General features: G+C 40.5%; 11 protein-coding genes across 14 annotated transcripts; 4 read left to right on the top strand and 7 right to left on the bottom strand.

The window, feature by feature from the left end:
* Nucleotides 1–7312: 7312 nt before the first annotated feature.
* On the top strand, nt 7313–9932 carry clxn (calaxin). 2 transcript variants are annotated; one of them, XM_084712630.1, is made up of 6 exons: nt 7316–7515; nt 7659–7817; nt 8667–8771; nt 8852–9003; nt 9136–9240; nt 9774–9932. In XM_084712630.1, the coding sequence occupies exons 1-6, from the start codon at nt 7440–7442 to the stop codon at nt 9822–9824; spliced, it is 648 nt and encodes a 215-aa protein (XP_084568756.1). In that variant the 5' UTR covers nt 7316–7439; the 3' UTR covers nt 9825–9932. The 2 variants fall into 2 exon arrangements, with proteins under 2 accessions (XP_084568757.1, XP_084568756.1); XM_084712631.1 differs by lacking the exon at nt 9136–9240 and having other exon boundaries at nt 7313–7515.
* A 347-nt stretch (nt 9933–10279) lies between these two features.
* Nucleotides 10280–25728, bottom strand: LOC146305683 (active breakpoint cluster region-related protein). Its single transcript, XM_084712629.1, has 22 exons — nt 25485–25728; nt 25123–25232; nt 23939–24043; nt 22011–22247; nt 20431–20538; nt 20290–20347; nt 20149–20201; nt 19575–19712; nt 19303–19424; nt 19018–19174; nt 18277–18396; nt 18101–18176; nt 15743–15838; nt 15466–15540; nt 14411–14508; nt 13942–14043; nt 13407–13570; nt 13057–13196; nt 11677–11811; nt 11366–11471; nt 11008–11149; nt 10280–10494 (listed from the first exon to the last, which is right to left on the bottom strand). The coding sequence occupies exons 1-22, from the start codon at nt 25537–25539 to the stop codon at nt 10393–10395; spliced, it is 2499 nt and encodes an 832-aa protein (XP_084568755.1). The 5' UTR covers nt 25540–25728; the 3' UTR covers nt 10280–10392.
* A 7502-nt stretch (nt 25729–33230) lies between these two features.
* Nucleotides 33231–40809, bottom strand: ponzr1 (plac8 onzin related protein 1). The gene is made up of 4 exons (XM_084712415.1): nt 40703–40809; nt 38776–39030; nt 37185–37330; nt 33231–33714 (listed from the first exon to the last, which is right to left on the bottom strand). The coding sequence occupies exons 2-4, from the start codon at nt 39026–39028 to the stop codon at nt 33577–33579; spliced, it is 537 nt and encodes a 178-aa protein (XP_084568541.1). The 5' UTR covers nt 39029–39030; nt 40703–40809; the 3' UTR covers nt 33231–33576.
* A 3687-nt stretch (nt 40810–44496) lies between these two features.
* LOC146305681 (olfactory receptor 14A16) lies at nt 44497–50461 on the top strand. The gene is made up of 2 exons (XM_084713006.1): nt 44497–45626; nt 50014–50461. The coding sequence occupies exons 1-2, from the start codon at nt 44692–44694 to the stop codon at nt 50150–50152; spliced, it is 1074 nt and encodes a 357-aa protein (XP_084569132.1). The 5' UTR covers nt 44497–44691; the 3' UTR covers nt 50153–50461.
* Nucleotides 50462–55428: 4967 nt separating this feature from the next.
* Nucleotides 55429–75338, bottom strand: acadvl (acyl-CoA dehydrogenase very long chain). 2 transcript variants are annotated; one of them, XM_084711850.1, is made up of 21 exons: nt 75205–75338; nt 74853–74939; nt 74691–74760; nt 72953–73024; nt 72183–72255; nt 72010–72074; nt 71790–71924; nt 71525–71669; nt 70723–70852; nt 70484–70609; nt 68319–68517; nt 65533–65637; nt 65075–65161; nt 64321–64383; nt 60065–60166; nt 58456–58553; nt 57492–57564; nt 57275–57347; nt 56923–56995; nt 56682–56757; nt 55429–56383 (listed from the first exon to the last, which is right to left on the bottom strand). In XM_084711850.1, the coding sequence occupies exons 2-21, from the start codon at nt 74924–74926 to the stop codon at nt 56246–56248; spliced, it is 1977 nt and encodes a 658-aa protein (XP_084567976.1). In that variant the 5' UTR covers nt 74927–74939; nt 75205–75338; the 3' UTR covers nt 55429–56245. The 2 variants fall into 2 exon arrangements, with proteins under 2 accessions (XP_084567976.1, XP_084567975.1); XM_084711849.1 differs by having other exon boundaries at nt 75199–75336.
* A 1005-nt stretch (nt 75339–76343) lies between these two features.
* On the bottom strand, nt 76344–109956 carry dvl2 (dishevelled segment polarity protein 2). The gene is made up of 15 exons (XM_084711700.1): nt 109341–109956; nt 98011–98080; nt 93560–93714; nt 88688–88797; nt 88327–88456; nt 87509–87599; nt 87322–87391; nt 87058–87197; nt 86385–86461; nt 85395–85462; nt 85139–85273; nt 84593–84724; nt 81789–81965; nt 81176–81400; nt 76344–78591 (listed from the first exon to the last, which is right to left on the bottom strand). The coding sequence occupies exons 1-15, from the start codon at nt 109499–109501 to the stop codon at nt 78029–78031; spliced, it is 2304 nt and encodes a 767-aa protein (XP_084567826.1). The 5' UTR covers nt 109502–109956; the 3' UTR covers nt 76344–78028.
* A 3484-nt stretch (nt 109957–113440) lies between these two features.
* LOC146305678 (uncharacterized) lies at nt 113441–117820 on the bottom strand. The gene is made up of 2 exons (XM_084712516.1): nt 117343–117820; nt 113441–114717 (listed from the first exon to the last, which is right to left on the bottom strand). Exon 2 carries the CDS (start codon nt 114664–114666, stop codon nt 113971–113973), a length of 696 nt encoding a protein of 231 aa, XP_084568642.1. The 5' UTR covers nt 114667–114717; nt 117343–117820; the 3' UTR covers nt 113441–113970.
* Nucleotides 117821–122028: 4208 nt separating this feature from the next.
* On the top strand, nt 122029–123950 carry LOC146305677 (RING finger protein 227). Its single transcript, XM_084712746.1, has 2 exons — nt 122029–122579; nt 123532–123950. The coding sequence occupies exons 1-2, from the start codon at nt 122096–122098 to the stop codon at nt 123588–123590; spliced, it is 543 nt and encodes a 180-aa protein (XP_084568872.1). The 5' UTR covers nt 122029–122095; the 3' UTR covers nt 123591–123950.
* A 2448-nt stretch (nt 123951–126398) lies between these two features.
* LOC146305676 (uncharacterized) lies at nt 126399–129274 on the top strand. Its single transcript, XM_084712745.1, has one exon. The coding sequence runs from the start codon at nt 126437–126439 to the stop codon at nt 129218–129220; it is 2784 nt and encodes a 927-aa protein (XP_084568871.1). The 5' UTR covers nt 126399–126436; the 3' UTR covers nt 129221–129274.
* Nucleotides 129275–142800: 13526 nt separating this feature from the next.
* LOC146305675 (insulin receptor substrate 1-B) lies at nt 142801–207434 on the bottom strand. The gene is made up of 4 exons (XM_084712483.1): nt 206554–207434; nt 188195–188496; nt 183845–187010; nt 142801–143219 (listed from the first exon to the last, which is right to left on the bottom strand). The coding sequence occupies exons 1-4, from the start codon at nt 206906–206908 to the stop codon at nt 143212–143214; spliced, it is 3831 nt and encodes a 1276-aa protein (XP_084568609.1). The 5' UTR covers nt 206909–207434; the 3' UTR covers nt 142801–143211.
* Nucleotides 207435–210510: 3076 nt separating this feature from the next.
* agfg2 (ArfGAP with FG repeats 2) lies at nt 210511–229668 on the bottom strand. Of its 2 annotated transcripts, XM_084712406.1 has the most exons (14): nt 229151–229668; nt 225552–225645; nt 223842–223957; nt 223028–223172; nt 222532–222652; nt 222310–222414; nt 219303–219335; nt 216003–216269; nt 214632–214704; nt 214447–214490; nt 214168–214254; nt 212866–212985; nt 212105–212175; nt 210511–211698 (listed from the first exon to the last, which is right to left on the bottom strand). In XM_084712406.1, the coding sequence occupies exons 1-14, from the start codon at nt 229315–229317 to the stop codon at nt 211651–211653; spliced, it is 1491 nt and encodes a 496-aa protein (XP_084568532.1). In that variant the 5' UTR covers nt 229318–229668; the 3' UTR covers nt 210511–211650. The 2 variants fall into 2 exon arrangements, with proteins under 2 accessions (XP_084568532.1, XP_084568533.1); XM_084712407.1 differs by lacking the exon at nt 219303–219335 and having other exon boundaries at nt 229151–229667.
* Nucleotides 229669–232185: the final 2517 nt, after the last annotated feature.

Below are 232185 nucleotides of genomic sequence, written 5' to 3'. Positions count from 1 at the left end.
TAACATAAAATACAGAATGTGCAAACTTAGTAAAATTATTAAAAAGGTAAATATTCTACCTCACATTTGCTACACAACGGATGTAATCAAAGCTTATTCAGAAATGTGATGTTTCCTTTTTTTAAAAAAAATAAAAACAAAGAGTGGCCTTGTTATTAAATTTTTTTTTTTAACCTGTTCGATCCATATAATATACCAGACTTGTTTTTTGTTTTGTTTTTTTCATTTTTAATATCTGAAATTAACATAATGAAGGTCACTCAATATAGTGCAGATCTCCCCCAGGCAACTCAAAAAGAGTAGTTGGATGTGGCACTTTGTAATCACCAACATTTTTATTGGTAACTCTGATTTAATTAGATATTTTTTTCTCAGTAACCAGATTACAGCGACATTTATTTTGTACTTTAAGGTCATAGTCACCTTTGACCACCAAAATCTAATTAGTTCATCCTTGAGTCCAGGTAGACGTTTATGCCAAGTTTGAAGAAATTCTCTTCAAATGTTTCTAAGATATCTTGTTCATGAGAGACGGACGGACATGAGGTCACAGTGGCGTTTGACTTTTAACCACCAAAAATTTAAGCAGTTCATCTTGAGTCCAAGTGGACGTTTGTGCCAAGTTTGAACAAATCCCTCATTCACGAGATACTGTATTCTCAAGAATGTGACATACACAAGGTCATTATGACTTTGACCTTTGACCTTTTATCACCAAAATTTTATCAGGTCATTCTTGAGTCCAAGTGAATATTTGTGCCAAATTTGAAGAAATTCCCTTGAGGTGTTCTTAAGATATCACATTCACAAGAATGGGATGACCCAAAAGCGTAATAGCTGTCGCTGGCATGGAGGAATTTAAAAAAAAAAGTTTTTTCAAGGTTTTTTCAAGAATTCTGAATCACAGAGGTCCTTCAGCATACAGTCATGAATGTGCACAAAAGAAATCAGACTGATTGGTCCAGAAGATTAGCTGTGGACGGCCTCCAGATCTGTTCACCATGCACACAAGCAAACCATCACATTATTATTAGGGAAACTTTTACATTTGAGCCTAAACTTGTGCAACTGTATTACATCCACACTCAAATTATTTTCCAGCTGACTTTTCTTCAGCCTTTTCTTCTTTTGCTCTTTTATTTCTTTCCAATAGTTGGTAAGTAATACAAGCTCCAGGTCATCAGACAAACATCCACATACACACACATCTACCTTGCATTCACACTGTACATTATTTGGGAAAATCGACACTATCTACAATCTGCTTCCTCGTCGGACAGCTGACACAGAGACCAAACTAACCTCAGCCTCATTTTCTAACCATAAAGGAATCCTCAGATAGACCATTAGGAGCCCAGATATGGATCTAGAAAGCATTGGTCCGACCTGTCGTCATGACTTCTGTTTCCATTTGGGAGCGATGGCGTCATAGCCCAGGGGAAATGATGGAGGTGGTGGAAGTGGCGGGGGTATATTAAGACAGGTGGGAGAGTTCCTATTTGTTGAGCAGCCATGTTGTTTTGGTAGCGACCGTGTCAGCGATTGGCTGCGCTGCTGTGTTGGAGCCTGTGATTGAAAATAAAAAGAGAAAAATAGACCCGCTGACTGATGACCACTCGCTCAGTGGTACACTGAGGGGGCGTCTGTGGGGTGTTTTTTTATTAATACTCATGAGGTCCAAATGTCTTCACACGCTTCTTTATGGGGCCGCACAATCCACACGGCTCCTTATAGAAACTATATTGAAAAGATTCATGATTGTGATTATAACTATCCCCTAACGGCCCCCCAAAGTTAGCTTTAGCCAGCTTTGCAAATAAAGAATATCGTCAGGGAAATCCAATATCAAGACACTTTGCTGATCTATGCTGACTGAGTGCTGACCAGAAAAAAACAATTTAAGTTACTTGTTAGACAGGGGACCCATCCCTTCACCACTGCATGATACACTGTAAAAAAAAAAAACAAAGAGAGAAGTTGAGAAAACGTTAAAGTGAAGCAACCAGCCAGGACTAAGGAGCTAAACACTAATTTGTTGGGTCAGATTAGGTTAAGAAGTACACTCAAAGTGCTATCTTAAGTTTGCCAACTTCCCTTTCTGTCTCAAAGCAATATCCAAAGTCTATTATTTCAAAATATAACAAGATGTCTACACCAGTGTTTCCCAAACTTTTTTTCTGAGGAATCACTTTTTAAAACTTAAACAAAAAAGTTAATCTGCATAAATGAATGTTCTTAACCATTTTTACTGCCATTTTTACATCACATTATATTATCTTGATGCATGTTCTTTAAAACATGACCGTAAATGGAATATAAAAGCATTAAGGCATTTATTTCATCACACTCTCAATTCCTCCTCTCATCAATAAAACAATATTATATCTAGCATGATGTTAGGAAAGGGTACTGACAAAAAACTGGTAAAACTTAAACCAATCAAGACTCAAAATGACACATTTTATTGGGGCTGAAATTCAAGGTGTCTTGCACATGAAAACACAACCAAACTAACGACAACAGCAACAACACAGCAGCTATTTAAGTTAAGCATGTACAGTAGAGTGCAGGGTTACAGCTCACATGCACACACATATAATAATACAAACTGGTGTGTGTCAGAGGGACTGAGAGGGGGGAAGGACAGACAATGTGTGTGTGTGTGTGTGTGTGTGTGTGTGTGTGTGTGTGTGTGTGTGTGTGTGTGTGTGAGTGCATGCACAGTAATGTTTTGGAGGCAAAGTATCTGCCAGTGTGTGTGTGTGTGTGTGTGTGTGTGAATGCGAAGCACCTGCTGCGCTGCTGCAGGAAGCACCTGTCAGCAGTCGTCTCCTCGGTGCGGCCTCTGTCGACATGAGGGGTTTGATCCTAAAACTCCCCAAACACACACACTTACACAGACACTAACAGACAACTTAAGCCCGCGGTCCGCTCTGCTGCAGGGTGTTATCTGCGGCTTTGTTCACTTTAAACTGACAACATGCACGTTTCTGAGGCGCTGTGGACGAGTGAAGGGCTGATATTTTTGTGGCACATGGACAGATGGACAGAAATATACAGAAATTTCCTATTTTAATTCTTAAATTAACAAGATTTTAACAAGAATTTTCTCAATTTGGCATTACTTAAGCAAATCCTAACTCCCCTTAGCTGCTGTTAACCAACACTACCGGTAGGCTAGTTAGTAGCCTGACTCACCAGATGCACACTGCTGGTGTAAGTCCTGCCACTGGTCACTTGCTCCAAGCAGCACTGTGGGGAGGAAACAACAAAAAATGTCTCCAGACTTGTAAATGTTCCACCAAAAGAAGTTCCCCCTCGACACTATTTAGCAGCAGCACCATCGCTGCATCCTGGGCATAGCGCCACACAAGACGTTTGTGATTGGTTTAAAGAAATGCAATCAAGTCGGGGTGTTTTTTTCCCGTTATAGAAGGATATGCATGTGGAGCCAGACCTTTCTCCAGTGCTGAGTGCTGTGGAGAGATGTCTGGCTATGTGAGACTAGCTAGTTAGTAAGTTACCACTTCAGGTCGAAAAGTTAAAAATAAAACAGCTTTACGGTTATTCTAAAGTTAGGATTTAAGATTTTGGGAAGTTAGGATGCTTGTGTAATACACATTTTCAACTTTCAGTTAAAGTAGGAACATTGACTTCTCTGATTTTTTTTTTTCCTAAATCAGATCCTAACTGTAATTACCACAGTTACCAAACAAGTTTCTGTACTACGGCCCAGCTTCTTCTTCTCTTTCAGTGTGTGTTTGTGAGTGTGTGGTATTATGTTTACAACCTGCTGAGGGTACGCTTTACGAGAGGTGACTCCTCCCGCACTGCAGCCAGAGCCAAAGTTCAACTAGACCTCCACACACACTCTCTCTTATTTTTATCTTCTCATTTCCTTTTTCTCATACACACACTTCAAATTTCACTTCACTTAATTCTCAAGTTATTGTGTCACACTGGAGAGTTCAAGTACAAGTTCAGCAAGTTTCACACTGTTTTCTGGACACACACACACACACACACACACACACACACACACAAACAGGGCTTCTGTTAACCTGAGAGGCAGAGGGTCAATCCCTGTGATCCGCAGCCTGCATGCCTTCCATACAGACACGCCGCCGACACAGCAACCTGACTCCCAGCTAGATTAGGACTAATCAAGCATGGCACGGCTCCGGGCAGCAACGCCATCCATGACACACACATACAGACACACACAATTTACATACATATACACTGTACTGCAAACATGTGTGCAACAGCCATGTTTAGTGTTTAAAATTTCCTACAAATTACTGCTCTAACGGGGTGAAATGTTATTTTCAAGAGCAAAATCGCTGCCACCATCAGTTGTCCAGATGTGCAGTGAGCCCCACTTTTCCATATTCCTGTCTTTTCCGCCTGGGGTGGAATTCAACAAAGTCCATTTACTCGAATGCTAAACTTAAGTACAAATTCAAGATATTGAATTTTGAGTTGAGGAAATTCTCCTTCTTCCTTATAAAAATTTAAAAACTTCCCTGGATTAGTTATGTACTGTCAGAAAGGACAGCGGCACTATGTGATCTCATAGATATATATATATACTTTTGAGCCATGTTTCTGTCTCTGTTCACACAAAAAGGCAAAAAAGGAAAGAAGCTTGTAAGAAAGAAGCATGTAAAACTTTTAATCTTCAACCAAATCGCAAATCAAAAATCTCTTAATATCTTAAAATATAAAACATAATAATTTCAGCAATATTATTCCTGATTATTCAACTCTTATTTAACTAATTTTACACATACACACAAAAGGGATTCATCCCTGTTATATCAAAAATAATACATACATTTTGATTCAATAAAATATAATTACACACAATTGTATACATCTACAACAAGTCTCAGATTAAATATGTATAACTACTGGTCACCAGTAGGACAGGGACTTTAATATATGATTTAATTTATGCTATAAATATAGCATAAATTAAATTAAAAAAATAAATAAATAGCACACACAGTCCTGAGAGGGTCTGTAACGTAGATTTTATGCTAAAATTTGGGCATTCAAATAAATAATAGGGTCATGAGACACTCTTATGATTATAATAAAACACCAGTCAAAAGTCTGTTAAACTGTGAATAAATTAGTTTGTCATAATTTATGCTGTCACATGTGTAATGGACGTCTCCTGTAAAAATGTTCCCACCAGCTCCTCCAGGTGTCCAGCAGTCATCTGGTCCTGTCTTTGGTCACAAAAGTCTGGGACGTCTCAGACCTTCCTCCTCAGCTTTGTAGTCTGAACCTCATTCTGTCTTTGTAGTCGTCAGGCGGAACTTTATTTTGGCAGCCACCGTGTTAGAGGGGACAGCTGATTTATGACGTAGGGGGCAGCAGGGCGATCCCTACAGTTTCTCTCAGTTTGGGACATGCTCTGGATGTTGTTATGGCATCCACACACACACACACACACACACACACACACACACACACACACAGAGTCCTCAGTCTGTTAGTACTGCAGAGCTGGAGTCGGGGTCCAGGATTAGCGATCAAACGAGCGAGGGGGGTGTTTTGGGGTAAAAGGTTGGGGGGTAACATTAGCCCTGTCTGTCCAGGTGGTGTGGTTGAAAAGAGACTCCCATCTGTGGTGTGGATGGGTCCAACATGGGCTGTATGAGTGTGTGTTAGCTTCCAACATGGTGTACGTGTGTGTGAATGACTTTTATGGGGCGTACACTTCGGGTGAACTCCGTCTAGTTGGATTTGAACCATAACCGATTGGATTTCAGGCTCGGGGAGGTGACCCCTGACCTTTTTTACAACATCTGCACCCCTGACTTCTCAAACACTTTTCAACTTCATGTTAGTCCCTGTGCCACCCAGTTCATCTGCCTGTACCACAAAACATATACTGTTATTACAACTACATGTTTTTATTTGTCATTTGTCTTTTCTAGTAACAGCCTCAAGTAAAGGTTAACTTAATTTAGATAATTTCTCCAGTTTAATGCACTCAATATATACACACTGCTTTCTCATGAGTCCTGGGTATGTATCAGGGTTGCCAGGTCTGTGTGACTAAATCAGCCAAATAACCACTCATAATCAATGGTGAATAAAACAGCACAGCAGCAGAGCTCAAAATATGCTTACTTGTTTACTTTTTAGTACTCTATATACTGCTTTCTGTACTGCATACTGTGCTTATGATATTGCAAAATGACACGACTTTAGTTCATTTAAATACCCAAGAGGTACTTCAGGTAAGGTAATCATCTTTTCAAGTGTGAATTCACGTGTTTTTAGATGCTAAAATTATGACACATCAATGAAAAGCCAATGTTCAAAACCCTACAAATAAATAAAAATAATTGACTTGTAATCATTTTTAAAAAGAATGACAGTCTTCCTTTCACTGTGAGAGTATCAGGAAAAACGTGTTTGTTTAATGCTGAAGATGGCGAGGAATGGTGAGGATGGTGCTGCTGCAAAATAGTGTTGGGAGGGAGCTCGTTTTGGTGGAACATTTGCAGGTGCTAACACCAGAATCTTTTTATATTCCAAACGTTTCATCTAGAACCCACCAGAGGGTTCAACCAAGAACCTTTAATGGAACCCTTAGTCTTACAAAGAACCCTTGACAAAAAAAAGGGTTCTTCAGAAGCAAACGGTTCTGGGTAGAACCTCAGCCCCTCAGGAAGAATCTGTTTGGAACTCTTATTTGCACCGTGGGAGGAAGAGGAGACATGTTCCAAAAAGTGGGGCAACTTCAGTGCTGTGGAAGTGGTTTGGTTACAAACATCTTGCTCCACTTATTTAATTGTGACAGTTGGTTTCTCCATCCTTACGAGCCGAAGGATGGAGAAAGGGTCGACATTGCTCTGGTTCACCCCCACCTTTGGTTTGGTCTACCCTCCAACTCACCTGTGAAGGGTGGAGTCCCCCAAACCTGGCAAGTCTACCTCAGTGGTTTTGAGCTTTGGTTTTGATGAGTAAGTTACTTATATAATCTATGAAATGTGTGTGTACAGACAGGTGACAAATTACAAGAAAAAAAACTGAGCTAACGAAATGAGAAACAGTGAAATTAGATGTTTCCATACAATGCATGAATGGTTTGAGTATGAAATGTGAATATTACACTGTGGCCTTCACTGTCACCCAGACTTAAATAAGTTTTTTGTTTTTTGTTTTTTTTTTTGTTTGGATGTTAGGTTTGAGTAAGGTTTCATGATACAGTAAGAAACCAAAAAAAAGTGCTTCTTTAATGGCTGTTTGCAGGTCATTAATTATTTAACTTTTAAACGGTAAGTTTGCAGGCCTAATAGCTTCATGATGGAACCTCTACGACGCACTGCAGGTTACTTGAACGCCACACGGTTGCCATGCTGACGGAATGTCAACATCGCTCCTGTTGGTGAACTCGTGCCGTCAAAACCGTAAACATGTCTGCAATGTCCGCAATGAACAGAAAGCTGATACAAACTCTGGCTGAAACCATCTCAAAACAAGTGGAGCACTGTGAGTATTCAGTTATAATTCATCTAACTATCTAAATATTGGTCTGTTGTACTCTGCCTGCCTACAGACCAATGCCTGCGACTCGTTTTTTTCAGAAAACATGTCACACAGTTCATACAACAGCTGCTATTTTCATTCCTTAGTCAACAAAACAGAGGTTGAGCATCTTATCCGAGAGTACCACGGCCTCCTGGGGGAGCCGACCGTCCCTGGGAGAGCAGCTCACGGCCTGGACAAAGGGAGGTTCAGGAGCATCCTGTACAACATGTTTGGGATGACCGACAACATGATCATGGACAGAGGTACTCTGTCTGTTACTGTGGCACACAGTGACGCAGGACATTTAAAGTACATTTACTCAAGCACCGTACAAAAAAAAAAAAAAAAAAAAAAAAAAAAAGGAATTTTATGCTACTTTATACTTCAACTCCACTGAATCTAAGAGGTAAATATTGTAGTTTCACTCCACTGTATTTGTTGTATTTGAAAAATTGAAAATTCTCCCATCTCTTTCACTAAATATACTATTTAAAAACCCTCCTGGATTAACTGTTCTGACACCATGAAAAGACTTGCATTGCATTAATGCAGCAGTAATACTAATCCAAAAACATCATATATAATAGTAAAACGAGTATTTTGTTAGAATGACATTTAGTGGGAATGATCATTTTTGCATCACAAGTTTAATTTTCACAACTCTCTCCAAAAAAAAAAAAAAAAATTAAAATCATGATGCTGTGGTGTTTGTTGGGGTGTGTGCCAAACATAAATTTGCCCATAAGTTTGCCCACATTTTAAGAACAAAATTTGTAGGTCAGGGCATCTCTGCAGCACAATAGAACTTCATTAAAATGCTGTTTTGTCACACTTTTAACTTTGTCAAACAACTGCCGCTTCTGTGATTTGGATATTTCTCTTGGACATGTTGCGATTTTGATAATATTTCAATTAGCCCTAGTTTTGAATGCAGGATTTGTACTTGTAGTGGAGTATTTCACAGTGTGGTATTAGTACATCAGCCGAATGCTTCTCACCATTGCATAACCTATTTGGAAGGACAAACATGTAGGATTTACAATAACCAGTTTAGACACAGAGCTCTGTGGTTGTTAGGTAACCTGGACACGTTCTGATTATCTGTCCTCCAGTCTTCAGGACATTCGACAAAGACAACGACGGCTTCATCAGTATGAACGAGTGGATTGAAGGACTGTCGGTTTTCCTTCGAGGGACCTTGGATGAAAAAATAAAATGTAAGCTCTCAAAACCCACACATCAGGATCAGAGTTACAGTTGTCCAGGTTATAACCTCTTCCCTCCTTGTGTGGCTCAGACTGCTTCCATGTGTACGACTTGAACGGCGACGAGTACATCTCCAGAGAGGAGATGTTTCAGATGCTGAAGAACAGCCTCGTCAGACAGCCCACGGAGGAGGACCCCGATGAGGGAGTCAAAGACCTGGTGGAGATCACACTCAAGAAGATGGTGAGGGGATGGATGCTGCTGGATTATTGGTTTACTGTATCTGGATTTAGGTCTGCAGCGCTCTGTGCCGCCTCACGTCTCACATTTTACTGTTTCAGAGTAAGAGAAGCACATTATTGTTTATTTTCGTAGGACCATGACCATGATGGCAAACTATCTTTTGCTGACTTTGAAAAGGCAGTGAGAGAGGAGAATCTATTACTTGAGGCTTTTGGAACCTGCATCCCCGACACCGAGGTAATCACGAATTAAAGTGACGCTTCACCTCAAAATCAAAAATATTTCTATAAATATTTCTGTGTGGTGTTGGTGTCCTCACTTCAATTTCACCAACAATCGAATCATCATGTTTCGAATCATAGCAAACCGGAGCATCTCAGCTTAAATAACACTGAGCCTCCAAAGCGCTCCCAGCTGATTGTTCTCAGAGGAGAATCTTGTATTTTCAGCTGGAAAAAAAAATACTTTAGTGGAAATGCTGTTCATCCATGAAAAGATGTACACTTCCTTCTGCATGGTGATTCAGTTGGTGTTTGTAGTTTGGTAGAAAGAAATAGTTTCATTGTGTTTGAGCGATGGCAGACATCTTTTCAGCTGATGTTTCCAAAACTCTACAACTTGGACTGAAACAATCCAGTGGGATAAATAGCACTACAGGCAATGAGCACAATATGTATTTTAGGGTGAACTGTTCCTTTAAAGGCTGTTGAAAAGCTAATCATTTCAAAGTGAGAAATTGTTCATCTTAAATTCTGTTTTCCTGTTTTCAGAGTATTGAAGCATTTGAGCGGCATGCACTTCAGGAACAACTGGAACAATGAAGAAATCATTCATGTGCATTTCCAGCCACGTGGTCTTTAATAAAAACATTAAGAGATGTTTGCATTGTGATGCAAAACATGTAAATAAAAACAAACTGCCAAGAGAAACTGTTTGAATGGTCATTTTCCAAAGTGGTGGCAGTAATCTCTGCATAAAGTCCAGCATCAAGGCAGCTCATTTGATCAAAAATGTCGACGTGGTTTCACCTTTTTCTCCACTCGTGTCGGTGTCAGATGCTGCTGTACCGATTGTGAGGTAAATTTGTGATCTGTGATATCAAATTATAAAATAAAAACCAACTTTACTGGGTTTCTAATTAAGTGTGGGATGAGTTTGTACTGTCTGACAACAAATGCTACTTCACTAAATTAAAAAATGTTTCTCATGTTTATAATCTGCACTATTTTAATTCAAACAGAAAATTTTAAAGTGGGCTTTCAGAAGTTGCAAAAAAGTGACACGATTTTATTAATAAATTACTTTTATTGTGTTGCAGTGCTCACAGATTTTTTATAATACAAACATGCACAGTGTTTCCTTCTCCAGCTGCTGACACTGATGGTGGTCTCACATGTGGGTGGCCTCATCTTCAGTGTCTGTGTCATGTTGCAGAGACGTCTGAGCTTCTGGGAGGTTGTTGCACTGCAGGTACGAGAAAACCACTTGGACCTGAAACACACAAACATGAACACGGACATGGAGTACGAGAAGTCTGTAAAACATCATTTAACACTTTGCAATACTTCTCTTTTACCACAACAAAAACTCATTCAAGAGTCCAACTTATTATATAGTATATAGTATTATTTCACCTGTTTTCAGTATAATCATATTAAAACCTTAACTTTGAACTTTTTATTGTTTTAGTCAAGTCTTTTTTAAGTATAGTAAATTTGTTTTATGGCAGAAACTTAATTGAACAAAATAAATCTGTCGTACTATATATCTAGTCCTTGTCCCTGGTTTGGCTTTTAAAGAATAAAACAGAGACATCTAGAGACTAACAATAAAACAGACTGACAACCACTACAAACTAAAATCTATGCCAAAAAAAAAAAAAGAATCAAAAGGAAGGAAAGACTGTATTTTTAGCAGAAAATGTGTTGAACAGCTGCAAACTCAAACATCAATCATTCTCTCAAAGTTTTCAGCAGCACATTTTGTTGCTTCATTAACTCCCACCTGCACCACCACCTCCTGGGAGATATCCACTGTGGGGCCGTCGTGCCCCAGTCCAACCACAGGGGGGCGTAAGAGGCTGGGACCAAACACTGTAGCCAGGTTCATCGGAGACATCTTGTTGACGTCCTGCTTCTCTGAGACTCTGCAAAATGAAAAAAATTATTTAAAAAAAATCTGGAAACACAAAAGTTAGTGTTTAAATCTACTGTATCTATAAATCTACTGATTTATTTATTTATGTATGAAGGCAGCAGGTTGGATTTTACAAAAATTAAATATCTCTCTTATGTCATTATGGATAGAAGTCATTAATAAAGAGTTGTTATGGTGTGTGCTGTTGTCTGGTGTGTTGTCAGACCGTTGCAGGTGATGCAGGAGGTAGAGGAAGGTGTGGCGGTTCGGGTCGGGACACGAGTGCAGCAGAGACAACATGGAGACAAGCCGGGAGTTAATGTCCTGGATGTCTACAGGAGAGACAAAAGTTTAGTTTATCATCTGTTTTGTTCATTAACTGTGAACGTTTTCAGAATGGACTTCAAATTCAAATTGGACTGAATGTGGCCCATGAAGTAAAATGAGTTTGACAGACACCCCTGATCTAAAGAGACAGGAAGTTTTAATCCAGCTTTACTCCCTCCAGGTTGCAGTGAATGATCCGGTTCGTCTTACCCAGCGTCCTGGCCAGGCTCTGAAACAGCTCCGTGGGTATCAGAGGCTCAGGCAGCTCTCTGAAGTATAGTTTGAGAACTCCAGACACGGCGTTCACTTCGGCGCTTCTCAGCCTGGTCACAGCTTCACGCAGATCTGAGTGGGGCAGACACACGTGCGTCACAGTGATCAGTATCACAAATGCCTCATCACTGTGAAAAGCACAAACTGATGAGCCACAAAAGTTTTCAGTGGCAGTGAGCAGAAAGTTTCAGATGCAACACCACCTTTAAAACAATCAACATGGCGGTCATCATCACTTGATGTTACACTTTGTGTTTAGTCCTAGTTCAATGTTAGCATGTTGTGTGATATATTTGGATCGTGAACATTACACCTGCTAAACATAAGCATGTTAACATCATTGTGAGCATGTTAGCATGAGTAATTAGCTCAAAGTACAGCCTCACAGAGCTGCTAGCATAGCTGTAGACTAAGGGTGATCTCTGCATCTTTCATAAGCTGTAATGCTCTCAAAGAACGTGAAATATGTAGCTTTGACTGAGGGGTGTTATAGCAACATATGTATGTTTTCTTAATGATGATTAATTGATTAATTTATTATTAATGTTACCAATGATTGATTAAGGGAAGCGCTCACAACCTGGAGAACCACTGTAGACTAAAATCTTCAGGAAGGTGAGATCATCTTTGTTTGAGTGCGGTGACCCAGAACCCAGTTTAAAAAAACAACTACTTGCATATGAAAAAAGAAAAGAAAAAACCTTTGTCTAATCCACATCATATATTTCATCATTTAATTTTGTTGTACATGTCACAATGACAGTAAAGATATTCTGATTCTGATAATATCTGAAGTTTGTGCAAATACTAAAAAACTGGATAAAAACAAAACATCTGAAAACTCCAGACAACTGAAGAATAAAACCTGGTGTTTTTTTGTTTAGATTAGTTTAGTTTTTTTGAGTAGGAAGTCAAAAGGTACAAAGTATTTTACATTATTCACTTGATAAACTCAGTCCAACCTTTCCAAAATTTCTGTCTTGAGTCTCAAACAAAATTTAAATTTTTCCATGACCAAAAATGTCATGCATTACATTAAACCAGTCTGCTACCTTGCGTGGTCCTTGATATACCATTTTTTCATAATAGCTTATTTACCGTCGACCAGACGTCACAAAGCTGTGGTGACATCTCACCGTGTGTGACGTGTGGTGGTTATGACTCATCTGTACAGGAGCTCAGTCTGATCTGTCCTGCTCCTTGTTGTGTAACTGTTTCGTATAGTTTATGTGTACAAAACGGCATTTCTGTCCTGTCTGAGTTGTGCCGTTGCAACATAGAACACATGCCAACAGAAAACGGATATTTCTTTCTTACTGCTGTTGAACGCGGTCTTGAGGGCGCTGATGTCACTGGTGGTTCCTGAAACCCTGTAGATGCCCACCTCATCCATGCCTCTCCTCTCCACTTCCTCCACGCAGCAGCGCACCACATGAGGAACCAACACTCCCTCCTGTCTGACGGAGAATTGAAAGCGTTAAAAAAAAAAAAAACTCTCTTCGGCCAATTCTTCCACAAAACAAACCGACCTAACTTCTCAAACTAGCTGCGCTAAAACGGCACACAAGGGAAATAAAACTCCAGACTGAATCGCAGCTCTCGGTTTCAAACCTTTTATACACCCAGAGACAGAGTGAGTCACTTTCCAGAGCCTGACAGGGACTTACTGGGCCACAGTTTCAATGGGGACACAGAAGACAGGCTGTTGTTGAGTCTCAGAGCTGGGCGGTTCGAGCGGGTGGGGACAGTACTTCAGGGAGAGAGTCACCTCCACCTGGCCGAGGTGTAGAGTCTGTCTCCTCCATCGCTTAGTCAGGGTTTTAGATTCCAACTAACAGACGAACACAAAGTATTAGAGAGCAGACATGACAGCAGAAGTCCCATAAATGTGAAGATCTGTATTCTAATCTTTTCTGACCTCTAGACCTTCGTGGAGGAGGGATTATTATGTCACTGAGTGCACAAAGGTGCCACAGTCGATGCCACACAGGTTGTCACTGAGTGATGAGGCACCAGTATTTTGTGTTTAGCTGATGTTTCATTCATTTACATTCTGACAACTATTGAAGAACATGTATATATATTATTTTTGTAGTTAAATGTAATTGATGCACTTCTGTGCTGTATGTGTTTAATGCCTGGCTTCAAAGTAAATTTCTTTTCGGGATGATAATAAAGCTGAAACCCGGTCCATCTTCATACCTGTACAGAAGTTTTACCCAGGACTGTGTCATCCTGTCCATCAGACTGACTCACACAGAGCACCTTCAGCTCCCGCGCCCCGTCCACCTGGAGAGACAGCTCCTGTTTGACAGAGAGGAGGAGCGGTTAACACTGGCAATGATAGCAGGGTCCTAAAGCTACAACAGGAGCGTTCATGTCTTATTTTAATCCTTCTGATCCTGGCTACCAGTTGGATTTAGTGTAGATTTTACTGCCACTGATCATGTTTAAAGCAGAGCATAGTCTGGCCACAGTGCAGACTTTTTAATCCTCTGTGAGCTGAACAGAGGCCTGACATCATGTCGGATGCTGTCTAGACATGAGGAAGACATTTACCACCCTGCACTGGTTCATAAATCTGTCTGCATGACCATAACAGAGGCAGTCACCTTCACTGAAAAATGTTCATATATATTCAATTAATTTGTAAAAGATATTTTATTCTAACCTGGTCCCAGTGTGGGTTAAGGCTGTGGACTGATGAGCGTGTCTGGGCTTGTGTATCGTAGAACTCGTATCCATCCACTTTCACACACACATACACACCTAAAAAAGAAAGAACCAAACATTACAACTGGGTTGCACCAACAAAGATTAATTTTATCTCAGATTAGTTCTAGTCAAAGTTGAACAAAACCTCTGTTGCACAATTAAAAACTAACCTCTGTTTAGTAAATCCAAGTTTAGTGATTGAAATTGAAATAGAGTTTACTCGATATGGAGATGCTTGCTTGCCCAAATTCAAACAAATTTTTTTAAAAATTAAGTGTTTTTGAGACAGTGAATATAAAAGACCAAATGTTGCATTGTTTGCTAGCCAGCTAAAAGATTAGGTATTACATTGTTTGTAAGCTAGCTAAAAAGTCAAGTTATATTGCTTGCTAGCTAGCAAAAAGGTTAACAAAATGTTACATAGTTTGCTCCCTAGCTAAAAACTTACCAAAACATTACGTATTTGCTAGCTAACTGAAAAATAAAAACGTTCCATTGCATGCTAGCTAGCAGAGAGGCTAAACAAAACATTAAATTGCTTATTGGCTAGCTAAAAAGTTTGCTAGCTAGCTGAAAAGTTAAAGTGTTAAATTTTTAGCTAGCTAGCAAACAATGTAACAAAATCTTATTGTTTGCTAGCTAGCTACAAAGTTAGTTAGCCCACTCATGAGACAGCAGACAACAATTTTTCTTGATCCATCTCAAAAAGGCAATCATTTTAAAAACTAGACATCCGCGAACGTAAGTTTAAAGTTTTGGCGCAACAGCATTACATGCGGTTTAGGGTCAAAGTAAAAACTAATCCGAGGTGTAAAGCGAGGTTTGAATTGAATCTTTCTTAATTTTAAGATAGTTTAAAAGTTTGGTGCAACATAAATTTAAGTTCAACCATGGTTAAAAAAATGAATCTCTAGTTCATCGATCAGATCTTACCAACTATTTTCTGCTTTAGTCGGAGGCTAAATTTATATTTCTATCTTTGTGTAAACAGTTTTAAAAAATGAAACATACATGCTGGTTCCTGCAGGCCGCAGGCTGAGTGGATCGCCACGTTCAGCGTCCCACATAAAGACTTTTCGTCCTCTGCTGCCGAGAGACAAAGACAAAAATATCTTGAACCTCACTGGATTTAAATCACGAGAAAGATAAAGACATAAAGAACGTGATGAAAAGGTTTGAGGACAGCATTAAAAAATAAAAAAAGGAGTGGGTGTAGTATATACGAGACACAGGATGTGATTCTGTGGTGAGGAAACAGGCCAGAGGTAAACAGAGTGTGTGGTTGTACCAGTATTTGAGCTGTAAAGTGGCGGCTGCTGGGTCATTCTCAGTTTCACACATGCACTGGTGAGGGTGAGCAGGTCTGGAGGGACGGTTTCTATGTCTGACGAACAACACAGAGCAAATATAGGCACCGGTCAGCACACAGAACCACAGTTACTCAAGAAAATAGAGAAAAAACCTCCCTTATTAAATTTAAATCCTGTCAAAAAGGTTTGTTATTAATGATACTTCTAATATTTTTATATTCGACAATTTACAGACTGTGACACTGAGCTTCGTCTTCATTCACAGACTAATTATTTGGTGTATTCAGAGTCAGAATATAGTAAAAAATGACGCATAACCACAGCGTCCTGAAGCTCAAAGTGATGACATCAAATAACGTTTTGTCCACACCAACACTTAATAACCACATAAGACAGAAAAACACAGCTGCAAGTTTACATAATATGAAAACAATATGATACGATCAAAAGTTCCTGAGCAGTTTTAGTGCATGAATTAAATGATGCGGTACTTCCTCATTTGACTGGATTAGACTCAACTTTGTCATTGCACAGTGCGCACAGACGAAACGCAGTCTAACCAGAAGTGCAAGAAGCAGAGTGTGAACATGTATAGAATCATAGAAATAACAGTGAGGCTGATATATGAAGACCAGATATATATTTATGCAGTATGAGTAGTGTACATGCAGTGTGATTAGTCATAACAGCGTCAACAGAGTGAAATGAATAGACTAAGATATGTGACATAACAGGGAGGTGTTTGCTGTTCCTCACCTGTGAAGACTGTTAACCTCATCACAGATACTATAAACGGTCACATCCATGTCTCACACAACTTTTTTCTTTCCACAAAAACCACAGCGGTGATTAAGCTTCTGTGTCGCTGCTCCCTTGACAGATTCTTGAAATCAGACATCATCTGGTGAGCATTAGAATCATCTTTAATATCAGAAGAACTGAACTTGAATGCAGTTTGATGAATAGCTGACTATATTTCTTTAAATAAGGAGAGTCGCCCCATTAATATCCTGATGCAAACTTGTGTTACTTTCACTCTTACGCTTTTTTCAGTGTCTTCATCATAGTCAACAAGAAATGTCTTGGCCCCAGTAATGGTGTTTCCTATGATCTTTTATGATTAAAATATCACATATAGGTCCATTGGATGATATTCAACTTTGCACAATTTGCATTATTAGCATAATCCACTCATTATCAGTAAGGTAAATACTCAAATTGCCCAACATGCAGCCCAACATTTTAATCATAAAAGTTAATTGGAAACATCATTGTGTGTTTCATATAAACCCACATATATGTGTTTCCAGTAGACTACTGGGCAATAAATGCTTTTTAAATTGTTATTACCTCCTAGAGTGTCTCAGCTTTCTTCAACAAGTTTAAACTTTGGCTTCCCTAACTGAAGAGCACCAGAGGGACAGTTTTTCCACACCTCAGCAGTGCTCGTCACTACATTAAGTGTATGTTTTCTGCAGCATAATACAGAAGACAAGCTTTTATTAGGACGTTACTTCAAATATTCATTTGTGTTTAGGGAGCCTCAAATACATATAGAATTACACATTAATCTAGTGTTACGACCCCAAGTTGGGCTAGTGGATGAGGGGTGCAACATTAAATAAATTTACCAGGGAGAAAAAGGAAGGAAGGAAAACTGAGACAAAGTGATGTAAACAAAGGTTCTTTTATTAAAGAATGTGTCAAATTAAATTAATTAAACTAACATAACTTAACCTACTAAATTAAGCGCACACACACAAAAGACAACAAGTGTCCATGCTAGCCAGGGAGGCTACCGAGAACACAAACACAGAACACAACTAGTGCCTTTGCTGGCTGGTGGGACTAGCAAAGCACATGGAGGCGCCCAAACAAGTGCCCTTGCCAACTATGGAGGTAAACAAGGCACATGAAACACAAAGACAAGGGGCTTCACTAGCTGAGCGTGCTAGAAAAGCACTTGTCAACCGCCACGAGTAGTCTAACCTGCTGCTGCAAGATTAAACTACAGACTAGCAGACTTCAGTCTGCTGAATGGCCCACTGGCCCTGATCGAATGGCCCACTGGCCCTGATCGAATGGCCCACTGGCCCTGATCGAATGGCCCACTGGCCCTGACTGGCTGCACTCTCCAGTCTTTTAAGCACCAGGTCCTGATTGCAGAGCAGCTGCACCTGATGCCAATCACTGCAATCTGCAGGGGGGGAGGGGCAGAACCTGGGCACAGGACAGCACAGCACCACACAGACACTGTGGCACGTAACACTAGCATGTGTGCATCTATTAATAATTTTACTTGTGGCCTGCAGATTGTTCAAAAGCTGCAAACTTACTGTCTGTGGTGAGTTTGTGAATAGCTTCTCTCCACTCTTCAAGTTCATACAGCGAGGGGAGGAGGAGAGCGTGACTCTGCAGTGAGACAAAACAGATTGATTTTATCTTTGTCACTTATTATTAGATTGAAACCAGACAAATTAGAAAGGGTGTGTGTGTGCATGTGTGTGTGTACCTTTCCACTGGGGCTGTGCAGCTCTAGTCTGTAAGTTGGCGAGTGTGTGAACAGCATCAGCTCCATTTGCTCCAGTTTCTTCTTGGTACGAGCTGCCAAAGCCGTGCCCCTGGACCCTTTCTTTACACAAACACAATTTTATATTTCACTTTTCTGATAAAAATTGACCGTTCATACTCATCTCTCTCAACCTTAATATGTAAAATGTCTCCTAGGCTAACTAGTCTGACTAACTTTTTAACTAGCCAGCAAACAATTCACAATTGTTTTTTGTTTTTTTCCCTATGTTTCAGCTAGTTTGTAAACAATGTAATGTTTCTCTCTCTCTCTGCAAACAATATAACTTTTGTCAACTTTTTAGTTTGCTAGCAAACAATATAACTTTTGTCAGCTTTTCAGCTTGCTAGCAAATAATGTAACTTTTCAAAAACTTTATTGCTAGCTAGCAAACAATACAATGTTTTGTTAAGAAATAAAGAAGTCCAATTTTGTTAGTTGATTAGTTTTTAATTGTGCAACAGAACTAATTTTAGATTCATTAATCCTTGGTGGTGCAACCAAGTCCAAATGTTTGGTTCTTTCTTTTTCTAGGTGTGTATGTAGGTGTGGAAGTACATGGCTATTTTTCAGTCCACAGCCTTAACCCACATTGAGACCAGGTTAGAGTAAAGTTCTTTTACTTAATAATTGATATTGGTGTTTAAAGTTGAACAAACATGTGTCTCTTTCACACAAACATACTGCTTTGTGCTGCTGCAGCTGTTGTCGGAGGAGGTACATCTTGGTTCTTATGGTGTGTAAGCGAAGGTGTGTGTCTGAACATTCCTGGTCTGCAGCCCAGCGGAGTTTGAGAGCAGCGAGAGGCAGATACCAGCAGAACCTGTACTGATCCTGTTTCCTAGAAGAGACGCCACCAAGAACCTCAAAAAGGTCACATTAAAAACATCAGCGTTGTTAACTGCTAGTGTCTCAAAATGTTGACCGCAATTTAGACAAACCCCCGGTGCTTTCTGTCACTACACTCACCCTCTGCTTGCATGTTTGCATCTGGTGCACAGCAGAAGGTCTGTGTACAGGAAGAGGTGATGCAGTCTGCGTTCGCCCTCACTCACATCCACAACAAAACCGTCACGCATCAGCTGACGTCTCTGGAGTAACACACAAAACCATTTATATGCACACACACATCGTCTACATATACTGTGACAATTGTGGGCCTTAAGTGAGGACATGTGTACATGCAAATAAACACTTTTGTGTTTACATCTTGGCCAGATTTTGAACGGTGTAAGCCTCACCATGCCGTGACTGAGCGTGACCTCTCTCTTGCTCTGCGAACTCTCGTTGACACCAGACAGGAAACTACGTGACAATCTCAGGGCTTCCTGTAAGGATGTGTAATCTCCATGCTCCGCTGGTGTCGTCTTCAGGACGTCCTACACGATCAAAGACAGGGTGACAAGTCAGAAACCACCATGTGGGTGAGAAGGAGTGGCAAGAGATTGAAGAGATAGAAGGGTAGAGCTGCAATTGATGATTATTTTCTGATGATTAATTGATTAAATTGTTTAGTCTAAAATGTCCAAAAGTGAACTGGCTTCTTTTGTCAGTCCAAGACCCAAAGACTCTTCATTTACTATCAGAAATAACAAAGAAAAGAAAAAAACCTCACATTTAATAAGCTGAAACCTGCTGGATCGATTATCAACATAGCTGGCGATTCATTTTCTTTCAATCAGAATCTATTGATCGACTGCTCATTGCAGCTCTACTCCAGGGTAAGTCCTGGTAGAAAGATTAACATAATCATAGAATAACAACAGCAGTTATAGAGGTAAATTTGGAGTTTCAATAAATGATGAATTATCTCACACGCAGCACTAGTGTGGTCTTGGTTACTCTGTCCAGAGGTTTGTAGAGTAGAGCTGTGAAAAAAAAACAAAAAGATAGCAATCAGACACTGGCAGCCAAAAAGTTATTTAATAAAAAAAAGTATAAATTGAGTGTGTGTACCTTCAAATGTGTATTTGGTGCGAGTTTTGTCGGAGCCGTTATTATTAGACATCATGCTCTGGAGAAAAGAGAAGTGAGGCCAGTGAGGATAAACTGTAACAAACAGCTTGTTTGTTTCAGCGGGTGAAAGTTTTGTCGTACCTGGGCCAGGGTTCGGAAGCGAGGGTCCGAGAGCGTGCACTTACGAACAACTTCGACGGCTTCCTCGTAGTTTTCAATGAAACCGCCATAAATACCGATCTGGTTCACCTGCAAAAGAAAAATAACAGATGGATGGACGAATGGAGGGACAAGGGGAAACGTATCGTCCAAATTTGATGATTTGTGAAGCGATTAAAGACTGAAAAACACCTTTCCATAGCAAGATCTCTGCCATACAACAAATTAAGTACTATCTATTTAATTAATGTTAGGCACCCTGCTCATTTTAATCACAAAACCTTAACATATTTGTAGATATTATTCTCTATGACAGTGGTCTCCACACTGAAATAAAGCTCATCTCCATTCAGCTTAGCAAAATTAATTACATGGCGACCATGGATATTGGATTGAAGCAAATAATACGTTCATTTGGTTAAGTTTGTAAAGATTTGTGACTGTGAATCAAATGTAAATCAGCATATCAGTGTGTTGTAGGAAGGAGGAGGGAGGACCGGCCCGACGTCGACAGAGATTATTTTTAACCTCTTGAGAAACAGAGGGCAAACAGAAGCAAACACAATTAAAAGCACGTTCATGTTGAATGAAGTGAAAGTGGCAGTAAAGCTCCACCCATCATTAGTTCACCCACAAAGAAGAAGAAGAAGCTGTGATCGCCATTTCTGGTAATACCACGACAGCCGTCCCCAATTTGAGACGACACTATCCTGCCAAAATTCACACACTTCACAAGTGAGTAGATGGTGTGCAAACTACATGACAGCGTACTAACAGAAGTGTGTGAAGTGAGACACAGCATGTGTTCTTGTGTAGAAACGCTAACAAATTTATCCTGCAAGTTTAATTTGCACAATATAAGTGCAAATTGATGTTGATGTGATAAAGTTATGTCAATAAATTATCATTCTACTTAACTTATTCTACTTGTTAGTAGATTTCTTTTTAAGTTAAGGAACAAATGTAAGTTACCAACATAAGTGACATAACATATGTGAACTACATTAAGGTACTTATTTGAACCCAAACACTATCTTTTCATAAATCTAAACAAGTAGTTTTGCTGCCTAGACATGCTCAAGTAGTTTTTTGTGCCTTTATTTTGAAAGTCTACCTTGATTCTGCTTATTTATGGTCACTAACTTGACCGCAGCCCTGCACCCGCAAAACACTGACACTACAGAGTCATAGTGTGAAGTGTATGCTCACTGACCAAGATGAGAACATGGTGGTAGAGCGCATGTCCATTGTAAATATAAAATACTGATTAGTGCAGCTACTTAAAAATTGGGGAGATTTGATTTTAAGGGGTTAAAGGCACACAGAACACCATGTATTTCAAGCTTTGCACACTTCTTCTGGCAGAATAAAGGATTTAGGCTTTTAAAAAAGGAGGAAGTGATGTGATAATTATGTCACTGTTAATAATATCTCCAAGCTAAAAAAGTTTTCACTTACTGCAATAAATAACTTCCCCCAGTTTTGCTTTGTGTCACTGATCTGATCTGGAAACTCATTTCCACAGATCAAGGTACTACAAGTTAACACAGATGAGAACTTACCATTTTCAGAAACAGGTCCCCCACCATCAGCTCAAAGCTGTTGTGCCTCATCTCACTCTCCTCGCCGGTCTGGCTGGACTCAGTCTGGCTGTGCGCGCTCAGCCGCTCCTTCAGGCCTGAGTAGAAACTTTGGTGCATGTCTCTGAGCTCGGGCACCTGGTAGAAAACGGTCTGGACCTCTCGACTCGACAGAACCGGCTGGGAGGTCCCGGCTGAGGCCCGCAGAGCTTTCATGGGCTGGAGAAAAATAAAACAAGCTAAAGGTCAACAGATGTAGGTGAGAAGAACAAGCGAGTGTGCAGAAGATTTAAAAGATATGTGAAAAAAAGGATGTGTGAACATACATTCATATTTCCTACACGCCCAAAGCTTCACTCGCATTGCCTTTTGACAGCATCTCAACTGTGGCACATACACTCAAACCACGGCTAAATAAAAGCAAGTATGTACAGCATGTCTGCATGAACGGTATACACAGCCACTCAATGACACAAGCATAATGTTGAGCAAGAACAGAACACACAAAATGCATCATTCTCAGATAAAACATCGACTTTGTGATTCAGTTCTCACATTCACTTTGTTTTTTCTTTTGGACTAAATGAGTCATGATGTGAATGAATGCAGAAGCAGGACCTTACTGTTGCTGTAAATAGTCTGAGAAAAAAAAAGAAATTCACAAAGAAAACACCCAGGCACGTGTTTCTGCACCATCACTTCCTGCCTTAAATCTATTTCTATTCTTGGTGTGGGAAAAGTCTAATCTACTGAAATGATCAATTTGAGATTTTTTTTTCTCCAATTTACAACTGAAACATTCATGATTAAAGTTTGCTTTCTTACTAAGAAAAAAAAAAACACTTTTATGAAACTAGAGCTAGCAGTCTGTTAGCTTAGCTTGACATAAAGACTTGAAACAAGGGGAAACAGCTAGCCTGGTTCTGTCAAAACGTAACAAGACCTACGTATATTTAAAGTCAAATGAGATTATCATTACCACGCTCGTGTGTGTACAGTTAAAATGAAGCTACTGCTAACAGTCAGTTAGCTTAGCTTGGCATAAAATCCTGAAACAGTGGGAAACAGCTAGCTAGATCGTTCAAAACTTAACAAAATCTACCTCTATGTAAAGAAAGTCAAATGAGATTATTGATCCCACTTTCATGTGTGTACGGTTAAAACAGCCAGCGGTCAGTTAGCTTAGCTTGGCATAAAGGAGCTCACTAATTGACATGTTATATAGGCTACTGTTTGTTTAAGCTGTTAAAATATCGCTTGTTGTGATTTTATGGGGATTAGCATTAGCTAGAATTAGCTTGCTATATTCCAGCTACTTCTTCTTCCAGCAGAGACTTCAAGAAGTTTCTTTCTTGACAGAGCCAGACCATCTGTTTCCCCTTGTTTGCGGTAATTATGTTAAGCTAAGCTAACCAGCCGCTAGCTGTAGCTCCACAATAACTGTATACATTAGATGGGTGTAAATCTTTTGAGACAATAGGGGAACCTCATGTCTCATGGAGAACAATCCATTTGTGGTTTAGGAAGGAAGCTGAATAGTGAAGACACTGGATGTGAGAGCTGCACATCTTGTACTGTCTGACACATCGCTGACCACAGACAAAAAAAAAAACATGCACATGACCATGGCTTATACTACGTACAGTAAACACACATATATAAAAAAGAGTTATTGAAGTAGCAACTGTATTTGCAGAGCAAGTTGTACTCAAAATAAGTGTTACTTGCTGCTTCTCCTTTAGGCTAAATTATTTTTAAAGAGCACGTCTATTGTTTATGTGGCAACGGCAGAACAGAAAGGGGAAGTTGAGCAGGAAGCAGCAATAATAATTAATACAGGTTATTTCCCCTATTGCAATATGGTTTAGCCCAAAGAATAAAATGCAAAATAAGACTTGTGTGTATGTTACCATCAGCAGGGCCTCCAGCTCTCTGAGGTAAACCTCCTCGCTCTCCAGGATCCCTTTCAGGACCACGAGCCTCTTCTCCAACATTTCCTCCGGGCTGCACAACGTCTGGATCACAGACATTTAGCAACACGTCAAAACACACTAGTTTAAAAATCAGTGTCATGACAGTTCATTCAGTAAATAACACTGCAAAGGGTGCAATAACTGACTTTTGGAATGGCAACTTTGCTTCTGTTTGTAGTCTCACTGTGATATTCAGTATTTTTCTCCCAAGATCCCCAAAATGTCTGTTTTTGTTTAGTTTATTGGGTTTTAATTGTTAATTTCTTTGTCTGTGAATGACTTTTAACAAAGAAAATGAATATTTCCCCATGAAAATGTCATAAAACTTATAATATTTCCTTATTTGGTGTAATAAAACTGTTTTATGGTCACTTCTGTATTTTCTTCTTATAATGTGCACTGTTGGTGGAAAACAGAAGGGTTACTTCTTCAATATTTTTCTTTATATTGATATTTAATAAGGTTAGAAGATAATGAGGAAATGAAGCCAATGTCAACAAAACAAAAGGGTTAAAGTGATTTCTTTTTTCAGTTTTATTCCCTGCCTTAAAAAAAAAAAAATCTGATAAAGAATAAAGGTCAAAAGTGGCGGCACGTGTTGCTCCACATGTTGTGTTTTGTACTATGCGGTATTCTTTAAAAATGTTTTGCTGCCACTCCAGAAAAGGAGAGCAGATCAATATCACATAATAATGTGAAAAGTTCACATTATAAGAACATATTTTCACATTATTACATCATGCAAACTTATATGTTATAACAAAACTTTTCTTGTTTTAACAGTATACTATTTATCTTGTTATCTTTGATATATAATATCATTAAAGTTTCTTGTTATAACATGATAAGTTTGCATATATTAATATGGTGAAAATATCCTGTTATAACGTGAAAAACATCTTACTGATTTTTTTTTCTACAGTATTGGGTGCATCTTTACTTAAAATCCTCCATTACTGAAACCCCAGGTATTACTCTCTATTTTACAACTGGTATTATTCAAATAAAACATCTAAGGAGTGGATAGCCCATTAGGTTTTAATCTCAGTTGCCTTAAAATCCTCGAGTTTGCAGCGAACATTTCTTTTCTTTTTTCATCTTTAATAAGAGGATGAACTCACAGGTGTGTCTGGAAACTCCATAGTCTCAGCGTGGAGAGGAGAGAGTAGACAGGACACTGCCTCCTCCGGGAACACATCCTCCTCCAGGACATCAGGCTCTGCTTCTTCAACTACGACTCACACACAAACACACAGCAGCATGTGAGAGAAATATCAAATAAGCTGCCATATCTGCGTCTTCAAGTGTGTGAAGCTCTTTACTCTTCAAAAAATATAGCGGCTGAAGACGTCATGGTGCATTTTCAACAACCAAAATGACTTTTCAGATTGGATTCTTTCAGTTTCATAAGATGATCTAATGCTGAATTCTAGGGGGTCGTGTTTCCCCCAAAGATAATATAATAAATCCCTTTCTTCCTCACCTGGTATGTGCTGTGACTCCAAATATTGCACAGCCTCCTGATAAATATCCATCATCGGAGCTCAGAGATCTTCTCACAGTGCAGAGTGAGATGTAGAGACGCAGCATGTGAGAGCAAGCTCAGCTGGCCACACAAAACTTCCTCTTTCTGGTCAGGATGCACAAAAGGGGAAAATACAGCTTCCTGTCAGCGTGAAACGCGGTAAAAGAGTGAGACTGAGAACTGGCACCTGACGTTTTAATCCATTCCCTTCAGTTACGCTTCACTTCCTCTAAAACGTGTCAGTTTCAACATATCAACTGCGGAGTATTTACAAAACCTCACTGAATATTCTTTCATCAGTTACTGACATGTCTGAAACGATCACTAGCTGTAGCTGTATCACTAATACGCGCAGGTGGAAGATCATTTACTCGAGTAAAACTAGAAATGCTCTGAAAAATGTACTGCAAGTGTCATAGAGAATGGCTCTTTTCACAGTTTTATTACGTAATTTGTTTTTATTACTAATGAATACATATAAGAGAATTTTAATGTTTGTAAGTTTGAACAAAAAACTAAAATTCCTCCACACTGCTCGTCTGGTGTGATCCAAGTCTCCTAAAGCCCTAACTTGCATTTGTAGAGGCAGAAACAAACTGTGTTTACTGACCAAAGTTTCCCCTGAGTGTTCCCGAGCCCATTATGTCAGTTTTTAATTCGGTGCCACCCGAGGGGTCAAAGGTCACAGGCATAAAGTAGTAGCACAAAAGTAGCATAAGATGGAAATACTCAATGAAAGTGAGTCGATCGCCTTCACTACGCCTTTTTTTTCATTTTGACCACAGCTTTCATAAAGATCAGGATGTAGAGTACACAGTCTCCGTTCATAACATTTAACAGGAAGTGCTGCATGTTATCAGCCAGTACAAATTCACATAGTGATTAATGAGAAGAGGGTGGATAAATGTTCAATTTAGAAGCAAATATATAACATAGTTTACAATATCCAACTGTGGGAATCCAATTAATAATATTAGCTGAACCTGAAAGTGTTCAGCATGACAAAAATACACTAGCAGACCCAAAAAATATCAATTATATGATGTATAAAATAAACAGAGAGGTTTACTGAGGCAGAAAGAAATCTTACATGACTCTATGTTCCTAAACTGGTGTGTCATTAACAAAAATGTTAATCATCACTGTTAAATGAAAAGAAAGAGGCTCTTTTTATGGTCCAACGCTGCCCTCTACAGTACTACAGATGTTAACGCAGCTTCATTTGTTTCTGTCACAATCTTGGGTTTTGTGGCTAAAAGTTCACCATTTCTCTCCGCTCTTTCTTTCCTTACTGACGAGACTCTTTGTGACAAATGTGACGCCAGGACACGGTTGAGACGAGGCTCTCAGACATTTCCTGTTGCAGTCATTTATAAATAATGATAGCTGCTCGTTGTGGTTTGTGGTGTCAAGTCACATCCTTTTGAAGACCAATGGAAATTGTTTGTACTGCATTGTTTTAACATTTAAAGGCCAAATACATTTTTTGACCACATACTTCTGAGATCTATCAACATATTTGTATTTTCATAAATACAATTTGCACAACTTGATGGCAGCAGAAACAAACACAACACCGATGTACTGTATCATCTTCTTAAAAGTTGTGTTGCTGCAACTAATGTAATGTAAAGACCAGTTTAAAATACAGCCTCATTTCCCATCATGCCTTAAGTTTCCTACTTTATGTTACAAAATGCAAATGTTACTTTGTGTTTGTGTTTCTTCAGAACATGGTGGTTTATGAGGCAGTTGTTATTTTTGCGCTGGTTTAGAGTTTTAACTATTGATGAAATGATTGTTAGCGCTTCAACTTTATGTTGAAGATCTTGAGGGGATGATGTCACTAAGAGTTGCTGCCTGGCTTCCAGTCTGTGCTGTTTGCTGCAGTATTTTATTTTATTTTTTTCTCCACAACCATCTGGCGACCCTCAGAAAATATCTTGCAGCCCCCTTGGGGCTCCCAACCCCCAGGTTGAGATCCACGGCTCAGTCTTCTGCTGCATTCGGAGACCAGTGACAGGTTGTCTGCAGCTCCTGAGGGAAATATCTGGCTCGTACCTGGCTGCTAAATGCTACACTATGCTTGCTAGTCGCTAACAGTTGGTTTAGTAAAACTTTTTTGCTAAGACAGCTTCTTGATGAGAGCTGTGAGAGTGAACCAAACACTACAGTTGAGTTCACTTAAAAATTGAAGATGTTGTGTGATCTTTAATCATTCACTGTTTAATGTTTGTTTTTGCTTTTTTAAAATGTCTTCTATTTAATGTATTTCTATGTCCCTGTAAAGCACTTTAATCTGCCTTCTGTGTGAACGGTAGACACTATACAAACTTCTCAGTCAAACTTTGAAAATCTTGCAAAAAAGGCAATGGCATTTATTTTTTTTATCTGTTATCTTCTTCCTAACATGATAACTTTTTGGCTTTTTTTTGATAAAATCATGACTTTTATATGTGTGATGTCTGCGTGTTGCCTTTTTGTTTCCCTCCTGTTTGTCTTGAAACTGCAAAAATCAAAACAAAAGCTCCAACTCCAGTCCTGCCACTTTGTTACGTTCAGAAATGTTCAGAAATCCAATATTTCTGACAGCACTTGAAGGTAACACCATTATGACCAGACTATTTCTCCTACAGGGGGCACTTACTCATCACTGTGAGTAAATTTAGAATAAAATCTGATCCACATCGTGAATCAGTTTTACATTTCATCACCGTTAATGATTCATTACTACATAAAGTGTGTGTGTGTTGCTTTAACACACTTCGCTCTGCCTTTCTGATTCACACACACACACACACACACACACACACACACACACACACACACACACACACACACAAACGTACCCATTTCCTCTCATCCAAACCCCTCCCCAACTGTTGCTTTTCTCTCTTTCCTTTTCTTCTCACTTTTCCACACAAACGAAACTTAAAGTTAACCAGATGAGCTCAAGTTCCCATGTTTGTACAGTGGAAGCTGATCGAGGGTGTGTGAGAAGCACTCTTTCAATAAAGAGGAGAGCTGTTAGGACATGCAATAAACAACTGGAACGTGGGAAATAAGAACAACATCAGTGGCACATAAAGCAAGACACCCAATAAAACATGAAGTACTGCACAGATGAAGAGAATAAAATAGAGCCAAAGTGCCAACAATATGCACTGAAATTAAAAGGGGGAAACGTTTTGCAATATTTAACTATAACAATAAAAACAGTAACAGTAAAAAACTTTGCTCATAATACTAATTAATGACATAATTAAACTAAAGAGGAGTCTCTCAGTACAAAGGAGATTATAGTAACTTGGAGACGTTTCTTAGTTAAATTAGATAACATTCAGGAACTGAAAAGTCACGGGAAAGTAACACACCCATGTTTTTGGACTCCAGTCATCTATTTGCTGACAGACTTCCAATTTAATGTTGCTAAGACAAGGAGAATAAATAGAGAGAATAACTGGGAAGAGTTAGTTTTAAGTGATATTAATGTGTTGTGTCCAGTGCTGAAACTGACCTTATGGTACCAATTTTAAAGAGAAAAAGAACTTACTTGAAAAAATGGCTCTAATTTCAAGTACGTGCATAAATCACTGGTTTATTTAAATCTTTTTTTTCCCATATATGTTGAATTGTATGCTTGCCTATGGACAAATGATTAATATGTGCACCAGCATGTACTGAAGACGGTGTGAAACACTGAAATCTAACTACAAATGAAGCTGTGTATTCCTTTTTTCCAAGATTCAGTGGGTCCAGATGAATCTATCCATGTAAGTATTTTGAATTTTGTCCAAATCTGTCTTTTTTTTTGCAGCTCTTAGTACAAATGTTGAGAAATCATCACCAGAATTGGTTCTGAACATGATATTTAGTTGATATGAAAGTACATGCTTTTTGCAAATCATTGTATTCTGTTTTCATTCATGATTTACACAACCTCTTAACTTTATATCTACAGAGGTCGCAGGTCCTCTTACATGGAGGCTGCCATTTTGCACCGTCATGTTTCTACAGTGGCCCAGGACGGACAAACCAAACACGAGCGTCACACCCACTGTAGCTCTGCACACCACGCATTAGAGAGTCAGACGGGGCGTTTGCAGTCTGCAAGCTCACGATTAGATGGCACTAAATCCTACAAACTGATCCATTAAGGAAAGCACAAACAAACCAGTACCTACAGAAAGAAACGCACATCTTCTGTCACTCCACTGTGGTCCATGTCATGTGATCTTAAAGGGACGGTTATCCATCTGTACCGTTTTGGTGTGAGTTGCCAGGTTTTGGAGACTGTTGAGATTTCTGCCTTCTCTCCAGTATAATGCAACTAGATGGCACTAGTCCCGTGGTGCTCAAAGCTCCAAAAAATACATTTGAAAAACACAACAGTGACATAATTTTGAAGAAATCACGACCCACCTTGTTATGAGCAGTTTCATGTAGGAAGTACAAGAAAGTAGTTCCTACATGAAACTGCTCACAACATCTGTGACTTGAGGCCATGATTTGTATTATTAGCCTCAATATATTTAACAGCTCTGTCAGCAGTGGCACGATGCAACTGTTTTAAGATAAACAAACATGAGAGAACTGTCAGGAATATAAATTTAATACCAAGTCTTTGACAGGAAACCCTTCATCTCTGCAGATCTGAGAACTTTTCTGTACAGCTGTCAGGGTGGCAGTTGCAAGGTGGTTAACACTATCAGTGGAGACTTTTCTCAGCTTCATGTGTGAAGTTTCCACTATAGTGCTAAATATTCACAGTCTTATATTAAACTAGAATTGCCACCTGGCAGTTGTAATGCCACTCATTTAAGCTGCAGTTCACACGTCTGTAAAAATTAATCAAAGTGACAGTGACTTTGACGTTTACCCACCAAAATTTAATCAGTTCTTTCAGACAATGACAATGAAAAAAAAAAAAAGGACTCAAGTAGGTATGACGATTTAACAGAACCCTAACTATAATTTCTACAGAAGAATCCAGCAGAAGTCCTCAAACATGGACCAACATACGGCTATTGCATGAATCCAAGATAAACAGGAAATACTTCCTCAAGATCCAAGATGCTCCACTCTTCTTACGAAGTGTTTTGCTTGAGTTGGGGGGGGGGGAGGGGTAACGTGCGTCCAGCCAAAATGTCAATACTCAAGTGTTTAGTCTGGCACCACAGCATCCACTGTGGAACAATCTTCCCCTTTTCCCTTATTTCCTCCCTTCAGTTACAGCTGAAATGCTCTTCGCTGCCTCCAATGTAAAAGCTAAATCTGGGATGGACGTTAAATAAAACCCCTCGCTGGTGTCAAGAAACAAGCTCCACTGTTAAACCCAGCATCACTGTCAACACACGGAGAGATATTCACAGAGAGAAACAGAGTTTTTAGTGTCATTATCCACAGGAATAAAACTTTAGCTAGTTGTGAGACGATTGCAGCTGCTGCATACAGTACAAGAGGAGTGATTCAATCGTACACTCTCAGCTTTACTGCTATCAAACACATAGTTACATTATTACTTGGGTACAGTGAGTCCTCTATTATATTGTTTGCCCTCTGTGAGCAGTTCGCTCCTGTTTTATCCCTGAGAGCCTGAAGTCGAAGAACTTTTCTCACCATTTTCAAGTAATCACCCTTCACTTCCTGTAATCTTTTTAATACATGCAGTTCTCTTGTTGTCTAGATATTGACTGCCAGGATGTGGTCTTTGCCACAAAACCAGGTCACACCTCCAGTTTGTTGTGTTGTGATCACACAAATCTACTGTGTGTTGTTTTCACAGTTTGGAAGTTACTTTAAACTGTATTACAATACAGTTACTAGTTACCTGTTAAAAAATGTAGTCAGTATTGTAATCCAGGTACCACAATATTAAAGTAACGTAGCTTGATTACTTTCCATTACTTTTGGAGTACCCCAATATAAAATAAGGTGAAATTGTTTAGCCTAATATAATGTTTTCATCGGTGATTAATTTTTCGATTAATTGATGAGGTGAAAAATGTTGATCAAAGCTCAAAATGACGTCCTCAAATGTCTTGTTTTGTCCACAACTCAAAAATATAGTTTACTGTCAGAGAGGAGTAAAGAAACCAGAAAATATTAACATTTAAGAAGCTGGAATCAGAGCAGTTTTGTATTTTTTTTCATTAAAAAATGACTAAAAAACGATTATCCTCATTAATTTTCTCCATTAATTGATTAGTTATTTAATAAGATGACATTTAAATGTCACTATTCCCACCTTAGAGGCTAGAATCACAAAACGACTAAAAATGATTAATTGATCATCAAAATAGATGCAATTAATTTAAAAGTCAATTAATAATGGATCAATCATTGCAGCACTACAGGTTTTATGTTCATTGTAGGTGTTCATTTCTTTGCTGTGCACAATTTGTTGATTGATTTATTGATTAAAGACAAAAAAATGGTGAAATTTCCACCCACTGAAGCATTTGTTTTTACTAGAGGTCATAATTATCAATTTGCAACTGTGTGTGCACTGAGCATGGTTTTATATTATATCATTCCTTAATTTTAAATTTTAAATCCTACTAACAATCTCCATTTTTACTAAATCTATCTATGTTTCAAGACAAGGTAAAAATGTTAGGATAGTATTAAAAGTATATGCAGGGACAGTGGGCTCAGTACGTATCCCTGAGGTACGCCACTGTTCAGGACACAGGGGGAGGATGAGCGCTTGCCTTGTCAAACTATCTGGGATCAGTTTGGTGCAAATTCAAGGGTCCAACTGCAGATCAATAGCCTGGCAAGGTCATGTTTTCGGCCCCTGCCCCCTTTCCAATTCAGACTAAATTCCACCAACTTTGGCTCCGGTTGGACCAATCACACTGATCGGTTTGTAGGTCTATCTAATTGTGTTGAGTCAGCAGGTCCGTCCAGCACCTCAGGCTTTCAGAGTGCGGATCAAATGCGGGTCAAGATTCTGTTATGACCTATTTCCTGCCTCAAACGTCTCAGGAAACATATTTAAATGTACTGTTTAGCTGCAATAAAAGAAAGGTTGTAATCTGGCAGCTGCCATTCTGTGTCCTTCTTGGAAACAGACCAAGCAACATGTCACATGTTCTGTTACTCTGGTTCTTCGTAGGTCTATCTAACTGTGCCTAGAGGCATTTTGGCCTGCGCCTGCAGATAACGCCATTTTTGGCACTGAGAGGTTCCTGTGCCAGGCTAAGTATTGTCTAGAGATCATCAATAATTGGCATCCTATTTCATCCAGCAAATTCTTACTGACATTTAATCTACTGCAGTGTAATTTCCTTCCATTTTTTCTATCCACTTTGCTGTTGTAACCCTGAAAATTTCACTGTCGTGGGACTAATAAAGAAATATATTATCTTGATGATTTTCACTGCAAATAAACTGTTCTTGTATCATTCTTGTTTTTCCTTTCGGTCTAACTGTAGCTAATAAATAATTAATGAGGTTGAGCATTTTCTTTTAATTTAGTTGATTTTTCTGCCTTTGCCTTTTTAGTATGTTTGGGTCTAAATTAGTCCATTTAGTTCATTATATATCATGCAACTATGGATCACTCCTCATTGATGGTCTTTTTAGGATGATATGTCATGTTAAAAGTGTACGTACATAAACAGCGTTTCTTACCGCCACCCATGTGAGAAGAGTTTGTTAACTGACATAACAATATTTTATTGGCCAAATTTAACCAGAGGTCAGGCAAAAAACTGACCTGACATCATACAATCTCATAACATCCAACATGTTAACATTCAGCTCAAAATGCATGGCTTTAATAGAGAATTCAAGGCTTTAAGTCTAAGGCATAGATAATTAAAAAAAACAGCTAAACTGAGGCATTAAACATGGCAGATGACTATTATACAAAGTACAGATGCCGAAGTGAGCAACATTTTTGGTCTTTATCTCTGTCTTCCACCTCATACTGGTCACTGAACAAATGTTTCTTGAACGAACGTGGAGAAAAATAACTTGCAGACTATGCGTCATTTAGCGAACATGATGTAAGCCCTCAGCCTGCAGCCAAAACGGTTGCATCCTATCCTCTCAGGACCTGTGTGGTGACCACTGTGCTACTGCCCGGCTGGTTCTTCCTGATCTTCATCTCACGATTCATTTGACACCAGACGCACTCGTAACACCAAAATATCTTGCAGCAGTCGTCACAGCACGAGCCCTGCAGGAGGAGGAACAAGAAGAAGAGGAGACGGGATAAATCCAACAGTCAGAGAAACTAATGACCTTTCAGAAAAATCTGTCCCCGCGCCCCCCAGCTGAGTGCTCCACCATGTTCGCCAGCTAGTTGCTAACTTTGTCTGTTTGGTTGCTGGTGAGGGAGCACAGAGAGCAGGAAGCAGTTGCCTGATCCAGCTGTAAACAAGGTCGATAAGCAAAACAGTCGAGGTCAGGTGATGAAGCTCGCCAGGTGCAGTTTCCTGTGCTGCAGTGGTCAGTCAACAACAATAAGCTGAGTTATTTGAATATATTTACATTCTGTGTTTTAGCCATGCCACTTTTCCTATGTCAGGAAGTCACAGAGCCATTATATTTTAAGCTATTTATTACAAAGCTGTGTTAAATGCTTGACTCTGATTGGTCAGTTACGGCATTTTAAGTAGCCAATCAAGCACAGTACAGTGGACTGTGGCAGAACAATCTTTGGGAAAAAAAACAATAATAAATCAGTAAAATAATTGTTTTTTTGTTTTTTGTTTTTTGTAGTAGCAGTGTAATGAGCGGAATAATGTACAGGATATATCTGCATTACATGTTTCATAAAGCATTTAAATATGTCAGGGTGAATATTGTTTGTTGTCTGTTAATAGCACCTAAATGCATTTACTTGTGTAATTTATGAAATAGGCTAAAATGGCTTATATTGTTTTCCTGATGAGAGGTAAATAAAAACAATGAAATGGCCTGTTAACTAACCTAAAGACAGTTATTTCTCATTTATCAAGTATTTAACATGTTTTCAATAACACGAGTCAAGATAATATTAAGTCTTCCCAAGATTTATAATGAACTGGGTCACGAGAGATTTTGAAAAGCGGGTGCCCAGAAAAACAGTCTGGGAAAAACTGTGATAAATCACTGGTAGCCTCTTCAAGGTACAAAATGAATTTATCATTCAACACAGGGCTGTATAATGTAATGATGCTACTCACAAAACAGAAATTAAATAAACGGATGAATTAATAATAAGCCATAGAAATAAACTCATTCATTAACGGTGGAGTGTGGAGGATGAATTTGTAAGTCTGAAGGAAGAAGCTGCTCTTCAGTCTGGTGATACCACAGTGGATACTTCTGTATCTCTTGTCAGACGGAGGCAGGGTCAACAGGTTGTGGTTGGGGTGGATGTTGTCTTTTAGTGGATTTGGACATTTGGACTCACCTCACCCCTCTGATATCAATAATTCTCTGTAGATGAGTACTACTTCATGACATAGATCTCTAACCAATTACTCTGTATTTAAGGTAAAGCTGCTGCTTTACACAGTCACAATTAGTTGCAAACCAAACTCTCATAGTGGACGAGATTTCTAAAGGCTTCAAGGCGAGGCTGCATGAGCAGTAAGGTAAAATGATATTTGTTTGTGTCCAACGCCCTGAACAAACACCATCTATTGTGCACAATATGTACAGTTCACCATGCCCTATTAGGCGAGACTCGCTGGTGAAACAAATGCTGTGAAGGTAAGTTCCTGAACAAAACCAGTGATGCGATGAAAATACACTCCCTAAATATCTTTAAAATAACAGTGAGTGCATCTGTCCAACATGTAAAATATCTCTGATGATACTGTTCAGATTTTAATGAAACCTCAGGGAATGACAGTTATTTGTCTCTCCACCACACTCAGAATTTAGTAGTAAATCTCAGTTATTACCCATCACCCACATGGTGAAAACCCTGAGTACATTTCTAAACTGCTGAGCCGAAACAGTAACATAAGTGTCTCAGGTTTGCTGAGCATTTGGGGTTTTAATTTCAGTTCATCCCTCGCTATTACATAAAACTTCTGAAAACTTCCTTATAATTTTAGATTATAGTTTTTCTTATATTGTTTGTTTCCATCCTGTCTGGTATGTTTTGATATTGTGCGGCTCCTTATAACTTCTGTGCTATATTAATACATATTTTCTTACTCATTTGTCTATTGACATGACATCTTCAAAATGACACCTGTTTACTTGAGAGCATGCAACAACGGTTCAGTAACTGTGTGAAAACATGCATGCTGCACACTATTTGCATAGTGAAAATTGAGGAAGTGTTACATCTCAGCTTCACTCCAACAATTCAAATAATATTTGGGAACCACAACTACGGCTCTTGTTACTGGATGTCCTTTACAGGAACTTCCTTATGTGCAGTTTCATGTTGTTCTGTGCCACAATTAAGAGATATTAAATCTGCACACCCTTTGTTATGTTTAGATAAAGAACCTCGATCTCTCTATGTGCATGTAGGTAGAAGCGAGACAGAAATCAAATCCACATTCAACAGTGATGTCACCACGTAGGACAACCGCACATCTCTGCAGCAAAGTGACGAGTTAAACCACTGGAATTCAGCAAAAACAAGATTTTCAGAGGATGTTAAGCTACCCTTTAGGTTAATATTCGCCTAAAAATTATTATTTTATTTTTTTTACGCAGCCCTAGTCAACCCTTCTCCCTAAAGCCCTAAAATATTGACCCTCACTGGTGAGTGCGAGAGTGTCAGAGGCTGCAAAGGCGCAAAATGGTATAAATATCAATGGGACAGCACTTTGTGACAACGCCAAAACGTCACATGCAATTGAGGCCATGGGATGTTTTATTTCAGTGTTCCCCAACCCTGGTCCTCAGGGCTCCAACACACCTGATTCAAATGATCAGCTCGTCATCAAGCCTCTGCAGAAGCCTGACAACATCATTTGAATCAGGTGTGCTGGAGCACACTGGGCCCTGAGGACCAGGGTTGGGGAACACTGTTTTATTTTACTTTTTTTACTTTCTTCATGGCCAAGTCACTTTGAGGACAGACTGTCTGATTTGAAAGTCTTCCAGCCTCTTGCCTTACAAGGTGAGCTTGAGTTAATTTTTAGGACCATCCCAGACTAAGCTTTTTTTTTTTAATTCCTTCCAATATTAATAATTGTCCAATGTGATATTTGTCCAATATTTGTATTGTACAGTGCCTCACACTAAATTCCTACATGAGCCTACATGAGTATGTTTAATCAGAAAGGTTCATGTTTTAATGCCTTCCCTTGTCACCTGCGATGTGAAAACATCAGATTTTCACACAGTCAGAGAAAGTAAACATGTGCGTCTTCCTGTAGTTCAGTTATAAAAGCCCACATCAGAGCTTCTCTTCTCAGGCTGCAGCAGCAGCTGCTGTCCTGCATGCTCCGTGCTCCCTCACACTGTGGATTAAGAGCTTATTTTCGATTGTTGTATGGTTTTCTTGTAGTTGCTCCTTCCATGTTTGTTTGTTTTTTTAATGTTTTTTTTTTTACACTTCTGGGCTCAGTAACTCCATGTTTAACATCACAACACCATGAACTCTGGGTAATTCCTTCATGCAACGTCTGCAAAAATGCAGAAAATGAGCATAAAAGTCCACGACAGACTCAAAATGACGATTTGACTTACGGGGATGCCGTGGCGCTCTCTAATGGAGGAGCGGAGCATGCAGCTCACGATACAGCAGCAGTCCAGCAGTGGCATCGCGCAGCACCAGCCATGGTCAGCCGCTGTCTGACACTGCATGCAGGGGAAGCAGAATAAAGCGCAGCAACCTGGATGGCAGAAGACAAGAGGACAACGAAGAATACATGAACTTTATTAAGACACAACACTGAGCCAAGTGTTGCTGAATACTGTGTTGAAATCTTGTCTTGAATTTAAAGAGAAACTTCACCAGTTTTGAACACAAAGAAAAGGTTGGTTTACTGGTAATGTGAGTGCGACTTATTTTGACTGATTTTGTGAAATCAGTTGTAAACTTGTCTGTGTGAATAAAACAACTCTGATAATGTATCAGAGGAAGTGTGTATATGGTTTTTAATACAACAGTTATATACATGCTATTCATTTCCTCCATCTATATACATTAATTAAAACCAGCAAATGACAAATTCTGACAAAATTGGTTCATAATCACAATAATAATAATAATAATTATTATTATTATTATGATGGCAGCATAACAAAAAGGATGTGTAAACCTCTGTAATGTTAATGCATTAACGCTAAATCAGTTCTCAACTTTTTTCTTCAACTTTTTTCTGTTTCCAAGGTCAAAAATGATCTACAGTTTACTTACAAATGTCAAGATGTCAAGGACTGTACTTGTAAAGAAGTTAAAACATTTCACACAACAACGACAATATTACATCTACCAGTAATGCAGCATCTCCAAAAACATAGGGTCTGTCATTTTTATCAGGTCACCACTTGGCAGAGTAAAATGCATAACAATGCAATTATATGTGAATTAATTTCCGTGATTAAAATAAATTAAAGTAATATGATAATGTTCGTTTTAGCTGTGCTGGTCTGTTCAGCTTAGATACCATCTGCGTCTGCAACGTTACTTGTCAGTGTTATCTGCGACTGCTAACGTTATCTTGCCAGCCGCAATTGACATTCTGACAGTCCGTCCCCGACTTGCGGGCCTGTCCTGAATACGGAAAGTTGGGGACACTAAATTGCTCTTTTGAGTCTCAAGCTGAAAAAGTTTGGGGACCCTTTCCTCCATCAATGGAGCAACATTTAAAGCTGTAATATGTGACACTTTTACATTAAAGATGATATAGCTGTGTACTTAATGCATCCTAAATGTTTCAAACAATGATCAACCCCAGATAAATGCATACTTTTATAATATTTTATAATATTCATATAATTTATTCAAGGTGACAGTGTCCTTCCTACTAGCCACCTATGCTAGCTGGCAGTCGCTTTAACTTCCATGAAAACACCAGATACATAGGTGGGGCTTTTCCATTGGCAAACCACGCCACATGATTTGACACCACTAACGCCACATTACTAACAGTCTGAGCTACAAAGTGTGCCCAACCCGCCTGGCTTGAAGTTTAGTTTCTCTCTTGCATCCCTATTTGTACTTCCAGGTATCCGTTTTACTTCACTGTTTAAAGTTTGCATTCTGCTGTACAGGAAGTCTGTGGTGATGAATGACACAAACTGGTGAGCAGCATCATTTGCTGTGTTGACTTACAGGTGCCCATGTCACTGCAGCAGTCGCACAGGTCAGTGCTCCATCTCCCGATGCTTTGATTGGTGGTCGTCACTGTCACCACCTGGGCTGGCTGCTGGTGGACAGGCATGCCTGGCCCTGGACCATACTGCTGCTGGACAGGCATGCCTGGCCCTGGACCGTACTGCTGCTGGACGGGCATGCCTGGCCCTGGACCATACTGCTGCTGGGCAACAATGGGTTGTCCTGGAGTATACTGCTGGTGGACGGCCATGCCTGGAGGACACAAGTCAGAGATGGAGAAAGTGCGAAGACACCAGAATCACTTGATTATGATCAAGGCTTTTCAGTGCTTTGTGAAGCCAGGAAAGGGTGTGTGTTGCCACTGCAGCATGTTGTTGTTTTGTGGTTGATGTACACTACAACAAAGATGTAGTGTTGTTCACTCGCCACCATGACTATTGTTATTAGATGAGACGACATCCTCAAATGTCTTGTTTATATTCAGTTTACTGTCACAGAGGAGGACAGAATCCCAAAAATATAACTAACTAATCAGTTACTGAAAAAAGATCATCAACAGATTAACCCATTATAAAAATAATCGTTAGCTGCAGCCCTAACATTGTGATATGAAACCAGATATCATATTACATTTTGGACATGTTTGTATCATGATGTGGCATAAGTGTTGTCTTTTTTAAGTCTGTATTTCAGCAAAGTAATATGATTTTCTGAATTTTGCCAAACTGTAAGAAAATATTATTGTGTTAATATTTCATGAGAGCACCAATACCCTAAACAGTGGTTTCCAAATTGTGAAAAACTGTTCTTGAGAACATGTGTATATCCAGATATAGTACATACCACAGAATAGCCTAAAAACACATAAGTTATTTATAACCTACATTGCTCATAATGTCCTTCAGTAAGCTAACAAAAGTTGTCAACTGTATCTGATACCACAAACATTAATTTAGGATAGTCCCACTTTCTGGAATAAAGTACACAACTCAGCTCTTACAGCTTCTATCACTCACTGTGTTTTGATAATTAGAACACAACTTTGCTGAGACAAATCTAAAATCAGCTAACAGCATGTTCATATGTAACACTGACCTTGCTAACCATCATCTTTAGCTAACGTCACCTCTGCCAAGTGCAAGTTTGAGGGTTCAAACAGTCTCAAAGATCTAAACTCTGTATTTTCTGAATCCTAATGGATGTTTGAGTCTTATTTTAAGTTTCTCATTCTCTTATTTCACCACATACAATCGCAAAGTCATTGTGGGCAGAGCTACAAATTGATTAATGCTAGCTAGCTAATGTTACAGTAAATTTAATGATGTAAAAACATTAGAATAACTCTTCTCAAGTTTTTTTTTTCACTCAATACGAAGATGTAGTAGAGTTTAAAGAACTGAAAGTCTGTAAAGCATAACAGAAAACAGGTTCAAGGATATTGAACAACAGGAAGCTATTGAACAACCATTAAACTTAAGAAATTCAAATAGTGAACTGACTTCACCCCAGTTATTGATATTGCATTGCAGGCAAAGCAGTCAATCAACATCAAATTTATTAGTATAAATTGATAAAATACCACATTTTTCTGTGTTGTAACTTAGTTAATATGGTTTTCCCCTGTTTTTTAATTTATCTATTTACTTTTTTCATTGAAGGAATGCAAAGTAAAGGTCAATGTGGTCATACAAAATGGTCATTGAGGGCTGTAGTTCATTAGCAGGACACACAGCATCTTATATCCTACTTCGAGCTATGCATGTTTTTATCTGTTTTGATCACTGCAAACCATAGAGTGAATCGGCTACAGTAAAATAAACCAACAATAATGTAGTAAGTAATCTTTATAAGCTGACTACAGGTTCAAAATCAACCGCAGACTGATAATTCCGCCATTTATGCTAATATACAAACTTTCTCTTACCTTTTCTTTGGTTCCTGAACAGTGAGAAACTCAGAAATATCGTCAATGCAACATGTGTCTGAGTATAAAAGAGGCGGGAGGGTTTGTTCTTAGGTTTCTGTTTCCCGAGGAAAAAAAAAAAAAAAAAAAAAAAAAATCACATCGCATTTCACACAGATCGGATGAGATGCAAACTACTCTTCACGTGCGAAAGGGATAAAATGATGCAAACCATTTAACGTGGTGAAGCCGATCTATCATCTTATCAAACTTTATAAAGTTTAGTGTAGTTCACAGTGCTTTACATCAGTAAAGACCAACTAAAAACTGCAGACTGTATAAAGTGGACAAGTGCTGCGTTCGTGCACTCAAAATACAGATATAAATTGGTTATACAAACGATTACAGATAAAACAGTTCTTAATTTAATATGATGCAATTTACAACAAATGCTCCCTGCGCAAAATATAGGGTCATTAAATAACATAAAACACAAAGAATTCCTGCCATAAAATGCAGGTTAAATTTAATAGGGGAAACGATGGAAAGATGCTGCATTCACGTGCTGTCGGACGTGCAGGTGCAAGTAGAATTTCATTGGGAGACGTGGTTGATAATCTCTACATGGTTTTAAGCATAATAGACGACCTAAATAGCCTGTCAAATGAATACCCCATCCACTCACCCACCCACCCCTTTTTGTAGTTTTTCTTATTATCAATGTGGACAACATTTGAAGACATCCATCATTATTTGTGCACTATAATTAAAAAAATAACCATAACTAAAGGGAATGTACATTTGCCTGTTGTAACACCTGTTGTGTACAGTAGGTGGTGTAATAAGCTCAGGGAGTACAGAGGAGTTGGTGTCTGTGTCTATGCATCAGAATACTGCAGGTGGGTCTTGAGAGGACATGGAAAATAAAGAAAAATGTTTTGAAGTTTACATTTTATAAGTTTTAAATTACCATAAAATATTTATGGCTATTTAAAAAAATATATCAGAACTAACAAAATAAAGCCATGGGATTTAAATTATGTTTGGATGGTTTGTTTGTTTTTTTCATTTATCTGAACTGGTGCAACAGGTGTTACGATATTTTTTTGACTATCACTATAACATATTTTGTATCTCAGCATATCTGGTGTGTTGATCAGAGTTGTGAGTAAAGGTTTGGGTGGGCATGTTTTCTACAGTGCCTCATTATAATGCTATTTTCTCACACATTTACTTTTTCAAAAAGGTTACTACTGGTTCTGGTTCTGCAACTTATTTATTGCAATTTTCCATACTGCAAATTCAGTAGTACATTTTAGGACTAATTGTGCAGCCCTAGTTTGGTTTTTGGTATTTTATGCAAAACTATTCCTTTTGCATACGCTTTCAAACTAAATGGAAATTGACTTAAACAAATATGAGGCTGAGGGCGGCATGATCACACCACCTGCAGGTGTGCTGATGACTGAAACTGAGGAGTGAAATTGAGGAGTGAAACTTGTGCCTGTGGTGATAATTTAAAAGAAATGGTGTGAAAATTAGACTGGCTGCTGTTCTTAACTGGGGCAATAATATCTTTGACCTGAGGATGGCGCCAGAGGAAACGTGACAACAGGGGTGCGTTTACCAAACATACCTTTTTCCATGTCAGCCATATTAACTAATGAAGGTCCCGTTCCATTTAGAGCAGCAGAGGATTTCCAGAGAGCCAACGTGCACAATAGCAGCACTCTGACTCTGTTTGACCTGAATGGAACACAACCTTAATTAGTATCTTTGTTAACAACTTTTTTTAATCTCTTTCTGCTTTATCATGTCAAAATGGCTGCTGTGGAAGAGTTTAGAAATAGGCAGGGACATCTAGTCAATGCCAGTTAGTGAGATACAATATTTTGACAAAGCACCTGTGTTTATAAAAGATGCAAAAAAAAAAAAAAAGAAAAAGGTTGTGTGAACTTTGTGAAACACTGTCTTATAATGAATTCTTAATTACTTGGTGTAAATTCTACAAATGTTATATAATTCTGAAGTTATGTCTGACTGAATATCATTCATGTCCCACCTGTACTGCTTTCATTTTCCACACAGTTCTATTGAATAACACGTCTTTAAGCTGTTGTAGTACAAAAAAAAAGTATTTGTGACAAGAAGCGATATATCTGAATAAATAAGTCTAGACTTTGACTCAACAGCTGATCCTGACCAGGTGCAAGATTTACACCCAGTCTTAGCTAGAAGAAGGCTTTAGCCTCGACGGTGCAGCCGTCATTACTAATGCTTAGTACTAAACTTTAAAACCATCTTAAAATGAGGCTAAATTCTACCCTTTGTTTTTACTCTAGGCCTAGATTAGAGGGACAGTTCATCCAAAAATCAAAAATATGTATTTTTCCCCTGGCCTGTAGTGCTATTTATCCATGTAGATTTTTTTGGTGTGAGCTGCAGAGGTTTGGAGACATCGACTGTAAAAATGTCTACCTTGTCTCCGATACAATGGGACTAAATAGCACCCAATGCACCAAAAAGAATACTTGCTACTTACAACACTCTTTCCAAAAATGATGACCCAGTTGCTCAAGATAATTCACAGACCTTGTTGTGAGCAGTTTTGTGTAGGAACTACTCTCTGTCTAGTAGAAAGTACTTCTGCTGCAGAAGCAAAGTAGTTCCTACATGAAACTGCTCACAACGGCTGTGGATTACCCTGAGTATATTTCCAGATATCTCCAAAACTCTGCACCTCACACCAAAAAATCTACACGGATAAAAGGGAAAATATGTATTTTTGATTTGGGGTTGAGCTATCCCTTTACATTTAATTCTGTTGCACCAAACCTTTAACCTATACTTTGACTTTAGTACTGGGGTTGTCCACCACTGGCTATCAAACAGTATGATTTATTGTACTATTTTTTTGTTTGTTTGTTTGTTTTTTCATTTTTAGCTTCCTATCAAATTAATTCATTTAATGTCTTGTTGACAAGTCATACTGTTTGCTAGCAAACAATATGACTTTTTTTTTTTTTTTTTTTTTTTTTTTACTTTTAACTTCAAATCATTTAACATCTTGTTGACTTTTTAGCTGGCTTGCAAACAGTATGACTTTTAAAAAACTATTTAGCTAGCTAGAAAACGATGTAATGTTTGAACTTTTTTAGCTAGCTAGCAAATAATATGACTTTTTAAACTCTTTAAGCTAACAATACATCCTTTTTCTTTTCAGGTAGAACACAATATGACTTTTTCTCTTTTCACCTAACAAACAATACATTTTTTTAGTTAGCTAGCAAACTATTTAACATTTTAACTTTTTGCTTGCCATTCAACAACATTTTTTTTTTTTTTTTTTTTAACTTTTATAAACCTAACAAACAGTGTAATATTTTGTTAACTTTTTAGCTAGCTTTAGCTAGCTGGCAAACAGTGTAGTTTTTTGGTTTAATTTGGGTGAGCAAGCATTTCCATACTGATTAAACTCAATTATTTAATTTCTGTTTACATCAATTAAAAAAAAAAGATTTACTATACAGAGAATATGTCTTAAGTATTATATTTTTACATTTATTTTTTTAATTAAATTATTAAATTATTAAATTCATCTTTGTTCGTACAATCCAGTCAGGTTTCATTTTGCAATTTTCATTAATATAGACAAGTAAATATATTATAAGTAAATAGACTCATAAAGTAATGAATAGAAAAGTTATTCAGGAGACTCAAGACTGCTGTGGGACTTCCAGAGAGAGAGAGAGAGAGAGAGAGAGAGAGAGAGAGAGAGAGAGAGAGAGAGAGAGAGAGAGAGAGAGAGAGAGAGAGAGAGAGAGAGATGGGTGGAGGCAGAAGTAGACAGTGAGACAGAAGTGAGCGGTTGATCACGTTGCGTCAGTCTACAGTGAGACAGCAGAGAGAGGATCATGCGGCGGACAAACTTTCTCTCCCATCTTTATCTTCCTCCTCCTCTTCATCATCTTCATCATCATCCCATAAATCCATCCCAACCCAGCTGAGGAATGATGTCATCAAACAACACCACATCAGGGGACTACACCTGCGTGCGTTTCTATGTCTCCACCGTGTCCTTCTCGGTGCTGCTCTTCTTCAACCTCATCATCAACTCCACCATCGTGCGGGTGGAGCTGCTCAGGACTCACGCCCGCTTCGTGCTGGTCTTCCACCTGCTGGTCTCCGCCCTGGTCTACCTGGGCATGAGCAGCATCTTCAGCTACCAAATCCACCTGGACGCCCGGCCGGGCCGCTCCGCCTGCCTCGCCATGATCTCCATCCTGATCGCCAGCGGCTCCAACACCCTCCTCACCCTCACCGTGATGGCGCTGGACCGATACTGCGCCGTGTGCCACCCGATGCGCTACACCTCCACCTGCACGGCCCGGTACTGGCCCTGGCTGCTGGGGGTGCTCACGTGGATGGTGGCTCTGATCAACCCCATCAGTCTGCTCCTCCGCCCGAGCACCGGCGCGGAGGACTACGGGGGGTCGTGCGGGGCAGACCAGCAGAAGAAAGGCGAGCTGCACAAGGTGGTGTTCATCGGTCTGTGCGCGCTGCTCATCATCTACAGCTACGTCAGGATACTGGTGGAGGGACGGAGGTTGGGGGTGCTCAATAGGCGCAACCGGACCGGGTGTAGGACGATCGCGCTGCACGGCAGCCAGCTGGCGGTGTACATCCTCCCAAACTTTGTCTCCTTCGTGTTGACCACGTTAAACAAGAAGGGGCTCATCGAGCTGCAGACTAAAGAGCTGTCAGCCGTGGTCAACTTCGCTTTTTTCAGCTTGGCGCAGTGCGTTGCGCCGGTTGTTTACGGTTTGCGCAAAGAGGAACTAATGGAGGCGTTGAGTCACAGATTCCCCTGCTGCTCCAGATACCTAAAGACGATCCTCGGCTGGACGGTGCGCAGCAACTGGACACACAGCCACCACATAGGACGGTATGTTATCAGCAACATCAGCAGAAGGTTTTACTTAAAATCCACACAGGGATCATTGGCATACATGCCAAACCTGAGACCTCAAAAGTAGGGGTACCTTGGATTTGTAGGGCTAAAGCTGTGCAGTGCCAGAAACAGGTTGTGATGAAGTAAATGAAAAAAACAAAAGGTTTGGAAATTTGTTTAAAAAAAAAAAAAAAAAACTGGGAGAAATACAGAAGAATTGTGTGAAATAGGGAGAGGGAGTCTCCAGGGAAAATCATGTTGTTGGCGAGTATGAAATCAGGGTACAAGTTTCCCATGAGGAACCATTTATAAAGAATCAACAGATTTCAACTAATGAGTTATTTTTACTTTTGACCATTACTTTCAGTTTTCACTTTCACAAAATAAATAATAAAATAAATACTGACAGTGCAGTTACACTGGGGCCCCTGAGGTGGCGGGGGACTAGAGAGAGCAGGTCCTACATGGACAAGTGATTCTGATTGCCACCTTGGAAATGTGCCTGTTTCCTGTTTCAAAGAAGCAGTCATGCTAAATTAAAAATGGTACCATTTGCCATTTTCTAAAACTAAATTATATTCTACATAAACTATAGAAGTATAACCTGTAAAAATATATAGGTGTAACAGTGATTACTGGGTAATATGTATGTTTATGTCCAATGTCAAGTTTCTATTTGATCATGTGACAAGACAATAAGATATAAGGTAGCCAGTGTAGGTGCAAAAGTGCACACTCTTTCCCCTCGTTGTAGCCTGCACTGGGGCCAATCTTAGCTACCGTACACCACAGATGACACATGAGAAAAAGGAGAACACAAGTACAAAAGTCTAAACAAACAAACCACAACCATCAGGTCAGATTAACATACATAACACCAGAGGTTACAGTAATAATGTGCAATATGAACAATCAATAAAATTCCTGCAGTAATGCATTAGAGATGCAACGCTCTACAATATTCAAATAGTCTTCCCAAATTTTATAAAATTGTCCTGTTTTTGAATGGAATATAGCCTACATGTAAGGTACTCTAATGGTCAGGGGCGGACTTAGTATTTTTTGGGGCCTAAGACAAACTTTCATTTATGGTGGAGTGCAGAGGAAACGCAGGAAAGAAGCTGCTTCTTATTCGGATAGTAGCAGCAGCAGTGGCGGTGGACACTTCTGTATCTCTCGGCAGATGGCAGCGGAGAGAACAGGCAGTGGCTGGGTGGGTTTTGTTTTTTAGTATCTTCCTCTTTTAGCACTGCTAAAATAAATTAAATTATAAACATAATTAATTAGCATAAGTAAAATAAAAAACATAAGTGTATGAGGTGTTTGATTGGGCCTTTGGTAGGTATTGCCAGCTTTTGGTTAATGGTGAGTCTCCTCCTGCTAATGGCACGAAATCAAATAATACTCTCTGCCAGCCGTTAACAGTTAACACTTTCTCATGAATCCACTGCTATAAAATGTTCCTCCTCACAGCCTAAGTAAGAACACAGTACAGTCTTTTATTATGTTTTGTTGTTAAATATGAGGGTCGATCTGTAGGGCTAAGTTATGGCTTATTAATGAGAGAAACCTTTTAGTTGCCAGGCTGAGTCATTAATGATGAAGTCATTAAAAGATGCTCACCGGTTTGTCACTTTTTAATGAATCATCTAGTTCAGACGTTTTCAAAGTGGGAGGGGGGCCTCCCCAGGGGGCGTCAAGCTGTTTCAGGGGAGTCTCAGAGAATGGAAGTGATAAAATATATTAAATATGTGTGATTTGGTTCAAGAAATAGTTTAGAGATACAGCAATGGATAATTTTATGGGTTTTCCCTCTTTCCCAGAATCAAGATCTAATAAATTTTTTTTTTAGTCTTACGTTATGCGCCTCTGTATCTTGGCTGAACTGTTGAATGTCTGTGAGATCAAATAGCATAATAATGATTTCATAGACATCCAGGAATTGAGCAAAATAAGTAAGAAAAGCAAAGGGTGAGGGTGGTGCCTGTTTCTAAGTTGTGTCTGAGGGGAGGCCCACAGTGTCAGAAGCTGAAAACCCCTGACTGAGGTGATAAGAGGCCACCAGCAAAAGATAAGTCACCTCCAATGTGTTAATAGGTAGTAGATCAAAGATTTAAAAAATAATTAATCAAAGTTGTAGCCTTAACTGTTAATAAATACCTAGTAAATCGACCGGAACCACAGCAGAACAAACCAGAATTTGTTCTGGCTTAAAGCAGATGAATAAAACACCAGTAAGTTATTCATTAGCCCTCAACAAAGCCATTACATCATCAGAAAGTGGTTTTCAAACGGAATATGAATACCATCTCTGTATGCAGCCGTCTGCATAGTGAATAATACTATTAATCGGAAAATAGCTCAGCACGACTAATTGAAATTTCCACAGTCACACATGAAGTCATGTGTGACATCTGTGACACGTGAGATACTTGAATACTGTGAGGAAGAACAGCTCATTCAGAACAAACCTGATAGTAGTGTAGGCTACATCTTTCAACCACATCCACCAGGTGAGAGCAGGGGTGTAGCAAGAATTATATCACAGCAAGTGATGAACACCTTCATACATTCAATTTACTGTTTGATAAACCTTCATGTCTGTTATACACAACCAAGACACACAACTCCACACATTATTTTACAGAGAAAGTGACCCAATCCTATCAGAAATTAGAATTTTAATTAACAATCCTTTGTGATTTGTTTAAGATATGTTTTAAAAAGTGTTTGATATTTTAGGAAATACACTATATAATTTTTTTTTTTGGGGGGCTAAATATGACTAAATATAAAGCTACATCTGGGCTGTTGTTAGCTTAGATTAGCAGAAACACTGGAAACAGCTAGTCTGGCTCTGCTAAACGGTAAATTAACATCTGAAGCTCGCTAATTAACACATTATATCTTGTTTGTTTCATAACTACAAAAAATTAAGGTAACGTAAGCTAACAGGCTGCTGGTTGTAGCTTCCTATCCGAAATTAGTGTTAACCAACAATCTTTTCCAGCCAGTGCAAGATACGTTAAAGGAATAGTTCAGCATTTAGGGACATACACTCATTCACTTTGTTGCTGAGAGTTAGATGAGAAGATTGATACCACTCTCACGCCTGTGTGGTAAATATAAAGCTTCCACCAGTTTGTAGTTAGCTTAGTAGCTTAGCATAAAGATTGGAAACAGCTAGCCTGGCTCTGGACTTTTCTCAGCTGGGAGCAGTGACTTGCTGGGTCTCTGAGGGGAATTTTGTTAGAGTCAGACAGGACCAAACTAGTTTTTTACCCATGTTTGAGGTCTTTATACAAAGCTAAGCTAAGCTAACTGGTTGCTGGCTATAGCTTAACCAAAACACTTTACTGAAATTCTAAAATACATTATGAAGATTATTTACTGTGGGGGTGTATGAGGTACTTATTGGTAGTTAGTGTAGCTTATTACCTAGAGTAGATGTGGATTGGTGGTTTGGAGAAGCAGCAGGAGTACTAGTGTAGTTTGTGCTGCTGTGGACAAGGTCAGCAAGAAACATATTTTAGCCACTTGGAAAAGATCCATCTTTAAAAAAATTGATGTAAGTTTAAGCGTATGCTTTATTTAGAATGTTTTCACAGCTTCAATTTGCTGTCAGACAGCCTTTTCCGGTAAACCATTGTTATAGAAGCCAGATATCTGTCTCCAATCCAACCAAACTCCACAGGCAAAATCAATAAATTTTACTTTATAGAACAAGTGAGTTGCTGGCCTACCGATGCCTTGATCTCTTAGTTGGTTTGTGTTATTGTGTGACATTGGTGAATCCAAACTAGCACTTTTAAATACCAAAGTCACACAATAGCACAAACCAACAAGCAGATCAAGGCAGCAGTAAACCAGCAGCTCCTGTGTTCTGCAAAGTAAAATGACTGATTTTAGCTATGGAGTTTGGTTGGTCTGGAGAGTGCCATATTCGGTTTATACAATGGAGGTTTCCCATGACAAAAGGCTGCAAACTGAAGCTACAAACGTTTAATAACCAGAAATGTGTAAGCAGATTATGTAAAACAGTGCAAAGAAGTACTGCATGAAAGAGCTAAAATGAAAAAAATAAAGTCTTTGAAGATGGGTGATTAATCGCAGGATTGAGCTGGTTGATCGAAAGAAACGTGTCGATTAGCACCAGGTTCAATACTACAATGACTACTGCTACTACTATGACTAAATGAGCAATTAAAATGCACTTTTGTTTGCATGAGCTCAGGAAGAAACTGCATTTACTTCCCTTTTAGGTGTTTTGGAAATTTTAGTGTTACAACACTTCACCACAACACCACAAACAAAGAGCGCACCAGTTCCTTGCTTAAGTGTTATTTAAAGATCTGTTTTATTCTCTTTTTATTACCCCCAGGGAGCGAACACTGACAGCCCAGACGATCATCTCCCTAGAGGTGCCGCAGGTCCCAGAGGAGGAGGAAACCAGTCCCATATCAGTCACGAGTTCCTCACATGACTTAGACACATGTCAAGGCAACACGGACAGAGCCTGACGGGGAAAAAGCAGGTCAATGTCAGGATCCTGACAGTCAGAGGAACATTTGGATAAGTGTGACCTCAGCTCAGGTCATGAAGGGAACTAAGGGAATTGCCTTGGACATTATAACGCAGGTTTTTTTTCCTCACAAGAGAACAAATAGACCAGGACAGCGTATTTGAATTTTGCTCAGTTTTGGACCTTTTCTCAGGCGAGCACACACTGGACCTTCTCAGTGGCCATCAGCAAAAGACGGTATGGTTTCAGAAGAAGTGGACCTTTCTCTCCTTGTAAATTATTCTGGCTGGTCCAGGGATTTATGCCACAGTTCTCCAGGTCAAGAGCACACTTCCCTGACCTCTATGCAATAAACAATCCTCCATCAAACTGGATTAAAATGACTGACATGGAGGAGATACATGAACATATCCTCCGTTGAATATTGCTTCCATGTGTTCTTAACCTTGTGGAAATTAAAAATTATGAGTTGAATGGTTTTGATCCAGTTGAATATTTCCACCACTTTTGAAACTAAGAGACAAGAAGAGAAAATTAAAGTTTTAAGCACAAAAGTTCGTTGAGGCCGGTTGATCAGATTCAGCGATAGTTTTGAGAAATATGCTTTGCTTTCTTACCGAGAATTGGATGAGGAGTCTGATACAACTCTCGTATCATTTTGCTGGGTATGGTAACGGTTAAACAGCCGAAGTGTTGCTTTGAGTTTCAATATTTTGAGATAAGAGGATTGGTACAAAAAAGTGGATTTATCTCATTTTAGATCACATCTCTTTAGTTCAGAGTTCACACCTAAAACTTCATATACATATTTTCCCTGGCCTAACATTTATCCATCTAGATTTTTTTGGTGTGAGTTGCAGAATTTTGCATATCAGCCTTGGAAATGTCCGCCTTCTCTCTAGGTGCTGAAATCCCCCCAAAATACAGGTACAAACTACTTTATTTTTAATAGAAAAGAAAGTAGTTCCTGTAGATTCTCCTGCAGAAAGAAAGTAGTTCCTATGAAACTGCTCACAACAAGGTGCGTGGATTATCTTGAGGAACCGGGATGTAACTTTTGGAGAGAAGGCAGACGTCTCTACAGGCAACATCTCCAAAACTCTGCAACACACACCAAAAAAATCTAGATGGATAAATGGCATTACAAAAAAAGAAATAAAGAAATGGGGGGCTCTTCGGTCTGCGTCCATCAAAGTGGACAAACCTGATGCAGAACTACCATATTGAATCTTCAGGTCGTATATTTCATGTATATCTGTCACTTTTTATATTGTTAAGACATTTTGTTTTGCTGTTCTGGTACAGTTGAACCAAACTCCATTCTAAAAGCAGGCGTTTTACGGTAGAGCCATATTTTTTCACAGTAAAAACTTTAGTTTCCTCATCATTAAGACTCTTTTCTGGTTCACTCTGATCTACAGACACATTCAGCTCACACGTCATTTCAGAAACATCGTGAACTAACCTGTGATGAAGAGTTTGCCACAGACACGCAGACTATACGGTCTGTCTGCCTTTGCAGTGCACGTTTTCAGCCAAACGGAGGCTTGGTCGTATGGCTGCTCTCATCCATGCAAACAATGGTCAGTTCCTGGATTTTGTTAGGTTCAAAGACAGCTAGATTAGCTGTTCCTGTCTTTATGCTAAACTATGCTAACTGTATCCTAGTATTAGCTTGATAATTAACAGACACCCATGCAAGTGATAATTATCCATCTTAAAAGGGACAGGTCATCCTAAAATTAAAAAATACAAGGTTTTTTCTCAAGCCTGTAGTGCTATTTGTTCATCTAGATAGTTTTGGTGTGAGCTGCCGAGTTTTGGCGATGTCTAGAAAATTACGGAACTGGAAGGCACCTGGCTTGTGGTGCTCAAAGTGAAAAAAAAAAAAAAACATTTGAAAAACGCAACAGCAAAAAAATCTTTCCCGAAATCATGACCTGAGGGGTATTCCATCAACGTGGATAAAGGAAAAGCCCGGCTTATTTTGATGAGTTCGGCTAGTTTAAGTATTTTAAAGGTTAACATTTATAGTTTAAGAAAAAAGAGCACCAAAGTTGTTTTGAAGTTATTTATTTATTTACTGAATTTGTTCAGGCTATGAAGACAAAAAAAACAACATTAAGTAAGCTTGTATATCTTCTTCCTTTTTTCTACATAGTACAGCTGAAAAGAGACAAGGAAAGAAGGGATGAGAGGAGGAGGACAACCTGTAGGTCAGCTTCGGCTTGGAATCGAATCTGTGTTGCTGCTCAGTACGTGGGGTGGATGCTCATTAGGACAGAGCAACGCACATTTGGATCGCATTATTTTGACATTTACTTTGTCTGCGGGGTTTTTTTTTTTGCAAGTCGTCTTTTTCGTTTCGCAGCATTTGCCTTTTTTTTTTTTTTCCATGACCACTCCTTTATACTCTTCATATCGTTTAATCTGCAGGGTTTGTTTCACTGCTGAGAGGAAAACCACTAATTTTCTTATCTTATCCTCTTTTCGACAGTCAGCTCTTCTGCGCTGCTTCTGTTCTCCATGCTAGTTAGCATCGACTACACCAGCCTAAATTGTCTTACTGGAGCTGCTTAAGCCTTGAGGGGAAGTTTAAGTTAACTCAAGCCAGGCTTTTTCCCTTAGGCACAGAGTTGTTTATCAGCCTTGATGGAATACCCCTGTGGTTAATCAAGATAATCCACGGACATTGCTGTGAACAGTGTCATGTAGGAACTACTTTGTGTCTACCATTGACAGAAAGTACACCTGCCGTAAGAGGAATGGTTTAACATCATTCTGACTTAAAGGAGAATGAGCAATGGGTGACTTTCTCAAAGCAAAGCTGACTGTTAAATGTCGCCTCTCTCAATAAATACCGCTACTAAAAAAAGGAAATTATATAATCACTGGGGAGTATCCATATGCAAAGTGAGATGGTGGGTTTGGTCGACCTGTGGCACACTTGTTGCTGGGCTCCTCAGTTGAGTTTTTACTCAGACGGAGCCGTGCATGCTGGGGGAAATTCTCAGCACTTTAACCGCAATACTTGTGAAGCGCTGGCACAGCCCTCACGATCTCTCGGTCTCGCACCCACAGCGCCGACACTTGTCAAAGTCAGTCGTGTATCTGAAGGCAGGAAGAGGTTCCTGTTTTTACCCGATAGCAGTCACCGTTCACCAGCATCTATCTGGCGGCAAAACACTTACTGGCATCCCTGTATAGAGTTTTTACCCTGGAAGACCCTGGGCTGCAGAAGTGAAAGTCAAGTTGCAGGATGTTATCTTGGTTGTTGTGAATACAACAGAAATAGGAAGTGAGTTAGGCTGGCAACACACAGCTTTCTTTCTGCTGAGCTTCACTATTTGTGTTTTTTCTTCACTTTTCTTTACACCAACTTTGTACAAGAGGAAAGCAGAAAAAAGTCATTCATCATTCACAGCTACGGTGACAAAACATTTCAAGAATTTGGGGCTATATTAAAGAAACTTTTTACAGATAGAATTTTTCTAAATTCACTATTACAGGTGCAAATCTAACTTCAGGAATCCTGTCTTATTTTACTTGATCCTATCTCATCTCAGATTAGAAAACCCTTAAAACTCAAAAACCCAACATCGCTTACCTACTTTTATGTCAGTTACATAGAAACAAACACATCTTTCCTCATCTCACCGAGCTAAACAAATTTGTAATGGTTGTCGCTGAAGTGTATAAAAAAAATTGAGGAAATACAATTGGCATCAGATAAGTCAGAGGTTTTGGTAAAATCTGCACAGAAGTGCAAAGATGTTAATTTTGGTAAATGTGCAATTATGCAATCTCAGGGGATAAAGGAAAGGAAGTGGACAAAGATAGCAGACACTGTCTTCACCATATCCGGTATCTGAAGTGTAAAAGCAATAGAAGTGCAGCCACCCGGAATAAAGAAGTTTGCTAACACAACAGTTCACTTCTGTTAACTACCACTGCCATTAGTCAGTGTTCACTAACACTGCTGTTAGCGGATACAACTGTTAGCTACTGTTAAGGCACACTGCAGTAACCACCATTAGCTACAATTAGCTGTGTGTAATTCATGTTTCCTGTCTTTAATGGCTTTTTGCTAAGTCAGGTCCTAACCCTAATCACCATGATTACCAAACAGTTAAGAATCTGTAAATTAGGTCTTTACCATTGTGTAAAGGCAAAAAAAAAAAAAAAACAGCCATACAGACTAAACACATTAGCCAACACTACTCTCAACAACTGTAAGCTAACACTACTGTTAGCAAACACTACCATTAGCTACTGTAAGCTAACACTACCATCTGCTACTGTTAGTAAACACCACCACTAGAAACAGCCACTATTAGCTAACACTACTGTTAGCAAATAATAATAGTAGCTACTGTTAGCGAAAACCATCATTAGCTAGTATTAGCTAACACTACTGTTGGTGAACACTATCATTAGATACTATTGGCGAGGACTACTATAAGTGAATGCTAGCAGTCACTAGCTATGGTTTGCTAACACTACCCTACAGCTACTTTCTACTTTTACAGGTGGAAAAGTGAAGTTTTCCTAAAGTTTGGAGAGTTTATTTAAGTTTTGGGAAGTTGGGATGCCTCTGTATTACACTCGTCCCATCTTAAGTTAGGGCGGGAACATCGATTTATAAACTGTTCATTATGAACTATTCAGGCCCACAGTAACAAAAGGTATGTTTAGACAGAGTAAATTAAACATCCATTCATCTCTCTCACCAGTACAAGCTAAGACAGATAAACAGAAAGACAGATGAAGAGATGCTATATTTATTAATCTAAATAGTTAAGTATGTTGCTAAAACAAAAAGCTCAAAGTACATCTGCATGGCCGCTTTGACTCCACCAAAAACAGTTGAGACAATCATCTGGCACCTGCATCAGATACATTTCTAGAAAACATGTGACTTTCTTTTTTTGAAAGCATGTGATCTCATATGATCAGACAACTACTGACTTGAAAAACAGAAACAGAAGCAGCACTGCTTGTCACAATACATGTTTAAGGAAAGGCAAGAATGTGCAGATTTAATTTAAGTTTTTTGAATGCTTTAACACACTGATACAGCAGAATAAGTGCATTTATTGTACAAGAAAATTCTTAAAAATCTCTCTAAACCTGGTATGCAGACTCGTGGTTAATTTTCTACAATTACAGTAAATGATGCCTGCTACCTTCAGCTGAGAAAATAAACAGTCGCACTTTGGATGTTAATGTTGACGGCTATTAGAGTCAAGTTGACCTGCATGTTTTTTAAAAAAAAACAAAACAAAAAACAAATGAAGGCTCTCTCTGTTTGACTCAACAGGAATTTCAAACAGCATCTGTGGACCGGTTTGTAAGGCAAAGGTTTCACTCCTGACATTAATGTTTCTGTGATGAGCACCAAGCGAGCTTAATAAACATGCAGAAAGGCATGAAAGTACATAAACACCACCCCGTTATATACATTTCAACACAATGTAGATACATGTACAAACTAAACTGCCATTTAAAATACCTTTGTGTACAAATCACTTAAAACAGATTAGTTTCCTGTTAACTGGCCTCCTGTCTCAAAATTGCATTGATATTTGTTTCTAAAGTAACACTTTAACTTAAAGGTTCATAAGATTAAATGACAGGATCATTCAATCACTTACAGTCATGAAGCCTGAGATAAAGTAAAGGTAAAAGCTCCATGAACACGTTCGAGACAGTCATCAGTCGGTCAGTCATCAGCTGAATTATCTGCAGAAATATTGTGATTTTTCTGTCAGATTGATCGGTTTTAATGATTTTTATTCCCTGTAGATTGAACCTGCAGCTCAAACTCTGGAGCTCTTCAGCCAGAATTAGATAAATAAGTAGCTGAAAAAAACAGGTTCACAACACGTGATTTCTGTGTAGAAACTGTGAATCTTTCAGCCCCACGATGCAGTGTGGACGCTCGATTACGAAGAGCAGATAAAAGAGCAACGATGAAGCAATGATGGCAATATGTGAGAGGACTCGGACGATCCAGAACCTGGCTACAGATGCAGAAGAGTGGGGAAAAAAAAAAAAAAAACGGAAACGGACATGAAGATATTGTGGTGTGTTAGAAACCCAGAGGGTGAGGAGATACCAGTCCTCCGTTCTCCACCACGGCTGAAGAGATGGCCCGCAGGTTCTTGAAGAGCTGTTTGGACTCACTGGAGCGCAGAGCCTTGATGTCCTGCATGACCCTGTCGTGAGCCTGAGGAGTGAAGAGCATTTGAAAAGGTCCATGTAATACCAGCAATACTACAATCGTGTCAAAGCAGGTCATGATAAATTTTCAATGACAAATATTTCATTTGAAGTCTTCTACTACTTATTAAGTACCAAAAAAATTCAAGCATCAAGCACTAATATTGATGGGAATGACGAGAAAATGCCCTCAATCAGAATATAAACAAATTATGCAGCTTTATTTTATTTTCAAACAATTACTCATCTTATTTTTAAGACGTAATCTCATCATACAGATGTTACAGGCTTTGACAGGATCTTACCTCCATACACCAGGTCTCACATAGCATCTTCTCGTGCTGAGCGGAGGGAGAGCCCTGACTCAGAGAGCGTGAAGCCCTGTAGAGACGGGAGAGGAGGAAATGTCAGTTTAGGGTGTGTAGGAGTGTGCATGTGGAATAAAAGTCAACCACAGACAAAGTAAGTGGGCGTGAGGTGCAACACAGGGAGCAAAGACCTACAGTTTCAAAGACGATGTTTATTCTTTATTGTTTGAATGTTTACCTGGACAGGACGACCACCATGGCGTACAGATCAATGGCACCGTCTGCGACTCTCTTCAGGACAAACTGCTCATCTGCAACAGATGACGCATCACAGACTTATTAGGAAACAAAAGCCCAAATCTTTGGATATGATCAGAATACTTAAACATTTCTGTGTAGGTAAATTAGGTGAAATTCAAGGTTTTTTTTCCCCCTGGAAGACTGAAAAAGTAACAAATGTCTAAAATGACTCGACATCCAACTGACAAACACCCATACTGTGCCAGCTGGGGATTTTTATTCGTCACCCACAGGGTTTTCTCTCACCTTCACAATGCGCACACACACACACTCACAAAACACCCTCTCACCAATAATGTTCTTGCCGTGCTTGATCAGCATCTCCTCAACGACTGCTCCGAACTGTTCGATGGCTTTAATGGTCTAGAAATCAGACAAAGATAGAGAGAGCGAAAGTATAAATCAGTAATTAAAGGTAACAAACAAGAAAAATCACATATCATCCTTTTAGCAAACTGTCAGTGACTAAGACAAAGTTTAAATAAATTCCTAAAATGTAAAACGTACCAGTTCTCCACTCTGTGCCAGCTCAGGATGTACAGTTCCTTGCAGAGTCAGACCTGTGCCCAAACCTGCCTTCCTACAAAGAAAACAGAAGAAGACAGTTGATATATCAGAGGACAGAGGCAGCAACTAGAAATGGCAGCAAAATATGTTTCAGCATATTTTATTTATGTCCATTCAGCTATTGGGCGCTGTGAAAAAAACACATTTGCCCAAGTCTTATAATAGCATTTTTATGTAAACAAAACACCATGTAAACACAACAGGAAATACTGACATCAGAAAAAATGATTGTGGTCATGTCTAAATAGTGTTTGTTGAGTTGAGAATACAACCTTTGTGACGGGCCTCAGTGTTTCAAATGGAACATCAGTATGTTTCTGCAGAAAAAAACAATTCTAGCTGACAGTTTTGAGTAAGTCCCAGCGATGCTATTGTTGATTACAGTGTTGAGTGTCTCTGTTGTGGAGGCCAAAGAGACATATGACAAATTGAGTGTGCATTAGACTAACAGTAAGAGGAGTCTTTTGTCTGCACTGTAACAGCTCTGTAATCACTGACTAAACTGCCGTTTAATCACAGTTTTACAGTGAAGCAAGCAGGAAACTGTGTGTTGGGAAAACTCTGACACGTCACAGTTTGTTGAAAGAGGAAATGCATACAGAATATATACACATCCTGACTGACAATGCTTTATTTTTACTCGCTGACTGGATCATCTTACAATCTGAGTAATTTTCTGCAGATTTCTGAGGACATTTCGGCTCAGACGTTTGCTGCAGTTGCAAAGAGACAGAATGATGGTTGGATCACTTATGTCAACAAATCCATCGTGTGTTGTTCACTGTAAGGGGAAGCCCCCGTCTCCCACCACCACCATCAGCTACAGACGTTCAACACTTCCCGTACCCGAGTCAGCAGGAGACAGACCAAGTGTGTGTGTGTTTGTACATGTGTGTGATGTAACCTTTTGGCTCTCTTGGTGATCTCTCCTGCGAGCAGCCCAGCGTTGCCGATGGGGTTTTTCAGTGCCTTCTGCAAACTCTTCAGCTGGTTACCAGCGTTCTGGAGGGAAGCAGAGAGGAACACACGTGATTTATCAGTGACAGAGGCTGCTGCTGCTGCTGCTTCTTAAAGGCTCTGGACACCTTTTACTCATCAATCAGCATCTCCTACACTGCTTATCATATTTATACATATAGTGATTATTATTATCACCATATGTATATTGCATTGTTGCACAGTTCTGTGTTAGCACTAGAGATTTTTCCCGAAAAAAACACTAAATGCAATAAGAGTTATGCATATATGTGTTCCTAACCTGACCTTTTTTGTGTATAACTTTGATCATTATTAAGGCAAAAGAACACAATGTATGTCTATCAACATTAGCATTAATATAAGCTTTGCATCTAGGTTGAATTTCATTATATCTGCTGCTCGACTGCAACTGTCAGAATTATGAAATGCCATATTTTTGTCTGTGATTTGACTTCTGAGAATAACAACCTCATGATAGTGATATTTTATAAATCTTCATTATATACAAAATTAATTAAAACAAGTCATTTGGTGTTTTCTAAGCCATTCTATTAAACTAAATATTCTCTGGGCACTCCGCTGGTTTGAACTACCTCCAACAGATGAATTCAGTGAGCCAACTGTATTGACTAAGATATTGGTGCAATCACAAGAGGTCGGCCTGCAACAGAATGACTTTGATGGGACAAAAGGTGTTACCGTACTACCCACAATAGAGGCGCAATCTCACAAGGTCAGACTCGGAGCATGCATGTGCTTTTTAATGTTTCTCTGACCACAGTAGGATGTTTTCGTGAAATTCTGCTCCATTGTGGCACGCTCCTCATACCATTTTCTCTATTTAACATACAGCTGAGTCTACTTCCCATTTTTGGTGGCCATTTCATGACAAAAAATTAATACCATCAGCTGTTTTAGTTTCTCTACCTTTCAGTTATACCTCTTCGATTCCTCATTCTTTCAGAGGCTGTAGCGGGATCAGTTTTAAAGATACTGGCAATGTATGAATCTAGAAGACCTAATCAGCCATGACATGACAGCTTGTTGGGAAGAGGGTAGCCACAGCCTCATGAAACTAGAGACCAGGGGCGATGGTGTTCCCCAAGGTTGGATTTTGAGCCCAAACCTGCTGTGACAACTTGACATGAGGATCATATAATTCAATCATAATGTTTTATGCTCTTCTACACTCTAAACTTTCAAAATTTAAATAAGCACAAAAAGAAAACTGCATCTCAAATTATTCCCAGCTTTCAGATTAATTCCTCTCCTCCGATCAGTAGAGACAGACTCGACACCCTGAGAGAATCTTACTTAAAGAAGAAGAGATTGACAAAGCACTGGGCAATAGGAAACAAGCTTTGGTGTAAAATAAGCATGAGGAAGTTGCAGCTTGATCATCCATTTTTAAATTGAGAAGGCATGACAGACTTGTAAAGCACATAGGAAGTAGAATGAAGCAGAAAACGCTTCCTCTTCATACTGCCATAACTGAGTGAGACAAAGAAAAATACGACAGGGAGGCATAATTTTACCTGGAAGCCGTTGAGGGCAACAAAGAGCCTCAGGATGTCATTGGTGCCTTCAAAGATTCGGAAAATCCTCAGATCCCTCATCACTCTCTCAACTCCAGAGTCCTGCAGAAACACACACAGATACATGATGACCCTTTACGTACACTCTACAGTGCAGAGAAGACACAACCTGAAAATAAAACAGTTCTTAAGACATTATGAACACCCATCCACCTACCACACCCTATACTATAGCTCCATAGTTGAATAAAGTATCAAAAATTAGTCTTATGAGCATACTTTTAAAGAATAAATAAGTAATAATAAAGCACAGAAGCTAAGTAATGTAATGCTGTGAACAGGAACAGCAATAAAAGGTATTTTGGCCAACTAAAAAAAAAAGGTGTAGTGTATATTTCACTGCTTTACTTCGCCATCAGACAGGAGGGAAACCCCCGCTATATAAGCCAAATATTGCTCTCTCCAAAAAAACAAACTCCATGGGTGAAATCAGGCATTTTATCTTGCTGAGCACAGGAGCTGCTGGACTACCGCTGCCTTGATCTTTAAGTTTGTCTGTGTTATTGTGCAACTTTGGTGAATCCAAAGTATCCTTTTCAAACACTGCAATCACACAATAACACAAACAACTTGAACAGTTTAAGGAAGCACAACTCCTGACTGATTTCACCGATGAAGTCTGGCTGTTTTTGAGAGAGCGGTATTCGGCTTATATAACGGAGGTTTCCTGTCAGAAAAGGCCGCCTGTCAGCAAGTTAAAGCAGTGAAACTACTCTACAGTTTCTGTGCTGGTACTCTCCTCTGTTTCTCTGAACTGGGTTGGCATCTATTGCAGGTGAAACGCTGACTATAGATACCTCATGCAACCCACTTCAAATAATCTGAACTATACCTTTAACAATGGGCTTTAGTTGACATTTGCTGAGTGTGATGTGAGATCAGTTGTTGGACATGTCTGGTTTTAATACAGTCCACGAATGGGCTCTTTCTCAACTCAATCCTGCACAGAGAGACACTGCAATACTCACATATAACCCATAATTTATTAAGAATAGCCTCAATCGACTTTTGAGAGAACATGCTGCACTGAAATTCACTGTCAATGATCAGTCTGTGAATTCTTTGCTAAAACCACATTTGTATTTGCATTACTGAGCAATAAACACGAGGAAATGAGTTGTTACTTATCATATCTTACTAACACAACTCATCTTGATCTCCGCTTCTGAAATCTAAATAAGGCAGGGAAAATAACAGGAATAAAAATGGTCACTAATCATTTCTGAATTCTGAGTGTGAAAGTCACTGGTCATACTTTAGGTTGCACAGATGGCAGATGTATTCTGTGAAGAAGAGCAGAAATGAAAATGTACAGGGCACACTTCTGGCTCGGCTTCCTGGGTGAAATGAAACCCTGAGTCAAAATGTGCACTGTGAGCAGAACTAATCAAAGTCTGATGTATCAGTGTTTTTCCCCCTCTTCCTTTAAGGCAGCTCAAACCCGACAGCTCATTTCAAAATAACTTGATAATAGAAACATGAAGGAAGTGGACTAAAATACAGAAACGTGCACAATTCATCCATCCAGCAAAAAATTCAAATTCGGTTGAGCTTTTTAAGTCAACATCTGCGGGAATCTCTGTGACTAAACTGATTTAATTGTCAGGGGTTTTCTTCAGGTTTCCACAAGTTAAGTTTAAGACTTTTTAAAGACCATCATGAATGCAACTGAAGACCTCTTTCACATGCACACTGGCACAACACTACACACACAGTTTACATTTGTAGTTATTGGTTCAATCTTCGCATCCTTTTGTAATTCTTACAGCATGATCAATACATTTCCTTCCCCCAAAACATTTTAAAGCAAGACTGAGGGTACCGCTACTTCATTAAAAAAGAATATTAACTTCATAATCTGGGAATAAAGACCTGTTGTAGGGTAAATAATTGTATTTAAAACAGACAGATCTTAGACCTCTAAAGGACTTGCAGAACCCCTGATCAGTGGTTAGTCTGTTCATCCCATGTAAGTGCTCGAAGAGTGCAATTTGCACCAGTTTGCCACCTTTGCACATTATATCTTTAAGTGTTGTTTCCACGACTGTGCAAACTTTCCATTGTGGTGAGAGCCTGGCAGAGCAGCACGTCTGTCAGGGAGCTGGCCTGGCTGTATTGTCTGTTTTATTTTAAGCAGAGCAGCATTGTTTACACGACTTATACGTCGCCCACGTACTCTCAGCTAGCTCATACCGTTGTATTCTTGTGACCTTCCTAAGTTGTTTTTTGTTTTTTTTTTACCCAAAGAAACCATCAGTGTGGTGTCAGTACTGCCTGAGCGCGAGCGTTGTACATGCAGAAACTCAATGACTCAATACCACAATGGCAACAAATACGTGACTACACTGACACAGGAAGCTGCTGCATGGGCTCAACCAATAAATGCCTAGTGGTAATTTATAGCCCTCTTTTACTGGCTGATTATATCATCACTGATGAGATGATTACGTGTTTCTACTGACCCATGCAAGTCAGTGTAGAAATAAGCCATTAAGTCAATATGATCAAGATAGCGATGACCACAAATAGAGAATTGGCAATGTGCCAGTAAGCTTTGATTAAACGGTTCCTTTTCTGATTAACAGAACCAGGAAATAAATCAGAAACTAAGTCACTTTTGAACATGTTTGAGCTTCTACTGCACAGAAACACAAAGAGGCGTGCAGGATGAGCAAAATACAAATGGTGAGATAAAAAACAACCAATTATAAATAGGGTAATTATAAAATAATAATTATTCATGTATAATATTCTATTATAATTAATGCATTAATTTATTTATTATATTATTCATAAAATCCCAACAGAGCACAGCCTGCTGCACCCTGCTGTAGGTGTTTCTGTGGGAAACACTGAGATTCAACAATAGGCCCATTGTTACGCTCTTTGTAGTTTCCTGATTCCCGACCGTATTATTTGAATAGATTTTTCAAAGGTGGAAGTGAAAAGACAAGAATAACTGTCAGCAAAATATTGGGGATCTGAATAGTGTGTCAAGTGTTGTTTCTGTTGTTAACTTATTTTCTCTCGTTACTCCCTGAAGTTAATCTGTAGTCCTAGTATTGATACTGCTGGTAAATGTTGCTGCTCATTATGTGAATGAATGCTGTAAAAACAGCCATCATGTCCGTGTTTGACCAGCCATGTTCAGCACTGCAACATACGTGTGCTAGTAGTTACAGGGTTGGCAAAAATACAAACTTCAGGAACTATTCAGACTAACAGCTCATTTTTTTTTGCGTATGTATACAGGTTTATTTTAGAAAGAAGGATTTAAGCCACACTTGGAGCAGGTTTATATTGTGATTACAACTGATTTCTATAGTGCAGACGCTGTGGTCAACTTAAATGGGTTTTGCATCGCTCGTAATGCGACACACAACTATGACGTCAAAGCCAGAATGACAGAGGGGCGTCAGAGAGGCCGAGCATCGCAATCTATACCAGCCTCCTCCATCGCTGAGTTTGTGTAGCGAGAGGGAGGAGTTCTTACTTGACACTGTGACTGTTTGCAGGACAGGATATGGATCATTGTGTCACCGGCATACAAAGTTACTGACGCCTGTGTCGTTACCACAGTAACCCACGCAGAAGGGCTGGTGACATCTGGACACACAAATCTGATCTGATCACTTGCAAACAGCAGTGCTGACAGTCATTTTTAAAGATATGGTTCGAGAAACAAATCTGATTTGCCTGCATTGTCAAAATGGCTTTTCTGAGATAAATGCTGCAGTGAAAATCAGCTATCCTACAACCAGAGAGCAGGGGCATTTTTGGTGCTAGGGAATAAAGCCCTGCAACTATTTAGACCATCATTCCTCAAATTTTAAATGGTCAAGTTTCCGAGTTCCTAAAATAGTTCCTGGAGGAGTTCCTGCAGTGAAAATCACAGGCTATTTTTTACCCAAAGGAGGCACTTTTTTAGGGCAAAGAAGTACACTGGAGGCTAATTTGACCCCTAAAAAGTTCCTGGGTTCTGCAAAAAGTGCTAAGATTTAGCAGGGTGCTCACTCATCACTGCTTATAGTTGAGCACTTGAAACAACCGAAACAGTGCTCATTAATTAGATACGCGTAAAATAATAAAAAATAAAAACAATAACTCCTAGCAGGCCATTAAAAATCTATTTGTCCCATGCAGCCTCTCAGTGGTCCCCTGGTTTGTATGAGACGGGACGTGGACCGAGCACTCACCTTCATGAAACCCATACCGCCCATAACCTGAATACACTCATCAGTCACCATCCACGCTGCTTCCTGTGAGAATATTCAAAAAACACACACAAAGAGATGCAAATGAGCTTTACTCTGCTAATTTAATGCACAACCAAAGTTTCATCTTAGTTCAGCAAACTTCAAGCCCTCAGATGTCGACTTCCTGTATCTAGTCTAGGCCTTGAGTCTTCCACAGAATAAGGAACATCATGAATGTTATGAAAGAGCCGTTGCATTTCCCAGACCACCAACTTGTGCAAGAAATAATTAATTAATCGACACACATCTAAACTATTACAGCAGAATGCAAATTTTTCTAAAAGGCTCCCTGGTTGCCACAACAGCTGCTCTGAGTCAATTAGAGTCTGCTATGCATTGTGGTCACTTTTAGCGCCTCTGGTATGCACGTTAAGTTATTTAAGAATGTCTGGTAAAGAAATCTCAACCATAGCAGCTGATGTAGGGCAAGTCAGTCAGACGCACACAAGGCAAATTTATACACTACAAAATCATACATATGGTATTTACTATACAATTGAGAATGGGATTTGTAGAGGATAATTATTGCTGGAGGTGTCAAAAGGAAGGTGGGATTTTTTATTTATCTTTTCTGGAAATAAATCCTGAAATGTATTGGAGATGAAGGAGACAGGACTATCCTACTAGGGGTGTCACGAGAATCGATACAAGTTGCACAGATCGACACACACTATTGTGTTATTTAAAATCTTACAGAGGCAAAGATCTTGCTGATGGCAGCTTCAATCTGGAATTCAGTCGCTCCACTGTCCATGTTTCCGCTGATCATGTAGGCCATTGACTGCAGACAGACACAGAGGTAGCATAACATCAGCGTGCCTTTATGACATTTTACCAGCACCAGTACACAAGAGTTTGTGCTCAAAACATTGTCGCTAACCACATTAAAAGGTCTTTGTTAGACAGGAAATCAATATGAATATCTACTTCTTTAAACACATGCTTTGTATTGACTTAAACCAGCCAGATGGCATGACAATCAATGGGTTAAAATTGTCGACTAGACTGATGCACAGAGATGTTTGACAGGAAACAACACCCGCTGTTGTTAGATACTGATAACTTTGGTTCAACCATGCTTTAATCAGCATCTCAGGATCAAAACAGCCAAAATAAACACGAAGCAGACTGTGGTAGAAGTAGGGAATTCACCTCGGTGACATACTGCAGCATCGCCATGCGAGCGATCTTCTCCTGGATTGCTCCGTAGTTGTGGATCTTGCTCCCAAACTGCGTTCTGTTGGCTGCATGATCTACCTGATGAAGAGAGGAAGATGACAGTCACCATCGCGCCAGGAATCAGGATCAAATCAGGAAAGTTACGGACTGCCAAATGTAACACATCAAACAGACAGATGGGTGAAGCATGAATCCTCGTCACGTCCTCATACTACAACAGTGGAAGTGAATGTTTAGGAGCCTTGATTTGGGTTTTCTGTTGACATGTTATCGCTGTCTAGTTTTTGTGCAGAAAGTGGAAGTTTGGCAACGGTGCCAGCCACCTGAACGCTTGTGGTGAGCTGCAAAACTGGTGGCTCTGCGGACGGAGGTTCAGCGTGACCACAGATGCTCTGACTGCACAGAAAAAGCAACAACATCTGAAAATAAACTGAAGTGAAAGAAACTAGTGGGCAAGTGGAACAACATAAGAGGTATGTAGTTTGCACTTTAATTGCATTCCTTTTAGCAGACAAAAACTGTGTCTCCTATATATGTGCATCTCCCAGTGACTAAATAAAACGCTGAGGACATGGATTTCCCCCCCATTTGACTTTATTCAAAAGTTTCTGCACTATTCTCTCTACATGGACTCGCACTACAGCACAAACTTAGGAAACTCGCTTTCACCTGCAGCAGTTTCCTGGAAATGCTGCTTTTCTGTGTCACATATGATAGTAAACAAAGAGTCTTTGGGTTTTGGACTGGTGGTTTGACAAAAGAAGCAATCGAAGATGTCACTCTGGGTTCTGGGAAACTGTGACAAGCACTTTTCACAAGTTTTGTGACATTTTATAGACCAAAAAAATAAATCTATTAATCATCTTCAGATGAATGGATTATGAATATAATTGTTAATTGCAGCCCTAGCTAAAACAATAGGCCACATAACTGATTAGTAAAAATAAAATGCAGAATATTTATGACTTCCAGCTTCTCCTGTAAAACTTCCTGCTTTTCTATGTTTACATTATTATAAATTGAATATTTCATACGGTTGATTGGACATCACAAGCATTTTGAAGTTGCCAGCTAATGCACTGGGAAATTATGATGAGAAATGTTTTGCATTGTTTAATGGCTGCCTCCTGAAAGTTGATGAGATTAGAATGTTTTTGCCATCAGTGTGCATTTCAGTAACAGGTTTAACAGATAGAAGTCGACAAAAATGCACAGGGAGAACATTTCAATGAGGAAGTATGAGTGAGTAGAATTTTAAATATATTTTTAAATTACCTTGCAATTGCACTGGTATTTTATACCTGAACGATGAGAAGCAGGATGCACACTTCAGCTTTCCATGACAGTAAACCTGACATTTTCAAGTCACAGATGACACAGAAAGGCTTTGAAATGTGACAGAGGCTAAAATGTGAGGCTCATGTGGGCTGATGTTTGCCTGGGAACAGACCTTCTAATCCACCCACTCCGCTGAGTTTATTGATTCTCTGAATATGAAATGAATTTGAATGTGGAAATGAGGTGTAACCAGTTGACAATAGAGTAGGAAAAAGACTATAAACTACCCAAAATTATCATTAGCACTGAAGCAGTGTTCTCGCAGCAGTACTTAAACTAGTATTGATGTAGTTCAGAGAGGACTCCTTCCAAGTTTACAATTTCAGTAATAATAATAGTAGTTTCCTTTTAACTTTAAGTGTTTCTGCTTCCACAATGTAGCACAATGCAAAAAATTGTCATGATTTTCTTTTTGGCAACAAATGTTGTCCTTCACCTCTCTAATATTCTGTAGACACAACTGCCCTTTTACAAAAAAATAAAAACAAACATTGTGGTACACATTGTCGCAGTCCAGTATCAAGACTTTTTTAAAAATGCGATATGATATTCGCAATATTGTTACATCCCTCTTAATTAACAGACAACTTTTAAGACTTTGATGCAATCTTAAAAGTGCAAAATGTCAACTGGATTGAGAGTTTTGCAAACAGTGACAGGACAGATTATTGCACAGTAAAATCTGTGACACATGTTGGCAGGTTTTCTGATGATGCAACTATCAAACAGGTTCACTCTTTTCTCAGCACAGGTAGATCCCTGCTTGTAAAAAAGTATCAGTATTACAAACTGATGAGCACTCCTTTATGTACTTTTATAAAACTTATTTAATTAAATTAGTCCTGACATTACAAAGTACAAAGTCTACAAAGCTGTATGCATCCTTCCTGTTGCCTTTTGAGTTTATCTGTTCTTACACTGATATGTCCTCTTAGACAATATTTCCTTTTATTACTCTATTTATCTTATTACTAAACTCTGGTCTTTTATTACTTAATTTACCGTTTTTTTGTAATGGAGCATCAAGCTGTATTTGTGTGAGTGGTGTGATAATAAACATCTTTAAATATTTGGTGACATATTCAGTCTAGTCAATTGTTATGTTTGAGAAAACAACAAACATGGCCAGCATGTCTGAATGTTCAGCATCTGTAACCTCAGCAGGAAGTTGCACAGCAGAAACAGTCTATAATCAACTGCACTGAGTGGGAAGTTCCCCCAACCTCACAACAAAGGAAATACATGATAGACATAGGGGTTGAAAGGCAGATAATATAGATAAAAAGTAGATGGGAAACATAGAGACATACAGCTGTAAGAAGAAGCTGCAGTGTTTAAATTATAAGAAGAGCTTAACTTCCGCTGCTACTCTTCGCACCACTTCCTCTCTACATTTATGCTGCCATCGCCACTTTACTCACAGCTTTGGAGATGACTCCCTTCATGGTGCCGGACAGAGCGGCCGCCATGCCAAAGCGCCCGTTGTTCAAGATGTTCATGGCCACCTTGAAACCTCCGCCCAGCTCTCCCAGCAGGCAGTCGGCTGGCACGCGGACATTGTCGAAATAGACCTCGGCTGTGTTGGACGCCTTGATGCCCATTTTCTTCTCCGGAGGGCCGCTGGGATTAAGAGGATGGGGAGGGGGGAGGAATAAAAAAAATGAAAAGACTTCATAAGTCCAAAAAGAGAGAAAAAAATCTCTATTTCATTGTTCTGTAAAGTAGCAGTGGTGTCATATTTGCTGCGCTATTCCAAATAAATTCAAGGATAAGAAATCTACACTACTGACTCAGTTTAAGAACTTATTCCTCCAACGTGGCTGACTATTGAGGCAAATTCTACACATCTGGTAACACTGAAGGCCCTATTGCACTCACCTCTCCTTTCCTCCACCTCTATTTATACAAAGAGTGTAGCTGTTGCATCCTGTCTTAAAGTTTGGGGTCAATTTAGACACCATTTTGGCCTTCAGTTGCCGTCCATTAGGGCGCAGTTGGTGAAAAAATCATATCTTTTCTCATCTTTAGTGCCTACTCTGGCTAGGCTAAGTTGAGAATAAAAACTGAAAGATTTATATATAGATGCTGTTTTTGCATCTTTTCAATAATTAGTTGATAATAGGGGTGTAACGATTCACTCATGCATTAGTTGCATTGGGCTTTAATGCATAAGATTCAAGTATATCGATTAAGACGGCCTGAATTGGTACAAAGCTGAATGTGAATAGAGAAAAAATTGATACAGCACTATCATATTGATATATCTCATTAGGAAGTGCACGTTTCATATTTTGGCATCAAAGAACTGTAACTTTCCTCTGTTTTCTCTCCCCCCTCATTGGACGCCCGCTGCATCACTCACACAAAACAAGCGCTGCCCCCTCCCTCACCTGTTTCCTCCACATTTCCTCAGAACAGACAGTGAAAGGACTGACGTCGCACCGTGACCACCACCAAACCTTCAATACGTGCAAAGTTACACTTGGGGTTCAGCGGTGCACAGAGCCTCGAGTCTCCCGACCCACAGAGACGTCATGTCTCTGGGAGAGCAGGTCACGTGCAGCATCACAGTTCAGCCACATTTACTCAACATGGTCAGATTCAATCAAACCCACAGGACTCTTCATATGAAACAGAGCAGTGGATCATCCTCCTGCAAAACTGCATTTTAAACAGTTTGTTCACTTTCTCATTTAGGCTCATTTACAGGAGATTCCTAATAAGATGTTAACGCCACTGTAATGTCCCCTTTTGTTGTCTCTCCTGTTACTGGACTTAGTAAAACTAAATCTATCTAGTAAAACTAAAAACACCCTGCAAATATAGTATTAAAAAAATGTAAAAATTCACACATTGCATCATATATTGCATCATGACAGGGCTGAAACTTCTAAGATGAATCTTATCGTTGAACGTGTATTGAGATACATGTCGAATCAGTCTCAGTCAGCAAGATGCTCACTTTCATTTTCCTGGACAGTTTAGATAACTTCAGGTTTTTAGTTTTGTCTCTGACGCATTTCCTGATTTCCCTACCTTTGCTAACGATTCTGCCAGAAGACATAATTTATGGGGACGCGTGGGATGAGGTTTTGCAAAAGGTGCATAGTTCCTCTGCAGCATCTGTGCCAAGCACGGTTTCACTCAGTGCAAGATCCCACACCTCGCCCACTATACCAACACTCAACTTGAAAAAACATTTGATGAGATGCCTCCATCCTGTGATCTGGAACCCCTTTCTTTCACAGGTCATGGGTGCTGCCTTTCAAACTGTTTCAGACAGAGGTATCTTCAGTTGTTGTTATGGTTTGTCTTTTCTAATTTACTGTGGTTTTATACTTAAACGCTTATAATTGTTGTTTAAAGGGCATTCTTTGTATCTTGAGGGGACAAATGTACCATGTGGAGGGCGGGTGGAATTCTGTTTACAGTTGTTTGTATATTAAGTGATCGCACCTTGCTTTATTCTCATTTTGTGGAGAAAATCAATTAACACGGTTTGAGAAAAAATGTCACTCAAAAACATCAGCGCAGCATGACAGAGTTTAGTGATAAACTGTCAATAACGTAAAGAAAATGTGCTCACTGTGTCACTCCTCCAAAGCTCCTCTCCACGACGAAGGCAGAGATCTTGTCCTTCGTCTCTCCGGTCTTTGGATCCTTCATGGGCGTCTTGGCGAACACTGTGAAGATCTCAGCCAGACCTCCATTGCTGACAGAGAAAAGGGGCATGAGATTAGGAGAGGAAACTAAGTTGTACACTGCTGCTCTCTTGTGGTGAGAGTACAAACATTCTGATAATATGTGTCTCTGCTGTGTCCTCACCTGATCCAGATCTTGCTTCCATTGAGAGTGAAGTACTGTCCGCAGGGGGACTGAACAGCTGTGGTCTTGATGGAGGCAGCGTCGGAGCCGCTGGCTGGTTCAGTCAGACAGAAGGCGGCGACATGCTCACCTGGAGGGACACACAAACACACACACACAGTGTCAAACACACTCAACAGAAATGACCTAGCAGTGGTATATTTTCTTCCTTCATTACAACATGTTTCCTCTCAGCACAATGAAAAGACGTTGTGCTATTTTTGTCTTGATTAAAGCAACATGAAAGAAAAGATGCATTAAAGGGACAGTTGCTTTAGGAGACTTGGATTATGCCAGACAAGCAGTATGGAGACATTTTATGTTTTTCTGGAAGCATCAGTGCAGGGAGAAGAACAAGAAAGTGAAACAGGATTATAAGAAGACCACAACAATTAAAGCGGATGTGACACAAGCAAGTAGTACCCACTGGACACTATCCTCGGCCACAGACCAGGATATGCTGCTAATGTGGGCACAAAGGATTCAGCAATTGGCTTTTAAAGAGACATCGCTGGTGGCACTGCTGGGAACTGCAGTCCGCCAGTGTAAGCCTCTGCAGAAGGTAAAAAGCTCCTTGTTCGCTTAACAACATATCAAGACAATAGTTTCCGGTAATGTAATGTTACAGAACAGAACAAAGTTCCTGAAGGTCTGTAGTTCTTGGCGAACTCCATAGTGGGTAGTCCCCAGAACTGTTTGATCCAAAAACACTGATATATTATACTTATTCATTCCCCCCAAAGTCAAAGGCTGGTCTTATTACCTGAGGCAAGTTTAGGCAGATACTTCTCCTTCTGGGCTGGATTCCCAAAAAGCAAAATGCCCTTGAAGCCGATGGACTGATGAGCACCCAGAGTGATGCCAACACCGAGGTCATGACTGCCAACGATCTCAACCAGCCGGGCGTACTGGAGAAATTATGATAATACTTGAGACTCACACACACTCACTGTTTACATAGCTGTCTCACACAATATTTACAAGTGTGTATGTGTTGCAGAGTCAATATATCCCTAACTCAGATATACCTGTGTGTTTGAGAGGCCGAGGCCGCCGAGGTCAGCTGGCACCTGCAGGCCGAAGGCACCCATCTCCTTCAGACCCTCCATGGTGTGATCCTCAACCTTCTCCAAGGCGTCGTTCTTAGCGGGATCGTTCACCTCCTGCCCACGGGAAGCACAAACATGGAGGGTGAGAGCGAGATTGTGAGCATGAGGTCAGACATATTTATTAAAGGTCTGAAATTACCTCAAAGAATTTGCAGACAGGTCCAACAAGCTCTCGGAGAAACTGCTCCTGCTCCTCGTTCATGGCTGCAGCACAGATAAGAGTTATTAAAGTACAACCGTTTTCAGTTCTACAGAACAATTTGATGAAATGTTGACACGATTAAGATTTCAACATCAGATCTGCTGATTTACCTTTGGGGTAGGGAAACACTTGGGCAGTCTGGATCTGCCCCTTGAACATGTTGACAGCAAACGACTTGGATTCCTGGAACCAAAAGCACACAATGTTTTAGTTTAATAAGGTGTCCTGAGGAGCTTGCAGCACATTACAGATTGCTGCATTTCCAGGTGTGTTACAGTGGAATATTGAGAAACCACTGGCAGGACTGTGAATCATCACTCATGATAACTTATAATAATAATACCAAAAACCCAATGTACACCACAGTATAAAGTCCACAATACAATGTTTACTGTGATATTAAAAAACAAAAAGAAATGACACCTTGAAAAGAAGCCCTTTTGTTTGTGTAAAAAAAAGTTTTTCTTTTTAACTTGAAGTGATTCTGCTTTCCTCTCCTTTAAAAGAATAAAACTGTCTTTGACGATAAATGTTTTTAAATGATCTATGTACAGCTGCTAAACAAGAACAATGCAGCAGTCAAAATCAGTCCTTATATAAAATAAAAAACAATAAAAAAAAAAAAAAATGTAACAGTCCGGTATGGTATTTTTAGTTTTATTGTGATATTTGATAAACTGTCTTACTTTTGAGTATGTCCGAGTGTATCCAAACAGAAAGGGGACCCATTCAGAAAAACCTGCTGCATATCACCATAAGAGGTGTTAACTAGACGTCAAATTTGAACTTAAATAGGGTTTAAAATTAATTTTTAAAAAAACACAGTGGAATAACAACATGATAATTATAATGGTAAATAATAGTTAGAGAATTGACGTACAGCAGCAACAGTCTTCTTCTCCACTTTACTGGCATCCTCAGCACCGACTGCAACTGGCTTCTCCAGCACAGCCTAAAGAGAAAAAACAAAACATGAGACTGAGCTGATGAACAGAACATCAATTTAGTAAAAAAAAAAAAAAAAAAAGAAAAAGTGACTCTTCCACTGTCTCTGTTAGAAATTGAAGCTTAAATAATATTTGGTGCAAAAACACATATTGCTTGAATAAACAACATGGCTGGGACAAAATCTCAGGTGAAAAGATGAGATAAGAAAACAAACAATTAAAAGGAGAAAGGTAAACTGAGGCAGCACAGTGTTGTTAACATATCCAGTGTTATGAGCCTAACAAAGCATGAGTGAAAGTTTTTCCAGTCCAGTCAGAGGAGCAGCTTGGTATGATGCCCAAAGGACTGAATTTGCTCGTTCCAAATGGGTGAAAGATGATGCCAAGGGAACATCCGACCAGTCAGCTGAGTCACCAGACAGCAGGAGTGCTGTGCATACAGGACATATTTTTAAAACAGAGATGTGTGACCCAGTGTTTCCACTGTTCACAATCACAAAACAACACAATCACTGACAACAAAACGCTTTGTTATTGTTTGACAGTAAGAACCGAGTTACTTTCAGCTGGGAAAGCAAGTTCATTTTACTGTGTACTCAGCTAGATTGACTCCTATAATCCATTGTAATCATAAGGTTTACTGCACAGCTGTTGTACTGCATCGTGTTTGATTACATAGATAATAAACTGGTATCTCGGAGTAAACCAGTAATATATAATGTGCTTCTGAAAAACAGTCAAACATAATAGCTGAGTGAATAAATGTCTGCAGCTGGGCAATATTTGTTTAAAAAGAAATATCACAAAATATTCCTGACTCATTACAGCTCACATGTGTCCAGGGGGAAAAAAAACATTTCAACTGATATGCAATTTACAGAAAAACACAGAAAAACTACATTTTCATGTTTGTAGTTAGAGAGGGGGAGAAAGGGAAAAACACTGATTCCAGGGCTATTTATTATTTTCCATGCAGACATCAAGTACTTATGGCAGCTCCATATCCATATTGAAAACAATAAACAGGCCTATTTAAATCATCATAAAACATATCTGTAGTCTTTGCACCTGTCAGTGCCGTGATTTTCTATTTCAACATAGTCAGAGTGCATACAGTGCAATGTGGAGTGACTGTAACCCTGCTACAGCAAATCAGAGCACAAAGGTGTTTTACATAACCAAAACCGTACTGGCTCAGATCACAGTCTATGATGATCTTATGCCAAATCCCATTTTAGCAATATTCAAAATCTACAATGTCGACATAGTATCAATGTATTGCTCAGCCCTTGTATTTACATCCACAGAGCATCTATTACTGTACAAAAAACATCTTAAAACGTGTATTTATGCTTGTAAAAACATAAAAATGTTGACATAACAACCCTATACAACGTAAAAAATGTAGTAAGAGAACCCTGGTCTGGACAACTGACTGTGTCACCCACATTCATGGTGTCACCTTTATGACAGAGTCATGTGACCAGTGAACTTTACCCTACTTCCAGCGGGAGGGGGTGTCAACGTTATGTCAGAGCCAGCTATTAGGCTAAATAAGGGCGGTAAACATGCTCTAAAATATCATAAAACCACTGCATAAAACAAAACACATCTGATAAAGAGCTGGTAAAATATGATTATCTAGTATACTGAAGGCCAATGTTATCGTACCTCAGCAGCTTGACTTGCGTAGAGACGGGCATTTTGCACGGCAACAACAGCCCCGGCATGACGCTGACCTCTGCAGACAGACAAAACATGAAAGGTAATTTATTCTTGTTCAAGAAACGACAGGTTAAACAACAGATTAGGCTCAATAATGGCTTTACATACCCAGACAGGACGGGAGTACCCCTGAGAATGGCGCCGCACAATGCGGATGACTGGCTCACTTTACGAAGCAGCATGATTTTATTTTTTCTAAAACACACAAGCACCGTAATTAGCTTCTCAAATACTGTACAAACAAATAAAAGACAGTAAGAAGGGAGGTTAGACCACAGTTATCTAGCTGCTGGCGCTTTGCTAGCATTAGCAGTTATGTCACCACGTCAGTTTGTTTTGTAACTTAGCCAGCTTGCTTGTTTGATTCCTCGGACAAAATAAGTAGTAAATACAGCTAAATATTACGATTCCTTCAATCTAAAATTAAAAAAAAAAATCAATGTATTATGTATACCTGTACCAGTTATATTAAAACGCGTCCCTTGTGTCCGTGTAGTAACCGACTGTTCCTACAAATGACCCAGTATCGGTTCACCTCAATTTTCCTCCTCAGAACCCGGTCAGCCGGATGCCGTCCGTCCCACTGCGGTGCTTCATGGGATATGTAGTTTTACATCGTCGAGTGATCCAAGACTGAGGCGTTTTCGAAACAGCGGAAATGTAAAAGAACGCATTGAAAATCACATCTAAATAAATATCAATAAATGGATTAAAAATTTAATAAAAATATAATTATTAAATATATATATAACTTTCTTAAATTCAACTTCATTTTTTAAAATAACTGATCAATATAGGTTAAATAAAAAATATATCTTAAAACATTTTTATTTTGTTGTTAATGGTAATTTATAAGTAAATAAGTACATTTTCCCAACAGGTGTGTCTACATGACAACAGAAGTGATAAATCTGGGAATGACTTTTGGTGCATTCATTAAAGATTTATTTGAACTCGCAGCATGTCGTTCATGTGTGTATGTTGGCTCAGGTTAGGACGCAGAAGCCTTCATTGCTCATTGAACTCAGCTCAAGAAGTAAGAGCAAGTTAATGAAATAGTACATATTAACTGCAGTCCTTTGGATCATAGAAATAATCATCATTGTCCTTGAAAGATAATATACTAACCATATCCAGATATTCTCTAAAGCATATCAAGATCAGAATACTGTATGTGATCTGTGTCTACTACCAGAGATCATTTTTATAAGAGTAAAACTCAAGCACTTAAAATGCTTTTAAGGTACCTCAACTAAAAATTTCCCAGCTCTTTACATCTTAATCACTTTTTTTAAACAGCTGTAAAAATTAACTTTGCATGTTTTAATCATGATGATTTAATGTGACAGGATTGTTTCACTTCAAATATTAAAAGATTTTTGTTTAACATGAGTGATCGTTTAGATAAAACACCTGATTATACTGAATATTAAGCATTTTTCAAGGAGTACATCTGAAGTCAAGCATACTGGTTAAAACTGAGCGTTTTCCAAACCCTGTAGAGCCAAAACAAGAACCTCGGCTGTGAGACAAATTTCCTGTCCACAGACCGACTTCTTCTGAATCCCCTCCTAAAATAAATCAAGTCTGCACAGAATGTTACGTATCAAATTTATTCTCAAATACACAAACAAAGGTGGCGATATGAACTCAAACAATGTGACACTGTCAATGTCTTTTTTTTTTTTTGAAATGTTGAATCTTCATTTAGCACCTTAATAGTTCGGTTATACATGATTTATATAGTCACTCATACAAAAAAAATGAAATGGGTGAATAATGCGAGTCAGTAACATAAAAATAAGCATGGGGGGGGAGCTGAGGGGCGTTTGGATCACAGTCACTTAAAGATATACACTGTATGTAATCAAAAAGTACCGCTTTCAGCGTCTCGTCTTGTCACCTATTAGTACCGTTAAGCCTCTACAGTCCCACAGCGAGAACTCCTCACGACTAGGCATAGACAGTGATTACTAAACACAAGTTCACCTGACATTTTTTGGACCTATTTTTCTTTTCACATTAGAGCTTGCTGTTGTGTAGTGTTGCATTTACATAGGAGTAGTAAATATTTACAGAGAAGGTCATTGTCAAACAATGCTGGAACAAGATGAGTCATGTCATGTACCTGGAGTGTTGAAGAAATGTCTCGAAAAAATGCAAAAAGTAAGGCACTCTGATCCAGATATGTATACAGGATTGTATCCTTTTTCAAGTACACGTGTACCTGGCACCCTCTAGTGTTACACTGTGGTCTGTGCGCTTCCTGGATGGACAGCTCTGACACAAGTAGCTGGTTCAGGAAGGTGCTTACCCTCCTAAAATATTCTATTTCTGTTTCGAGGATTGCAAAAACCAGAGTGCTGAGCAGCTCTGATAGGCACTCAAAATACCGCGCTGAGAGCTCACTACCGATACAAGAAAGCAGAACTGGTCTTTGTGCATTTAGGGTTGGAAAAAAAAAAAAAGTTGAGACATAATAATATCAAAGCAATCATCTTCTCTAAATTGAGTTTTAAATCAACCTAAAACTCTTAAATTTAGAAATAAACAGAAAAAGATGTTTTGCCAACCTACAGTCTTTTGTTGAGATAATTTGCTTTTTGTCTCAGATAAACATGAATCTTTAAGTTTTAGGAATCAAAAATGACCATGATATGACATCAGGATTTAGGGAACATGCTAAGTTCCCTAGCAGCTAGCATATTCTCCTTTAAAATTTAGAGTTCAAATTAATAACAGATGTTCGCTAAATGAGTAAGTGTCTGTTATGAGTTGTAAGAAACCATTCATAACAGTATAATGGACATGCAACTGCAAATGAAAATATAAAATTATTAACCATTATTCATTTGAATCTTTGAGTTTTAGAAAGTAAACTCATTAAAGTTTTTCTGAGAAGAAAAGTAATGTATTTCAACAAAACATTTTAAGTTGGCAAAACTTTTTTTTAAGTTTATTTCACAACTCAAGTCAAAACTTTAGTGAGGACAGTTGCTTTGATATTATTTCTCAACTTATTTTTTACAGTGTAGTGATTTGAATGAGAGAAACTAGACGTTTGTAGACATATAGTCAGACCATATCCCACAATAATAGTGTTCGAATTTTGTCTTATTTTCTTTGTCAACGTTTAAACCCTGTTCTCACCAAATTTGTAACAAGTGCCGTCAATCCAATAGGCCCTTGTGAGTTCACAAAGCTTCCACCAGATCCTCGTCAAAACAAGTGGGAACCGTACACTAACTTCACATGAATGGTCGCTCAACACTCGGACAGAAAAGCTACATGACGTCCACGAAGAACTCGCTGGGGTTCCCCATGGCCAGGTGGAACGACTGGCGTGATGCAGTCAGCTCTGGCGGTACCGAGCCGAGGTCGCGGGTGGGCGGGGCGCCGGGGGGCCCGCCTGGAGTGGAGGAAGGTGGCGGGGGTAGAGCAGGATGCATGGCGGCTGTGGGCATCTGCTGCGTGTGAGGAAGAGCGTGAGCGGTCGCCATGGCCGGGTGCGGGTGCTGGGGTACCATCATCACCATCATGGGGTTGTAAGGCATGATGCCCGGCGGGTAAGGGGACATGTGTGGCGGCTGGGGCATGCGGTGATGATGCGAGCGCTGGGAGGAGGCGTGGCTGTGCTCGCTGGGGGCGGCCGAACCGTGGCCGCGCCTCAGGCTGCTGCGGGTGGAGTACTCTGATTCACTTCCGCTGCCGGAGCGCGAGTCGGCTCCGCCACCGTCTCCGCCCCCGCCAGAGGGGGATTTCTCCCCTCCACCCACGGTGCTGCCGGGACCTTTATTGCTGCGACGCCGCTCACCCTCGCTTCTCGTTGATCCACTGCTTCGGCTCCCTGAGGGCAGAAAGAAGATGTGGTCAGACAAGACGTAAACAGGTCTGACAGTATTTTATCTAGCCTTAAAGGGATAGTTCTGATTTTTTGAAGGGGTTGTATGAGGTGCTTATTCACAGTTTGGAGAAGCAGCAGGAGCACCGGCACCTGCTGAGCAACGAACTGCTGTGGACAGAGTCTGCACCAAAACGTAACTAAAAAAAAAAAAGGTATACTTCACTTCAACACTTTATTTTGCAGTCAGACAGCCTTTTCCGATGGGAAACCAACATTATATAAGCCAAATATCATTCTCTCCAAATCAACCTGTTAGGGAATTTTCCAGTCTTTAGGCCACATGCTAAGGCCTTGGAGCCACTGAGAGACCAACGCTAACTTTTAACAGACATACTCTCTCTCCTCCAGACAGTAGATGCAGCTGTCCTCTCCTTTCAGATAAACAACCTGATAGTGTTGCTGTGACGGCTGAGGTCGGAGAGGCGTTGTCTCGTCTCTCTGAACGGAGAAGACGTAACTGTAATCTGGTTTAGATAACACTGACCCTGAGCTGTGTAGCCAGGGGTGCTAAGCTGTGATCTCAGACCTTGTGTACTCTAAATTCCTGTGTTTGGATTTGCAGACAAATAGGCTAATTCGGTGTGTTGGGTCTGACCTGATTTGAGCACAGGTTCATCATGACCATCATGATCTGTGAATGTTTTAAGACAACCCTGGAAGACTGAAACTCCAGGGCAAAAATCCATGACACAACCAAACTTTTTTGGTATAATCAGTAATTTTACCTCTCAGACCACAGGAGTTGCTGATCTACTGCTGCCTTGATCTGTTAGTCTGTTTGTGTGACTTTGGTGTTTTATTGTGCTAGTTCAGATCCAATAAAGGGACACTATAAGACAAACACACTAACAGATTAAGGCAGCGATACACCAGCAACTTCTGTGTTCTGCAAGGTAAAATTACTGTTTGGTTGGTTTGGAGAGAGAGATACTTGGCAGAAAAGTCTGCCTGATGGCAAATAAAGCAGTGAAAATATTCTTTTTGTTTATTGCTTAGCTTTCTGCACTGCTGCTCCTGCTGCTTCTCCAAACTGGGACGTGCCAAACGCCATCTACTGTCAGTAATACTCTGATTATAAAGTACCTCATACAACCCTTCTTTAAATAATCCAAACTATGCCTGTATTGTCCACCACAACTTGTATCCTGCTCAGTCAAACAAAACAAGACCACCTTTCGACACTGTGGAAATGTTTTCTTATTGTTTGTCTTCGGGGTTTGATTTTCTGACAACACACGGCTTGTGAATGCAAGAATGTTTTTGGCAGTTGACTCTCAGATGTTGGAGCTTACCCAACGGGGGGCACTCCAAAGTGAAACCAGAACTTCCTGGTTCTATTCCACAAATAAGAAAACCTCATTAAAAATCCCACTGACATTTGTAACTACGCTAAGAATCCAGCCCGCAACAGAGCCTTTCTCGACAGTATGTTGTGTGGCTTGCTTTATATGTCTGGATGGCCAGGTGTTCATTTGAATACAAACACCGTTCCCCATGAGCCCTCCAACAGGCGATTCAGAGTCCTGCCATTTTAATGCAACAGGCTGAAGAATTCCTTTATACATCAGTCCATCCTGTTGCTGAACCAAAATCAGCGTGCTGCGAACTGAGATCTAAATCCTTAGGATGTAACGTGATATGCTCTGTATGTTTGTCATACCTGTTGTGTTGTTGTGTGTTTGTGGAATCTGTTATCTTTCGAACTGAGCTGCCCAAGGATACAAAATGAATTTCAGTCTATACTAACAATAAAGACGCATTGCATCGAATCACGTCTTAACAAAAGAGGCAAGATCGTGTGCAAGTCGAGGCGCTGTGGCTAGCTCAGACATGTCTGCAATAACAGCAAGACAGAGAGGAGCGGCGCTGTACAAGATTTTAGACAGAGATTAATGATTTAAAAAAATGGAAAAATGACTTTAGAGGAGTTTTACAACACTGCTGTGCTTGTAAACTTTTATGGCAGCTGTAGTTTTGTCTGTGCCCACAGAGTAACTGTTGTTAAAATCATAAGGATTCGCTGATAAAGATAAGAAATTACAAAAGCTTGTGTAGTGGCTCTCAAACTTTTTCTGCCTACACTATTTTTTTTTAAATCAATCATTAAGAAACGCCTCATAAAAAAAGGATCCAAGTTGAATTTTAGTGAAATAAAAATCAGCACGATAGCGTCCGCAAACTCTTGTTTATTTTCCCTGCATAAATCATGTTCATTCACTCCTTATATTACCCCAGTCATCTGCCCCCCCGTTTGAGAACCACTGAGGTAATGGAACAGATGCTAGAAAGGAAGTGATGGCTCTTGGTTACACTTCCATAAAGTTTGATGAGATATCCTTATTTTCTGAATCTAATATGGGTCCTAAAAACCCTGGATCCTATCATTTTTTTAAAGGTTGCGTGGCCCTTCAAACAAGGAAAACACAACAGTCCTCGCTCACAACTGCTTTAACATCCAGCAGTCATCTCACTTTGACATAAATATACAAATAAATAACTTTAATGATGACTCAGTGTTTGTGCTCACCTTCACTGTGCTGGCTGCCGGTGCTGCCGGGGGCGTAGCTGTAGCTGGTGAGCTCGTGGTACGGAGGCGGCTGGCTGGAGAAGGCATGCGTGGGGTAGGGCTGATAGGGGAAGGTGTGCATCATGGGCCACGGGGAGGCCCCAGGGAGAGGCAGGGGGGCCAGGGTGTCCTGGTCTGAGGCCCCACTGGAGCCGTCATTGTCATTCAAGGACAGGTTGGCCATGTCTGGGTGGAGATAACAGGGAGGAGACGACCAAAAGGAAGGAGTGAGGGACCAAATTCTGCTGATTAAAATCAGGCTAAACAAGCTGGACAAATGAAACTAAATGTCTAAAGATTTACAACAAATTTATGACATAGAAGCATCTTTGTATTGCAGCTTGAGGACAGTTTGTTGTTCTGTTCTGCTTGTTATCAAGCCCTTCCTGCAGATTCTAAGTTGAGGGATGGCAGGACATAAAAGAAACCCTTCCATAACTGACATGTCACATGTTTGACCTCTGAAACCAGCAGCGTGTCCGCAGATGGCATGTGTGTAAATGCGATTACCCACAACATTCATGTAGACGGATCAAGGTCAGTTCTTTGATGCTGGTGTTTTCCAGCTACTCACAGTTCTCACAGTCGCTCAAATCTCCGAAGACGTAGTAGCACTGCTCGGAGAAGGTGATCTTGTTGACGGTGTGTCGGATGAAGCCGGCCTTCAGCAGGTTGCTGGCGTACTTCCTGGCTTCACGGCGGTCCTGGAATCCCTCGATGTGGTGGAAGAGCCACTCAACTACGTCTGAGCCTGGTGGTGGATGAATGACATGTAAGATGAGACAAAACTTAATTCATGCTAAAGGACATTTCAGAGACAAAAAATGCCTGCATGCCATCATGTTTTTCTGACAGTTGCACAGTGCAAAACAATGACATCAAACTCATGCATCTACATGGAACAAAAATCATGGCGGAGAAGAAGAAACGATCCAAAGCGTGGCTTCATTTCACAAAGATGACAACAGTGACAGCTGTAAAATGATCATTTCAAGTAAGGTTGGAAATAACCAGCAACATGCTAAAACATCTTCCCACACAACATGGGTTTAAACTTCAGGAATGTCATGCATTTGACACTGTGCATTAGTTCCACTCTCTCCCAACCGAGCCACACGCCTGTTACAGAGTGCAGATAATCAGTTATAATGACATTAGTGTCACACAGACAGGGTTAGCAGATTTTTTCTTTCGGTAAGAAAACATAAACAGGCTGTCTATATGTAACAGCAAGTTAAATATATAAGTTTTTCATACAGTTTAATTAAATTTAAGGTCAATTTTATAATAAAATAGGCACAAGAGGGAAAAATAAAGGCGTACCTTTCTGCTTAAGTACATATACTAGCAGTTCAAAATTGTAAGTGAAGCAAAATGACAATAAACAGTTATTAGTGTGATAATATTCATCACTACACATGTCTTGCAGCCAGAGTTTGAAATGAGGCTCTATGAAGGTAGAATTCCCAATTTCTATGCTAAAAGTTATTTAGACCCCTGTATTATTATTGTGGCTCTATTCTATAGTTTACACAGGGATTTTCAGTAAATAGGTAAATGTTTTCATGTCTCATTTGGCCTGCAGACAGTCTGTTGTCATAATAAATCAAGCCAACCTCCTTCAGTAGATTGAACTGCTGATTACTGCACTGTTTACAGCTCGTCCTTTACACAGATATCAGTGCCGTTGGACAGTTATTTACCCAGCAATGTTTCCTACACAGTATTTAGCAAATATTTCTCATTTATGTTCTGAAAAGGGAATAGACGAGGGGCCACATGATGCAAAACACCAGTTCAGGTTGATGGTGCAAAGACATAAATGAGACTTGCTAAGAAATACTGAAGATTAAACACGAGGACTGGAGAAAGGGTTAAAAGTAGGACGAAAGTAAGCCTGCAGGACGTGGAGCCGGACAGTAACAGGACAACATGCATGGCATGCAAATTCAGCTCTGGCTGATTTTAGTCATTTAATAAATAAATATTTAAGACCCTCTATTTAATACTTTTAAGACCACTTAGTTACTGTGAATTTAAGACATTTTAAGGGGATTTAAAGACTTGTAGTCATCCTGCTAAATGAAAACAAAAGCTGTGCAACAAAACCCATTTAGGCCTAGTTTTTCAAATACAGACTCCCTAAGGAAACTGATAGAGAATTGGACTAATAAGAAGAATCGATAATGGCAATTTGTATCAATAAAATCTTATAAATTCCCATCACTATAAGCATAATTTAAGAAAGTAATATAAAGTACTATCTATACACACAAAGAATAATAAATACAAATGGAAAAAATTACATTCACAAGTTAAAAAAAGGATGTAAATGGGAACGAACAGCAGCAGACTGCATTTAAAAAACAGGTACTGTAAATATATGTATGAACATTTATGCACATAGTGAAATGACAACAGCAGAGATCAACAAACGCAACAAATATTCCACATTCAGGACATCTCAGTGCAAATCAGAGTTAAGAGTAACAATCTACGATCACACAAGAAACATCTGGAACACAACTTGATGAAGAGAGCTGTACTTTAAGCAGCTCAACCTCTGCAGCGAGTGGCTGTTTTATGCATTGTTCCCAGAACAGGACTTAAACAAAATACTTTAATTACGTTGTGACAATAAAAGAGTCTGAGTGAAGTCTGTGCAGAACACCGTAAGGGGGAATTTAGCCGCATTACCATTTTAAACACATTACAAACAAACTACAGCTTCAAAAATGGCTGTTTATGTATATTAACACGAAAGAATCAAAATCAGGATTATTGCCAAGCAGGTTTTCACATACGAGGAATTTGCCTTCGTGTTTTTGTGCATAACAATAAACATAGTGAGCACAAAAAATATAAAGGAAGATAAAAGAAAAGTGAGTACTGCAAGTTTGGAAGCACACACAGACAATAAAAAACTGACAATATATATGAAAAATATAGAAATATTCTCTTCTCTCTGACATTCTCAAAAAAGGCACCAAAATGATATTTACAACAGAATAAACGTGTCATCTTGATTGTAAGCTGCTGGATTTTTACTATATTATAGTCAAATACATATTGAATTTGAATAAGAAACTACATTTATATTGCAAAAGCACGAAACGGACAAACATGTACTTTTACAAACTGTAATTACTCCTTGTGATTCAGTGATTCAGTTGCAGGTGATTCCAATTTAACAGATGTTTTCAGTCAGAACAAGCACTCAAGTTTGGTCTTTAGGGTTTTTTTTTTCCCTCCCACAAGTCACACGGTTTTAATTCTGAGAACATAATGCCTGCCCTGTAAAGCCCTCTGAGGCACAGAAAGTTCATGAAACTAATGTACTCTTTTCTTTTTTTTTTGGTCTCCACTTTGTAGTCTTACCGAGGAAAGCGTTGGGGATGGTGATTTTAAGCCACATGCGGTCCCTGACTTCCAGACCCGACTCCGGTGAGGCCATGGCCTTGGCGACCGATGCCATGTCAGAGTGCAGCGATAAGTTGAAGTCATCGAAACCTGGAGAGAGACAGACAGAGAGCGTTTTAGGAAAGCTGGAGAGGAAGAAGCGTAGACACGCGTGAAATCCGAACTAGGTCAAAACTGGAAGGAGAGGAGTGTAACTGCGAGGAGGAGATCAAAGGCAGGAAAGCAGCAGACATCATTTATCACATCATTTAACGACAGCGACAGAAAGGCAGAAAGACAGATGTGAAAGATGACTCTGGTGCCAATGTCGTTAGGAGAAGGAGACTGTAACAGGAAAAAAGATACTTCAGAATAATAAGCCTCATTCAGGAGTTGAATATCTGACTGACAAAGAAACTCGGCATGGTTTAAAAGTGGAGTTTTTAATGCGAAGATTGCGTGGATGTGAAAGAACTGAGAATAAAGAGGTTGAGAAAATGAGATGATGATTGGGGAGTCTCTCACGTTCAGTCTCAGTGACAGAGGAGGAGGAGGTGATGGTGCTGAGGGAGGAGCTGCCTGGGAAGGGCGGGTAGGCCCCAGTCATAGCCACAGAGTGGCTCACCCACGCTGCCGGGTCGATGGGTCGGATCGGTTCATCTGCACAGGCGGAGAAGTGATTGTGAAACTATTACTGACCCTCACATCAGTGTTTCATCAACAAGGGAGGAAACAGAAAAGCTGATTTGATCAGCGCGTGTGAGGCGAGTCCTGCACTTACTGCGAGGCAGAGTGAAGTAACCCTGAGGAGAAGGGTCCCAGCACTTCGCCACTGTGAGGATGATGGGCCTGGAAAACACCAAATCAATAAAAAGCAACCATCATAATCAGTTTCTAAAGAGATCTAAGTAACACCTTATTTGAAGGGTTGTGCATAAGACTGTCACAACCATGTCATTACATGTGTCATGAACATAAAGGAGTCTTTATGAATTTTTATAGCTGTCGTCATCAAGTGTCTTTCAGTCAATTAGTTAACGTTATTTGAGACGTCTTGTTATGACAACTTGACATTTCAAACTTAAAGAAACTGTTTCAGCGTTACATTATGCTGTCGTATATGGTTTGTTTTGACACTGGCCGTCATGAGACCATTTTAAGTGTGTTATGAATATTTTCCTTGACCTCAACTAATGGCGGCATTTGGACTTGTCATAAAGATGTTACAGGTTTGATGACAGAGTACGGTACCAAGTTGACTTACAGAGTTAATGCTACCTGTTGGACAGATATCTGTCGCTAACATCGCTATCTCCTGTTAACTGTAGCTGGTGGTAGCTAGTTAGCTCGGTTAGCTGTACAGCCAGCCATCCTAGTAAGCCAGCTGACTCAACTCCGCGGTGCCAGGAGTCAAGCCCAGAAAGAAAACCACCACAGTATTGTATCTCCTGCCAAACTGGCCACCATCTGTCTATAGTCAGCTTGCTAGCTGCACGGCGTGGGAAGATGCCGATCTGTACTGCACATGTGCTACTATTAAAAGACATGAGAACAATGTAAGATGGCTCACGTCTGAGCTCCTTCCATCACCAGCTCATGTTTAATTCAGAATCTTACTGATTAAAGCTTTTTAAAAACAGGTTGATGTTTGAAGAAGACGTTAAAAGTTGTTTTGTGTGATTTCATGGTTATGACAGCATCATGTTAGTCTTATGCACACACACCCCTTTAAATAAAGTGTAACCAAGGTCTAAAATAAGAAGCAACTCACCCTGGCTTGTGTACAATCTCCCTCAGTACCCGCACTGCATCGTCATTACTCATGTTCTCAAAGTTGATGTCATTCACCTTGGAGGGTAATGAGGAAGAAGAAGAAAAAAAAGAGTTAGGCTGAAACAATTCGTCTATTGATGGAAGAATAACAGGCAACTTTTGTTATCATCCAGTAATCATTTAAGTCATTTCCCTTGCAGCTTTTCAATCTTCAATCTTCCCTGCTTCACTGTCTCATCTTGTAATTTAATATCGTTTTTGTTTTGGAGTGTTGGTGGGACAAAACAAACCGCCTGATAACATCACCTTGGGATTCAGGAAATTTTCCTTTTTATAGGCCAAGAGATTAATCAAATAAAATTAATCAAAAAATAAACATTTGTCGCAGTCAGAAACACAAGCAGTGATTACAGTTTTTTTTTATTGAGTTCAAAGAAACATTGATTTAGATGACGTTTCCTTTTTAAACTCAAAAAACTAAAACACCTTAGGCAGATTTGTCCATGCATCTCAACAACCAGAAAGATTTAATTAGTTGGACCAAAACTGAGTTGTTCCTAAGCTGGAAAACAACTGGAAAAGATCCCAAAATGGGCCTTAAAATGTCTAAAAAAAAAACCCAAGTATTTCTGCAGCAAAACAGGGATTTGAAATAAAAAGAAAACTCTCACCTGCAGCAGCATGTCACCAGGTTCAATGCGTCCGTCTGCAGCCACAGCTCCTCCCTTCATGATGGAGCCGATGTAGATGCCTCCGTCACCCCTTTCGTTGCTCTGGCCCACAATGCTGATGCCCAAGAAATTGTACTTCTCTGTGTTGTGAGAGATCAGATCAATAGTGTTAACATTATGCACACACACATTTGTGAGAAAACGTGTGGCACTTCCAAGAAACACTGAGGTTCAAAGACGAGAAACGGTCAGGAGTTTACAGACCCATGTTGAGAGTGACGGTGATGATGTTCAGGGACATCGTGGAGTCTGTCACGCTGCTGAAGGACGAGGCCTGCAGGTGAAAACCACAAATTTAACATGAGGTTTGCTTACAAAATGCTTCCTAACAGCAAACCATTTTAATGGCTCTCCGCTCTATTGATTAGCAGCTAAACTGTCCATCACGTACCCTCTCCAAACGTGGGGGGCGCTGTTTCCTGCGTCGGCGGTGGCGTTTAAGAAGTCTAGAGGCTGTGCTCTGCTCTGTTGCACTGCTGAACCTACAAGTTCATGAGAAGGTGAAAGGTCAGAGGAGAAACATGCTCACAAAACCTTAATAGATTTGCTCCTGTCTCCCCTTTTGTGTTGCTTTTTGTGTCTGAAACCCACAAAGATAACGGGGACGCTAACTCTGGATTCTTTAGTGAAAAGACGATTTTCCACCCTTGTTTATCTGAGGACATAATTCATCCTCTATATTTTATGACATACAAATGTCAAAACAGACTGCAGCACCCAAGACAGACCAATCATTTGCCAGAGTCCTTTTTATCCACGGATTCATGTACATTTTGTATTCTGTAATAGTGCAAAATTCCCCATTTTGGGACTACTAAATGATTTTTATATCTTAAAAACACAGCAGCAGAAACACAACAGCAAATGAAAAGAAGCAAACTGTGCAGGTGAGATTTAAAAAACCCTAAAGGCTTACAGAAGGACTCTCATCTCTATAAATATAAGCCAAAACACAAATCATTTAATCTACAAAAGAAAGCAGAGAAGCAACCACAGGATCAAAAAGTACACATAAAGCAAGGAACATGAATCAAGCAAAAACATTAATAAATGAAATAATATTCACAAAATTCCCATTATATCTATGAAATCTTATTATTGAGGGATAAATAAAGTTTAGGTGTCTGAATATCTTAATAAGCCACTCAGAGGCACCCACAGTCTCTCTCAGTTACCCCTCCTCCTCTCCCTCTTTCACTCGTCTCTCACCTGCTCATGGTGTCGTCGTCCTCGGAGTCACAGAAGCTGGTGGTTTCCAGCTCGCTGCTCATCACCGTGCTGGAGCTCTCGTACCCCGCCAGGTGGCGCTCCAGTCGACTCTGGCCGTTCATTCGAGGACCTGAGACACCACAGAAGAAGCCCGGAGAGACAAAAGGGGGAAAAAAAAAATCACAGTGAACGCTCATGTACGCTCAAGTCTGTTCAATTTATCGCAAACATTCCTCACTTTCCCGACTTTCTTTGATTATATCATCGTCTTTTCACTGTTTGGATGTTGGCGGCGAGCCAAATCTTGATGGTCATAAAAGAGCATTTTTTATCATCAGCACTGTGATCTGCTTTTTCTCACCGTGTGGCTCCATGGTGTCTCTGTGCCGAGGTCTCTCTCTCCTGAAGGAAACTACAGACTCTGTTTCAGTCTGGTCGTCCAGCGTCTCCACACTGCCTGTAGCATTGGGGCTGAAACAGAAGAAGCAGTGAGAACTAGAGCATGACAGATTTATGATTTATGGTTTTAATGTAACGATTTTGCCAAACTGATAAGGACTGTTTTTCCAGCTACTCAAAATAGTAACCTATGGACACGTCTTATGACTTAAAAGAGAACTCAGTGGATTTGGAGTTGAACTCTTAAAACATTGTTGATCTTGAACCAGAGATATATAACCATATTTTTCCTTGCCAAACCCGGTGCCTACATTACCCACAGTGCAACTCAGCCAAGAACAGTTTAGTTGTAGAGTCAGGTGTGTTATGCTAACAGCAGCTAATGTAGCCTTGAGGTGGTAGCCTCAAACAGTCATGAGGAGCAGACTGCAGATGTCTGTACACTCGCTTCATTAAAACTCCACAATAACAGATTTTATCTCCATTTTCAAATTTGTAGTATTCAGACCCAACCAGCGCTGCCATCACTCTCTGAAGCTTCAAAAGACTTTATACAACTTTCACATATGCAGAAGTACTCAACAAGACCTATAAACTGACTTTGATGTGTAACATCATAAGAGTTCGCCCTAAAGGAACAAAATGTTTTTACTTCTTACTCGTGGAAACTTATAATGGGCTTTTAAAGCAGTATGGCCAACAATTACTGTCTCAATCTACAGTTTCATCATGAGTCATGTTGATTATTTGGCAGTTCAACTGTTTTAGCTTGAAAAAAAATGTTATTTTACCCTTTGTGAATTGAACGGATTTGGCAGAATGTATCTGCTGAATTGAAAGAACTTTATTTTATTAACTTGCATACACATACCTCAGTGGAAAACACATGATAAATGAATACTTAGAGTGCTAAAAGAAAAGCATGCAGTGCACTTTTTGACAATATGATCCAGTTACGCTCATTTCTTGACATATGATAATAAGATCTGATACTGTGAGATCAGATCACACTGTACCAAAAACTGAAACCTTCATCTTCCACCGCGATACTTTAATCGTCACGGACAAGATCAGATGACATGAGACCTGTTGGTCTGTCATGTATAAACACAGCGTCATATGTTGACTGGAAACAATGAGCCACTCTGTGCCAGGAGAGCAGGGAAACACTGCATGAAACGTCTCACACCGACTGTGTGTCTGTAATAACTTGGAGTGATTTCACTGATGATGACGTGTGCGAAGTATTTAGTGGGCTGTTTTTTTGGCAGTATCTTTACTATATCTGTGTTGTCCTCTGTGTGTGATTTAATGTCGTTCTCATGATGTCAAACCAATCAATCAATTCAAATCTCTTTCATGTATGAAGTCACACAGCAGGCGGACTGCTGCACCGTGAGAACTGTAGTCTGTATGTTGACAAGACACACAGTCTTCTGCATGAACATCTCTCTTTTATCTCTGTGTTGAAATCCACTGATAGATTGAATACAGTAGAGCTTTAATGTCCTATTAGGCAATTTACTTTACAGCCTGTTGATAATTAGCATTATTATTATTACAATAAAAACACAAAAGTACACAAGTAAACTGTGCAGTCTCACTGATACTCAAGATACTGAAACGGTTATATGATTTCAACATGAATTCAATGAACGCAGCACTACAGTTCTTTATTATATTGCTTCTGACAATTTTCTTTTATCAAAAAAATTGCAGCTTCTGTCATTTGGATATTTCACTTGGCCATATTGGTACTTCACTAATATTTTGATTAAATGTGGAGCCCTACAAATATCCCAGCAGGCCTACACGAGGCAGCAGACTTCAGTACCACACACATACACACACTGACAAATGAGCTGCTTACTAGACAGAGAAAGTCTGGTGGTTCATGATGAAAGCAAGACGTTTCCTCATCAGACAGTCACAGAGACCCTACAATTTGAATTACATTTAATTTTCCAGCATGAGCAGTGGCGTTGATCCAGCTCCAAATACAGCATGGAAAGAAACAACTAACGGAACGTAATAGCGTGGTTAATCCTCCAAACCACACATTTAGCGAAGTTGAAAAGAAATTGTTTAATTTGAAATCAGATTCAAAAACCATCAGGGCACCTTCCTGCAGCCACGGGAGACGGACAGGACGAGGTCCAAACATAAGAAATGAATGAGAGCGCCACAGCTGTAATGGGAGGTTTTGCTGAACTCCATTTGACCCCTAAACCAAACTTAAAGAGCTCCAGACAACATACTTCTCAAGGAGCTAAGAATGAGGGCAAGAAGGCATTAAAATTATAGATACTTAGTTTGTTTTGGACACCACAGGCTCTATTCACATTACAGTAATGGTTTCCTCTCATTTTAGTAGAATAACATGGATGCTAACGGATGAAGAAAAGAGGATCTTTATTTAATTCTGAAAATGTCTGTGACTAGACTGTTGTGGTTTCACACTTTTAAAAGCCGCCATAATCACATCATATTAACAATGGGTCAGATGAAAGGGAAAGTTTGAAATGATAAACCTACAGAGAATTACCGCTCGACTCTGCAGTTACCTTTAGTCTGTGGCCTCTTTCAGCTCGCCGTTTTGGTTTTACAGTCTATAACTTTTTCTACATTCAGTCTCAACACTCTAATTAGCAGCATTTCCATGCAAAAGTTCTGATCAACGAACTTTACGTTTCCTGGCCACCAGTTAACATCAGACAAAGTTATCCACTAGCTGAGGACGACAGTGGAACATTTGAAAGCTAAAGAGACAGGCAGTCCTCTAATGCAGTGTTTTCTCAAACATTCTACACTGCTGGCAAAAAGCAAGCCAGGCCAAACCCTCACTGCAGAGTGAATATTGGACTTGCAATCATCAGGTCAATCATCAAAAGCTGACATCGCTCTGTTTCCGCTGGATGTGAAAGAAGGTTCACCATATAAACTTAATGAGGCAATAATAAAGAAGTCCACTTTAACCACAGACAAAGTGAGGTTACCAGCAGACACCAGCTCTGTACTGTGTCAGTCTGTGTGTAGAGCTGAGCAGAGTAAAACTTGTCCCTGAGGGGCAGTTTTCCTTGCAGACAGTAGTCCAACACAAATATATCCATCTATCCATCCATATATATACATCTAACACAAACACAGCGCAAGCTTCATATCTCCTGCACCGTCACCATGCATCATAGAGGTCACGTTTACAGTTCATTTAAAAAACCAATAGCGGATGGAACAAAGGACGGTCTGTATCTTTTAGGCTCCCTTTGGGGAAACTAAACGTCTGACCTGATGGAGCCATCTTAATATCAACAAGTAGAGGATGCTGAGGGACCAGAACAATAGTCTGTCTGTGACTTTGAGAATTCCCCTTACTAATAAGGATGTAAATCACAAGTTTCTTCATGTTACGATATTATATTGATTCTTTGGGAAACAATACAATATTTGCCTGTATCACAACATCTGCCACAATGTGATTTCAGTTCGATTCAGTGGCCTGTGATCAACATGAAGAGATATCATATGCACATTTAACACAATGATGACCGTGATAGCTGAGTGTAAAAACTGTCTTGACATGTATGAGCAGTCAGAAACAGGTCTGAATGGACAAAAACAGAGAGAAGAGGGAGAGGAGTTCAGAGACAGTCAGTTCCCAGCGGTGCAACAGGACTGTTTGTGTGAAAAACAAAATCATCCTTCGCTCTCTCACTGCCTGGTTGAGTGCTACCTCCCTTCATACAAGGCAAACAAAAAAATGTTTTTTCAGACTCACACTTAATCCCTGCTGTGAAATTTTAACAACAGAGTTTTATTTTTGTGGCCAAGATGAACTCTCTCTCTCAGCAGCAAAGCCTGACCAGAAGTTGTAATTTATACCCGTAACTCTCAGCTCGCTCTACGAACAATAAACTCAGAGCTAACAGAATTTCAAAATAAAAGACATGTTAAACAGGATGATATGGATGGATGCTTTCACTTTGCATCAGTTCTATTGGATTTTTGGTAAATGATTTATTGTATCAATCTAGATGGGTGTATCTGTACACTAGAGCGCAACTAATGATTATTTTCATAGTTGATTAATTAGTTGATTATTTTCCCCATTAATCGATAGTTGTTTGTTTTCAAATGTCAGAAAATGGTGAAAAATGTTGATTAGCATCTCCCAAAACCTGAGACGGCGTTCTCAAATGCCCTGTTTTACACACAATCCAAAGATATTCAGGTTACTGTCAGAGGGGATAAAGAAACCAAAAAATATTCACGTTTAATAAGCCGAAAGCTGCTCACACTGATAAATCAATTATCAAAAAGGTGGAGATTAATTTAATAATCGCTTAATGAACAAGTAATCATTGCAGCTCTACTGTACACCCCTAGTTATCAAGGGTGGCACCAGTAACTTAACAGTACAGCTTGACAATTTTTACCAGTTTGTTCCTTTTTTATGACTACAAAACCAGCAAATCATAGAATGCACAAGCACAGACTCAATTTTCATCAGTGTCATGTACACATAAAAGCTGCACAACCTCCTTAAAAAGAACAATGTAATGAAATGAAAGTTTCTCCCAGAACTGGTCATTTTAATAAGAAGGGCGGCCCCGGCTAAGATCAGGTTTAAATGAGCTGTAGTATTCCTGCTATTCTTGTTGTAACTTGATGCTGGGAATGTATGAGATAATCAGGAAAAAGATACAGTATCTCCATTACAGCCATGGGAGAAGGATTATCTGTATGCATTTTGACAGGGGTTTAGGCTTTGTGATGCCCCTCTTCAGGTGAATATACAGTGTACAGTAAACCAAATGAGTGTGAGTGCTTTGCTTACTGGAAGGAGGGCGGTCGGGAGTCCCCGATGCCCCCGGTCCTCTCTGCAGGTGGGGGCGGAAGGGGCGGAGGAGGGGGCGAGGGCTGGGTTGTTGTTTCCACAGGGGGGACCACTGCCACTGGAGGCTCTGCTGCTGGAGTGTCTGAAGATACCAACTGAAAAAGAGAGGGAAAAAAACAGATTAAGATGAAAAAAAAACTAAGGTAGAGGTAGAGAGGCAGGATGAAAACAAGGCACAAAACAAGCGGTACAAATTGAGAGAGGGCCGGGAGGAGACAGGGTGAGAAAACGCGAGGAATGAAAGGAGGAGTGGGAGGGAGGCGGAGGAAAAACGGGTAAGATGTCAATTACTTTGACACACAAACACTGTGCTCTTTTCAGATGGACGTCTCAAGGGCACAGTGAAACGTTATCCTACACTTAACCCGTCTCTCTTCATTATACAACAAAAGTGCCCACACACACAAACACACACACACACACACACACACACACACACAGAGGTAACACACATCAACAATTAGGATGAATGCCATACAGCATCCAGTTACAGGAACCATAAAAACATACACAGGAAAGGAATAAGATGTAGTCCAGACCAGGTGACTGTAAAATATTATTGTATTTGGCTAAAAATATAAGAAAACAGAGTGTCTACATATATCAGCGTGTTAAATGTTAAAATATAAGAAAACATGTGGTCTTTTCCAGAATGTCTACATGCCAGCAAGTTAAATTAATGTAAGACAAATGCCACCATTTAATGTCATTTAAAGGCAATTTTGCAATAAAACTAAACATCAAGTGTGAACAAAACCAGCAAAACACAAGCCACCTTTCAGTGACTTTTTCTGTAACAGCACCACATGCAGGTGTTTTTTTTTTATCCTGTTACTTTATTTTACTTTACCTATGACTTCTTTCTTTTTGCCATGGTATCACAAGAATTATCAAGTATTTCTATTTCTACACTGGTATTGAATCAAAGTTCAAAGTTCTAGTGCGTTAGCACAATGCTAGCACATAATGACAACAATATTATCTTAACAAACTAATCGCTGCTGCTGACCTCACATTTCTAACTCAATATGCTACTCTGGCTTAAAACGCCATACTGACCAGCTACAGTAACCTCAAAGGGTCAAAACTCAAACTCAAATTTCCCAATTAGCTTAAAAATACAGCCACAGGCTCCACCTTATTTTCTTAATTATTTTCTAATGGCAACAGCTTGAGCAGAACAGATGAATGTTGGAGAGCACTATAAAATATAGACAAGACATGTGAATTTTAACACCAGAGCACTTTATCCCACAGCTTTTGGATGTTTAGTGCATTCAGTGAGCTCAGATAAACACGCGTTACATTCTCCTTCAAAATAATGCAACCAAATGGAGTCCATCAGCCTGTTCAGACTGACTTTCAGCCTCTTTACGGAGTCACTCCCTGCTCTTCCCTCCCCACTAATGGCTATGAAACACCCGTCTTCTGGGATCCCTCCATCCGTCTTGGCCTGCAGATCACATATCAGTCCCTCTGGTCTCTGAGCTTTGTTCCCCCTCTCTTAAAGCCTCTCCTCGTTCTTATGCACTTAACAGATGCTTCAGCCTCAAACCTGCTGATCTGGGCCCCGGCCCCGTGTTTTGTCTCTATTCAGATGTAACCTGCAGGGCGGGGACAACAACTGAGCCACTTCTACAAGAGAAATGGAAAGTATGAAAACTGTACCTGGCAATTCACTGTACTGTAACCAGTAACAAGCTGTGCTGCTTGTAGCTTGACTGTCGATTAATATGATGAGAGAAACATCTGCCTTCCTCATGATTTGTTCAGAGAGCTGGAAGCTCTTTTAGCGCCACATGTCACACAGTCAAATAATCATTGTAATGTGCGGATTTGTTGGATTATGTCATGTATCTGCAGACTTGTGATACCAACACAGTGATTTAGTGACTTTAAAATGGCTTACACAGCAACACTGCAGTCCTGACTGCAGTCTTTTCAGACTTGCTTTTTCCTCATAGCAAGTATAAAAACTTCCCAAGCCGAAAGAAAAGGATGGATGCAATATGGGAAATATCTGTGATGGGAATAACTTTCCCAGATAGAGAGAGACATGGACTGGCAAAATATAATATTTGACAAAATACAAAGATCCCTGTGTGCACAGTGAAGTTCAGGAAGAGGAGGACAGACTTTAACCCCCTTTCCATACACATGTGCTGGCTTGGCTTGACTCGTCAGCCCAGCACAGCAGGGGTCTGCATCTCCACTACAACAGAACACCAGCTTGAGGGTGTGTCTTTTAAGTGATGACATGCTTATTTTGAATCAAGTGGTTGTAAAACGGTGGATAAACTTTTCATGTCCTATAAATTCTTCACAATAAAAGTCCCTGCTATTAGTTATTTATGAGTTTGTATTACGAAGCAACACAATTAAGAACTGTTGGGTTTTCATCAGCAGTAACTTAACATGACTCCTATCCAGCTGGAAGTGAACATGAAACAGTAAAATAAAGCAAATACCTGAAACTGCGACACAGGAGAGAAACAAAACTTAACACTACAGAGATTCAGGTAGAAGCTATAGAAGTACTGAGAGCTCAATAAAGAGAGACTTAAAAACATCTTCCTCTCTGCTCTCCTGCACAGACATGAGATGACTCCTGCAACACAGCAGAGGCAGCAGGTCAGACTTGCTTTAGCCTGACTCCAGAGACGGTCCGTCTTGGGCACAACGCGACACAGCTTAGCGGATGAGAAGTGTGACTAAATGGAAAAGTCCTATTTGTTTATTGTCTGAGCTCGGTGAAATCGAGAATGAAGTTTTTTGAATATGTAAGGGATGTACCGTTTTGTCTGTCCTCTTTCTCTCAACTGGATGATTATGAGTTCTGCTTCTAGAAGGGAGCCTTTTCTGAAGCGGACTTTGTGTGCCAAGCTTTGGAGAGATGGCAGAATGATTTGTCTAAGACCGAGCTATAAAATAACCTGCAATTTTGTAATGAAAGGAAATGTAAGGCCCCGTGTTCACATAGCGTTGAGCACCAACCGGAAGATGTGCCGCCTCGGTTTGACTCGGCTCGTCAGCCCAGCGCTGTGGGGTTTTGCCCACTTGAAAGTTTGTCTTGATATTAGCTCATCTTGAGTCAAGCGGCTGTAAAACGATGCTTCACCACATGCCACTTCCTATTAAATTCTTCACAATAAAGGCCCCACAATATTTTTAGTTATCTCAAAGCTTTAATTATGAAGCTACAAAATCAGGAAATGTTTTCACCAGGAGGAACTTTTCTTCGCTTTCCTATCTGCGGAAAGCGAACATGAAAGTAAAATAAAGCGGATGCCTCAGAGCGAAAACAGCAACTCAGGAGAGAAACTAAACTTCAAACCGCAGAGATTCACACGCAGGCCTGTGGAAGCTACAAAACTACTGAGAGCTGAACACACAGACACTTTTAAAAAGGCCTTTCTCACTGGGCTCCTGCACACACATGAGAAAGGTAAACTCCATTTTCTTGGTTACCTGGGTGACAAGTCTCCATCTAATATATGATTGGTTGCTGGAAAAAAAGCGTGATGACACAGTGGGGGAAAAAAAACACAGGGAACAGTGCTTTTTTCTCCAAGCGATGACGCATTGCTGCAGACGCTGTCTTCTCATTGGGAACAATTGGAAAAAAAGACACACTCAGAAAAAAAAGGTTTGTCGATACGGGCCCTCATGAAATGTTTAAGCTGTACTTTTGGTGTCTTGAAAACCAAGTGGTTTGGGCACTTTGTGTGCATGACACAAAAATAAAAGAAATCAATCAATCAATGTGGTGGAATTAGTTACGCCTAAAAAAAAAAAAGAGAAGACAATAGATTTAATGGATGCTAAGAGGAACATTTTTCTGGTGAAGCTAAACGACCAGTACATGTTATTGGATATAGTGACTCAGACTGTGGTTAATGCTCCAGGAGGATTTTTTCTCACAGACCCCATGAGTCTCTTTCCTCTTGTTTAACCTGGCTGGACAGTTAGTCTGGTTCAGGCTTCTCACTCTGTCCAGGAGGTTTTCTTCCAAGATCTCTTTTTTTTTTTTTACCCAAATACCCACCAAAGTCTAAAAACTACAAAGAGTCTACAACTTTGCAATATCATACAAAGTCAATGAATTTAATTACTTCATTTTACTGCTGCTCGTTAGTCAGGATCATTAGTCTGAGGGAGGTCCGAAGGAAATGCACAGGAAAAGGAGAAGCGGTTTCTGCAAACAGCCTCTGGCTGATGATTCTGGCTGACTTTTGAGATAAAGGTTAAGTCGTAACATTTCGCAGAAGCCTCACTGGGAAATTATCAAAATGAGGTCATTTATGGATATAAAGCAATCGTCACCAGTGAACTCTGGATAGCTCCAACTCTCACGTTTATCACCAAAATCCAACAGGTTTATGATTTCTTACCCATGACACCACTCTGCCGTTGAAACATGGTAACTTGGCGCTGTCGTCGGAAATCTCTTCCTTCACCACCCTGAAAAGCAGAGAGACAAAGTGAGGTTCAGGAGGTATAAATTGTTCTCCCTTCATAACATTATGGCACGGTACGCTGTATCTGGATGGTACAGCAGGGTGGAGGAATGACGGCTGAACACAGCACAAAGGTTTTAGTCTCAACATAAAGAACAAAGTTAAACCGCAGGGGAGTTAAATAGTTTACATTGCCGACACATTACATTTAATATATTAGGCTATGACAACAACATGGCTGAAGTAAATCAAATGCTGGGCTCAGCTCTAAAATGTTTCTAAAATATGTTTTGACAAGCTGTTCTTGTCCGCTCGCCATATTTCTTTAACATGTGTTACCATGTGTTTCATGGATCAGTCAGAGGCGAACACACACGACTGACTGAAGTGCTCTAGTGGAGCAGGACTTGAGCTTATATCACGTCAACACAACAGCTGTAAATTCCCTTCAGATTTAAAAATGATTTCACAAAGTCCAGACCTGAAAAAAAAACAAAACACAGATATTCCTGTTGGAGTGACATTAAAAGGATGGTTGTCAAGTAAGGTCAGCAAAAGTAGGGATTCTCAATGATTATCCAAAAATCCCTGTTAAAAATTTAACAGATTAAAAATGTAACAATCAATAATTAATCAATAGTCTGAAAAATGGCAGTAATTGCCCCTCATTTGACATTGTTTTGTGTAGCATAGCCACTTGTTGAATATGACAACTTTTACTTAAAATGTGGGGGAAAAGGAAGAAAAACGAGGAAACTATCAGTTAAGGAAAATGCACAAAGTTTGCAGTCCTAGTCAAAAATACCATACATATTTTCATACTGTTTCATACCATGTGTTTAAGAAGTTACAATATCTCTTAATTATAATTTTGAAAGTATGAAAGCTGTTACAAAAAAATATCTAAGTGCTCATTGAAGACTTCAGTTCAGTCTTTATTGTCCTGCCTTAAATCTGACAGTGTTTAGTGACTTTTTCTGTTTGAGAATTGTTAGCAGGTTGTTAATTAATTTTTTAAAAGCAAAAATAAAATCTTATTTTGTGTGCATTTTCTTTCTTTTTGCTGAGGTACTGAATATTGTAACGAAATTTAAAATTCTACTATCATGACAACTGCACTGTAAGTACAATGTAAACTACCTGACTTTAGGACTTTGTATCCAAGGATGGCTGATCGTGATTTTCAGCCCTGATCCCAATCCAACTTCTTCAATATTGATTATCTGCTGATTAGGAGTCAAAATTGATACTTGTATTTTACTAAGCGTTTACTAAATATGTGTCTGAGATAAAGGGTGATACAGGAGTGGATTTTCACTCCTGTCTGATCCCACTCCCACAAAAATATTCCTGTCCCGCCCCAATCCCGAAAGAATGACTCCCGTCTCATCCCGTTCCAGTCAATCAACAGTCTGCACACGTCATGCAGTGCTCAGAGAGCTACAATCAGCCACCAGAGCAGGCAGAGGAACAGAAAAAAAGACTAGCATTATGCTCAAAATATAAAAAAAACAGTTCTCTTTGAATGGCAGATCTGTAAAAAAAAAAAAAACTGACCTATTGTTATCATGATTCCCATCCCACCTGCTCCTGCTGACTCTTCTTCCTCTGCTGTCCCATCCCAGTTTTGTGATAAATAATGAAACGCCCATACCACGGGAATCCCACAGGAATCCCAAAAAATGTGAGCCTCTAATCTGACATATTTAAAAAACAGCTGTAGATACTGACACACCTTAAAAGCTAGATCATCCAAATACTTGAGGTCCTGGTTCAAAACAGTTTAATCCATTATCTTAATTTTTTAACCTGATATGAATAAAAGTTTAAGTTTAAGAAAAAACAATCCTGGATGTGCAGTGGTCTTGCAGACAGACAAGTGTCATTTTCATCAAATTACTCATAGAATTGACATTAATAAATAAAAGCGAGTATGACCTCCCACTAGCCATGTTTGTAATTTTAAGTGCAGGCTGAAAATGAGAAGCTTCCACCTGAATGTTTTGTACACTGAGCTTTGAACATGAGAAAGAGGGAAGAGATTTGTTAGCATTAGCAAATTTGCCTTTGTTTGAACTAGGGGTGGATTATCTCACCAAAAAATATCACGAGCTATTTCATTGCATCACAATCCAAATTGCATACTTTTTGCTTAATTTTGAAATGCCCTGTAGACTACGGTTCGACTTAAATAACCTTCTCCAATGCACAATACTGCAGACCGGTGTGTATAAATACATTAACACACACAAATATTCAGTGGCACGTGACTGAAAAGCTGCACTGAAGAGCTGGGCTGGGCTCTAATAAAGGAGAACAGAGCTGCAACACCAACAGACTGAAGTAGACAAAACACAACAGAGCAAAGAAAGGGCCAGATTTTGAGCCACTTTATTTTAGCACATAATAATCCATTGAAATATACCAGGCTAAACCCCAAAACACAATTTATAGGACCAGCTCAGACACTTGTACACATAAAGAGTGTTTTACTGAAGCCACTCAGAAATCAATGATTTGCAATTAAACTGCATTTAATGCACACTGTGTTCTTGATGTGCTAATGTTTTGCAAAGGTCATAGGTTACACGGCTTATTTTTATGCGACAAATGCAGCTTATCAAGTAATTTCCTCCTTGTGATGACTGTAATTTATGTCTTGAATATACTGAGCAAACAAAAATTTGAATCTCTTGTCTGTTTATTGTTTTTTTTGGTGGCCACAACCAGGCCTGAAAAAACATTCTATGGGAAACACTTTATCATACTTTACTCAAACTTAATTACTCATATGCTTTGCTCTTATTGTAATTGTGAGTCTCATAAAAGAAAGAGGATGCTTTTCTGTGTTCTCGTATCAATGCGCAGACTAACTGTACGCCATTTCTCGCGTTTTTGCTGTGCTGTAAGTGGTTTAACTGGCCGTTAGAAGCATCCACTCATTCATTCAGCTTCAATTTGCAGGCGTCAAAATAAAATCCACTTGTAGTGAAAGTACCATAATATCACTGGGATTGTACTATGCTCTAATCTTATTACCACACAAGCCATGAAGCTATGAATTAGCAGGGCAGATATCAAAGGATAGAACAAAGAATGTTAATTAGCTTCCCCCTGCTATGGTATTTCTTCTGTCACAGCAAACACACACACACACACACACACACACACACACACACACACACACTCTAACTGTCTTTGTGCCTCCTTGCAAATTGCACAAGCCAGTCAACTAAATATGCATGCAAATCCAATACACAGGACAACAATAACCTCTCAGTAACAGCCACAGCCAGAGTCCAGTGTCCACATGGCCAAAGCTCCTTAAAGGCAACACATCCGTCTGGCTATTCTTCCCTCCTCCTCCTCTTCACTCCTCCTCTGCACTCTTCCTCCTCCATGTTTGTCAGAAAGGCAAACACTCGGCCTCAGCTGTGTAATTTCCCCCCAGCAGCCTCCCACTATGTTATTACAGTAGTTTACTGGGACAGGGGCTGGGCACGAGTGCTACGCAGAGGACACTTGACTGCTCCGGCCCCGTCAGAAGTTTTCTTTTTCCAGCTTCATCTGCCAGCGTGCCTCCACTAATGTGTGTGAGACTTGGTCAGGCTCCACTGGGCTTTCGTAAGCAGCTGTTGAGAGCTGGTTTTGTGGCTGACTGTTAGCATACGGCCAGATTGTTGTGGGCACTGGAGGGGAACTGTTACAGGAAGACTTAAGTTTTTTAGAGCTGTGCATGTGGCAACTCAATGTTAGTTAACAAATAAACTTTACAGCCATCTGATTTAGGGCTGGTCAATATGGCTTATAAAATATCTCAGTATGTTTAGGCTGTGCCACAGTATATGATATATAATGATATGCACATTTTCTCCAAAATAGCACACTATAAATTCTCAAATAGTGATGATCTTGCAGATTGCGATGCATTACTGTGGATTAAATTGCCCAACAGCATAAAATATGTCTGAGCAATACGGAAAAAATACTTTGATAACAATATTGTAACAATATATTGTAGACATGACTATTGATGCTTTCACAAAATATAAACCCAATGAGATTTCTGATAAATAATCATAATTAATGTGTATATGATGACTAATAGCCAGAAATGGTAAAAAAGAAACAAACTATTTTGATAACTGTTTAATCATTAAAGTATTTTTTCATGCTAAATGGCAGAAAATGCTGTTTTCAACCTCTAATATATGGAGATTTCCCTCTTTTCTTTGTCCTATATCCTATTCAACTGAATCTTTTGAGTTTTTGACTGATAAACAGAGATATTTATAGACATCACATTGGACGTTAAAAAACCGGGAGGGACTTTTTAAAAGTATTTTCTGACATTTTGTAGATGTTGGAGCCCTTGACTTAACATGACCATTAACTTGGTCTTTGTTGTAATTTGACAACCACTTACAAGTAAAACAATTCGTATAGGGGCAAGTAAAAATTTACTTCAGGGAGGGAGATTTCTGACCCACTTACCCCATTGGGCAAATGGAAAAAAAAACTATTGCTGAACGCTGACAACAGTCTGGTATAGTTAGTTATTAATTAGTGTAAAACTTATTTTAGAAATTTAAACTAAAACCTCCCAGTCTCTATTTGTAACTGTTTTAAATAGCTGAATTTTTATTTTACATTTTCATTTCTATTGAACCGCTGACTTCATTTGAAAGTTTTAGGGCTTTCTGACATAAGTGAACACAGACTGGTGCAAACGGTGCTGTAATTTAATTACTCTTTTTTTTTTTTTTTTACATTTATTTTGTAATTTCATTACATGTAAGAAGTTTCATGGATACTTTCCAGCACTACTAGTATCCTATTGGACATCTGTGTCATGGCCAAAAACCTGTGTGAGGTCACAGTACCTTCTGATCACTAAAATCTAATCAGTTCATCCTTGAGTACATGTGGATGTTTGTACCAAATTTGAAGAAATTTGCTAAAAGCATTCCTGTGATATCATGTTCATGAGAATGTGACGAGGTCACAGTTACCGCTGACCACCAAAATCTAGGCTAATCGATTCCTCATTGAGTACGAGTGGTCATTTGTGCCAACCCTGTGGCCACGGCTGTCACCAGTGAGGAGGCATAAAAAAGGTTTTTCCAAGTCTTTTCAAAAACCGTGAATCACAGGGGTCCTTCAACATACAGTCATGAATGTGCACGATGAAAATCAAGCTGATCAGTCCAGTAATATGCAAGATTAGCTGCGGACAAGCTGGTCATGCACACACACATGCAAGCTTATGCCTGGCAGAGATAATGAGGGTTGCCCCTCGATGATCTCTAGATAAATAAAGGTTGAATTAAAAAAGCTGAAATTATATCACCTAACTGTGATGCAGACTGGCCAAGACAGCACTTATGCCACATTATGATATAACAACACCCAAAATCTAACACAATATCTAGTCTCATATCATATCAATATATCACCCAGCCCTAATCTGGTTTATTTGTTTTCCCCCTCACATGCTGCGAGAAACTGCATCTAGACAGCAGAAGAACAGATGCAACATTCTTCTCTCGTAATTGTCTTCATTCCTCGGCCCTCCAAACAAACAAGTGACCACAGTCAAGAGTTATTTCACACACACTCTATAATGCCTCAAATAATGCCCAAACAACCCTGAAATATGCTGAGTCCTGTTGGAATTAATACGGCCTTAAGTTTTTCACCCCCACTTCCCTTTTTCCAGTCCCTTGCTACCATTAAATTCCTCAAACCCAACACAGCATCTCCTTTCTGACAGTTAATCTCACTTATACTGCTCCCTGATCCCCCTTACCAGCAGATGTACACAAAAGAATATCTAATAACTCTGAGCGAACACCTCCCCGCTCTTTCTCCCCTTTCTTTTCCCCGTGGACACCCAAAACACCCAGAAAATGGCCTCCATCCAGCCCCAGGTTTCCAGCACCGGCCCAGGCCTGCTTTGCTCCGCGGATCTCCCCCACTGCCACACACACAGCTCTGGCCGACAGCTGGCCTCGTACCAGGGCAAATGAAAACACACACTATTACACACTCCTCTCCTGGGTCGGAGAGTGGGGGGAAAAAACGTCCCGGCTTTGATTGGACAGCTGACCCAGAGCTATGTTTGAAATTTTCATCTGAACTCAGTTGGATATATTCAAATGAGAGAGCGCGATGCCAGGCTGCACAATTTAAGTTAAGAACTGGGTATTTTTCTGCCATATTCTCTTTGAAAGACTTCCTTTGCTCTGCTAAGGGAGTTTGGCGTGGGTGGCTCTTTTGAGATGAGGACTTTTTGCCTTTGGAAAAACATTATGTGCTCTGCTCACTAACAAGCACACAGGGTCTACAGATAATCATGTCCTGTCCGGTTATGCAGGGATGAGCTCTTAATTTAACACCGAACTTGGAAACTATACTGGTGATTGTGGTTAAAATAATGAATGGAGGCTATTATGGTGTAAGAAGAAGGGCCCTAGATATTACTGTGCCCATAAAAATTGCAGGTAATAGCTTTTCAGTGATTAGGTGTACATACACAGTCGCCAGTTTATTAGGTGCATCTAGCTAAAACTAATGAAGTCTAATACAACAGTCCTGCAATAAATCCCACCTTCACAAAGGTTATAATGTCCAAGTTGCGTTGAAACTGTTTTAGAAATGTACTGAAGGATGTAGTTTGTGGAGCGGTTGAACTGTATTGCATCATACTGAGAGGTACATCTAATATTTTGCCTTTTTAACAGAGATCTCACGATACTGCCATAAAGAATACCCGTTATTACACCGGCTTTGCTTTTTTTTTTTCACCGAGGCCAACAACACCAGCATAATCCTATCCCGTCTCTGATCTGATCTGATAGCGTGCCATGACAGCGCCTGCGCCTAGCGTGTCACATAACATACATGTCGGACCGCAACACTGCTTTCTAAACAATAATGGCCTTTACAGATGCTGTTGTATGGCGGTTGATCTCATCGTCTGCTCGGAGCTCCCAGACCTCGTCGTTCCCCCAGTTTGCAGACTTGTTACTACCTATGCTGCCATTTTAAAGGCGGAGCAACAACAATGGTCTCCCATTCTAAGTTAGTATGTTTCATACAGAACAGCAAAGCTGAATAACAGTGTAATATTCCCACCTTGAACAGGTCATGTAAAAGAGGCAAATGGCTATCCATTTATACAATACTGGAGCTGAAATGAATTGTCAACTGATCATTTAGTCAAACAACAGAAAATTAATCTGCAATTATTTCAATAATCCATTTAAGGTTTCTGCCATTTTTTAACAAACACCTTAATGCCTGGTTCCAGCTTCTCAAATCTGAGGATTTGATGATTTTCTCTGTTTTACATCAGGGTAAACTTCATATATTTGGTTTCTGGACTGCTGGTTGACCCCAACAAGACATCACATTGGGCTCTGCAAACATTAAACAAAAACATCAAACAAAAACATCTTTCACAATTTTCTGAGTTTTAGTTTTATACTGTTCTTTTAAACCAAACAATTAATCAAACAACTAATCAGTAGAACGGTCAGGAATGGAAATAATCATGACTTACAACACAAAAAATGTTTCAGTGGAATTTCAGTGGACACACATGCAGCTTCATAAATAAAAGTCAATCTAGGCCACAGAGATGTCCTCTTTAAGCCTGCACTTCTGCACTGAATCCATGCTGTGGCCCAAGCCGTAGCCACACACCCCATGCCAGAGTCTGATGTGCATCTCCCCAGAAATGTAACTACACATCATGGCAACGCAGGCCGCAGCACTGTGGTCTGCTTCGTCCTCGTCCATGTCTCTCTGTGGCTAAACAAGAACAGAAAACTCACCCTCTTTCTGCCTATTTATTAGCTCCATCTCCAACATGATCCACTCAGTTTAAGTCACCATTTTTTGAGGTACACAAACAAACTCGACAGTGGGGATGTAGGGATACACTAAAGCATAAACATCATATCGTAGGCCACTTGCATAGCCTCGACGTAGAGCCTTCCCATCAAAATAATATCACGATACTCTCAGCAATAATGATATTCTTGATGATATGACAAAATACTGAAAAATATATCAATATTTAGAACTCATAATAGCTGTTAGGGATATAGGGAATAGGGATTTTGGCTCTCCTTGTACTTAAAGTGGTGTTTCAGCTAGAGATGAGTTTGTTGTGTTATTATTGTGGTTTGTTGTACCTCTGATCTTTTGTAACAAAACCACTTCCACGTGACTGAACTCACTCCACTTTTTGGAACGAATCATCTCCACCGTGGAGCTGGTACCTGCATCACTTTTGCTTTCAGCCACATTTGTTTTTGCTGTGTGTAAAGGTGTGACATAATTCTATCATCTAGTCATTATCATGATATAAATTTTATCTTATCATGAATAACAGTGGCGATAGATTGTAAACGATACAAAAGACTCACCCCTTCTTTGCACAAGTCAGCTACAGATAGTTACTTTCATTATTTATTGTATGTTTTTGTTGTGAAAGGGTGAATAACTGAGTATACAAAGTCAGAAGCCAAACAAGTTCCCAGAGCAGCAAGCAGTCCAGTTCATTTATGAAGCTGTATTTTTCCTTGACAAACAACTAAAATGATCAAAATGTGGGCACATATTTGTGGACCAGCCATTGAATATTTTTATAGAGCCACATATTTTCTCAAGGGAATATCTATACAAGTCGGTTATTGATGCTGCTGCTATTAATATTCAAATGATTTGCATCCGGGGGGCACCTCAAGCCTGCCAGCTATGTCGAGGCCTAATGAAAAGCCATCTCATCCATTTCATCTCAGTGTTTGAGTTGATATTGCAGCTCCCTTGGCACGGGCTCCAATGGTGCCATCCAAAGAGGAAAAGAGGCAAATGGCCCGGTCTTAATACTCATCCAAGACTACAATGTATTTAACAGAAGCCCTAAGGGTCTCACTGGGTGAATAAACCACAAACATGCATTCCTCTGCAGGAAAATGCACAGCAGCCAGCGAGCCACACAGAAAAAATTTAAAAAAAAAAGAGATTAATTGATAGAGGAGAGGAGACAGCTCTTTCTGGAGGAGTGGGCTGGGAGAAAGGGGAGAGGAAGGGAGGAAGCCAGGGAATGAAAGGATGGCTGGCAGGCCAAAGTGTTAAAGAGGGGAGACAAAACCCTGGCTTCAGTCCCGAAAGAAAGAAAAGGCGAGGATTTCACAAGATGATGGACTGGAGGAGGGAGGGAGGGATGAGGATTAGGGCAAAGAAAAGCAGCAGGGACAGGGAATGCCTCTCATTGTAATGATGATGTTTTCTGAGAAAATGTCCCAGCCTACATACCCTCGGTATTTATAGAACCACTTGAATATTCATCACCGCTCATTATAACTTTTCTGATTAGGGATGTGTTGGTTGACTGGCCGGCTTCATTCACGTGTATTATCCCTCTACTGTAAGTTATAACCCTCAGCAGGTCACAAGATAGGATTGCATGACTTTCTGACACGCGAACAGGCAGGAATTTAATTTCTTCTAATTACCCACTCATTTGTGATGCTAACTCATGCTATGTTAATGCTCCCCCATTCATAAAAAAATGCACATTGTAGTATTTTTTTTTTTCACCAACTTTTGTCACAACATTTAAGTTGTCTTGTATTTTTCATCTTGCTCATGACTTTAAGCAGCTTTTTTTGGCACTCATCATTTGCAGCAGTGGAAGAAATGTTTAGATCTTTTACTTGAGGCAAAAGTAGCAACATCTCAGAATAAAATTACTCCACTACAAGTAGAAGTACAGTTGTATTGGCAGAGAAATGGATTTAACGTATCAGAAGTATAGCTTTAGTTATTAGTTACTTTTCAGATTACAGGGTTTCGTACGTTTCCTGCCCAGTGAAAACAATGTCAGTACAAATGTGTTTATTCTGACTGTTGATAAACTGAGACACGTGTTCTGTTGTCACGTGTAAATATCCAGTTTTTGTTGTCATTTCACTCATTTAAAATTGTTTTGTTTTCTCATCTTAAAACAAACTGCTAAAGTTTTCAGCAATGCTTTCGGTAATCCTTTATTGTAAGATTTATCACTGTTCCTTTTCTTTTGATTGTAGTCTAAGGTTTGGCCTAAATCTTCTTCAGTCCTGTTCTTTTTTGGTTTGTTGTTTGTTTTGTCATTGTTGTGTTAAATATTATGTCTTGTACTGTTCCACCTGTTGAAAACAAGACCATACATCTCAAGGAATTTAGCCTGAGATAATAACTTTCCACATAAATGTATAAATGTATGTATACGAGAGCCAGACTGTTTATAGGTATATTTGAGGATGGGTATTTTGCTCTGTTTGTGTGTTTTTTAAATTTATTGTTTCATCTTTCTACTTATTAAAACTTCCCAAGAAAGTTTACTGTGTAAGTGCCCTGATTTAGGACAATTAAGTTTAGATTTATGTATCATTGTGTTAATCATGTTTGAATGATCTTTGCAAAAATGTGTGTTTATGTATATTCTATGTATATTATAATCTGTGTAAAGAATATCAGCCAATATCTCAATATTGGAATTGCTTTACTCCATAATATAACAGTATCAGCCACAAAAATCCACTATCTGTTGGGCCCTCGTACAGTATATGCATAACTATATGTATAATCTACTTTCACTTGAACTTTTGATACTTAAGTAATCAGATACTTTAAGACTTTTACTCAAGTACCATTCATATAGATGTCTTTTCCTTGTACAAAGTAATATTTTAGTAGGATATCTTTACTTAGATATTATTACTGTCATCATTGTTGTTGCTATCATATCATACTTTGTTACTATTAGTTTGTCATCACTTGTATTTTTTTCCCTTTACGTAAATATTGTGCTCTCCATAACTTTGTGAAAGGTTGAGGCCTTAAATAAGCCCCTTTTTTTGACCTCTTCCTGCACTGTTTGTTATCTTTGCCATTTTTGTGTCTTTTAAATTGTGCAAAAGTAAAACTAAGAACTGTTAAGTATGACGTTTGGGTACTTTTTACAACACTGTAAATCATCATTTTTGGTGTTAACTTGTGCTCAGCTAATGCTCCTCCACTCAGTAACCAAAGCCACAATATGGGATACGTTTTACACCTTTTGTCACAACTTTTTGGTTATCTTACACCTTTACTCTTATTGTTCTCCACTATTAGCAGCTTTTATCCCTGTTCATCTTGCATGCAAACTACAAAGCTCTTCTTCTCTGCTAAAGGAAAAAATCCCTGCAGCAGCAGCAGCAGCAGCTCACCCGAAGTCCTGGTCCATAGACTTGAAGAAGAATTTGTAGTTTGGCTTGTTCAGGACCTGTTTAAAATCCAGCAAAGTGATATTTTCGGCAGCAATGGGTATCTTCACCAGGTACGGCGTCTCCTCTTCGTCGATGTGATAAATAATTTTGGTTTCCGCCATGTCTACGGCTGCTGGAAGTTGAACCAGAAGCAACACACAGTATGTAAGAGTCGAGGTAGCAGCGTTAGTTAACTTTGTTGGGTAGTTAGCTAGCGGCGGAGCGGAGCTAGCTCGGTGGCTAACAGACGGCAGAGGTGAAACGATGATGGCCACTGAGATTTTTCACTCCATACGAGCCACGGGACGTAAAGTAAAGCTGTAACCCTGCGCTAAAACACCGCTGTCCGACTTCACTAAAGGATAAACTCGCATTCCCCCTGCTACCGAGGGGCGAAAAACGACCGACACGCTACATTCACACGACCTAACTACCAACAACTTTTCCCCCAACAAAAACATACAGGGGAGGGGGTCTGAAAACTTTTCACCACTTTTTGCGAGCCAACGCGGCGTGTGACGTAAACACGTACCCCCCTCTTTTTTTTTTTTTTTTTTTTTTACGTGCGTCCTCTTCCAACCACCTTCCACCCCCCGAAACATCACAGTCAAAATCAGAATAGTTTTATTCACCAAAAAAGCAAAGTACACAGGAATTTGACTCGGTGATGCAGCGTAGAAACGAAATAAAAAAGTTTACGAGACCAGCTCAAAAATGTTAAGTTAAGTACAAGAATTATGTACAAATAAGAACACTTACAAATTAAGAATAAAAAGTACGAATAAGATAGGAATAGTAAAGTACAGTATGAGTTAAGAGTAAGAAGCTCAGAACAAATTAAGAGAAATAAGTATGGTGCATTCTACTATTCATTATACATTTAATTATACAGGTGGGAATTTTTCATTACATGGTAAACTATAGAAAAAAATATGCTTGTAGTATGTTATAAATGAAAAATGTATGTCGTTTCAATGCTTCTGTTACCCCTTTTTGTAATACTTTTTAAATATGGATGGGCAATATGAGTAATGTAATGTGTTATTTATTATTCTGTTAATGAAATTATAATTGTACTTGATTTGATAGATTATGTCAAAGCATTTAATGTAGATTCTTAGGCAAACTGTTCTAAAGACCCAAAGTTTTTTTATGTACTTTACAAAAAAGTAACGATTAATTAACAAATTTATAATATATATATATATATATATATATATATATATATATATATTAAAGGGATAGTTCACCCAAAAATTAAATTTTAGTTTTCAAATGTAAAAACGACTGAGAAACAAAAAACAAAAAAAAAAAAAACATAAAATGCCTCCATACTGTTCATCTGGTGTAAACCAAGTCTCCTAAAGCCCTGACATGCCGTTGACTTGCGTGCGCACACCGTCACGCCACACGCTCCCAGTTCAGACGGTGTGCATGCGCATGTGAATGTGGGTCCATGGTAAGGATCTACAGTGAAGATTTAGGCTGAAAACATGATAATGACATCTTTCAAGTCAGCTTAGCAAGTGGCGGCTCCAGGAGCGTTGGATTACAACAGACGAGCAGTATGGAGGTATTTTATTTCTTAATTTTTTTCGGGGGGGGGGGGTTGTTTTTTGGTTTGAAAACTGTTCCACATACACTAAAACTGTTTAGGAGATTAAACAACACTGAATTTTTAAATTTTGGATGAACTATCCCTTTAAGAGTCATAACCGCTCTCTATCTTTGTTGTAACAGCGATGTCATTATATTTGTTTCATCAGAGCTCACCACAGGTCACTACAGGTTATATATGAGCAAAAATGTGAAATTAGTGGTTATCTTATCAATATCAACCATGAGAAGCAGGTAATTATTGGTTATCATATTGGCATGGTATCATATCATGCATCCCTGGTTTTTAATTAGGAATATAGTTTTACTTTGCTTTATATCTATAGTTTTATTTCATGGGTAATAATGATGTGGAAAAATTAAATCAGCATGAGAAAAAAGTCAATAAAAACATTTCACTCTACTTTTTGAATTGTATTTATTATGAGTGAAATAAAGTTCTGTCTTCTTGTCAAACTGTTACATTATTGTTATGATAACTTTTTTGTCCTGCACTGGGACAAAGTACAACAAATTAGGCAATTGAACAGACATTTAATGAAGAAAATATAGACAATAACAATGAACAGAAGCACATAGTCAGTGGAGGCCATGATTTGAATTTGGTGCAAATGTTTACTTCTGTTAGCGAAAGAACTACATTTTAGATATTTCATTTTTGTATGTGTTTTTGTATTTGTAGAGTATATGTATATGAAAAATGTGTCAGGTATTTAAATATGCATATCTATGACTAGATAAATGTGCAAGTCTGTGCAAGGAGGAGGGGAGAGAAGAAGGGAGAAAAAGGTTAACAACAATAATAACAAACATTTAAAGTAGTAAACTGCTTGATGAGGGGCCCTGTACCAAAACTTAGATCATGCATAGTCCCAAATAATTTTGTTTCACCAAAAGGGACCCACAAAAAGTACAAAGTTCAAACAATGAATGAGTACATAATTGTAAAAATGTCCACCTCAATGTTCGTACACTAATATTACAGTAATATTAGTTGTATACTAAACCAAAAACCATTATGACCCAGGTTACACCAAGCCCTTAAATTCTAGTAAGAGTTAATAATTTGTGCATAAATGAATTTCCCTGTCCATTTTTACTGCCATTTGCACATCACCTTATATTATCTTGAAGCTTTATTGAAAACATATACACACATTAAGACTTTATAAATGATAAATAAATTAATTTAGGCTGAGTAAACAGGCATTTCCATTGTTTTTATTTCTTCTTATCAGGAAAAAAAACATAGGACATTTTTACCTTCTTCACAAATGAGACAAAGTAAATGTGTTTAGTTAACAGGCTCTTGTTTTTTCTCCTCATCAGTATAACAATAAACACATTTTAAGTGCTTTATAAAAGGAGTACTGCTGATAAAAGGCTCAAATTTGCAGAATTTCCACCATATTTTCACCCAAATAAAATCACCTGTGACCCAACAGCAGGTCTTTTGAAATGACTGGCTGAAAGAATATACCACTTGAACTCATGAACAAGGTTAAATGGATTAATCCATCACCATTAACAAGAAGAAAAAAAGACCCACATGGCTTAATAACACACAGAAGGAAACACATTAGGAAAGACTGGCAATCACATATGCATCATTATACTATTAAATGCCATCATTAAAGCTAATAATGTTGCAGCCTTTCAGCCGCCAACCGTTCTCATCATCATAGTCTGCCAAGGTATCCGCATGAGACACCACTGTTCTGAATGAGGACTTCTAGAGGGAATTTAATTCCTTATCCTATAAATATTTTCTAGGATAGGGAAATTAAATTTCTTATCATAGAAATGGTTTTATAAATATCCAAGAGCACAAAGTTTTCTACCTGTAATGCAGTAGAAATGTGTTATATAAGCCAGCTTTATTCAATTTATGGCATTGGCAGGACAGTCAAAGAAAACATTATGAAACCTCCAAGAAGAAATATTTTGTTTTTAATCCTTTTATTTACAATAATTGAGTACAGCAGGTCTTCAGTTTCCAAATGAACCACTAGAGGGAACTCTTCATCAGTCTATCATTCATTCAAGAGCGACAAATGTGCAGCACAGTGAGTAAGGAGTGGTGTGAGTGGTGCTGTTCCTTAAATTAAAGGAGAACTTGAGTTGGACCCATAACTACAGAGTGAATAACAACCTTTTTTTTCTGTTTTCTGTTTTCTAAAATTAAATGTGTCTACCTACTTTTCACAGTGCTGTCCTGAGGCTGTATTACAGAAACTTTCTAACTTGCAGATCCTTTAACTGTTTGGTAACCATGATAATTAGAGTTAGGACCAGTTTTAGGTGAAAAGCCATTAGAGATTAACAGTTCTTAAGTTTATTACTGTGTCCAAAATCACATACTGTGCACAACATACCGAAAATGTGTATCATCATTCAACGTACTTTTGTGTAAATAAACCTGACTTATAATCAAAGTCAAGTGCTACTGCCGTTATAGAGAGCTGCCTTGAATGCTGTCTGCCTTTGTCTATTGTTGTTGTGGTCACTATTGCGTTGCATTGTGGGACATTCATGCTGTTGTAGACATACTAAATAATTTACATATTGTTTTAGTGTACTGAATTTGATGTTAGTATGGAATTTGGGACAAAGTTCCTTATGATAGGAAATGTGTGTAACACAAGCAACATAAAATCTTAAATAAACTCCAGACTAACTTTAGGATAACTATTGACCTGTCCTAACTTTCACCTTTCTACCAATAGTAGTGACTAACTAACTAACTAATTAATGGTAGCAGATGGTAGGGTTAGCTAACAGTAGCTTGAGGTAGGGGTTGCCAACAGTTTGTCAGTATTTTCTTCTGTGATGCCAAATTGGGACAAAATCCGAGACTCATCCTACCTTAATTTAGGATTTATGACAGGAAGTTTCTGTAATACACCATCACTGCATCAAGACTTTATATCAATAACTACACCTGCCTCAAAAGGGAGATAAATCTTGTTTCCTGTTAAAAATTCTTGTTTAAAAAATGTGGCCCAAACACCACCCCGACCACACAGGTGATCACAAACAGCACCCAGAAGACGATGGCCAGCAGCTGCACACAGAAAAGCGTCTTCCTGCTCTGCTGGATGACCTCCTCCTCCCTCACCAGGCCGGGCGCCGTGCCATACGGCCTGTCCGGCTGCATCTGCTGCACCCGCAGGCTGACGGTGGGGAGGATGATGAAGTGGGCGTCCGTGGTGTCGCCCTCCAGGGAGAGCACCACCCTCTGCGTGACCGTGGCCAGGCGGGTCGCCATGGCCACGGGCAGGTGGAGGCCCACGGGGGGCAGCCTGGCCAGGATGTGGGAGCTGCAGGGCAAGGAGAGGGCGTCCCCAGCCACCAGAGGGGTGAGGTGGCGGCAGAGGGGGCAGGGGATGGCTGGAGGGCTGTGGGGGTCGGGGGGCTCGCAGGGGTAGAGCTGGATCCTCTGGAGGCACTCGGTGCAGAAAACATGGAGGCACTCCAGCATCCGGGGGCATTTGTTGTACTGGTTGTACTCCTGGTAGCAGATGGGACATTCTACATCCATGGGCTCCCCAGGGGTGTTGCCAGGGCCGGGTGCTGCAGCAGCTGGGTCCCCCTGCTGGGGAGCTGGGACCACATCCCCTGTCAAGGCAGGAGGGAGGGTGAGGGGATGGAGTTGGCTTGGGAGCTCCATGATGAGAAGATGCAATGCGTGGATGAATATTTAACAGATGAGGGTTTAAATCTGCGAAAAGAAACAACTTTTTGTCTACGTCTGTATGACTGAGAGAACTCCAAACACTTTAAATGTCTGCTCTCCTGCTGCTTTGTTTCTTCTAAGTTTTATGAACAGATTCCACAGCCCATGAGTCATAGCATTAGTCCATCTAACCACTCATCCACCGTCTAACTGTTCCCCCCACCTTCTCACAGCCCCCCGGAGTCCATGCAGTGTGTGCTGGCCTGCGCACTCACACAAACGTCCAGGAAGTTGGAAAATAAATAACAATCAAAGTAACAGAAGAGCTGCGAAAGAAAGTTGTCAGCGGCAACAGTTGTGTCCGATCTCCGTGGCTCTGGAGTTTTCTGAAGCATGAGAAAATAACCTTAATGATGTCATCAGGGTTAGACTTCACACATGAGAGTGCAATGCTAAATTGCTGGAGCGCCCCTTTGACACTAGGGGATATTTGAAATCAGCCCACGGCCTTTCCCATCCCAAGTCATCAAACACTGACATCTTAGTCACACTCCTTTAGCTTTTAGTGTCTGTTTGCGATGCTGCCAGGAAATCTTTTCAACACGTGGTTAACATTATGAAGCGTTTGGTTGGGTTTATGCACCACAAATACTTGGTTAGATCTAGAAAAAGTGGTTGGATATGGTTTGGCAGAAGTGGCAAAAGTACACACATTCCTCACTCAAAGAGATTTACAGATACTTGTTTGAAAAAAAATAAACTAATTTACTCAAGAAAATGTGAAAAAGTACAGGTACAGTACAATTAACTCAAAGCATAAAAGTAAAAGTTGTTATGTCTTTTACGTTTTGTTACATCTTTTTTGTTTTGTCTTTTTCGCAATGTTGTCTTTTCTGTTTTGATACATTACTTACTGTCACATCTTTCATCTTGTTATGTCTTTTGCATCTTTTTTGTTTTGTCATATCTTTAATGTCTTGCTAGACCTTTTACATCTTGTCAGGTCTTTTTTGTCTTTTGCGCAATGCTAAGTCTTTTATGTTTTGTTACTTTTTTTTGTTTTGTTATGTCTTTTCTACAGCTTTAATATCTTGTTTTTTACATCTTTTTATGTTGTTTTGTCTTGTTTTGTCTTTATTGTCTTGTTACATATTTTACATCTTATGTGTTTTTTGTTTTACCACATCTTTTGCATCTTGTTATGTCTTTTATGTTTTTATCACTCTCTATGGATGGATGGGTTCACATCGAAGTTAAACTACTTGAAAGCCCGGTGCCTCTCATACAGACGCTGAGGAGGCATTATAATACAAAACAAAATGTGTGTAAGAGTCAAATAAAAAGTTGAGTTGAAGGAATAGTTTGACATTTTGGGAAATATGCTTTTATTTTGTTTGTTTGTTTTACTTTCTTGCCAAGAGTTAGATGGAAAGATCAGCATCACTCTCATGTTCGTCCAGTCAATAAACTATAGTCAGCAGCCACTTAGCTTTGCATAAAACCTGGAAGCAGGAAGAAACAGAAAGCCTTGCTCTCTCCAAAAGTAGAGACCAATGTGTAAAATAAAAACAGTGGGGATAATTAGCAAGCTTTCAATGTGCTGGTGGGCAGATTTTGTTACCTTTGGACAGAACAAAGCGGTTTTCCCGTTTACACTCGTAATGCTGAGCTAAGCAAAGTGGCTGCTGCCTGTGGCCTCATACCGAAACTACAGAGACGAAAAGGGTATTGATCTTCCTGTGTAACTCTTGATAAGAAATAAAATAAGGGGATTTCCTAAAATGAGCTAGTTTTGCTTTTGGAACTTTCTTTTTATTGTCAGTGAGAGCACTTTGTCCGTTACAGCTCTGAGTGATAACACAATAACTTAGGAATAAGTGAAACACATTAGGTAAATAGGTGAAATAATAATATCAGATAAATAAATAAAAAAACAAAACAAAAGACACAACGATATTAAATAAATTGATCCATAACAAATAATGCATCCATATATCTATCTTTTAGTGGTGAGAGGGATACACGAGTTTGGGTTATCAATACATTAATAAGCCTGTTTGAATATTTTAGGTTATGATTGCATCATTCAGCTTATAGGGTAAGTTGAGGTCTTCAGTGCATTAATGGGCTCATTAACTGAGTATTGTGTTTTTGTTCATTTCAAAGAGTTGGGGGCCAAAATTTAATTACACATTCAAACAGCTTCAAACTATTTCCTTCTGTCCTGTTACGCTCTAAATGTGAACTTTGCAAAAGCTGCGATTTATAAAAGAAAGCATTAAATTTGCTTTGCTTCTCTGGCACTTTTTGCCCTGTTTGTTGCTCACATTGGACAACCCACAAGGCAACTCTGCTTCACTCACGGGGGGATTGTTGCTTAGCAGAGGGGGTCTGAATTGGTACATGGCAACACACAGCCTGAAACCCTTTCTTTCATAAAATCAACTACACATTCATAAAATCTATGCAGAAAATAGCAATTAAAATATAATTTACAGCTATAATAAGTTCTAATTTTGTCAAAAATCACAATATATTAAAGGAGAAACAAGTTGAAATGTTGAGGCCAGCTCTGAGTGTAGGCCACAGCAGGTTCAGCGAGAATTTACAGAGAGAAACTGGCACCGATCCATCATTACACACCAGGAAGCAGATAAGAGAGCCACTTACCCACTGCACACCTTTGATCAGAGCACACTTTGATGCTCACCTCTGAGCCAGGTACTTCCCGCCTCACGGCCCAGGCTCATGTCGGCACACATCTCATCCTGGCACGGTGTCCTCCTCTGTTCTTCTTTGGGCACATTAACCGCTCACGTCTCTATCTTAATATTCTGCTGCTGCGTGTCTCAGCTTGGCTTTCTGGCAGCCGCCTGTTTTCGCTCCGTCTCACCTGATTTTGCTCGTCCTCGTGTCTCTGTCTCGTCCCCTGGGAGGCATCTCTGTGGTTTGCTCGGCAGTAATTAAACCCTTGGTGATGTGAAGGTAACCAGGACACACAAGACAGAAAATGACAGATTGGAGTCTCCTGTTCCCGACTTACCGTACTCTACTCACATATTATGTTATTATGCTTCCACACAGTCAGCATGTAGGAGGTTTAAAGTAGCAAAGTGTGGATTAGGCTGCAATTATGAGCATCCTTATATTTCTCCACACTGAAAGACAGATTAAGTTGATACTACAAACCCCAATTCCACAAAAAGACAGGATGTTCTTTAAAATGCAAATAAAAGCAGAATGCAATGATTTCCAAATCGTTTTCAACTTGTATTCAGTTGAATACAGTTCAACGACAAGACGTTTAATGTTCAAACTGATCAACTTTGTTGTTTTTTTAATATACATATTAATTTATTCAGAATTTCATGTCTACAACATGCTCCAAAAACATTGGGATAGTCCGTTTGGAGCATTCAACAGGTAAACAGGTTAATTGATAACATCATGACTGGATATTAAAGGAGCATCCTTGAAAGGATCAGTCATTCATAAGCATGGATGGGGTGAGGAAACCTCCTTGAGCAAATAATCAAACAGTTTAAGGATGTTTCTCAACAGAAAACTGCAAGAATTTAGAGATTTTACCATCTACAATCCGTAATGTCATTAAAAGATTCAGAGAATCCAGAGAAATCTCTGCACATACGGCACAAGGCCGCAAACCCCTCAGGCAACACCTTATTAAAAACCTACATAACGGTATAAAGGATACAACATGGGCTCAAGAAACGTTGGGAAACTGTCAGTAAACACAGTTTGCAAAGAGACTGTTGAGCACTTGAAGTTGCATATCAAACAGGATTAAAGAGTTTAACTTTCAAAACTTCAACAGTTAGTGTCCTCAGTTCCCAAACGCTGACTGAGTGCTGTTAAAATAAAAGGTGATGTGACACAGTGGCACCCTTTCCAGACTTTTTGGAACATGCTGTCTTCATCAAATTCAGAATGAGTGTAAACTCACAAAAAAAACAAAGTTAATCACTTTGAACATGTCTTTGTGCTGTATTCAGTTAAATGTAGGTCCAAAGTATTTGCAAATCATTGCCCTCTGTTTTTATTTACATTTTACTCAACACCACAACATTTCTGGAACTGCGGTTGTTAAACAAAAATTTCTTCTGCAGACCGGGAATGATCCCTTCTGATTCACTGTAATGTCACGTACAAAAACCTACTGAAGGTTTGAGGAACAGAGCAGTTAATGTGTGTGTGTTTAAAGCAGGGGTGATGTTCCTACGAAGTGTAAACAGACAGCATGCAGAACGTACAACGGTATCAGATACTGAATCAATTTCTTTGTAACCAGCTTGTCCTGCACGGACAGGTTAGACGCCTACTCTGCTGTTTTCAGAGTAATGACTTATTAGACTAAGTCATCACAAGTTCCTCGGTGGTTGCCTGATACTATGCAGTTGGTGACAACTTTGTGAAGCTTTCAGCAAAAGGTTAGTGAAAAGAAAAGCCCAGACACATGGTGTAATGAGAAATAAATGTTTCTGTGTGGGTTAATAAAGTTTTACAACCATCAGACAACATTTGGGAGTGTTCACAGTGATTTGCAGTTCACACAAATACATGTATGTGTACATGTGTGTATCTGCTCCAACATTTAATGGGTTCCTGCTGACAAAAGGACATAACATAAATAACATAAACATAACCTCCTCGAGGGAGGTTACTTTAATTTCTTTTTAATTAAAGCTGTCCCTGCATTGAAAAATTCTCCTCCCCCCTGAGCAAAATAAAATAATTTGGATTACTGACAAAAAAAACATTGTCACGAAGCTGAAAAGGGGGAAATTAAAGGTCCAGGTTTTAAGATTTTACAGGCATTTATTGGCATAATATGGCAAAAATGGGATATAATATTCATATGTTTGTTGTTTTTGCTAGAAACAGAGATAAATCACTTTAGGAGGTCAAACAAATGCATTGGATTGTGCATATTGGGATGTCAGCATTGTTTTAAGAAATATGCTTAAGAAAAATCTGATATTTTGGATATTAAAGGGTTGGGTAGGCTTGAAAGGCTCATGCTACTAATACTAACCCCTCACTATTCACTACTACTGAGCAACAACCTTAACCTCTAACTGCTCATGAGGCCTTTTTCACACCAGACATTTTGACTAGAAGGAAAAGCACAGGTGTTACAAACAACATTAACAGTGGCTCTGTTTTATAGACATTTCCCAGTAAACCATGACAGTGAGCCAACACACCAGAAATGGAATCCATCCATGGTTAATTCTATCATTTAATCCTGGACTTTCCCGACTGTGACCAGTCAAAATCGCCTCTGTGGTCTCTGTAACTTGATTCCCAGCCATAACTATAACAGAAAGTATCCTAAATTGTCAATAAGATGGTAAAAAGTTATCATAAGCATGACCACATTTGTTAAAATAAAATTACACATACGCCTGATCTTGTTAAGTACACAAGTAAACATTTAAGTAAATGTTTCTTAAACTCACTTCTTTGGATTTTTTTTCTTTTTTTTTCGGTCATTCAGGCTGAAAAGCTGTTTTGACCGAACAACTTTACAGTAAGTTCACAGCTGGATCCAAGAGCGGGAAGGCCTACAAGAGAGGGAGGGAGAGAGAGAGAGAGAGAGAGAGAGAGAGAGAGAGAGAGAGGGAGAGGGAGAGAGAGAGAGAGAGAGAGAGAGAGAGAGCGAGAGAGAGAGAGAGAGAGAGAGAGAGAGAGAGAGAGAGAGATTGTGATTGTTGGCCAAGGTTCCAGCGGAAGTCACCATGAAAGGAGAGGCAACTGTTAGGAGGGGGTTGTTTGGGAATTACCATGGAGAGAGGGAGGGCCTGACGTCATATCAGTCACAAACATCCAGGAGTGTCAGTAAGGGCGAGGAGTGGTAAAACGCCTGGCATAAAGTCACGTAAGATTAAATAACAGATGTTTTAAATAAAGCTTGTTGAGTCTTTGCCTGTCAGGGATAACAGTTCCCAATCCAGCATAGGCTGGGTTTTACCAACAAGGATTCATTTTTAGAAAAAATTAAAACAGGGTTTGAATATGTTGTACCAAACTTTTAATGTATCTTAAAATTAAGAAATCTTAAATTTAAACCTCAGTTTAGCGAGGTTACAACATTAACTTTTTACCTAGATAGCAAACTATGGAAGATTTTGTTAACATTTTAGCTACAAAGCAAACAAAGTAAGTTTGTTTATTTTTAGTTGCCTAGCAAACAATGAAACATTTGAATTCTTTAATTAGCTAGCAGCAATATAATGGTTTGTTGACCTTTAAGCTAGCTAATAAACAATATAACATTTTGCTGACTTTTTAGTTGCATAGCAAAGAATGTAACATTTAGTTAGCATTTTAACAATGCAACAAACAATGCAACATGTTGTTAACTTTTTAGCAAACTAGCAAACAATGTAACATTTTAATTATTTAACTAGCTAACAACAATATAATGTTTGTTAACTTTTTAGCTAGCTAGCAAACAATGTAACATTTCGTTAATCTTTTAGCTAGCTAGTAACCAATACAACATTTTATTAACTTTTTAGCTAGCTAGCAAAAGATGTAACATTTAATTTTTTTAACTGGCTGGCAACAATATAATGGTTTGTTAACTTTTAAGCTGGCTACCAAACAGTGTAACATTTTGTTAACTTTTTAGCTGGCTAGCAATCAATGCCACATTTTCAAATAAAAAACTTTTTGGTTAGCTAGCAAACAATGTTACACTTTAATTCTTTAATTAGCTAACAACAATATGTTTATTCACTTTTTGCTAGCTAGCAAACAATGCAACATTTTGTTAACTTTTTAGTTAGTTAACAAACAATGTAACATTTTGTTAACTTTGTTGTTAGTTAGCAAACAATGCAACATTTTGTTAACTTTTTTGTTAGTTAGCAAACAATGTAACATTCTGTTAAGCAATACTGGGCAGCTGAAAGTTGAAATGGTTTTCCCACCTGTTTTTAGCTTACCAGGTCGCAACAGCAGTCAAATTTATTTATTTTAATTTGGGTAAGCAGGCATCTCTATGCAGACTAGACTGTTAATTTTGGTAACATCACTAAACTTTCTGATTATAGTTTTGTGCAATAGAGCTCTGTCCTATTTTCAGTCTGAATTGATTTATTTTAAACCTAATTTATGTAGTTAGGTCTTGCATCAGCTTGCACCTGTATAATCACTGACTGCGAGACTCTGTACACAGCAGTAGGTGTGTCTGTATCGTGGTTTCATCACGTGTAAAAGTAGCTTTGATGACTCATAGGTTACATGTTTATTTGGCTCAAATGTGTGATGCTTTGAGTCCCTCCCACGCATTTCCTCACACCCTGAGGTATAAGTCTGGGCAGCTCACTACTCACTTCATTCAAACCTGAAGGCATATCACTAAAGACCAGCTCAAAACAGACCAGAAACCAGTAGCATGTACTCAGAGCTTGAGTGCGGGATTTGTTACTGGACCTATAACGCCGGTCGGCGGTGTCCCCGGGAGCTCCAGTGCAAACACAGCTTCTGTGAGAGCTGCCTGCTGGCCCTCTCTCGACCCCAGCAGGAATCCGAGGAGGCGCGCCTGACAGCGGACATACACACCATCGTCTGCCCGCTCTGCCGACACGCCACGTCCATCTCCGGGGAGGGGAGGGTCAGAGCCGAGCTGAGGGTGGACGAGAGCGTCCTGTTGCGGCTGCTGGTCGCGGGACTCCTCGACCGAGAGGAGGACGAGCCGGCGAAAGATGTGGGTGAAGTTCAAGACAGCTGTGACGACTGCGAGGAGGGGAGCGCTCCGGAGAGTCCAGCCGAGGACAGCGGCTCGTTCGACGGCGCCAGAGGGGGGAGGATCCGGCGATCCTGCGGGAAAGTTTGGCGGAAGATTTGGGGCAAGAGTTCACGACAGAGGCGCCAAGAAAGTAAGTAGACAGCAGGCTGTGGTTCAAAACTATAAGTTTGTTGGTGTTTTTTGTTTTTAGTTAAGGCTATAACGTTGACAGAAATATTTTGCGGCCATTATGATGGAAAAAAGATCATGTAGTCATGTAAGAAACTTTCTCAAAATGAATACTTATTCATCTCAAAATAACGTTGTAGGACCCACTTATTTTAAAATAATGAGTTAGTATCTTTAAAATAAAAAGTATCTCTAAATAAGTACTTGTTTATCCCAAAATAATGACGTAATGCCTACTTATTTTTAAAGTAGTAACTTGCTATCTAAAAATAATGAGTTTAAAATAGAGTAAGTATCTCAAGATAAGTACTTACTCATCTCAAAGTAAAGATGTAGGACCCACTTATGTTCAAACAGTTAAAATAATAACTTACTATCTCAAAATAATGAGAAACTTCCTCAAAATGATAAACTTTTCTAAAATAACGAGTTTAGTATCTTAAAATAAAAAGTTAGTATTTCCAATTAAGTACTTATTTATCTCAAAATAACGACGTAGGACCCACTTATGTTTGAAAATGTTAAAATAATAACTGTTTCAAAACAATGAGCAATTTGATCAAAATAAGGATTTATCTTGAAATAATGATTTAACTTTGAATTGCAAAATAATGGGAAACTTCTAGATGCTCACTCATTATTTTGATAGAGTAAGTCATTATTTTGAGAGACTAACTCATTATTTCTCATTATAATGGTTTACATAATCTTTTTTTTTCCATGACATTAGAAAACGTAGTGATACTGTACAAAGTTAAAGATTTTTCTGATTCAGCTTCAGTGTACAGTGTGCCACATTTCAAAATATCAAAATAAGTACGCAACCCTTAACAGGAAGCTTTATTTAAAAAAAAAACAAAAAAAAAACAGTGGATGAATCAATTTTTCTAACATTTCCTGTTTTCCTTTAACAGACTGTATGACCAATGAGGATATGAGGAACTTCGCTATGATGGCCTGCTACATGTTTTAAGAAGCTGCAGATTCCCCTGGATAATGTGATGCTACAGTATATTTATTTTCAACGGTTCTTCTACACAACATGGACTTGATGATGACGATGATGATGATGATGATGATGATGAAACCTTGATAGTAAGACACATGGACACAGTCAACCACTGTTAGTTACCGCTTTTCAGCTTTCTGATTGCTTGTTTAAATGATGACCAATGTGTAGCAGATGTAGTCAAATGGAATCAGAAAACTTGTGAATTGCCAAAGTGGCACATATTATGCACTCATGTAAATAATATTTATTCTTTTATGACTGTATTTATTTTATATTTGTTAAATATTTAAGGAAAAATAAATGAACTCTGGATCCAAGTCATTTTGAAGCTTTCTGTTGTGAATTTCAGATGGGCGTTTGAGTGAGTCACTGTGCAATAGGCATTATAAAAAAAAAAAAACTGAAAACAATGGCCTAGCTGTGTGCACAAAAACACAGTTAAAATAACACATTGCATCATGTCTGGGCCTAACTAAAAACAGACTTTATAAAGTAAAAGTCAAGGAGGAGGCAAAGTGTTGATGTATGCAAAGAACTTTAAGGATAAAACGGGAAAGGGATCAAGTATTTCAAGAAACTGTGATGTAGCCTCCATTAAATGAGCTAAAATAAGAAAACTCCCCTTCACAGCTCCAGGAAGTGGGTTACTTGAAGCCAGGTGAACAGGATTGCCTCCAATCAGACTCACAACCAGCAGCAGAGCAGCAGCGCTCTGTGACTCATTTGTTTGACAAATAAAACACATGGATTGAAACTTATTTCTACAGTCTTGTTTTGACTATTATAAAAACTTTGGAGGAATTTATCCATCATGTTAGAAAATTCTGCCCTCTGCTCAAGGTAAATATCAAACTTTTTGCACATGTAGGTCATAAAATAAAACTGAAAAGGATCAGTGATACTTTTTGATTGATAGCATTTGTCAAATTACATCAATACTCGAGTGAGTGCGTGTTTTTCTTTTCTCTGCAGACTCTTGTTTGTCGTCTGTGCAGCTGTCATGTCGTTTATCATGTGTTCAGATGCTGTGAAAGGTGAGCACAAACAGGCCAGTATCTGCCAGTCCAATACTGCAGTATCTGTAGTTTCAATGAGTTGATACCTCTCTGATAAATGTCAGAGTGGCGTGACGTGTTGACTGATTAGATGGGTTTGATAGAAGCTGACATATTTGTTTCCTTAAAGCTGCAGCAGATTGTTTTAATGGTAGCAGAACAGTTAGAAAAACAGATATTTTCTCAGGTTGGAAATTTATTTGACCTTGTGGCATAGTAATTTCAGATTATATTTAATTTAAATGAGGATATGAAATGGGCATAAAATATCAAAGTGACATACCAAAGATAAGAACATTTGACTAAGTAACACCATTGTAAAGAATCAAATGAAAACTTTAAAGGTTTTGATTCTTTTTAAGTGGGGCTGTATGAGGTACTACACCAGTACTGGTGTAGAAAGCTAAGCTAAGCTACTTTAGCCAGCTATAAAAAGGCTCACCAAAAAAAGACTGAATATTAGTTTAAGTGTACGCTATATTTAGAATATTTTCACCACTTTACCTTGCTGTCGGAAAGCAGAGAGCAATATTTGGTTTTGGCAGTTTACTGTTGGAAAAGGATGTCTCACGGCAAGGTAAATCAGAAAGCAAACAAAACCTCATCAGTTTAAGTGTTTGCTATATTTAGAATATTTTCACTGCTTTAGCTTGGTATCCTAAGGGGAACTAAAGCTGTTGTGTAACGCAAATATGGCTCTGCTGTGTTCAAGGTCAGCAGCAAAGTTCATTTTAGCCATCTAAAAAAAAGGGTCCACCTAAAAATCTTAATATCAGTTTAAGTGTATGGTATATTTAGAATATTTTCACCACATTTATGTTGCTGTCAGACAGCCTTTTAGATGATTGACTGATGTTATATAAGCCAAATATTGCTCTCTACAAAGGCACCAGACTTCTTTGGCAAAATCACTAATTCTACCTCATAAAACACAGACGTTGCTGATCTACTACTGTCTCGACCGGTTAATTTGTTTGTATTATTGTGTAAGTTTGATGAATCCATCTCATCAGAAAATGTTGTGTGTACACTTCAAGGGACACGTCTCACAAAAATGAAAAATTGAGTCATTCTCTACTCACCCCCATAGAAGGTCAGGTTTAGTTTTTTAGTCCACACAAAACTGCTGGAGTGTTGCACAATCTCCCAAAAAAAAAACCAACTGGGAAAAAAAACATAAAATGCCTCCATACCACTCATCTTGCACAATCCAAGTCTCCTAAAGTCTGTGGTGTGCCATTTGCACACTGTCACAACACACACACCCAGTTCAGACAGTGTGCATATGCATATGAACATGGCTCCAAGCTAAGGATCTACGGTGAAGATTTAGGCTAAAACCATGGTGTAAATAACCTTCTGCAATACTGTTTTCCTGTTAAATCGGCATGAGAGTGATTAGATCATGACTGAATTTTCATTTTTGGGTGAACTGTCCCTTTAAACTGAATTTTTAGATAGCTAAAATACATTTTGCTGCTGACCCTGTCCACAACATTGCTTAGCATCCTCTGCTACACCTGCTGCTCCTCTAAAATGGGGGCGTGCTGACTGCCATCCAGTTAATACACTGACTACCTCATACAACCCCATTTAAAAAAAACAAACAAACTATCTATTTAACCTGTGGGACATTTCTTCCCATATTTTAATGGTTTTACATGAATTATTTCCCTGTACAACAGTTTTTGAAAGAATAAATCCTTATTTCTTATGTCTTCTCCACATTTAGCCAGTCCTGTAACAACCCAAATGGACACTGGAGTGAGACACAATGTCCTGAGACGACTATATTCTCCATACAGTCAACATCATCCTCTATCCACTGGTCTGCTATCAACCAAAACTGGACTCCAAACTGAAACTAATGCTGAAACTGAGGCGGGTGGTAATTACAGGGAATTCCCGTCAATCATTGACCGTCAGTCAAAACATCTACAGTTTATAGACGGTAGCTTTGGTTACAATGAAAACACCCCAGATAAGGGGGAGTTTCGAGCAGGAACAACTGGAGTGCAGAGTGAAGTGAGGTCAGCAAGCGGCATTTTCACCAGCCACTCTCAGCAGCTTGGAGGACAAAGCTTTGAGAGGCCTCAATCCAGAGTAAATTACCATCCTCTCTCTCAGAAAGGAGCCCAAAGTGGAAATTCCTATTATTCACACCCAGTGATCATTAGAAAATCATCTCACAAAGGAGCTGCCGGTCCTTTTCATCAGAGCTCTGGTCCCTCACTGGTTTGGGACCCTCAAAAAGATGCCCAGAAATCCTACAACAAAGAAAACCTCCCTGGAAATGACTCTCCAAAGGTGGCTGTTTGGCAGCCCTCTGACTCTTCCCTGTCTTCCTCCCAGGCTGGTAGATATTGGAGTACTCCACTGCCAACTTCAAGGGGGCATTACAGCGGCTATAAAGAGACAAATGAGCTTGCTGCGGTTGGGCCATGGAGTACATCTAGTGGGATTCAATCAGGCAATTTTCTCGGCTTCGCAAGTCAAACTGCCCCTCATGCACCATCAATCAGCAATGGCTTGGACGCCTCTGTTATTAAAAGCAATCCAAGCCCAGAAAAACCGTTGTCATCCATCACAGATTTCTCCCAGGGGCTGAGCAACAGTGAGACTCCAAAACACAAAAAAATCCAGTCGTATCTGTTCAAGGACTCCCAGGACTCTCTTGGTGGCCACAAGACATTAATTAATACAGTCACTGGTGACAGACGCAGCACTTATTCCACAACATCACATCAGCAAAGTCCCTCTGATCCTCAAATTTATGGCTGGTTTTCTTCAAATTTCAAACAATCACAGAGTGAAAAGCCAACCAAGGAAGTACAACATCTGTCTCATGTTAATCCAGTGTACCATAACGCTAATATGGCCCAGTATGGTGCTCAGACAGGAGGTTTTATCAAATACGAACGCACCACAGGACAAAATCTTCCTCAAATGTCTGTGCATCCTGCTCCGGGGACAGGCAACACCATGGAAAGAGTTGTCCCTACACCTCATAAAGTCTTCCTTGGTAATCATGCCACAGATAGTGAGAAACCTGTAGTAAGTGGCCAAGTTAATGCAACCAAACCTGGACGACCCACAAAAAGCATCTACAGCTTCAGAGGATTTACAAATCCTACATGGAGAGGTGTGACGGAGTCATCTAACCATCGAAGGACGACCTCTCAAAGATTCAGCTTTGACAAAGGAAAGCTTAAAGTTGCAAATAAATACCCGCCTTTGTCACAAAAGTATCGCTTTGAGCAGAGAGAATCGTCTACTACAACTACTTCACCAGCAAAGCTTGAGAGGACGCCTTCTCCTGGAACTTTATATGCCGTCCAGACAATGAGACCGTTCACATCGAGGGTAAAGGAAGTCCAGCCTCCGCTGCCTGAAAGTGATGCCAGTGTGGACAGCAACCCAGATCGCAGACAGTTCAGAATCCACAGGAGGATATATGGTCTCAAAGGATTTGGCAGTCGACCACACGAGGGAGCCAAACCCTTAGTTAAAGAGCCGGACAAGCCCTCCACAGTCCAGCAGGGTTTTGGAGGTTTTAAACCTAGAACCTCTCAGATCTGGCAACTGACAAGCAGCAGGATTCAAAGGTGGTTTAATAAAACAGAGCCAGGTAGCAGCCGTGAATCCACAGAGAGTCAAAATGACTTGAAACCTCCTTTAAAGACAACAGAAAGCCCTGAAGCAGTCACCAGCTTTATGCCTGACAAATACAAGGGATTTCAAAACAGAATTGGAAATGTTTTTAACACACACTGGAAGTACAAAGGACAAAACCCAACTCCAGCATCTGCAAGTCACATAATCTCCTCAGTTTATCTCAGATCTGCAGACGACCTCAAAGTTGAATCCAGCCAAATATTTGAGCCAAGAACACCCAACAAAACCAGAGCTGTTGCAGTGAAGGCGAGTCTGTTCAGCAGTGCCACCAGCAGCATGGTGAGAGGCAAACGTGTGAAAGGAACTAATGGCAAGAAGCTCAATGAATCTGCCTCCCTGACCAACGGCACTGGAAAAGCAGTAGCCATATTCAGGCTGCCCAAGCGGCCTGCCAGAGTCAAAGCTGTCACGTACGCTGATATTCTAGGAAGTGCCTCGTTCAGCGGTGTCAGAGCTACAACCCAGACACCAATCACACCAGCTGATAAGGATTATTCTTCAAACGCTACAGCTACGACCGAGCAAAAAGAAGAAGCGGGTCATTGGGCTGTAAAATCTGAGGATGCGGTCCACAACACAAGCAGAGGACCTGATGAAGAAGAGGGAGAATATTTCAGTAGTGTTGAGGAAAACAAGTTGGGTGTTAGAAGTGAAGAAGCTGACAGTGACATGAAGACATTAGCTTTATTCCTGGATAATGAAGGAAGTGGAAGTGGGGCTTTTAATATGTCTGATGTTTTGTCACCTGACACCACAAAGACTCAGGGACTCGGTGAAGACTTGTTAGAACTAGATTATCTACGAATATCAACTGGGAACATCTCCTTCAAGTCTATGAAACTGTCCCAATCTGACAAATGAGAGAAACTTGTTGAATTGTCATGTGGTTTGAACCAATAAAAGTGGGAAAACAAACTTGACTGAACTTTTTTTCTTGGCAAACTTTGGCTTCCCAATTCATTAAGGGTAAATGGAAACTAACTTAAACTGCAGAGCAACCAGTCATCTGGTTTTTGCACCTCTTACTGTGATGAAAGTGTGTTAGACATTTTACATAAAGCCTTACAGCTGACAGAAACCCACTTTCAAATTTGTGAAACTTACTGTTTGTGAAAGTGCAAAAATGGGACCAGATGTCTTTCAAAAATATCGACTGCTACGGTGGTTTTAATCTGGACCTGGTCCATTGCTGTCTAGATGTGAAAAGAAGCAGTGAAATGTCTATTTTTTTGCATTTTCACAAACAGACTATTTCACAAATCTGTCATAGTCTCTTAAAGAGGCTTCTCTGAGATAATCTAGTCCAGATTTGAACAGTCTGTGTACAGTGGTTTTTCAAAGAGACCTGGTCCAATGTGGTCCAGATGTGAAAAAACAAAGTGAAATCTCCCTTTTTGCATTTTCACAATTAGAATAACAGTTTAACAAATCTGAGAGTGGGTTTCAGACACTGTTAAGCTTTTACCAAAAATGTCTAACACACTTTTTTTTCTCCTTTTTTTTTTTGCACCTTACTGTTGTAAAAGTGGGTCAGAAATAATTTGCTGCTACTTTCACAAATAGAATAAAAGTTTTACAAAATTGAAACTGAGTTTCCGATAGCACTAAATGTCTCACACACTTTCAGAACAATAAGGTGCCAAAAAGACAATGTAGAAGAACTATTATGAACAGTTATGATGTATTATTGAGATACTCAGCAGTATAAAGTAGCCAAATTATAGGTCACATAGTCTGTGGGTGGGACACTGAGAAAGACTGTGACGTGGACGACAGAAAAACAGAGCCAAATTAGCATATTTTTCCAATAAGTTTATTTTATTGGAAATCAGATTTTAAAAAAATAATGATTCTGATAATAATAAAATAGGTGAATGTGAGAGCTGATAATCAGCCCAGCTGATAATCATACCCTGTTTAATACCAACATATTGTCCAGAGTTTATTAGAGCAGTTCATCAGAAAATCAAACTAATATTATTTTACTTTTTATTTACTTTTCTTTATCTTACATGCCAGTAAACTCAGTGTCTTTGGGGGTTTGGACCATTTGTTGGACACAAAAACACATTCTGGAAGGCTTTTCACTATATTATGTTGCACAGACAAAGTTATAACAATGAACATAATCCATCCTGATCACTATCAGCTGAAGGCACGTACTTATTTGTGAAAATAAATGACTTGGCTTTTTAGAGACTTTCCCGATATTGCCTCAGCTTTCTGGCATTCCCTCTGTTTCATCCATTCTGGTAAAAAAAAAAAAACACTCATCTGGCATGACAAACACATTAGGCTAAGAAATGCCTGGAATTATATAAAAACACCATGTACTGTAAATCATGACTAGTAACACAGCATTTTTATTAAATGACATCCATCCTTACTCTGACCGCAAGTTCTCTCCTCTACTGAAACCCTTATGATGAGTGGAAAATCAATAGTGGTCAAACGTGGATTTCTGAGCATAACTTTTGCCTCATTTGGCAAAAGATTTGCATAATGTAATGTCAGGCATGAAGAGGGAAAAACGTAGGAAGGTCATACTTGAGGCTTTTTATAAATTGATTGTATTCCCATTCCTTGTGTCCTCATTTTCCAGGCAGGCAGGCAGGCAGTGGCTATTCAGCGTGCTGACACAGATTTTCCGTCTCCTCTTTCGAGCTTTCGTGCTGGTCTCTGGGTTAACACGCTACAAGATGGAAAAACTTGTTCTTCCCCTTTGTGAGAAAGTCTTTTTCTGACTTTGCCAAGCCATTAATAAAGAGGAATTGAAGTCATTATGTGGTTTGTCCCTATCGATTTAAGCCATAAAGGAAATAAAGACTGTAATGGAATTTGTTTTTATAGCTGCGTTCACAAGACTTATGTTATGAAATATAATCTTATCTATATTGTAAGTGGCAGCTGAATTAGCCATGTATTATACCTTTAGTGACCTGATCTACATTTACAGCAGGAGCAGATGGCAGATGTTCCACTAGATGGCGTTACTCATCCATTTTATTATCCCACATGTGACCTCAAGAACTGGATGTTTAAGTTATCATGCTGGGAGAACAAGTTTAGGATGACAAGATAAATAGTAGAGTATTTGTTATGCATTTTGATCTGTCTAAACTTGAAAAAACATGCAATTAAGAGCAAATTTTATGTTTTTGCTTCCATTACCGATCATCCACATTATTATGTATTCTAATACAATAACTACTTGTCTGTTAAAATGTAATCAGTAATTTAATCTATGTATTAAAATAATGTAACTGGATTCTTTTCAGTTACATTTGATTACCTCAATACCAAATGGTTTAACCAAAAATAATGTTTTGTGTTCATTGTCAGTTCATTAATTGTTCGTCCAGCTATTTCTTCTTTTGTTATGCAGGAATGTATGTTTAGGTAGAGATAATGTACTTTGTGAAGTTTTCTATTCACACTTCACACTCAAACTTCATGTGAACTGCCATAAGTAGTAACAAGTAGTAGTAATAATAGTATTGATAGGTTAGCTACTGTAACTGGATGTCTGTGTGGCTAACTACAGTGGTTGTTCTGTGTGGCTAAAGTAAGCAGTTGTTCTGTTTAGCTAACTTTAGCAGTTGGTCTGTGTACGTAACACTTGTGGTTGGTCTGTGTAGCTAACGTTAGCAGTTGTTCTGTGTAGCTAACATTAGCGGTTGGTTTTTCCTGTAAATTTTTCTTTAAATTAGATGTTGAATTGTTGAATAATAACTGTGATGCTGTTTCTCTTTTCTGATTTAAAGACAAAATAATGAAATTGAAATTTCCACCCAGGTCAGCATTTGTTCACAACACTAGCTGGTTTCATTGAAACCACAGCAGAGTTGTTGTCAGTCAGTGTGTAGTCAATCCTAGACAATGAGATTCTGACAAGCAACTGTGCTAATTACAGACATATAACAATAGAAAATTGGACATTCCCACTTATTATACCTCACATTGGTTTGGTCCAATATGTGAATTAAGCAACTGCAGCAACAAATCTAGCGTGTTATTCAGAACATCAGGGGGAAAGTGAGAAATATACAAAAATCATTTTGTCATTTATTCCCAGTAAGTAATCTTAGTCAGCAATCCTCTGGCAGCAGCACCATGTTGTCTCTGCTTGCACTGTGCACCAGAGACTGATATGACCATGACATATCCACCCTTGGACCAGAGTGGTGTTGTCAGAAGTGTTAGTATATCCGTCTTTATGTTATAATCCTAACAAATAATCCCCAGTTTTATGAAATGTAACTCTAATCTGATGTTTTTCTGTAACTGTATTGGAATACATTTATCTTTATTTTGTACCACAATTACATAAGCTCATTACAAGTAACCCATTACTCCCCAAGCCTGATCAGCCATCTGAGCACTCTGATTCCGGGGCATTGGGTCCATGCTAAGCCCACATCCCAGCTCCTAACAGGTCCATTCACACCACCTGACCCTTCACTTTCTCCCAGTCAGCCAACTCCACCTAAATACCAGTTCTATACTTGTTGTCCTCAATCTACGAGCTCAAAGGGGCCCCACAGCGAGGAGAGGGTGGGAGGGTTTGAGGGATCTGCCAGTCAAAGTTAAACACATTGTACATTGGATTAACGCCTCCCCGCCTGCCCGACCACCACCACCTCCACCACCACCACCTCCATACCAATACCCGTGGAAAGTGGCCCCGTCCACTTTCCCATAGAGCTGCAGAGGTATTTAGGTGATATGATGTTTTAAGGTCTCCGTGTGCGAGGCATGTCAAGGCGTTGGCCTGCGCCGGCTCCTTCAAAGTTCCCCTCTTTCTGTGCTGCCTTTTGTGTCGCTGAGTGTTTGTGCGTCTGGTTCACACACTGCCTTCCTTTCCAAGTGTGTGTACTCGCCTATAATATTCCCTGTGTGTGTGTGTGTGAGTGTGTGTTTATCGCAGACAGTGTGGTGTACTCTTGCAAAGCCGGCCCGGCCTGCCTCCCCCCGCCCCCCCTCCCACTGTGAGGGGAATTCTGTACCATGTGTCTGCGGTTTTCAGGGAGCTTTCAAGGAAAATAAAGCACAGAGGCCTCACAGTCCCCCACCACTCCCCCATAACGCCCTCCTCGACTCCCTCCCTCCTCTTTTCCTCCCCTTCTTCTCGTTTTCCCTCACTCACTCACTCACTCCATGTGGCACTTTTTTTTTTTTTTACGGTTTCAGCCTCCCCTTTTCTCAGACCAGTCAGCCAGCAGCAGCTCCAGAGTGACAGAGCTAATTTCATATGCAGCCTGTAATAGAGACAAATCCACAATCATGGCGAACATTCGCTTATGAGGCGAGAGGAGCGAGAGGGTGAGCGTTGGCTGATGGGTGGTGGGGGGGGGGGGGGGGGGGGGGGGGGGGAGGGGAGGGAGGGAAAAGACAGAGAAAGGCTTTTTGTTTGGCTAAGTACACTATGTGAAAGAGGGGGCGGTGAGGAAAAGAGAGCTGGAAATACATTAGAAAATGGTTGTGGCATTTGTGGATCAGATTACCTCACATGCCATGCAGCGGACAGACCCAAACCGTCTGGGACTGTTACAGAAACTTACAATCTTACATCTGGGGTTAAGATATGAAGAGATATGAAGAGATAAGACATGATTTTTCTCCATTACAGAAGCAAATCCTAAATTTAGGAATCCTATCTTATTTTGCATCAGCCTATTTTATCTCAGGTTAAGAAAACCTAAATACTCAATCCAACTTTTATGTCTGTTACCTAACAATCAATGCTATTTTTCACATCTCACTGATCTAAACAACTTTGTAACTGTTGCTTTTTTAATGCAAACATACAGTGAAACATATAAACATGGAGCAAAATCAACTATGGGAACTTCAAGACAGATGAGTCAGAAATATTGGTAACATCTGTAGATTAATCCAAAGATGTTGTTTTGGGGAAATTTAAAACAATGCTAACTCAGGCGATAAAAGAAAAAGACTGCAGACAGAGTCTCCAATATATTTGGGATTCATTTTGTGAACGAAAAAAAAAGAGCAGTCATACGGATTAAACTAGTTAGCTAACGATTACCGTTAGCTACTGTTATCCAGCCCCATGGTTACTAAATAGTCAGGATCTGCAAGTTCGGAAGTTTCTGTAATACATCTCCAGATCCACATGGTTCCATCAGGACTGTGTGTCTGCAGTGTAACTTAACTTTGCCCTAATACCTATATGGAAGGATTGGGGAGGGGGAGGAAAATAGAGGGGAGGTTGGGAGGATTATCTTGCAGTGTACTGACTGTAATCCAGGGCTTTATTGGCTGGGTCAACATACAGTGTACAGTAAATTTACCTAAGCTCAGACACCTGTAGTATTACTTATGTAGCTTACTATGGCAACATGCCGAGGAAATGGTGGAAGAAAAACACAAAATCTGGGCCAACACATATCTCAGGTACACTTTCTTAACACACACCCAATCTCTACTATACACTTGAATACGTGAATGACAGGAAAGAAGCAATTTAGGAGCATGGAATAGCTCCGACATTACCATTCCCACATCTGCTATGGGAGCGAAAGCTATTTCCGTGTCCTACATCCAGCGAGTTTCCTGTGGTCTGCGCCATGGAGGAAGTCATAAAGACAGGAAGACTTCCTGTATTGTTGCCAGCATGTAGAAGTGTGGACCGTATGTGCTCCGTAAGGCTGAGGAAGAATTATGTAAACATCATAAAAATAGCACTCTCAGTGCTATCAAAAGAGACTAACACATACAGCTGACTGGAGATTTATACCAGCACCAAAGACATGTTTCCACTGCATGTGTAAAGGATCTCCTTTAAAAATAAAACACAATATGACAGACATAAGTGCTGCAATCTACCGTATGAAGTCTATATAATCTGATCCGGAGCATGTTCAGTAATCTTGTTACTTAACAGAAACGTGACGTAATCCTGTACAGTATTTGAGCATTAAAGATGACCTGCAGAAAGGTGACTGCACACTTTGATCACTTATGAGGCCTCAGTTCATGGAACTGTTTCGTAATACTGAAGAGCTGTCTGAAGTTTAAAGGGATAGTTCACCCAAAATTAAAATTTAGTCATTATTGTTCTCACTGTCATGATGATTTTTCTTCCACAGGAAAACAGGGTTGCAGAATCTCCCAAACAGTGAGTGGTAATCAGTTTTCAAATGTGAAAAAACAGACAAAAACAAACAAAAAATACCTCCATCCGGCTAATAAGTCTCCTATAGCCCCAACACATCAAGTTAAGTTGAGATTTTTCATTTACACCAGTGTTTCCCAACCCTGGTCCTCGAGGCACACTACCCTGCATGTTTTAGATGTTTCCCTGCTCCAACACACCTAATTCAATAGATCAGCTCGTCATCAAGGCTCTGCAGAAGCCTGACAACAACCTGATCATTTGTTAGTAGTTGGTAAAACTTTTTCAAAACTGAGTTGGGCTAAAAGCTCAAAAATCTATTGCAGTACGTTGCCTTGAAATTTTGAGTCATCTCAACTTTTTCATAGACCTACAATGATAATAAATGAAAGCTGAAATGTTAAAGAAATATTCAGTTTGATTTTTTTATTTTTTTTTTTTTTGCCAGAGTCACAGGGAGCCACTGGAGCTCCATGTGTGGCTCCGGACTCCCAGTCTGCAGACCACCGGTTTAGGAAAAGGTCTATTTCACATAACAAATGATATTTAATGAGTCTGACTGCTGCTAAATTCATCATGAGGCCTGAAGAGGTAAAACTGAAGATATTTTACAAGAAAAAGGAAAAGCCTGGTGTAATAAACATAAACTATCTCTTAAAAAAATTAATGATCCTCATCAGCAGATGTAGTTTGCCCTGTTTTCATACAGCTGAAGCTTTTTTTACTGGATTATTTAACATCAGACTGTGTAAGTACTCTCATATCCAGCCTGCAGTGTGTAAACCACTGAGGTTATTGAGTCCATTTCTGATGCTGTGTGCCAAAAGGTGCATGTAGGTGTGTTTACATTTACACCAAAATGGAACACAAAGATACAGTATCACACTCAGACTCACAGTGAGAAGATGATACACCGCCCGCTCAGACACAACAGGTCCACCTGTTGGCCTCTCGCCATTGCACCTCTCTGCGACTGAACTCAGTGTCCTCTTGTCTTGGCTCCCGTCCAGCAGCATCCCTCCTCCTCCCTCCTCCTCCTCCTCCTCCTGCTCTCTCTTTCACTCTCTTGTCTTGACCGGAGATGTTGCCACCACAGCCAGGCAGGCATTGTCGCTGCCTGTCGCCACGACAACCAGATGGCAGCTGCTGTGCCCATTTGCCCGCCTCTGCTCCTTCCATTCTCTCCTTATCCGAGAGCAGCGCCGGCGCAGCTTTGACGTTTCCGTCTTGCTCTGTTTGTCCACACAGCCATCAGCGGGAGTGAGGGTCAGATTTGACTTCTCACATCAACCTGAATTAAAGCTGTTACTGCAACTGTGGTGGGTTTAGAGCGTGCATCACAAAGGAAAAAAAGACTTGACTTTTTCAGTCATAAAACCTTGACTTTCTTGACAAAATCTCTCTCTCTAATACAGTTTTTCTTAATCGTTCTGTAAAAGTCTGCAATTGTTTCATGGAACAACAACTCTAATGTCTGGAAAAGGCGAGGTTGTTATCATGTCAGCCGTATTTGCAGAGCTAGACAACTTTGTAACCGTTGTGTTTTTAAACATACATCGAAACATACAAAGAAATGGACCAAAAACAACTACGGGCACAAAATTTCAAGACATCTTACAATTTCACTTGAGAGCTGATACACAAGCAAGGATCTAGTCAGGAGAGAACAACATGAGTAAGTGCCATGAAGAAGAGATTAAGTCTGATAGGATAGGTGCCCACAGGCAATGCCAGCGGCAATGTGCACATAGTGCATAAGATGCATTGGATTTTATTTATTTATGTATTTATTTAATTTTATATTTTATGATACATATATATACATAGCTAGCTAGTTACATCTGATAGCTCAATAGCTAATAGATAGCTCATCAATCAGTAGCCAGCCAGTTACTAAGCAACATCGGCTAACTGAGGATGTAACTAAAGGCGGCTTTTACGAGTCTCCCTTCAATATATTTTAAGCATCTTCAAAATTTGGTTTCCTTTTCATCACAGATGAGCACAGCAGCTGAAAGTTGGTTGAGGATCCACTGGGTACCAAGCTTGCTCAAATGTTATTGGAGCAGAGAGCAAAAAAAAGGGGATGTGGGAAGTGTGAAGTGAGCCAAAACAAAGGAGAAAAACTGAAATGGTAAAAGTCACCCACTGAATCAAGAGCTCTGCTTGTGCGAATGCAACAATGGAAAAAGGGAAATGTCTCTGCTGACACATATCTGAAGAAGGGCTTGAAATCCCCTCAGGGCTAAAACATTTTGTTTAACATGTAAGTGAACAAAAGTTGAGGGAACCTGAGCTGGGAAGAGTGTAGGTTTCAGCGAAGCTTCAGATTCAGGTGTGGCAGCTTCTTCTGCTTTCACACCGAGCTTTTTTATTGTCCACGCTAACCTTATTTTTACTCAGCGAGGGAAGTGAGCGGATGTGCAGGTGCAGGTCTGATCTGTGGGTGTGTGTTCTCATTTCTATTAATTCCTGCGGTGCCTCAGTCTGGGTTGAGTTACTTGGCCATCTGTGGACAAGGATGACACCAGATCCCGTACGTGTTAACAATAAGAAGAGAGAGGGGCGCAGATTCATCAGGCCTAAAAGAGCTTATTTAATCAAACCAAGTGCTGAGTGAGAGGGTGATATCCCATAAGACAGTGAGAGGGAGGCCTTTGAGCTCATCCAGCAAACACCGTGTCGGTCAAATTACCAGTAAGACGAGTGATTAACTCCGGTGGCAGCCCGCCAACTTTCAGTGCAAATGATCTTATCAATGGGAGTGGTGAATGTGACTAACGCAGCTTGAGAGGCTTTGTGGATAACAATCAGGCTGCTTTCTTTTCCGCACTTCAGTGTGACATCTGCGCTGTGGTCGCAGCCTTTTTACGAGTGTGTGTGTGAGTCAAAGCCGGCGAGTGTGTGAGGGGCATGAGCCCGCCCGCGTCTGTGGCATTTCAGGCAGATGTTCTCATTTGTCTCAGCCTGTAAATTGTAACATCTTCCGCTCCTCTTCTTCATCGTCATCCTCCCCTTAGATCAGTAGCTCTGTTGTTTTTTGTGGCTTGATCCAGTCACTTTTTAACTTTTAATCATCTCAATTACATCATTACATTACGTCAAGTGCCTTTTATTTCAAGGCTGTGTGCTTAATATTTTAGGGGTATGACTCTGCTAAAAAAGGCGAAAGAGAAATAAAGAGGACTGACGGAATAAAAGCTGCGTCATGTTATAATGAGCAGGATGCTAACGGCAGCTGCGCTAATACTATTTCTCACAGCTCATTGCTACTACCATTATCAGAGTTAGCAAAAATGCAGCATCAGATTTGTTGTGTTTTCCTGTTTTAAATAAATATTGTTTATTTCACATCCAGTCGGAATTATGAATTTTAAAATTATAATATCTGACTTGCAAAACACCATAATGTTCTGGTTTTTGACAGCTTCAAGTCTGAACCTTGGTCAATTTTGCTAACTTCAGCTGATTTACGATGTAACTGTGACTTTTACAGGTCTCCCAGCAACATTTTTGAACAATCTTCAAATCTGTTTTTCTTTTAAACATAGATGAGCCTAGCATATAGCATATCTAAGTACAGGAAACAGGAAAACATGTCAGAAAGAAAACCACATTTTGAAGACAGTTTCAATATGTTTGTTGGGGCCTGAGTTGGCTAATATTAGGAAAATTAATCTACATCAAACATTTGTTAGCTGGTTAGCCAGCGTTTTGCTAACAGTAGCTATTGACCGTTTGTGCCAGAAAGCAACCTTGTCCCAGACAAGAATATACAACTTGAAACACTAAAAAAAAAATGTGTTAAAAGCCTTGAAAATCTAAAACATAAGTGTGAAAATGTGCTAGTATAATCATCTTTCTTTGAAAATATTTTTTTTTTAGGAAAATTAGGTTCCTTTAAAAGTCGTATCGCAGATTTCCATCAGCTCCATCAGATTTGTACAAAAACACGATTGATGACTAATAAAAAAAAGTCATAACCAAGAAGTTGGCCTGTAACAAGGTTAAATAATTTGATCTTTTAAAATATATTTTCCAGCAAAATTGAAGAGTAAAAATCAAAACCCCCTCAAAATACGGTTTTGTCCCAATTCCCAAGGATGAGTGTCAGTTATGTTCTCTCCCACACATTATTATCTAAACTATAAACAATGCACCAGACATCTGATTTCAATACTGATTTGTCTCTTTGTGCGGCAGTCAATCAATATGTCGTTGTCAAGGCTGTTGCTAGGCTTTGAGCCAAAGGAAAGCATCATGGCTACTGATGTCTGTGGCTCTTTCTGACAGAACCCATCACGCCTGAAGTCAAGAGAAACTTCTTAAAAAGTGTGCACGGAAACAAAAGAAACCACCAGTCCTTTTCTTGTTTGACTTTTTTATCCTTTTAGTCAGATTTTTTTTTCCTCAAGCAACAGAAGTAAAACTGTCTACATCAATGGCAAATCTCGCAATATTCCCAATCAGTACCATCCCTCAGGGGAACAGGAGGAAGAGATAAGACAATTTAGAACAGCAGCAAGAACTTTTCCTGCACATTTTATGCAACATCTCTAAACTCGCTAACAACGCAATGAATGAAGTCATACAGCCACTCCAACTCTTAAACCCCTGGCAGTTTGACAGAGTTAAAAAAAAAAAAAGAAAAAAAAAAGTTCATTCAGAAGTTGCTCTAAATGGCAGGATGATAATGTTTGCTCGTCAGGATTGAAAGTCTGTTTGTGCGCTTTCTTTTCTAAAACTACAAGTACCTTCAAAGCTGAAAACTGCTGTTTCAATACGAGAACATCTCCAAAAGACATATTTCATCATCATGTGTTTGCCTGCAGGTCTGCGTGAAAGCACAGATTTATGTGCTGAATGTGGTTTCAAGTCCAATTGTTTTTTTTTTTTTCCTTTACCCACTTCTGCATTAGCACCCGCTATTAGAGGCATTTCCAACCACAGATCCCAATCTGCTCATAATAAAGCTGCATTGTTATGCTGCGTGCCGCCCGACAGTCATGTGACCAGAAAGAGAAAGTTCATGAACTTCCCAAAGCAGACAGGCAGGCAGACACATGAGTACAATTTGGAGCTACATAGATGCACATATATTTAGGTTTTTGTTGTTGTTTTTTTTTTCCCGTGGTGGCCTTTTCTTTCTCCTCATGCGTTTCTTCTTCTTCTTCTTCTTTTTTTTTTTTTAAATCCTCCGTTTCAAAGCCATGGTAGGCAAATTCAAGGTTAAAGCGTACGCAATAAGTCTTCACAATGACCTTTATCTCCAAGAGTCACATAATAAGCAGACGGTGAGGCGAGAGATATGTCACAGTTTTTCCCCGCCGCCGCCGCCGCAAAAGAAAACAACAGGGAAACACAAAAGGTTACATTTTTTAAAAACAAAAACAAAGCAATACGTCCAGACTTGAGAGCTGAAGGTTGCTTCTTGAGGTCGGAGCTTAGTCTCTTTTTTTTTCTTCCTTATTGTTGCTGTTTTTGTTGTTGTTTTGGCACTGACGGCCCCGCGACAATTAAGTCCTCCATTACCGGCAAAGAGAAACAGTCCAAAAACTCCTCCGATCAGGGCCATGGCTGTCAGTCAAGTCATCTGATAGATCATTGTCACACCAAACATGAACATAAACATAAACATGAACAAAGTTATTTTCATGAGAACTGTACAGCCAAAAGAGACAAAAATAGACACAAAAATAGACTTGATATCATATATTCTGCTAGGACAGCCCTATTAGTGCTAGCTGCTAAGACGGGGCAGAGAAGACAGATAGACAGATATAAAGGACAGACAGACAGGCACTTAAGTGCTGATGCATAGCAGAGATTAAAGTAAGAGCTGAGCGAAAGACAGAAAGGAGGGAGATAGAAACAGAGAGTCTTAAAAAGAAGGGTTTAGCACTTTCAATTCAACCAGTTTAAAAAGTGTAAAATTAATAAAATGTTTGGTACCTTTAATGTATAAAATAACTGAGAACAAATCAGCTTTTGTCATTTTATACTGACAGAATTGAAATTGACCCCCTTTTAGGTGCTAAAAGCAGTGTGCTGACCACTACAAAGCTAGCATTAGCACGGCTATTGATAGGGTCTCTATCCTCTATACTGTATGTACCGTATGTCATTTAGCATCCTGAGACGGAGGGGATTAAGTGGGACACAAATGTCTGGCGCTAATAGCACTAATGGGATTTCTTGGCTCTATATCAGGGGGTCTCACCCTGAGCTGTAGTCAGCAGGATGGTGAATTTACGTCCTGACACAATGCTAATATCTTAATCTGGCCTAGCTGGCTTCAGCTAACTAGCTAGCTACTGTGTCTCCCTGCTACAAGTGCCTTTTCGTTTCAAGCCTGTGTGTGTAATACTTCAGGTTGTATGGCTCTGGTAAAAAGGAGAAAGAGAAATAAAGAGGATTGAGAGAATAAAAGCAGCGTTAAGATATAACGAGCAGAATGCTAACAGCAGCTATGCTAATATTTCTCACAGTAGACAGGAAGGCCAGCTCATTGCTAGTACCATTATTATTATCAGTGTTAGCAAAAATGCTGCATTCATGTCATATTGGATTAATTGTGATCCAGTTTCCAACTTTAAAATATATTTCATGTCGACATCCAATCTAAATTATGAATGTCGAACTTTTCACATGTGCCTTGGCGTTCAATGACACAGACGTTTGGTGACCAGATGTCCCTGTTTGTCCAGGATTGTCGTTTCCCGTCGTTTCCCGGTAATCTTGCCAGCTGGCAAGGTATGCTGGCTGTCCCGTTTAGCAGGACAACACATCTCCGAAAACTTTGGAGCAAATTTTAAACTATGCACCATCGTGATGAATCGACCACAGAATTTGGGATACGGACTTTTCTAATGAGCTCCAGAAGCCTCCATAATGCCCCCCCCCAACAAAGATGCTGCACTGATGGTGTCCATGGTGATGAACATGCCTATGGTGCATGGACAAGTGCATACATGAACAAGTGGTACACTGGTCACCCCGGCCTGAAATCCAAATACACATGGATGCCACACATCAGTCATTCAAGGCAAACAGACCCAGTTTGTCAAACTCTTACTTGCAAGTTGAATATCTCTGATTTCTACCATTTATCCCATATGACATGAATGCAGCAAGAGCTCACACTAGTGCTACCCACTTTATTTATTATTTTCTGCTGCATTTTCTTGTTGTAAGTACATCAAATCAAGCAAAAAAAATGACCCAAAGCTTCAGTTAGTCGAGGCTAAGTTGAAGTTCTTTGTAAAATGGCTACAATCTGAAAGTGAGGCACTTTTTGAGCTGATATATAATTCTATGTATTTTCTTTTTTTATACACTAAATAGTCACCATTATACTCTTTATGATTAGAGATTTTCTCTTGGAACAAAAACAGAAACACAGATCTCCATATTTTCTTTTTTTGTACCCTTCTCTGATTGGCTTTCACTCAAGGAATGAGAGCAGCAAATGGCTTTTCAAGAGTGTCATTTGGCACACATCCCCGCTGGTTTCCGCAAACCAACAAGATGAAAGCGAAGGAAAAAAAATAATAAAAAGTTTCCCATCAGTCCTCTGTCAAAGTGCTTCTTCAGGGGGCGTGTCCGATCCAGCTGCTCTCTCGGTGTGATTGGCTGTCACAAAGGGAACAGGCGGGACTTTGAAGCTCTCTGAGTGGTAGCAGATTGTTTCCCCGAGGACGACGATGCACTGACATCAGCACTCTGTAAGAAAACACAGACACACAAAGAGGAAATGGTGTGGTTAGAAGCAGAATAAACAATAACGCAGATATGGAGAAGAAATAAATATTATGACATGTATATGCAGTGTCTCTTTCTTATCTAGTTAATTATAATATCTTATGTAAGATATCAGTGTCTGCTTATCGGTGCGGGAACACAGTGACCCGAAAACGAACAACAGGAATAAACAAAGCAGCCAAATAAGCTGGAAAAAGACTCACAGATTCCAATGGGAGGGAAGTGATAAAGGGAGTAGCGGGGAAGAGAAGGAGAAAGTGAGGACACCTATCGCTGCAGGCGTGCAGTCAAGAGTGTGTGTGCCAGCACGAGGGAAAACACAGATCCGCCGAGCATGTCAGGTGTTTCTGGCAATTTCTGCTGCTCCTCACATCAACATCGGACATGTTGAGCACTCAGGTGTGCATCGGGAAAATGTCTCGACTGTAATCATCGAAAAAGGGCGAGTCTCAGCCGCACACATACGAGTCTCTCCCGGCCTTGTTTGCACAGTTGATAGGATTAGCAGGAATGCAGACATAATGATAATTCTGCTCCAGAGCAGAGAGAGCAGACGAGTCACGTGGCGTCAAGCAGCCATCTGCTCGTTATGAGGACCTGATGGTTTGGGGCCGTCCCAGACGAAAGTTGACAATCATCGGGGAAAACTGGCAAAAACTTTAGGGCTGTTAATCAAAATTTGGCCTCTAGTGATGATAAAGTGAGACAAATCCACACACAGCTGATTTACTGGGTCGGCATGCTTTAGACAAAGTGATGAACGATACAGCTGCAGAAAAAAATCAACTATTTAGATAATTACTTAATCATTTCAGTCATTTTCAAGCATAAATGTTAACCATTTGCCGGCCCCACCTTCTTTAATTTAAGGATTTGCTGATTTCTTTGTCATTTATGATAGTTGAATGAAGAGTCTTTGGGGTTTTGGACTGTTGGTTGGACATTTAAGAATTTCAAAACATCACTTTGGGCTCTGGGGAATTCTGATGAGCATTTTTCTCAGCGCAACAGCACATTAATTGATAATTTAGTTGCAACCCTACTGAATGATGATTATAACCCCCTCAACCTCAAGTCTTACCAGTGTTACAATAAGGGGGCTGCATTAAAAAATTTTACCCAGCTTGTAAGGTCCATGTAAAATGTGCCATTTTGTGCAAAGAGAGTTCATAATCGTGAGAGAAAAACTGCGAAAATCTTTGGTGAATTCAAACGAGAGATTCTAGACTGCATTGTGAGATATGTCAACCGACAACTCGCTTACGCCACAATCAAACTACACAATATTTCTACATAATGGCTTGAAATAAAAGACGTGGGATGTTCAGAATAGGGTGTGACATGAAGGGATTTTATGTTTACAATAAAGAAAATAGTGTTTATTCATATTAAAACTGATTTTTCCCTTTCCTGTCCCAGTCCTGTGGAGAATAGTGAAATTGACCTGCAGGAATTTGATGGGAATCCCCCAAAAAAGTCAGCCTCTTGTGAGCCTTTTCATGTCATGTAGTGTGCCGCAGAGGAAAACTGACACAGCATCAAAACGTCCTGACAAAAACGCAGCATGTCAGTTTTTTGCCTCCTCTCACTTAGTTTGACAACTTCTACGACATACGCCCTCAGGAGCACGGTGCATCCTCCCATGAACAGCAGTAAACATGCAAAAACATGAGGGCAATGAAGCAGCAGCACCTCCGTCCCGATCACCCCAGCAAGGTGTCAGAGACGGTTGTACAGATGTGTAGTCTGCCATGTGAATTTATGACTCAATTAGCACATAATTCACTGGTTCACAAATGATTTTTTTTTTTTTTTGCATGCTTCCGAAAAATGAATGAAAAATGATCCAAGTTGAATTTTAGTGAAATATCAGTGAGCATTACAGCATCAGCTATAACTCTTGTTTATTTCCCCTTCAAAAATCATATTAATTTAACTTCGTTTCACTGCATATTTTGCAGCTCTGTGCCCACAGTTTGAGAACCACTGACCTAATCTGACACAGTGACAACGCAGGCAAAAATAATGTGTAGTCTGATCCCAGCATTAGAGTTTTGGCAACCAAGGAGAGCTTATGTAAAAAAAAATAAAAAAAAAATCTTGTAATGTGACGGGTGATATGACCCAACAGACCAATCAGAGCAGAGAATGAAAAAATGCAGACTTCACTGGCTGACAGGAGGCTGTGCAAAGTCTGACATTCCTCAAAACTGATATCGTACCTGACAGATTTTATTAGACCCACCCAGCCTGACATACTTTCTTACACATGCAGTATAATTGCTTTATCACACCTGTAAAGGTGCTGACATACATGTTAATACGTCTTAATGAAAGAGTGAGCTCTTGAGTGTGCAATTAAAGCAGAATGATGGCTATAAAGATCAGCCGATGCCCTTTAAACTGTGTTACTTTCTGTCAGATGTGATGACTCACACTGAAGGCACTCAGGCTGCTGTCAGCCAAAACAACAAACGCACAAAGCGAGTAAAGGGAACAGGCTGAGGGAGACTTCCCCGTGTCTCTTTCCCTAAAATTTCCCAGCAGCGCTTGACTCTCTAATTGCACGAGGGTACTCTATATTTACGCCCCTCCCTCCCTCTCTGTCTTTCCCTCTCCAGTTTGTCTTCTTCCTGGTGCAGTGAGCTATATTTAGTCCCCCTCAGCACAGACGGTGCCCGCCAGCCGGCCAAGCCATGACGGCCTAAAGCAGAGCGGAGCGGAGTTGAGCGGCTCGAAAAAACAGCAACACAAACAATCAAGCCAGCCAACCAAAGGGACCGGAGGAGACAGGCCGGACACGCACTGGTGCACTGCCATGGACACACACATGCAAACCACACACGAAAGGGACACAGAGGAAGATACTATAATTATGCGGATGACATTCACTTAATGATGACCTTTCCCCAAACACAGACACGGGAAATTATACGCTGCAAACATGCTAAACAACTCTCCAGTGTCTCATCCTAATGTACACACTCACATGCACACTCCTGTACAGACTTGGGGAAAAAGGAATTACATAATTCAGACAAAATAAATGTAACTGTATTCCGCTATAGTTACAGTAAAGATGTAATAAATTACAGATACATTTATTATTTAGCAGGATTACGATTGATCAAAAATACATTTAAACTACTCTGATCAAAGTGAAACCAGCTAATCTTACAGCTGGTGATTCATTATCAGGACCATATGGTGAAAAAATGTTGCACTGGGTGGAAATTTCAATGTTGTTTTGTCTTTAAATCAGAAAAAAAGGAATAACATCACAGTACAGTGACAGTTCTGCCTTCAGCTGTGGAAACACTGTCATCATCAAAGGGCTAAACATCTTGTTTAAAGGAACATTTACAGGACCAACGTTAGCTACAGTTAGCTAGCTAACCTGTCAATACTACCACTACTACTAGGGAAAAACATTTTGGGACTGAAGGTGGTGAAGCTTGTGACTGGGATACTGCCCCTGATCAGAATACAGTATACCTGAAGTACTTAAAGTACACTGAAATATAAATGATTATAGCAATTAATCTAAAAGTGCATTCAAACGTGAAAAAAACCCATTATATTATAAATGATTTCACCATATTTAGTATTGAGATAATCCAAAAGTAAACCAAAAGCAATTAAGTTACATTATTTTAATATTGTAACAGGTAATTAGTAACTGTGCCAGAATACATTTTTAAAGTGACCCTCCTAACTCTGCTCTTATACGCAACTACGCAGGAAATGTTTCCACTTCAAATCGAACATTGCCTTCTTATTTTCCCCGAGCTGCCCCCTTCCATCAGTCTGAGCCTCCCCTGGCCGTTTGTCTATTGATCTCATTCGTTTCCTTGCATCGTTTCTCCATCTGTGGGCAAATCGATGTAATAATGACCGCGGTGAGTGTATGTGTGTCTCTCTTCCCCTTTCCCTGCCAGACTGTTTAAATCAGGAGGTTAGACAAGGCGATCTGCCTCCGCACTCCGTGTCTAGCCAATAACTGTTCTCTAGCCGCCTGTGTGTGTATGTGTGTGTGTGTGTGTGTAATTAGGAGAGTCTGGGTCTATGTGATGTCTCAATCGAGGGCTGCCTAAAATTGAAAGCCACCCTGTTCTCTGGTCGTAAATCGAGTGTGTCAGCCTGTCATTTTCATGCCGCCCCGGCTCCCACAAGACACGGAGCGGGTCTTAAAGCAACGTGATGTGAGTCACCGAGTCCACTGGTCACTCAGTCAGTTTGGCTTAAATCATGTTTTATTTTAAAGGAAACCACACTGGAGGTATTAAGACTACATCATATGGTTGCAATAAGTGAAAACAGAAGCTGGAGGAAGACTAAACAGCAGTAACCTGCATGGGAACACAGAACATCAGCGGTGGTAGGTTTTACAGACTTCACATGGGAAGACATGCATGAGAATCACTGGAAATCCCCGGGGTGCATCGCTGTATCTCATCCTTTTACAAGCCCTGAGGCAGAAAATGTGCTGCTCCATGGAATGTGTCTTGGAAGAAAAAAAAAAAACATATCACATTTTTCTTTTCTTTTTTTTAATATTTCTCCTCATCCACAGGACTCAGGTTCAAGCGTCATGACAGCAAGCATCCAACCTGCAGAGATGTTTTTGTGCAAGACACCAAATTCTTTCCAGCTCCAAGGGAGCAGCTCTGCGGCCAACTCTGACCTTTGACCTACACATTTAAAGGGATGGTTCAGATTATTTTAAAGTCGGGTTGTGTGAGGTTTTTACTGACTGTCAGTGTGTAAGCTTCAGTAGAAGCTATGAAAAGTAGTTTGGAGAAGCAGAGAGGCTTGAGCATGAGGCTAAGAAATGAACTGCTGTGGACAGGGTCAGCAACAAAATGCATTTTAGCCACTTAAAAAAAGACCCTGCAGTCCTCTGCTTGTATTTTTTTATTTTCACATTATTTTTTTGTGTTCAGGACGCTTTACCAACCCAACAGTATTTGACGTCCTGGAAATGAGACTCAGTGATCAACTATCTTTCTGGTGCATTTATGAACAGCTCAGACAAATCCCACCGACTGAACCTGTACACAGATCAACTTGCGCGCTGGTACCCCTCACTGTTTCTCCAAACTAGGCAGCATGCCGACCACCATCTACTGTAGGTAATACACTGACTTATGGATAAGTACATCTTCAAATAATCCAAACTATCCCTTTAAGAAGAAGCAAAGAATGTTCTCCTGGAAATCATTAAGGAATTACAGGAATATAAGAATGCAAAAATCCCAACTGTTTTTCCGTAATGGCAGCATTTTTTCAAGCCAGCGACTTTAGCCCTTACAATCCTGCAGCACTGTTATTATACTTGATTCCATTAAATCATCCGTCCTGCAGGCAGGCGAAGACGCTAAGAGGTACACGAACGCAACATGAGCCGGGACTCAGCGTCAAGACAGCTGCAGATACAGGGAATGAACACTGCAGCGGGATCGCTCCTGTGTCACCTCATTTAATTTCTCCCAATGACGCCTGAAAGTCTGTCAGTCGGGGAGATACAGTGTTTGCAGTGTGACCACAGTGTATGTGTCTGATTTCACACTGCTTATTTGTTAGTCATGAATCTGGCATGTCTGTGGTTCACAATTAGGTTACAGTGACACTCCACCCAAAAATCCATCCGAGTATCAAACGCAGGCCTCCCGTGGACTTCAAAGATGGTTGAAAATCTTCTTCACGGCAGCTGCAGTCAGCCTGGATTCACAACAGTCACAAAGGGTCACAACGACCCAGTTACACGGTGAAACAAAAGTCTCAAAACATCCGTAAGAACTTGTGAAACGGCCCATGCTGCCTAATCCACCTCCTCTACGCTCCGTGCACAACACTCATCAGTCCCTTTTTCACGCAGGCGCTGCCACCCTGAACTTATCTAGACATTAACCAAGAGGAGCTGCATGTGAGAATCTGAATCAGCTGGACCGGACATTAAACGGACTAATTTGGCGGGTTGATTACGTCTTGAGGGTACAATACATAGGATGGACGCTGCAGGTCCTCTTCCTCTAACCGGCCCTCTCTGTTCGTCCGCAGGCTCTCGCATTGGTTGGTTTTCATATATAAATCTATTCTTGGCCCGGTTCCTTCTTATCTGTCTACATACATGTGTTGAAACCAACATCAATATGGCCTTCGCTCTCATAATATTCTACAAGTGCCGACTCTGAGAGTGAAAACAGAACTCTGCAAAAGCAGCTTTTAAATACGCTGCTCCTTCGTCCTGGAATAATCTGCAGAAACTGGCAGAGCTGATCACCGTGGGGGAGTTCATGCTGATTATAAAGAACAGAGAAAATAGCTTCCTTGGTCAGTGTGATTGTTCCTAAACTTTTACTGGAATCATTTTAGAAGTTATGCCCACATTATAACTGTTTTGTCCTTGACCTTGTACTCCATATTAATTGGATACTGTGGTCCCACATACTGTTCTTATACCGTCTTTAGTAAGACTGTTTACCGACTTGTTTACCTCAGTCATCTTTTGCACAGACTTTTTATACTGCACATGCTGTTTTTTATTCTGGGTAATATTGAACATACTCCTCTTTTATTGTTTACCACCTCCTGCAATTGTGATTTAATAAGAAATTTGCAAGGCGATCCTTGTACGTTTTAGTTTTTCCACTGTCTACACAGTTCAACCAGTGATTAATTTGATTGGCTGATAAACATTTTAACACTTCTACGTTTGGTGCCCTGAACAGGCCTGTCTTTTCCAGGGAAAAATCTTCTGGGTCACAGGACACCTTCCACATTCACAGAAACACCAGCAGCAGTTTGTTTGTTATAAATACAAGTGTTTGAGCATCGATCATCTGGAAGACATGAACAGAAAACCCAAGGACGAAGGCGCTACAGTCCTGCCCACCGAGCTCGACTGACACATGATTTCTGGGAAGCGCGTGACTCGGACACTTTAATAATGTTGTCGTTTACAGAAAATTGAGGCGATAACGAGACAACATTCTTTAATAGCACCAATCACTCGTCTGAGTGGAAGCTTTTTATTGTTTTAAAGACCCCCATTATGAAAAGAGTGAACGCAGCACATTTCCCCCTTTATGTCTGGCCGTAAATTTCCATACATCACACACACTATGCAGCTGGCAGAGGAGAGCACGTTGTGTGGGGTTGAAAGATGAGTGCTTTGTGTGTGTGTGTGTGTGAGTGTGTATGCTTACTGCATTTGCACACACACTCTATCCTGCCTTTAGCTCTGCTGCTGTCAATCACACTTGCCGCAGATACAACGGCTACATAACAAGCTGTTATCCAGGTGTGTGTGCATGTGCAAGGGTGTATGGAAAAAAAAACACACACACCAAAGACTGTGACAAGATATGGAATCTCAACAGAGAGGTGGAGAAAGTGAGCAATTTTCACCTGACATATTAAAATATTTAACTCATAAATGTTGTCATTTCTCTCTGTGTTTTGTCAGCTTTTTTGATTGTATAATGAGTCAAGTGAAAAAAAAAAAAGAAGGCGAGAGGCTGCGGGTGGTTTCATTATGCAGCGACACAGTGGGAGAGACTGAGTGGGTGTGTTACGGCACACAGAGGAGCAGGAATGTGTGGGGACAGGAAGAGACAGACAGACAGAGAAAGAGAGCAGCAGGGCTGCTGAGTGTGGGAAAAAAGGGGGGTAAAAAAAAAAAAAAAAGAAGAAGAAGCACATTTGTGGGAGAACCACATTCAGTGCCCACATGCAGCTTCACATCAGAGTATTTTTAGATCATCCTTGAACACAATCCGAGCGTCCAGTTTGCATTCGTTATCCTGTTGGAAAACTGGACAGCATGTCGGCTTTAACATACGTGACTGTCAACAGGTTGTAAACAGCAGAAGAGCTGGACTTTTACTAAAAATAATAAAGAGAAAAGATGTGAGCACTGCTGGAGAGTGAGCTGAAACAGGAGTGCAACTAACTAACTTGTTATTATTGGTTATAAGCAAAAATGACCTCCTTAAATGTCTTGTTTGTGTTGATTAATTTAATAATCGATAAATAACTGATTAATCATTGCAACTCTAGTGCATGTGTGAGTGCAACAGGAAGCTTCTGAAAATGTTCCCAGTCTTGTAGTGGGTGGTTACAGAGGACGTATGGGATCACTGTCTGACAGAACAGTTAGGGAAAGGATTAAGGCTTTCTGGCAGAAATCCCTAAAGGCAAACCCTCGTGCCAAATTGCCTGCTGAGTTTGGCCAGGGCAGCCTGCAAGACAGTGGGAGGGGCGTCACAGTCTGCTGTTGGACATAACACACGTCTGATGGAAAACTGTGATGAGCATTTTTCACCATTTTCTGAGGCATAATGATTAATTAATCAAAAAATAATCTTCAAATTAAAAGATAGTTCAAATAATCCTTAGCTGCAGTCCTACTTTTCACATCTCTGTCTGGCCGTATAGTGACAGTTAAGCCCCAAAATGGAAAATGTGTCAGTGACACAGCAGTCAGGTTTACAGGACCAACAAACATTTACTGAGTTAGTGGCCTGTGGTTGCATCTTAACCTTCTACCAACCTACCTAAAATAAGAGGGCGTTGACTGATTTTAAACTGCCAATAAAACGATAAAATGTTCAGTAAATTTCTGCAAACAGTCAATGCTACAAAAATTAGTGCTAGCCTGGCATCATCAGACTAATTCACATATATCTTTTAGTGCATTTTTGATTTCCAAGGCGTGCAGACCGAAAAGCATCTTGATGAAACTGGATAGACATACAGCTAGGGGTGGGAATCTCTTGGCACCCCACAATTCGATTTGATTCGGATTCAGAGGGCTAAGACGCAATTATAAAATGATTATCAATGCATTTAACGCATCAGCGGTTGAATCGTATCCATCTGCAGTTACTCATGCAGAGCCATCCTCACCAAAACTCAAGAGAGTTAGTTAGTCAGTTAGTTTAGAACATGAACACGACACGCATGTTTACATCTTGAACGTACAACCCGGTCTTACAAAATTGTTAAAGGTGATCATAATGCAGGAACTGAATTTTAAATTTCTCTTTATTGACTTTTCAGCGTGGATTCATGATCTTTTAAGAGAGAACTGCAATGCATCTAAGAATAAATTATTTCCCCCATGCCTGCCTACAACCAATCAGAGCAATGAAACGGCGGTTTCAAACAGGGAAAATGGGACCTGATGACAAACTTTCTCATATTACAGCCAAATAGTAACTAAAATGTGTTTCTGAAAACCTTTGAGGTCAGAAAAAGGCAATGCAGTAACAGAACGTTTATATAATTTGATCTGAGTTTTGTGAGCCCGGTGTGTGACGTCACTGACGTGGCTTTTCAAATTTGGACCGGTGACGCTGCTCTGTAAGGCATCTACAATAAACGTCTGTGACTGGCCAGACCAGATCGAGGACAGGTGGAAATCTCTCGAAAAGGGACGGCGGCCAGACGTATCTGCCAGAGCAAACGAAACATGAGCTCGCAGATTCGTCTGGTTCCCAGCATACAAATATGCATCTCGAGGGGGAAAAGATGTATTTTCACTTTGGAGCGAACTACTTTAAAACATGTTGGGTCTGTCTAAAAGTTTCAATGTTTAACAGGAACTTCCTTTAGTGGTTGTAAATATAGCGTTTAAAACGTGGGTATCCTTGTGTAACAGAAACTTGCTACTGTTCTGAAATCTGACATGGGACGTCCTGTCCCTGGACGGGACACGCAGAGCTAAAGCCAACGGGACGAAAGGGTTTTGGGGAATGTTATCTCATTCACTCTCTCTCCCTCTCTCTCTCTCTCACACACACATTTTCATTGTTTGCTGACTCAGACCACCGAATTCTCTCTGTCTCTGTGTGTCGGGTCGTTCCACCAGTTTGACCACTTTCTGTCAGTGAGAGCGTCCCTCCTGAACACATACGCACCAGGAGGAGGAGCAGGCGGTGTCTCGTGTGAAGTGATATATGGAGTGATAGCATAAGCAGGTGGGGTCCTCACTTCTGCGTAAGGCTTTTCCCAGAATGCCAGTGGCCAGCTCGCTCCGGCTCTCTGACGCGGCCCGGACAAACGAAATGAAACACAAGAAGCTGTTGCACCATCTCTGAGACAGCCAGCTGAGCGGCCGAGCTGCTGTTGAGACATTTGTTTTCCGTCTTGCTTCACGCAGCACTGTGTCGGAGCAGCATAATTCAAACAACAGTTAGCAGGACGAGTCCTTTGTTTTGCATAAAATTACTGTTAGGAGTCGTTGTCAAGACTTCAGCTGAAGTAGTGAGAGGTGAGACGGATGTGATACTGAGGCACTACAGAGTTTTTCCAGGACTGAAATATGACACATGGTTACAGTCCTGGAAAATCATCACAGCAGAATCAAATTAAATGTCAACACTTTTAAAGACCCCTTGTGAAATGCTAAAGCGTGCTTAGGTTTAAAGTCATAATCCTTACAATTTGTTTGCAATCAAATCCAAACAGATACTAATTACGGTAGGAATTGTTGCAGAAATACCCATACGATGGATTTAGATTCCATAATGAACTCTATATAGTAGTCTTAATTGTTGGTGGCAGGGTCCGCCATTCCTCGAACTACTGTACTCGAAGCCTTCCATTTATATGGAAATAATGGCTCAAATTGTCATCACTACTAAAGATAAACAAACTAAACCAATGCAAGTCATCTAATGTGGAAAAATAAACTACTACAGAGGATAATCAAGCGACAGGACAGACTTAAAAATTAGGTTTTTAAATTAATGGCGATTACAGTTAGACCTGCTGCATGCTCATATCAGGTCGGTTGTGAGTTTTCCCACAAGACTCATTTAAAGTTTCCTTCTTCTGCTAAGATACGACTGTAAATAATAAATGTGCTCCACACTTACAAACTAAACCAAATTCACCCTGTGTTATTTCACTAGCCGTGTTTCACCAGGTTTGTTATCAGCTGGCAAACAACTGGTTTTGTTTACAGTAGGTGACGTCTACTTCTTCTGCTTGGTTTATTACAGCCATCTAGTCTATATCGTCAACTTCTGACTAAACTGTGGTTTGCTTAGCCTGGTTTTTGCTCCAATGATGGAAATGTGCCTAACTCTCATTTACTTTCTTTTTTCTTTGCAGCAATTTGCTACTGTTTATTTTGCAGGGCCAGAAGATCCAGTGAAAAAATGCAACTAGAGGGGGACAAGATATATTTTCATTTTGGAGTGAAATATTTTAAAACACATTAGATTTGCATTAAAGTCGAACCCCTTTTAAACAGAAACGTCTTTCAGTGGTTGTAAATATGGTGTTTAAAATGCGGTTTTGACTAAATCCATTGAAAGCCTCCTCCTTCTGCCAGGCTGTGACAGTAAATAATAAATGTGGTCCTCACTTACCAACTGAACCAAATTAATCCCTTGTTGTTTCACCATCTGAGTGTTTTGCAGAGTCAGGAGGCCCAGAGAACAACTGGCAAACCTCTGGATCATTAAAACGACGAGGGGAGCCTGACAGTGTGGAATCGTATTTGGAAATCATGTCCCGTGTGTTTAGAAACTGATGCCAATCTGTGTTTCACGCTGCCTCCGTGTGTGTGTGTGTCCACGTGCCAGCTTATGGCCTCTGCTCCAGTCTGAAGATGAATTGTGTAATTATTAATAGCCTCTTCATACTGCAACAGTGCAAACAAACACACACACACACACACACACACACACACACACACACACACACACACACACACATCTCAGAGGCTATTTTGTGAGTATTAAGTTACAACACGTTGCTTTATTAAGTGCAGCTCTGAGTTCAGGGGGAATAACCAGCAGTGTGAGTGTGTACCTGTGCTAACACTGTAACTGAGTGTGTCTGTGTGCGTGAGTGTACATAAGCCAGTGTGTATCTGACTGTGGGTAGACAGCCAGACTTGGCCAACATGCACCGCAAATATTTATCTACGAACCTTCTGGAGGCTCCGCTAGCAACGCTCTGCGCCTTCTCCTCGACTCCACAGGAGCAAAGAAAAATTATTAAAAGAGTCCTCTCCTTCTTCTCCCACTCTCTCTTTTTTTAGCCTCCTCGACCCACCCGATCCCTCGTCTGTCCACAATATTTACGACATTTAATTTGAAGTTTGCCTCACGCTTGTTAATACAGGAGTTTTTGGACCAGGAGTGCAATTTGAAAGCATTTGGACAATGAAATCTATTGTTTTGGCTCCAGCGGACTGGATGTGAAAGGAAACAGAGACTATGAGGTGCCGACTTCTTTTTGTATTAACAATGACTACATGTAATGTGAAAAGGGGCCCGCAGAGAAACTCCTCATCCAGCAAATTAGACATTCAGATAAGTTTCTCAGAAAGAGCTGGAGACGGAAGTCAGAGCTAAAAGTGAACACTGAAGATAGGAGTCAGTCGTTCTTATGCCATTTTTGTACAGCAGGACAATGACAGGGCCACGTCTCAACCAATATAGATGTAAACACCCTAAAAATAGAACTAAAAGTACCCACATAACCCTCATTTCAGATCCAGTGTACAGGAGTGCTGTGCCAAACTGAAAAAAAGTGCTTTAACTACAAATTATGTACTTATACTTGACATTTTTGACCATTTTCAAGTACATGCTGTACAGTTTTTGATTTTTGGAGGTTTTCTTCCTGCAGTTTCAGGAAGCCATTAGATTCTGTTCATTTCCGTCAACTGGTGGCCTGCGGGCCACATCTGGCCCGTCAAAGCCTCCCATCTGGCCTGCAGAACGGCCACCGATTAAAGTGCTGCAATAATTTAATATTTGCATCATAACAAACTGGTGAAAGTTACTGCTAATGCAAACTGAACATTTTTACTGCTGCAGCATTTAACTAGCAAGGCCTAAATATATGTATTTTTTGAAGTCCGGTACTCACAGAGTCTGCTTAGAAAAATGTTGGCCATGAAAACCTCTGCCATACATGAAAATCAAATTGCACAGTCTTAAAATTTGCTTGCATTGTTTAATCTTTTACAGTGAACATTGAGTCTGCATTTATTTTTTTTTATCAAACGTGCATTATCGCTGCATAGCAATGCAGTTTAACTGCACAAGTGTTACGACCCCAAGTTGGGCTAGGGGGATGAGGGGTGCAACATTAAATAAATATAACCGGGGGAAAAAGGAAGGAAGGAAAACTGAGACAGAGGTGTAAACAAAAGGTTCTTTTTTTTAACAGAAAGGGTTAACTTAAGCTACTAAATCAAACAACAAACACACACAAGACAAGTGCCCATGCTAGCCAAGATGGCTGACAAAGACACATGGACAAAGACAAAGACAACAACATGCAGACCTCTATCTGCCAAATGGCCCACTGGCCCTGAAATGAATGGCCCTCTGGCCCTAACATGCAGAATACTGTCCACTGAATGGCCCACTGGCCTTGACTGGCTGCACTCGCCAGGCTTTTAAGCACCAGGTCCTGATTGCAGAGCAGCTGCACCTGATGCCAATCACTGCAACCTGCAAGGGGGGAGGAGCAGAACCTGGGCACAGGACAGCACAGCACCACAGAGACACTGTGGCACGTAACACAAGCGCACAAGCTTAATGTGACTCGAGACACAAATTCCTGCAGGCTTGATGTTTATTGCAATGGTTTACAAAACTCATGTGTAAATAGAAACCAATGGATGTCTGAAATGGTACGAAAATACCTAAAACACACCAGAATGTTTGGCAAGATGCTTAACTGTGATGCAAAGTATATGTGATTTGTAGCTAAAACATGGAAAACCACTCTGTGTGTGTGTGTGTGTGTGTGTGTGTGTGTGTGTGTGTGTGTGTGTGTGTGTGTGTGTGTGTGTGTGTGTGTGTGTGTGGTTGGTCTTCTGACAAAGTCGAACATGAATGGAGGAGTCGAAATAAGAAACAAGAAAACAGCGACAGGAAAGAGAACAGCAGTTAAAGTTACTTAAATGGAGACATGGCTGCAAGTGTCAGATGCCACAATAACAGGACACGCTGGTCGTGTGCGAAATGTATGAGTCAACGCACCGCAAGCTGTGGGGAAATGAGCGTGTGTGTGTATGTGTGTGTATAGCTGGGCAGCGAGGCGACAGTGGGTAGTTGGCTTGGGTCATGGCTGCACAAGCACATTACTACAGCTTATGACTGGACAAGAAATACACACACACACACACACACACACACACACACACACACACTCGTGTAAAGAGACATGAAGAACAGCAACACAATATTTTTCACTGTAACTATACTTGTCCAAAGGTGATCACTTAAGTCTTTTGCACTGTAAAAAAAATAAAATAAAAATCATACAGGAATTTACTGGAATCAACTAATCTTTAACTCCTTAACTTAAATATACAAGTTTTATTTATTAAACTTAATTGAACTGGAAATTTCTGGTATGTACTTCCAAAAAACTTCAGAATTCATAAACATGATTTCTTTTAACTTGAAGTCTTTTGACTTGAAATGATGAGTTAAATGAACGTACTGTACAGTTTCTAAAGAAACATGATCAGCATAATAGCAGACTTCCCAGCATGCATTGCGTTAAAACTCCACTGAAACCCTTCTTTTTTGGAGTTTTAAGTTTTAAACTAAGAGAGGGTAAAAAGAAATCAAATTTGTTGTCAATCTGACTAAAGAGTTGTTGGTTGAACTTAATTTCTTGAGCTTACTGAGCATGATTTTACAAGTACAACTGAATTATTATTAAGTTTGACAAGAAAACAATTATAAGGCCTCAAAGAGGATATGAGTTGCTGATCTACTGCTGCCAAGGTTTGCTTAGTTTGTTCGTGTCATTGTGTGACTATGGTGAACCTAAAGCAGCCCTTGAAACCATTTCAGTCACACAATGACACAAGCAAACTAAGTGATCCAAGCAGCAGAAGACCCACAACTCTGCAAGGTAAAATTATTGTTTTCACCAGTGGAGTTTGGTTTGCTTGGAGAATAATATTTGTCTTCTATAATGACATTTTCCCACCAGAAAAGGTTGCTTGGCTGCAAGGCAAAGCGATGAGAATATTCAAAATATAGCACACTTAATCTGATATTGATTGACGTTTTGCAAACTTTTTTTTTCGGGTTCACTAAAATACATTTTGCTGCAGCAGTACTTTGCTTAGCTACCTACACCAGTACTCCTGCTGCTTCTCCAAAACTGGGGGCCTGTCATCTGCTGTAAGTACTATAATACACTGACTACGACCCAGTACCCTAAAAATATCTGAACTATCCCTTTAAAGCTATAAAAAATACTCTCTCACATGTGCATCAACTAAAATCCCTGTGGACATCAAGTCCCCACGTCATATAAATGAGCAGCATGATGACGCACAGCTGATCACTAACTATAACTCCGTGTGTGTCCGTGTGTGTGTCCGTGTGTTGTTTTGGACAGGAGGTGATGATTCATATTCAGATATTTCAGTCTTCAGCTCTGCCATCATCAGTGCGCAGCGGAAAAGGAACAGACTGTCACCACCTCAATGGGACGTGGCGAGCACACACACGTGCCGATGGCAGCCACGCGCTCACACCTACAAACACAATCAACTGGTCGTTTACAACTGGGGGAACAGGTGCAAACAAAAACCCACGCCACGTTTCTCTCAGCTCCCCTGGACGACAACTGGTCATGAATACAAACAATTTCATTAACGGCAAATGAAATTCAGCGGGAACATAAACAGCGTGTGCACTCCCCTCGCCAATCTCCATCCACATGCAATTTCTACTTGTTTGTTCTTGACCACATATGACTAATCAGTAAACAGGAGACTTGTGCGCATTTCATTTCCTCTCCTCCGCCGATTCGAGGCCCTTAATGCTCTGGTTAGGCGGTGTGACGCCGGCAGCGGAGGAGAACATTGTGTTAACGGTTGTGGAGAGGTGTAGTGGCGGCCTATAATTGTAGATTCCAGAGATGTTCTCCGCCTGGGCTACAGAAACAGAACATCAAGTTTCCGTGAAGCTGAAAAAAAAAAGACACAAACATCTAAAGATGCACGATGAACACCACGTAGTCACACAGCCGGCAGCACGCACACACACACGCGGCTTCAGTCTACACTGCAGGCAACCGCACACACAGGCGTGCAAACACACGTGAAACACATGTGACGCTCATTTAAATGCATATGTAGAGAAATAAAGGCAGACGTGTGTGTGGTTTCCACATCATTTAAATTTGGCAAATGTCACTTGACTTTCAAGAAAACAAATCCTGGCAAACATGGCGGCTGGTAAAGCTTAGCTGCTGAATCCAAACGCACGTTTACTTTCTTTGCCAACTCCTGAAAGTTTAGAGATAAGATTAAATACAACCAGACAGCATGTCGCTCTGATCGGTATTTACCTGTCCTGTACGTTCCTGACCTGGACGATATGGACAGAATCCAATATCACAATATGTTTGATCAAATATCTTGATAAATGATATTGATGCTCTCACAAAATATTATCACAAGATATGTCATAAATAATCATCAGTAATGGAAATATTGTGATGAAGTTGGTAAAGACAAATAACAGAACAGCTACAACAATCTGTTAAGTAGAGCTGCAGCTAACAATTAATGTCATTATCGAGTAATTCAGTCTTTAAAACCAGGAGTCTCTGTAAGCAGAGTCAGCGCTCGTTCATTCTCACTGCCTGACAGCGTTTGATCCTCAGCTGATCAGGTGTTAATTCAGTGTTAATTCCTGCTGTTGCCTCTGAGTTTACGCAGTTCTCTCCACCCCTGCAGCTGCAGGATGTCTTCAGCGAGGCCAAACAAAGAACGCGCCTCCATCTCATCTGAACAGTATCTGCAGTGTAAGACCTGGGATCACTCTTTTATCAGTCCGTGTTTGTTTTATTTGACCATGGATATAAGGGCAGTTAAATCTAATTACTGTTCTTTCTGCTAAAGTCAGTGTGATCTTTTAAAACAACTTTCGTGTAAGCCGCTGAAAAGATTCTGGTGAGATAAAGATCTTGGTTTGATGCCTAAAGGATTTTTTTTTCAATCTGTGTCTAAACCAGTGGTTTTCAGACTCAGGTTCAGGGACCAACAGGGGTCTTTGAGGCAGGCTGTAGGGGGTTTCCAGCAAAAAATAACACAGAATATTTTAACTTGTGATAACACTTTTTGGAAGTTGGAACGACAGAAGAAATAGCAGAGTTCCTACATGTTTTCTGAAATAAAATTCAAACACTTTTCCAGCATTTTAAAGATGCATTTTCAAGCTTTTCCAGCACCTTACAGCTGTGGTAAAATACATATTTATACATATATTCATGCTTAAAATGTTTAAATCAGATGTTACTGTGACAGAATTAAGGAAAACAGAGTTTCATCTTTCAAAATCTTTTGTCTTCTTCTTGTCTGGAAGTAGACTTAGAGCTGCAACAATTAATCAATTAATAATAAAACACATAAAAAGTCAAAATTCTCTGATTGCAGCTTCTTAAATATGAATATTTTGTGGTTTCATTTCCTTCTCCCTGACAATAAACTGAAAATCTTTGAGTTGTGGACAAAACAAGACATTTGAAAACATAATTTCAGGCTTTTCCACCATTTTCTGACATTCTTTTGACCAAAAAAACTAATCAATTAATCAAGAAATTAATCTTTAGATACAGCACTAAAACAGCCAAATTGCATGATGCATGATGAGAACAGAGAAAATGTCAAAAAAATTACACATTTTTCTTGCTAAATGACTTCAAATATCAATAAATTATTGAAATATTATCTTCCATCATTCAGCTATTGATACAATCGGCTAATTGTGCTGCACTGCAAGGCACTTTTAAGGCAAGACTTCAGTTTAATCCCAAGAAAACTGTTTCCAGTCAGACAAAACACATGTGCCTACACGTAACACACCCTGTGCCCCACTGTGATTTGGTCAATTTAACGCTGAGGACCCTGCGAAGCTCAGGAAGCTGTTAGCCGTACCTCGGAGGCCTGGCCGGTTACGGTGCTGCTGACGCCGAGGTGACGTGGAGGTGAGGCAGCACTCTAAAGGTTAACGACCGTTCTCAGACCAATAATGGCAGTGGTGAGCAAACATCACTGCTCCTTCATTCGATCTGCACTGATGAGTTACATAAGGCGGGTCGATGGACTGTTTGTTCTCTCTCTCTCTCTCTCTCAATCGCCATATAGAAGATTTCACTGATCTCCTCTGTGGAAAGTGTTCATGGAGGTGGGGGGGCGGTGTGAGTTTGGTTCATATTTGCATGTAGATGGCCGGAGGCGGTGTGTGTTTTTGTGTGTGAGGGGAACAGTGGGGTGTTAATCTAAAACTCAGTCCACGTGTCCAGATTGGAAAATGTTCTGTAGCTGTTTGTCTGAGATGAAATTCTTGACTCTTTGTCAATTTGGCTTCCTGATCACATTGAACAAAGCTGCAGAGAACGTGGACCCTGGTCGATGTGTGAGGATTAGGTAACTGAAGTGAAGGCTGTGTGTGTGTCTCTGTGTGTGTCTCTGTGTGTGTGTTTAGCCTATAGTTTGCCTCCAGGCAGTCAGAGTTGAGCAATCGGCATGAAGTTGAAAGATGGCCCCACTGCTCCTGTGAGCCTCAGGTTTTGTTTTTTTTTTGTTTCTAATTTGAAACACTGCAGAAAATTCTCGAAAGCCACATGTCGCAGGATCCGTTGGCTACAGATACACATAAAAACAGTTGAATCTGCTTGTTCACATCTGACTTGATCCTAAAAACTAACCCTAAAAAGTCAGGTTACTGCTGACATAAACTCAAAACCTGCGACTTCTCTGACCTTCAACCATCATGACGGGTAATTATGAACATCTGCCAGTAAACTACTTCTGCTTTAACTTTAAGTTGTAAAAATCACCTGTTGTAAAATACGACTTTTTTTTTTTTTTTTTTACAGGTTTGGTCAGAATTTCTGTTGGTCATAATAACACTTTTACTGTTGTCTAAATAAGTTTTAAGAGGCTTAAGGGTCAGAGCGGCAGATTAAACTACCTGTAGCTCATTAACATGAATTAACAGAAAATTAAAATTAAGATCTCTGGTCTGTCTACACGCTGTACTAATTAACCTCAATCAAAAATATATAGCTTTTTAATTAAGTGTTCCAGTGGACCAACAGTGTCTTTGCAGACATCTTTTTCACGTGCTTGATGTTCAAAGCTTTTAGCAGCTAGTTTCTGCAGGTCGTACTACACTGCACTGAACATCGTGTCAGCAGATGCTCTGGATATTTGTGTGCAGACGCTCTCAGCATCTCGTAAACAACCCGAGCAGGAGGAGCACTGAAATGCTGGACGTGAAGTTTTTGAAATCCCAAATAAATTGTTGATATTCCAGTGATGTGCAAGTGCAGTTTTGTTTATGGTCCTGTGTCTAATGTCAAGCTGCAACAGCCCACGGGGTATTTTGGTTCACAAGCTCACAAGCTAACAGCTAACACCACCTTTCATATAACTGCCGTATCTGTGGCTAAAGCTGTTAGCTAAGGTTCACGTTACAACAGTGATGTTTTGCTGCTGTTGGTAAGGCTTATTGTTAGGCAAACTCACATTAGGTGTCTAAAATTAGCACCGTCAGCTCTCGTTTCTGCCATCTTTTTGTCACTGCTGATCATCTTCTTCTCCTCTGGGAATACACAGCCGCATTGCATTGTGGTATACAAGAGAAATTTGAGGGTACATCACAGCTAAAGCGTGTGCAGAGTGCCAGTTAGCTAAAGTTAGCAGTACATATATGATTAGTGGGCATTACAACTTTCGTGTTCACTTGAAAAAAAACATTAAAATTCTGATGGTGAGATATTTGTCGAGGTCTGTACCAAACAAACATGTTTTCTGTCATCTGACAAACAAGATTTTCATGCAAGATTGTCTCACACATTTTTCCTGCGTCAAAAAATTGTGATTTGGTTCTGCAGTTTGGATATTGCACTTGCCCATGTTGTGATTTTATTGCATTCATTCATTCAATCACTCTCCGAAACCACTTATTCCTGACTGCAATTGATTGTGCATCCCTGGTCATGAATTTTAGGTAGTGATCTCACTGAAAGAAGCCAGTTAAGGTGGTCCAGGCATCTGATCAGGAAGCCTCCCGGACGCTTCTCTTTGGAGGTTTTTCCGGACACATCCAATTGGGCGATTCTGAGGTAGACCCAAAACTGTCTGGAATCATTATACATCTCATCTGGCCTGGGAACGCCTCGGGATCCCCGAGAAGAAGCTGGAAACCATTGCTGGGGGAAGAGGGACGACGTTCTTAGCCTGCTGCCTCCACGACCCAACCCCAAATAAGCGAAAGAAAATAAATAGAAGATAGACAAATTTAAGTAACTCTTAATCAGAATCAGAAATACTTAAATACTTCAAACCACTCCATTTCCTGTGGTTTGTTCCAGACAAATGATTGAACAGTTTTGAATAAAATAATCAAGCAGCACCTGTCTTTACCTCCTGTCTCACTATTTTCAAAAAGCAGTGCCAGGAAGTTATTCAAGAGCAGTCGTCTGGTCTAAAATGGCTTAATTGGTCACAATTCAAACAGTCTGGTCAGATCAAGGCTGGGTGGGAAAAAAGGGATTTCACGGCAGCTCCTCTGAGAATAACTTGACCCCCTCTGCGGGAGCCTTAAACTGGATCCTCGCCCTGTTGTCACCGTCAGCGCTTCAGCTGACGCCGAGATCAACTCTGACCTCCTCTCATCCCCTGAGCTTCCTCCACCTGATCCATCCGACCTCGGCTCAGTTTGGGATGCAGCACACACACACACACACAAACGCGCACTGAAACCGCACACAGCCAAATAAACAAACAATAATACAGCCAGACAGAAGTACACACACAAACACACACATACACGGCCTCCATGTGAGAAGTGGCTCGTTAGTAGACAGTAATCAGCTTAGTGCTCTCCAACGCCCACGGGTGCTAAGCTCTTTACAGACAAACTCAGTTAGAGAAGTAGCAGCTGAGCGATGCCACGGCCCCGAACCCAACGAAACACACACAGTCAGACACACACAGATCATGGTGGAGACATGGGGAGAAACACTGCGGCGGTGTTGACATCAAGACAATCACCTGAGGGAGAAATTTATATGTGAGACGGAGACAGACGGAGCAAAAAAAAAAAAAAAAAAAGAGGCCAGGAAACAAACACGGAGTGAGAAGAACGCAGAAAAAACAGTTTTCCTGGAGGAGTGTGTGAGCAAGGAGGAGGAGGAAGAGGAGAAAAAAAAAGTGAACAAATAAGGAGGAGTGTGTGTGAAAGGAGGGAAACACTCCCCTCTGCCCTCCTCCTCCTCCTCCCCCTCCGCCTGCAGTGCCCTCAGTAACCCCAGTGGGTTGGTGGGTGGCTGTTCTTTTTAGGCAGCGCCCAACGCTCTCCGGGCCCGGCATACATCCCATACCACAGCACACAATCAGCGCTCTGTAGCCAGGATCATGCTCATACAGGGAGGTGGCACGCTGCCAAAGTAACACACTCAGAGGTATGTATGTATACAGACACACACACACACGATACAGTAATACAGTAAAGGAAGTCTAGGTCAATGCAGCTTGAAAAAACCTCAAAGAAGTGCAGGTAGAAAAAAGATGTAAGATGTCAATCAATCACGGCCTGATGTGTCACACTCTTAATAATTTCCACAATCTGGCAACTGGCACAGATCCCACGGAGGACAGAGGGGACACGTCCAAACTGGCAACTTTGAGTTTGACTAATATTAAGGTGCAGCTCTTGTATAGTGTGACTGTGTTTACTGTGGCCTGTTGCACAAAAATAGTGAAAACATTTTTATAGGGCTGCCCCCGATAGTTGGATAGATTCAAATCGTTAGTCGGAGCCATAGTCAACTGAATTTCTTCCAGTCAAGCGTTCATTTTTTTCTTTGCCAGTGTGCTTTACAGTTACAGGACAAAAGAGACAGAAAACATACACAAATGCACAGGGATAATATTTAAATTAGGAATTAAAGGGAATCATAAATATGATGTGCACTTGGAGCACATGTGCTGTCGGTTGACTGATGAGAGAGGGTTGGGAAACAAGTTTCCTTTCTTTCTTTTTTAATCTTCATTCATTGAACACAGAGCAGTGTAAACTTTACAAATCACGTCTCTAAATCACAAAACTAACCATGATGGAAGAGGAAGAAGGTGATAGAAACGCACAGCGGCGTGACGTGCTGTCAGCCATCTCATCCGGGCGCATGCGGCACACCTGCGGCGCGCTAAGAACAGGTGATGCTTGTTTGTGCTTGATTTTGCAACCGACAGGCTCAGATTGTTATTGTGAGTGTCTGACAACATTATGGAAAGGATCGCAGCAGTGAAAGACATTTTTAAGAGTAAGTAGTGTTTTGTTCAACCAGAAGCAGCTGTTAAATTGCTCTCGCGTCATCAGCTTCATTTAGACTTTACAGAAACGAAATAAAACTCACCAAAAACGTCTTGGTTCTTGGTTTCTTGCCAAACTTTAGATAAGTATATCTATATCACTCCCATATCTGTCTAAGCTCGACCCATGTTACGGTTAGCTTAGCTTCACATAAAGACTGGAAACAGGGGGAAACAGCTAGTCTGGCTCTGTCCAAGGATAAAATATCAGCCTCCCATCAGTGGTCCCCAAACTTTTTCTGGCAGCCCCTCTCTTTAGAAGCTGAAAAAGTTCACATCCTCCATCACACAATTATTATCAATCACAGTAACAATAACTAGGGAAGCAACCAATAAAAACAGGATTTAAAAAAGGATTCAAGTTGAATTTTTAGTGAAGTAAAGGTCAACATGACAGCATCAGCAAACTCTTGTTTCTTTATTTCTCCGACATAAATCATAGTCATTTAACTTTGTTTCACTCTTTATTTCTCCTCTGGTTATCTGTGCCCCACCTGCAGTGGCTCTATGCCCCCCAAAAGGGGCCCACCCCCGAGTTTGGGAACCACTGCTCTAAATAATGTTATATCTCATTTGCTTAAAGCTGCTACAAGTAACGCTGAAGAAAACTAGTTCATTTCTGAGTCTCATTCCTGCATCGTCAAGTATGACATTTGGGTCAGTGACTCGACCGACACCACAACCCGAAGCGCTGTTGTTTCTTTTTTTTTTTTGTTTTTTTATTTAATCTTTATTTAACCAGGAGAGTCCCACTGAGATTAAGAATCTCTTTTTTCAAGGAGACCCGGCCAAGACATTCAGCCACAAAAACACAGTTAGAGACAGGAAAAACAAAGGGAGCCAAAGTACAATAAACAAGCACTGAGAACTCACATTTCAAAAAATAGAAACTGCTTCAAATTCTTTAGTTTTGGAATTAAAAGCATTTAAGATGATTAGTTCTTAGAGTTTCAAGTAATTCTGCAATGTATTCCAAGATGCAGACTTTGACCTGACCTGAGACTCAATAATCAGCTAACTTTCTCCAGAGTTGCTTGTAGCAGCTTTGACCTATAAAAAACAACATGTGAAAACAAGTTGTGGTTTTACGGAGAATTATGTTCGGGGCTTTTTCTCTTGAATGAACTTGTGAGCACCGCTTCAAAGCGACACAAAAGCACCGACACATGAACGAGCTGACGAAGCAATAAATCAGCTATTCAAACTATGACATTTACACAGATGCGACCACACAGAGTTTGAATTATGCAATGAAGTAATGAGAGTGTTTCATTTACACGTTCGCACAGACAGGTGCCTCACCTTAAACTGGGTGCAGAGCGCGCCGATTAAATAGACAAGTTGTTTGGCAGTGATTTATTAATGCAGTTATCTTTGCTGTGATATGACTAAATTAAAATCACCGACTTTTTAACGGATGGCATCAGATCGAGGTGCATTCATTCACTCACTCTTGGCTCACGCACCCCACTGAAAACTCCTTAAATCTGTGGAACATGATTTTGAGAAAGAAAAGCTAAAGTCTGGTGTGAAAATAAACAAACACACACACACACACACAAAAAAAAAAAAAAAACGCACAGAGAGGAAGAGAAAAGACAGGAAGAGGCGAAGAAGAAAGAGAGGTTTGGAGAGGCATGGCGGGGCAGAGGGGCTTTGTTCAGAACAGAATGAGCAAAATCAGTATTGACAAAAGAGACAGGAGGCGAGTGTGTGTGTGTGTGTGTGTGTGTGTGTGTGTGTGTGTGTGTGTGTGTGTGTGTGTGTGTGTGTGTGTGTGTGTGTGAGTGCAGTCGATGCAGACTGGAGCCAGGTTCATGAAGGTTACTTTGGCCATTAGCTGAGGAGCTTTTGGCTGATCCCTGCTTCCTGAGAGGTGATTGGCTTGGATGATCTGTCTCAGCTTTTCCTATTTGGAGCAACATCGACGCTCGTACATGTGTGCACAGGCTTTCTAACGTACACCTGTTTTTGAGACAAATCAACACTCGAATTCCAATTTTTTTTGCTTCAGAATTATTCTCTAAGGATCTAAACATATGTAATTTACGAAATGTTTTGGTTTGCTTTACTTTTAATTTCTAAACTTGCTCTGTGCCAGAAACACCATTTTCCCAAACAAGAATTCACAACAAACAATTAAAAAATGTGTCCCTCCTGTGTTATTATAATCATCTTTGTCTCTTAAAATATAGCCCATTTTAATTGGCCATCAGACAAAAACATGATTTAATCAGGGATAAAAATGTTTAGCGAACTACTACTGCTATTTTTGATAAATTAATTGAATAATATTGATTAGCATTATGAGAACTATTGACAACTTCAAATATAAAATGGCTGCTCACTACAGTTTTGCTGCGAAATGAAAAACATTTTGTCAACTCCGTAAGACGTCAGCTCGGTCAGATCATCCATCTTAACAGACTCTCAGTCCTCTTTAATGACTGAATAATATGTTTGAAATGAGGAGTTTTTCAATTTAATAGAATAAACGAATAAATAAATAAAATAAGTCAGTGCCCACTTGCGCCACCCAGTCAAAAATGTCCGGACACACCCCTGTATGTGAAGTTTTTTGTCTTATATTCATTAAATATATGATCATGATGATTTACAAAAGTTTGCATCTGCACAAAAAATTCACGGCACACTTTATTTGTCTTCTTTGTGTTTCAAGTCCAGTCCCCGGCTGCAAAAAATGCTGTTTAAAAAAAAAAATCACTAGGAGGTTGGCTCATTACAAGGTATTCTAGCCAAGAGTTTGACCTTTTAAAATATATTTTCCCAGCATAATTGAAGTTAATCAATCATAATCAAACCCCTTAAAAATAGGGTTTTGTCCCAGTTCTGAAGAATGAGTGTGTGACTAAAGAGCTCCGAAATGAAAAGCGAGCGCACCCAGGTGTGGCAATCAAACGCTTTTCTGTCACATGCAATGACAAGTTCAATGGCTAAAGTCCTCTCACACTAACACACACACACACACACACACACACACACACACACACATTTAGTCTGTCCGGCGGCGCCTCTTTGACTGACCAAGCTGCCAATACAATTCATTCCCCGGCCGCTGTGTTCTTGTGTGTGTGTGTGTGTGTGTGTGTGTGTGTGTGTGTATAAATGTGCGTATGTGGGTGTGTGCCAAATGCATGTGAATAAGGCACTAGTCAGTCAAAACATGACCAGAGTACTGAGCCATTAGCTGAGGTTTTACTACCTAATTACCATTCGCTCAGCTGGGCAGCTCACCAGAAACTCACACACACACACACACACACACACACACAAAGAGAAGGAGCACAGCTGAGCTCCTGTCGAGGAGCCTTTGAGCAAGGCGCTTATGAATATGAATAAATAAACTGAAAAACATGCTAAACTTCTCCCATTAAGGTCAATTTTCAGCATTTTATAAAGCCAAAGGAGCGTGAATTCCAAAAGCAGCTCTGAACAAAAACCTTATTTACACCTGGTTTTAAAATGTGATCTGAATCCAGACACATTATCCAGATAAGAAACGGTGCGATCTTGCCTTTGCGTTTACGCTTGGCATTTTTAACGTACTCTCATTATCCTCACTGAGATCAGATCTCTGTCACCCAGAGTAATTTTGTGTGGTGAAAAAATTCATAAAAACACCAGAAAAAAAAGTAGGTGCTGAACAGAAGCACATATCAAAAAAAGAGAAAAAAATGAGAGTCTTTATTTGCATTAAAAAATATTGTGTCAGTTTGTCTTGGTGTGTTGCAGTGCTGGCGTACAAACTACTCTGCGTCTAGCTAAATTCTACCTTGTTATTAGACAGCCATGATAAATACTCAATTCTGATTGGTCAGTTACAGCTTTCTAAGGTCTGTTACTTCTGTACAACAGACTGATGTTAGGGTTAACAGGCTGTTGCTATGAAGAACAGACCGTTGCTATGGATGCCATGACCCTGGAAGATCAATAAAATCATTGTAAGTTACTAAAATAATTTTTAAATCAATATTTGGGGTTAAATAACGGTGTAATAAGCTTCAGGATGATTGCATCTCTCTGTCAAGGTTTATTTCACAATAATGACCTGCTCACTGTACATTATCCCTAATCACAGCTGTACTGAGTGCAGCACAAACCATCTCACACACAGTTATTTCTTACTGCATATCATTCATTTCCTATCAATGTTGCTTTCTTGTGTCATGCACTTCTGCAAAATAACGCACCTTTGGGTGCTTTCATGGCACGAAAATAGACGCATCATCAGTGATTAGAGGTGTGATGCTTTCAGCCTCCTCATCCTGTGAACTGACCCTTTAAATCAAAGTCACACAGTAACACAAACTAACCAATGGAGGCAGCTGCTGATTCTGAATCTGCCGCTTCTCCAAACTGGGGGCGTGCCGACCGCCAGCTACTGTCTGTAATACACTAACTAAGGATAAGTACCTCATATAACCCCACTTCAAAAAGTCAGACGTTTCACTTGAAGCTCTCAAATACTGATATCGTTATCAGCCTCAAAATCCAGTAAAGCTGTCAGGCTCTAATAACAGCAGCGTGTTATCTTTGATGTTGTGGTTCCTGCATTCGTCCACTTTCTCGGTTTTAGGTCAGATGACGTCCTGAACATCTAATCATTAAATAAAATCTTTGTTGAATTAACCTGTATTTGCTTGGCAGGTAGAGTGGTGACTTCGAAGTGTGTGTTCAACTGTGTTTAAGTCTGAACACGCTGATAACGCATAAATAGATAAAGAAGGTGTGTACGTGAGTATGTAAGCGATACCTGCAGCGGAGCAGAGGATGGATGTGTCTGTTACAACTGAGGGCTGGAGATCTGATCCTCACTGGCTGTTTAGAATTACTGGAATCACACACACACACACACACACACACAGACACACACAGACACACACACCTTGTCCTATCAGCTGATCTGTCCTTCTGCAGACTTCATGTGATGAGCTCAAGAATGAAGACACTCAGGTCTGCTGCTCTCGCCCTGACCTCGTGAAATATGTCGTCAACATCTCTCTCACACACACACACACACGCATCATTTTCCTGCCGATTCAGCAACATCACACCAGGCAGAGAGTGTGTCCGTGTGTGTGTGTGCGGTGGGAGATGGGCAGCGTGGCCTGGTCAAGGTCTTGAGAAGATGTGGGAGTGAAAACAAAACAAGGTGGGTGATAACACGGGGGGAGAGAAGCAAAGAGACGTCAGAGGCAACTGAGTGAGTTTTCTTCTCTGGTAATCGCCAAGGCAACAAATGCACGACACACACACTTCCCTTTGTTTATCAAATATCAAACCATGTATGGCTACAGTGCTCTGCCTCCTCTTTCTCCTTTATTCTATACTCTTTCAACACTGATTTTCCATTTAAATATTCAACTCACAGAAGCTTAACATAACTTCTAAATATTGCATTCACCGTTCAGTCTGCTGCTTCTGGAGATGTTTCACTGGAGGATTTCAATGTTCCTCCCTTTTATAAATGAAGAATCTTTGAGTTTTGGACTGTTAGTTGGGCTTAGTGCTGCAATATTTGTATCTCTGCTGCTGTTGTCTTTATTTACCCTCAGTCTTCTTGTGTTTAAAGATCTGATTAAGTAATTAATAGAGAACAGTAACACGAAAAGCCTCATGAGAAGCAAATTATTTGGTTCAGAAGTAGAATAGTAGTTAATTATAGCATATTTCATTCTGATTTTAACAACCAAAATGATCAATATCAGTATGGATATCTGTGACTCTGACCCTGGTATTACTTGTTATTGGATTGTACGCAAATATGTTATCGTCCACTGAACGGTATTTTTTATTTTGGACACCCAGAATAACTCCTCATACTTCACAACTCTGTATCTTACATTAAAACAAGGAATTTGGCTCAGGAATATGTTCACATTTACACTGCTTGTATCTCGTTTCTCTCTACATTCATAACAACTGTCATTTAAAACGCAACGCCTCAGTATTTACTCCCAAATTCCACCGTGAAATGTTGCTTTAACTCAAATAAATTCATGTGTGAGTTATCGTCTCCTCTTAAAAATAAATTCACCTCACCTCCTCCCTTTGCTTTCCCTCCATCAGTCACCACATTTCTCTTCCTTAATGCTCCACTTTCCTTTCTTCACCTTCTTTCCCTCATTCATTCTCAACATCCATCTCCCCTCTCCCTTTTTTTTTTTGGCTGCAGAAAAGCGTCCTCATCCATTCTCCGTGCTCGCCGGCGTGTCCAGCTTCAGTGTTTGAGTGTCAACAGCGCTCTATGAAAAGGCCTTTTGATGTCTGTCGAAATAAGGCAAATAGCAACAGTATGAAAGCAAACATGTAGGAGGAGTGTCGGTCAATATTACAGACGTACGCAGTCTGCAGAGGGAGGAAAATTTCCATCCAAAGACAGAAGAGGAGCGACCGATCGGCGTTAGAGTTCAATTCATTCAATACTGATCACAGATGATGGTGTGTGAAGGTTCAACAAGTGCTCAGAGAGACTGGATGCACACACAAAGACGCACACACAGTGGAGATTTAGTCTCTATTCATTGTACAGCAGAACCAAATCCTCCCATTTCCTCTTCTCCTTTACACTGCAGTCAATGGAAGATTAGTCTGGTGCAGAGTGGACCTCAGGCAACATCTGAGACACACACACACACACACACACACAGGCAAGTCCTAACAACACATCCCTACTGCGTTTCCTTTAAATTACTCCTTTAAATCCAACTAATTAATCGGATTTCCCAGCACAGAGGCGTCCACATACGCAGGTGCGAACGGTGTCTCTAAACACGACACGGCTCCTTCTTAAAATATGCGGTTTATATCAGGAAACTGATATCCCCCAAAGACACATCTGATCGATTTCCTGTTATGTTTTCAGGTTGTGTCATCAATCACGTTGTAAACTGATAGGTTCTGCAGCCTTTTCATTCACTGCAACGATGTGGGGGTGTGGACGCAGCCAGGGCGCTCCAGGAGGGAAAAAAAAAAAAAAGTTGAACCTGGCTCAACTTTCCCAAAAACATGCAAGTGCACATTCCAGGTGGATGACTTTCTAACCTGACAGCTGCGTTTTTACTCCTTACCTGATCAGAGTTAGGGCTGCAAGATCCCTCCTCATAGTAATATAAACTGCTGTCTAGTGTTTTGGCATTTAATAAGCCTTCAGATTCATGGATAAAGTCCTAAAACCAGCCTTCCTTGATCGTATTTCATGCTTTCACTTGTTTCACCTGAGATAACATGCCCATGCCAAGGCAGTTGCTTCAACCCTCTGACTCATTAGATCAAGATTTGTGCCAAAAAACTCTGATTCTTGGCATGCAGCAAATTCATTTTAACGGCGAGAAGGAGCGCTGACTGATAAATCGTATTTTCATTGTCATTGTGATACGAATGTGTGGGACAAACGCGTCATAAAAGTCTGCCTGAAATGAAAAGACTAATCACATGAGCCCTGGAAACATGAACCATGCATTCACACAATTTGGCCAATGAGATGAAGCCAAAGCCTGCCGTCAGCAACTGCGAGGTTAGCTAGCATGAGAAGAGCAAGGAAAATGTGGGTAATTTGTTTGAAAAAATTGATTTAATGTCTTTATTCAGCTGGTATAGGGTGTTCAATGTTTGGGTAAACCTATTAAAGCAGAAAGACTTTAATATTTGTTTGTTTGTTTGTTTATCAAGTCATGTTGTCAGTCGCACGTTGCCAGTTTTCCTCATGCAGGCCGACTAAGAACGCACAAAAAACTGTCCTGACATAAACCAAACAAAATCAAAGTTAGACGAGAGGCTTTTGCAATAGAAGCACAGACTCTCATTTATTGATCGAGCAGACTCTGACACACTGGCGATGTCAGGGGCGTCTATTTGTGCAAACACAAAAGCTGTGAAACTATCTGAAAAAAAAACAAACATTTTGTTTCTCTGATTCACCTCGTCTCTTGCGACCAGTGCTCCCTCTCCTTATTCAGTCTGTACCTTGATCGCCAACAGCTGCGTGCTCTCTCACACACTCAAACACACACGGACACAAACCAGAGGAGGCCTCTTTGTATCACAACAAAGCCAAAGCGAGGACACCACTGTCCATTGACAGCGCCAGCTCTCAGTGATATTTCAGGCTGACTGGAGAGAGAGAGTCTGATCGCCGGCTTGTGATTGGCCACCGGGGCATGACATCAGACTGCATTGTTTTCAAAAGTTGAGTATGTTTCAGCTTTTCTACCACACACTGCTGCATTCTTTCCTGCATCTCCTCTGTCCCCCACCACTGCAGCCTACTCAGACTATCACCATTCAAATGAATGAGATTCCTGGCATTTTTGCTGCAGCGCCTGATTCTGTCTGAATGTGGCCTTGGACAGGTATTCCACCCTTTTTTCTGTGTCCTTATTCCTTTCTCTTCCTTTTGTGTCTCTCTTGTATTTTATGTTATGTATGTGATATAAAAAAAAATGAACCGGTTCCCTATTCTGTATAAATTTCACGCTTTTTGCAGAAATTCTTCCAAAAAAATGTTTGATATTTCTTGGTTTATGTAGGGACGGATTTTGTTTTAGGCTTTTGTGCAGTTTATAGGAGCAGTGCCATTTGCAAAAACTTGAATTTGGTTACATTTTGACCTGTAACATCACTGAAGGCACTAAACTGACTCTGCAGCACCTGTTTTCCAGTTGTTCAGTGGCTGTTACATATTTAGCACGTTGTTTTCATGCACTGGATCTCCATGATGGCTCCAGATGTGGCTGCACAGAGATTTGTGGTGCCACTGCAAATCCTGCACAGACTGTCCTCTATTCTTACACGACGGTCTCTTATTGGCTCACACAGGTTTGTAGAAATCTCCACATACAGCTGATGAATAGTGAGCAGCGGTGTGTGGGTGTGTGTGACGGCTTGAGCATCCATCACAAAGTTGTGTATGTATATGTGTGTGTGTTAGTATTCAACTCAGAATACTCCTGCAGCCTAATTGGACAGAGGCGATGGCCTGTTATAGACGATGCTGCTGCTGCCGCCACCACGGCGCACTCAGATGACCTCATCACCCAGCCTGTGAAGTCAGTGGGAAAAAACGGCTCAGCCTTCGAGTCCTCTAATATACACACATGCAAACACACGCAACCTTCAAGACTCCCTGCAAACCCAAACAGAGCAGAGCTGTTGCTATGAGCGCCGAGAGTTCGGTGACTCCCTGAACAGACCACCCAAACAAAGCTCACCGGACTTCAGAGAACGAAACGTCCTTGACTTTAACCAAAACAAACTACCACACACACACACAAAAAAAGTATCCTTTCTGACCGCCTCCATCTTGTGGTATTATCCAAAGAAACCTGTCTGAACATGTGGGGAAAATATTAAATAAATATGGTTTCTGTTTATTCAAAGTGCCGAGGAAATGGATTCATCCTCCTCTGCCGTCCTCGTGTAACAGCGCAGGTTGTTCTGCATCTTCCCATGGGGCCAAATCAGTTGTGTAATACTGTAATTAGGCTAATGAAGGAAAGACGAGTTTGTAGTGCGTAGAAATTCAAGCTAATTACCATCTTAATACGGGTTATGTAATCATAAGATGCAGTTGTACCTCCCACCTTGTCCTGTTTTCATATCCATACAGTCAATTATACAACAAACAAATAGAAAAGAGCAAAGTCTGGGAGGTTAATAAGTTTAAAATATACAATTATGCTTTTAAGTTTATCTCAAAGGGACCACACTTAATTACAAGAAAATAAAGGTGCTAAAAATATCGAAGATTCAATTTCTTTATAACCATGCATAACAGACAAGAAAAGCAGGATTTTCAAAGGTTAAATATGGTCTTTGGTTTCGTCCTCCACATGTTTACACCGGCTGTTTTGGCTCTAAATCTGTGTGCGTTTACACTCTGCATAAATATGAGCTGCGTGTGTGTGTGTGTGTGTGAGCTGTGTGTTACTGGAGCTCAGTCCGACTCCTGCACCAGAACAATCCAGGTTAAAAAGGCACAACAGATAAACAACAGAGTGCACACACATTTACACACACACACACACACACACACACACACAGTGCCCTCAGCCTCACCCTCTATGGGGGTCACGTCCCGTCCACGTGGTTGTGTTTTACATAACACTACGAGTGCTGTTAGTCTAACCCAGTGCTGCCCTGGATTACACACCCGGCAAGAAAAGCCTGTCTGCACAAAACACACAGTTTTCTTTATGCAGCTTTTCAGAGGAATAAATGTTTGTGTATGTTACAGTTTCATGAGTTAATGATTTAATGATAATTACAGGACATTTCTGATTTATAGCAACTTGGGTCTCATTTTCCCAGATTTGAATTTTTATAGCCTTGGCCATCATTTCTATTGGTAATAATGATAATAATAAAGATAAGTACATTAATTTCTGAGATCTGGGAAGAGGCTGACATTGCTTGGGAGTCTCTTTCAGCCTTAATTTTGACCTACACCAAACTTACCGTAGTTGTTCACATTGGTTTCCTGTCTTGTGGATTTTTATTGACATTTGCATTGCACTCGCTTTCAGTTTTAACCAGATACAGTGGTTTAGAGATAAGGTAGAATTACCAACTTGTGGTTCTATGCCTCTGCAAACCAGTCAAGTTGCAGTTTTCATCCACGTCTGCCCAGACTCATAAAAATACTGAAGATTTAGCAGTTCTTTTTCTTTTTATAAAAGGTATTAAGCAATGGAAGTTCTCATTATATTGACATGTATGATTGCAGTGAATAATTTCCAGTGAGAAACAGGCTGTCTTCACTTAGAGACAGTTTTCACAGAGGAGTGCAGAGGACTGAGAGCTGAACTTTACGTCACGGTGAAGTTGACCTTCTGCGCATAAAAACTCACCACTTCATCATCTTATCCTGTTAGATATTGGTGTGTAACATTGTCCTAGTTAGGGTATGAATACTTGAGTAAAGTCACAGTGACCTCGACTCTTGACCTTCAAATTCTACTCAGTTCATCCTTGAGTCCAAATGGACATCTGCGCCAAGTTTGTTCTGACCACCTCCTTTTCTTTCTTCTTTTGTCAAAGCAGAAATAAGTTGTAACTAGAAAGGGGCTGGTAGTTTTTCTGTAATCCTGCTGACAGACAAACAAACAGCACAGAAAACATAAGCTGACCTTCTCTGTGGAGGCAATACACCAAAATTATCCTTTAATATTATTCTGAAAAAAGAATAAATATATAAAATTATCACTCCCTGATGTAAATAACCCCTTCATTAAAGGCAGCGTCCTTCATTTCAACAGAGAAACACTCTCATACAGGGAGGGAGCGGGAGCGATTTACACGTCACCTCTAATGTCGACGGAGGACATGATTTGGTCGCTAAAAGGAGCTGGTTTTGTGCGAGTTCCAGGTCGCTCCGCTGACTGACTTTAAGTATGTTTACCTCTTCATGAGTCCACATGAGCGGCTGCCAACTGGGCCAAGAAACACAGCAGTGTTACCTGTAAAACTACACGAGAGGGTCAGCATCAATATACTTTTATATATATGTTGTTAAACTTAAATTTCAGTTCCCATTTTAGTATTAATGTAGTATTAAATTTTTATTTATATCAGAATATTATTAGTTCATACATTTTTCTGTGTTTTGACAGCTATCTTAGTGATTTATTACATTGGATTAGCCAAAAACATACTTATTTTATGTTTGAAAGACCTCTTAAATGAATTTTCAAGATAATTTACAACACAATAAATCACTATCCCTACATTACATCACAGTGATATTAGATTTTCTATATATAACACCCTTAAAATTCTCTTAAAATGCCTCACAATATTTGGCATTTGTCTCTAACAAGTGATAAAACTAATAAAAACTAGAAAATATTTGCAAATATTAAGATTTGAGACATTAGGAGAGGGCACACAGACACCGTCGATACTGATCCAATTGGTCAGTTATGCATGAGTTTTGCCCAATTAGCCCACAGTAAACAAATGTAAACAGTCCCGCTTCTGTGAGCAACAACAACGTTCATGTGATTCAGAAATTAACGAAAGCAAAACAGAATTTAGTTTAGATTAAAGGCATTAAATGGATTAAATACAGATATAGATTAAATCCCGCAGGAGTTTTTAACCATGCATCCAGGAGTTTTTAAGGGGTTATTTTGAGACATCTCCTCCAGATGGTAAAGAAATAAAGTTAAGGGACAGCTGGAAGCGCGGATAATAAAATTCCCTCACATGGTTTTCCTGGAGGAGATTGTGGCAGCGGTGGCTGATTTAATTTAAATTAACATTTTGTCCCCGAAAATCCTCTCTCCACTTCATAAATGAATCATTTCGCTCCGGTCTGCCGAAGGTCACGACACTCCTCCGTGATGTGGGAAACGCCGACACACACGGAGGAGTGAAATATACACACAACAGTCACTGTCTCTCACACTCTGGCTGAACTTAACGCTCATAAAAAGCAGACACATCAACACACACGCTCATATTTTCTGCATAAAGACTTAAAACACTTGCCGCAGGGCGAAAAAACACACCCGCGCAAATCCAGTCTGTTGCAGCCAACTCACTTTGATTTTACTTCTAAAAGATGTTATTTGGAGTGAAATAGTTTCTCCTCATTATCTAAATCACAAGAGGTTATTTTTACATGTTACATATTACATAACCAGCGTCAAACAGGATTGTTTTTGGCACATGTCCCACTACTGATGTTCAAATTTAGCCTTTAAGCCCGCTGTGCCAAAAGTATGCACCCCTGAGACACACACACACACACACACACACACACTCTTCTCCTATACAAGCTGGAGCCTGTTGGGGGAAAAATCCCTGTAATTACAGCAGATCAGAACTCAGGATCCACACTGACAAGATAATTAATCCTTTCTAAACTGTATTTTGTTTATAGTAACGGATAGATGGGTCGTCATCTCTATTTTTACGCTTTTCATTTGTGTTTTTGTCTCTTCCTCTGGTCGCTGTCTGCTCTACACTGTAAAAAAAAAAAAAAACCTTACAGGAATTTCATGGAAAAAACTAAACTTTTCTCACTGGGTTAGCATAAATATACATGTTTTATTTATTCAAGATGATGAGAGGGAGGGAGAGCTTGCTTGTTCTTGTTACAGAGCGCCTGGATGATGTATTTCCACTTTTACATCAATCCAGAGGAGCTACTGTGATTGGTTTTCTTTTGTGAGGAACACAGCATGTGACCAACTGCATTTTAGAAAAGAAAAACACCAACAGCTGACTTCAAAGCTCAGTCGAAAAGTAACAACAACCTCCAAGTACAGTACTCAAGTAAATGTACTTTGTTACTGTCCACCACTGAATATGATGCACTGCTATTGATTAAACTATCATACAGTATATAACGTAGGGATAAAGTGGGACTATGGACAAAATCAAATACATGTCAACAGTCTGACAAGCTTAGAAAATTACATCACTTCATTTTAATGCAGCATTTAATCCAGGAAAAGTCTATTCTCATACCAGATACAAAGATTTAGAAAATCCAAGACGATATATCGTCTCATATCTAGATATCAATAGAATATCTTCATATTGTCCAGCCCTCAATCCAATGCTGAATGTCTTCTGTGGTTATTTATCTGTTTTTCTGTGTTGAAAGCAGTTGCTGTTAGATGTCCAGTGGTAATCCCATGATGCCTTGGGTGGAGTGTTGAGGCTGTGTTCCTGACTTGTGGTGTATGACAGCTCTGATCTCAAACACATTGCACAGTAGAATAACACCGGATTGACCCTTCAAAATAAAATATGTAGTGATTTCATGACATTACATGACCTTGATGTCAGTAATGTGGTCATCTTCACAGCCCTACACATATACGATGCAAACTTGTGTCATGGTTGTTGTTTTCACAATAATAAAAAGGCTGTGAATGTCTTTTCTCAAGTGCAACAGAATTGATGTCACGTTTATTTGACTGGAAAAGTTTACTTGTTTTGAATCATTACAAAATTACCTCGACTTGTCCATTTTTTACAGTGTTCAGCAGGAGGAAAACGTCTCAGCGCCGTCCTAAAATCTATTTTTAAGCATCTCTGCAAGCGTTTGAAGGATGGGAGTGAAATACAATGTGGAAAGGGAGGAGGACGAAAGGCGTAAAGACAAGAGAGGTTTTGGTGCAAAAAAATGTTGAACAACAGTATGTGTAGTGAACAAAGGGGAGGGAAGGAATTTCAAAAATCCATCAGCCCAAATGTCGCACGAGGACAAAGATGGTGAAGGATGAAAAAGGAAAGGAAGACAAGTTGTCAAATAGACAAACAAAGATACAGAGACGACAATAAAGAAGAAAATAAGGTAAGAAAAGAAGCAAGAAAGCAAGATAGAGAGGCCGCAAATTATAGAGTGCAAGAGAAAACAGTTTCAGGAGAGTCCACTAGTCTTCTTGGGGCTTGGCCCTGCTGAGGCCCGCCAGCCCACCGCGGCAAAAACACCCGAACAAAAGGATCATTTATTGGAGGAGGAAAGAGGGGGAGTCGGACTGGAGGGATGAAAGGAGGGGGAACACTGTACAGAGGCATTTGAGAGTCGAGTGAGTGAAACACTGGCCCCATCTCAACATTCACAGCCAATGTGTAACATTCTCCCCCACGCCGCTGCCCCGCTGACATACTCAGCAGCCAGAGCCCATATGGTCCCACTGAGGTAGGCTGCGAGCATTTATATTTAAAAAAAAAAAAAAAAAAAGCCTGACAACGCCGCCTGCTTCCACCAACACGGCCTCCATTTCCCAATAAAACCAACACGGTGACGTATGGAAGGATGCAGACTGATGGTTCATTTCCATCTGTGGAAATCAACTGTTGAGCTGCGCTCACCGCAAGATCCCATGATGAATTTTAGCTAATGCCTCACATTTTTCATTAAATCCAACTCTGGAGCCGGACTGCAAAATAAAAACCACAAAAACTCATGAGCTTCAAGCACTGTAAAAATAAACTATTTGTTTCAACTTTAAAGTTGGTGTCTGGGCTGTCTTAAAATTTTGAAATTGAAAAATTGAAAATTTTAAGTTGACTGAACTTAAAAAGAAAAGTTGAGGTAATTTAGTAATTATTCAAAAGAAATAAACTTTTCTGGTCAAATAAACACTAAGTTTCCATCAGCAATGTATTAAAAAAGAAGGAGCTAATCTTTTTCTTCAAATTTTAAGTTGACTGAATTTGAAAAGAAATGTTGAGGTAATTTTGTGACGATTCAAAACAAACTTCTAGTCAAATAAACAGCGAGTTTAAACAATATATGATTTCTTCATACTTTAAAAAGAAGGAGTTAGTGTCCAGGCTGCCTTAACATTTTAAGTTGACTGAAACTGAAAACAAGCAACAATGACGTATCTTAAAGTGTATTACAGACACACAGGAAGTTTTCTTTTAACTTAAAAAAAGAAGGGTTTAAGAGAGTTTTACTCTCCAACAATGCCTGCTGGGAAGTCTGCTAATATGGTAACAATGTTTCTTCATAAATTTAATTAATGAGTTGATTGAACTTTGTGCAGCACATTCATTCACCTCATTATTTCAAGTCAACAAACTTCAAATCAGATGATTTAAGTTCTTAAATGTTCTGTTAAATAAATCTAAATTTTAACTTGAATAAATAAAACGTATATTTACACTGAGTTGATGAGAAAAGTTGAATCTTCTTACTTCCTGTATGATATTTTTACAGTGAGTCTAACACAAACTACGGTGCGAATCATGCAGAGGCTAGCAGGGCTACATAAACAACAAGGCTTGGCAGGACGCATTCATCACAAGAGCCCCACTGTGGAAGGTTAAGTAAGACTACTGAGTGTTTTACTGATGCATATAAATCCACATCTCCGTTTAAATGCTGCTCTATCTGCTCGAACTGCAGGCGTCTATTTCTTAACAGGCCAATTTAGTGCAGACAGTGGCTCAAAGAGAATGTTTTTCGATGAGGAAACGTCTCACAGTGACCTAGTTGAGGCATTGTTAAGCTGTGGTGGTCCCCCACAGCTAGAAAACTGCCCCACGCAGCAGGGGAAAAATGTAAATACAACGAAAATTCATCATTTGTACTCATTGACCTCCCTTTCTGACAAAAAAAAAATGCAGTTACATCACAAAGTGTAAGCTCTTGTGCATGCATCACAGAAAGACAGTTTTTAGTAGTAGGCCAAACTAAACAGCCACAGCTTTCTGCTTGAATTAAGTGTACAAATCATAATAAACTATTTTACAAACCTGGCAACACCACTTGAATGCTTACATACTTTCCCTTAATTTATTTTCAAGGTTGTAGGGTGCTAGACACTCAAGAATCCCTTTTTTCCTCCATCGCTTTCTTCTGTTCATGTCGCTTGGGAGGATCTTGGGTTTAACAGGTCAATGGAAAGCGGGGTCAAAGTTCAACTTCATTGAACTTGGAGCACAATACTTCACAGGTAGTTTTGAATGGTTTCTTTTGCAAAGAGTAGCGCTGCGGTGTGAGGTCTGAGACGGGCTCTCCTCACTGGAAAACAACAGCTCATCCAGAGCAGCTTGTCATATACATATAAAAAAAACATCTTCTGAATCTGCACTTAAACGCTGAGGGAAAAACTGTGGCGCTGAGGATGCTTACGTAACATTCAACAAACCTCACAGGGGACAGTGTGGTAAACCAACGCCTGACCATTTTCCTATATTTTGGCGAGCGATTTCCATCTTTGGAATAGAAGTTGATTTCTTTTTTGTCACATTACACCTGGGCAAAATCCCAGACAGACTCATGGCCCAAGATGAACATCTTTATAATGCTCTTTTAGTTGAGAGCAAGACAGCAATCACACAGACGTGGCTGCAGGCAAAGCTGCCAAACGATGACCGGATTGCCATTTTCAACAAAATATACTGCATGAAGACACTGACCTTCTCCTTTAAGCTACAACTTCAACAATATATGTTAGAAATTTAGCAAATTTATATCTGCGGTGCACCTTTTCTAAAGCAGTTAGAATGTGTAGACTTTTTTACTGAAGAGAGGAAAAAACAAATGTTATTTTCACCTAAATGCACTTATTTTGTCTCATTTATGAAGCAGACTAAATGAGGAAAAAAAAATGAGACCTCAGCCTCAATGCATTTATTCCTCATTTATGCACATATGTTTTCAATAACATGCATCAAGCTAATATAAGGTGATACAGAAATGGCAAATGGACAGCAATGTTCATTTTTGCACAAATTAACTCTATTGAGTTATCTCTCATAAGGTCTATTGAGAAATGGGTTGCAAGGGTCCCCAGAAAAAAAAGGTTTAAGCAGCACTGCTCTACGGGATGCAACCTACTAACTGTGCAATTGAAAACCCTTATTTTGTACTGATGTGTGGCCCAAACTTGGGCTAAATAAATCAATCAAAACCATAATATGGCCTATTGTAATTTTCAAATTGCAGTAGGCCAATCACAGAGATGCCCTCACCAAAACAAACACAGACTTGAAAAAACATCTTTGTTGCTGCAGATCCCAGCAAAAATCACACTGTAATCATTATGTTTTTCAGTGAAAATGTCATAAGAAGTCATATCGCATCTCAAATATCAGAAGAAATAATTGCAATTAGATATTTTTTCTAAACTGTTCAGCCCTAGCCAATACCAACTCTTGTTCTTTTCCTGTTTTTTACCTGAAGACAACACAAAGTGCCAAAAAAAGAAGCCTCCCAAGGATCGATAGTAATTTCCACAGTATCGATATTCATTGATATTCCAAAAGGTTGTCTGGCTTTCAGCACTGTACATAATCATATAAGGTAAAATGTGTGCACATGCCTTTATAAGTACACCAGGGCCCAAAGAAGGAAATCTATTCATGAACTGTCAGAGCAGTCGATCTGTATCTCATGTTATGCAGACAGTCACACAAATCGAACTGGTGTCTATATTCTAATCTGGCGTCAGGTGAAGTTTCATTACAAGCAAAGATGGAGGGGGAGGCCGAGCTCCATTGGATTATCTTGAAAGTGTATTCATTTCCATCTTAATAATGTGACAGCGCACAAGTAGGACGAGAAAGGGAGACGGAGACACCATAAATTGAACAAAAGCAGTGATAGAGACATCAGAGTGTGTTTGTGTGAAGGGAAAACTAACTAACTCACACCTGGATGAGCCCCCATGTTTTGTTTAAAAAGAATAAAGGGAACTCTCACCTGTTCCCTCCTTGTTTCCGTTCTGGTGTGTCCGCAGCTCCTCTGATTTGTAGAAGTCGATGCTGGCGTAGGTGTTGAGACTGGAGCTGCTGCTGCTGTTGCCGACTGCCGCGCTCACTCCCCCGACCCCTGAACCTCCACCCAGCACAGAGAAGAGGCGAGAGGGGGCCACCTGGCTACCTGAGGGTCCATCCAGGCCCAAATGGGGGCTTTCCTTGTTGGCCAAGTCCAGGTCTATGTAGTTAAGGCCTTGCTCCGTGGACGAAGTCTGAGCGTTTGACGGAAGGGATTGCTGTCCAGGGAGGGCGAACTGAGCGGGGTTGTCCGTCACAGCACCGTTCCCCCACAGCATGCTTTCGATGCCCAGCCGGCGGGCCACGGCTTGGGCGTGTTCGGGAAACAGGGAGGCAGTGGAGGAGGAAGAGGATGTAGAGGTAGAGGTGGGGAGGGAAGGTGAAGCGAGGAAGGTTTCTGAGCAGTGCCGTCTGCGTCCTTGGGGGTCAGCCCGAATGACTTTAGCCCCATGGTCGGGGTTGGGTCCTGGTTTGGTGAGGGGGAAGTCAAGACCCCGTGACAGCACTGCAACAGAAGGATCAGTCCTGGTGGGGGAAGGGGCTTTTGGGGAGACACTGGAGGATGACCTAGGGACGGTGTTCTTGTTCAAGCTGAAGGCCATCTCCGTGTAGTCTCCACAGGATGTTGGGGACTCTGACTCAGACACTGACGGGACACTTTCTCTGGTTTTCCTAAGTGGCGCCTCCGCCACTTCAGCCCCTTCTTCACGGGAGTTCGTACTACCCTCATCGCAGGCTTTAGGGGCATGGGCAAGAGTTGGAGGCGTTGGAGGGGTGTGGAAAGAGGGGAAGACTAGAGGAGTAAGGGAAAGGGGTGAGGGGGACGGAGAAGGGCCCAAGTCCATGTTGACATACTCAGAGGCAGCTGGGGGAGTGATGGGGGCAGAGGGGCTACGGGAGAGGGGGATAAAGTTCCCTAAGCAAGACGTTGGCCTGTGTTGAGGATTCTTGCTGGGCAATGATAAACCATGCCTGAGACCCCTGCCGCGCCCTCCTCCAACCCCCGCCTGGCTGCATTTCTCGCCCTTAAACTCAATGCTTACGTACTCTCCAGGGCTCTTAGGTTCTGGGGGCAGAGGGTTCTCACGGACCCTAGGAAGGGTGTTGGCCTTAGATACATCAACAAACAGACTCACCGGTCTGCTTCGAGTATGGCTACCCTGCTTGGACAATCCACCAGACCCTCGTCTCTGCTGGAGCTTACTCCCATCTTTGGACTGAGCTCCCCCCGCCTGGGTAGCTCGGTCCTCGCTCTCTCCCAGGCTCTCGCTGCTGGCTGAGCTGGAGGAGTACGAGGACGAGGAGAGCGACAGGTGGCGTCCAACCATTGCATTGCCTGCTGCTGGTTGCTCTTGACGGCCTCCATTAGTCCTACCTCCACCCATTCCCCTACTACAACTCCCATTGGGCCTTCTGCCTCTTCCTGGCCCGTCATCAAAGTGTCCAGCGGAGGGGTTGTGTTTATACGACCGGGGAAGGGAATAGTAAGAGTACACCATCTTGGGGGCTTGCTGCTGAGTCTCCAAATGAGTGGTGTTCTCGGGAGGTGGAGGGCTGCCGTTCACAGAGCGTGCACTGATTGGAGACATGTTCATATAGTCGCTGCCTGCCCTGCTGTCCGCACTGCCACTGCCCACCCAAGTCCCTCCAGACAGACCACCACGCTGGTCAGGGGAGCAGCTGCTGTTGGGGGACATGATCATATAGCCATCAGACGTTGGTGGAGGGCGGATCTGCTGTGGAGGGGACACGCTGTTGTTGGGGGTCATGGCCATGTAATCATCAGCAACTTTAGAGTCTGAGTCTGGGACAGAGACCGCCAATGATTGGGACATGGATACTGGAGGCTGAGTGACACCAGGGAGCATGGACATGTACCCATTGTCCACACCTAAATCTGCGCTACCGCTTGTTCCTCCACTCACTTCACTTTTGAAGTCACCTGCCACATCCAAGTAGCCTCCTCCTCCCCCTGCTGAGCCAGCACCCATGACAGATTCCCTCTGCGTGGAAGAGGAGGTGGAGGTAAAGGACTCGCGGCTGGTGCTCCTCGACATGATGGCGTAATCAGCTGAGTCTTCGTCTGCTGGCTCTTCAGCTCTGCGCTGACGTGGGGCCAGCCTCTCCAGGGCCATTGGAGGTAACGAAGCACGCTTGCTCAGCAGCCTACGTTCAGCTTCACATTCACGGCTGGAGGAGCGCCGCAGCACTCTCCTGGTCTGGGGCTGGGAGCCACAGGATGGGGTTCCTGGTGCTGGCAGGGAGGTGGATGTCAAGCTGCCTTGATTACTGCTGCTACCACCACCACTATTACTACTACGCTGGCCCATTAAGATGTAGTTGGCTCCCTCCTCGCCAAGAGACTGGCTGCCGGCGCTACCGACAGAGCTACCCGGGAGGCTCGGGGAGGGAAGGAGCGTGTGATCCCCAGGACTAGAGCCATACTCGTCTGAGGAGCCGTAGTCACTGGGTGAGCCTGAGACGGATGCTCGGTGGGAGGGGACGCGACTGTAGGTGCCAGACGGACCACCACCAGCCGAGGACGTTACGCCTCCAAACTCAGAGCCGTGCCCGGAGCTGGAGGAGAGGCTTGGGGCTGGGGAGGGCGCCGGGGTGGAGATGGAGCGCATCAACCCAAGAGGAGTTTTAGTAGCTGAGGTGGGGGCTGAACGGGCCGACTTCGACCTGAGGATTGGGGTGGTGGAGCAGGACCCGTTGGTGGAGGGGCTGGAGCTCTGCCCCTGGAGGGTCCCTGCCATCCCGTCTTCACCTTTACCCCCGTCACTGGCGGTGCGAGACCTCGGGAAGCTGTGGCGTGGGGTGGGAGAGGCGTTGGCACTGCTGGCCCCTGCTCCACCGTTAGCTCCTCCTGGAGGCTCAGTTCGAGGCCGGCGGGTGAAGCCCACCTGACTCGGAGGAGGATTCGGGTGGTGGCGGCGTGAGGGAACACTGATGGGGTTTGAAGCAGTAGCACCTCCTCCAGGGCCGGAGTTTGACTGAGATTTGCTGCGTTGGCGGAACTCCTCGCTCAGCGCCTTCATGGCCTCCAGCAAAGTTTCATGCATGTTCTGGGCCACCACCGAATCATCCACCTAAGACATGATGACAGAAAAATCCTCTCAAAGACTGAACATGAAATATAATTCTGGCAGATTCTAAATGTATTTGTGAATCAATTCTTACAAATAAAACCAGTTGGGACGCAAGATAAGTGACAGGCAAGGGGAAGTATGGCAGGAACACTGTCACCTGCAATACAGACCCTCCTATCATGACCAATAAAGTTGCATCAATTTATATTCAGATTTTATATATTTTAAAAATTGGTTTTCATTGTGTTTATTGCTGTCAGCAGTAAGTAACGGCTAAAATGTGGTCACTGAAATTGGACAAAGAGATTGAGCTTCAACAATGAGATTCTCAGTGAGCATGATTAGCTGATAATTTGGCTCATCAGACACCGTCAGTAATCAGTACACACATTATTAAACCATTAATCAATCAAATAACTAACAACAGTCAATTTCAGACAACTTCTTCATACTTAAGCAGTTACCTCATGTTTCTGCAGTTGTGACAAAATGTTAAAAACATACAAATCAAGCTCAGTGGTTTGACTTAACTTTGTCCTCTGTGGGGACAATAATACTCCAAACTCCATTTAAAAAAAATGTGGAATATACATACATATGCATATGTAAAACACATTTCCATACAAACTTTACATTTTGGACTTTGTTATCTCAACTCCTTACAGACTTCTGTTGGTTAACTGTGGTATTTTAGTGGGAGAAGACTGTGGGAATGAGAGGTGAATCATTTAAAAAAAAATAAGATTTATCACCAAAATACATGCTTGTTGGTGGGTCACGTTACACCCAGACTCACAATTCTCACCTCAAGTTAATTCACCGGCAATCATGTGTGTGGGATTGGTCGGTTGGGTTATTTAAATTATGACTGCCTTCTGGGATTAATTTAACTAAATTTGCAAGAGTTAAGATTAAGTTTTACAATCTTAAGTGCTTGTGTTTAGGCTCTAAAAAACCCAACCAAAGTATAACATCTCCATCGTTTATCGTTTCCAGGTTTAAGTTATGGTCAAGTAACAGCCTTTATGGACTGAACCATAATGTTGGGTTACATGAACTCCAAACGTATTGTTGAGTAACTCTGCAGTTTCTCTGACTCTGCTGATTATAGGCTCTTGATGTATATATGAGATTGGAGGGTGCAACTGTCAACATAAAGGGGGGACTGCAGATTATAGGCTCACCTGCATCCAGAACTCGCCCGGGCCTGTCACGGCAGAGCGTCCCACCTCAACGAAGAAGAAGTTCTCTGAATGGCCACAGCGTCGGACGTTCATCAGCTGCAGCACGACAGCAGCGGCATCTGAGTTGAGTTTGACAAAGTTGACAGTCTTGTCGGTCAGGCAGAGGCGGTAGATGCCCACCAAGTTCTTGGCTTGTCCCAGACCTTTGGGCCACACCTTCACCTGCCACACCTCTTTGAACGCCGGGCCTGGATTGGGCACTCCGTAGTCCCCCGCAGCCCCGCTGTCAGTGGGGTTCTTACCTTCAGGGAGAGACAGAGACAAGGAGATTGAAAGGTTGTTAGAGTGGAAAAAGGAGGATATGATTTGATAGGAAAAAAACAGAGGTAATTAAAATGTTATATAGGGGAGGATTTATGGAGCGCAACTGCTGCAACAAAGCGCTGACATGACCTTCATGCATCTGTGAACAAAGGGAACACCAGGTGAAACCACCACTATTTACCTGTTAGTGGAGGGCAAGGTGCCTTTATTATGTAAGCTCTGCTGATATTGAGCTTTTCGCTGATTTTTAAACCAGATCGGAGGTCAAACGGAGCATGCAGCAGCTTGTGAAACCTGCTCACTGTACCTGCAGGCTCCATACCTGGGGTCTCATTCGTCAACCGCACACAGACAACCTGACTAGCACATATACCAGTGTGGAAAAACGAACCTGTTGACAACTGAAGCCCCGCACAAGATTGATGACTATGAAAGAAAAGCAACGGTTGTGGAAAAACTTCAAGTTGGAAAGTGCTTAACAAGTGAATCTTCTCCAAAACCAAAGCAAACAATGCAAAGAGAGAAAGCACTCAATAACCTCCTCGAGAGCTGTTTTCTGAAGCTGTTCTACTGACAATAAACTGGCTTTGTAAACTAATAAAACCTAGTGTCTTTTAGCAGTAGTACAGGCAGTCCATTCATCCTTTGTGTTAGGTGTTTTATTCAGACAGTAGGGAATTACTGAGGCGAGGAAAACAGGAGAGAAAGCTTGTGGTGAGATTTGATACTGGCTTGTTGGGGCCATACAAAGGCAAAGGACTTACTTAAGCACCTAACAATATTTGGGGGCCTGTTCGGTGTTTTAAGACACTATTGTTCACAGATCTGAGGCAGGAAATGTGCCCATTACCCCAGAAAATTATCTTAACTCTATCATGCTGTGCAACACATTGTCAGCAGCCATTGACACTGCCTCTGAATAAATCACAGATTTATCTCTAAGCCCTTTTACTTTCAGCCACAAGGGACCTCACATCTGTTAGCCAAAAAGCCCAGGATTATAGAAATACCGTGATGTGACTCATGTTTTAGGGTGGATTCCTATTCTTCTTTAAAAAAGGAACCACCCTGAAACGTTCCTCATGCACCACATTTCTTAGATTTCTCTGTCCAGTTGCCAGGTCGGATGTGTCTGTGCAAGCACAACAACCACTGATCTACCGCACAGACTCAATCATGACAAGACTGAAGAAACAAACCTCCACGAAGAGGCTCACCTGCTCCCTTCATGGGAACAGGATGTTCTTTGTGCATGAATGGGGAACTTGAGCACCTGCTTCATTAGACGCCCACATCTGGCATATTGAAGTATCGACGGGACAAGTGTCTTTTTGACCAGAGAAAATTATATTTTCACAAAGACTCTACTTTAAGGGCATTGTTTGGATGTTTGAAAGGGGGCTGTATGAGGTACTTATCCGTAGTCAGTGTTTTATCTACAATAGATGGTCTTCACGCCCCCAGTTTGGGGAAGCAGCAGGTTTACCTGTGCAGGACCCCAACCAATGCACCGCTGTGGACAGAGTCAGGAGCAAAACGAATTTTAGCCACCTCAAAAAAATAATCTATATCAGCTTATGTGTGCAATATATTTTCACAGTTTTACCTCACCCATAGCATTTTCTGACAAGAAACCGCAATTATACGAGCCAAATATCACTCTCACCAAACCAACCAAACTCCATAGCCAAAATCAGTAATTTTACCTCACAGAACACGGGAGTTGCTGGTCTATCGCTGCCTCAATCTGTTAGTTTGTTTGTGTTATTGTGTGACTTCAGTGTTTCAAAAGATTAGTTCAAATTCACCAAAGTCACACAAAAATAGTAACAAAGTAAATGATCGCAGCAGCACTGGACCAGCAACTTCCATGGCAAAATTTGTGATTTTGCCTATGGAGTTTGGTTGGTTTGAAGAGAGTATCTGGCTTATGTATCATCAGTTTCAAACAGAAAGATAATGAATAGTAAAAATCTTTCACAGTGACATATTTGATAACCCATTAGCAACCGTCAGCAGCTAATGTCAGCATTCAACCACATCCTCCCATAAAAATAAGGCCCTCTGAATCTTCACTATCTATTGTCTGTTCAGTTGCTGATCAATCAGTAAAGCAGTAACATTTTTGTATGTTTATACGACTTACAAGCTGAACACTATCCTTTTGACAAAAGAAAATGAGCTTCCCACCCGGAACATCAGAGGACAATCGCCGCCATGTGAATACACTGAAATTATTTTTGTTTTAGGGGGCTAAGATATATTTTGCTGCAGACCCTGTCCACAGCAGGACATTACTTTGCTTCAAACCAGTACTTCAAACTGGGGGCGTGCTGACAGTCGTCCACTGGAGGTAATGCACTGACAATGGGTAAATACCTCATATAACCCCACTTCAAAAAAAATCCAAATTGTCGCTTTAAGCAATGATTTTGGCTCAATCAAGATAATCACAGTGCACCCTGGCCGCAGAACTACAAATATACAGTATGTGAGTATGTCTGCATGTGTTTGTTCTTCCTTTCCCATGCCCCGACTGCACATCCTACAATGACAACCATATGTAGACAAGAAGCCTCAGCGTGTGCAGTGGACGCCGCCATGTTAACTGAGCTTCCGTTATGACAAACACTTCCCCAGATCCTCTTCCCAAAACATTTTTACTGGTGATTGCAAAAGAGGGAGAAGTCTGACGTGTCCGGCTGCGTCTTCTTCCAGTTCGCTTCCACAAAATTGGAGGATCGCTCACAAACTTGAAAGCGCCTCAGAATAGATGTTTTGTTGAAAGCCGTGCAGGCTGTGGCTTAGCGGCTGTGTGTGCGTGGAGGCACTCCCCCTGCATTAGATGACTCACTCAAGGCCATGCATGGCTGTTTCATGTACTGCTTTTTCTCTGTGTGTGCGAGGAGCTGTGTGCAAGGAGCCCTGTTTGCCTCCTCGATTTAGATTTACAACAGGAAGGGGATGGTTTGGGGATTTTTCAGTGGGGACTGAGGGAATGAAGGACTGCAGGAGATTGCAAAGAGATACCAGAGAGCCATTATAGGAGGGAAAGAAAGGCCTTTTAAAAGAAAAAGGAGGAGGAAAAGTTTGTTATTTATTCTAAAATTAAAGTTTTTAGCCTGTTTGGCTGTTGAGATTGACTCAGACTGCAGTGCAGCGTATCTTTTTTTTTTTTTCAAGAGACCATTTAATGTGTCTTTAGGTAAGTGTGTTGTTTGTTTTGAATACAGTTCAGACTGTTTGAAGTGGGGCAGTATGTGTGAGGTACTTATGCATAGTCAGTGTATTAGCTACAGTACATGGTGGTCGGCACATTCACAGCAGGAGTACTGCTGCATGAAACATGTTTTAGCCACTTGTAAAAAAAAAAAAAAACAGTATCAGTGTAAGTGTACACTATATTTAGCATATTTTCACTGCTTTAATTTGCTGTCAGACAGCCTTTTCCAACAGGAAACTGCAGTTATACAGTATAAGCCACACATCTGTCTCTCCAAAACCAACCAAACTCCATGGGAGAAATCAGTAATTTCAACTTGCAGAACGCAGGAGTTGCTGGTCTACCGCTGCCTCGATCTGTTTGTTTGTTTGTGTTATTGTGTGACTTCAGTGTTTAAACATGTTATTCTGGATCTGAACTAGTATTACTTGCTGCAGATTGAAGCAGCGGTAGACCAGCAACTTCTGTATTCTACGAGGTAAAATTACTGTTTGTTTGTTTTGTTTTTTCGTTCAAAGGAGCTTTAGTTCTCCGTTCAGACTCAAAGAGGCAGATTAAGTGGGAGCAGAGAGGTTTTGGTGGGACAACTGAAGTGGATTTTTTACTGAAACTTAAATGAGTTCTAAACAGGTTGTAATCCTACTTAATATACCGTTTATAGTTTAGCTGAGTTTTTTCCCCCCAAACCTCAGGCAGGCTGCAGGAACACTGCAGGAGTGCAAGACGAGTGACACACTTTAAATTGATGATAACAAGGGACGACGAGTCCTCCACTGTAAGTCAATGAGCTGTTTGTCGCTGTCATTTGTCTGTCAGTGTAAAGCTGAGCCTGTTATGCTGAAAACAGTTCAGTGATTGCCTGCCAGACTCCATTAACATTTTGCTTAATTTAACTGTTATTAAGAGTTACACCTTCTTAATGATTTGTTACGACTCATAAACAGACACCTAGTCATTCTGCAAACATTCGGCTTTAATTTTACCTCCTGTTAACATGAAACGGGCAGAGAAGACAGTACTTAATTTCTGATGACATATCATGGTGATTTTAAGGTTTATTACAGTGCATATATTACAGATTTCTTATTTAAATGACAATATTTCATGGATATTATGTCCATTAGACCATAAAGTACAGTTAGTGGGCTATTGTGGATTTCCAGTGACTTTAAAGGAGAGAATGAGAGTTTTTTAGGGTCCAAACATGAGCCCTTTTAGGTTTTAAAACTACGCCAACTAGAATCCCACCCAGCAGCACAATGCTTCAATAACAATAACCCCACCCCACCCCCCGGTCGTGTCCTCTCTCTGAGTGAACTGATACAATCCACAGGCCCTCAAGACCCCTATAGAAGACCTACTTTCTTTTAGCATTTGTGTGATAACTATAACAATAACCAGCCTGTCACTCAGAGAGGAGCTGTCAATATCCCAGCAGGCATCTGGCATCCCGGGGGTAAATATGGCACTGCTATACCCCCCCCTTTAGACACACAATCCCTTATAGCACCAAAGCAAGGGAGACATGGCAGTCGCTCGTATTTAAAATCCCAGTTTGAGAAAACTGGGTTAGATTATGGCCTCTTTATGTACAGTGCATGTTCTCAAGGGAGGCAGCTCGAGCACAGCAAATAAATCGGCATGAATGGACGGCAGTGTTGGCCGAGCAGGTCGCCATTCTCGCGCCACACGTAAGACTGAAAGTTTCATGTGCGGTCGCGGCGAAAGTGAAGTAAACAACTGGTGCGTGAATAAGCCAGTGTAAGGTGTTTTCAGGTCGCTAAAAAGGGGTGAAACTTTGCAGAAACTTTGAAATAAATACAGTCACCTTGTGTGAACTCTTTATATGCGCCCTCAAGGTTGCGTCAAGGTTGGCTGGAGGTTTTTTCCGCACGCATCGCCCTCATTCAACCAGCAAGATTAACGCGGACGCTCTATTACCTCCAGGTGTGTTTTGCTTTCATGTGCATCCGCCTTTAGATTCATCTCCTGCTAAGGGCCACTTTGAGCGCATGTTTTTCTGAGGGTTCATTATGTCGTATAGGGGTGGCTGCACGGAAGCTGACCGTCTGATAACCTCTTTATGCAAAGCGAGGAGGAACAACAATGTACGGCTTTCTCGGCAGCCACCTCCGCTGAGCACCACGCTGCCACGAAGGTCTCCCGGAGCAAAGCCAGGGGCCATCTATAATTCATACGGCTCCGTGTAGGATCAACCCGAGCTTTATGTAACCATGAAGAAAGGTCTGTAATGTTCGATAGGGTTAAATCAGTCTGCACCCCTGCAGGAGTCTGGCAAAAACCTCTTAAAGTGTTTCAGTGCTTTTAAGTGTGCACAGGCTGAGTGGCTCTGAGATGAAGGGTGTTTGTAATGTGCGTGTGTGTGTGTGTGTGTGTGTGTAAGTGCTGTTGAGGGCACAGCTGAGGTTTAAGGCTGCACTGTACTCAAAACAAACAACACACTTGTGCTCTCCTAAAGGCACGTTAAATGGGCTCTTGAAAAGGAAAAGATACTCCTCGAGGAATACTCTGCACCACAGTCTGAGTCAATCTCAACAAGCATCGGGCTAAAAAGTTTAAGTTTAGAATAAATAAAGCCTCTAATTAGAACTGTTTTTAAATCCAAGCAACCCTAAAATAAAACTTTTTTCCCCCTTTAAAGCTGCTGGAAAGTCCAGAATAGCCTTCTAACTATGTAATTTGGGGTCTCATATTAGTAAGCATCTTAAAAGTATTTGAAATGAGTTAAATTCAAATTGTTATGTTGTTATGCAAGTTTTTATTCACTTTCTGGCTAATGGGTTTGAATTAGGTGTGCTTCATTTATTATGAAAATTATACATTTAAGATTAAGATGAAATGAAAAATACATTTTTTAACCCTTTTGGATTATGGATGCGTGTGTTTAAGTAGGCTTGAATCAGCCAATTTCAACCAATAATATCATGACATGTTATCGGGGAACTAAAAAGGAGAAAAATTCCGACTTCTGGCAGCTTCAGTTCCCCGTCAGAAAAGGTTGTCTGACAGGACGGTAAAGCAGTGAAAATATTCCAAATAGTGTTCACTTAAACTGGTACAGATTTTTTTTGGAGGTGGTCTTTTTTTAAGTGGGTCTGCAGCAGGATATTGCTTTGCATCTGTGCAGGTAGGAAGATGATCAATCAATGAAAGCGTGATCTGCCACACATGCACAGTCTTGACAAAGGGTCTAAACAGCTGCCTTTGAACTAGGTCTTCTGATAGTTATGAATGTTTATTTTCACTCATACTTCTGTACATGTGTAATGATACCCTAAACTTTGATATTATATATATGCGTTTTTACAGTTTCAAGCCAAATTTCCAGAGACTTTTAGTTACGGTTAAGCAGCAGGCTTTTATTAATGCATTTCTTTGGAAAAGAAAAACTCCAATGACTGAAATTTATAGCAAGATTTATAACATAATCCCTCTTCTTAGTTAGCTAATGCAGCCTGTAAATCAGGGAACTACCCTGGCAATGGACCGGCTGGCTCTCACTCGGTTCTGTTTCAAGTTTCTGACCTCATTGCCCTAGCATGCTGTGCTGCTGCGCCATTATACCACAAAACACTGCACAGAAACTTCTAAGGGCTAAACCCCATTTTCTGCCCCCTATCCCAGCTACTGTGCCCCCTGTACCACCCCCCCACTCACTGCCATACCAGGTTACCAGTGCGGATAGATGGGAGACAGCTGTGGACTTAGTGTCCTGGCATGTGTTTCAGAAAGAAAAGAGAGTGAGCCACCCAGCAGTGAAAACAGTTGGTCTAATCTCTGGCTGCCATGTGTACCCGTTTCCCTCTTTTTCAACTCCTCCACTTCCTATCTCTTCATCCATCTCTACCATCTGTAATCCCCCTCTCCGGGCCCACACTCGGGGACACAATGCTTCCCCAACGCCAGCATCTGCCTGAGGTTCATTTCACATGTGGTTTGCGTTAGCTAGGAGAACGCACACACACACACACACACACATAGAAGCATGAAATTATCGGTGACGCATCCAACGTTTGCTGTCCCTTGACGGGACACGCACGAAAAGCTCTACGAAAGAAATATGAAGCAAAATCAGCTCGGACGGTCTCACCAAACTGGCAGCCATCTCGGGCTTTTCTGGTGAGTCTGGCTCAGAAATGGTAAACACACCATCTCAGGAACATCAGGTCAGAACAGGCGAAGACTCCCCGGAGTTTACCGTTACGCAAACAATACTTTGGTTACTAATACCATCTTCATCTGAACTTCCAAGATGGCGAGTTTTTCAAACAAAATAACATGTTGTCCGGTAAGTTTCCTCTTGTGCAAAGTTTCCAAAGCGGATAAATTGAATTTTAGAATTAAACCAGTCAGGAATTCGCTGCAGCCTTCCAGGCAAGCGGCCTCTCCGAGTTTCTTTTTTACCCACTCACTACAGTGCTCATTTAGGTAGTTTTACAGCAAATACACAAGAATTTAGGAAATAAAAGTAGATTATCATATATCAAAGGCAATAACTACAACAAAACGTCCTCAACCTGCCATCTAAAAAAAAAAGGTCCACCTCAGTAAAAAAAAAAAAACAATATTAGTTTAAATGTCCGTTGTATTTAAAATATTTTCACTTCTTTATTTTGCCATCAGACCGCATTTTCTGATGGAATCTGTTGTTATAGGAGCCAAATATTGTTCCCTCCAAAACAACCAGACTCCAATGGCAAAATCAGGAATTTTACCATGTGCTGGTCTACCACCACTGTGTAATTTCCGCATTTTAAAAGGTTAGTTCAGATTCAGCAAAGCCACACAATAACACAAACAAACTAATGGGTAGCAGTAGACCAGCAACCCCCACACTCTGCGAGGTAAATGGAGTCTGGTTGGGCAAAAGAGAGCGATATCTGGCTTACATAATGGTGGTTTCCCATCAGAAAAGGCTGTCTGACTGCAAGGTAAATCTGCAAAAATATTCTAAATATAGCATACACTTAAACTGATATTGATATTTTTAGGTGGACCTTTTTTAGGTGGCTAAAAGTTAATACACTGACTATGGATAAACACCTCATACAGCCCCACTCCAACAATCCAAACTACCTTTTTAAGGTTTAAATTTAACATCTACATGTCATAAAGTATATTAAGCAGTTGCACTACATGCTTCATCTATCCGAGTACACATTGACATACTTAAAAGGCACATGTGCCGGCATGCAGCCACATACTCAGTCACTATCACTCTCTGCCCAAAAAAACAGTCCCACTCTAAATACAGCACACTTGTTTCTCGATGCTGCAGAGAGAGCTTCAAAAGGAGTGAGGTTTTAACATATTATTATACACACCTATAAGTCAGACAGTGTGCACATCCAAGGGAAAAAGGAAACTCTCCAACTCTCTAATAACCTGTGTACATTCCTTTGTGCAAAGATGAAGAGAACCACAGAATGCTTTATTTCACTTCATTTAACTGGAGGAGAACTCTCCTTTCCCACAATGCAATGCATAAGGGTGCAGCTTTTCCACATTTTTTAATGAGTTAGTTTTGGTATTTTTTGAAATGCAAAAAAAAAAAACACAGAAGATTAGACTGCCAAAAAAGTAAATAATAAGTCAAGATTTTGGTCTGTTTGGTATATCCCACATCCGCCCTAGGAATACAATCCCTCCTCTGTGACTCTTCCTGGTTTCCTCCTTTTTTAACCCTGTTAAAGGGTTTTTAAGGGAGTCCCAAATCCCCATACATTGCACAGCTTGTCCCACTGAGGCAATCTGTGTGACGCTATATAAGCAAGAAATAAGGGAAAGATTTGTACATTTCCTGCAATGCATGTCTCAACATGTCTCCATACTGGTGTTACAGTACATCCAATCAATGCAGGATCTTGTATTGTACCTCCCAGATGAACAGCACACCAGATAATGAGGAAGCTTTTCACTAATTTCACTGCATGTTTCTAATGCATTCACTCTGTAAGGCCGATAAATCCCAACTCATGAACTTCCTGACCTCGTCTACGACAGCAGTAATGGGCTCGTATCAACCGACAGAAATCGATACGGCCCCCTATAAAAGACTACTATGCATTTAAAGCCCCGCAGCTCTATCATGCTCAACATATGGACGCTCGTTGACTAAATGGATCCTGTTGCCCCGGGCTTTGCTTTGCTGTCGATCAAACCGGGGCACTTAATTGACGGGCTGCTTCTGCAGTCAGCCGACCCCGATGCACAACAGCAGACGTGAGGAGGGGAAGAGCTCAAGGCCGTTTCAGACCCATGACGCTTTACTGTACGAGCTGCTGCATCACAACAAGCCAGAGCTGGCCTCGCCGAAGACGGGCTGGCCGGCTTGTCGTGTTAAATGAAATTACAGGGTGTTAACGTGTGCAAACTATTTATGCAGTGGGAATATCCGGTGGCAGCTCGCCGCTCTTGAGCCTGGATTGGAGCACTAAATGAGCCAGCTCCACTCCACATGACCAAACACTAGAAAAAAACATGGTGGCGCTCACTGATCATTCTCTAAACTCTTGATTTAATGGCTTCCGCTGTGCTCCCTCCTCTCCGACTTTGTTAGCACACAGCCTCTGCTGTGCCACCAGCGGCTGACCCTCGAGACAATAATTACGGCCTAATTAGGGAGATGAGCAGTGCTTAAGCGCGGCTTAACGTTTAATCGGCCAGCTCGGCGAGCCACCGGTGAGATCCTGATCTCACTGGCCAGAGCAGCCAAACAACGCTCCAGTGCCACAAACACAGAGTTCCTACGCCTTTTCTGAAGTCAAATTCAAGCACTTTTCAAGCTTTTTCAAGGTGCATTTTGAAGCTTTTCCAGCATGTTACAGCTGCAGTAAATGACATATTTATACACATGTCTTCAGGTTGTGGACAAAACAAGACATTTGAGGATGTCACCTTCAGCACCGATCAATATTTTTCACCATTTTCTGACATTTTATAGACCAAACAACTGATCGATTTATTAAGAAAGTAATGGACAAATTAATTGACAGTGAAATTAATTGTTCGTTGCAGCCCTCATGGTTCCTATGTGTTTTTCAAAGTCAAGTTCAAGCACTTCAAGAATTTTCAAGGTGCATTTTCAAGCTTTCCAGCACCTTATGGCTGTGATGAGTTACACATTTATATACATTTACTCAAAATGATTATTTCATCTCTTCATCACAGACATCCTGTACAACCTGGCTGAGCCAAAACAAATCACTCAAACGATTACTACACAAATAACTTCAATTTCAATAGTTTTTTAAACAGTTTCACTTTCAAACCAATACTCATTGAAATTGCAAGTCTCGCCGTGCTGTTGTCAATTAGCCGCCCACTCGCTGTTCCATCAGACGGCGCACATCAAAATGTCATCTTCATTTTGTACAAAAAGTAAATGCAATCAGGGTCTGTGACTCATTTTATTTCTTTATCTGAAAACCAAACTATTATGTAAGAGAGCAACTTATTATTAAAGTAGTGCAATTACAGTTTCGAGTCGTTTCAAGCACTTAATCTAAAATCCAAGCACTTTTCAAACCCTGAAGGATTTCCAGCACCCGTAAGAACCCTGCAAAGAGTCCTTCCAGTTCATAATCTGACACACGCCATCAAGGAAAGTTCACTCAGAAACACAATTTTCTTTGAATCAATTCTGATTTGAGAAGTTTTTCCATGCCTCGCAGAGGTTTGGCTCTTCGCTGTAGCTCAGTCTGACACGCTGCCACCCGCTGCAGAAGTTCTGCGGTGCTTAAAGTGTCAAAAATTACTTCAGAATAATCCTCAGACCTAACTGAAAACAGATCTACAGTGAAGGAGAAACTGCTCTCAATGAGGTCTGTGGATTAGCATGAATAACCATATCATTATATTTGGAAACAGATGCAGTTTCTCAGTGTTTCAAATGTAATTTTTTTGGAGCTTTGAATGGAGAAAACTGAATTCCAAGGAGATTAAATGTACCGCAGGGATGTCAACAAGCCTCCAAAGATCACAACAAAAACCTCTTTGACAGCGTTTTTGGTTAGAACTGCAACTAAAGGCTCATATATTGTTGGGGAAACCATGACTCGGGCATGTCACCAAAAAATCCTGAGCAACAGTTTACCGGTCGAACTCCACAATTCAATTGTTCAATGGTTTTCAGCATCTATTATCATATCATCTATAACGTGTGCAGGGAAAAAAACTCCATCTTTCTTCTGCACTTTTTTGTTAGAATAGAAGTATTTTTGGGGGTGAACAGTCCCTTTAAAACATATCTGAAATCTAGTTAGTTAGTTTAGCTGCTGGTTTGTCAGAAAACGTCACTGAAGCCAATCACAGTTTCCCACAGCACAAGGCGACTTCTTCAAATGAGCTGAACAAAACCAAAAGATATTAAATTTACCGCCACATAAAACTAAAAATAGTCACATTTTAGATACTGGAGGCAGATAATTTATTTATCAGTCATATTATCAGTCAGTCTGTCACCCACTGACTCCACTAAATCAGAGGCAGTCCTTTCTTGTCGGACTTTATCTGCTTTTCTGCCATGTTTTATTTTGCTACTGTAACACAGGCAGCCTTCCTGCTCGTGTGTGTCAGTGTGTGTGTGTGTGTTTGTGTCTTGTGTTTCCCTCTCGTTCAAAGTTTAACTCTGCTGTATTGTTTTATTGAGGTCAACGGCAACTCCCGAGGTGGTGTCCCGAGCTGCTGCAGGACAGTTTTCCTGGCGAACGACGACTATACGCCGCACCTCCGCCCCGTTTCGTCGAGGTTAAGCCTTTACACACCCGACTGACTCCTAATAGTTGAGCAAATAGCTGCCCTCAAGCCTGATACTGTACTCGCTGCCCGAAAGGGTCTTACTGGACTCAGCTGAATAAATAACTGGGATCCTAATATCGCCCTGCACAGCAGCTGGCTCGTGTTTGTGCAAATTACCGCCAGCTCCAGGGGGAGGCTGAGCGATACTGGACGCTTCCTGGGCAGCTTTAGGTGAGTTTCCCAGGCCCAAAGCACAGCAGCGTACAGGGACAGGTACGGCGCTGTGCTTCCACTGTTTGCATGCTGAGGAACGTCTCGCTGTGCAGTCGTAAAGCAGTTATTCCAAACTTCAACACATAACTTTGATTCCACCTGCAGCTGAGGGACACTGCTGAGAACTTCCCGTCTCGCTGTGTCCCGTGGGGCTTCATCCGAGCAGCTACACAGGTATCGGATTAAAGGAGTGGTCCTCTGGAAACTATGTGAGACAGACAGGACAGCATCCCTTGGCTCTGCGCCGCTCAGCGACAACCTGTTCACAGTCTGCAGGCTGTGAATTCCTCCGTCTCCACACTGGGACAACTGGGGGGACAAATACCCTACACTGTTACTAATGAGGGTTCCACATGGGTGTTTCCTGAAGGGCTGAGGTTCCACCCAAAACCATTTGCTTCTAAACAATCTTTTGAGGAAAGCGTTTCTTTGTGAGACTGTGTTCAATTAAGAACCCTTTAAATCCAAAGAACCCTTTTTTGGAAGAAAGAGCTCTTCAAGGATTGTTGAAGTTCTTGGAGAACTCTTTCATCGAGGGTTCCTTGTACCATAATATAAAAGGGTTCTCAGTAGATCCCCATGAGTGAGTTTGAGATGAAACCCTTGGAATATAAAAGGGCTCTCAGAAGAGAGTTCTAGATAAAACTCTTAAAATATAAAAAGGTTCTTGGTAGAACCCCCTGGGTGTGTTCTAGATGAAGCCATTGGAACATAAAAGAGTTCTTGGTTCTCAGTGGGTTCTTATCTGCACCCTTTGAAGGTGAAAAGATTCTGGGTAGAATCTCAAGAGAGGGTTCTGGCTCTTACCCTTCACAGATGGTTCCAGGTATAACCCTAGAACCCTCCTACGGCCCTTTTCCACCACATAAGCTTTTGCTCTTGAACTGGTTCCGTTCAAGATGCTTAGAATCATGGTGCTATCTAGAGAACCAGCCCACGTTTCTACCAGTTTGGAGTGGAACCACTGGGATCAAGGACGTCATCGACAGAGGACGCTGCACAAAACACAAGAACCTGAAGAATAGGACACAGCCACATTGGATCCCCAAGGTAGACCTGCTGTTTTTGGGTTCCAGCTGGGAACCAACTTTTCAGGTTCTGAACCGGTTTATTTTCAGTGGGAATGCTTAGAAAGGTTCAAATTTAGGTGCTTGAACCAGAACCAGGCTGGTTCCATGTTTGCGGAGAAGGCCTATGAGAGGGTTCTCCTACGAGGACACGCCGAAGAACCCTTGACGGTTCTTTATTTCTCAGAGTGTTCTGTGCTGAAAGTAGGGTGGCAGTGACGGTGTGTGTGTAGACGAGGAGGTGGGCGGGGGCTGCAGAGCGGAGGTTCCATCAACATACAGACACCGAAGACTTGAAACTGTGTATGAGCGGCACATACCAGAGGAGGGTTATTACAGGCAGGAATCCTCACACTGTTCAGAGTGTGTGTGTGTGTGTGTGTGAGTGTGAGTTTAAGCTATTTTCGCACATGCAGGTTTAGGCAGCAATTGGCCGTGACCCTATAACTCCCCCTCTTACAAAACTCTCCCTAAACAAGCCTCCATCATGTGTGTTTGTGTGGCCTCTTTTTTTTTTGTATGAGCAGAAAGTGCAGCACATACCACAAGAAAATGCCTGCCAGCGTGCCGGTTTACACAGCAGCCAGCCGCAGCTCTTTGTCATTGTCAGCGAGGGTGATTTACAGGAGAAACCCAACACTTGAAGCGACAAAAGACGGAGACGAGAGGCCGCGAGCGCAGCGGCGCGGTGCAGCGGCACACCGACCGGACCTGTAATTTCAAAGGAAACTCGTGACGACGACGGTCGAGCCGGCTGCTTGTCTGTTTCCTTGGAAGTCCGAGTGAACTCACCTGCTGAGCTGCAGCACATAAAGTCAAGATTTCTGTACGTCTGGCCTTTACACACAAGCACGTGGATTATTTACGATTTGGAGATGGGTTTTTTTAAAAGGCGGTTAAGTAAAGTAAAGGTTAAGTAGGGTGGGTGCACACCTAAAGGTCCGGTTCCTGAATCAAACCAAAGTGAGGATGATATGTTGTTCCGGTAATTCCAGAAATTGTAAATACAAGTCATGCGGTGGAAAGGTTAATAGGTGGCGAAGATCCGTACAAACTGGTCCTTCATCTCAGCAGTCCCTCCGACAATCAGAGAATTTTAACTTTTTTCTTAAAATATTACTGATTATCAAAATAAGGTGGAGATTAATTTGATTATCAATTAATAATAGTGTAATTGTTGCAGCTGTAATTTGCATGTGTCAAAGACAGCAGGTGTTAAATAATTTAATAATGCAGACATTTCCTCTGCCAGTCTACAGTTGGGTAGCAAACGCACTGCTGGTTCACCAATAACCAAAACAGGAAGAGATTTTTTTTCAAACTAATGAAATGGTCCGTATGGTGATGCGCGAGCTGTGACTGGTTTGAATCGTGTTGACACCAGAGATAAACCACTTTGGAGTTCACCTGACAGCGGTCAGAGACGACCCCTGCAGGGTGGACCAGAGGACGGTTGTTTGGTCCACGTCAAAGTTCAAGTCCGGCGTTCAAACCAACCCAACAAACCACTGTAAAGGGGCGAGTGTGGTGCTTTTAAGTGTCAAAAGTTACATCGTGATAATCACACAGACTTAACTGAAAGCAGATCTACTGTTCTCAATGATGTTTGTGGATTAGCATGAATAACCATGTCATTACATTAAGAAACAGATGCTGTTTCAAATGTAATTTTTTGGAGCTTTGAACATGGATAACTAAATTCCATGGAGATTTAATGTGCCGCATGGACGTCAACAAACCTCCAAACATCACAACAAAACCATCTGAATAGACTGACAGCAGTCCTGGGTTAAGGCTACAGCTACAGATTATTTTATTCATAATTTCATTTTATCCAATTTGTTCATAAAATGTTAGAAAAGAAGGAGGATTTATCATCATAATGAAGGTGACATCTTCAAATGATTCGTTCTGTCCGACCAGAAGGCCAAAGCTCCAGAGTTCACTTGACCGCAGTCTGAGGGTCGGTTCACACCTGCTTTCTTTAGTCCAGCTGAACTAAACACCGGAGGATTTACCCCCCATGGGGCGACTCGTTTGGGGCGGTGTGAACACCAGACTCAGACTCTGGTGGCGACCAAACAACTGTCCTCTGGGGTGGTCTCAAGTGAACTCCGATGTGTACGGCATTCAAACAGAAGTGCACCATTGTGTGTGTCATTTCATCTGCAACCTAAACAACTTTTCTCAGGAAAAAACCTGGACTCACGACAAAGTGAGAAATGCTTGCATTATTAAATCATTTGATACCAGATGTCTTACAAGACGTTCTTATGTGCAGTCCTCTAAAGTCTGCAACACAATAACAACAACCGAACGTTATTTCCACCACAATACTTGTGTTTACAATTTATGGACGTTTGAATGCAAAGAGGGCCAGTAGTAAAATTCAAACCGGGGATCATCCTCGCATCCTCTCTTTAGGTGTGAACCCACCCTGAGACCATCCCTTCAAAGTGGACCAGAGAGCGGTTGTTTGCTCCACGCCACAGTTCGAGTCCGGCGTTCACACCAACCAAAACAATCCACATCGAGGATTTAAACGCTCCGGGGTTCAGTTCAGTTCAGCCGAACTAAACAAGGCTGGTATGAACCCGCCCTCAGTTCCTCTTGCATCTCAACTCAAACATCTGTCTATTCACTTTCCCAGCATCTTTGCGGAAACTCGTCAAACACTTGGGGAAAAGTGGGCTGCACACACACACACAAACACACAGACCCAGTTGTGTTAAAGCAACAGGGGGGAAGCCGCAATCATGAATTCCAAATTTGCACCACTAGATCCCCCCTAATGCACCCACTGGCAGCCTGAACCTATCTGAATCTCCTAACTCAGCCAAACCTGTCTTCAACCTTGAAACAACTTGCTCTCCGTGGCTTTCAAATGAAAACAGGAATATTAAACACATCATTCTCTCTGCTCAGGTGTTTTATTTCCCAGCCACTAATCAGCTGCTTTGTGTAACAGTGCAGGAGGGTCAAGCACCTTGAACTCATATCTCAGCTTGCCAGGATTGCGTCATGTGTCCCTTGTGGCCTGTCTGGTCTCACACAGCGAGAGGCAGAAAGCTGAACAGGTGATTTTAAGTCGCTGTGCTCGACATTACTGCTCGGACAGCTGTGTTTACACAGCGGCTGATAGACACCATTTGAGAAAAACCTACATGGGTGACTTTTTGTGTGGGAGTTGAGGGCATTTTCACAAAGAGGCAAAATTAAATAAATCCACTGCAGGAGAAGCTAAGCTGCTCAGACAAGGAAATAAATATTAAAGGGATAGGTCGGATTATTTGAAGTGAATTCAACAAAGGTATTATCCATTATAAGGTGTTCAGGAAGTCATTTGAGCTGAAAGAGAAAGTTGAGAAAGCTTTTAAGGAATGCAGTGAAAGATAAAGAACTCGGAGTGCATTTAGAGCCCAGAACATACTGGATTTTTTTAAGGACAATAGCATCAATTTGAGAGTTTAAAGGGATAGTTTGGAATTTTTGAAGTGGGACTGAATGAAGTACTTAAACAACAGGAGTACAAGTATGGAGGCTAAGCATTGTACTGCTGTGGGCAGGGTCAGCAGCAAAATGTACCTTAAAAAGGTCCACCATAAAATCTATATCAGTTCCAGTGTATATATATATATATTTAGAATATTTTCACCACTTTCCTTTGCCAGCAGACAGCCTTTTTCTGGTGGGAAACTGATGTTACAGATGCCAAGTATCACTCTCTCCAAACCAACCAAACTCCATAGACGAGATCAGTAATTTTACCTGACAGAACAGTCTTCTGCTGCCTCAATCTGCTAGTTTGTTTGTGTTATTGCATGACTTTGCTGTTTTAAAAGGTTAATTCAGATTCACCAAAGTCACACAATAACACAAGAAAATTAACTGATTGAGGCAGCGGTAGAGTAGCAACTTCCATGCCCTGCTAAGTAAAATGACCAATTTTGCTTATGGAGTTTGGTTGGTTTGGATAGACATATTTGGCTTGCATATAACAGTGATTTCGTCCTAACTATAAATAATCCGAACTATCCCTTTAATATTTAATGAATGAATGAATCATGCCTGAACGTCCAGGTGCAAATGTGCTCCTCTCTGTCAACTTTTTGGGACATTTCCCCCCTCTTGTGGGATCAATGCCTCATGCAATATTGCAGTGTCAGCAGAAAAAAGCAGAGCAGGCAAAGTAAACATGAGGACAGGGTGTGTTTGAGCAGTTGACTTGGGTAAGAGAGACACAGCTGAGGCCCACGGAGAGAGAGAAAAAAAACCCAGTGGGAGCAAATATCTTGACTTGACACCAGTATGATAAGGACTGGTGTGGAGGATAAGCTCCACAGTGGAGCCTGAAGACACATGTTTACACACACACACACACTCCCATCAGAGGCCGTCTGTAAACAACTTTAACCTGCTTTTAAAGTGCAGAAATGAACACCAAGGAGCGCACAATCCGAATTTTTAAAAATGCATCAGGAATAACTGACACAAACTATGTAAACTTGAGCTGTAATGGTTTTAAATAACGCTGGAACGAGGCATGTCCCGATCTGCAGAGGCTCTGCAGGCATTGCCACGTTTCTCCTCTCATGCAGGAGCCTCCTCATACAGTATTGAGTGTGTGCATGCATGCATAAAGAGCGTGCATGCACGATGGTGGTGATGATGATGATGATGATGATGATGATGAGTGGGGTTTGTGCGCTTACTTTTGCACTGCAGCTCCACCATGGCCTGGTACCACTCGTCCTGGTCCTGCTCGTTCTCCGCGGCGATGGCGAAGCTCTCGGCCCGGGTGTAGAGCACGATCATGTGCTTGTTCTTGGAGTCGGCCCGCTTGTTGATGTTGAAGCACGTCTCCAGAGCCACGGCTTTCTTCGGGACGGGGGCCTTGCCGCGGAATTTCTTCTCGCTCTCGTAGTACTCCAGACGGGCCGGGCCGCGCTCCGAGGCGGCGCGGAGCACGAAGTACCGCCGGTGCATGGACTTCTGCTTGCGGAGGTAGCCGCTCTTCCGCACGTCCTCGCAGCTCTGGTGGTGCTGCTCGCCGGCTTGGCTCTCCATGGTGTCCTCCTTTTAATTCCCACGGTGAAAGCAAACCCTCTTTTATCGCTCTTGTAGTATTTCTGCAAGTTTTAGAGAGGTAACTGATCCCCTCCCGTTCTCACACATCAACGCAGGCATGTGAGAGGGGAGGCAGGGGTTTGCTGCTCGGTTAAAACCTGCACCAGGGTTTGTTTTTGCCTGCAGAAACTGTCCTCTTTTTGCGCTTCTTTTTGCTTGTTTTTCCTCTCAACCCAGCTCAAGTTGGCGAGCACATGCGGAGCTCCCCCTACTCTCCACTACTACTACTATTGCCGCTGCTTCCAAGCGCTGTCTGAGCGGTTTAATCCCATTTACTGCACATCACAGAGTCCGCACGCTGTCTTAACTGTCTGTCTCTCTCCCCGTTCGTCTGTCCTCTCGCCCCCTGTCCTGTCCCGTCCCGTTCTGCTCGGCTCTGCCCCGGTCTTGTTGCTGTAGTGTGGAGAGGAGCGGAGCGGAGCAGCTACCGTGCGTGGAGCAGGACTGTCACTCACCGCTGTACTAGTACTCTGGAACACTGCTGCGTTCAGGACCCAGCACGAGCTCGGACAGTGGAGCTCCCAAATCGACCAACACTTTTTTTTTTTGTGCATCCCAGTGCTCTCAATCCTGATTTAATAATAGAGTGGGATTATTTTATTAATCCGAATAGTAAATTACAGCAGGCAGAAAAAAATTAATAACAACAAAAAGTAGAAACTGAGCTAAAACCAAAAACTAAACCAAAACTACTACTACTACTACTACTACTACTACTACTACTACTATTACTAATAATAATAATAATAATAATAATAATAATAATAATAATAATAATAATAATAATAGCCTTTATTTGTTTAACACCTTTCATCAAATAAATGCAGCCCAGTGTGCTTTACAACAAAGAAATGACATGGAATGAACATAATAAAACCCACATGTAAAAATAAGATGAGGTGAGAATAGAATACACAGAATACATCTTCACTAAAACTTATTTGATATCACTAGTAAAAGGAAGATTTAAAAAAAAAAAAATGCATAATTTAAGATGGTAAATAAAACCATAATGTTAATGAAAAATACAACAAGAGGGTGGTGTTCATATGGACTCCTCTCAAAAACATGGCACACACGACCGTATTTGAAGGCAGCAACATCTGTACATGATATTATTAGAACTTCTATATTATTATATTATAAGTCTAGCAGATTCTTTGGATTGCTTTGTGCAACAAGGTGCTATTCATTTGAATGGTAGACTATAATAAATATTGGGAATAATTACACAGTGAATCTATACAGAAATGTAAATACATGTAAAACATAATGATGTATGTACAGTTATAAGTAATGAACCTGTAAGTATAACAACAACAACAAGATGTTGGATAATATTAAAAAATAAACAAAACTTCACACAGACAGTGAACGTTACTGGATGAAAAGATGAACATTATTGGATTAGCAGATACCAGTATAGAATATGGTACACAGTAAGTTTCAGAGAGAACATGTCAGGAGTTTGTCATACAGGAAAATGTCAGGTTTTCACACTTCTTTATTCAAACTACCCAAATAAGATATTCCACTCTTACTTACATGTTTATAAGTGAGCTTTTTGACACTAAGATTTTTTATGTTTGTACCACCTCATTTTAAAACAAGCTTTATTTTCAGGAACATACACTATGTGAGCACAATCTAAAAACAACAAATAAGTAAATAAATATGTTTATTATTCATGACAAGAAAGGGGTCACAAGTCTCATTTAAATGGGGAAAAAAGTTTTGTTCTGACTTCAGCAACAACACACAGTCTGCTTAACTGTAACTGTATAGTGTATGTAATGTATAAGTTTAAAGCTAACATTAATTTAAATGAAAATGATTAATTAATATATGTTATCTATAATCTTTTTTAATTTAATTTCTTAAATTTCAGAATCATAACCACAGTCTGCTTTGTTGACCAAGTATGTGTCACATACAAGCAATCTGACTCTGGTTTTTCATTGTTCAGTGTTCTTACACACAATTAGAATAAACATGAGAGCTGAGAACAAGGACAACAAAGTTAAAAAAATAAAGTCAACAAGTAGACAGGGCTGTAATGTACTCACAGATGTGAATAAATAGGCATATATGTGATTTTTTTTAGTCTAATTTATTTATATATTTTTTATTTGACTTTATTTTATCTATTTATTGCATTTTTATGGCATCTTCAGGGCTCATTTAAAGGTCACTCGACTGATAAACGATATTTCCCACAGCACCTGAAGGCACCAACACTACCAGTGTGTGGAGTAATATTTCAGTGTTGGCGCGTGCATGAGTCCATCCTGTTCTATTTATTGTAAAAATCCCCTTCAGTGCTGTTTTAATACGTCAATATATTAACTTTTGAAACACCAGTCTAAACATTCACCACATCAAATGCAGCAGGGGGTCACATAAAAAAAGATTTAAAATCCAGATTCACAGTGAACTCATTCAATCCTGTGGGAATACAGTGTTTTTATTGTGATTATCGATTAATAAATGCCGCACAAACAGCAGCCTGAGCTCCTACAGTTGAATAAATGATGCATTTTTGGACACATCATGATTTTGATGTGTTTCGACTGTCTGGTGCATGGCTGTAAAAAAAAAAATCCCATTGGATAATGCACAGAATACATATTATTAATATACATGGATTTACTCTGAATTTACAATGACAATAAATCTTTTAAAATGATCTAATAATAGACCATCTGCTGGCTCTTAAAGGTGTTCTATCTTTGTACTTCATGTCTATGCAGTATCTATGTTGTTATGTAATATGCATCTATAAGTAACCTTGCGCACGAGGTCAGAGAAAAGTGGAAATCACGCGCCCCCTGTTGTGTGAACAGAGCATTACAGCCTTTAAAAACGAGCCTCTGTAACATTTAAGAACTAAGAATAAAATGTGTATTTGTGTTTATGAGTATTATGAGTAATTCAGCACAAATATTAAGAGTTGCATAAAAAACTGTAAATTATTAAGAATTAGAAGAATTTTAATTTCTTTTTCACATGTATTTGTTCATTTATTTCTGTATATATTTATATATTTAACAAAACATTGTATACTTATATTTTTCTGTATATTTTCAAGTTTTATTTATTCTTATACAATGTGATTTATTTTTATCCCTTTATTTTGCAGATATTAAATATATATGAACACATACAGAAATAAATGAATTAGTTTCCCTTTGCATATCCCTCCATTTGTTCCCCCAAACTTGTTTATTTATTTATTTATTTATTTTAATATTTCTTTATGCATTTCTGCTTCATTATGCAAATGAGGAGGCCGTCACTCACAGTGTGTAATGGCGTCTTATTACTGTCAAGTAAGTTTATGGGGGAATTCCTACAGAGGAAAATACAGAAGCAAATTAAAACAGATATATCAATTTATGTCACATTTTAGAAATTAATATATGCCTACATTGAGTCATTGATATATTTATTCATTATTTATTCTTTATTTTGTCACTTTTGTTCCTCCTTACAGCTATGACGCATAAATGAACACAGAAAGAAACACCCAGAGCCAAACTGTCTTAAGAAGCAACAAACTGATTTTATGAACATGAATACTTGTCATTACAAAGACGTTGTTACATGAATCTCTTTTCTTTTCTTTTTTTTTTCCTTTTTGGCAAAATAAGGGAATTAAACTTCGCCTCCATGTCAACCGAAAAAAAAGAAAGAAAGAAAGAAAGAAAAAAAAAAAAAACAAGAAACATTTTGGTCCGGTACATAACATGAAGCGACAATGTTTTTATACACATTTAAGTTATTCTGAAATTGCTTTTACATTCAGTAGCATCTCCTTTTAGCCCTCTAAAGCGCATGCAGCCTAGGAGTGGAAAACAGATTTTATCCTTCAAAAAGGAAAACAAACAGTGACGAATGCAAAAACATGTTCCACACACACACACACACACACACACACACACACACACACACACACACACACACACACACACACACACACATACACACACACAACAGAGAAAAGCCCGTCTTTATCTTTCAACGCTAATTCACATGCATCATCAGGAGGCTGTTAAGGCTGTTATATGACCATCTGTAGAGACTCGTGATGCAGAGTCTCAACTGGCTTTTCCTTTGGACAACTGAGAGTTTTTTTTTTCTTTAAAGAAGAAGAAGAAGACAACGTTGACGTATTTACCGGCGGGCTGGCTTTTTTTTTTTTTTTTTTTGCACTTTTTAAGCAGGAGATGAAAGCAAAGTAGCAGCAGCAGCGACGTGTGTGTGTGTCATATATGTGTGTGTGTTTCTGCAAAAAAAATTATAGAGGCGTCGTTTACTCGTGACTCCCACAGAGCCCTGAGGTGGCGTCTAACTGGCACACAAACACCTTTTGACATATTGACAGCAGGAGGGTGGGGGTGTAACACTCTCACACATACATGAGTTTCATAATTACATTCACACGTTTTTTTTTTTTCCTCCACAAACACGTAAACACGGACAGAGAGAGAGAGAGAGAGAGAGAGAGAGAGTGGAGGGAGGTGGGGGTCAGACAAACCCCCCCGCCCCCCTCTCAGAGGGTGAAAATACTCCAAAGGCATTGAAATGGCAGCGACTCCTCAAGTTCACTTCACTCCCTCGGTTCCCAGAGATGGATGGGTGGGTGGGTGACGTAAGGTGAGGAGGAGGAGGAGGGGGGGGGATCAGATGAAAGGATTTCGCGATGTCCCTCGACTGGGGTAAACATTCCCCTGAAAGACAAGACACATGCAGGGTGAGGACAAGCACAGGGGACCCTGACTACACTAACACTGTACCCTTAGCCCCGTCTTTCTATACGCCTGGCTCAGTATTACAGAAACTTCCTAACTTCCAGGTTCTATCTTAACTTTTTGCTAACCATAATAACTAAGGTTAGGATGAACAGTTCCTGCAATGTTCCTATCCTAACTTAAGATAAAGCATCCTAAAATTCATTCCCAAAATTGGTAGAACACACTCTTAAGATGAAGTAAGATAAGACAGGATTTTCTTCTGTAATATCGAATTGTGAAAATTCCCATCTCTTCATATTTTAACTTAAGACTTAAGATTGGAAGTTTCTGTAATGTAGCGCCAGAAGTACACTTGGCGCCACTCGTGTGAACGCACACTCACCGTAAACGGGTTCACCGACATCGGCCGGGGGACTTTGGGTTGAGAGTCGGACGCAGGGAAGGAGGCAAAACCTGCAACACACACACACACACACACACACACACACACATATAACATGGGAGAGAAGAACATGTTGAGTGGTGTTGAGAAGAGAACTGAAACCAGAGACCACAGATGAGAACATGAGCCTCGGTGCCACCAGCAGCAGTAGCGGCGGCGGTGGCTCTACTCTGAGTGTGTGAATTGGTATTCCTCAGCGGGTGCTGGTGGTCACTGTTGAAATAATGAAACATTTGAAGAGTGCTGGCGCCTCACAGCTCTTCACTGTTTGATCTGCAGCCAGTGCACATAGAGTACAGGTCACACTGGCAGACACAGCTACAGTGTGTTAACAGGTATTTTTATCTCACGGTTACTTACATTATTGATTAATCTATGAAAAGTCCATCAGGATTTTCTATTGCCCAAGGTGACGTCTTAGAATTGTTTGTTTTGTTTGACAAACATGCCAAAACCAAAAGATTTTACTATTTAAAATAATATATAAAGAAGAAAACAAGGTAACTTTGCTTGAAAATTGACTAATCAAAATCTCTTCAGCACTGTTCTCAACTATGGACTATTAAAGACGTGACGAGATCCATATATATTGTGTGTTACAACAAAAACAAAATAAATCCCCAAAACACAAAATCAAAACCTCACACTGACATGGATCACAGCAACAATGACAATAATAATAATAAATATAAAATCTGTACCGTTTGCTTCCTGGTTGCTGGCTGACTCGTGAGGAAATGCATTCTGGGAGGCGGGTGCTGGGAAGGAGGTGGACGGAGGAAACACGGAGGTGGGCGAGGTGACGAACGCACTGGAGTCACCTGGAGAGAAGATACACGCCCACATACACTGAGATCACACACAGCTTTAATGTACTTAGGAAAAATGGAGAGGGTAAATATCCTGTTATAATGACATCAGCCGCACACATGAAGGCTTAGTAGTTTTTCTTTTAAGAACACCTAAAAGAAAACGAACGCTGTACAAAAATTCTGGCTCCAAATTAAACAGCAGTTAAAGAGTTGAGCTTTTGCACGCCCGAGTCACATGCACAGCATTTTTCAACTCTGTTTCAACAACACTGTGTACAGACTGAGATAAGAAAACTGTTTTGTTGATGCTGAAAACCTTTGAGCCTTAATTTTTTTCAACACGGTAAACTGATCGGGAATCTGTACGGCAGTCTGTGAAGAATCGGACCGACACGCAGAATCCGTAAAAGCATTGCTATCAATAAAATCTCATCGATTCCTAATCCTGATGAGATGTCAAAAAGAAAATGGTGAAAAATGCAATTTACAAACTCCAAATGTTTCCAAATGTGTGTGTTTTTTTTGTCCAACGAACAGCTCAAAACCCAAAGATATCCAGTTTAAAACAAAATAAAACATGAAAAAGCAGCAAATCTTCACATGTGAAAAGCTGAAACCAACAAATATTTCCCATAATTAATCGATTAAGCAACTGAAATCATTAATCTGTTATGCACATTCTTCCCTTTAATTTTTTCATGATCAACTAATCAGTTAAGCAACTACTCGTTTCAACTCTAAATTAAATATGAAGCTTTATGCTGGCTTCACACGGGGAAACTTTCACACAACTTTAGTTGGTTGAAAAAGGTGAAACTAAGTAAGTAACAACTGAGTCGAACTGAGGGGTAAAATCCTCCACAACACACTGAAAACTCGTCTGAAACTCAGCCGCAACAGTTGCAAAACTCTGTGAAACTTTGTGAAATTAGTTTCGTGCAGCAGCCAATGTAAATCCAGCCTTATACTCTTCATGTACCCTCCAAAGAGTTGATAAAAAAGCAAACCCCTTTCATTAAACAAAACATTTTGTGATAAAGTCACCATCTTCATCATCATAATCTTTTCAAAACTGACAGTTAACCAGGTTAGAAGTGACAGAAAACATGTGCGGTGATGTAAAAAAAAAAAAAAAAGTTGCAGCAGGAAGTAGCAGATTAATGTCTGTGGGACCCTGAACATGAGTCTCACCTCCTGAAGCGTTGCTGAAGGGGTTACTGGGGGAGAGGGCGACAGGCTGCTGGGAGCCGGAGCTGGAGCTGAATGGGTTGGGGAAATCTGAGACACACAGAGGGAAGGGGGGGAAGAAGATAATTCAGTGTGCGGTGGTGGTACATTCCTGTCTATTCAAACCAACACTGCTGCCGACCCGCACACACGCATCCTAATTAGAGGTGTTGGCTTTAAAGATGAAGGAGCTGAGTGTAAATACAGTGCGGGGATCGATGCAGTTCGTGCTCGGGTACCTACTCGCAAAGGTTTGGGAGCTGGAGACTGTATCGACACCGGGGGAGCTAGGGGGAAAAGCAGAAAAACAGAAGATCGATCAGAATATGACCTTTAAAGGGCTCCGCATGCTGGAAATTTAAAAACCTGCCATGCTAAACAAAAGCTGATTTGACAGGAGTGTGGGTTTTTTTTTTTTTTTCCTCTACCTGGCAGGAGTGGAGCTGGACGAGAGCCTGTTGCCGAAGATGGTGCTGTACTGAGGAGGGCCACCAGGGGGAGCTGCAAACAAGCATTTCACACACAGAGACACACACATACACACACCATAACCTCAGGGCTCTAATGAGAACTAATTTAAGAGATCAAGTGCAACTGTTATCTTGAAATGTGAGCAAAAAAAAAAGAGTTCAAACAGTTGATCTTAAGCATGTAAGTCACGAGCGAACAAAAGCATTACAAATCCCCTGAATAAAATATTGTCTCTGTGTGCAGCTTGATATGAATCAAACTGAGCCGGGGCAGAAAATCAATAACCTCATTACTCTGCCAGGCAGGGGGAGGCGGCTGCCATGAAGGTGGACAACAACAAAGCTTCTTGTAGAAAAGCTCCAGGGCTTCTCACATGAATCCTATGCGTTAAAAACCACCGTCGTCCTGCTTATTAGAAAAATATGGCCCATTAAAAAAAAAAAAAAAAAAACGTATCAACAGGGTCCTTTGAATGAGACTGTGTGCATGATCTGGAGCTAACACAATGAACATAATTCAGCTGCTAAAAGCCTTGGCATTTGGAGTAAGGATGTTATGCAACCTAGTTGAGCTGGCCGTGACAATCTGCATCACACGCACTCTCCAACTCTGCCTCTGCCTCGCTATCTGTCTGTTACCTCACGGTGAAGAAGTACTCAGGTCCTGTAGTGCAGGAAAAGTGCCACAACAACAATGTGAAAATAATATGTTGCAACTTTTTTTGTGTGAAATACTTTTTTCTCTTTGGGACTCAAACAGTTATCAGAGGATTATTTGACATGGGGTCGTATGAGGTACTTAATACTCAATAGTCAGTGTATTAGCTGCAGGAGATGCCAGTCGATACACCTGAGTTTGGAGAAGCAGCAGGAGAACCAGCATGAATGAACTCCTTTGGACAGGGTCAGCAACAGAACTTTATTTTAGCCACTTTTTAAAAGGCCCACTGAAGAAAATCTGTATTAGCGTAAGAGTACGCTACATTGATTTTTACCCCTTCGTGTTTCACGTGGATGTCCAGTCAGTGTTGACGGTAAACTGAAGTAATAAACTCCTCAGTTCTCCTGCTTGTGAAGCCGTGCCAGCGCTGCCTACATGTACCAGGATGCATTGTGTGTGAGCTTCTTAAATGCACTCACCACCCGAGCTTATAGTTATTACTTTGTCGGCCAAAGCATAGCATTACTCATCTAGCAAGTCTCCTGGCTACGCAAAGGCAGCAGACACTATAAATCTGAGCTGAAATAGCCTGTGGTTCGTCCTTAACAGCGATTACATCACCGTGACATCACTGTGTTTGTTCTACTAACAAACTTAATGTTTCATACCTGTGGTCGATGATGTCTCAGAGAAGACGCTGTCCAGCTGTAACACCGCAGCGTATTTGTCCTGGGTGTTGGAGCTGCTGACCGGCGGCGTCGTCTGACCACCAACACTTCCAGGCTGCGGCTGCTGCTGCTGCTGCTGATGCTGCTGGGACAGAGACTGGGGCAGCGGCTGCGCCGGAGGGTGGTTCAGGCCTCCAAAGTCGACGCTAAGAGACTTGGGGAAGGCCCTGAAGGGCCCTGTGGCCCCCGAGGCCGATATTGTACGACCTGAGAGCAAGAAAATCAGACTGAGCTTCAATATAAAGACAGAGGATGAGAGTGAAAGAGCTGCTGAAACTCACAATTTGGAGCTTTTAAACCTGAACATCAACATATTCATAACTAATTTTACAGGTTTTTAAAAATGTAGAAATGAGCCGAGTGCTGCACAAACAATCTCCAACATTTAATCCTCAATATACTCATCATGAAGGGGCAAAATAATATAATACGTCAAGTGTCTTTATGTTGTATTTCTATTGAAATTAACGCAAGTTGTCATGGAATTCTAGATGCTTACATTTTATTATGGATACGGGCAAACTCCATCTGCTGATGAAGGTCATGACTTGCTCAAAAGCTCCAGAACAGCCTCTAAATGGACTTTGAGGTGAGATCTTTTTGTCAACTACTGATTAAGGTCAGGAAAGAACTTTAAACCACAAAAGGGACTTCTGGTGTAACTATGCCACCATATTTAGCAGCAGTGTTGGAGCTCTCGACCTTCATCAACTCTATTTGCTGAAGAAGTTCATGGGATATGGTCAAAAGCCCCAGAACAGCTTTTAAACGAACAAACGAGTTCCCTACAACTGATATTGTTTTCTCAGCTATTGTTGGTCAAGAATGAACAATGAACCTCATGAGGAGTTTGTGGTGATAAAAATATCTCCTCCACAAGGTGCATTCAGTAGCAGTTCTGGGGGTTTCCATCATATCGCTTGATCTACATCAGCAGATGAAGTTTAACTTTCCATTTTTCTGAGCTCTCACCCAATTTGGTTAAAAAAGGTCAGGGTCAGTGTTAAGTCTTGACCTTAAAAACAGCATTTAAAAAAATATGTCACCGCCATGTCCATTTAGTAGGTAATATAAAGCTTTTTAATCACCTCAGTCCCACCCCTTGGTACCCAGAGGGCCCTCACTTCAGTCAACTTTCTTGGGGTTACATCTAGAGCGAGTATCAGTACTCGATACTTTTAAAGGTTCTGATTGACATAACCCAGTATCAAGTAGTATCAAAACTTCTCCCCTCAAATAGTACCTTAAACCAATCCCTTTTGTACCCATATATACTTCATTTTCGAATAAAGTACTCCATTGTTATCAGTGTCACTTTAAGGGTACTGGTATTGGTACTGGTCTCGTAATTTTTTAAACAATACCCAGCCTTAGTCACATCTTAAGTTAGCTAATACTAGCCAAAAGCTAGCCAACTAACTTGATATTGAACTAGATTAGCTAGCTAGTTGGCTAGTGTTTTGCAAATATTAGCTGTCAGATTTAACTAGTTAACTGTTGATGTGGGCTGAGAAAACAAACAAACAAAAAGACAAAATAAACAACTGGCCCTTCTTAAATCCTGCACTTTTCACTCTGTGCTCCAATAACAGCCTCACATGCTTGGTACCAGGTGGAACCTCAGCCAACTTTTTGGGGATCACATGCTAAGTTACCAAAACGCTGGCTAATTAGCGATCTAACAATTGATGTAGATTAGCAAGCTAGTTAGCTTCCGTTTTGCTAAGATTAGTTAGCAAAACACTAGATGTAACCAGCTAGCCAACAATTCATGAAGATTAGCTAGCTAGTTAGCTAGTGTTTGGATCTATTTTCAAAATAGACAAGCCTACCACATAGCATATCTAAGTGCAGGAAAGACGAAAGGTGAAAGTTGACCAATGTTCTGCTGGAGAACATACTTGCTCAACTGTTATTGGAGCACAAAGCAAAAAGGGGCGAGACTTAGGACGGGTCTATTCCATGACAACAGGGCAAACGCCATCTGCTCAAGATCATGTAATACAATGGAAATCTGCTAAACAACTAGTGGAAGTTGAAGTGAGATTGTTCAGTCAAGAGAGTGAAACGAGAGAGTGATTTATCAGCTAAATCCAGATCAATACATTAACATTTATAATTTATGCTAGTGCACATTGTTATATACTAATGAATGAAGTTATTTTATTATTCATAAGGACAAATTTAACGGAAGGACTCGTACGCTTTAAGACAAACTACATAAAATAATCCATACAAAACCTAAACAAAACAATTTGTCTCATGCTGTTTTAACATTTTCATGCTAGGAGACTTGTCAAAAAGAGGATTAGCTTGACATTTTAAGTAGCATGTATCTTCATTATGGTTAAGCATTAACAAAGGAAATTGAAAGCAGCAAGCCAACAAGTTCTTGGATAGTTTTCAAAGCACGAACCACAAAAATGCAATTGTTAGATGGTAACAAAGGCAGGAAATTACTTTGCAGGTAGCAAGCTTTCCACATACATTAGCCACAGAGCATGCTACTATCAGCCAGAACTGTTAGCATGGGGATATATATATATATTTAAATACAGCCTGTTTCCCTCTGTCCACTGAGGAGTCAGTGACAGAGACCAGACCAGACTTGATTCAGATTATGTGAAGATATAAAGCATGCGAAAGTCAAGCTGCATGTTTCTGGGATGTGATCATACACTACAGTAGGGCCAGAGATAAGGGTGTATCTTTGCAAACATACCTGAACTATCTAGAATACTTGTTTGGGATGTTAATGTGTGTCGTGGGATTACAGCTGCGCCCTACATAGTTTTAAGTGCTTCAACGCCAACGTGGTGCGAAATATCAGCGGCCCTCTGCTGACGGCTGCAGCAGGAGCCTAAAAATAGCATTACTTTAAACTTGTTCTTTTTCCTCTGAGGGAACAGTGAGTGTGTGTGTGTCTCCTTGACCCTCCCAGCCTTCAGATCTGAGCTTTGAAGTGGGAAACCTGACTGATGAAGAAAAATATCGACCCCAATTGCAGCATGTGACACTGGTCAGCCGTGACTCGGATGGCTAAATGAATATAAAGCGCTTGTGTCTTCTCTCAAACTACTCTGAAATGGAGCCAAATTCACATGCACGTGAGGCTCAGTCAGCGCCAGCATGGCACGCAGATCATCGGCTGTTCTATTATGAATGATACAGCAAAGAAGAGCTTATTGATCGCAGCCATTCAGCACACACTCAAATGCATCGGCCGATGCCGTGTCTTACCTAAAGTGAAGTGGTTTTTGAAAGAGCTACTGGCTACGAGAGAGGAGGGTGAGATGAGACAGACAGAGACAGTGAAGAAAGAGGGATAAAGGAGTGGATAAAAGAGAGGAGAAAGTGTCACTGACGTCATACGAAACTGCTGTCCCTCCCTGCTGTCTGTTGTCGGTGGCCAGCTGAGCAGTCTGTTCAATTGTACCATTCATGAAAAAGCAACCCAGTGCACTCAGATGATGACACGGAGCCATTTTAAACCCACATGATACAGTAAAAACACAATGCCGAGCTGAAAATTGCGACTGCGAGCGAAGTAGTTCTCTCTTTGTCCTCCTCCAAAGTGACACTTTGACCAGCAGTGATGAGCAGACGGTGTCATCAGTGAGAATCAGGGAAAATATTCAACAATCTGCACATTCTGGACAACACAATGACACTATGCGCTGCCAGATTTTACAGCTAGAGCCCCACAGAGTAGAGTGGAAAAGGGTTGAGTGTCTACTGTAATCCATATAGCTGCATCACTTTCCGTAAAGGGATAGTTCTGATTGTTTAAAGTGGATTTTTATGAGGTACTTATTCCTAGTCAGTGTATTACCTACAGTGCATGGTGGTTTGAAGAAGCATCAGGAGTATTTTATTGTTGTTATTTTATTTTATTATTACACATTTTAAAAAGGTCCACCTAAAAAAAAAATCAATATCAGATTATATGTAAATTATATCTAGAAAATACTTTACTTTGTCAACAGTCTTTTCTGATGGGAAACTGACAAATATCACTATCATTTTACCTTTGGTGTTTTAAAAGGTTATTTCAGATTTGCCAAAGTCGCACAATAACGTAAACAAACTACGAGATCGAGGCAGCGTTAGACCAGCAACTCCTGTGTTCTCCAAGGTAAAATTATTGTTTTTGCCAAAGGAGTCTGGTGGCTTTTATAACGGTGGTTTCGCAACAAAAAGAAGACTGACTGATGGCAAGGTAACGCGGTAAAACTATTCTAAATATAGCAGTGAGTCAGAGAAATAAAATCTTATTCGGTTACGTTTTAAAACAGAAACAAACGCACTGACCTCTGCACGATGCAAGATTTTGTGTGAATACAGCCAGAGAGATGTGGGTGTGTATATGTGTGTAAAACTCTCTCTGCAACTCTCACAGGCAGAGAGTAATCCTGCTGCTTCTTCAAACTGGAGGTGCACTGTAGGTATTACACCGACTATAAGTACCTCATACAACCCCACTTAAAATAATCCAAACTATCCCTTTACAACAACAGACTGAGGAATTGAGTTCAGATATTAGAAACATCATGGCAGTTTGTTTTGTACATTCACGAGGCACAGGCTTCTACAGTTTAGGCATTATCTAACTCGTAGTAAGTTGCCAAAACTCTTTCCAGGAATAGATGAAAGCTGCTTAAAGTGCGGGGCTGGCATTAGTCTGTGTTCTTCGTATTTTCAACAAATCCCATGACAAGACAAAAACCAACAATGTGTTGGTCCGTCCCTGAATACTTTCTGACTTCCCCAACCTGTCTGTGGTTCTTAAACACCACAGCCCAGTAGTTCCTCCTGAAGTCATACATCTTTGAAAACAGGTCACAAATATATGCAGTTGAATTTTCAGTAAAAAAGCTAGGTAATTTCCTGAAACAGTTGGGCGCTGTAGTTGTTAGCGATGTCACACACACAGTAGGGAATCATGAATTTAGGGTCTATTTCAGCACTGAAAATTCAACTGCATAGACATTTGGTGCTCTGGTGAGTGTTTACAACAGAAGGACTGTGTATGTGGGACTGAGTCAGAACTACAGTGTTTGCATTCATGGTTTTTGATCCTTTCCTTTTGTTCTGTATTAGATATTACTATTCATATTTCTTATTTTCGATTTTTTTCTCTACATATATATTGGGAATTTGAGGGGATGTGCATGAGACTGTCATTACACCGTCATAACCACGTCAAGACACCTGTAATGACCAGGAAGTAGTCTTTATGAATGTTTATGACTGTTTGTCATCTGGTGTCAATTAGTCAATTATATTATTTTCTATGCACAGTTGACATTGTTTGAGATGTCTTTGTCATGACAACTTGACATTATCAAACATAAAGAAGCTGTTTATGTTTTACTTTGTATTAACATGACATTAAAATGTCATATGTGGTTGTTTTAGTCACTGACTCAATATTTTCTATGACCTCAAATGATGTAGTACATTTTAGACTTATCATGTCATTAAGTTTCATTACACTGTCAAATGCTGTTGTAACAGTGTCATGAATAATTTCCTGGAGTTCATATGGAGTGGCAGCATTTGGACTTGTCACAGAGATGTCATTAAAGGTTATAAGGCCAGTTTGATGACAGAATACAGTACCAAGATAAAGGGTTAACTAGTTTACTTATTCCGGTTGTAAAACGTACCATGACGCAGTTATAATGGTCTTATGACAACCAGTGTCCAAACCGACCACATATGAGAGTTTAATTTCATGTTAAATCATGAAGCTAAACACTTTCTTTAACCTTGATAATGTCTAGTTGTCATGACAAAGACATTATTGGCTTAATTAATGTCAAACAACGTCAACTTTGCAGAAGATGACAGGAGATTAAAGAGGACAAAACAGACTGAATGACACTTAATGACAACTGTCATAAATATTCATAAAGGCTCCTTCATGTTCGCGATTATGACAGTGTAACGGCAGTCTTATGCACACCCCTTGCCAAATATAGTTACATATTGAAATACAGTGCACAAATTTTTACTTACTTCTTTCTTTCTGACATAACCCAATCTGCCTCTGGGAATTAATCAAGTATTTCTGATTGCGATTACATAATATTTATTGATTTATGTGGAATTTGTTAACATTTGTATGTGTAACTAAATCATTTTGGGGTATATCTACTCTGAAAAATACATAAAAACAACATTTTCGGGACTGATTGAGACCAAGAAGGAATAGAGAACAAGGGGGTCAGTGGGGGACACACACCTGAGGGCCGTGGGAGGGCGGGGAAGGAGGGGGCGTGGCTCTGAGCTCCCAGCGCTGATGACAGCGAGCCTGGCCGCTGTCTTTCTATCCCACACAGGGTGGGATCTATATCAGAGGGAGACAACAGACAAAGAAAAGCACGACCAGGTGACGGGATCGATCGCATTCAGTCCAAAAATATCAGCTTGTCTGATAAAAAAAAAAAAAAGATCGACCTCAGACCTTTCAGAGGAGGGTCTCTGAAGCTTTGGGAGCGCGACGGCCGGGCAGTGAACACGTCCGTCCGCATGTCGGCGGGCGAGATGGCAGGAGCTCGATCCCATGACGGCAGCTGGGACTGAGACTAGAGATAGAAAAGAAAAAGAAAGAAGCAGATGGGAGGCAGAAAGAGAGACACAAAGGCAGAAGAAGTGAGTCTCTTTCATGCTTTCTCAATAATTCATAAGCAGCAGCTTTGATGTCGAGGCTACCTGGACCTCTCGCTGTCCAACCCATCAGTCTTAGTCTCTCTGCTGCGGTGAATTCAGGTCATTTCTTCACCTCCTATTTTCTTCTTCTTCTTTTTTGGAAACTCTTTGAACTACTTGTTTCTTTTTCACTTCCTCTTTTTCTACCACACCCACCCACTTTCTCTCTTGAATCCTCTTTCTCTCCCATTCGTCTTCACTGCTCTCTCAGCCCGCTACACGCACAATCAGGACACATTCAGCGCTCTCACCAGTGGCCTTGTGGACCTGGCGTTGGGCGGCATGTTATGAGAAGGGGCCTGGCTCGCTAAGGGACCATGGGAAGGTGGCACGGCAGGGACCCCCGGGCTCCACGGACCCTCGACATCCCTCCGGTTCTTGCTCTTGGAAAAATGCCTGAAAGAGACGGGTTATTTAGTTCTGTTGAAATGAGACTGCGTGACTAACGGGCCTTATAAAAAGCTCAATTAAGACTTGACATTTAGTCAGTTACCTACCTATCAAACATCATGACAAAGAACGTTTCTAGGCTGTGAAGCTAAATCCAAAACAATGGCTGCTCTTTTATTCCCAGCATGAAAGCACCTCTTATCCTTGAGCTAATTTTTCTGAGTAGGCGCCTCCGTTTCAAGCAGTGAATGTATAAATGTGGAGCAAATGTCATCATTCGACTTTTTAGATCTAATGTTTCCCCGTTATGCCCTTTTGATTTTAAATTATAGATATCACATTGTGTTTGTGGAACTTGTCATCAAGAGTATCAATACTTTCTCAACACCACTTGTTTGAAAATACAATACTAATATTGTTGTGTGTTGAAAATACTCAAGCTATTCAAAAAAAATTCTGGGTGCTTTGTTCCAGACTTCAGTTCAGTTCAGTCTTTATTGTAATGCAGGAAATTTGATCTGCAGCAAAACCAAACTGCGTTCTGTGACTTTTTCTGCACCAGCACTGTGTGCAGACTGTTAACTTTAAAAAAGAGAAAAAGAAAAAAATCATCCTTTACTACTAATGTTGGATCACATCAGTATGTTATGCTGCAGATGAAACTAAAATTCTCACCACTTTTTCTTCTCATATTTGTCCTGGAGGAACTCTTTGAACTTCTGAGAGTCCTTCATGTCGGAGCAGCCGTCCGTCTTTGGGTCAAACACACACAGCCAGGTCCTCCTGCCGACCTGAACACACACATTTAGCCAAAGAGTTTAAATTTGCGACGACCGCGGCAGGTCATGCTGCTTCAGAAAGAGTCGGCGTGTAGCGCCAGCCGCTGCTTTTGTTTATGACATTTGGTCTCAGATAAAAAAACACAAACAGATTATCACACCGGTGATTCACGTTCGGTGCAAAAGTCAGAGTGCGGCAAATATTAGTGCCTATGAATCACAGCCGGCCGGATCACTCTTCAGAGGACGATGTGGAGAAAACACTGGATGGCACACACCTCTGCCTCTCCTCACATTATACTCTTGACTCACACACACACGCACACACACATCCCAGCCAATGGAGAGCAGATAAAAGCGGTCAGCACTCATCTTGATAGCCTGAAACACTTCACCCTTTACTTGTGTGATATAAGCTCATGAGAGTGTGCTGCCTACACCAGTGCTTCCCAAAATGGGTGCTGTTATTAAAAAAAACAAAAAAAAAACAAGGAGACATTTACATTATTTTTTTATATTTGTTCTCAAACACATCAAAGAGGAAGAAATGAACAACCTCTGATAAATGCGGCGCAGGTAAGATTGGTGAGGTGACAGCTCAGGGTTGTCGGTTGTCATAGTAACACATTTGATAGCTCAGCTGATGCTGGCTTTTTGAGGTACATACTGAGATTTAAACAGCTTAGAAAATAATTCAGTTACTATTTGGAGAATCAAATTATTCTTTGTGACATTTTTAAATAACACATTTTGAGAAGAAAATGAAATTCTTAAGATGGTTACAAGATGTTGCTGGAGGATCCATAATAACCACATGGATACAGTCATGGCTATTTTATAGCTAATGTTAGCAAAAGCAAGCTAACTACCGAGCTAACAGTTGATATAGATTAGCTAGCGTTTTTGATAACATTATCAGTCAGATGCAACTAGCTAGCTACCAAATGTTTTGCTAACATTAGCTATCAGGTGTTCCTTTTGATGTTTTTATCAGACAGTTTGCTAGCATTAGTTAACATAAAAATCTGACTATGTGTCTCTTTTACTCAAGAACTTTTAACCACCGTCAAAATTTGGTTTTCCGTTCAGCAAAGACGAGCCGAGCACATATCGAAATACAGGAAACAGGAAGGGAGAAAGATATTTCAAAAGGAGCAGAGAGTTAACTCTGACCAAGATACTGAGCAAGGACGTTTTGCAGTTATGAAGGGATGACCTGGTTTTACAAAGTTCAGGAACCACTGGCCTGCACACACACACACACACACACACACACAAACACACGCATATACAGAGGAAATAGATGGTGGTTTGGGTGGGACAGACAGTGCCGGTCCTTTTGTTTCTTGGCACCGCGTAAGCTGGGCAGCAGCATTCTTCCCAAAAAAAACCCGACCACAAAGACTGGTTCAACTGGTAGCCATGAGGGACGTTTCTTATTCCGTATCAGGAACAGAAAGTGAGTTTAAAACCTGAACTTGAGCCAAAACAACAGCAACTAATGAGCTGCAGCTCCTCAGATGACTTTACAAGTATCTATAACGCAAGGGGGGAAAATGCTTTTTTTTCGTCTCTGCAAACTGAACGAAAGGTGAATGTCACTCACCTCGTTGCCATGGTTTTGGAGGAATTCCACTTCCTGTTGGGAGAAGGTTGTCATGGAGATAGACTTGACTCTATGGGGAGGGTTGAGGCCTCTCCTGGGACACAGAGGAGGAGACATGGAGGGAGGAATTTAGAGGTAAATAAGGCGTCAGAAAATTAAAGATGTGTGTTCAATCCTGGCCCCTCTGAGACGGGACAAAGTGGACAGAGCAGGTGGGAGAGGACGCATTTGACACGTGACTGTGGATTTAAGGGCAGGATTGGTGTGAAATAGGTGCAACACACACCTCTTTGTGACAGAGAAACATGTTTGTTAGGGATGTAACAATACATCAAACATTATGATAATGAAATTAAAAAAGTCTCAATAGTGTACCAGACTGTAACGATATTTACCACCAATTACATGATTAATTATTCTATTTCAGCGTTTTTATTTTATAAAAGGACCGCTACTGACTGTTGTTTTGTTTTATACAACTCATACTTTTTTTTCCAAGATGAACATTGTATCATAGTTTTTATTGTCGTACTATCATTTCTTGAAGTTAAGGTTAGAGCCAGATGGATACTGGATTTTTGGGGTCAAAGCCAATCCTGATATTAGGAAGTGGAAAAAGTTCTACTATTGAGATATCGCCAGATATTCTTTATTTTTATATATACAATACAAAATTATATCAGGGCACTGAAACAGTAAACTTCCACTAAAAATAAGTATAATTTGAATTAAAGTTCCCATGAAGTCAAAACTGATGTTTAAGTGTTTTTATCACATATGTATTGCGCTATATGTTGCACCAGTACATGGCCCAACAGGGGCAAAAAAGTCCTTTTGTATCTATTCTCTGGTATTTTAAAGTTGATGATGACTCGTCCTGTACTGCGTCCAATTAAATTCTTCCTCGCTTATGACACAGCAGAGCATACATCAGACTGGCAATATGTCCTCCAGCCCGAGTGGACAGGGACACGCCCCCTACTGGGAGTAAAACTCACGGTTTCATATAACAGGAGAGACAGGAAAATGTCAAAAAAGTTCCTGTGATTCAGGTTGTAAAATAAAAAAAAAAACATACAAATCCATCACGAGGTCTGGTTCCACATCCCTCCTGGAAAGAAAAGGATCCAAAAAAGAGAGCAGTGAAAATTTATGAGCCTCCAGAGAACAGTGATTGTTACTGCTGATGGAGAGCTAGCATTAGTTTGAGCGTGAGCCTGCTGGAGTTCAGTTGTATTGTTACAGTACAGCAGCATAAGACTGTCGTCTCAGTCTAGGCTCGATCAACAGTTGTCTATTGACAGGTTTTGTTAATTACAGCCTAAAAATACCTGTTAATTCAGTATTAAGAGCGTCTGAGCACTGTGTTGGCTCATTGATCCACTTGGAAGGTAGCAGACTGAAGGAGCATGACAGCTGACTGATTAGCCTTAATTTATTAAGATATCACGAACGCTTCAGTCGTGGCAAGGCCTTAGTATAATTACTAGACAGGTCTGTAAAACAAAGGTTTGTTTATCTCGACATGAATTCATACAAACTTGCCAAAATCGTTATTTAAAAATACATAAAATTGCATTGTTCTGTGTGGGATTTCCGGTCAGTCTTATCCCCCAAAAGGCAGTGCGGCTGACACATTTTGGGAAAGTATCTGTGTGTGTCAGTCTGATGTATAAAAGTAAAATACGTCCATTCACCTGAGCAGACTAGTGTGTTTCTGGGAAACGGGCCTCACTGTTCAAAAGCACAACAGGTAGCTTTGGCTGCCGTTAGCTAATAACAGGACCAGTCACCAGGATGAACAGCCTCCAAGACTGACATGGAGTTGAGTACAGAGTTCGTTTATTGAGTTTCCTGATGGAAAGATGGCTTTACTGGATCCTAAAGTGCGTTAGCTAACAGCTAACTGCTGTTAGCTTGGTTTGCCGTGACACAGTAAGAAAGTGACCTTGGTGCTGTGGCCTATTCCCTCTTGTCAAACTGGTCTCTGTTGATCTCTGAGGCTGTTTTGGTCCTGGTCTGGCCATGGGAACTCTTGGTCTTGAAAGAGTCAGCTCTGGGGCCGCTCTTCTTCCTAACATAATTAGACCTGCAATGATATATTGATTATTAATCAATTAATACATTGATTTGCAACTATTTGATAACTGATTAATTGTTTTGAGTCATTCTTTAAAGAAGAATGTCAGAATTCTCTGATTTAAGTTTCTTCAGTGTGAATATTTTCTAGTTTCTTTAATCTTCTCTGACAGTAAATTGATTATCTTTAAGTTGTGGACTTTGAGGATGGCATCTCGTGATTTGCTTTCTAACATTGTGGGGACAAAACAACAAATTGATTCATTTAGAAAATAATTAACAGATTAATCGATAATAAAAGCAATCACTAGTTGCAGCCCTGAATGTAATCCACAGACCCATGGACGTATAAAGGAATCAACGGTGCATGAAACCAACATCCGTGTTGGAACTTCTGCATATGCTTCCGCAACGTGCAGCCCATAGAGCATACGCAGTTGAGACTTCCTTCAGCTAACTTTCGGTTGAGCGCTCTGCTAACTCGAATAGAGATAAAACAATTTAATGCTGTACTTCTTCTTGACTTTCTTGTTAATGGACCCAATGGACAAAATCCTAAAATTAAAACACTTGATCGGTCCTACCAAAAAGTGATCTAAACTATGACAAACCTTCAACAAAGTTTGAATTTCTTATCTTGTATAATTATCTTTTAAATTGACAAATACTATTTTGTGTAATTTGCGACACAATTCAAACTGTATCCAAAAAAACTTAATAAAGAATTAAGGTTGCATTGGGCACACTGGAAGGGGAGGGACTTTGTGTCTCTATTGTTTTGCCTCCACCTAAGCTCCGCCCACAACATGTTTACTAACAGAAAAGGGTCTATATAATATCTGCTATCCAGTATATCTGTTTGGGTATCGTTACATCCCTCATATTGTCTTCAGTAACCAGAACCTGTTGTTTTGTCCATGCTTGGGGGACACAAAGTGGGACACGGCTGGACATGTGCAAGATTGCGCAATAAAGTGCTGAACCCGTCTTCCTGAGGAGTGTTGGGACTAAGGCTGAACATGCAGAACAAAATGTGACAGCACACACACACACACACACACACAGGCGCCCACACTGGAGAGGAGCCTAGAGAGAGAGAGAGAGAGGGAGAGAGAGAGCGAGAGAGAGAGAGGTAGTGTCAAACCTGCACCATGACGAAATGAACCGTAAGTCAGAGCTGGAAAATGACCAACTATAGCGAGCTGTCTGTCGTTATGAAGCTGCTGAAGACACGCACGAGAGAGACAGAGAGACACAGAGAGAGGTGGACACTGCGTAAATTAATGTGTGCATATACAATCCCGGCTGTTGCACCAACACTCCCTTGGGGGGGAAAAAAAAAAGCAGATAATACACAGTAAATCTGGCTCGGGGTGGTGCATGGTGCAATCTCAGGCCTGCCACTTTTTACTCCACTGCTCTGTCAGTATGTGTTTGTCCTCACACTGATGCTAAAATGTGCAGTAAATAAATCCAGGAGGAGGAGGTGGAGGAGGCGCGGCTGCAGGTTTTCTACTCACAGCATTCCGGAGCACGACGTGCAGACGAAGCTGCCCACCGTGATGTCGGTGTAAGTCACCCCGGGCTGGTTGCACTCGAAGCAGTGTTTGTTTACTCCAGACTGGGCCAGCTCCCGGACCTTGCGGGCGCAGATCTCCTGGTTGTCCCGGTGCTTTCGGTTCGACATTTTATTTTTATTTCGCCCCGGTGCCTGACTGACAGGCTCTGCCAGGTGTGAAGCGGCCGGTAAACCCTCCTCCTCTTCACTACATGGAGCACTTCACGCCCGCATTATTGGAAACGCGTTTATGCGGCTTCACCCTCTCAATGCGAGGCTACGCGGAGGAGAGGCGCGTCAAGTTACGCACAGAGAGCCGCAGGTACACCGGAAACACTCCAGATTCCCTTCAAAGTAAGAGCACATGACAGGTGACGCGCTAGATAACGGTCAATTTTACATCTAGGTTGCCTGTTTCTTTAAAGATTTGTTCCAATATAACCACTGGTTACCTCATCAAAGTCTTAGTAGGTCAAGGTATTTTCCAGTATCTCTGTGTATTCTGTGATTCAGCTATTTTCAAGGCTCTTTGACATAAAGACAGTGAGAAAAAATGAAAAATAAGGAATATAAACGCAACACTTTCCGTTTGTGCTCACAGTTGAAATAAAAGATCTAAGACTTCTCCTATACACTCAAATGTGTTATTTAGTTATCCAATTTTGTTTACAACAAATTTGTTCGAAGCCACGTCAGTGAGCACTTCTTTGCCAAGATAATCCATCCACCTGACAGGTATGGTATTTAAAGATACAGATTAAACATCATGAGTACTGTCCAGGTGTGCCTTGGACTGGTCACAATAAAAGGCCACACTAACATGTGTAGTTTTATCTTGAAAAAAGACATTTATAGTCTTTAGCCCCGATATTCGAAGAATAAAAGCCAATCAGAGGCAGAGTAGAGTGGGTTATGACTTTGTCCTCCAGGGAAAAGAAAAAGTTTGAGTTTATGTTTTTATTCAGTAAAGATCTGTTTCAGACATGTATTTAGACATATACAAATAGTCTACTTCGAACAATAATGCATATCTGATACATTTTCCTCAACAACACATATAATTCCCTCCTTAAAATCCTTAAAAAGGCATCTACTTCTCATGAAAAAAATCAATAATCTATGAATGTGCAAAGTTTTCCTCATGGACACAAAATGTCTTTACTTCACTGCAAAGTCCGTTCTCAGTGTTTGTGCACCAGCAGCTTCAAATGTCACATTTGTTCAAGTAGCAAATCGGACCAGGATTGATTTCCAAACTAGTTGTGATGTCACAAGTCATGCCCATAAAGCACAGAGAAACTTTGAGCAGATGAGTGGGAGAACAGCCTTCAAACTCTGCATGTCATTTTGTAAAGTGAAGCTAAAACTGTAGGACCCAGAGGAGAAACATATTTTTGAGTGGAGTGGGACTTAAAGACTAAGCCACAGTTAATCAAACAATCTCACCGAAGGTCCACTCAGAAGCAGTTTGATTGTATCACATGACCTTCAACAAGCAGCAGATGGAGTTTACAATCATCATGGAGATGTAGATGTTAACATTTCTGTTTTTTTGTCACTCATCCATGTTGAGATTGAACATTTATCTATAAGAGAGGATCATGTGACATGATCAAAAGCTTCTCGATAGCTTTTAATGGATCTTGTGAATCTTGTATTTATTTTTTTTGATCATTCAAAATGAGTAAAGTTACTCTACATTTGAACATTTTTTATAAACAAAACATGAGAAATATACTGTGTACCGTCAATAGTAACAGGTACACAACATGTAAACGAGTGGAGGAAATGGTCATCGTAGTAGTAATGGTTGCAGTTGTATTTGCTTTAATAGTATAAGAAGAAAGAAGGAATAAAAAGAGGTCTATAATCAGAGTGGGCTGCCCAAAGGCAGGATTACAAACCAAGTGAAGCAGGCAACTGCCACGGGGCCCCAGCCCCTCAGGGGCTCCTGAAGGCCACAATCTGTCTGTGTAGCAAATATTTGATGTTATTTAATTAATTTGCAAATTGCAGAAGCAGAATATAAGGTTAAATAATGAAGGCCTTCAGGTTCCTCCTGCATGTTTTTACCTAATCATGGTGCAATGTCCTGTAGAGTGAAATCTAGTTTGTCTTTCAGATATTTTTTTATGCCTTAATTTGGTAGCTGACAGTGAAGAAATGACGGGAAATGAGGGGAGGGAGGGATGTGGAGTGACATGTCACAAAGGTCGTTGGCCGGACATGAACTGAGGATGGTGTTTACTGTTGGGAAGCTGCTTTGAAAAACAGCTTTGCAAGCTGCTAATACTGAAAAAAGTTGAACTACAGCAAAGCTCCTTTACAGGGACAAATCTAGTTTGGTAAACGACTGAAAACACACAAAAATGTCAAATAAAGTATTTTAACTACTTGAGTCACTATGCAAATTTAGTTGAACTCCCAGCATGTTATTGCAAAAGTTAAAATACTTGTTTAATTAAATATAATTCACTTCTCCCCAATACTACCTGTTTATGATCAGCACCTTCACCTGTAAGTCACCAGCATGTCATCAAGATGTTGTACTTTCAAATATCCAATACATAGTATCACACTTTACTTACATTGTGCTCATTCTTGAACACCTTTTGTGTTTGATGGGTTTTCGCAAAAAACTATTTATCTGTCTGCTTGATAAATAAATCAATAAAACTAAAATCGCCAATTAAGAACACAAACCGAGCAGGTACCAATGAAATAAAACAGAAATGGTAAAAGCTATATTAGGATAAAAATTAGAAATACAACAAAAGAACTATATTAACACATATACATGCACACTCGTGTACACACATACACGTACTGTACATGTATACATATACACACACTGCATAGACTACCAAAGTCACTTAATTTTTGAAGGGCAATGACTTAACAACCCTGTCATGGGTGTAGATGATGAGTCAAGGTGCTGTGACTTATATATTTTCACCAAGTACTGTATGCAAGGGACTTATTGGTGTTAATTTCCAG

The sequence above is a fragment of the Lutjanus erythropterus genome, chromosome 23 (genome assembly GCF_056507025.1).
Source record: "Lutjanus erythropterus isolate fLutEry1 chromosome 23, fLutEry1.hap2, whole genome shotgun sequence".
Classification (NCBI taxonomy): domain Eukaryota; kingdom Metazoa; phylum Chordata; class Actinopteri; order Lutjaniformes; family Lutjanidae; genus Lutjanus; species Lutjanus erythropterus.
Note: the sequence above shows the minus strand (reverse complement) of the source record. Positions and strands in the feature narration are given on the sequence as shown.

Coding starts and splice junctions, on each gene's coding strand:
- LOC146305678 (XM_084712516.1), bottom strand. CDS start 114,666: ATGGAGCTCCCAAGCCAACTCCATCCCCTCACCCTCCCTCCTGCCTTG.
- dvl2 (XM_084711700.1), bottom strand. CDS start 109,501: ATGGCGGAAACCAAAATTATTTATCACATCGACGAAGAGGAGACGCCG. Junction 88,457..88,687: donor AGACACCATGGAGCCACACG/GTGAGAAAAAGC, acceptor GTGGTGTCTCAG/GTCCTCGAATGAACGGCCAG. Junction 87,600..88,326: donor GACGACGACACCATGAGCAG/GTGAGAGACGAG, acceptor ATGAACTTGTAG/GTTCAGCAGTGCAACAGAGC.
- clxn (XM_084712630.1), top strand. CDS start 7,440: ATGTCTGCAATGTCCGCAATGAACAGAAAGCTGATACAAACTCTGGCT. Junction 7,516..7,658: donor CTCAAAACAAGTGGAGCACT/GTGAGTATTCAG, acceptor TTCATTCCTTAG/TCAACAAAACAGAGGTTGAG. Junction 9,241..9,773: donor CCTGCATCCCCGACACCGAG/GTAATCACGAAT, acceptor TCCTGTTTTCAG/AGTATTGAAGCATTTGAGCG.
- ponzr1 (XM_084712415.1), bottom strand. CDS start 39,028: ATGGCCGTCCACCAGCAGTATACTCCAGGACAACCCATTGTTGCCCAG. Junction 37,331..38,775: donor CTGCAGTGACATGGGCACCT/GTAAGTCAACAC, acceptor TCTGCCATCCAG/GTTGCTGCGCTTTATTCTGC. Junction 33,715..37,184: donor GAGAGCGCCACGGCATCCCC/GTAAGTCAAATC, acceptor CTCCTCCTGCAG/GGCTCGTGCTGTGACGACTG.
- agfg2 (XM_084712406.1), bottom strand. CDS start 229,317: ATGTCGAACCGAAAGCACCGGGACAACCAGGAGATCTGCGCCCGCAAG. Junction 214,705..216,002: donor TGAGACATCATCGACCACAG/GTATGAAACATT, acceptor GCTTGTTTGCAG/CTCCCCCTGGTGGCCCTCCT. Junction 212,176..212,865: donor CAGCAACCAGGAAGCAAACG/GTACAGATTTTA, acceptor TGTGTGTTGCAG/GTTTTGCCTCCTTCCCTGCG.
- LOC146305681 (XM_084713006.1), top strand. CDS start 44,692: ATGATGTCATCAAACAACACCACATCAGGGGACTACACCTGCGTGCGT. Junction 45,627..50,013: donor CACAGCCACCACATAGGACG/GTATGTTATCAG, acceptor TATTACCCCCAG/GGAGCGAACACTGACAGCCC.
- LOC146305675 (XM_084712483.1), bottom strand. CDS start 206,908: ATGGAGAGCCAAGCCGGCGAGCAGCACCACCAGAGCTGCGAGGACGTG. Junction 188,497..206,553: donor GGTGGAGCTGCAGTGCAAAA/GTAAGCGCACAA, acceptor CTCTCCCTGAAG/GTAAGAACCCCACTGACAGC. Junction 187,011..188,194: donor CGGGCGAGTTCTGGATGCAG/GTGAGCCTATAA, acceptor ATCATGTCTTAG/GTGGATGATTCGGTGGTGGC.
- LOC146305683 (XM_084712629.1), bottom strand. CDS start 25,539: ATGATGGATATTTATCAGGAGGCTGTGCAATATTTGGAGTCACAGCAC. Junction 20,539..22,010: donor GGGACCTGTTTCTGAAAATG/GTAAGTTCTCAT, acceptor TTTCTTTTGCAG/GTGAACCAGATCGGTATTTA. Junction 18,177..18,276: donor TGCACAGCCCCAGTGGAAAG/GTACACACACAC, acceptor GTCTCACTGCAG/AGTCACGCTCTCCTCCTCCC.
- LOC146305677 (XM_084712746.1), top strand. CDS start 122,096: ATGTACTCAGAGCTTGAGTGCGGGATTTGTTACTGGACCTATAACGCC. Junction 122,580..123,531: donor ACGACAGAGGCGCCAAGAAA/GTAAGTAGACAG, acceptor TTCCTTTAACAG/ACTGTATGACCAATGAGGAT.
- acadvl (XM_084711850.1), bottom strand. CDS start 74,926: ATGCTGCTTCGTAAAGTGAGCCAGTCATCCGCATTGTGCGGCGCCATT. Junction 73,025..74,690: donor ACGCAAGTCAAGCTGCTGAG/GTACGATAACAT, acceptor TTTTCTCTTTAG/GCTGTGCTGGAGAAGCCAGT. Junction 72,075..72,182: donor AGTGTTTCCCTACCCCAAAG/GTAAATCAGCAG, acceptor TCTGTGCTGCAG/CCATGAACGAGGAGCAGGAG.
- LOC146305676 (XM_084712745.1), top strand. CDS start 126,437: ATGGACACTGGAGTGAGACACAATGTCCTGAGACGACTATATTCTCCA.